Source organism: Hippichthys cyanospilos, chromosome 14, assembly GCF_059441005.1.
Source record: "Hippichthys cyanospilos isolate Australia breed blue-spotted pipefish chromosome 14, RoL_Hcya_1.0, whole genome shotgun sequence".
Taxonomy (NCBI): domain Eukaryota; kingdom Metazoa; phylum Chordata; class Actinopteri; order Syngnathiformes; family Syngnathidae; genus Hippichthys; species Hippichthys cyanospilos.
The window spans coordinates 12,124,276-12,339,552 of record NC_142382.1 but is presented as its reverse complement, the minus strand read 5'-3'; the positions used below and the strand labels follow the sequence as shown (position 1 = coordinate 12,339,552).

Here is a 215,277-nt window from a genome sequence, read left to right as displayed (position 1 = left end):
ACGCAAGTCATGATTGCTGGCCACTGTGTGAAGATTTATTTTTATCCTGCAAGAGGCTGAAAGCACAACTCTTAGCATTTTTTCACTAAGTTCTTGCTGTTTACTTGTTATTAATTTACTGATCATCCCTATGTTCATTATAAACTCCACACCAACTCCCCTTTGTGAAAAAATTGATATATAAATAAATTGATGAATTGAGGGAGAAACTACGAACAATGCTACAAAATGAAAAAAAAAAGTACTAATTATTTTTTCCCATTCTATATATAATGAATCCTTGCTGGCAACTACCTTGATGACATGTAACCTCCAGTATTGAAAATTACAGTACATTACTTAAAAAAAAAAAAAAAAGCTTTTTATAACTGGAAAAGAAGTGTCATGATAACCAATACTAATAAATAGAGCTCAAATGTTGGGTATTCTCAAATTGAGTTTGGCAAAGAGTTTTGGCATGGATGCGTAACATAAGCGTCTTTGTTGCCATCATTAGCTGTGGGTGCTTTGCAGTGATGTGGTAGGCTAAACTTGAGATGCTTCTGTGGTAAGCATCTTTTTACAAAGTATGTATGTCGCTTGACCTTCATCAAAAGTGTCATTGGGCGTTTTTTATGTAAATAAAAAAAATAACTAATGACTAACTAATTAACTGGATGAAACCCACATTTTATTGACATTCACCACACATGAAGAATTATTTTGAGAATTGAAAAAGTAAAATCGTTCCCCCAAAAACTGAATATTACATCACTGACACAAGTTATTTAAATTTGATTGTAGGTTGGCCTTTAGAAATATTTTCCTATGTTTAATAGATTTGTGTAATTTCTGAAATCACAGAATTGAAGCAATAAATGAACTTTTATACTGTATTCTAATTTATTGAGGCGCAACTCTACTCATATGTCGAGTCATAATTCATAATTCATTCTTTCATTGTTTTTGAACGAGTAAAGGAAAAAAAAATTAAAGCGCATTTCAAAAATGGGACTTCTGTAATTATGCTGTGTGGATGACGATATTGAAATGAAACCGTACTCTAGAAGGCTACAAATGTATTGAATGTATATTTCAAACTACAAACTATTGCGCAAAGTTGCTTTCATGCTTTGGTGAAATAATGTAAAAAAAAAAAAAACACAAGAGTGAATTTTTATTTGGATCACAGGAAAAAAAAATACCCCGATTAATACAGTTTTTAATAGAGTTTTTGTAAAAAGGAAAAAATTCATTATTTTGTGTAATGCTTTGCTCTGGAAAACGCTGCACTATACCAAAGTAAAAGACTTTGAATTGGCCAAAACATAAAAAAGTCACGCTCTAGTGTTAGATAATCTTACCTGACATGACTGTGAAGTAGCAATTATTTATTCCTCTTGAATGCTCTGTAAGGAGCCACGAGAGGTGGGGAAGTCATGCTCTTGTGTCCATCTTGCCATGAAGAGGAGGCCATCTTGGATGAATACTAAGCGGCGCCCACACCTCCCACACATTCTCCGCCTGCTCAAACTCTCCTAGTCACAAGCTGTGTGTGCATCTGCATGTGTGAGATTCTTCATACAGTGCCATTTAAGCAGTTCTCGCAAAAAAAAAAAACTTTTACATCTGACTTGCTAACTGTGCAAAGTTTCTCCTGCAAGTTACCTTTTTTGTGAGTTCCAGGTTATGATGTAGGAATTAGACATGCAACTAGTCTCATCTCTCTGCAGTCTGCCTTAATTTAACTGAGCCAGTTTAGCAAAATGTGCACAGCGTGTGTTAGCTTTGGTGGAAATAAACTTTTTAGCTTTACTACAGTTATCTGCCGAGTTGATTCTTGAAAGACATCATTCATTTCCCCACCGGCGCATTTTGTTTTGCATTTTCTCTATGACACAGCAGATGACAGGTGGGTGTGAGATGGCTCATCAGGCGGCAACACCCACGATGGCACTATGCATTTATGTTATGCACTTAATGCAGATGAGTCAACCTCCACTTCTTTCCAGAGTAAAGCCTTATATTTAAACATAATACTTTTCCAAAAGCTTCATCTGCTCTGCTCTGAGTGAAGCTCTCAAATCTCGCAGTGTGTGTGCATTTGGAGGTTGGAAGCAGTGAGTGTCAGAATGTGTGTGGGAGAGAATGGGTAAGCGTGGGTTTCAGGGCTGCTTGTTTATTTAAAAAGATTTGAACTTCCTCCTGGAAGCCAGGAGAGGTTTTGTCCTCAGGTACAGTTGGACTGCTACCTTTTATATCCTGCTGTGTGAGTTACTATCCTCCATGAGTTAGATGTTTCAAAAGTGTAAAGAAAATTATTATTATTATTTTCATTATCACAGGACAAGCGTTCACATTTTCACAATATTGTTGAGTGGAAATGAATTCAAGCTGCCTGCTACAACGATTTTAACTACTGAAAACAAATATTTGTTTTGTATTTGTTCTTTCTGACCTGGCTCAAGCTTCCACTCAACTTGCTTCTCTTGTGGATGTGGCTGTGCAGCAGACCTTTCCACCAGGTGCAACAATGCGTCAGACATCGCTGCTCACTGTGGCAGTAAACAAAATGCATTTGTTATTCATTTGTGCAATTTATTGAGCTGTCAGAGGTGAGCGGGCCTGCGAGGCCACAAATAGGCCCCACCAGCTGGGAGACGGAGAGGAAGCTCTGCAACACTTCCATTTCCGACACATCATTGCGGGAGGGGAATTTCCATCAGACTAGATAGATTGCAAAGGGGTACACAGGTGGTACGTGGGGAGCAATGCCATGTGCCCCCTCCCCCCCAAAAGAGAATAAGATTTAGGATTGATATCCTCAACCAGGAAGCCAGGAGCATTGTATTGACATGAGACATGCTTTATTGTACTTTTTTTCACTGATCTGTCAGACTTACAAATGTCAAAAGGGGGCATTAAACCATTAGTTTTCAGATAGTTTCAATGATGCTGGTGATATGACTAAATAATTATTTTGTTGTCACGGAGGGTAAAACATTTTTCAAATCACTAGGCATTTTTGCAATTTGGTACACAAGCTACTGAAATCCTATACAAAACAATTTAGCAGAAAAGAGCTTTAAATAATCATAATCGTAATCATAATCATGTGATTGACTGGCAACCAGTTCAGGATGTACCCCACCTACTGCCCAAAGACTGCTGGGATAAGCAACAGTGTGGCAGTGACCTTAGTGAGAATAAGCGGCTATAGAAATTGGATGGATAATAACAATTTTACATATATATATATACATAACTGGTATGCAGGTATGCTTGCGTGCCAGAAATCACTGATGCGAAATGTCGCATACTTCATTTCACTTACGTACCCTACCTAAATTTTATCCATGACAACAACTGAGCTTGAGCTGAACATTTTTTTCTCTGAAAAGTGGCTCTAATATGTGCCGTGGCTTGAAGCACACTTAAATGTGTAAGCTTCAGGTATTGCCTTTTATAAAGCTAAGCATGCGCATCTCATGTCTTCCTATTGTGAGGATATTTGTTTGTTTACTGATGCGGATTGAACTGGCTGTCTGGGCTGCGTTTCATTCTTATGATGGAAATTGTTTATGTTGTCACTTTACCGTTGATGGAGAGTTTACCTTTGACTTCATTTGACTGAACCACTCCACTTTTATTATGACATTGTTTTTTTTTTCTCTTTAACTTATTAAATATCCTATAAAATGAAGAAGTCACATTATAAGAAATTTACTATTCTGCTTTGGATCACCGATGATGAAGCGCAGGGGTGTCAAACTCATCTTTCAGGCCACAATGTCTTCCCTCAAGGAGCCAATTAATTTGTGAATCATTTCATTCTATTATATGCACATGTCAAGGATATCAATCTGTTCAATTATTGTTCAAGTTACTGTGAAAAGGGTAACACAAACCTGGAGCAGTTAATTCTCTCTTGTCCACAATGTCCTTCTGATTACTGATATTAAGACTCCCTGAACCCTCAGTTCTCAAAGGCAACAGGCAGCCTAGGGTTTAGCATGTGGTTGTTACAGAAGCTAATTAATGAGAACTGACGCTGTGGGCCCACTGAGGGTCCGCCTCATGGCCACTAACATATTTGAAGCTCCTCTCTCTGGCAGCAGCTGGTGTGTGTCATGTCAGGGACTTCCGTAGCATCTTATAACCCAACTCAGTTGACTCACTTCAACCTAGCAAAGCCTTCTCACTTTGCCTAAACGAGTGATGACACTCATTTAGACCCTAAAATTCTAGTATTTGTTCAATAAAATCTTATTAATTTATTTGACTCAGTCTTTTATCTTCATTGTATGTCTAAATGCCGGAAACAAAATTGTGGCATCAGTCAAATGAGTGATGCAATTTCGGAGCATCTGAATAAGGGAGATGCTAATTTGAAGGCAGTCAAAAGAAGGAATCATGTCATTTTGACAAATCTCCTTTCAACTCTAGATTTCCAAGCAGTCATTTAATTGCAATGGTATTATTGGTGATGGCAACTCCCAGAAGAGGTTTAGGTAGAATGGACAGATAACCCCCAATTTTTCAAACACTCAGGGCTACTTAAATGAAGACATGGATTTTATGCAGTTGCCGACTTTCTCCTCTCAATCTATTTATAACTATCTCCAATTCTTACATTTCAATAGGTTTCCCAGAAACACAGCAAAGTTGTTTTTTTTCTTGTTTTTTTCAACAATCCTCTGCTTCTTTGATGAAACAGCAACAGCTGCACAATTGAGAGGGAACAAAGTTGTCGTATTTAACAAGGTGATGAATTTCAGGAACGTTTGAGATTAGACATTATTCACGTTTATTGAACTTCAGCTATCAGTTCAATTATAGCAATATAAAAAGCAACGTGCTCCAAATTGGATTCAACAGTATTTTTCACCGGGCGGTAAACGTGATCGTCCTGACTACGTTACTCTTGAGGACAAGGGCATGTCGAGTCATTGGCAGGACATTTTTATTTCCAGTGAACCTGGTCCCTCATGTACTGCACTACTAATCTTGCATCTCTGTTCTAATTTAGTCCCAAAGGACTGTAGCCAAGCTTCAATCTACCAAGAGACTTTTTCTTTTCATTTCCATTATCAAACTTTTCTTACCTTGAAGAACATTGAGATGTTGATTTTGTAGCCCTGAGTGTGTGGTGTCCCCTGTGACTTATTAAGGCATTAAGGGATGCAGATAGCACCTGAACTTTAATTTCAAATCAAGCATTCAGAGTGCCTCCCGCTTGGCACGGATGAGCAATGAATGAGAGATCGGGTATTTACCGTGGCATCTCCGACTAAATGCATACGACTATCCAATTAGGAAGGCTCACGGCGCCGAAGCGACTGCGTTTCGCTCATTTGGGCTGTCCCATTTTTAGTTTTAGTGAATGGAATTGTGATTCCCAATGTCATGCCACCCCGGGAGAGATCATCTGGGGTGCGCGGGGATATTATTCAGTTTCATTGACTTAGTCAGAAATCTATTCATCCATTGTTCATCTCTTTATGCCAGTGACACGAGCAGAAAATTCAAATGCTCCTCCGGGCAGAAGCTGGAGCAAACTTGCGTATTCGTTTGTTGACCTTCATACAACAGAATATGACATATGTTACACATGTTATGGCTTCTTTTAGTGTTTCAGACTGAGTCAGTCATATAATGAGTAAAATAAATGTCATGTAAAATGGTCACCTTGGCTAAATATAGCTTGAGAATCAATTTTTAACTCATTCAACCCCAAAGACATATGTTTAAAATTTTAAGAGATCATACATTAAATTCCAAGTACAGTACTTATTCATATTTTTTCAAGTGTTTGGCTAAAGGGTCTGAAAATGGCTGGTACTAAATGGCTGACCTACTAAAGGAATCGATTAATTTAGGTCTAATTATTTTAGAATCTAAAGTAAATGTTTACGTTAGTACATAGTACCTAAAGTATGTACCAAAGTACTTAATTATTCAACTTTCCATAAAGTATGTTACTTTTGTACTTTAATATCTAAAGTAATTCATTACTTTAGTATTTAATTACCTAAAGTAATCGATTGGCTTTTTCTTGAGTACTTGATTACCTAAATTAATTGATTATTTTAGTAATTTATTTAGTATCAGCCGTTTTCTGAACCTTCTTTAGCCAAGCACCCTGTGAACGATCGTCTGGATTCCCAAAAATAAAATAAAAAATTAAAAAGGAAAAATATCACATTGGGATTTAAGTTAAATAATGAGTTGAACAGATTAAACTGTTGTGTTTGAATTAGAAACAAATGACAACGTGTTAAAATCTGACTAGATATTTCCCTTATCAATAGTGTTTATGAAAAGATTATTTTAAAATGTACTCTGTGTTTGAATTCAAGCTTGCCAATCCAATCTTCCACTTCAGGGACTTCATTTATCATTGCATCGGCGGCTGCCAGGAGATGACTGATCCAGGTGTGGGAGGAGGGCCCCCAGACGGCCATCTGTCATCGTGTTAGGAGGATGCCCAGACATTTTAAGGAGTTCAAACAGTCACATGGAGGCCACACGCCTTCTGCAACCGCATCTTTAGATGTCTTGAGGAAATCAAAACAATTTGGATCGGCCTGTGGTCCGAAATATGGTTCAGAATCCGTATCGAGTCATTCGTTTGGGTTTCACTGACTGTTACTATGGATTCAATCAAGTTTTCGTGTGTAACACCTCGTGCTTTGAGAAATGGATTGTCGCAAGAATGTGTTTTTGTGAAAATTAGGAAAACAAGATTTATTAGCTGGACCTCGCCGGACTGAAAGCTAACATACAATAAAGATGACCTTTCTACAAAAATTGTTTTTTTTTTTTCTCGCACGTTTTGAAGACTCTAAATGTCAGCAAAGTTTAAGCTGCTTTGCAAGCTGTTTGTCGCTTGAACCATATTGAAATATTGTTTCTGGGACATCGTCCTCTTCCAAAATAATGCACACAGCAGGTATAACCTTCAAAACCTTTGTCTTGAAATGCAGACCTTATGCATATTTATCAGCAAATTTGATGTCATTTGCAACCAATCCCATTGTGCTCCAAGCAGCTGATTCAGAAAAAAAAAAAAACGGCTTAAACAAATGGATAGTGAGCATTCTTTTGAAGAATATTTTGTGCAGATAACCCAAACGTTAATCGCTGTTAATAACATAGCACTCGAATGTTAATGCTACTGATTTGTGTGTGTGTGTGTGTGTGTGTGTGTGTATATAGATTATTTTTTTCATTGTGCGTAAAATACAGAGGTTTATCATGGATTTTAAATTCAAGAGAGGCTTTTTGATGTTCAGCGAACCAAGGAGACTCTCTTTGGACCTTGCTGCGCGTATAAAGGCGCCAAGTGGCTCGCGTGGCCTATCATCTGGTTTAACTGTGATACATTTCGACATCAAGAGGGTGAATGTTTCATCTCTTGCAGACCATTGACTGTCATCTATTGTGAATTAAGGATTCGTAAGTACCATAGTGGCGAAGTGTACATGCATTTTATTATTTTGAACGTTTTTTAAAATATTACATTTAATCCTAGCCTAAATAAGACCTAAGAGCTAATTTTATTATTGTTTCTGGATTTTTAAAAAAGGTAATTTCACATGCTACCCTAAGTAGAGGCCCCGTCATTGCTTAAAAGTGCTCACATATTTTTTTTTCCTTTATTGTATCTCCTGTTTAGCAAGTTGATTCATTTAGTTGGAAAGGTATTGGAAAAGACGCTCATAGCTCATTATTAACACACCATTAACAACAGCGATAGCATCATAGCTACATTAAATGGGTGTTATATTTATTTAGCTGTTGCATATTCATAATCACATGGGTATTAAACTAAAAAACTGACTGTGGGGAGGCAAGGACCTGGATGAGGACCAGATCACTTTGGCAGTTTTATTGTTTATTAATTAAATTCAAGCGCAATAAATCAATCTCATAGGGAAACGTCACTACAGAAATGTTGAAAGTGAAGAAATTATGTTTAAAAGGCATGTAGATTTGGTAAAAAAAAACAAAAAAAAAACAGTGCACATTAGTCTTCCATCTGGAAGTGCTCCTTGAACATTGACTCTCATTGTCCTTCTAAACTGTCATTGAGGTTTTGAAAAGTCAGGATTTTGTGGATGTCTAATTGGGTTCATTTGCATTGCAGAAAAGAAAAGAAATATTTCTAACCCTATATTAAAAACACAATCCACTTTTTTCTCCTTGAGCTATTATTCTTTTCAAACAGCACATATTTCTCTACAGGCAGAGAGTGCTGGGTCTGAATGGATGCTGCCACCGCATAATGGTCCTCAGACGTTTGTTTCCTTGGCAACATGGGGAGGGCATGTGTTTAGAGGGAGGTATAAAAACACAGGCAGCCCTACTCCGAGTCTTAGGCTTGAGTGAGCGCTCTCACTGTCCAAGGGGAGATTTGGAGAACTTGAGTATTCTCCTGGTTGGTGATCTTTCCTATTGGCTCGCTTGTAGGAACTTCAGCTCCATAAGCAGCGATCTCAGAATGATGCGACCCAAAGATTTACGCCAGGGCTCCGGTACGAGGACCTTCCTTGATGCAATGCACGGTGGCAAAGTTCATCTCGCGCGCTTCATTTTGGATGCCCTGGACGGACGGATCATCAACTCAAAGACCGAAAACAGCCGCACCCCGCTAATTTATGCCGTGTGCCTACAAGAAGCTGGGACGAGAGCCAAGTTCGCTCGGCTACTACTAGAGAAAGGGGCCGATGTCAACTGCCAGGATGAGGAGGGTCGCACGGCGCTGAGTCACGCTTGTGAGTTGGGCCATCTAGATGTCGTCAAGATCCTAGTTCAGTTCAATGCCGATCCAGACATCACTGATGTTTGGGGGAACAGTGCTTTGATGTACGCTGCCTTCTCCGGGCACAGCCAGGTGCTTGAGTTTCTGGTCCGGGCTTTCAAAAGACTTGGGCTGAGACTGGACAGAATGAACAACGCGGGACATACAGCCCTCGAGGTGGCCGACTTCTTTGGACACAACCACTGTGTGCAGGTTCTAAACTTTCAGTACAGGCGGGTTGTGGGCGCCGACGATGCGCTCGATCCAGGAAACGTCGGCGATGGAGAGCTGCCTAACAGACTCCCCAGGCATGTCTTGGAAAAGTTCTCCAAAGAAGGCAAGGAAGACCAACTCCCAGGGCTATCTCACAAGCCCATGAAAATCGGGGACAGCAATGGGCTTTGGAACCGCTTCACATGTCCCAGAAACCAAAGCCATGAACAGAACCACAACCACAAGAGGTCCTTGCCAGCTACAACAGGCCAAACTGATGGCGATCATAGTATTTTCTTCACATCCAAACAACTCCACAACTGCCACAGAGGGATGAGATCGCTCGCCTCGCCGCCAGAGGCAAACCCAAAAGAAGTCAATGAAGAACCCAAACCCCAAGAGAAAGCATCACACAGGTTCCCACCCTGCGGGAAGGCAAAGTCCTTCAACCTGGAACTTTTGAGCATCAGAAAGCAGTCCTACCAGGGAGATGTGCGCGACTTGAACATGTCGGCTCGCAAATTCAAGCGAGCTTCGCTGCAGGATGACCGATGTCTCCTGGACAAGCTGGAATGTCAGGGGAACTCCCGGGTCATGATTAATGATACCGAAAAAACAGTCTCAGCTCCGAAAGCTCCTTCAGTCATCAAGAGTCAGATGGCGAAAGCCCTTGAGGAGAAGTCAAAGACAGACGATTTGCAGAAGAAGGGAAGTTTTGCCCACAGCGGCAGACACAACAAGATGATGTTCAGCCGAGGGGAGCCGGAAGTGGGGAAGCTGCCCAGCCGCGGCCCGGGGTTCGCGGGCTTCGGAACGAGACTGCTCCGTCGATTCACCGCGCCTGAGTTCATGAGGATGGTCATCGACTGTTCCTCGGGCTCCTCGAATGGCAGGGGGCGCATGTCGCGCTCCGAGACTTTCCCTCTCTCCCACACGCATCAGCAGGTCAACAGTCAGCCGAGCGTGGATAGCATCAGCGGAGTCAAATGTGAGTTTGAGAGCTCCTCGTCTCAATCGGCCCTCGATTAGGAGGGCAGAAAGCAGTTCCAATCATGAAAACAACAAGTAGTGACATTTTTACAGCGTGTTTTGAAGTCTGCGTATCGAATTCTCACATTCTGGTGTCTTTTTTTCTTCTGTGTTTACAGTGTTTTTTAAGCTGAAAGTGTTGATTTACACAGAGTCATCGGTGACCTTGTTAGGTACCCTTGCACAATCTCAAGAGAGCTTGCCTTAGTTATTATGCTTATCAACCTTAATTGGTTACAGGGAAAGCAACACCCTTCCAGATAAAATAAAGCAGTGTGGATTTACAGGTGCAACGACAACTAATAAATTACCGAATTGATCCATGATTAATTTTGATAAATGATTCCTCGCTTAGATAACATTTTCCTTTAACATTGGAACGTCATTAGCTCTCCAAGAAAAGCAAACTGGTTATCTTTGTAGTGACTCAAAACAAAACATTTGCTTTGACTTTGGAAAGTTACCATCAGGATTATTGATACATATATTTTAAATAATTAGAATTTGCTGGTATACCTAATGTTCTGGTTGGTGATTGTATGTCAAAAGAGGTTTCAGAATTTTCATTTACGGTGAAGACTAGAATATGACGATTTCTATTGTAAAAATAAAAGTATTTGATATTGCTTCTGCATTTTTAAGAACTCTGAATTTTTTGCCGACTTGTATTCAGTGACTGTGCTGTATGATTCACGCTGAATAAACACCAGCCCTTTCAACCACCTCGTCATTCTGCGTGTGTCTGTGTGTGTGTGAGCGATGAATCACACATAATCCATATGCGTCATTTATTTGGTTTGTACAAAATGAAAATCAAGTGTAATTCTCTCATCAATGATCCACACACGTAGAAATACATGAGTCAAAGACTAGTTGTATGTGCAAAGTGTTTCTCAGCAGGTGGACGTCTCATAGCATCACATGCCAAGCGTGTGTGCTTCTACTAGAAAAATCAGAGATCGTGAGGAACAACTCAAAAGTTGCGTTTCACCACCCCCCCCCAAAAAAAAAAAACGTTTGTTACATTACAAGTGGGCTTGTTTGTTCGCTGAGATGCCCTCACCCGTACAGCCATGTGCTTGCAATCACACATGCACACCTATACACACACAAAGCTATACGCTCACATTTCTGTAAAGAAAGTAGAATTGCTTTAATATATTTTGCTGTGGTAAATAAACAGTCGTAAGGACCCATCAGTATTTTATATACATTATCTGCTTATATTTAGGTCCATAGTCAGTTAGCAATGGACACCTAACTTCATATCATACAAACAACCCACAAAACACCTGTTATAAATAAAGAATATACATGTAAAAGAGGAGATTTTCCAGTGAGCCCACAATAGCAATATGGCTTTCATCTAACCACTTGTTATGCTAATAACAGAGGATGATCTTTTCACGTCCTCATTTGGTACATATTCAAGCATTCACTTCAGGCCAGGTGTGCCTCCAATTGGCCATGCAAAGAGTCTCCTGGCATTGTTTGCTGAGACCGGGACCACTACAGTGTGACTGTGCAGAGGTAACGTCCAAACGGTTAAAAAAAAAACAACAACAACAACATCTTTTACAGCTTTACTTCGCCATATGTGATGTTCACTATAAAAATATAAAGAGTTTATCTTTAGCAGTAGCCTATGACATACAGTTACCTATAATATTGATTTGATATGCACCATCTTGCGTGTGGTGAATCCCTCAAAATGTCACAGGAAACCAGTGTTGTGACTGAGTTCAGAGATGAGTGATTGCATGCTGCCTTGCTCCTTACTCCTAAAGTGCTTCTTACATGCCCAAAAGACCATGCAAAGTCTGGCAACCCAACTCGCCTTCCTTGCCGCTGTTGCTCACGTGGCAACATGCCGTCTTGGTCTGCATCGATGCAGACCGTTGCTTTGGGTACGTGAGGAGTTGAAGCACTGTGCTCGGTCCTCACAAGAGACACGGTGGGACTTAAGTAGGGGGTGGGAACCCGGGAGCACCACTGGGTCATCAGCATCGGGACATGCGCTTACGGTATTGCTCCACCAGGGGGACCAGGCACTGAGGTGAGCCGCTCTGCAGCAGGAATGGGTGCTCCAGCAGGTCAGTGGCACTGGCACGTTCCACCGGGTCCCGAGTCAGCATACGGTCCAGAAAGTCCTTAAGGACTGGGGACACCTGGATCAGAGGGTCAGGGTTAGCAGGAGAGCATGTTTCTTTCTTTCTGGAATTGAATTGATAAAATGAATACAGTGCTGACTCTGAATATGTAGAGCAGTCACGATAAAAGAAAAAAAGTCAGACAACACATTTTTGTCTGTGAAATTTTTATAATTCAAAATAGGGACCTTGGCTCAACAAAGATTGATTTTCCAGACAATTCAATTTATTCCTGAAGGCTATCATGGGGAAACAATAAAGTGGAGGACATTTTCAACTTCAGGCTGTCAATGGATTTCTTTCTCTTTTTTTTTTTCTTTTTTTTTTGGGGGGGGGGCCTGGGGGTGATATATATATATATATGATATATATATATATATATATATATATATATATATATATATATATATATATATATATATATATATATATATATATATATATATATATATATATATATATATATATATATATATATATATATATATATTTATTTATTTATTTATTTATATATACAACCTCAACATTGTTACTTGTGCTTCTTTTCATTTTGTGGACGAAGAGTATCTGTTGCTACGTGAACTAATATGCTTGCATAGCAACAAACTAACAAAGATTTGTCGACAAAGATTGCTTTGTGTGTGGGGGACAGAGCTTTTAATTTATTGCTATTAACCTCTGAAACAGTTAGAAAAATTGTTGTTATATTTTGGATTTCAAGCATGGTAAAGTGTTTTTTTCATTAAGCTGTACTGAGCAATGGAGGAAGACATGCTCATAGAATTGAATATAACGGGGGCGGTCGTTCTAACATATGAAGTTGATTTAAGATGTTCACATGAACGATGATAATAATCAAAGTTTTATGGTATAAAGTGTTGCGGAGCTTGTTTATATGACGATCCAGGTCATGTACATACATGTAGTGGGAACTTATGGCTTATTTTTGCTGGCTCCTACATCTACTTGAAGCTAAATAAGACTGTGTCCAACTTCTTTGAACAAAACATAGCCAACTTTATTTTTGTGGAGATAGTGTTACTTGTCTCTTGTTGTTATCCTCTCCTATTTTTCACATGAGTGTGATCTGATATTGAAATGTTTTCTCTTCCAAGCAGCATCAACGCTCACATCATTTGACTTGAAATTGTGATAGAAAGAGGACTCGCTCAAACAGTTACCATGTAAGCAAACGCTGGCTATGTCTGATTGCAAAGGCCCATGGGGCATAGAAATAAAGGGAAATTCTCCAAAATAAAAACTCAAGATATTAAATAAAACTTATTTGATGGACATAGACTGTCGTGTTTGCATAAACATTCAATGCAGCAATTTCAAGCTAGCTCTAGATGCGGTAAAGATCTCGCATTGGAGGTATGCAGACATATGCTGCATGGATTCACTCTCAATTCTGGCACTCAAAATAAGTAACTGGAGCCAATCGCCAGTCTCTTAAGGTTCCTGGCGGGCGTAGCAGATGTTTGCTTCGCACAAAACAAGCTATGGAATTTCAAAAAAGAGCGCTGTAGACAATCTCAAAAGACAGTTAGCAATAACGCTACTTGGAGATTACTATCTCTACCTTGTATTGATGCGCCAGGTCATAGGCAATCTGGCAATCCTGGTGAGATGATCTATAACGCCCCCTTCCGCCCTTTTTTTGTCACCGTCAAACAAATAGAGCTTGCTGTACTCACATCTAAATTTATCGGACAAACCAAAACCATGCGTATGTCAATGGCCAAACTTTTGTATATAGTACACAACCAAGACACTTTTATTTCAGTGTATTATAATTTTTGTAATATTTATTGGGCATTGCTTTAAAGTTAAATCTATGAAAACTTTACTTGTTCAGGGTAAGTTGTTACTTGTTCAGGGTAAGTATACATCCATCCATCATCCATCCATTTTCCAGAAAGCAAACAAGACCAATACTGTGTTTTTTTTTTTAACTTTTCTTGAACAATATTTATTGCTATGTTGTTGTATGCTCCTAAGCATAACATATACAGTATTAGGCTGTATAGTTTATTATTTCAAATGTTGTTATTTTTATTGCATTGCATCACATTTAAAGCGCAACTACCAGCTCATACATTTTGAGAGACAGGTCGGATCTTTGATTTTAAATGAATTCACCTTGCTCCACTCTGCTTATTGAATCATTTGTTTAGATTTCAATAACTCCTCTTTCATTTTGACTTGAAATTAGGAGTTATTATTTTTAATTATTTCTTTGAATATACAGTAAATCTATTGAAGGACAAATTTCAGCCAATTTTAGAAGACCCCAAGAGTCCTCGTCACCCTGAGCATCAGTGCCAACTCCCACAAGTTGACAGGCAGGAAAGAAGAACCCGCACAAGTGAATGGTGATGATGTATGCAGCTGACCATTTATCGAGTCCCAAAATGATGACAGCATCTTTTTGTTTCCTCACCATACACTAAGCCAATTTAGTAATTGTTATGATAGGCCCATGAATATGTAGACATACTTAAGTATTAGGGAAGTAAACGTACATACCTGGCTGACATTTCGCACGGTTGGAGCTGGCTCATCTCTTAGTCTCTTCATAGCTGCCACAGGAGTTTCACTGAAATACGGTGGCTCTCCATCCACCATCTCCACCACCATGACCCCCATGGACCAGACATCCACCTGGCACAACACACATGCAGTGTGTGATGTGTTGGTTATGCAACAGACGGAGGTGTGCGTTCCTCACCTCAGTGCCATATGGTGACTTGGAAATAACTTCTGGAGCCATCCAATAAGGAGTCCCCACTAGAGACTTCCTCTTGGGGATGTCCTTACTGATCTGAGCACAGAAGCCAAAGTCGGAGAGTTTGACCTAAGGGGGAAAATAAGAACGATTAACTAAACAAGAATGGCATACGAGAGAACAATAAGATGACGTACTCTTCCGTCTAACGTGAGTAGAATTGAGTCACTCTTAATGTCTCTGTGAATGACTCCCTGCGAGTGGAGGTAGGCCAGGGCTTGCAGAACTGCTTCACACACTGTGGCAATTTGCTCTTCACTCAGCCTGCAACGTACGGAACAGGAGGATAAAGAGAGGGATGCAGAAGACAGTTTCATCATTTTGCATGCAGCACCAATTTTACTGGTCAAAAAGTAGAAAATTATCAATCCATATACATTGAGGAAAATAGCAGAGCAATGCCACGCTGAAAAAAATTACAGCACGTATTTGTTCAAACGTTTCGTGATTGTTCACGAGTCTATGATATTCATTATTAAGATATGGCATGAGAAAAACTGCTCAATCATTACTCCGTCACTTCTCATATTTGCACATCCGGCTTATTGTTTGTGTCCATTCAGACTTGCACGGTGCAAGGAGACTTGAATGACACTCTTTGTGCGTCCTTATGCTGCCCCAAGCAATGCACGACCGCTACTCGCGACTACACCGCCTCTTTGTGGTAGAAATGTGTATTTAACATACTCTATGAGGCCTTTTTTGTTGTTGTTGCTGATAGCAGCTTGAAATCCTACCTGGTTTCAGACACAATGTTGGTTAATGCTCCACCTTGCAAATACTCCATGATCACCCACAATTCCTCCTCCACAAGAGCAGATTTATACATCTCCACGACATTTCTGTGCTGATAATCTCTCATAATCACCACCTAAAGAAAAAAAAGGATAATCATTGAGAGCTAGACTTTCCTTCATTAGTTAGAAAAATGCAATTGCAGAGTGTGTCTAATTCAAACTTTAAAGTAATGGGACGTAAATAAGTTAGACCCCCCCCCAAGACTGTGCTAGAAAATGGAAAATGTGACTGTTACAATCAAATCTAATTATGCTGATAGAGGGCAGTAGGAAATCTACCATTAGCATCATCACATCAGGATACATTGTTTTACTTATTCTTTTATTATCTTTTCAGTGATTGGCTAATACAAAGCATGCAGATTATCACCTATCCAAAAAGATGCCTGATAGGTTGCTATTATTTTTTTTTGTTTTTTTGTTTTTGCCTTGCCGGCACAGATATTTTTTGCATAGTTTTCAAGTTCCCATTTTGGACAAGGGCACTGCAAAGAGTGGAAACTTTGGACTATTACATGGCTCATAAGCAAAGGTCCCTCAAAATGTATTAGAATATTACATGGCCGATGGGGCTCAATGTCATGTGTTTAATGAGGTGCTATGGCTACATTTATGCTGGAGTAGTTCAAAATCTAAAGGTTGTTTTTGATTGGCTGTAAAATATTTTAAGCCTATACAATAGGTTACAATGTGTTAGTGAGTGTGTATATCGGGCACTATCAGGCCCGTGGTACGTGTGATGGGACATTGTGACTTCCTGGGAATGTTTTGGAAGTGAGCAGAAGAACACATGATCACTCGCAAAGTTTTGTTGCATATTGCTACTTTCTAATTAATGTGTCATTTGAATACCATTACCAACACCATAGACCAGGCATGTCCAAACCCAGTCCTCGAGGGCCGCCTATCCGGCATATTTTGGAGGTTTTTGTCCTCCTACCACACCTGATTCAAATGATCAGCTCATCAGCAAGCTCAGCGGATGCCTGACAACAAACCTGATCATTTGAATCAGCTGCATTGAATGACTGAAACATCAAAAACATGCAGGATAGGTGGCCCTCGAGGACCGGGTTTGGACATGCCTGCCATAGACCTTCAGTCTCAGGTACTTATTCAGTTTTGCACCCCCAAATGGTAGGGTAAAGGAAGGTCTGAAAATAGCTGACATAAAATGAGTTCATCATTACTCTCCGCTTCAAAAAGTGACCCCTGCCGTATTTAGTACCTCGTTAAAGAGCAACTCCCTCCTCTGTTGCCTTCGCAGGTCCATCATCTTCACCGCCACCTGCCGACCACTGTGCTTCTCTGTGGCAATGCACACTACTCCAGTTGAACCCTCCCCAATCTTCACAAAATTCTCCAGGTAAGATCTTGGATCCCCTTTATCCACCACCATCTGCAGGGCGGCCTTGAACTGTTCATGGGTTACCTTTGGTGGGTCTGGGGGCGGCCGTGGTGACGGGTGAGGGGGCCTGAAGGCGGGTGAGCACGTACCGGGGGGACTAGTGGCAAGGGAGCCCGTCGGGGAGGGTCGAGGTTGGGATGGACTGTCCTGTCGTGGGTAAGGAGGATTGGGGCATCCAGAGTGCCTCAGAAAAGGCTCTGGTCCATTGGGCCTTAGTCCCATATTGGGGGATAGTCCTAAAGTGTAGCTTGCTGAGGATCGCACAGTCCGCTGGGGTCTGATTCCGCTCACTAGAGGACTGCTGGTGCCGGTGGGCAGGAAGCCAGAGTGGTACCTCACTGCTGAATCTGTCTGCATAGGATATGACAAAGTGAGTGATGTGCAAGGGTTAAACGAGAATCAGCTCTCCCTGCATCATTCTGCATTGACTTCACCCTATATGAACCATGTTGGGATGTTCTCAATCAATCCCCTTCAGAGATCTTGCCAAGCATATAATCTTTCAGTATTGAATTACCTTTCATACAGAAGTGCATTTCTACTGAACTGTTAACACAGCTAACGCAAAGCAAATTAACAGCATGAGCAAGAAAATGAACCCTTGATCATTTTTGAATTATGCACACACAGTGGAACCGCTAACATTGAACGTCCTTATAAATATATAGGGAAAAAAAAACTAGTCACCAAAAAATAAAAAATAATATAAAAATCGTATAACCTGCTATTATACATGCACTCAGACTATATCATGTTTGCAAGATTGCAGCAAGACTAAGAAAAGATTACGGTAACTCTAAAAGGTTTTTTGCCTTTATTTTACTTTTTCCGTGTTGTTGGGTTTTGTTTTGTTTTTTGGTGTGTGTGTGTGTGGCGTGTGCGTGTGTGTGTGTGTGTGTGTGTGTGTGTGTGTGTGTGTGTGTGTGTGATGTTGCTACAGAGGGATAGTAGCATTAGAGTGCCAAACATATGAAAATGTTTAACTATAATAATATGAGAAAGTGGTATCTTTATCCTGAAGGCGAAAGGTTATACCACTACAAGAGGGCCACAAGCAATAGGCCAATAAATTAGGGCTGTGTGCAGCGAAGGATTTTTATTGCCAGTAATAATTGATCTGTAGATGTACAGTATTTTGTCATCTTTATATTAAATTATTATTTTGATCAGTTGTAATCAGTTGAACTATTTGATTTATCATTGCCCGCTACAACCAATACAGTATGTCCGCCGCTTTTGACATTATCCCCACTCCCAAAACATTATAGGTGTGCCAAAAAATTGATTCATGGAAAGGTTCTCAAGATTTTCCTTTACAATCATTTAGAATTGAAATAGAATGTCCCCATTTTTATAACAAAGACAAATCTTGTTCTCTACAAAAGCACTGCCGGATGACTTCCGTCTAACTAGATCAAACGCGCACTGCTCAGGAAGAACCAAAATCTTGATGTCACACTCCAACCGCGTGGTGCGGAGGCCAACTTCAAAATAAACACACCAATGGACGGACACCGGATGCAAGCAGATGTTGGACATCGTAGTGTGTTGAGAGATTTTTGAGTTATGTGTCAAGTGCTGCAATATCAGGCTTACTTTCAGGTCATATGAGGAGAAAGGCCTCCCCGGACTGTTCTGAGGGTGCATGTACATCGGTATACTGGGCCGGAGCTCTGTGGAGACGACACCCTGGTCTTGGTGCTGCTGCAGAGTCATGGCCGGGCTGTAAAAACATGCTACTGGTATTTGATTCTGGGGAATTCCTCTGGGTAGCTGAAAGTCTCTCTTCCATATGACCCTTTCCTGAGGGCTGCCCACATCACTGCCCATGTAAGATCCATGACTCGGCATCGGAATGTTCTGGTTCTGGCCCGCTTGAGACGGCCCCTCCATCGGGCCGTCACCAACCTCATAGGCTTTCGGTAAAATCCCATTGGGCTGCAAAGTGATGCTTTTCTTCATGCCCAAGTAGGGAGTGTTGGACTCGCTGTGGATGTTTCTCGCTTTGTCCCTCCAGTGATCCTGAGCTGCGTCCCCCTCATCTTCGTCATCTTGAATCAGGCCTTCGTATTGGTAGGCGTCGCCTTCGTTCACCTCTCCCAGCCTTCCCAAAGACTGGGCCCTCTTCCTGGCAGAGGGGCTGCTCTTCCGCAAAGAATTGGAGCTCGTCACAGACAGACGGCTCATGTCGTTGATCATGGCTGTGATGTAGTCTCCATGGCCGATCATGCTCCCACGCACAATGGTCTGAATGAGGAGAGACATAAGAGTAGAGTATGGTTTAATACCGAAAAGAATAATGAGGGTTACATAATCACTGTTCAAAGCCAGGTTAAATTTAGACTCCGATATCTTTAAAGGACATTATTGTCAAGACTCAAACTAAATCCCCTGGTGGCTTCTGACAATACATTTAAAAAGATAGTGAGTGGCTAAAGACGATGGGCGGACGGACGGACGGATGGACGGATGGATGGATGGATGGATGGGTGAGAAAATGATGCACGGCAAATACACACTAAGTGAACATTGATGGTATTCGCTGAACGGAAGGCATGTTGAGGCAAAGTACTCAAGCTTGCCTTGTCAAGAAACGAGACAACCACAACATGTTTTGCCATTGCAATGCTAACACAGAGTGTGTGGTGTCCTATTAGTCACTTCCAGAGTAGAATCATGTTCAGTTCATGTCGGGCAAAAGTCTCTTTTGTGTCTTCACTTCACAGAGGAGTGAGATTGGATGGAAATTGCGACTTCAAGGAAGGTGAGATAATCACCTTGTCAGGAATACATTTTAGAAGAGAGGTGAGAATGCAATGAAACACAAGAAAAAAAACAACAAGGAAGCAATGATGATGGCAGCACATGAACAAGGCATGTGTTTTTTTATTTTTTTTCAGGTAATCTTATTTCACATGGTGGCACAGGATAACAGTGGTTGGCATGTCCACCTCACAGTTCTGGGACCTGAGTTCAAATCCAGCTCACTCCGGCCTTCCTTTTTGGAGTTTGAATGTTCTACCCTAGCAGAAATGGGAAATCCAGTTCCAGAAAGTAAAAGCCCTGACACATTTTGGCTTTAGCCACAGGTGCTTCGAATCACCTTGCAGTCAAACGAGCTCATCAACTTACTTGGACATACTAAATTGTCCTTAAGTGTGATTGGGATCGTAAATGGTTGTTTGTCTCTGTGTGCCCTGCAATTGGCTGGTACCCCGCCTACTGGCCAAAGTCAGCTAGGGTAGGGATCAGCAAGCCTGCGAATCTTGTGAGGATAAAAGTCTCTAGAAAATGGATGGATGGATGGATGGATGGATATTACCTCATATATTTCACAGCGCAACTTGCTATTTGTTAGTTTTGTGTTCAACTGGACAAGCACAGATTTTACACTTACCATAAGTACATTTCTCACAAAAGTGAGAAATGATCTTGAGTTCTATATGCACTTTTCAGTTTTTCTATTTAGAATTGGAAACATTTCCAAAAGACAAAGAACTCAAAGTCCCATAATCCCATATACCACAGGTGTCAAACTCAAGGCCAAATCCGGCCCACCTTATTGTTTTATGTGGCCCGTGAAAGTTAATTATAACTTAAAGTTTCTAACTAAAATATCAACTTTGCAAGTTGTCTTCAACTTCAGTTTTTGCTTTTTATAAAAACAAGCATTTTTTGTGACCAAGTGCCCTTTTGAACAGCTTTAAGATTTTAAAATTAGATAAATGCGTGACAATCACACTATATTTATTTGACTTCACGGCCATAACGGCCCTCCGACAGAAACTAGAAGTACAATTTGGCCCGTAATTAAACTGGGTTTGACACCCCTGCCATATACTAACCAAGGCATACCATTGTATTTTCACTTTTTTTGCATCATAAGGTTTACTAGCAATTAATGAGCCTTAATGTAGCATGGTAGTTATCATTATGCAAAGTACCAATTTAAAATGGTACTTTGTGCACAATGTTTGTCATCTGCTAAATGCTCGAGGAAGGAAAGATAGTGTTTATAGAAGATAGTGATAGTGACTTTACCCTTACTTTCATTTTGTATGACTGGTGTTTTACACCTGTTAGGTGACACATCATCTGTTATTAATTGCCCACCTGGAGCAATGAATTCTGTCGCCCATTACGGAGTTCAACATTTTACAGTCACTGTACACAGTAGGGGCATTAGCCCACAGACAAGGGAGCAAAAACATCAGTAGGGGAGCAGGACTTCCATTTTATCATCATTTACTGAGACAGCCGTAACTCTCAGTCACACTGAACGACACTTGCACAATATGGGTACTGAAAGGAGCAGCAGTGACAGGCAGTTTAAGACCAAATGTTTGCATTTGCAACTGATGTCGAATGAAAGGCGGTGGTTGAATGAGTCATAAATTCAAGGCAAGACAGAGCGAAGGGAGAGTGTTGTGTACCTTTTTGGGCCTCAGCTCCACTTCTGTAATCCTGGAAGGGTCCACCATAGGCCTGGGTCTGCGCAAGTTCTCTATCAAGCTTTGCCATTGTGTGGGCAGGCCAACAAAACAGCCGTGCTTGGCGTCGAATGAGGTGTGGACACGGTGCTCAAAGTTTTTGGGCGCAGATATCTCGGGCCTCTTCTTTTTCTTCTTGCGAAACATCCTCACGTCCGCAAGGGAGGCAGCCTGCCTGTGTCAAAAATATCCCTGTAGGGACACATTTTCCATCATAACTTGTGTAATCAGTGAGTGAATCACGAACATTAACTAAAAGATCTTAAAGGGAAAGTCAAGTAAAAATGAAAATGTTACATGCACCCCATTAGTCTAAATACCACATTCTGGTGAACATTGTTTGTGCAAAACCAATGAAGCGGCTCAGAATCACGACTCACCTGTTTTCTGAATTGGTCATCTGTCATGTATATATATATATATATATATATATATATATATATATATATATATATATATATATATATATATATATATATATATATATATATATATATACACTCTTTATTTGAAGATTTCACTACCTCATTTGCAAGCTATCTCAAATTTCAGAAAAAAAAAAAAACAGTTGAGGGACTCCTAAGTTAGGTTACCCTGTCTTAACTTAAGATATCACTGTATGGAAAATGTACGGAAACAGCTGCCAGGGACCCTGGCATGAAAATAAATAATTTTGTTGATTTCGGTCAAGGATGTTCAATACGTCAATCGCAGCCAACCGGTGAATCGCGATGGTAGTTTTGGTAAAATGCTTGCATTGTGCTGCAGGCAAAGCACACCCACACACACGCGCAATTAATTTGGCTAAAGTATACCATTTAAACACAACTCTATTATTATTAGAATTAAGAACACTTGTTTTCTTCATTCTTCACTAGTGCATTTATGACCTGTGTCATAAATACACATCATTCACATACGCCAGATGTGACTGAGTTTACAAGATGTTTACATTGTTCTCTCCATAGTTTCAATGATTCAAGCAATAAAAGTAAGTGACAATAGTCGGCTCTTGTTATTGTATTAATCAAATGCTAAAATTTTAGACATGATTTTGTGCTCATGTTGTTTTCACTTGGTGTCATTTTGGAGCCAAAAATGACCATGCTAATGTTGCTAAATGCAATTAGCATACATTTTACTTAACTTTAGGGCTGAGCATTATTGGTGGATCAATTATTTTCACTCATAGAAAAGAGGTTGGCTCCTGGAAAAGCAGTATTAAAAGTTAGGGCACCTCTGTTTTACATTGATACATGAAAACATATAATTGGCGAACAAGCAAATTCATGAATGCATAAAACTAACTTTTAATTGTCAGAACTAATAAACACACGAACATAACATTAACAAAACTGCCATTTTGGCATGTAAATGGAAGCGCTGCTTCATCAATCTCAATGAATTCTTCAGCTTTGCAATAATGTTGAAGCTGTTTCATTCCAAGAAGGACTCGAAGGAGAATGGATACATTTGTAAGCAGATGTGTAATGAAGGATGTGTGCTCAATTAAGGCTTATTCATCCTCTGTGCCCTTTCGCTGATGAGCGTGTCGCTGGGCTGGCATGCGCCCACAGGCTTTCAGTGCATTAGCACTGAAACGAAACACACACAAGACACACACACTCTCACACAAACATTCTATGGCAGGATATCCTTCATAAACCCATTATAACCCTTTAATATTCTGCCCTGATTAATGGCGCATGTGTCCGTGATTGCATTGAGGTTTACATTTAATCCTTGAACAACCTACCATGTGTTTGCTGAGCACGTAACCTTGCTTTTCTGTGTAGTCTCATTTATTACATCTAAGAATTATTTCAGTAAGGTTCACGGTTAACTATTTCATCTCACGGGAATGGAGAGTGCCATGTTAAAGGCCAACAAGGTGCCCAGACTCAGGGAACAATCTCTCATTGTGCACTTCGAGACGAGAGGGAGCGGAGGAAATGAGTTTTGTTGCCACTCGCTGCTCAGCGGGCAATCACGTTGGCCACCTCACCTCTCACCACCTCTGCCCAAGGACCAGCATGCCTTTAATCGGCATCACCCCTACCCGCTACGATGCGCATCTTCGCAAAGTAAAACATGGTCATATCAGCTCGGTTCTGGTGGTGAAAAACAGGGCGGATTATAGTAGGATGAGGGGGTTGTTGTGGGTTGGGACGTTCAGCGTGAAGGGAAGCGTCACCCTCCAAGGATAATTCAATCGCAAGGCCAATATGCTAAGTGATGCATAAGTGCATCGCTGTTTGCTCTCCCTGTGTACACAATGTGGTGCTAGGAAGGGCTTCAAATCTGCCTGACGGGGCCATTATGGTGCGAAGGCTGTCAAAAGGTTGGGGGTGTCCACACTGAAGCCAAGTCAGACCTTGATGGTAAATTGCAGCCGTGAGTCAAGACAACAAGGGCTCCTCTCAATCACCTAAACGCTATAAGAAGCACTGAGCTACATCAACAGACGTAGCTTTGAAGAAATTAGAAGAAACTACATCATGCTCAAATCATTAAATTAAGTTTTTCTCAACCAACAGTTATTCTCCAGTGCAAAGAACAATACTGAAATTGGCTGGGGAAAAAGTCGACCGAGTCGGGTAAGTGTCAGTGACCACAAAGAGACAACCCTCCCCCATCAGTCTACAATACAGGAATTTGTTTCATTCCTGAAAAAAGATTAGGTGTTTCTAAACTTTTGGTTGGTACTGTAACTATGAACGGTATTACAGTGGGAATTACTGATGAAAAATTTTTCATAATTCATTCATTCAATCATTCATTTTCTTAGCCACTTATCCTCACTTGAGTGGCGGGCGCGCAGTAGGTGGGGGACACCCTGAACTGGTTGCCAGCCAATCGCAGAGCTCCCATAGAGGAACAACCGTTCACACTCGCAGTCGCAACAAAGGGCAATTTGTAGTGGCCAAGATGCCTGCCCTGCATGTTTTTGGGAAAGTGGAAGGAAACTGAGTACCCGGAAAAAAAAGACACATGGGCACGGGGAGAACATAAAAACTCCACACAGGAAAGTCAGAGCCAGAATCAAACTTGGAACCTCTGAAATGTAAGTCAGGCGTGGTGACCACTTCTACTGTGCCACCCAGAAAACAAATCTTGACGGAAAATCACAATGTCCAAAAAGTATTTATTTTTAAGAGATGGAAAACATGTTTTGTTTTGTTTTTTCAAATCCAATTCCTTGATTAATCAACAAATCAGAATAATCCAGTTTGAAAATTTCCTTTAGTTTTCAGTTATACTTAGCAACAATTACACGCTTAATTGTTCATCGTGTTTTGGTCACATTCCAAATTGTAGCACTTTTATTAATACTTTTATAAAACAGAGCTTTTATTAAATCTGCTTTGCTGTTGCCAGAAAGACTTTTCACCACCACCTAAGTTAAAAAAAAAAAAAAAAAAGCAACAAAACACATGATTGTGATCTCCTTTACAGGTGTGCATAGATAGTCCCTATCTGCTTGGATAGCTGTTGAACATGCAGATGTTGACACTGCCTGAGCCAATATTTACAGATAATGCCCATGTATCCTTTTACAAGCAGATCGATCAATATTTACTCATGGGTGAAATGCAAACTGTTACAATTCCCCTATGTCAGCAATAGCCGGATGATAGCAACACAAATGGGACTACTTCACTTAAAGGTATGAAACACATCCTTGTGGTCATTATTCATTCTGGACTTCAGTCTTGCTCTATAGGGAATATAAACAAACTACTCTGATATTCCAAGCAAGTAGAAAGTCAAACCACACACGCATACATAGATTGTTGATTCATGCGCATTGAATGCACCTTATTTAAAAAGGCATTGCCAGTTATTGAATTACAAGCTTCAATCATATAAAACAGGCCTAACATTGACCCAATTGACCGCAGCAAGCTAACAGAGCCTCGATAACAACACTATTTATTTGGAGTAATGGATATGCACAGCGCAAAATAATGCTCCCCAGCCACGGAGCCACCCTAAACTGTTGAGACTTGACCTCATGCCTCAGTGGCTTATCTTGAATCTATCAAAGTGCTGAGGCAACATTCAGACAGCTTCTGCCTGGGAGGATGAAGTCATGCTGGAATTGTGCTTCATTGGTTATTTCCATCTGTGCAGCCGCAGAAGAATAACATGCGTGCTTAAAGGGGGTGTTTCGTAGTCTGACTGGAAGACAACAAACTGATAATGAAGAATGCAAAGTGTGAAATGTTCAACCTCATAATTGCACAAGAAATCAATGAAGTGGAAATGGAGTTCCAGTTCCAACCATATGCCTACCCTTTAGGTGGACGGTCTCCGCATCGGATATTGTATGTAACAGAAAAACGCAAGCGGGCAAGACATACTGTACTATAAAGGAAAGGGGCCTGTTTTCCATTCTATCATGTTCACATCACTCAAAGTAGTAGTCGGGTGTACGAGAGGGGATCGAGAGATAAGAGCGCTATTGGATTTGCGCGACGTTAGCGCTTGGAGCTGTGGTGAATGATTTTTCCCCCATCACTATTTGCCCTGATTTCTGCCTCTCTGGTTTTTGTTGACGTGCTTGTATAAATGTGGTGAGTGAGCATGCAGGTGAGGGTGCAGCAGGATTAGTACAGTGCGTGTGCAGTCCTTCACTGATCTAATTTAGGACCCTCTTCAGCAGCAGAGTTTATTTTCTATGTGATTCATGTCAACTAGGGAGGTGAGGGTTGGAACTGGTGATGTGCTAATCCTCTTCTCTTTTTTGTGCTTGTCAATGCACGTACAGTGGAAAGATAATCCAGCTATAATGAATAGTAGAATGTGGTTGCGGGATAGATAGCGTCACGGCTTTGTCTGTTTTTTTTTTTTGTTTGTTTGTTTGTTTTTGGTACTGCAGTACAGTGGCAAGAGCTTAAAGATTGCTCTCTATCAACATCATTATGATGACCGTTTTGCCCTTTGAGTATAATGAGACTCTCCTTCGCAAGGGTGGATGGGCGTGAGGACACCTTTAGTTGGTCATCACCAGCTTTCGTGTCATAAACGGCACACGCAAACCAACTTACGCCGATAGCATCTGAGAGCAACGCAAGCACTGGACGTGACTGGACCGTACAATGGCGCCGTTTATTATTGAATCGACGCCTCCTGTTTTATCTTTGAAGTCACCTCTGTAGGCATGGAGGGATTGTCAATAGAAGACGGCAAGTGATGTAATACGCTGCATTCAATGACACGGAATAACACATGCATATTTGATACAAGTGGCGCTGAGACATCATGCACAACAAAGTGCTTAAAATATGAGGAATCTTCGAGAATGGCACGCATGCAGCTGCTGCCTGAGAAGTCACCGCATAGTGCAAGTGCACTCAAGACCCTGCAGTGTCTTACTAAAGCAGGTCACTCAAAAGTTGAGACTCGCATGAAAGTCGGAAGATAAAAAGTGGTTTATGTGTATATTCTCCATGCTCATCCCAGGATTAATCGGTACCCTCGATAAAATTCCATTCAAAGAAGCAGGACGTGATATCAAGCACATTCAAGGGCATATGAAGTGACATTCAAAAACTACGTTCAACATATAGTTTATACAATCTGACGTACCAAAATAAGTTGCAAACGTACAAAAAGTATGCAAATGGTTGTGATAAATAGTTATGACAAGTGACATTGATGAAGTCCGTTATGGTCATCTTGACTATTTGATTGCCATTTCAAGATGAAGTGACCCACATTCTCTCTGAGCTCATTCATGCTGACATGTATTAGGGTGTTTTTTTCTCCAAATGTCACGTTAGTCACAGCAGTGCACCATGACTCAGAACTCATGGCGTATTGGACTAATAGACGAAAGATGAAAGCATAAGACATGCACGGTGGCCGGCGGGGGCAAACCTACTGCAACCCGCTGAATGCTACAAACACAGAAATGAGGCAAACAAAGTAGAAGCAAACTTATATCAACACAAGTACAAACATGCACGCACACCAATATTTTTTATATATATATATATATATATATATATATATATATATATATATATATATATATATATATATATATATATATATATATATATATATAATATGACATTCGAAACTTCCCTCTGGCCAATACTTTGTTCTCGTTAATTCCAAATGCGTTTGATGAGTTTGAGGTCAATTTTCTCAAGTTCTTCCACAACAAATGAATCGTATCACAATGTCACGGTATGTCCTTCGTGATGCAGTGATGCTGAAATCCCCAAACTGGTCTCATACTACTGCAAGCATTAGACATGTCCAAAATGTTTTGCAGAGATGAAGAATTGCAATTTGATTTTTCACATTAGAGAAGGCCTTGAAGGGGAAGTCAAGTACAGCATTGTCTCTACAGTATGTTACAGGCACAGAATTTTGATTTATATTGTGTATGTGAAATATGGTGCAAATGCTTGTAAAGGTCAAATGACCAAACATTGAAAACAACTGAACTCTGATTGGTTACCTAAACCCTCAAGCAATGTGATGTTCTTTCCAATCGACAGCAAGTGGAGAAAACAGTACAACCAATCACAGCTCTGCTTGCCAAAGTCACATGACTAACCTTAGAAAGTATGTAAGTCATGATAGGTCATTACCTGAGCCCTGAGCAACTGCAATGTAAATTTCAGACAGAAAGTGACAAAATGGCCACCCCCTGAGATGGGTAAAATTGGATGCCATTTGCTTTAAAATTCATATTTCACAAACACAATATTAATCTGAATCTCATGTATAGGCCAAAAGAAGGACATTGGATCTATTATTGTACAGAAATTTGTTGACCTGATGAGTACTGTAAGAAGAGAGCCTTGTCCTGTCCTAAAAGTGCACATCACTGTTGTCTCTGTATTAACATGAGGTAAAAAGAAGAAGGAACTGGACGTTCAGATGTAGTGACAGCTGGAGAAGAAGAGGAATAAGCAAAAGGAGGGAAGGAGGGAGCTGACAAAGGAAAAGAATTAAACATGTTGAAAGAGTGGAGCAGTCTTGACAAATCCGCCAAGTCATGATTTTGTGTCTCATTAAATTACACGAGATAGCCCTCAAAGTGCACAAGATGTAACCTCTTTTTTTCCGTCATCTTAAGCACTTTGTGTCCACTAGTAAACAATCTTTTACTGAGAAGGGAATTTGAGGACAATTGCATCAAGTGACTTCATGCATCATTCTGCCACTGGACATATAGCTCCGATTATGATTGATGATAAAATGGACAAAATGGACAAGTTTGTTCTACCGTGCAGCATGAGGCATGGACATTAATGTGCACTTAATCTGATCTATCCATTTTGATAAACAGTGATGATGTAAACGCAGCATTTTCAGCGTCCTTTGCCTGTTAAAAGAGGCAAGACAGACAAATACCAGAATAACTTACGCTTTGAGTGACATACAATGCTAGGAACAAATGTTACGTGGCCTGTTGCACAGGCCAAACATAAGAAGTGTTGTGGCCATCATTGGTCGAGAAGGTTTTAATCTAAACTGGTGGACCCATAAAGTGCAAAAGGTTACTTGTGTTAAAGGTTACATTGAAACCATAACTAGTTACTTCATTTTACTTGATAGATAGATGGATGGATGGATGGATGGATGGATGGATGGATGGATGGATGGATGGATGGATGGATGGATGGATAGATAGATAGATAGATAGATAGATAGATAGATAGATAGATAGATAGATAGATAGATAGATAGATAGATAGATAGATAGATAGATAGATAGATAGATAGATAGAGTTAGGAGTAGACATTTTTAAGTAAGGCGTTACATAGTTATGTGTTACCGACATGGTAGCCATTTTTAAGTAATGCACAATTCTAAGTTGCATAGAGAAGGAAATGTGGATTGCATTTAATAAAAGATCCTCTCTGCTCTCAGGAGCATAGTGAGCAGTTTGACGCAGCCCAATGTACCAAACGGTACCAGTACCAATCTGCTCTCTCGAGTCTAATTTGTTGATGCAGCAGGCCGCATATGCTTATAAACACTTTGATTTACGTATATTTCTCAGCCTGAGCCCATGAGAGACAACACAAGTTCAAGCTCTTTTACAGTATCAGTGCACAGCAACTCCACAGTACCCCAGCACAGGCTCCTTTTCAACCCAGTCAGGAGACTCATGGCACGCTGTCCTAATTTGGACTGCCTGTTTTAATCCATGAGTGCTTGATGTCTCATGGCTGCCGGTTACGTTAAGCTGCTAATGCGCACGTTTCCCTTCGAGGGCTGACGAATGATATTACAATAACGTGAGTGTTCATGAGAGCAAGCGTGGAAACACAGGGGCAGACAACAAAAACACCTACACGTATGTTCTGTCATCCCGCATGTGTGAGGCGTTGAATACTTCTTGTCGTTGCCCTCTGGCTGCATGTGTTGCTTCCGCTTTGTGTTTATATTGTGTCTTATTAAGAAAATGATGATGCAGCCGACATCGCCTCCAGTGAAACACACTTGTCTGTGCCTCAAAGATGTCTCTGTGTTTTTTGACATGAATGAGTATGGAATAATTGGTGGACAACAAGCATGTTTTCCTGGGTGCAAAGAGGTTGCAAGACTGGAAGTAGCAATTGGAGCCTGGGTGAAAAGTTGAAGCTCAAAAGTATGTTCTCGGAAGGACTTGACTCACATTTACTAACGGATATTTTTACCCAGTCTATTTTTTTGTGGAAAGCATGGTGGAAGAGTTTTTAGCACAGGGGTGCCCAAACACGGTCCCTTTTTAGGTTTCCTTCCCTGACACACGTGACTCAAATGACGGGGCAATAAACCCCGGTAACATGCAGGAAAGCGGCCCTTGAGAACCGAGTTTGGACACCCCTGGATGAGCACGCCTGCTTTAGAATTCTGAAGCTCTGGCTTCGATTCCTGGCTGTGGCCTTCCTATAAGAAATGTACTTGTTCTGCCTATGCTTGCGTGGGTTTTCACTGGTTGCTTCAGCACATTGAAAACTTAAATTTGTCCATAGGTGTATATGTGCCCCACGCTGGCTGATTGGCTAATCACCTTCCATCACAAAGGCAGCATTGGATAGACTCTCGCTCACCCATGGCCCAACAGGGAAGCTAAAGGAACATCACATGTCAAATAGGGTACATTAAGGCACTTAAAGGAGTAGGTGAGATTTTAACAGGCTTCCTGCAACAAATCTAATTTGCTATGACAAGAATTGTATATTTATCTTTTTTAATTAAGAGCAAATTAACTGGAACATGAATCATCTTATTACTAAACAATATTCTAATGGCACTTTAAAACATCAATGGATGCACATTGCCTTAGTAACACATGCAATTTTCCAGCAGATGACCCAGAAAAAAAAAACAATATTACGCAATCTATCTTCTTAAATTGCTTAATAAAATACTCCTGGAGCAACCACTACAAAGGTGGTTACAAACTTTAATAAATCAGACACACATGTCACAGCCCGCACAATCTTTTTTTGGCGAGTTTGTTTGTTTGTATCTTTGTTGTTTTTTTCATCCAAAACTGCTTTGCCTGCTTAAGGGATACTCAGCTAAAAAAATGCATGGATAACTGAAATGAATGGATAGACATTTCTTGTTTTGGACTTGGACTTTCACTTATATAGCGTTTTTCTACCTTAGGTACTCAAAGCGCTTTACACTAACTAGTCGTTTACCTACTGATGACGCAGCATCAGGAGCAACTGGGGGTTCAGTGTCTTGCTCAAGGACACTTAGACATGGTCTTGATGGTCGGGGGATCGAACCCACGGCCTTTCGGCTAGGAGACGACCACTCTACCATTAAGCCATGCCGCCCCATATCAAATTGACATGCAAACAAATTGAAGTTCTCACATCATCTCCCATGTTTTTAATGCACTGGCATGGCAGGTTTTGTCATCATTATATTCACTATTATATGGAAAATATTTCATCCGAGAAACCCTTTGCCTGACTATGACCTGTCATTTTACTATAAGGACAGTTTAGAGAAGGATTGTCCAATCCAAAGCATAATGCACATATATGAGTTTGATGTAGCACTGTGGAGACGCCTGACCTTAACACTGTCAAAATTTTGGATAGGCAAAGATTTGGAATCCTCTCATTTCCAGATTCCAACAGTGTGGAGGAATAAACTTTTATTTTTCTTACATTTTTATCTCCTAATGTTAATTGAATGTGTCGTCTCTGCAATACTCGTCGATTGCTCAGAAAAATCATCCATACATGGTCGCAACACAAAAGGACCATGTACGATATTTGCAAAGAGTGATCAGTATTAGAAAGCATGACCTCAAACACTCTGGAGGATGTGGAACCCTTTACCCAGGTTGACAATAGCGAAGGCAAAAAGCGTGGGATCGACGTGATATCTTCCATGAGGAAAGAGTGAAGAAGATGCACCCCATCAAAGAGGAGAACCATCTCGCTCTTTTCCCCCCATCAACATGTCCTGGCTACTCTGCTTTCTCACAGCTTCCTCCTCCCACCAATGGCATACAAAGGCATTCAGCAATGCCATTAAGCTTCTTTTCTTTTCCATTCATTTATTCTACTGTCATGAAACGGAACGCAGGGCTCTGGAGGAATACATCATTGTTAGGAGAAGATGAGGGAAAAAAAAGCTCTTACCTTTCTGTCCAGTGACAGGGGGAGCCACTCTCCTCCAGGAAGGGTTGAAAGCAAGAGTGAGCGCGTACACACGAGCATACACTGCTTGTGACACCACTCATGCACACACACACATGCACCCACACGAGGACATGAGAGGACTGGCTCTCAAGCCAGCGAGCACTGCAGGCTGCCGCTTGCCTGGGAAAGCCTGATGCGTTCCTCCCTCCAGGCACAAGCGCGCACTGCCATCTCAAAGACTCTTTGTCGGGGCTGATTCATCCCCGGCTGCGTGGCCGCTGAGTGCTGCCGCAGGTCCGGGCGCCGGGGCCGGCTCCCTGGGCCGAGGGGAGAGTGGAGAACGGACGATACAAGCCATGAAGAGGACGGGCAGCATCCACGGGGAGAGAATACCTCGGCCCCATCCGGGTCCTTCCATCCCCACCCCCTCTACCTCTGCTTCTACAGCTCTCTCTCTCTCTCTCTCTCTCTCTCTCGCTCCCTCTCTCTCTCTCTCTCTCTCACCACACCCACCCTCGCTCTCCCTTTTTATCACTTCCCTCCTTCTCTGCCTCCTCCCACTCCTTCATTGGGCTGTCTTTGTAAAAGAATTGATGGCAGGGTGCGCATGTGCCTACGCGCATGGAACGCATGAGTCTTTTTGTCTTACGTCTGGTATCCAGTGACTGTAAGGAGAGGAGACCTCCAGTACACCTGGGTTACCTTTCATCTATCTGCCTCACGCCCCCACCAGGCTGTCTACTTTACACGTAATCTGGGTGACATGAGAGCATGAGGGTGATGCCTTCACCTACTGTGCTGCTGTTCAGTCAAATGTATTATCCATGGAATGACAGGGTCAGGGACGGCAGATGGAAGGGTTGGGGGGGTGATACGCCACTATTCTGAAGGACAAGGGTCTGAAACCTATGACTCCAGAGCGGCATGTGATTCATGTGATTCTTTCATCCTTTTGCGGTGGATCTTGGTGATTTTGAAAAAAAAACAAACAACTGTATTTCTACTATTTTCAAGATGAAAAAGATACTAGTACACTTGGAACATCAAAACAAAGCATTTTTAGGTGTTAGCTGTCACTACCAGTCAGAAGTTTGAAAAACCCTTCAAACGTTTATTTTGTCCCTACACTCTAAAAACAGTTAGGTAGATAGATAGATTGATGGTGGTGTTGGGTCCAAAACAACTCAATTATGGGTCAAAAAAGGGAGGATACGTAATTAGGGTGAATTTAGCCCAGTTTTCTGGATTGTTTGTTTTGTCAAATTGACCCAATTATTGGGTTGGGTTTTTTTTTCATGCAAAATTAGGGTATTTTTAACCCAACCGTTTTTAGCTTTGCTGTTTGATTTGCTGTTATAAATTAAATTATAAAGTCTTCCAGGCTATGCAGCAACATGCAAGGAATCCATTCATTTTCTTAACCGCTTGTCCTCACCTGGGTCTCAGGCTTGTTGGTGCTTGTTTTTGGGCAGGGTACCTCTTGAACCGGTTACCAGCCAATCACTGGGCACACAGAGACAACTGACCATTCACACTCCCAAACACAACTAAGGGCAATTAGGAATGCCCAATACACCTACCACACATGTTTGTGGGAAGAAACCGGAGTATCTGGAGAAAATCCACATTGGCACGGGGAGAACATGCAAACTCCACACAGTGAACAAATTATGAAATCATTTGAGTACTTTGGTTAAAAAAAAAAGTGGCTTCCTTGTTTATGCCCATTGAAACTTGCTCTCTTGGCGAAGGCTTGCAGAGTATGGCCTCTCCGAGACACCGTAGTGTGCCATGTTATGCTTACTTTCGATCTCAAAAAGGTTTCTTGGCTCTCACTTTCTTTTCTGTGTGATAGTCAAAATGACTCCTTGAGCATTAGAGTTGCCAACCCCTGCTATATAAGGTATAATCCTCATCCTTGCAAATTTCTTTTGGTCACAAAAAAACACACTTAGGCAAAAACTATATGTCTATGTGTGAGCCCCTCCTCATTACTTGGGAGAAACATTCCCCTCTCTTTCCATCACAATTATTTCCTGAATAATTTATACAGCCGTGAGAACGAGGCGCAAAGCAGGAAAGTGTATTAGGGTCAAGTCACGCAGACGTCGCTAGCAGCGCAAGCAGGATTTGGGGCATACATGCAAAACATGCCGTTTGGATAATAGGAACGTTTGCAGAGGCCACTGAAGAGGCTTAAATTATGACGTTCCTCCTTACACATCAAATAAACTCAAGCCAAAAAGGTTTGACTGGAGCAATATGCATCACAATGAAAAAATTTGCCTCATGGGAAGGAGTGGTGATATGACCCCCAGCCTCTGTTTCACTTGTCAACATCAATGTCAAAAGTGCTTGCAAGGCTCTGTGTTCTTTTACAAACATGGTTTACGTAGTTGTTGTTTAGCAATGTAAAGTTTTGTAATAAGCCACTTTTAATGCTGCCCTTTCACACCTACAAAAGTAAAGTTGATTCTAAGTCAACATTCATAAAAATTTAAATCAATTAAAACATGTTTTTTACACTAATGCTGTTTGTCCATTTCAATTTAAAATCACTTAATTTGGTTCAATGCTTTTTAAAGAGCTGCAAAAAAAGTGTCCATCTTTAGTTTGTCTTGGGCTAATTAAACACATGACATCTATTCCATCCCAATGACATTTTAGTATTTTTTTCCCCTCCACACACACACACACACACACTCACACAATGGTTGTAGCCAGTAGGGATGCATTAAATAACATACTCATAAGATCACCACTGGCTTTATTTCAATAGATTTGTGAGCTTCAGGGTCAGTGGAATGTCTGTGTGTGTGCCTGTGTGTGTGTGCGCGTGTATGTGCGTGTGTGTGTAAGTGTGTGTACGTGCATGTGCCTGCATATGTTTGTGTTTGAACCAGCAAGTTATCATTATGAAAGCCTGGATGCATGCTACCTTTATATTTTACATTCCAATTCACTAAACTGTAAGAATTACGCAATCGGGAAGTTCACCATAAACAGAAATAAATATACTTTGTTCACAAGTATGGGTAAGAGAATAGACTGTATTATCAAGAACTGATAAACGAAATGTACCCCTAGCTGTTATGTTTGCGCGGAGGCCAGCGGTTGTCGTCATAAAAACCTTAATATTATTGCTGAGCCATAACTCAATCCAAATATAGTACAATATAGGAAATAATGAATCAACATTATGAGATAGAATGCAGGAATAAAGCTTTGAGGCAGTGAGGCGAACCGGTAAGATTAATAACAGGTCAGGATAAATGAATGGATTTTAAATTGTGAGGTACAACTTTGGTACATCTTCCAAGAAAATATTATTTTCTAATATGACTTATTTTCCTAGTATTCATTTATTTTCCTGGCAGAAAGCAACACCCAACCCTGAAGAAATTACAGTAATAATATGCTGCGGAGGTTCTCAAAAGCAAACCAACCATGAGTGGATTCTTTCTGTGCTTTTATGAAATATGTAAAAGTGATCTCCAAAAATGAAACAGGGAGGGGGGAAAATGGGTTAAAGGCACATGGGCTACACAACCTGAATACGCTTGTCTTTCAAAGTAAGAACTCAGGACAAAAAAGCTGCTTGCTTTGAGGGCCCGCCTGCACAAATGTGGCCTGCTTACACCGTTTCGCCACTCTGCAGTAAAAAGAAGTCGCTATGGATTTTTCTGTTATCTGAGTCGCTGCCTGCCTGCTTGCTTTCTTTCATGGGATGAGCTTTTAATAAATCCTGTCAAAAAGCGAGCCGTAGATTATAATGTGGTTATGCTGTGTTAGTACCGTGGCAGTGCATCATGTTTCCCATCATTTATCAGTGAATTTCAGCTGCTCTCAGCTCTCCGGGCCAAAAATTCAAAGTAGACAGTTTGGCAACTCACCAGTCGAGAGCTTCTTGGCTGGCAGAGACATATTTCCACTATGTAATAATTAAAATCACTTTTCTCCAGTGTTCCGTGAGCACCAGTGTGTGGGGAGAGACTGCTGCCTAGCATTGTAATGGGGGGATTTGACTTGCTGATGACCTGACCACCTATGCTCCAGCCTTTCATTAACATCTGTTCTGCAAAGCGTGTTTCCGTATAAAGGAGATTCCATCATCACTGTAAATGATTTTAGTCAGCAGGATGAAGGGCGATCTACAAACCATTAATTTCAAGCTAGAGGGGTGTAATAGTTTCCTTAAGGAATACAGAAGTTATCTAGCCAGTTGCAGCAGTACAATGGTAATATTGTCTACAATTAATTTAGTAAAAAAAAAAAAAATATATATATATATATATATATATATATATATATATATATATATATATATATATATATATATATATATATATATATATATATGTCCAATTAATATCTTTTAAAACATGTTTTGCCACTTGCAGTTGACTGCAAATGACATCATGTGCTCAAGGCTCAGGTAGCACCCAATCACGGCTCAGCTTGCAAATGTCACATGACCAGAAAACAGTCGAACCCTAGTCAAGTCTTGAGAATGTGACGTAATTTTCACTTGATAGCATGTGGGAAATGTGTTTTTAAACCACAATAACACAGTAGGAGGCTAAAATATTGCAAAACATGTCCACTTTCAATATGCTGTTCTGCCGTCCTTTCTAAATGCCCGCCAACGGAAGGATGAGATGTAAACCCTGCAGATGTCAAATTTAGCCAATGTAAGGCTCATTTACTGCCGTTAAAATTAGAATTACAGTGTTGTCAATTAGGAAGTATTGAGAACCCAATGTTTTATCATGTATGCCCCATCTTTGCATTATGGTAACTCAGAAACAGGGTGCATTCGAAATTTTTGTGTTGAGAAGCCAAAACCACCGGGGGCACTAGCGGGCAACTTATGCCATTTGCAAGCCTTTCAATGACTTAAATGAATGGTTCAGCATGACTCCCAGAATGCAAAGTTCTTGTAGTTGACAAAAGGTTTTCGATCCAAGAACTAAATGATGCAGGGGAGATTTTCTTTTCCTGCAGGGAAACATTTTATTTCATACAACACGTAACATAGCTGCATATTCCCATACACCATACACCTTGTATATGGATTTATGGATAGGGCTGAGGCCACTGAACATTTTTAAGTAAATATACTGTATACAGTATTTGTGTTTGACAATGTCATGGCTCTTTCAAATTCAACTAAGGTTGGGTAATAATAAGGCCAGGCTAGTGAAAAATCCCCAGACACCCAAGGGTTAAACGTATTAAATTATTAATTGTATGTGACGTTTGAATCCACATGAAAATATTAACCTTTTAAGACTGAAAATAGCTAAATAAGTTAAATAAATCTGCTAAAATGGACAACTAATGAATGAATTAACTTTTAAAAAAATAAGTTTAGAGGAATTAAGAATTGTTCTAAATGCCTTGCCTGTGTTCTGCTAAGAATAACAACGCCCTGGAAGTCTGTGTGAACTTCCCACATGTTTTTTTTTTTTTTTTTTTTCTGCTTTTGACTGCAAACTACTGAATCAGCAGCACCTTTGCTAATTGCAGCCCAGTAGTGCAGTCCATTCTGATTGTTTATTAATGAATAAGCAATCCCAATATACGACTGAATTAAACCTTCATTATTCTGGTCATCCCCATTGATGCATTATTGATACACAAAATGTTAGCCAATGAAGAGTTTTATTGAGGAAGGTTTGGGGCCCAACTTTTCAGAAAACGTAACTGTTGTGAAACAACACATAACACAGTCCGGTACAGTATATTATATTCCGTATAAAACAGAAAGTATTGAACTGTAGGAACAATTCGCTATTGAACATAGAAGTAGGGATAGAAGCAGTTGCTGTATATGAAGGTGGTATAGTTTAAGTCATGTTGAGATTTTTTTCTATGTTGGATAAATTGGAATCTAAGGGTAACAAACACAAGTGACACACAGTAAAATGTTTTGCCCTGATTTAAACCTATGGGGCCAGTTTTGATCAACACTGCCAAAGAGTGACTGTAATGAATGTAGTACAATCTATATTGCATATGTAGAGCAGATGATATACCCACAGGTTTTTCTAAGAATGTACTGACTGTAATTTGGTGGCCTCATTTTGAGACAACGGAGGAGCAGAATAATTCAAACAACAAAAATGTAACGTGTTAAAAAAATGTTAGGTGCATTCTAGTTACTTCAGGTAAAAATTGACAATTTAAAACAATGCAAAGTTCTGATGATGAGCATGTTTGGCTTGTTAATTCGGCTCAGGTTCAGTCGCTGGCTTGTCAGGGCAGCTGACCATCTGCGACTTCTTCTTCACGAAGTAAAGCTCGGCACGCAGTTCCTCTAAGCTAAATTCCACGGTGCCCCTAAAAAGAAGCTCTTTACAGTACATGCTCTTTTCCAGCTCTTTGCTCGATTTGCCTTCTTTCTGATGATGTTGGTGCTCCAGCAGCCTTTTCAGAGGAGTGTCATCTCTGCAGGGCTTGCGTGCTGACAAAATGTTGTTCACTGTCGGGATGATCTTGCATGGCGTCCTGAGAAAGAGGTCGTACGCCACAGAGGAAACAGGGAATGCTTACTTGCAACGGTCGAAAAGGAGGTGGGTGAGATCTCAATTTGTCATTTCACAATTACACTTTTAGAATTTATTGAGCAGAAATTAGTTCATGCAAAGGAGATCAACCAATCTATTATATATTTTCAATACAATAATACAAAAAATGGACTATCTATTCAGCATTGATGACTCACATTTTTGGGGTCTCAACAGTCTCGTCAACATATGGTTCAAAAGTAGGTCTCGGAGGAGGCACAGCCATCGGTGTGTTTCCAAATTTGGACTTCTGGGGCATCTAGGATGAACAACCATGGAGGCAAATGTAAGCAAAAACCATTAGTGTCTTTATAAAAACAGTAAAGTGAACCAAGATCTTACCTTAACATTGCACCATTTCTGCACCCCTTTCTCATTTTCCTTTGCCTTTGAAGGAGGAGGAGCCAACCAAGGCTCAAATTTCGGCTCTGAAGGACCGGCCGTTGCCTTGCTCTCATCAAAGATTACCAGTTTACTGTTGCTGCTCTTTTCACCAGTGGAAGTGGGACATAAACCCAGGCCTCTTGAGACACCTACAAACATATTAATAGTTTAAACTCTCCACAACACTTTCTTGCCCAAAAGCTCTATAGATGCGGCTTGAGTAGGTGCTTCCATTTTTTTGTGCTTACCTTTAATTGCAGCTCCAGTTCGGACGATAGGCACGGTGCCTTTCTTCCCTCGCGTTTTGAGCTCAGCAAGAGAAACTCTTTCAGGTTGTTTGAACTCCTCGTCACTGTCACCGTCATCGACTTTTTTCATCGCTTGGCGAGATGCGCGAGCCTGCAGCAATCTAATTACACAGAACATTAGGGTTATTTGCAGGAAATTGACGGTGAAAGATGAACGCGCCCCTGATGACAATATTAGGCTTTTGTGTGTTTCTGTGTGTGTGTGCAATTCATAAAGACACATCTATAATACTGTTCAGCTGAAATTCAGAAAGAGGCGGGACACATCTTGGACAGTTTAGGATCTTCACTTAACCTAACATGTATGTAGGGCTGTAACTAATGATTATTTTAAGAATTGCTGAATCCGGATTTTTTTTTTAATGTTTTCATTTTGATTTCTTTATTTTTTTTCTTCCCAAAATTGACAGTGCAGAAAATCCATGGACATTTTTTTTAATGATTGGGTTTCTGGTTTTGTCCATGTCAGAAAGTCCCTAAAAATGTTGAACATTGTTTTCTCAAGTAAAGGTCACAGCTGACTAATTTGAGCACAGTATATTTCTTGTTGAAAAGCTGAAATTCTTGGTACATGAACAATTTTAGGCCTCTAAACAATCAATTAATTATCAAAAACATTTAAAGATTAATTTGGTAATCGATTAGTTCTTGAGTAATCATTGCACCCCAATGCGCATCAATTATAGGCATCAATTATAAGCTGTAAATTTCTACTGATGCATCAAAAAAGATTTGTAATTTCAGTCTTTTTTATGTGACCTTGGTGCAACTCCAGGGTTGTGGGTTTCTTTTCTCTTTTATTGAAACTGTTTTGATGTTCTTGTCTTGTTAATAATCAATGAATTAGCTTTAAAAAAAAAAACTTTAATTTTCCTCCATTTTTGCATTTTTGTTTTTATGAATGTGTTTCTGGTTTGGTTCAAAATATATCGAAAATCCTGCAAAAAAATGTATCATTGTTTTCTAAAGTAAAAGTCATAAAAAAACTAAAGATATCTGAAACTATTTCTTGTCAAGAAGGTCAAATTTTGAGGTACAACCCCTATATGCATAATTTTAAAATGGGAGGAAGCCAGTGATAATGCATCATGTAAAGGCTGTACATTTCTACTGGTAAAACGGAAAAGGAAATCATTCAATCTTTTCAGCTTTACCTTTTCACCTTGGTGCAGCTCAACTTTTGGTGTGTGTATCCTTGTTTTATCATTTTAATATATCTTTTAATATTGACATCAATAGACAGATAGCAGGGTGGACACCTACTTGTGAAACTGCTTTAGCCTGTCAAGCGGCTGGGCAAACATACAAAGTCCTTCTTGGAAGACCAAGTCAGCTTTGAGGAAGTCCCCAAGGTTCTCAAGCTCCTCAGCCCAGGCTATATAGAAGGATGCCCGGGTGATCCCTATTCCCTGAGCTTTCATATACCTGTAAATGGACAAGCGCTCCAAGCAATGCCCTGCCTGCCAAACACAGCATCAATATTAGTTTTTAACATTACAGCACACAGTTTTAAGAGGCACCTTCAAAGTAAATATCAGGCGACGCACATATTTGATCCAGAGGTCGACGTAGCGAGGGTCGTCGTGATACTTTTTTTCATCTGCGTATCGTGTCGCTGCTTGCTCCAACAGTGTGCTCAGGTTGCTCTCTTTTCCTCCCTGAGGAAACATTTGCTCAGACCATCTGATGTACCTGTTCATCGCAAAAAAAAAAAAAATCAGCAACATTAAAACTGTGCTCACGTCACTTTTCTTTTTTTTTGTTATAAGGATTTACCGGTCCCAAACATCAAGTGGATCATCCCCATTGTACAGCCGCAATTCGGACTCAAAAGCCCTATGAAAAAATGCAGCGTACATTGACATCATTTTACAAATAGTATGATTTAAATACTGCATATATTCGTACATATATCGTTTTATTTAAAGCAATCATACTGTCTCTGTTGGAGGATGGCAGGGCTGAGGCCGTCTTTGCTCTGACTTAGTGCCTGGCGCAGAGATGACATGTTTCTCCCACCTCTTAGAGGCTGAATGTTTTCCTTACAGAGCTCCCATTCCACATCTTCCCCTTCTGCCATATTGGAACACAGCTGGAAACAGAAAGATAATCTTAGACAAGGCATGCATTTTTTGGGAAATCCAAGTCCTCCACCATCGTTCGATACCGATGCAAAAACTACCAAAAACACCCGGTGTTAGAGAAATGAGCAACAAAAGAAGGGTTTAACAATATGCAATGCACCAGGATACGTTGCAGTGGAAGCAATTTAATGCTAGTGTTGCATTTGCATAACGTCGAGGCCAACGTGTTAGCTAGGTAATAATCTTTTAATTCGGTAGATTCCCGTTTCTGTTTAAGATTGGTCGCATTTAACCCATTACCTACTACATCACATATGCTCCGTGGGACAATAGTTCGGTTACCACTTACAAATTGTCTTGTTGGTGGCAAATTTCAAGTTTCTCTGTCGCTAACAGTCGTGCAAACGAGGAGTGAGCTTCTTTACTGTTTTGAACGAGAACCGCTGTTGGTTGGGCAACACCTCATTGGATGACTCACGAACCGGATATGACGCATTTTTGCAGTTTCCGGAATTGTTCCTGTTTGGGTTGTTAAAGGAAGCTAGATCACCGATTATTTTGACTTTGAAGCCTTACATATCTACGTAGTGGAAGTATCCTTCACTCTGTATCTTAATTTCGCCAGCGCGGAGGAATGGATAACCGTTGTTATTGTTGTACCTCCAAGTTCGGTGTCTTTAAAAAAGAGGTAAGCTGTTTCTTTCTGTAGCGACTCAGCATCTCTAAATAAGAAAACACACACATTCATTCATCATATTGCTCATAAATACTGACATGCGTATTATGTGCCGTTATGGCGTAATGCACATAAAACAAACGGTCTTTTTCTTTAAGATATAAACAGCTGTATAAATTACTAACCTTTGGTATGATATAAACCAACCAATCAAGTAATCATCAAATTAAACAAACTCAACTTTGCCAATGTACCAGTTGCCGTTGGAAATTACAGGATTGATATCCGACTTTGAAAAAATCAAATATAAGAACAAAAATAATGAAATGTTGTGTCTCTTAAATAGCGTTTATGTATGAGTAATTGTGCAACAGAAGTGAAAATGTGTTAATCACTCGCTGTTAAGAAAATGAAGTTTAATAATACAGTACGACAAAAATAGATCAGGTGAAAAAATCTACTTTGAGAAACTGCAGAAATGTCTCTAGAGTGTCTGGATGTTGGTTTGAGTGTAATATTAAATCAAGAAAAAAATATTTTAGAGACCTTAATCTGCAGGGTCTCAGTAAAGAAATTATGCTCAAAAGTGCATAAGAGGTTAAATGGCCAAAAGACAATGTCGAATGTACGCATATGCTATATCACTTATAGATTTTCTGTGTACTTAAATCTATGTATCAGTATGTATACATGTTAAATCTTACCATATGTGATTAATACTTGTATAATACAAATATATAATATGTATAATACATCTACATTATACAAGTACTTTGAAAAGATTAACTGTACACATTAAAAAGAGTCATGTCCTTATTTTTTTTCTTTGTTATATGTATGCGTACTGTACATTGGATAAGTGTTCACTAGCCACTCTTATAAAATGATCTGTACATGTGTCAACGGGAGACTGGTTTTGATTTTAATTTTGAGATACTATACTACTTCTATATTATAACTTATGAATTATAACTACTACTATAAATAACTTACTAGTATTTTCAATCAATCAATCAAATTTTATTTATATAGCCCTAAATCACCGAAGTCTCAAAGGGCTTCACAGATGAAAAGAGGTCATGTGGAGACCTCTTTCGAGAAAAGAAGTCGTACAGAGACATCTTTTCAGTATAAGGTACACAACAGCATCCCTTGTCAAAGCTCCCAGAAAGGGAAGGAAAAACTCAAAAACCCCAATTTGGGGAAAATCAGAAACCTCCAGAAGGGACCACAGGTGGTAGGAGCCCCCTTCCAGGCCCACAGGTTGAAGTGGATGCTGCATGTACCAAACACAAAAACAATATAAATTATAGAAAACATGTTGTGCTATAACATATAAGTAATATTGTATACAGAACAAGGGATTGGAGTAAATATGTTTTTCTACTGAATCCTTTTTAAACATGTAAAATGTGCTAAACTAACACCTACAGATGATGTTTCCTCTTTTTTTCCTGCCTTTCAATTTATTTATTTTTTATTTCTGTTTTGTGTTGATATGTTCAATCAATCATTTATTTTGATCCTAGCTGGGTTGTAAAGGTTGTGGCCGGTCCTTCTGCTCCAGTTGTTTGACTTTTATTGCTGTGGTGCCACGTTATGGCACTACTCAGCAGAAGGTCTGCAAGCAATGCCATGATAATCTTACAAGGTAGATCTTGTGAAAATTCACATCACCTGCATGTAAACTATTCAAGGCATAATGTTTTCTGATTCTGCACTAATATATTACGTTTCCAGCGGAAAAACCTCAAACGATGCGGGAAGATGGTCTCCCCCTGAAAACTACAAAAAGTGAGTCCAAAATGTTGTTTGCAAACTTATATTTGTAGGAATTGTGTATTCATAAAAGAAAACCAAATGAATCCACAGACGGGTGGCTGCATTTGAAGCCAAACAGCAAGAACAGAAGACACAACCACATGAAGGCAGTATAGATTCTCAAGCGCGTCTCCCTAGGCAAGGCCTAAGTAAGGAAGATCAGGCAATCGCTGAAAGGCTTCAAAAGTTGAAAGAAGACACTGTACCAAGTACGTGTATTATCATTTCGTATTTACGCACAATAACACTTCACGTAACAGTTATTTCGCCTGCTGATGTTGCTTCTATGTCCTGCACAGCATCTATTCCTTCTGATAAAGAGCTTGAGACTCGTCTCTCTGCCCTTAAAGCTCCCAGCATGGCAGTGCCTTCTTTGCAGGAGATGGAAGACCGGTTAGCCGCTTTAAAGGGCCTAACTCCTCCTTCTCAAGCTCCCCCACCGGTGAGCGCTTGTTCAACTGAACATTTCTTGTTAAGAGTCACACATGTCTTACTGTGTCCCTTTTCATAGGTCCTCCAGCCTTCAGATAACAGGACTCAGACCCAGCAGGCAGATGATCTTCTTACTCAGATGACAGAGGAAGTTGGCATTGACAATCAGTTTGAAAATCCTGGATACAGTAAGAAAACACCTATGAAACAGTTACAACATTGGATCTGATATTGAGGTGGGGGCCACCATGGGTCAAGTTGTGGCCTGAGAGAACCTGTACTGGTTCAGTATGATCATAATACAATAAGTCGCCATGTTTATTTCAGAACTGCCATTGCCTCAAGGGAAACATACTTTTGGTTGGTATCTTATACAGTACAATTGGAAGTCTGGCTATGATTTTGCACTAACCTCACTAAACGCAGGGCTTATGAATTAAAAATCAGTTATACAAATCAGTATTAATCAAGTGCACGATTATTAAAATACTGCACTTAGATTTAAACAATGCACAGTTTTATTTTCCCTATTGTAAAGTCTCATTTTGAAGGGCCTGCATAATAGAAACAAAACAAATGATAAACACTTCATTCACCACTTGCTACATTAGTTTCAATAAGCCCAGTCATTGGCAGTATTCCAACAAGCGGGGCTCTAGTGATCAAGTCCGGACTCTACACAATTTATTTCCTGTTGTCTCTGACTCAGACCTCTTGGCATTTGACTCGGACTTTTCTTGGACATAGCCATTGGATTTGCAAAATACATTAATCGACTTGACCGAGTCCTTCTGTGTTTTTATTTCTAATAATCAATTCCCTGCTTCAAAAGAAATTGCGTTCATGCAGTCTTTTTCTTGAGGTGGTGTCAGCCAACAGTGGGGTTATAAAATTTGTTTTTAACAACCCTCGAGAACTGACGGGACCCACAACATAATAGAAGAAAGAAAAATCATGAAGCAACCTGCTGATATTTAAGAACACATTTTTAGACACATGCTGTACCACATCAAATTTTGTTTTTATTCTGTTTGGTTTTTTTTTTTCATTCTTTATCTACATATCTGGTAAAGCAAAGGGTTATATGCCATTGAAGAAAAATGTTGTGCAGAATAAATCTGAAAGTAGCATTTTTATTTTTACAAGATCTTGTTAGAATCTCACCTCGACTCAGACGCTGTTGGACTCAGATCTGGCTCGGACCTTTGTTATTTAAACTAGTTTTAGACCTGATAAAGGTGGAGAAGATTTAACAGTTACTTAGTGAGGCCACAGTTGATGTCCTCACAATATTGGTTTTAATAATCCAGCGATGAAACTTCACTTTGAATTGCCCTTTTGTTTCTCCTCGCCATTCTGAGGTCACGCTGCAGTCTAGCGCTAATCAGAGCTACAGCTTATCTAATAATTGTCTTATCAGGTGAAGATGGATGCATGAATGATCTTAACAAAGGAGAGGACAGTACAATAGAGGAGAATATGGATGAGAACCAAGACTCAAGGAGGCAGCTTGAGAATGAGGCGACACGTTTGCTCGAAGAGGCCCATAAGGAGCTGAGAAAGGATCATCAGTCCACGGAACAAATCCTCAATGTGGCCAAGAGGCTGGCACAGCTGAAAGGCCAGGACCCAGACAAAGGTTCCACACATTTCAGTAAATCACTGCAGTGCAAGAAAGACACACATAAACTTTATTATTTGACTGTTCGGAAATAAGATGTGCACAATTTTTACCTAAAAAGTATGGTATTCCTAGTTAACATAGAGGATTACAAGCAACCAGACAGTGATGAAGAGACGGAGGATGAAGCCATACAGAGAGTTTTAAAGCAGGTATGATGGGTGTGCACGTGGATGACAGTGCCACTCTCAAATAACACAAAGTTATTGCTTTTGGAACTACTTACGTTTTACATTCTTTAATTCATGTGTCTCTATTGTTGCAGCTCTCTGAAGAAGCCACACTAGATGAGGCCAGTGGCTACAACATACCATTAGAACACACTGGACCAAAAAATACAGAGAAGAAAAAGTCTTCCAATCTTGTAAAAAGAAAAAAAGCAAATTGTGTTTTCGTGAAGTAAAATTGTCATTTAAGTTGAAACAGCTTTTGCATAGAATAAAATGTCTCTATTGTCATTGTCTAGCTGTTATACAACGAAAGTACAAACGCTGTTCCAAGCATATTAAACAAATACGATCAGTAAAGAGAATTTTAGAAGAAAATGTAAATGGACATTTATTCTAACAATTTTAGCACAACAAAGCAATTAAGCTGTTTGATCGAAAACAATTTGCTGGGTTGTCTTTACATTTATGGTTAAGTTGGGGTACAGTTATAGCGGTCATATTTTTTGTTGAAAATGTGGAAGAACCACATTTTTTAAAAATGATCAAAGACTGTTTGCTGCCTTGAAACATTTGGGTTCACCCAGCTTTTTCTTTCACAATGATTAGGCTTGTACACTATTAAACAATAAGTAAAAAAAATAACCATTTCTGAGCTGCTAGTGATGTAATCACTTGTACATTATCTTTTTTTTTTTCGACAGACTAAAGTTCCAGCCACCAAGAACAGGAAGCCACCAGTACCTGTGAGACCAGCGTATCCTTCATCAGACAGTGATGACGACGATGATGATGAACTTCCATGGTGTTGTATCTGTAACCATGATGCCACTCTACGCTGTCACACCTGTGATGGAGACCTGTACTGTAATCGCTGCTTTAGGTAGCGTAACATGAATTAACTATGATTTACAACACTTTCACGGTGGCTCTCCTCTGCCACCAAATAGATGTGTGTGACTGCAGACTGTGACCCAGATAATTTAGAGGCTAGCTGTTGCCATATTCCCAAGCAGCATGCACATAAAGTATTTAGTGTTGTATGAATTATCAATCCATACCATGTTACATCCGCAGGGAAGGACACGATAAATATGACAGGAAGGAGCATCACACCACCGCTTATACTGCACCAAAAAAGAAAAGGAAGTCCTGATGACGCTGCTGCTGATGATGGTGGCCTTATCAACACTGTGGAATGGTTACAGTACTTCTCTATAGTTACTTCAGAACATGCATTTTTAATCCAGTTATGGATATACGTGATAAACTAATATTAATAAATGAATGATTAATTCCATAAATTAAGTTTACATTGAAATAGTATTACATGGTAAATAATATGGTATAAGCCAATGTGCTTCATAATTCATCAAAGTAGAAATAAATTGAGCAGCACCACCTCAAGAATTGTTTTTCACGTGTTCAACTTTCTAAAAGCAACAACGACCGTACTTTGCAGTTGGATGATTTTAAGATGTTGACAGCACACGAAAAACTAATCTCGAGCTCTTTTGGGATGATTCACAACCTCGACTGTCAACACTAGAGTGACAAAGCTCCATATAAAAGGATTAGTGAGGCTTTTTGTTTTCTATTGGCAGGCATTTTAGCTTCGCTCATAATTGTTTGGATGTGTGTTGAATGTCACAGCATTGCCTCGCTTCTCCTTGCACGTTATTTGATTACAGTGGCTGCTGCAAGGTGCCGTCTGAGATGCCGAGATCTATTTTTGTCGTCGTTTTTCAGTATAATTACTTTGCAGAACTGTGTCAATCAGAAAGGCAGAGAGCTCACAAGTGAAGAGGCTGATGGCCTCTACAGTGGAAATGGGGGCGATCCAAGTAAATTACTGTAATGGACCCTGATGGAGCCAAAGACCCTCATGTGTGACACAGAGACCAGCAGAGTGTAGTCTCATCAAGACACATCACTGTCTAGCCAACTGAGGAGGAACCATCATCACACTCCTCTGGGGGCTCCATTAAGCGTTGTATGGACGTCATTAATGTGTTTGCTTTTCAGGTTGTCGTACACAGACAGGAAATGGGAATGGATAATGGATGCATACTTAATGGACCTTCCTGCTGATGATTTTTGCTGTGTTTACTCCTAAACCTGACATGTCAACATCCCCTTTGACGTGCCTTGCTGAAAAATGTCAGAAAATTCTTTCTGGAAATGGTCTTATTGTCCTGTAAAAGTCCAAGTCATTTTATTGGGAGTGGAAATAATACCCAAAGTTAACTGACAACTCTTGTTCAATAAAATGTCACTTATCATTGAAAATGTCTCATTTTATTGTCATACAGCACTCATACATGAATGAAAATATATGTACATACACAAGCAAACAAAAATTTACAGTCTCACACATGAGAAAAATACATTACAGCTGATACCGCATGTGCATTATTATGTTTGGGGAGGTATGTCAAAACAGTCCACAAACTCAAAGGAAATCATTGAGTTCCACACTGACTGATGCTGACCTGTAAAGAGGTTGGGAGGAACCCGCTTGAGGATGTGAACCGCACATACAGGCATCCAAACGGTAAACACATGGGGACTTGGTGCAAATGAGAATCCATTGTCTCAATTCTTTATTAGACCTGCAACTACTTCTTCAAGGGGCCAGACATTTTGCGGAGTCCCTTTATCCTGTAGAGCAGCCCGTTGACAAAATCCTATGGAATATGCACAGACAAGGTCATCACTGAACAGCTTACAACTCCATTGACTTTTTTTTTTTCCCAAATGACCAACATGCACATGAACACATGTTCTGCAGCGGACCAACTGTCGGTCAATTTCAGGGCATCTTTACACCGACATTTACGCACATTTAAGCCTATGGACAATAAAATGCAGTGGTTGTCTAGCATTTTTCAATAAAGTACCCCCTGAGAAATACGTTTTAAAGACAAAGTGTTAAACTGGAATCTACCGAGTGCTGTTGCATGTGTGTCTGAGTTGGTCTATTGGTTATGGTCCATCTACCAGAAAATTGTCATTGATGATAATGCACAACCATGAAAATAGTAACACACTGTTTTGGAAAGGAGTTACTTTAACAAAGTTTACCATTAAGTAAGTTTGTACTTCATGTTCTAATTAATTTGCTCTTGATTAAGAAAAATGCATAACAAGGTGTAAATTAGGCCTGAACACTTGTGGAAACTCAATAATTGTAATTTTTTAAGCTCAAAATTGTGAATGCTATTTGACTTGCGTTTTTTTCCCCCCAAACTCCTCTTAAAATAATTTCCTCAACATTTAATCTGTATTAAAACATCCATCCATTTTCTATAGTCGCTTATCCTCACAAGGATCACTGGCTTGCTGGTGCCTATTCCAGCCATCTTTGGGCAGTGGGCGGGGGACACCCTGGACTGGTTGCCAGCCAATCGCAGAGCACACAGAGACATACTGTACAACCATTCACACTCATTATTACACCTAAGGGCAATTTGGAGTGTCCAATACACCTACCATGCATATTTTTGCAATGTGGGAGGAAACTGGAGTGCCTGCAGAGAAACCACGCAAGCATGTGAAGAACATGCAAACTCCCCACAGGAAGAAGCGAGCTGGAATTGAACCCAGGATTGATGAACTGTGAGGCAGACGTGCTAACCAATCTTCTACCGTGCCGCCCCTATATTAAAACATATCGGATCTGTTATGTATTATAGGACACGAAGGTATTCAATAATTAATATGAAAGACATCTACTACAAATAGTTTTTTTAAGACACGTGAATCAAAGTTAACTCTACAATGGCGGCACACACCCGAAAGCCATTAGACACTTCCACAGACACGCACTTTCATGTAAGCAGCCAAAACATCAATATATACACAACACATATGGTGAGGGTTGTTTTTTTTTCACATATGGAAAGTTTTGTAAATTTAGTGACTTAGCTCAATGTCTTGTGAGATGGAAACCTCAATGAAAGCTAGCATCGTAGCGTTAGCATAGCTTTTGGTGACTAATTTTGGCCTCATAAACCACAGCTTTTGTTTTTTCAAAATGTGATTATATTGCAAATGAAATTTCTCATTCAACCCAAATTAAAAGGCATTACATTTGCTTATACTGTACTGTACCTGCAGAAATTCCTAAAACCTCATTATACCCCCTGAAGAGCTTTCATCTATCCTTAGGTGTAACCGTATTCCCATTTGAGAACGCTTGAGTCCTCCATTATCCTAACATGCCTGTTTTCAGAATCTAGGGGAAAGAACGGTTTTCAATGCAAGAACTGCAAAACCATGCAAAATCCACACAACAAGGCCCGAACACATTTAAACACAAGTCCTGGACTGTGATCCAGACAACACCCTGCATGCAATATCAAGTAGGTCAAATTTAACTTCTCACCTCTATTGGTTTCCTGCATTCCTGCAAGAGCTCCTGAAAGCAAGCACAGAAAACACATTATCCATTTCTACACTATGGAGTATTGGCATACAACGTTTCATCAAATAATCATTGGTGAGCCAGATGGTGTTTGGTGTGGAGGAACTTGAGAACCCTCAGCCAACGCTACCAAAACCACCTTGCATAAACTGGAAAATAGATCGAAGACCCAGGGCATCTCTTGGATCCCGACATTTTTGTCAATAATATTGCAATATAGAAAACCTGCAGCATGTCCAGTGTTAGTTCAGCCCATATCACAAAACAGACATTCACATATTTAGGTCAAGTGGAAATGTTACCAAGTTCCTAAATAGTGGGTGCATGTCAGGAATGCTGGTACAAGCTGCAAAGTTTAATCATTGTTGAATGTACTGTCATGTGCTAGCAAGCTTACCAGGAAATGCAAAAAAAAAAAAAACCAACAACTAAATTTGCATTTATGGTTGTGCAGGTGGTTATAATTTGTGTCCTCTCAACTGAAACCTGTGTCTACATAAAATCACCTGTACTCGCGTTCTTTGCCCCTCATCTGACAGCTCCAGGAGCTCATCAATGTCAATCTCCAACTCTGGGATGTCTTCTTCCTGCAAAAGCCAAAATATAACGCTGAATAAAGCAAAGTTGTTTCTGCAGCCCAATTGCCTATCCATCTATCACCCACTAACGAATGACACAAAAGCTCACAGTGTCCATCCCATCCTGAATCACCGAGCGATGATTCTCCGCACCACTGAGCAGTCAGTGGGATGGAAAATATTGTAAAATAGAGCGTCAGTGTTTCCGCTGTGCCTGTTAACTCAAGACACGAATGTAGTGACTACTGTGACTTTTTAAAACTGCCAATTGAGGCTGTAAAAGATATATCGCAAATGTGTCATCTTCAGAATGACTTTAGGTCACTGTAGAGTGTCCTGCTTGGGAACCTTACCATCGGTATGTCCAGACTCAGCAGGTGTATGCTCACATTTGACAAGGTAGTTTGCTTTTCCAGGGGAATATTTTCCGGTTGGGAAGGTTTCACTGCCGGCAGAGATAGGGCCTCGGACGGTTCTCCGGATGATAAGAGAACTAATCAATGAGAAGTGCTGAGTGGGGGAGTGGATGGACCCTCTTGCCAAGTCCCCCGTGCCCACTCTTAATTGATACATGTTGCCAGGATGGACCCCGTGCTATTTCTGCTTAGCTCTGCAGGACTTTTTTTTTTTTTTTTTTTTTTGGGGGGGGGGGGGGGGGGGGGGGGGGGTAATGATGCTCATTTCCGTTTAGAGTTGAGTTTGTGTTTTGAAAGACGGACTACCTGATTGCCTACTGTATGTATTGCATATGAAGTGTGTTGGCCTGCAGTAATCTATCGTCCCATCTAACCTCCAATGCTGGAGAGCCCTTCGAAGATTATTCCTCAAAGTACAGTGGATGTATACTCAGCTTCTGTGTGCAAGGAGAATAAAATAGTTTACTTTTCTGTAAGTTTTTGTGACCTTCCTACAGTACTTCGAATTCAGCATTTTATACTGCACAAAGCAGATGATTTATTTTCAGCGTAAAAGAAATTGCACTTTAATGAGGCCTTTAGGCAGCATCTCAGTAGCACTTTTTTGCAGTTGAAAGCAATAAAATAAACGTTGGAGCTATTATTGAAATTTATGAATATCAAAGTCTCGGCTTCGGAAATAAACACTGGTACAGAAAACAGAACAATTGAGTTCTGTCTTGTCTGGTCTTTTGTCCCGTTTCCTGCTCAAAAAAAGCTCTGTCATCTAAGTGGACTGATTTTTATTTATTTATTTTTTTAATGAAGACGAAATGTTGTGTTAGATGTATATAAAGGCATATTTTAACTATTTGTAAATCATTTACAAAATATCTTCAATTGGACATACTACAAATGCAGGATATTTAATTTCCTAACTGATTCATTTTATTTTAGGAAAATGTTCTCTCATTTGGAATTTGATACCCACAACACAATCAAAAGCAAGCTGGGAATGTTGTCAACTCCCCCTACAAACCTTTAACAATTACTCCGTTTCCAAATACTGTACTTAAGTGTTATTGAAAGGAAAAATGCTCTACAATGGAAGTAAATGCGTCCCTGTGTCTCAGCTTTTTGGAACATGCTGCAAACAGTGCCTCAAATTCAAAATGAGTGAATCTTGTCAATTGAAAATCTTGTAATTTGAAAATGATTTGCAAATTGTAGTACTGTACTCTGTTTTTAATTTACCCTTAACACTAAACCCCAATGTCATTGGAATTGGGGTTTGTAATATAAATCATTAACTATTATTCAGTATTTTTTAACGTTGTCTTAAAAAAAAAAGTTCACCTCACACAGACTGCGCACTAGAAATTCCTAAATATTACAACTGTGCATTTATAGTTACTATTGCTAATCACAGTCTTTAGTGGACAATCTGAATGGACTCTGTCTAACGCAGTGTTTCTCAAATAGTGGGGCGGGCTCCCTGGGAGGGGCGCGAGGTTATGCCAAAGGTGGCGTGGATGACCCTCTTTCCTAGAGGGGGCTTTGCAAAATACTGTATAATTGAGAAGCACCGGTATAACGGAGCACAAGACAAAGCACAGCCAAGACACGGCTTTGTTTTTACTTGCATTAACAATAAGGAAAACATGCCCAGGAAATAGAAATATCTGTGAAAATGCCAACACACATTCAACTTATCAAACCGGTTTTGTGTTTCCCGATAGACAGCAAAGCCATTTCCAGTATCAGTCTTCGAACATAATTAATGCAAGCAACCAACATGAATGCATTAATATAATTAAACAGTATACTGGGTAACATAATTAAACTGCAATTCAGTTTACAAGGAAAAATAAAATAACACAACAAAATAAAAGCTGACAGGACTGTTGACAGGAAGGGCATTTTATCTGTCAATATTTTTACATCATTTAAGTAGCCCATAATACTATTGATTTACTCTCTTTATGAATGAGCAAGCGAGCAAAGATTGCAGCCTGCATAAACAAGATTAAAAAAGGCTGTCGCTTCCACAAACGTCCTTCGATGGAACCTCTGCTGGACATTTCCATTTCTCCTGATCACACCTTCTATCAGGTTTACTATTTCTCCAAAGGTGTGAAGTTTGCAACGAAGCTGGCCAAGGCAGCGCTTGCATAAATTAGAAATGCGGTTAAATAATTTAGACAGCAATGCAAAGGACTGTTGGTAAAAAGCTTCCAAGCGGAAGACATCAACCAAGAGTATGTTTCCCTTGAGGCAATGCAAAATGTATGATAATCTCTAACCATAATCCTGTGCACATAGACAGGCTTTGCATAACTTTATAAATAGTAAATATTTTAACATGATGACTCACTATAATAAATATGGCCATGTGTGAAGCCTCTCCATCATCTACTGCATATACTAATGTATCCCATATGGATGATCATTTGCCAAACTTAATGACTTTTTTTTTTTTTTAAAGAATGGCCTTCATTTTCAGCAGAATTCTATTCTATGGAAAGGAATCAAATATAAAGTGTCCAATAATTTAAAGATTTAATTTAAATTTAAAGATATCCAATAGCTTGACGAAACCAGTGTTCGTATTGCTGACTCATCGTTTAAGCTTACAGTGGGAATGTGCACTGGTTATCATGCTACTACAGAGCAGAACAAACAGATAATGAGACTAAATCCAGGGGCGCAGCTTCACCTCTGGCCACTCTTTTGGCCACCCCCACCTCAAGGCTTTCATAAATTATGATTATGACGAGATGATTAGACTCCTTGATACCTGCCAGTAATTTATATTGACTGCATATGTATGTTAAGAGCATATTTACATTTGAATTTATATGAAATAAAATAAGTTATTTCATTTTGGACAAACACAACAATACTGAATGCGAGCTTGTTGACAGGGTGGACATTTTCAGCTTATGTTCGTGTTTTATGAGCACACCCTCTCGTAGCGACACGATTCATTCAGCTAACTTTAAATTATGGATTTCTGAAGGTTTATAACACAAACTGGTATTTCACAATATTTATTATTTCTGAAGACTGGATATGTTAACCTTGGCTACATCCAAATACATGCAAACTATGACGATAACTATGAATAATAACTGTAAATATTTATCCTGTACTTCTTCATTGGACTGAGAAAAAAAAAATGCAGGTTGTGATGTCACTGAAAACATCGGAGGTTTCTGAAAAGCTTAGTTACCCCAAAATGACAGCAAATTTATGGACACCTAAAAAATGTTCAAAATGATTATGTAAGTAAAACTATATGAGAATAATAATTTACTACTTATAAACCAACATTGTGTTTAGCAGACGGGTGTTCAGGGCAGTTTAAGAGACTTGTTGCACTGGTATGTGTCTAATTGTTTGGCAATTTATAATAGGATCTCAGTTTTGTTATTCTGTTTCAATTGGTTTCAATTGATTCTGACGACGCTTCATCTAGTGATAAAGGCCCAGTAGTATGGTACTTTAAGAGGCAAAGTCAAATTCTTCCCATGCTTTCAAAAACAGAAAGTTGGCGTTTATTCCTTTTACCATAGACGATAAATAAATAAATTGCTATCTACAATCTTTGTTGTCCCTGCTTGAATTATAGCTCTGAGGAGGAACATGCAGTAATTGTTTTATTACCAGTAAAGTGAACGAAAGCATGCTCATGGTCTCATAGTATATCATGTGCTATTTCCTGCCTTGGTGTTGTTATCATTAATCTGCATCGTCATCCCATGTTAGCCAACTGACATCCCTCGGAGATCTCTCATGTGGGAGATGAGACATCTGTTGCCATGGTTTCCCCTTGAGAAGATCCAATGCAAATCGATGTGCAGCCAGTGATGTAATTGGATTGTGTCCCATGTTACACTTGATGTGTCTTATATCTATGCACATCACTATAAATGCACAGGGCAGCTTTGTATTTATTACTCAGCCTTTCACGATCATGACAGGACACCACGTGACGTCACTTTGAACTACTCTGAATGCAATATTGGATATCTATGATGCATTCTCACTTGCATAATTTCTCCATAACTCTCAGCGTAAAATTAATTTGGATATAGGATCATGGCCTTCCTTGTTATTAGTGCGTATCTGCGTATGTACAAGTGTCCACGAGTCTATCCCTTACCTCACAGTCAAAGAGCACTTGCAGCTGTTCGTCAATCCACTCCTCAATGTCCAGCCTCTTCTGCAGGTCCTTGCGGTTGTACTTGACAGTCAGCTTGCCAAGCTTGCGGTGCCCTGGTTCATCGACTTTGCCCGTGGACTGGAACATCACTCTGGACTGGGTGTTTGCTTCTGACGCCATGGTTGCCACGGCCTCAGGAGAACCGTGGAAACGCACCAAGCTCCCTCTGTCACGCACGCACACACATACACAGACAATCAGGCAGTGCGGACTCTGGACCACGCTATTGTGCTGTATGTTTTTCCTGGTAGTATTCAGTGCCTGCCTTCTCTGTAACACTGAATCTGAGTCACTCTGCTTGTTTCTCTCTCTTTCTCTGTGAAGCTCCCTTTCTCGCCTCCTCTTGCAACACCCACTGCCTGCACTATGGGGACGATGTAATGAGATACGCCTCTGTGTGTGTGCCACTTATATGATAGGGTGTGTGTTTGTGTGCGTGTGGCCGGTAGTGGAAGAGCATAGGTCATTCGCAGTCATAAAAACCTGTACAGAGGAGTATCTGTAAATCAGCAAAAGGCAGTGAACAGTGTCTGAAAAAATGCCATTGAAGAAATAACTTAAAATACAAATTTAGTAAAAAAAAAAAACAAAAAAAAACATAAAAACTCTATTGCCGACACAAATATTAAAAAAAAAATAATAGCTGGCGTAGGATTTATGATAATAATGTCAAATATGCACAGGCTAGTTTATTACTACACTTTCATTTAATGAAAGAAAACACACAAAGGTGACAGAAGTTACTTGAAAGTGGCAAAAGTAATCATTACTAACGAACTACTGTATGAATCACTGCCTTTTTGGTCATGCAAAAAAATCATCACACAAAAGTATGAAACTTTGGCCTGGATCAAGTGACAGTAGAGAAGAGCAATTGCCCTGCATATTTGCAGTCAAAACACACACACACCCCCTCCCACCCCCCAACGACACCAGCCCTGGCTATTCGCCTTAACACTCACCTAGCTTTGTTTTTTGTGTTCTTCATGATATGTCCTGAGATGCCGCCAGATGTCGCCAAAATCTTCTCTATATTGGAAATTACGACAGCAAAAGATAAGAAAATAATTTGCTATCTAATACGGAATGAGTTTCAAATAATATCTGACCACTTACTGTATATTTACTAATATGTATGTCAAAAAAGGTAAAAGGGATAGACAACACCTGCCCATTTCTTTTCTTTAAAAAAAATACATTATTGACATTATCATTGACAATTAATCGGAGGTTAAGTACTCATAGTCACCATCCATTTCCCAATGTTTCTATTAGAATGTGATTAATAAAGTTATACCGGTTGGGACTTTTAATCGTCAAATGACCACACTACACTACACTCGACGATGCAGCTGAATTATTGAAGGCTGAATTATTGAAGGCCTTCAGCAGCTCACTTTTCCTGCTACACAAATTCATTCATTCAATATTACGCTACTTAGTTCTGCACGACAAATATGCCGCTCACCTCAACCATGAACAAAAAGAGCTGAAAGCAGCCGATGTGAACGAGCTCAACTTAGTCAGGACAGCGCAATAACGGGTTGTGACCACAAATGTTATATTGGAAATTCGTTACAATGTATATTGGAATGCATTAACATTGATGTTTGATTACGTCACAGTCGTTGCGACAACTTCCGGTTTCTCCCTCATGGTTTCGTGTGATGATGAAAATCATGACTCACTGCATGAGTCTGCCCCCCCCCCCCCCCAAAAAAAAAAAAAAAGATAAATAACCGCCAGATCAGTCGTGATGTGATGATGTGAGGTAATATGTTACGCATATTTTGACAGTTTAATCAAGAGGTGTAACCCAATTGTCTTAGTCGCTTTCAACGTAGATGAGCCTGTATTGCCACCTTTTGGATTAAAGAGTACAATGCACTCAGGATTGTTACGAACTGCTTACATATTCTATATTGCAGTCCGAATCTGTCTCCCGTTGAGAATACATGGCAAATTATGAAGCGCAAAATCCAGCAACAGAGACCCCGGACTTTTGAACAACTGAAATTGTACACCAAGCAGGAATGGCAAAGCATTCCACCTACAAAGCTTCAACAATTGCCGTCCTCAATTCTCAAATCCTTATTGAGTGTTGTCAGAAGAAAAGGTGATAATGACAGTGGTGAACATGCCCCTGCCCCAACTTCATTGGAATGTACTGCAAGAATCAAATTCTGGATGGATGGATGGATGGATGGATGGATGGATGGATGGATGGATGGATGGATGGATGGATGGATGGATGGATGGATGGATGGATGGATGGATGGATGGACAGGCAGATGGATGGGATAATCCAACCTATTTTGAAATTTCAGCAGTAAAAAGTGATTTTGTCTTTAGCTGATTTGATTACTAAATTGCTTTTCATGTTGACGGAATACTTTTAAAAACACGTTTTGCTATTTGCTATCCAATGAAAAGGACATCACATGAGCTAAAGGATCATTTGTGGTACAATGAATGCCACATGACCAACAGTTGTACAGTACTGTGGCTGGCTGTGATTGGTCATTAGCGCGTCGCACTGAGAATGGTTTTAATATTTTGGTTAGCTCTTAGCTTTATGCAAAACAGAGAAACGGCAAGGTGATGCTGCCTATGGATCTTTATTTATATAGCTCGTTTCATTCACAAGACACGTCAATGTGCTTCTCAAACAAACCGTTAGACATTCAGTGGCAAACCAGAGAAAACAAAGTAGCTTAAAAATTACTCAATGAACGCGCCTTGACAACATATAAAGACATTAACAGAAAACTTTAAAACATTGAACAGATTAAAAAATACATAGTAAAGTTTTCATATTCATCGTATAAATTATAGATGATTATAAATTATAGATGATTATAATTTATATAATTAAAGGTGATTTTAAAATATATTTTAATGTCTCAGTGATTAAACACCTCAACATTACTCAACAAGAGTGTGCATGTGCGTGTTCTCCAAATAGCGAAGGATGCAGGGAGAATAAGAAGACGCTTATTTTGCTACAGCCACAGTAACGTTTTGTTCAAGAACAACAAAAATGTATACATGCGCGTGTTTCTGTATTGAACGCAAGGCTTTTGTTGTTGGAGACGCAAGGTGGTTAAAGAGCGAGGCAGAGAGACAGGGAAGGGCGTGGCATGTTCACGAGTGGAATTTCACTTCCTGTCTCTCTCAACCAGGTGAGTGACGATTGAGTCACTTCGTCAGTGTCGTCACACGCCAAAATTCTTTGGAGTAGACAAACTTTCGTCTTTTAGTCCCGGGCGGCAAGGCTGGGACTCTTCGTGGCGATTCTTCAGTTTCTGTTTTTTTGTTTGTTTTTTTAAGTGCGTGTGTAAGCTTGTGAGAGAGAAAAAAGGTAACGCGACCCCTGTGTTCACGACTCGCGGCCTGAAGCTCACAGGAAGACGTTTTAGTTAATTATTCGCCCCGGTTTCGTTTCAGTCGGAGCTTGGAATCCACATTTGACTCGTTCGAGCACTTTTTCCCCCTGGTATTTTTTGTCATTATGGATCGGTGGCCGCTCCTGCTGCTACTAGTCTTTTTGGGGTGCGCCTCCACTCAAGAGACAGGCGATGCGTGTTTGTCCAAATTTAAGAAAGGCCGCGTGGATTTTGTGCTAGACGTCGACGAGTCCGTGAACGAGGGGGCCACTTTCATCTCGTCTCCCAAACTAGACCGCCCCAGGGACTGCGTGGCGGCCTGCTGCAAGGACCCAAATTGCAATGTGGTCTTCATGCAAGGGGGTGCTGATGAAAACGCCATCAAATCCTGCTTTCTTTTTAATTGCCTCTACAAGAAGAAGTATGCGTGTCGTTTTGTTAGAAAGAAAGGCTATTACAGCTACATCCTGGACGATGTCTATGAGAGCTACCTGGAGCTGGATCTTCCACCAAGTAAGACTATCCTCCAGCCGCACAAACACACCAACACTAGAGGTCACAATAAAGGCTTGACTAGATCATCTGCCATACAAGACAAGTGCCCGGTGGGCCAGTGTCTTTTTGGGCCGATTTGGTAGTTTAATTATTTTCGTCTGTTGTACTTAAGAGGGATCGGCCTCTTCATTTATTAAGTAGACAACAAATTGAACGACTTAGCATCAGTGGCAAGGTATAAGTCAAAATGCCAGAACTGATTTTTTGTTGTTGTTTGTTGCCACTCTAGCCCTTGTCGTATTTCTTTTGTATGTACTTGTACTACTTCCCTTTCAAAACAATTTTAGATTAAATTTCAGATGTAACATTAGAAATTCTATAGCATATTAGTTTGGCTTTGGCTTTTTTTTTAACCACACTTAAAACATGTAATTATGAGTAGCTATTTTAAAATATGTATGTTTTTAAAGGGTACTATTGAAGAATCCTTTTTTTTTTTTAATTGTTGCTAACTTTTACAAAAGTCGGCAGTGACTTAGCAACTCAGGTCCCAGGGTGACATTGGCCAACCATTGCTGTAAACATTTTCTGCCTTTACTGTTGTCTGCAAAAGTTGCCAGAAACGACACAAGATGGATTCGTAATTCTTTGACAGTTATTCTCATGTTCCCGCTTTTAATTGCTTAAGTACAATTCAAGTTTATCGTACTCATTCTACGCACATGTCTTGAATTGTTTTAGGCATTTGTTTATATACTGTACAATGCTTAATTTAATGTGCAATACATTTTTATAAGTATCTTTTTAGGTGCCTATTTACCTAGTTAATCAAATTGTCTTTTGTCTTTTTTTTTTTTTTTTTTTAAACTAAGGCATACTATGCTGCTTTCTTTTGGTGTTAATCATAATGGTCGTAGTACTTGCAGAACTTGAGTTTGTCCTTAAATAATGTTAATTTGTCCCTAAAATTTAAGACTGAGATTTTTTTTTAAATCACATTTTGTTGAGTGTGACGATTTGCTTTTTTTTTTTTTTTTTTGGTGATTGTGATTATTGTATATGTTAAAATTTAATGTTTTTGGTTCCATGTTCTTGGTTCCATGTAAACCTCTGCTCAAGACATCCCATTTACTAGTTTTACAGTATAATGAAAAAGAATGAAACGTGAATATTTACTTTGCAAGTCAATATACATTGTGTGACTCAATGTCTGACCCTAATTTTTTTTATGGCAGATGCTTACTCTCTGCTTTTTGTAAAAAAAAAAAAAAAAAAGTTAGTCTAGAGGACTTGGTAATAAATAAATAAAGCTTAAAAACTAAAAAGAAGTACTAATTAAGGAATTTGATACATCCATCCATTTTCTAGAGCTGCTTATCTTCAAAAGGGTCGCAGGCTTGTTGGTGCCTATCTCAGCTGATGGGCAGTAGGCTGGGACACCCTGTAATGCAGGGGTGCGCAACTCCAGCCCTCGAGGGCCGGTGTCCTGCATGCTTTCCAGTTTTCTCTCCCTAACACACCTGATTTAAACCATTAGCTCATCAACAAGCTCTGCTGGAGCTTGAGAATAATCCTAATCATTTGATTCAGGTGTGTTTGAGAGAGAAAACATGCAGGACACCGGCCCCCGAGGCCTGGAGTTGCCCACCCCTGCTGTAATGGTTGCCAACCAATTGCAGGGATGAACAATCATTCACACACCCAATCACACCTAAGGACAATAGTGTTTTTTTTTTGGACACCGGCCATGGATGTTTTTTGGGGGGAGTGTCGGAGGCAGCCGTAGTGCCTGGAGAGAACCCTCACCGGCTTGGGGAAAAAATGCAAACTGCACACAGGAAGGCTGGAGCCAGCTGGAATTGAACTGGGGTCCCTTAATTTAAGGCGGACATTCTCACCACTGCTTCACCGGGTTACCCGAAGTTGATGCAATCGGTTGTACTTATAACATTCTTTTCAAGTGTTTCTCCTTTAAACTGAATTTCACAATCTAGGCCAATGTTCCATTTTCTTGTAAAATCACTTTTTTTTTTTTTCGAAGGAGGGGTAAATAATGCTTCATGAACTAGAAAAGCATCAGAGTGTAGATGAACTCAATGTATTCAAATTAATATAACTCTAATTATAATGATACCATAGTAACGATTGCAGATATCATATATTTTTTAAAAACCTTAACAGGATCCAAATGATGGCCTAGAAGTGAACAATTCACTTCTCTTAATTCAATCTATTTTTAGTTGGATACAATGAAGTTGGTACTGCTTTTTTTGCACACAACACATCTTGTCTGGAAATGTTTTTAAATTACCTCTGTTTGCAAAATTTTCATCAATTAATATTGAAGAAATGGGCACTTAACTGTAGAGTCACTTACTTTTTTCATGTGATGCCCCCCCAAATGGGTGCAAACAGTCTGTTTGCACTCACAATAGAGGCCACATAACAAGGGTAGAAACCTCCACTTGAACATGTTGACGCATGCCCAACTCTTACAGCCCCTGGTGCAATGTTCGGTTTCTCATCTACCACAGCTTCATTTCACCTGTGAATGGCTTGCAGTATGAGCTTGGAAAATGACTGGATTTGAATCTATACCGTACATCTGATGGTTGTGTAATAAAAATGTGCCCATGATGTCTTGCTTCAGGGGAAACTGACCGTCCACCGGTGGCAAATGGGGGTCCGGACCGTGTGGTGCAGCCTCAGGAGAGCGTGACGCTGAATGGCTTGGAGAGCAAAGATGATGAAGGGATTGCGTCCTATATTTGGCAAATGCTCAGTGATTATCCCTATGCTATTATAGAGGTGAGTCCATAGCTTTGTTTGGTTCTCATAAAGTGATGAATCCTGATTGGTAACCAGTCTTTGTTTTCACATAGAAAACTAACTATGAAGACCAGATTATCGTGTCTAATCTGACATCGGGAATGTACAAATTCCAACTGACCGTCACAGACACCAGTGGTCAGTCGGATTCGACCAAAGTCACTGTTCTGGTTCTCACACCTGAACAGTCAGAACGTAAGTGTCTCATCTTAATCTACTTTCCCATGACATGACATACCGACCAGTTAATAACACCATAAGGGATTTTTTACAGTTTGCTATTTCGCACCAGAAAACATCTGAGCAGTCTGTTAAACTTCATATTGATTGTTATACTCTTAAAATTACATTAACTACAACTGCAATGAATTGACTCCATGCAGACAATGTAGTTATTAGGGGTATCAAAATAAGAGTAATTGCTATCAGTTAAAAACAGTCACAGTTAAACTGTTATATATTTTAATCGCCAATATATACTGTACTTTTTTATGCATCAGGCTTCTTGTGCTTGAGTTGTTTGTGATTGCAAAAAGGCCATGTCAATAAGACCCTGAAGTAGACGCCGATTGGCTCTCATTGTGTTTGACGTAACCTGATAGGCTCCTGTTGTGGGTTGGATGGCAAGCAGAAGTGCAAAGGCGTAAAAAGGAGATTGCTTACCAAAGAAGTAGCTCAGGTTAAGCCTGCCGCATAAATGCAAAGCACCCAGCTTTGACTGTAGCCACAGCTAAGCATAGCAACAAAGATGCTGATGTAGCAAGCCATAGCAAAGCTCTCTGTCAGACTAAACTCAAGAAGGTGCCGTGTTTGAGCAAGTTTGCAACAGACAACATAAGCAATGTTTTATTTGAATGTTATTTTCAAATTATTTGGCCATTGACAAAACACCAGCATTCCTCCTGATGGTTAATACTAAGTTGCATGTAACACTTGCGACTTTTTCTCAAATGCAGCTAAAGGTAAATAGTTACAATTGCATCCGTTAAAGTTTGTTAAAGAAAATAAATGACAAAATACATTTTTTTGTGTTGTATACTAATCTTTTTATCTGCCAAAATAATGCAATATACCTCAATTAAAAAATAAAACAAAAAACCTAAGGGTTTTTCTCGGGTAAGGTTAAAAAGAAATTGATTACGAATTGCTGATTTATACATATAGTAATTAATCCCTCAATTTTTAAATCTCTTGGCCGCACAAGATGTAATGCATACGAGCAACAAGATACTGTAATTGCTTTTGCTGACAGGGTAGACAATAACATGGCTGAACTTTTTTCTGTTATTGGCATTTTATGGCCTACTGTTTTTAGCAACATGATTCACTTTACTGTTGTACTTTTTATATCAATTGAAATTGCAATATGACAGATTGGACCTGTTAAATGTTCAAAGATTCAGCTCCACGCATCGTATGATAAATGTCAAACAAATGTAAATATTTACTGTGTACCCAACCACAGTCTTAGCCTGTTTTCTAAAAAACAAATGAATTGCCAAATGTCAAACCGTCAGATATTTTCTTAGAGGCGTTTACATCATGACAGGGTGAAGAACCTAACCACTTTTTCCTATGACGTCCATTCCGTTTTTCACATGGTTTTTGAGACCTTCAGAGTTGTTTATTTCATGTTGAGACCTGATGCTCATGTGGTTTCCTCGGGGGACTTTTACATACAGTACCTACACGATTTCCTTGATGTTCACAATTCTGTTTGGTTAGCTCAGCATCTCACTGTTTACAAGCCAACCTGAATACCTCTCAAGAGATGACCTCCGGTTGTCCTGCCATTGTGGAACATTTGCCTTTTAATGTTATGAAACCTGCCAAGACTTGTTGACTTAATTCCTACAGGCCGAGTGATGGAACTGTACAAAGATAAGAGAACGAGAACATGTAATGTGACCGCCTTAATCTTCGCTTCCTTTATATTGAATCAATTGTCAAGGTCATTTCCTCAGAATACCACACATGACCCGCTGACGTTAATCTTCATGTTTATGTTTTGAGAGCCTTGGAAAAGGGAAGTGAGGAGCGTTCTCGGTATACTCCCACTCCTTCCACCCCCGACTCAACAAAACCTGTCTGTCTGGTTTCAGCTGTTTCGTAAATGAGAACACTCCAATCGTCCTCTGTCAAAGGAAAGTCATTAGAAGGCTTTTAGATTCATCTGGTCAATTTAATATAATTTGTCTACGCAGTTTACAGTAAGTGGGTAATGTGGAATTACGTCACAGGTTGAGCAGTTCATTTAAATTATCCATTAACACCTTGTTTTCTATTTTGAATGTGTTGTAGAGGTGAGGGAAAAAAGCCAGGTTTCAGTCAATTGAAAATGCACTGAAATATCTGAGTTTTTTAGTGAAAATCTTAAACTCGCTTTTAATAAACTACATTTCAGAATTTTCAAAATTATTGTTGGTCTTAGATCATTAAAAATGTGCAAGTATAGCATTTAAGATGATTTAATACTGTTCAACTTTAGTCATTCGTTTGTTTACTCTCTGATAATAATAGAAATGTTTTATTTTAAAAAAATTTTAACTACAAGAAAAATCAGCAAAAAATAATGTAAAAGTCTTTCGACTGAAACTGGAGGAATTGAATATGCCCAGACGTTACATGTGCACTATACAGCCTGAACACAGTCTCTTTTGTCATATCTGTTAATGGTAAACCATACAAACATTTGAAGTTGTACTCTGCTTAAACTTTGATTCTGTGTGGTAATGGCGGAGAGGGAGATTTACTACTTGGAAGGCGAGTATCTACCTATAAAGACATCATATGCCTCACACAATGCTCTTCATTTTTCTTTTCATATTATTTGCCATATTGTATTGAGCAACCACAACACTTGCACCATCTTCCTGTCCCATTAACAGTTCTATGATCTTTTTGAGTTAGTAATTTAAATGTGTGCTCACTGCTTACCATCCAAGGCTCATGTGATAAGACACTTGGCTGTAGCTACGTCTCTGAATTTTTAAAAGAAATACATATATTTCTAAGTCAAGTCTACCTAAAAGTCCTCCACCATGTTTTTTTTTGTTTTTTTAGGTTGGGTTAAATCTCAAAATGTTCTACCTGCAATTTAGATTATTTTAGATTATGTTCAGCTAAAACATAAAGGCAATAGCATGGAAACAATTGGAAAAAGTGAATGTTTATTTTAATTTCATTATTGTCAGCAGTATACTTTTAGTTAACTCATTCCTAAAATTTTAGCAGGAATATTGTCTTTTGGTGGAGGCAGAAATACACAATTTGAGATGTTTCCCTCTTAACAATATGATTCTTTTAAATTCTCCTTGAACTACAAGCTTGAATTTGTGAACAACAAAAGATTGCAAAGGAAAGGGCTTCTAAATACATTATTGTATTAGCAAAACATTTCACACTATAAGCTAGTGATTCCCAAGCAGTGTACTGGAGGACGTTAGTGCGTTATCAGAGCTCTATGTAAAGATGTGCTGCAATTTGACTAACTGGGTCAGAAAATTACTTGTTTATAATAAGTAATTTATCTTAGTCAAGTTATCTATGCCAGAATATTACTGTATATTGACAAACAGAGCAAATAATGTTTTATTAGATGTCGGAATGTGAATAATCGGCATGTGTATTGTGTGTTTGGTGGCTCAATAAAGATAAATAAAATGTTTTTAATTTATTTTTTTTTCTAACCAGTGAGACATTTGGGCCAAACTTTTCAACATATTATGATTTGAAGAGGCCTGTGAGTTTTTCGTATTTATTGTTGACTTGAATCACATTTGACATTTGGCATTTTTTGTTGTAGATTTGTGTGTTATGTCATCATTGAGGAGTGCGTTCAGAGTCAAGACAAAAGTAAATGGCACCTGTGTGGTGTTCACAAATGGTATATAGACAAGGAGGCTCATTGTAACGTAAGATGAGCATAGTTCTTTGTGTATAAACTGTGACATCCTGACCAACCTCTTCTTACGTACCCCACACTTTTAAACAAGCGTCCTCTTTTTACATGTTTCTACCCACAATGTCATCCTGTAGTCTGTACTCTTTGAAGCGCACACACAACATATTGTTGGCCGTTGAGATGAGCATCAAAAACACAAAAACACCAGATCAGGTTGCATAGACTTTTGTTGTTGTCTGGTGTATGTTGAATCTAAGGGGGAACTTATGTGAGTCACAACTTGTGAAGAAGTATATTGAATGAATTATTGTCAATTAGCCATCGACCGATGTTTTTCTTTTTCATGGCCGATACAGATCTTCGATAGCCAGGGTGGCAGATAATCGAGAATTAAAGCTACTGTGGGCAAAGCTCCATAACAGATTGTCAGAGTGCATGACCGGAGGCATGATGACCAAGTTTATCGGTTGTAAGATTAATAAAAATTTGCAAGTATGGTGAATATTGGCCTTGATAATCAGCCAGGCCGATAATCTGTTTATCCCTATCATGTCAACTAATAAAAGAGGAAATTTACTTTTCATGCTGCCGAGTTTGGATATTAATAATGGAGACATTTGAATATGAAGAACATCTTTTTTTTATCTTTTCACATATTTGTTTACTTATTCACTGCCAGCTGAGTAAAAATGGATATTTGATGTCTATTGTGGTCAAATGGCAGGTGGTGAGTTAAAATAATAATAATTTACCCTTACTTTATGCAGACCACTGCATGGCTCCAAAGAAGATTGGCCCATGCCGCGGTGCCTTCCCTCGATGGCACTACAACGCTGCTTCGCAGAAGTGCGAGGAGTTTGTGTTCGGTGGCTGCCGAGAAAATCTGAATAACTATCTCACTAAGGACGAATGCACAAATGCATGCTATGGCACAGGTATGTTTCATTTTCTTGCTATAATGTGTTCAGTGTGTCGCTATTGTAGGGATCAACTGACATTTCAAAGAGACACTTTTATTGTGCATATACAGTCCAAGTCTATGTAACAGTCTTGGCCGCACCTTGCTTTTGAATTGCAAAAGATATTTTTGCATGTACTAAAAGTATATGAAAACTGGAAACAACAATTTGGGGTTCAACCACCTTAAATCTTGCTCGTGGTACTTCTTCAGTCAAAAAGCAGAAGGTTGACTTTGACTAATATTTTCCAGTCAACCAGTTGCTCATGAATTCGATTCTGTTCAGCCCACCGCACACTGAGCGACACAACCTGACAACCGTGGGGAAAAAATTGGCGACTATCACCTAGCAATTAAGTGCCGCACATCTTCACGTATAAATGGACCCACAAAAAGTGTTTGACAAAACAGGAGTGCAATACAGAAATCACAAAGAATGTGGATTTTGTAAATATAAAGAAATAAATGATAACTCTGGTTATGTATTATTGCAAAACACATTCTAAATTACAGAAATACAGCTTGGCGATGCTGCCTGCGTATTGTGTGCAGCTAGAAGCCACACCGCACGACAATTTTCTTGGGTTTACTTTAATCATTTGTAATGAGTACAATATTATTTTTGTGTGTGCAATATTACACTACAGCGTTACAGCATAAATTAATTACAGTAGCTACATTACTTTTGTAATGCATTACTCCCAACACTGATTAAACTTATTTTGAATTCTCTTGGACCTCCAAAACTAAATGTATAAACAAAAAAAAAAAATTGTGCATTGCAAAAGAGGAGCTACAGAATATTAGATTAGTAATGAGGCTGTCACTCTTATTTTTTTCCTTTTTAAAAAAAATAAATTATGCTTTTAGATAATCCATTGATTAATAGAATAGTCTGATCGTTTAATTTTTCATTAAGTTGTATTACAAGGGAAATGCCAAATTGTTTAGACAGGAGGACACTGTTTAAAAAACAACAACAAAAAAGTAATAAAAGCCGAATATGAGATACAACAGGGTTTTTTTTAAATATAATGAATTAAAATGTGTCACATTTTAAAATATTTTAAACTCAAGAGAAATTGAATGTATACAAATCACTTTTGAACATTTTTTTAGAAATGAAAATGCATTGAATATTCTATCATTTAATTGAAAAAAGTGGATTAAAAAAATCCTCAATTATTTATTACTTGGGTGTTGGTGGTATGTGGTATTGTTTAGTGATTTAAAAAGTAAGCTTTGAAGCAATACCAGCAATCATATTTGTCAATGGAAATTGGTCGGTCAAGCTTTTTTTTTTTTTCCCCTTCAGAAAAAAGTCGCACTGGTAGAGGTTTCCCAGTTCCAGATGAGCGAGGTATGACCAAGTTTCAACGACTGGCAGGATTATTTTTACTCTGCTAAGAATTTCATATTCTAGACCGTATTATGTAGTCATGCAAATAGAGGTTTTTCTACTTGTTCCATGGCAGAAAAATGTGGCGTTCCATGCACCGCCGGGCAGTTCACCTGCGCAAACGGCTGCTGTTTGGAACCAGGTCTGGAGTGTGACTCAAAAGCTCAATGCAGCGATGGCTCGGATGAGCAAAAATGCAAGGACTGTAAGTATCGCTTTTTGTTTGAAGTCTTTTTTTAAGTTCTCTTAGTTGAAGTATAAGCTTACCACAATCATGTCTTGCTATCATCCAGTGGACGACACATTTCGTATTTTGCTGCAGATTCCAGTGGATGAGCAAAAAGGTGATTCTTTCTTGAGACAATATTGTCCCAATAGAATATGTCATCACATATGATGGTTTAATCTTAATTACTTGTTGTTCTCAGTGCGCTGCACGGAGCCTCCACAGACAGGCAGTTGCAGGAACACTATCAGTAAGTGGTACTACAACCCTCTCCAGCAAGACTGCAGTCGCTTCAACTATGGTGGTTGCCAGGGAAACGAAAACCGATTTGACTCAAAGGACGCCTGTGTGAAGGTCTGCAGAGGGGTAACAGGTGGGTGGCACTCATCACAGTTTGTTATCCAAAATAATCAATTGAAATAATGACACCTACACTCAATGAGAAATGGTTTTATCCATGTTTTACTTTTTATTTACTACTTTTTTCAAGATTTTTTTAATTTTTATTTTGGGCTGGTTGTTCAATTGTTGTTGGTAGGTTAACAGATTTTCTTGAAATGGTATCTTTAGTTACCTTTTTTTTATCACACAATACTTTGTCTTACTTTTTAAATCTCACACTTGACAAATGCCCTGCGTTTAAAAAATAAATAAAATAAGTAATAATAAACCAATACCAGACATTTAAGAAAAGACAAAAACATTGCATATAAAGTTTGAAACCTCATTAAAATGTAGCGTACCTGGAAAAAGTCAGAATGAAAGAAAATTTAAATTGAAAAATTACAAACTTGGCATTAATGTCCGTTGATCGTCCTTTATTTTTCTATAGTACTTAGATTGTTACTAAAGTGCACTTTTGTTTGGACGAGTAACATATTTTCTTTTGCCTCAGATTATTTTTCCCAGATTGAGGTCAACGGCACAATTAAAAAGCACGGAAAGCACACCAAAATTTTGTTAACTTAGTGGTAACAGGGGCAATTGTCTTGTTCATTTTGTGCTCTGAGCTTTTAAAATGCATACAGAGGGGATCTACCTTGTATCATGAGGGGCATACTGAAAGAACGGTCTAACAAAATCATTTACCAATAGTCATCTTTTTTTTTTTTTAATAAATTTTACATTAATATATTGTTTAATAGTGAGGGAATTTAATTTTAATGAGTGAGTAGGAACTGAAGTACTTTATTTTTACTATTGGACCAAATAGACCCAGAACTATTGTCTACTATCTTAACTTTAAAATGCAGCTCAAGCAGGTTACGTTGAATTATTTAAACAACATGCATTCACCAAGCTGTTACTTCATAATTCAGTCTTTAAGTCAATGTGTCCACCAACTTCAAAAGCAATATGTGTTATTATTGAAGAATCTATTTTTCCAAACAAAATTAACTTGTTTTTACTGCTCATGTTGATTTATTGTTTTTTTTTTCCTTTTGCCAGAGAAAGATGTGTTTGCAAGGAAACAGGAGTTTGAGCGCAGAGTATCTGAAAGTCAGACAGGTATGTAACTTTTAAGGGTGGGAATCTGACTTTATTGCATTTTGATTCCAATGTTTGGGTCTTCTATTCGATTCAGAATCTGTTTCTCTTATTCAAAATGATTTTCGAATTAAAATTATTTTACTGATCTCTGCTTCAATCTATAAATGTGCAAATTATCATGCTTGTTTTGATATTTGCAGCTTTTAACGTTTGATGCCTCGATGGATTTATTATTATTTTTTTTTCTGTCTGGGTTTAGAATGCCTGACTGCATTTGATTGCACCATCTTGTTAGCGGCCACTGCTAGTTTTGGAGAGTTATACTGTCGTGCAATGTTTTTGACCAGCAGTCTTTTGGCATCGGGAATGAACGATTGAATATAATTTTCAAAATAAAGTGTACCACAAGTATTGCATGGACATCCATGAATAATTTTGTTTAGTTTGAAGTTGGCCTTTGCAGCACACATTTTGTGTGTTTCATTCTTTAACTACTGCTCTTTTTTTTTTTTTTTTGTCCAGGTATCATAGCAATAGCGGCCGTCCTGGCTATTGCTATCGCCATTCTATTGGGCATCCTCTTGTATTGCTTCATGAAGGGAAAGAAGAAGACCTCGCAGCACCACCGTGTGCCAGTCAACAACGCCCCACTCACCTCCATAGAAGACAGGGAGCATCTTGTCTACAACACCACCACCAAGCCCATCTGACCCCATCGTCTGTGTGATAAATGACAGCAGACGCTTGAGCTGCACCATTTACAGAATGAACTCTGATTGACGAGAGACCACGATGTCTTTACACTCGATGAATGGAGGTGTTTTAAAGACAATATGTAAAGGAGGCAGTGTACGTGTGATGTTTTAATATTTGAGTTTCAAAAAGTCCACTTTATCTCTCTTTTATTGTCCTAGTTTGTATTCAGATTGATGTGAAACTTTAGTTATTTCATTTGTTCGATAACTTCTCTATACTTAATTTAGCCCAGGTTCATAACTGTCTGTTACGTCAAAGTAAAGGTCTTTCTTCAAAAGTAAGTCTTGATTTTAAGTACGTAATGCTCATATAACCTACTGACATATTCCATCTGTCCTACGATGCTAATAAGAGGAATACCCCATTATCAATAATAGCTTTTAGGAGTGTTTCATTTTCAAACATGTTTTTAGAACAGGCATAACGCATGCAAATGCCTAAATAAAACAGCCTTGCTTATCACTTGACACAAGTCATTGTAGTGATGGTTAAGACAAATAAAATAATTACCTCCATATTTAGCAATGTTTCATCTTGTTCGAAAGTTGTTGTGCTTGAAGAGTTTGACTTCCCGGTTGTATACCAAGTTTCTCGCATTACGGAGTACTGGATCCATGCCAAAAATAAGTATTCATACTTTCAGGTTTGTGGGTTTGATCACAATAGGACCGGATGTCACTATTAAATATTTTTAGACTTGATTATTATTCCATCAATTAATCAGACACAATTCATTTAACATTAAAGTGTATTACAAATCATTTTTTTGCAATTAACTAATACTTGTTAAATTTGTATTTATTGATTAAAAACTTGTTCACCAAGCTAAACTGGTTGTTACTGTGTGACTGAGTTTTCCAAAGTAAAATGTCTTTGCAAATTTTGCTTGAACATAAAACACAGTATAATCAGTCTGGATGGGAAATTAGATAAATTATTGATAAAAGTTTGACATCTAAGGATTTGTGACCATTTTAAATTAAGCTGTCTCTAAATGGTTACTTTTTTTGTTTAAGTTGTTGATTGTGACATTTAGTTGTCAATGAATCACTTCATTTTTACTCCTTAATTGATAGGGTGTAGGCAAAATGTTCAGGATTGTTTGGAATGTTCTCTAAGATAAGGTAATTAGGAACACGTTTTAAAGTCAAGCGATTCCCGTTCTGCCGAACATGTATTTAACAACAAAAACAATGTGTTGTGGGGAAAATAAGTTCTTGCTGCCACCTTGTGCCGAAATACCAAAAGCCATTTACAGTAATTGCTACGAAAAAAATACAGTACATCGATAGCTTGGGGAAGGGCAGTTGTCTTTTTTTTCTTCAAATTATGTCAGTATATTTGTACCAATAATAAAATATTTTTTATTAGTGAAATATTTTATTGCTACTTTAGTAAAGAATGTGTGCATTTTTGTCTCATGTATGATAAAAAAAATATACAGTAAAATGTTGGTAAAGTCGAGTTGGAACGTGAATACTCATCTTTACTCAATTGAACCAGTAGATGGCAGTATTACGTTGAATTATAACCTCGCTGTAGCGGGAGTTGTTTTATACTGAACTCAACATTTTTTCTAATCTCTCGCCCGCTCTCTCTCTCTCTCGCTCCCTCTCCCTCCCTCTCTCTCCCTCTCTCTCATTATTTGAAATGATGGACCCGCAATAGAATGAAAGCACTTTCCTATTGTCTGAAGTCTCTCGACGAAAAGCAGGGAGGGAGAGGTCTAAACCCCATTCTCTTTAATCAGCCTAACATAAATTATCATCCAGCGCAATTGATTCACTGAAGCTATCTTTTGTGGGCCGAACTTTCAAATGGCCTGACCCTCATAAATGGGATTGTAAGAGTTCCCATTTGTTTTGTCTATTCACAACCCCACTAAAGACGTTGCCTCACAACCTTGCAAAATAGAAATGTGGGAAATACCTAAGACATAAATTCATACGAACTAATGCATTTCAACGGTTTTATACATTATGAGAGTATTAAAAATGTCAGTTTGAGCAGATATTTGTTATTTGTAATTCGTAGTTTTGCACCACATGCCAGATGTTAGAAAGAAACTACAACCGAGATGTCAAAAGCAGTCGCCTCTGTTACATTCATGGCCTCGTACATTTCATCAATTCTAGCGTGTGTGACATTTTGCCAGTTCGCTTGTGCTCAAAAGCTAAAAAATAAAAAAAGTATTCATCCAAACCTAAGTATTCGTAACGATAAGGGATTTTAGTGATGAAAAACTGTTAAATGTGCTAAAACAGTTTTTTTTTTGTCACACATAGCTTTACATGGTGGTTTATGTTTTTCCGATAGAACGTGAACGCAGCAGCTCTTACTTCGCCTGTGTTGTAGAAGATGAGACAGCACGCAGTTGGAATCTGCACGAGCGAGAGGCATACCTGAAGCTGAAGATGTATGTGGGACTTTTAACATGTGGAAATTAAGGAATTAGCGGCGTGCCTGTTGCATTCCGGCCAAGAAACTACCGAGTCAAACTTTCATTCCTGGCAAAAGTTCGTCGGAAGAGAAGAGATTGGCCGATTCGGTACGTAAGCAACATGGAACGCACGGAGCAGACTTTCGCTAACTTTTTGATGTCAGCAATCGGACAATTACATCAAATCTAAACATGATCTGAGGGCGCAGTTAATGTTGTTGATATTATGGGATGATTGTTATTTGTAGTCAGAAACATTAACCTTCTTACAGCGTGTCTGTCACGTTTTCGAATTGACGGCCATAAACGTTTTTTTTTCCCCATCATTTCCTAGAGGACTCTTTGAACTGATGATTTGATCAACTTAAAAGAAGCTACTTTAAAATTATATTCGGCTGAACCTACGCGTTTATGCTGTTTACTGTATTCTGGTATGAGCCATCTTTGGCTTAGTTAAGCAAAACATTGCAGCACATTCCTGACCCTCTTCCTCGCAACGTCAAACTTTTGACATACATGGCGTAAATATTTCTTTTTGAAGCATTGTAAGGAATTGCTGAATTTCACAATAATTCCAACGTTTGGCAGAACCGTTTGGGGGCGTGAGTTTCACTGAGATAAGCGATGTTTGTGTTTGAACTGGACACTTTCCGTTAAGTGAACTTTGCACAGTTGCATCACTCTTTCATGTCTTTTTTTGCGAGTGGCTTTTTATTCTATTTAACGTTTAAGGCCAATCTTGGGATAATAGCAAAACGTCTTGGTGCCACTGAATTATTTGCCATTTCCTCATTCTCTCTTACCCCCCATGGTGCCCGCATTTAGCCCAGCCAAAGGCAATTGTTCTCCTCTAATGAGTGGCCCAGTGTGATTCCTTGAGTTTCTTCTTTTAAAATGCAAGCTAGGCTAGGTCAATTGACCAGCTGCTGAAGAATAAAGGAGCAAAATCCATCAGCTACTAGTGAAAAGTTCCGTCTTCTCCCTCTTTGACCCCACTTGACCTTGCAGATTAATTTCTCTCAAGATCATTTCAGGCACTAATGTTGCCCCACTAAAATTAGCAATCCCCCATTCAGGTGGTCTAGACAGGAAACTGCTCAAGTTTTTCTTACACCTTAGATCTGGCGCATAACTACTTCTTGTAGAACGACGGTATGCTTCACCTGTTCCTAAATTGCCAGGCATTAAAATTTTGCCATCATACATCAGAATTCTCTTCACATTTGTAGCCTTTTAAGTGCTGAGTTGGTGCTTGAAACTGCCCAAAGTTACAACTTTTGCCGGTTACAGGTAAGTTACACACCAAAGAGAGAAAAGGGAAAATTTGAACCTAACATTTGACAGCATTGTTTGTTTGAAAGTCGGAGAGTGTGTGCTGTAAGTGATTTAGCATTCCAGGCGCCATATGGAGGTCGAGTCTGTGTTTTTATATTGTTACGGGCCTGCCAAAAAAACCCTTGAAGGCACAAGGCAGCTGGATGTCCCATGCATGTTCAAATGTGTTGCTGAAGACTATCCAGCAGCCCTGTCCTTTTACTTCAAACAACATGGGATTTGGTGTATGCTGACATGACAGTAAGTCAGTAAAAGTGGGAAGGCTTGTGGTCTGCAACGATACGACAATACCAGTCAAAAGTTTAGAAACACCCACTTCATTGGGGTTTTTTCATCATTACAAAAAAAACACCTAAGTCATCAATATTTTTTGAAGAAATGTTGATCAGTTAATCAAAACATGTTTTATTCTTTGGATTCTTCAAAGTAGGGTTTTTTTTTGCCTGGATAACAGCTTTGCCTTTGCTGGTATGTTCTCAATCCTCTTTATGATGCGAATGATGCTTTATGACCTGCAATGACTTTCAGTTCACAGCTATAAATTTTCAAAGGTTAATTGCATGAATGTCTTGACCTTTTTCAGACGATTTGAATTTGAAGGTGTTTTTAAACTTTTGGCTGACGTTTTACATGCAAGCACACCCGTTGCTTATCCTCCCTGATAAATTTGTTGACTCGTGTTAAAACTTAAAAAAGGCCAAAAGATTAAAAATTGAGTGAGTAAAATATGTAATCAAATGATCTAATACATCTCATTTTAATCTCACCTAAAATTTCAGAGAAAACTCTCAACCAGAATGTATTTTAGATACATTGTGTTAGTGACGTATCAAAATGTTGATAAACAACAAAAATGTCTTAAGTCACTTTTTTTAACAGATGCATTTCTAACTATTTACCTTCTGCTGTGTTTGGCACCAGAATTGCTGGCATCAACTTTAAGATTCAACAGTAGGAGAAAAGGTGCTGTTGTTTTTTTTTTAATCACTTGTCAAATAATTAGATATTAACATTAAAAAAAACATAAGCCTTTCTGTCTGTCGCAGCATTTGTGTATTAGGCTAAACTTGAATTGCTACTGTTGGAAGCAAGCTCTTTATAAAGAATGCAAATCACGCTACCTTTATTAAAAGTTATAAAAGATAAATTTACATACACTGTCGCAGCTAATCAAGTGTCTTCTTCAGGGTATGATTGACCCTTAGTTTTCCAACTACTAACAACTGAAGAACAAGAAGCCTGTTGCATAAAAACGGTCAGTACATAGAAAGCAAAAAAGTTAGAGAATAAATGTTAGATGAATTTGATTTTAAAAAATCTGTTTTAACTGAATCTAATTAGTTGATTGCATGTAATATGTTAATCTGACACCCCTAAGAATGCACTTTTCATTAAGGTTGGCCATAGAAGCAATTTGTGCAGACTGTCCTAGTACGGACACAGAATGCAAATTACAGGCATTTTTGCAGCTTTGTATGAGGATTCTTTGCAAGGGGATAGTTTTAAAAAGATAAAAAATGCACACAAAGCGCTCCTTTTTACTGCACGAATGCTTATCCTTAGTTTTGTATTATTAGCCCAATGATGTTGGAATAATGTTTGTTCTTTTCAGCCCGAGTAAGGAATAATCATGCTCTCATTAAGGGCTATTTTGATCAGGGTGTTTGTAAACCCTTTGGGTAGTTGTTGGTCATGGTGCTTTGTGGGTGTTAATCACTAACCCCAGCATATGCTCAAAATGCAGCGGATTCAAATAAGTGGCTCATTTGTTGTGTCTGTGTGGTCAGTGCTTTTGTAGAAAGTGCGGATTTGATTGAGATGAAGAGAGAGTGTCAGGGTGTATTGTTTCCCCCCGTGAATAGAAAGCCGTTAGTCTCTTGAGGTCTCTGTGTAAAAGGGATAAACTGCAGGAGTAATGTGGGAAAGACGCTGCTGCTTGTCAGGGCGGCATTCATTGCTGAGGAAGACAGGGTAAGAGAAGGGTCTTGCAAGATAAACATAGTGCTTAAATAATGCAAAGTTAATTTACGTAGTAGTCTTCTGCTTGCCCAGTCAGGTTGCATTTATATTTGTTTTCCACATAAACAGGCCCGAATTGATGGTGTCCATGTTCGTCTGTCCCCAGCATGTCTGACTGAAGCTATCCCAGGGGGCTTATGTCATGCTCAAAAAGTCTCCCAAGCCATTTTGGGGCAGACGGCGAATGCAAGATGACACGCTTAGCTCATCCCTAAAGAGAGCAAGAGCTCTGTCAAGTATTTTTAGACTTTTCTCCCGTCAGTTTGTTCTGCATGACCATACATCAATTTGGGCGGTTAATTGTTGATTAAAACAATCATGAAGTGCCTACTTGAACATGATTTGGCTCTGAGTTGGCAGCAGTTTTAACATCCACTTGGGAATTTGTCACAGGGGCAGAAGAACAGCAATCATGAAGCTCATATTTATCACATTTATGCTTCATTCGTTTAGCATTATGTATTTTATTATTTGAAACTGTGACTATAAAGTAGTGTCACAGGTCAATTCTTTGCACACTCTTTTTGCAATGCTCACCTAGACATTGCTGCCAAGAATTAATATTTGCTTCTTCTTAATATTTGCTTTTGAATGACAGGTCCGCATAATGATCTCGTCGATAAATTCCATGACATATATTCTAGATAACAAGGTTATGGCATGAATTTATGTGTGTTAAAGAATGACACCAAGTTTACTGCTTACAACAGCCGTGAATGCTCAGAGTACATGAAGGTAAATTAAAATAATCATCAAACATCGGTCATTGGATCCAATCGGACATTCGATTAATCAATCAGGCCCCTGTATAGAACTGTGGTTCTCAAATGTGGGTACATGAATGGGCTTCCGGGAATACATGAGATTTCAACAGCTTCTGCAGTGTCAGATGAGGTTTGATGAGGTTTAACTCATTAACACATTGTTCTCTTTTCAAATTAAAAGCAAATTAATTGGACCCTAACACATCGGTTGGAATAGGAGAAACTCATTGCTAAATTGAGTTTTAAGGACTTTGCAAACATCGTATGCTGTTATTTTGTTATATTTTTATAGGAATTCACATTGTCATTAGGTATGCAATTTTCTGGCATACAAGCCAGAATACTTTCATATGAATGCACATTGTCATAAGGTATGCAATTTTCTGGCAGACGAGCCAGAAATAAAACAGATGATGTTACAAGATCTATTTTCTGAAGTGAAAATACGCCCAGAGATACCACTATAAATTTAGTTCCAAAGTTTAATAAACCCAAACTGTTGTGAAATATTTTTGTTTATCCAGCTTTGAGCTAGCTGAAGGGTACTTGCCTGAAAAGGTATTTCACATCATTAAAAAAAAAAAAACTCCTGCTAATCAATAAATAAATGAGATCATTTCAATTATTTTGTTTTCACTCAACAAGTGAAACTTTAGCCAGTTTAATAATATGAATTTGCATTCACATGCTTTTCCTGGGTTAAAGCCTCTCAGTTCTACTCTCTAACCCCCGCCCCTTCCTTATAACGCCAACTGAAGACATGGAAAGGGGAGTGCAGAAGTATCATTTTGCTTCAGCTTTTTCGGTACACATGTAAATAACGTCTGCCTTTTTTAGATCTTGGGTCTTGGTTGACAGTGCATGACTGCATGTTTATGTGTGCATGTTTGTCACGCTTTCGAGAAAGGCACCCGAGCTATGGATTAGTTTGAAGCGCGGCAATTAAAGGAACAAGTAAGAAGTGATCCATTGCTGCGCTTTTTTTTTTTTAATAACCGGTGGAATGACTTGACTTGCATCTGTCTCCTATTAAGGAAGAAAATTGCTGACTGCCTTGCTGCGTTTTGCATCCATCAGCTGTGGGAACCAAATGCTCTCCATTTGGGAAAAATGGCAGCTTGCTTAAGCACAGGTGGTCAGCATGAATATGGGACTGTGTGACATTTTTTCTTCTAATTACACATTTGGCTAAGCCCCTCCCTATAGGAAATTTAAGATGTTGGGATTGCGATATGTCAGCAAACATAGCTGTATTCTAACACGTAAGTGGGGTACATATATACCATATTTCTCCGAGTACAAGTCGACCTCGCTTATAAGTTGATCCCCCCTTTTTACTTCAATTTGGGTGAATTTTTCAAAAACGCGATTATTCGTCTACCACTGACTTTAGGAGTTACATAGATCATGGCTGTCCAATCATAACACATGGTGTGTGTTATTAAAATGACAAATTTACAGTACCTTTAGACACATTTCTTTATCAGATATCAAATAACACACTCTTGTGGTTACGGGGGGGAATACTGGAAGATATTGGAAACAGGTGTATACAGTACAATAATTTTAAGCCTTGTAAATAAAATTTTTAATGAACTGGTATTCTCTTTCAAAATGACATTAATCCAGGAATGGAGAAAAGTAAATAAATGAACTAAAAATACGCAGACTATAATATCAAAGGTCTACTCAAACCATGTTTGCGCCAGAATTTTTTTTTGCAGCTGCATGTGGCGTTGCAAAGGCGGCTACAAACATAAACTTCTTTCTAGTGACCATTGAAAGATTAGCATAGTTTTAGTCTGGACATATGCAAGTGTGGTCAGACCAGAGGTTATTGTCGGTGGGATTATTAGGTTTTTATTGCTTGGCTCAGACAAGTCCAAAGCCTAAACCCAAAACATGAATTCCACTTGAGCAAATTACACACAGGTCACACGATACTTCAAACACAAATGTGTTGTGTGAGTAAAATGAAAAAACAGTTTACATCAATCCAGGTGGCAGCTTTCTAGCAAAGGAACAATTTTCTGGAGCACCGAGTGATATTCCTCTTTGCATTCCTTCACATCTTAATTGGCACTCCTCCTGGCAATGGGCTCACTTTAGACTCGGCTGACTAGGCTGTCAGATCGGCACAGTGGCCAGCAGAAACAAATGGAACAATGCAATCCTAATCCCTGAATAATTTCTGCTCCTCTGATCTTGCTGGCCCAAGTATGCAACGTTTTGAAGGCCGCAGGCTCACCAGGAATCACAAATGAACACGTTCTCATGCACAGTGATCCATGTTAATTTACTGCAAGAGACCGGAGAGTCACTCGCTGTGGATTTGTTGTGATGGGACACACCTCATGCTAGCATGAGGGATTGGAAAAATGTATGAGACCAGTGAGTGGGACTTTGCTTTCAATGGAGTCCTGAAAAAAAGCAAAAGAAATAATATACATATAATAATAATGTACATGAAATAAGCACAATTTTTTGTCCATTAGATAGGCGCTCTAGTTTTGCATGTATAATGTTGCATTATGTGTTTGAGGCATCGAGCTTTTCAGAGATGTGATTTTTAGTAGACCAAGTGAAATTTCTGATTTTCTTTTGTTCATTGACCTTTCCAAATATTCTTATTCTTAATAGACCAAGTTTGTTTTTTTCACATTCATACATGCATATACGCGCGCACACACACACACATCTTCAATTCAATGGATGGCCACTTGCTGTCAACCCAAAAGGGCATCATAGTAAACGACATCACACGAAACAGGAAACGACCAATCACAGCTCACTTGTTATCTGAGTTTGATCATGTTATGTTCACAAGCTGATCTGTGATTGGTCATTTCCTGAGCAACAGTGATTATAATTTTTTTTCTGACAGCCAAAAGGTCGCTCCCTCAGATTAAAACAGGTGGATTTTGCTGCTTATTTCATATTTCACATATGCAATATTGATTAGAATAGGCTTTAGAACGTTTAGGGCCGCAGAGAACATATTGCAAAAAATGTTTTTGACTTCATTTCTCCTTTAAGTGAATTCAATGAGATGTGTGGGTTTAGGAAGAAGTGAGCACCAAGCAATAACCTCAGGTGCTTCGTTGCAAAACGGAAAATGGTTACAGTCATATTAACTTAGTTTATTTTGGAATAGATACATTTAGTAAGAAAAAACAGTTGAGACGATGATGGTGTGCTTTCTTTTATCTTCTTATTGCATTGTTGGAGTATTAGATTGGGATTTTCTATTGACTGATACTCATCAAGTGACTTGTGCAAAAAATATGAACAGAACATCCCTAATTAAAGGCAACATGAGCAATTTTGTTGTTTCTGAAGTGGCTCCTTTTAAAAAGGGTTGGTGACATGTTTCTTTTTGTGTTTTGTTTTTTTTTTGTTTTTCTACACACACCAAATACTGACACATCATAACTAACAATTAATGAAGTTTTTTTTTTTTAAATCAACACAGTATATTGATAATGTTGGTTCATTTGTATTTTGTCCCATTGCTAACAATATCAAATGGTTCCACTTCGGTCATTGCTCCCGGGATTCCATTCTGCTAACTCTCTTGTGCTGCCCGTTCTCTCCTGATGAGCATGAGCTCATATCACAGTCTCCACCCTGCATACCTCTACCCAGGCTGCGCTATACATTACAAAGTGGTTGGCACGAGCAAGCCCAGAGCAGTGAGGAGGAGAATGACAGGAATTTCCTTTTTTACTTACAGTAAGGTCCAATAACCCGTTGGCCTTTTTTCACTACAGGCTGATTCAGACAGAACAATCTTGCTTATCTTAAACCTAAACTTGCCATAGAATATGATCACCATTTTTCTGATTTACAGCTGCGAGTCTAGACATGATGTCACGTATTTGATTTTTTTGACCCTTTGTTTTCTTTTTCAGCTCCAAAGGCCTCAGTGCCATGCCAGAGGGGTCCCATTCTGTTCTCCACCAGTGCCCAATGGGGGAAGGTAAGCCCGACGCAGCCTCACGTTCCACCAGCCATGTCCTCGTAATCTGTTCATACACTTTGTACAGTATAGTCAAAGCTTTTTCAGTCTAGTTCCTCCTGCGCTTAGGGAAGCGAACCAAAATGGAGAAATGCTGCAAGTGGAACAATTAGACAAAAGTCATGGCTTGGCTCGCCATTGAGCGTTCCTCCTACAGTCCTGTTTGGCTCAGAGTGTCTTTGTGCGTCCGTGGAGCTTTGCCAACCTCCACCATACAGCTGCAACCTCTCACACATCAAACCAGTACGTGTCAATGTCACAGACCGCTAAGATAGTTTGTCGAGCCAACGCTGGTGAGATTTCATTCCCGCGGATAATAGAAGGCTGGAGGGGGAACTCAAATAACATATTATTTTAGTCTTCATTATCTTTAGTCGCAGAGCTGCGGCTTTGACACTGGGCCTCTTTGTTTCTCTTTGCCTGTTCTGTCCCGCACGCCCCACGCCTGCTCTCCACTCAACATTCGACGCTGGGTTTCCTCTTTGGCTGAAAATTCGAATGTGTCAATGGTTCCCTTTTTTCTTTGGTTCAGCTTTGGACCGAAGAGACGTTTGGCTGGAAGAAATGTGTGTCATTCATATTAGTACTAGTTTTTCCTCCAGAGTCCACAAACACCATGCACTGAACCTACTGTAATGTACATGCGACCTGGCGTTTTACAGATTGTTCAAATTATATTTGACCCAGTTGAGGCAAAGGTTAGGGTGACTTAACTTCCTTGTTATTAATTAGGAATGCATCAAAATGATTTTTCTTGGCTGAAACAGAAAATTGAAAATGAGAAGCAAATGGACAAAAAACTAAAGAAAAACGAAAGCTTTCTTAGCACATCGCTTCGGTAACGGACTATAAAGTCACATGCAGTGGGCTGTACAGATCTGCAAATGAATGATGAAAATGAAATAAAACTGCATACTATGGCTCTAAATATTATTTTTCTTCCATGTTTTAATACAATTCCTGTTAAAAGGGGTCTAATTTTAATGTGCTCCATTGTGTTTGTGTTAAATGTTATATTAATTAGATGTAACAAGGCAGGTTAATCTTTAATGCATTAATACTACCTCTAGAATGCAAGATTGTAGCCTAGTTATTTTTTGATTTGGTATTGTAAACTAGAGTGACTTTATTGTAATTTCGTCAAATATCAAAGTAATTTCACTTCCATTAATCATCTCAATTTGTTAGCTTTTCTAGATTGATAGGAAGCCCACATTGTTCAGAGATTTGCTGTTATTGACGAGTCATGCATTTAAGTTTGAAATTTCCAGTTGCATTTGAATGCATCACATACAGTTATGTAGTTAGAGGCTAGCGCTAATGCGGGAGACTATTGCCATATCATACAACAACAGCTGAATTGACTTATTGCAGTTTCTTAGCATCTTTTGTGAGTAATTGATTTTTGCGGGGTTTTTTTTTGTTTGTTTGGGTTTTTTTTTACGTTAGTGAATTGAATTTGGTAGCTGTGTGATGTGACGGCAGTAAAAACTAAGTTGGGAGGACTCAAGCTAGCCACTGCCACCATAACCATGCAGGTTAACTTCAAGATAAAAGCCTGCTACAGCTAGTGCATTGTCGTCCATATATTACTTGGTGTGTTTATTTTGAAATCGGCCTTTTCACACACCATTGACGTGTGATGTGTGGACCTTTTGGAGGGAATTGTTTTGGCCTGCTTGTAGTCCCAGGAAAGAAATGGAAACTGAACCATGCTCCACTTGAATTTCAGACAGATGCTTGCTGGCAGCAGTTTTTACATCATGCGTTTTTGGACGTCGTGTTTCTGCCGTGATTGTCTTTTGACTGAAAATATTTTTTTTTTGTTGCCTTCTTTGGCCAAATGTTTTGAGTGGCCCCTGTAATTGATGAGCGGCAACATGTTCAGTAAAAAACATGAAACTAATAATTCCCGTAATCAGTGAAGTTTTCAGATTGACACATGGCTAAACCAGAATTGGAATGTGGTCAAGATAAACGTTGTGGTGTTCATCCAAACACAGTTGCTCTCGCGGTCTAAGGTTAATGAACAGAGTGGCCTTGCATTGAAGTCATTTTTGTCCCACTACCCGCATGCTTCTAAAATCTTTTTGAGTTTTTACCATAAAATAAGCCTAAAGGTGTGGGGTACTTTCATTCTTCAAGTGTCGGATGTTCACTCCTATCTATTTTAAGCATTTCTTGCCTCAATGGATTATTTTTGCACAGCAGCTGGATGACAGGACCATAAAAGCCCTCTGACTTTCCACCTCAGTGCAACTTTGCGCACCATAGAGTAATATCCGACCTATCATGTAATAAAGTGTTAAAAGGTTGATGTACATCTTAGCTGTCAGTTTGACGGGTAACGCTCAGACAGATATCAGCGGACCTGATAAGGACTCCCGCTGATCTACTTACCCCCTGGCAGGAATGTAGCTGTGTGTGCAGAATGTACAGCTTTGAAGGGCTTCTGGGGGACGGGCGGATCATCTCCATTCTTTGCAGCTTTTCCAGCCCAGTGGGTATAGGGTTGGGAACTTAGATAGATGATGGCAGCAACCTTTTTTTTTTTTTTTTTTATAAAGCTCCTGGATAGGAACTCTTTAACTGCGTAATTGCTTTTAGTGTTAACACACATATAGCCTCAGGTAAAATGCTTAGTCATGATCTTTCACTGCACTCAATTTTGAAGTTACTGAATTTGTATTTATTACATAACATAACTGATCTATTGTATTATTGTACTGGTTCTTGCATTGTCCACTAGTCTGCTTCAACTTCACTTTATTGCTTCAGGCTTGCATACTCTCCTCAAAAGTTTTTATTTCATTGTAAATTGTTGTACTGAGTTTTACAATAGCATTCCTACTGTAGAGGTATTCCACTGGATGACTCACATTAGTCACAAGCTCCCTAGTTTCTCAAGGAACTCAGTTTCCTTCAGACATTTCAAAGTAAGATGATGTTGTAAGCCCACAATTTTCAAATGGGGATATGTGAAGTTCACAGGGTTTCTGCAGGTATCATCAAACCAAATTTAATGAATGTTTTTTAATGACAGGAACAGTACATTCTTGTTTTCAATCTAAGACCAAATCAATTGGAAAATGACATCAACCGTCACTAAATTGTTTTGCAGTGCAAAACATTGCATGCCTTTATTATTTTTAAGTTTCATACAGAGTTTTCCAGCAGACGAAGCACTAATATTGTGGTGTGCTGGTTCGACATTCATATCTGATATCAGTCCAAAACCAGCCAACAAAACATGATTGGATTATACTGATCTACATCCAAAACCGTCCATATTAGCACTTACAGTCCACTTCAGACTCTTAGTCTATTCTAACATTTCAAATTCAAAAATAAAAAGTGTGCATCATTCCTGCAGATACCGCATCAGTATCGGTATCAGACAGTACTCTAGGTTGTAATATTGGAAGTGAACAAGATGCATCGGGGCACCCCTAAAAAAAGATGATCTAGCTTCTCAAGTTACTGAATCAATATAGTACAGCTAGAAATACCTCCTTAAATTTAGTTTTGAATTTTAATAAATCAGACACAAAATAAGTACTTTGCATATGTTAGGAAGTGCCTTGGCTGTTTTTTTTTGTTGTTTTTTTTTAAACAAGGGATATGTCTGAAACACTTGTGAGAACCACTGTTGTCTGCAATCGAATGTATCCCTTTCAATGAGGTTATTGTAGTTCAACATTTACTAAAACCAACAAAAAGAAGCCACTTGTTTTTCAAAAGATGGTTTTGTAGAGCTGCTTTTGTCTGGCATGATTCATTTCCTTACTTGATTGCATCCTTCAAGCTTACAGCCAAAACCACACTTAAAAAAAAATCTAAATCATCTGATTTATTGTAATCATCCATTTACAACCATTTGCCAGTAATCATCCAACTTTTAATTACGGTCAAACAAATTTACAAATGGCTTGAATGTGTTCCAAATATTTGACTTTCTGCTCATTTTTCCAAATATATCTTGAGGAAGCAAGGACAGAAGAATTTACCACTACCTGGCATTATTGTTCTGCTTTATCCAAGGTCAGCATTGTACTGATAAAAGATATGGGTCACTGATGTTAAATTCCTCATTGGTGTGCCGTGAGGTGTAATCAGTTTTACGGATGCCTAAACTGCTGAATAAACTGCATCACGCCTTTTACAACCCTGCACGTGATTAACGGCTTAGTGTGAAGTAAATGAATCTCTTCCTCTATGCTTAGCACAGCTGTCCTGCTAACAACCCATGCGGACATTGGAGAGGCGCTAACAGGACGGCATTGTGGTTGTAGATCATCAAACTAGCGCTAACGTTTACAGTGGACCTGTGCCTCCATCAAGCCCAGATGTGCAAGGAAATGTGAGTGTTAAATAGATTGAGGGATGGCTGTATGCGAATGCCTGAAGCATTCTTGTCACTGGGGGGTGAGATTTGATGAAGGGGTTTCCGAAGTGGATCATCACATGCCTATACACTGAGGTCACTTGGCACGGCTGGATCTTTTCAGAGCTGGGGCCGAGCTCACGGGAGGTTTACGGGATTAAATTTGAGCTTTTTCTGTCAATTTGTGCTTGTAAGACTGACAAATCTGCTTTTACAAAAAAATGATTGCCCTTTTTCAAAAGTCCTTATTTTTATCTTATGAGTCAATTCATGTACGAAAATGGACTGACGTTATGGAATTCTCCATTTCGCCAATCTGTCTGTCACATAAAGAGTGAAGTTTTAAGGCAGCAGCCTACAGGACACAGAAGTGGATAAGTAGAAAGTCTTGTTTTTTTTTTTAAAATACAACATAAAACTAGACTCGTAAAATCTTCCCTGACACCTTAAGAACGTGTCATTCTGACAACTTCTCACTTGAGTCTGAGTTTAAACCCAGACACGGGACACAGAAGCGGAAAAGTCAAAAGTCTTTTTTTTTTTTTTTTTTTTTAATAGAACATAAAACTAGAGTCCGGAAACTAGACTGAAAAAAATCTAGGAAGACAGCTTGAGAACTTGACATACTGACAGATTTTCTCTTGAGCCATTTTCAACCCTGAAGCAGAGAGGACCCAGAAATGGAAAAGTAGACAGTCTTTAAAAAAAAAAAAAAAAAACAACACCAACATAAAACTAGACAAAGCAAGAAACTAGGAAGACAGCTTGACTTGCCATCTTGAGTGTTTGACGGTTTGATAACTTCTCACTTAAGCAATTCAAACTTAAATACTCAAAGACAACATGTCACGCCTAATCATCTCATGTGCTAAAATAAAGGACCAAAGAGATTGAGAACATCAAGGAAACAAGCAGTCCACCAGCAGTCGCAGCACTATCCACTTTTACCAAAAGGCATTCTTAAAGTTCACTCACTCACTGCCGGACCAGTTAAAATGGGTTTTGACCTATATCTCTGTCAACGGCAGTGAATAAAATCCCTGTAAAAAAGGATTCTTGTCAATGGCAGTGAATGAGTTAACAAGAATGTCTGGATATCTTAACTAAACCCTGTAAATAATGTGAGGCTATATTGAGTGCAGATCATTTTACTTGTAAAACACAGAAATTCCCCAAAAGTTTCCCAGCCCAACATTTTGACCTTGAGTGTCAGTTTGGAATGCAGGTTCAATTTGCGTGCATGTTCGTGCATCCATGTGTGTGTTCTCTGCAGTCCACTGCCATTTATTTCCAACCATCAGGCTAATTATTAACATTCAAATCTACTTGTGGGGCAAATGCTAGTCGAATAACAAGAAAACGTTAAATCTTGTATATTTAGACCCTAAACCATGAGAAGCGACGTAAATTCCTCTCCATTACGGTGTAGCAAACTAATCTGGGCCTTGTGTAATTCTTGGCATTTTGGCTCATGCTGTTTGATAATGATCTGTGAAGACCTCAGGGTCTTATCCAACAACGTTCCCTGAGCTTTCAGCATTTGCTCTCATGTGGTGTAGCCATTCACAATTCCAAGGGAATCAGGACCATAACATTAAACCTCTTGTGGGGGCATTTAGAAGGAAACCCAGAGGGGAGGAAAGGCTCCATTGTACTGTGGAAACATAAAAAAATTGTATCCTGTAAGGATGCCTGAGTCAAGTGCTGCGTCTGTGCATTACAAAGGCAAGTTAGCAAACTAGTAGCCTGTTGACTCATTGCTGTATCATTGAAGAATGGCACAGATACCATCAAGCGTATTTCTAAGGCGGATCAACCATGACCAAACAGATAGTTGAACGAGCAAATCCGTGAAGAGTGGATGTTATGTCAGAAAAGAGAGGCATAGAAGCTAAGTAGTAAATAGTAGAGATGGAGGTGGAGTAAATTCTAGTTGAAGAGGGGCAGTGTATGTCTTTCCAGGCTAGCAGATTAGGAGTTGTCATTGAATAATGTGACAGAAGTTTCCTTGTTCCTTGGTGAACTCAGAAATTTAGGATACCGACCTTAAGGGCCAAGAACGTATCAAGGAAGTAGACGATAGAAGAACAATTTGAGCAGACCGCGGGTAGGCAACTCCGGTCCTAGAGAGCCGCTATCCTGCATGTATTAGATGTCTCCCGTCTATATCATGCCTGATTCAAATGATCGAGATCGTTATCAGGCTTCTGTAGAGCTTGTGACGACGGGAGGAGAGAGGACCCAAGCGCACGCACAACTGGTAAGGGCAAATGCAGAAAGTTTATTAAACAGAATGTGCAGGTGGTTTGTGGAAGCCGACGAGAGCGTGGCGAAGAAGTCTAGGGGGTCTCGGAGTCAGGAGAGCGGGGCTTGGCTGGGAGCCGGGCTGAGGAAGCGGGACAGGAGGAGGGCTCGGGCAGACAGATTAAGACGGCAGGCTAGCGGGTGGTCAGAGGCAGACAGGGTCGAAATACCAATACTTCGGTCAATTCGGCGGGCAGTCGGGTGGTCAGGAACAAACAGGGTCAGGCAACGGGCAGGCTGGCAGGAGGAGTCGCTGGAAAGCTCGGCGTGATGCATAGAGACAATCTGGCAGGTTGTGGATGGAAGTGAGCGGGCTTTATACTAGGCGGGTGAGTGGCAGCAGGTGTTAGTGTTTGGGGTGATTAGCAGGAGGGCTGAGCAGGTGAGGCTGGGAGTGAGGTGGCTGAACTGGTGAACTGTGACAGAGCTTGCTGATGAGCTGATTATTTCAGTCAGGTTTAATGTAGGAGAGAGACATTAAAAACATGCAGGTATGCGGCTCTCTAGGAACGGGGTTGCCTATCTCTATTTCAGAAAAACTAATACTCAAGTACGGTACAGATATTTGAAAATCCTACTTAAGGGGACTGTGTGTAAGATTAGACCGTTTTTCATTAAAAAGGAATAAATTAAATGATTGTAAATTTCAAAAACTTGCAAATGAATGTGTTAATGACCAACATATAATCATAGGTCTAGTTATCATTAAATTATATCACATGACAGGTGGCACTTCTCCGGAGGCGGTCATGTTTGTTATAGCTAAGGACAATGGTAAATGCAGCTCCCCCTGCTGGCCGTAATGAAAAACGGTCTAAATCTTACAAGTGATCCCTTTAAGCACTAAAGCAAAATTGTCTTGCTTCCTTCCACCCACTACTCTGCTAAATCCCTTTGAAAATATACACAGCACGTAGAAAATATGACGAGAAATACAAGGTGCAGCAAGATGTGATTCACTTTTATTCATCTATTGGAACATGATTCAGTATTAAGCAAACGGGAGTGGTTATTTGATATGTTACTGTCGGCGCAAGCCACAGGTGTTTGGAAATATGCTCAGCACGTACACAAATGACGTTCGTCTTTAGTGTTCTGGAGTAGAGGCCAATTTGTTACGAAAATATCAAACAAGAGCAGTAGAAAGAGTTAGTAATGCTGCGTTTTTTTTGTTTTTGTTTTTTTATGACTGAAAGTCATAAATGCTGTCTGTTCTCACTCATCAGTCATGAGATGAGATACCTGGTGATACATTGCCCCTTTTGCTTTGTTTTTCATCACTGCCATCTGTGGCGTCATGGAAAAAAAGGGTCATCATAACGGCAAATATTTTGAATATGTATTTAGCATTGTTTACTGTCAGTGCTTCCAATTTACCCTTAGAAGCCTGCGGTATTTTTTTTGACTGACACCACCTCCCGTGTAGTTCTTTCCCCATTGTATTACGGGAAACAGATTACAATCTTCATAGTTGTAGTGTTATGAGAGGTACAGTAGAATCCAGGTTAATAAGCAAGTAATTCATATCGTACTCCGCAATCGTTTGCGTGCATGCATAATATGTTGAAAAAGTGAGTCATATCCTCACAAGATTTTGCAACCTATGCAAAGCATCATTGTTGCATGCTGTGCCTTATCTTTTGCTAAGGGAGTTTTGAAATCCATACCCACAGCTATTTGCTATGATATATCCCAGATTCTTTCATCATGGTCGGAACAGTCATGACTCTTGTGCGGAGGTTTTTACAGTAAGGTAAAGATCCCAAACCAGATTTTCTATATAAAGGTATGTATAGCCTCAAAGAGATGTGAATCATTTCTGTCATTCCAGTGACTCTGCCCTTTAGAAAAGTTAATTGCTAGGTGCTTTGGAGCGTTTGGTTCGGCTTAGTCGTCGCTCCATCGCCGGAATTGCCTCTGTGACATCAGAGCCTGTAAAGCATGCGCTTGATTACATGCCCGATAGGAGAAACTAGCCTCGACTTTATGCTAGAAACTGCAGACAGATTAGTCATTAAACTCATTAGTGAGTAAATGTACCGTCTGCTTTCGGCTCGGGACAAGACGGAAAGATCCTTTTGTGTGGGACTACCTCATTTTTAATCATCATTCACAACAAGCCAAAACAACAATGTTGTTGCTCAACACATTTGAGAACTACGCTCCAGAGGATTTGTGTTAAAGGGAAGTGAGCCAAAAAGGGGAAAGTCATACTTGTTAGCTTCCCTGTACCTTTGACTAAAACTTTCAGCTACAAACACAATTGAATGGTAAATCATATTTAATCCAATTTATAAGAATAATTTGTGAAATGATTTTCTGTAAAGCACTGAAGAACACTGCTGTTAGGGACTGTAAGGGATGTACAGTAGTCCAAATACCTTTGCTGTCTTTGTTGTTTTTTTTGAAGCGTTAACCACTGTATTGATGCAATGATTAAAAAAAAAAAAAAATAATTAAAAAATAGGTTCTATCTACTCCTTGCGTAAATTACGGTCTGGAATTTTTTAAAGGTCGCACATCATATATTCAACAATGCAAACTCTTATTGTTTAGTGTTATATGATCTATCAATATATAATAAACATTTGAAAATAGTATGCACATGCGAGAACTGAAAGTGAATTGCAGGTTAAAAGCCGTGTGAACATAGTGTTTTAACAAATAACAGCTCTGCTGTAAATAGAAGGGTGTAAAGCAATGTGCATTTTTTTTTCAGTGTTTAGTGTGTAATTGACAAAACATCATTGGCATGCGGGCCTTATAATGACACATTCTTTATGTGTAAATGGATGGTGAGAAAATATTACACCTATTACGGTGTGTTTAGATGTCATTCTTACAAAGAATTAGCGCTGCAACTAAAAATTATTCAGCCATCCATTATCGTAACTCATCATTCTCACAAGGCTCGTGGGCGTGCTGGAACCTATCCCAGCTGTCTATGGGCAGTGGGTGGAGTGCAACCTGAACTGGTTGCCAGCCAATCACAAGGCACACAAAGACAAACAATCTTTCATACTCACAAACATACCTAAGAGCAATTTACAGCAGAGGTCCAAGTCGTGTTGGTCAACCGCATGGCATCGCACGACATGGGGAAAAGAAAACTTAGCGGGGGAAAAAAAAACGTCAGTTATGAGTTGTTGCTTGAGTTTGTCGTTTTTTTTTTGTTTTGTTTTTTTAGCGCCCTGAATTGGCAATTGAACGTGAATTCAAAGCAACGCGTGTTGTTTACATCGGGAGCTGCTCACTCTCTGGCAGCAAAAGACTTTCAAGTACAGTAGACCATTGTCGTACTTCTGGGAGGAACTTCAAAATAAAGGTTTACAATAGCCATTCGTGTCATACAGTACCTTTTTGTTTACAGTTTATTTTGAAGAATTGGCTGGTCTTCTCATAATGTTTGGCTTCATTACAATGATGCAGTAGATTGACAGAAAGCGCGTTCTCCAATGTCTTTCATTGCACAACCATCTTAACAAAAGAAAATTAGTTCTCATCCCATTTCTATTTCTTTTCTCCTGCCTCCTTGAAAGGAGAAGTGATATTGACTATAAACACAATCCTAAGCAAACCCAGCCGATAGACCGCAGGTTTATCTGATTTAGAGTGTCCAATATACTTACCAACTAAAAATTATTATAATAATGAATCAGTTGATTTTTTTCTCAATTACTTTATTAATCAGATAAAACAAAAATATTTTGTTCTTTGAAAATCAGGGCATAATTTAAAAGTACAAGCAAAACACATTAATAAACGATTCCGTTGCTGGTTTTGTCTGCAACGTCAGAAAGAAGGCAAAACATGTTGAACGGCCCCACGTAATAGCAAATGTTAACAAATCGTTTTTCCCCCCAACACAACAATTCCGCTTTCATAAAGGACATAAGCTAGCTAATAATTTGCCGTTTAGAGGCTGAAATTCATAGAATTTGGGCAATTTCAAATTAAACCCGGTCTCAAAACTATGAATCACTTATCAATAATAATCAATCAATTATCATTTAATTGTTATTCTCCAAAGAGAATGTTTGTCCAATGATCAAAAGACTAAAACAATATCCAAGGTTGTGTCTTGTTCTAAACACATGAAAGCTCTAATGTAGTAAATGGAAGTCCACAAACCAAATGTGGCATTGCGGCTCTGTTTAAACTTTCCTAACATACAGTTTAGCTGTACCAATGACAGGAGTGACACCATAATAGGTCTGGCCTTGTCAGTGTGTCGACACATCCCGCTGAGGTTAACAACAACTGTTTGCAGATGTTCAAGAGACTCACACTCACTCACACATTCGTAAAGAGGTCAATAATCTTTTTTCCTCAAGTGTTATGTTAGCTTCTACTTCTTTTTACGCCATTTCTGCCTTTCCCCCTATTTGGCACAATCTGTAGTATGCTACAGTTCATCAAGAGATTTTACGAAGGAATATTTGGGTGGGAGGTGAGAAGGAAATAGGAAGTGAGTTTGGTAGGCCAGACATGGCACAACTCAAAAGAGGAGCTTGGAATGAGCAGATGGCTCATTCAAACTGCGATGTAATAGCTTACCGCTGCCCTCCCTTTATTTTTTATTTTTTTTTGCACCATCGACCCTGTAGTTTGTCACGGAGCATAAATAGCGGTCATCTCCCACTAGCCCGTTCCTCTGTTACTCCCACCGCATTGCTTTGGATGCCTTGTGTGGCTAGTGGAGCGGGTAGACTGAGGAAGAGGGCGTACAAGCCTCTCTTTTCAGCTCGGGCCTGAGTCATGGAAAGTTGGAAGGAGGGTGCCAGATGTGTGTGTGCGTGTCGATAAACTGGAAGGTCATCATTCAGATGTCAAACGTCTTTGACAGCTTTTCTCTGCTCTCATAAAATTTCTGGCTCGCTTGCTTTAGCCCGAACAGAACAATACAAGGTTGTGTTTTCATTTGAGTCAAAATAGATATTCTGGCTAAGAGTGAATCCCTCCACCTCTTTCACAGCTCGTCTTGGGTTTAATGGTTAGGTTTTCAAGAGTGGGCTGACTTTCCATGATGCAGAGTAAATGATGAACATTTACGTTAACTTGTCAACACTGATGTAGTTGAGTGGCTTTCAAGCTGACGGGAGCCACATCTGTGAACTATCAGCACCAAATTATCTTCGCCATCGCCACTTGGCAGTAGACTTTACCTGAAACATTTCACTTCACAATTGTAGCTTTATTCACCCCATTTTATTGGTCTGAAGTCAAAATAGGCTGACAGAGACGCACTTCTGTTACGTAGCGTAAATGAGTTTGAACTCGTTGAACTCTACAAATACAGTACCCAGGGAAATCACTTTACAACGGCAACTGAGTACCATGCCGTCCCACATTTCAATGACTTGATATATTTTGGAGCCTCTGTGAGGAAAAATTCTTTCCTGGCCCTGGAAGATGTGAAATTGAATATGTACAGCATTTATTTTAGAATTTAAATTCAGACTAAAGGGGTATGTAAACAAACCTCCCAGTCCCTTCCCTCTATTTTAATCACTTTTTTTTTTTCTATTTTTCTCTAGAGTTGGCCAAGATTGGGTTGAACATTCAGGAGAATGAAAAATGACAGTGTGTTCCTAAAAATTGCAGTGTGTTGCTCTTGCGCCATGTCAGTAATGATTTGATTACATTCTGCCATTTCGGCCTAATTTTAGAACTTCTAAGCAGAGGAGTGTCTGCTATCTAAAATCTGAGCCGAAACTTTGTGACCCGGATAACCAAAATGTGTCTATAATTCGATTTAGATTTTTTTTTATCCCAGTAGAAAATAATGTTACACCTCGCAAGTACCACTATTTTAAGAAATGATTACTCTGTTTATTATTTTATTGATTGATGAAATGTTTTTTTTTTTTTTTTAAAAAGGCACAGTTTAAAAAAAAAGGCATTAATTGCCATCCCACTGAGGCAAATGTTTGCGAGTGTTAACAAACTTATCATTCTCATCAATTTCTTAAAAAGTTTTTAAGGCATTCTTTAAACTGTTTTTATGTTTTTTCATACTGCATACTTTCATACGGAATAGTTTTTGTGATTTTGAACACAACACAAACTGTTTAAATATGTCTATGCTTGATTTTATGTGTTATGTGTTATTTCCTTTTGTTAGTGATGTTTTAGGTTCCTTAAAGCATTTTGTTGGAACTATACAGCTGGAGCTGTTGTGAAAGCGGTGTATAACTAACGATGTATTGCATGTACAGTATTGCACTGCATAAACTTGCAAATGTTGACCCCTCAGTGCAAAGTGGCTTTATTTTTCCCCCCCAAATAGACATTGCAGAAAATGCACAAATGATTTGTGTCAGACATGTTTTGACACAAAAAAATGTTGATTATGGTTTTCCGAAATATTTGTATATGTTTCATTTGAATTTAACACAACTACAGTATTATCAGTCTGTTCATGAAGGACAACATACATCTCTAAGTCTCTAAATAATCTATTATCAAGAGCAAATATTGATTGTTTTGTAAATATAAATATATACAAATTTCAGTTTGTTTCTTCTCAAACACTCAATGCAGACAAATTGGAACAAAGATGGCTGGATGATGCTATGGGAGTATGATACATGTCTCTCATGAGTGCAATGCCTTGTGGTTACTTTGTCTCCTTTTTTGTTGCTGAAAAAATGTCACCTGAAACTTTTGTTTTAGAGAACGTGAGAGATCATTTTTCATGAAAATCTTGGTGAAGGTCACGTGATAAACCAGGTCTATTTCAAGGTCAATAGATCAAAAGGTCAAGTTACTAAAGTATGCGCCAAACCTCTAAACCATCCATCATGTGGAATCCTTGTTGAACTCTATTGCCAATGGTGCCTCGTTCAATGGTGCCTCGTGTGTGAAAACCTACTCAGTAGTTTTTTCAAACAACAAAAAATTGTCAAGTTTGTAAAGACTGAAGAGATATACCAAGATGTAATAAGACGTCATGTATGACGGGGATTTGACATCTTTGGGTTTGTGTAACTTAGCAAAGTTCCTTAGATGATGTGTACATCTTTCGGGACATTCATCAAGGTTGTAATTAGTTTCTTTGTTTTTTGGCAAAGATAAGGTTTCTCATATATTAATGTATTTTGTCACATTTTCCATTTGACTCTTGACATAACTGCTTTTGTGCTTTTTTCTGATCTTTATAGAATATCCTCGGTTACCCTCCCCCCTCTCCACTGGAGAACATGAACAAACAAACACAGATTTGGAAGCAGACTATTACAAAAGACTATGCGCAGAGCCACTGGATGGAGAAGGCGAACGCCCAGTAAGTCTAGTGTCCACCTTATCTTCTGGATCCTCCCGTGACAGTCACAGCCTTTTCGGGAGCACCGTCACCCTTCCTTCCTCTTGCACACCACCCATACCAAGTGAGGAGGACATCGACTTGGATCTGAGCCCAGCTGAACTCCCCGTCGAGCAGACAAGGGACTCGAGTCCTGCCGTCGGAGGGACCAGCAGACTATGGAAGTCGCAAGTAATTGGCAACCAGTGGAACAACAACAACGTGTCCTCCAACGAGCAGACTGCGCAGATTCTTCACATCCACGCTTCACCTGTTGTCACTGAAACAATGGCGCCCAACCCAAAACTTACGCACATGGACCGGGTTGTCATGGAGATCCTCGAAACGGAGCGCATGTACGTCAAAGATCTGCGCAGCATTGTAGAGGTGAGTCAGTGCAGTTTGTACTGCGTAACTAGTCCTCCTTAGCACTGGAAAATAGTTTTGCCCGGACCGAGTCCTGATACAAAATCTCAACAATATTTGGAAGAGGAGTATAAAAAAAAAAAAAAAAAAAACTTTAAAATTCAAACCAGTAAAATATTTTTAAAAAATGTGTTAAACACAGCTCTGTCCTTTTCCACCATTCGAAATGCTCATTTTGCATATGTTACAATTTGTTTGCTTTCATCACTAGAGTATTTCCATATCAGACACATCATTATTGTATGATGCATGTTAGTATCTCACAACTACTAGAATATTTTTCCAACATCTACATTTACTTCTGTTCTTTTCAGCTGTGTTGTGATGTTGCATAGTGTACAGTATATGTTTTACTTTTGTTAATGTCTATGTCGCTCTGGATAATGTTCTTGCTTTGTAGTACAGTACTCAGAAAACAAGAAGTAAGTATAAAACCCGATACCCCCCCCCCCCCCCCCCCCCCCATCCGATCGGCTGAAAATGATGTGATTGGACTGAGTTCGGAATGTAGACATCCCTAATTTTTACTGCTGAAAATGGCGAAATGAATTCCTTGTCATGTAATTCCTATCCTTGTAATGGTTAGAGGATTTGTAGCCCATACTGATCATGGCTGTGAGACAGTTTATGGCCTGGTCAAGGTGTTGTACAGAAACCAGTGTGCTTATTTACATTGGGGTGAGCGTGCTGCTATTTGCTGTTTCAACTTGGACACAATGCCGGCCTTTCATGGCCCAAGCTTTGCTTGTGAAACAAGGACATCACAGAGATACACTGAAAAATGTTTTTACACTCATCTCTCACCACTTTTTTTGTAGTCTGGAAACAACTAGCTGAAACTTCTTTGGGCCTCAATCATGCATGTAGCATAGAAACAGGAGCACTTAGCTGTCAGACCGTCTCCTGTTCCTAATGGTAATGTGTTTAACATGAGGCATTTTGACTGGCTGTGAACCAACAAGCACCCTTCCTCACCTTGTCTCTTACCGCACTGCCGCCTGAGTTTAACTCCTGACAAACACACTTCAAATCAAGACCTCCTAGTATTTCAGATGACATGCCTGGTCTGGCCACAGCTGTAGTCATGCAAGGCCCTTCCAGCCAACGAAAAACAGCAGTCCCAAGATACAAAATAGCCGCGGGGTTTTCCACAAGCTACAATGTGAGAACATATTCTTGTACAGATGTATCCGCTGCCTCTGCCCTTTTAGAAATACATTGATACTGAGAGTTCTTTTCTCAAGCCGTTGCTCAAATGAAGCAAATAAGTGAGAAACCAAGTCTATGACTTCATCAAAGCATCCTCTTGATCTGACACATAACCCAGTGACAGCTGTTGAAACTGTGTCCGTTCGCTCTTTTAGATATTGTTTTATCGCTCGCTCGCATGCCTCTCATTCTCAACTGTCCATTCAGAGGGAGTGGAGAGAACAGCTGTTTGACCCAGATGGTCTCACACAGCCAAATACATCAGCCAACACCTGGCTTTAGCTCAAAGTCGTCATAGTCAACATTGTATGACGAGCAAGAATGTGAGGATCCTTTCAGAAGTGTCGCTGGCAGGCCAAAAGTTGCAATAAAAAGTGGTTTCTATCACAGCTTGTAGATGTGCAAGGACTGAACCTCCCTACCTCCCACACTTTGCTAAAGGTCACGTGTGTGTGTGTGTGCGCTGCTCTCATTGTGCAAGAATCTGCAACCATAATGCTGTGCAGATCTTTCAGATGTCAGATATGGACTACATGTACTGTATATCTTTTTTTTTTTTTTTTTTTGCTGCAGAACAATTTTCTGGTATACTTTTATGTGTTAGTCTCCACATGGGTATGTTTGTCTTTTGTCCACATTCCACGATACGGCACGCGAGTGTGTAACAGCAAGATAGTTTTCCTGATGTTGGCATTTTTGGGCAGTCAACAGATACAGTATAAGTTCTGGATAGATGTTTTTTGCTCTGGCATTCTTTCCAGCCTATAAATATGTTGTGCCAATCCTTTTAAAGAATCAAATCTCAGTCAAGTTAATTTTCCATGTTGTCTAAAAGTAAAATCAATCAAAGTGTAATAACATGTAGATGAAGCAATTTGGAAAATTGCATGTGAAAGCTGAATGTGGAATGCTTTGAAATCATGGACTATAATAGAAGGGTTTTGAATGATTCGTCATGTGATAACAGTGATATGGGCTTTTCAAGTAGGCTCAATTAAAAGTTGTACATTCTTGCCCTCTCTAGTTGTATAAACCAGCAAGTGTCAGGTTTAGATTGTACACTTGTCAAATGTTTTCAACATAATCTGCGTCCACCACTGTTTTTCAGGACTATTTGGCTCACATTATCGATACCAGCAACCTTCCCATACGTCCAGAGCAAGTGTGTGCTTTATTTGGAAATATTGAGGATATTTATGAATTCAACAGGTACGTTCTCTCCACTGCAACCATACTGACTAGTGTTGTTCCTGTTCATGTAATTTTGCTCTGAACGCAAAATTAGAAACAATGAACAAGAAAAACTGAGATGAATTGATGAATTCCCCGCATAATTTCCCCTTTCTTTCCGCGCGTATACTTACATGTATTTGAAGCGTAACTTAAGCGTGCGACTAATACTCTGATTATATCCATTTTGCCTTTAATTAAATGCTGATATTTCACCCAATGACTCCAAGTGAGCACAAAAGACAGTAAACACAATTTACCTCAGCAGGTGGCCATTGCTTGACCCTTCTGCTTGCCAAAACACACATTAACATTCCTCTCATAGTGAGGAGCTGCTCTTATAATTCTTCAGAAGCCTGAAACATGTAAAAAATGTAATAACACATTTAAATGGGTTTTGTATGCCTGTCTGTATCTATCGCTCTATCTGTCTGTCTGTCTGTCAAGTTATAGATAAGTGTGTGTTTATATACTGTATCTACACGCACACAATCCTAGTTTGAGACGAAGCTCCAGAGCAAAAAGGCTTCTATTTTATAGTATGCACTGCCCACTAGTGGCAATAAACGACAGAAATTTTGTTACGGACTCCCACGTGCACTTAAGTGTGGCATCTCTTTCAGTGCGTTATTACAGTCGTTGGATATGTGTGACAATGACCCTGTCGCCATCGCCCAATGCTTTGTGGATAAGGTGAGTTATCATAATCTCCTCACAATGTTTTTCAGGAAACTGACAGAAATGTGTGTGATGTGATTGTTGCTCTTTGCTTCCCCAGAGTGAATATTTTGAAATCTACACTCAATATTGCACCAACTATCCAAAGTAGGAGCTGCAAATATATTTTTTTAAGATACCAGAGTTGTAATGTTGAGTTCTGACAAACCTCTTCTCACAATCCTCTAGTTCAGTGGCAGCTCTGACTGACTGCATGAGGGGTAAAACCCTGGCAAAGTTCTTCAAGGATCGTCAAGCTGCTCTCAAGCGTTCTCTCCCTCTGGGTTCTTTCCTCCTCAAGCCAGTGCAGAGGATCTTAAAATATCATCTGCTGCTTCAGGTGAAGATAGCCTTCAGTTTTTGTCTTGATTCTCCTTCTCAGAAAACCTTCATTCTCTTTTTCTTAATTTCTTTTTATCTTAATGAAAGGAAATTGCAAAGCACTTCGACCCAGATGAGAAGGGCTACGAGGTGGTCCAGGAGGCCATAGACACTATGACGGGTGTGGCCTGGTACATCAACGACATGAAGAGGAAACACGAACATGCTGTCAGAGTGCAGGTTTGCTACGATCATGGTGCATAAACATGAGAATGTGGGAAGAATATTAACACGCTAGTTCACAAATTGGAATCCTTCAGTTGATTTCATATGCGTGTATAGGAGATCCAGTCCCTTTTGATCAACTGGAAGGGTCCTGACCTGACCACTTATGGCGAGCTGGTGCTGGAGGGAACCTTTCATGTTCTCCGGGCAAAGAACAGTCGTACACTCTTCCTGTTTCAAAAGATGCTGCTCATTACCAAAAGAAGAGGGGAGCACTATGTCTACAAGACTCACATATCTGTATGTTTTTTTAAAACCATTCATTCAATTTTAAAATGCCTTTATAAAGAACTACAATCGAATATGAAGGTGTAGCTAGTTTGAAGATCTTTTGGAAACTAAGTATAGAAGACTGGTGTATTTACTGTATTCTATGATGTAATTTCAAAGTTTCAATTTAAAGAAGAATTAAAAACAATTGATAATGATTTTCTTATCATATACATAGTCTTAGTAATTCTCATGAGAGCAGGCTCACCTCACATGAAAGGTAGGGTCTGATGCTTTTCCCTCATAAATGTTTGTGAACGTCACATTTGAACCTGACTCCTTCCATCGGGCTTAACAATTCACAACCACCCTCCCTACTTCTATTTTGTTTAGCTACATGTATGTATAATGTTTCAAGCAAAGTTTGACCCTCATTCTAGATTCCTGAGTCACCCTTGTCGGTGTCATTTAGAAACCTAGCGTGGTGCTAAATTAGCAGGCTAACATGATGTGTTTGCCTTTTCACCTGTCCCGACAGCAGTCAGGCCTACTCCCAAGGGCTCAGAAGCAGGTACAAGCCAAGCCCATATCCAACCTACTTAACTATCCGCTACATGTTTAGTAGATGACTAGCTCCTCTTTTTCGCACCATAAGCCAATGTTGGTGAGCAAATGAATCAGTCCCTCTGGTCATAAGAGACTTGTGTTGTGCTAATGTACAGTAGTTATCTGTGGAAAAAAAATCTGTATCCTTTGCTGTTTTAAGCATGCATGCGAGAAAAACAGATTTATTACCTGCTTAATTTCATGCAAAGACATTTATTTCAGAGGGAAAATTATTAGACCTTACATTTGTGGTTAATGGGACCTTTTTTCAAACTATAATCATATAGCATTCCTATTACTGTCTGTGATTCTCAGTGTTCCACCTTGATGCTGCTTGACAGTGCAAAGGATCCTCTGCTTTTCAGTGTTATCCACTTCAAGCATCCCAAGCAGCCCCATACAGTGCAGGTAAATGTCAACCATTATCGGCAAATAGAGTGTGTTCAGCTTCATTTAAGTTTGTAATGTGTACAGTGTGGTGCACGAGCAATTTTCACCATTACAACACCTGAAAAGGTGCACATAATCCAACAAAACAAAGGTCAGAGCTACATCCAATTGAAACAAAAATCTGTGGCGATTATTTTAATAATTTGTTAATGTTGGAATTATTTTGAAATAGATTAATCACATAAAAGGTACGTGTTTAAATTTCCAGTCTTTTAATTGAAAACAGGACATTTGACATTGACAATGCAGAAAATCAAAACAATTGTTTCCTAAACTATAAGAAAATGTTTTATTTCGATTAAATACAGAGATAGTCAAAAAACGCTCTATTCGCTTTCTTTAGCCACTGTATTATTAAAAACAATCAGATAAACATTCGTTTAGGATGCTGCTGTGTTGCCGCATTGTCTTTAGTGTTGTCATGCAAGCGTGCGTCATCCGTTTCTTAAATAACGCGGACAAGGGCTCGTTGTTATAGGCCAAATCTGTAGAAGAGAAGCGCGTCTGGGCCCATCACATCAAGAGGCTCATTCTGGAGAACCACAACGCCATTGTTCCGCCAAAGGTACACAACAACGTCCATTCACTCCATAACTTCATCCCCTCCCCAAGCATTTAATGACAAAACGTTGTAATTTTGCTCATGTTTTAGGCAAAAGATGCCGTTGTGGACAATTCTAATTGTGAGTATGATTATACATTTATGATTGGTCAAGAAGTTGCTTTGTTGAGGCAGAGGTGGGTAGTTCGTCCGGCCTGATTGACAAAAATTGATGAAAAGTAAAAGAAAAACGATGGACTAAGCTTGACGTAACAGTAGATTTTGTCCGTCATTTTCATCCGTCGTCATACTCGACATGACCTGTCACCGCCTGATATAATTGTCACCCTGTTGAATCTTCTAAATTTCTGAGGAATTATTAAACTGACATATAATTTGGAGCATTGAATGTAAATCTCACTCTAAATAGGATATAGCACAATGCACATGCTCTAGGAATTAATGTTGGGGTACTGGAGAATAAGTTTGCAGGAATTTTAAGTATGAGACAAAGTGGTGTCATTATTGCATTGTACAGAGCAACAATTTCTCATTTAGATAGTAAAGGAGGGAGTCAATTTTTGTGCTGCGTTTGAGAGTCATGGTTTCATAAACTGAACTGCATACTGGATACAATCTTGCTAAACACATTCATTCTACAGTCCTAACGTAAAGAGCAATGTTTAGAATTAGGTTTTAAGAGATTTTTTTTTATTATTATTTCGTTTTTTAAATATATTTTAGGTAAATGAATCACTTTCACATATTTGAGCAAAGTATTCTGGGATGTCATTCCATGAGCAAAGCTGACATTCAAGTAACCAATGAGCACATCGCATTATCTAGTGAATTAAGCTCAGCAGGAACTTGCTTTTTTTTCTTGTTTTGTATGTGATCGATGATATGTGCTTACATGAGAATTTTGTTTTACCGGTCCAATTTAGTAGTTGGCCTTCCAAAGAATGACTGGAGAGTCAATGGTGCCTTAATCACAATTGTGTGTGCCCCCTAGTGGATGTGCCTGCGTATTGCAGTCTAGAGGGATCACATTCAATATAAGGTTTACATGCTGTTGCTGAGGTTTGATGGTAATGGAGGTCTTTTTTGTTTTGTTTTGTTTGTTTTTTGAGAGGGGGGGGGGCAAATGTGCTGTTAATATTTAGTTGACAGTGCGATGTACCGACGATTACAGTTTGGGTAAGCTTCCAAAAAATATGGACTGAAGACAATGGAAGGGGGTCCACGGTACAGAAGGACTGTAAATGGCAGATCATTAAAATCATGTAAAATGCCCACCTCTGTGTATTAGGTTAATTCACACAATCATGTTATCTTGTTAGTAAATTGTAAATGTAAATTGAAACAAGTATAGTAACCAACCTGTTCCTACTTAGGTGTCGGGAAGTACCGCTGTAGTCCAGAGAGAGTTAAGAGGACAGATTCCAACCAATCGGATGACTTCCATCTTGCAGGATGGAATGGAAGGAGAAGATCAGGTGAAAGACAGCGAACCCCCTTTTTTATCTCTCAAGCAGCACACAACACCATCTGCATATACTCTCATAAATAACCAAAATGTTTTCTTTTTTTTAGAACCCGCTAAACAAATCATAAAAAGCACAAAAGGTCAGTTTACTATTTACATCACTTTTGTCTCAGGCATTAAAAGTAGTTTTGTAATGTAAATGCACATCTTATTTACTGATACAGAAAGCTCTCAAACGGAGTAGAAGCTTAGTGTTCTTATAAGAGCTTTTCAAATTACCGTTGCGCAACTGCTTTGTTCGCACTCAAAGATGGCTGCTAACCAGATCAAAAGACACGCTCGCACTCCCACTCCACCGGCCTCACCCATAATGAAGTTAATTATATGTCGTTGGTGCAAGGCTCTGTCCTCTGCTTGCGCTTTGCAAAAGGAAAATTCAGCCTTGCCTTGGGATCTGCTCACTTTCATGGTAATTGTCCATAGCGAAAGAGAAAACCTGTTTTCGTTTCCCAGAATTATATTCTATTGCTCCCAGTTTACACCAGTGTAATAAAGATGCGATTTTTATGTGTGACCTCCCATCGAGTTGCTCATCACATCCGGGATAATTGCATCATTGTCAGTTTTGAGGGAAGGACGTTTCTAATTGACAGTTATCGAATCACAAGGCCTCCCATCCGACTAACCATTGGTTGACTTCTCCCTACTTGGTCCCGAGTGTAATTGCGCAAGATACATGTGACACAAGCCTACTTATTGGCGCGTGAAATATTCAACCTGAGAAATTCTGGATATTATCATTGATTAATAGCTGCTTCTCTTTTTTCTCTCCATTCTCCTTGCAGGTGTTTTGAAGGTAAGCGATGGAAATCTATCCCCCTACATATTCTCAATCGATCCATTGTAGCGTTTTGGGCTGGGAATATGGTCATTGATTTTTCCTTTTTAGTTGTTGGGGTTTTTTTTTTTTGGCAATCTGGACAATTTTAAGCAATTGTAATCAAAGTAATACACAAGTACTTTAGACGTGTAACGATGAATCGGAACTAAATATCAAATGAATCGGTTTTGAGGATCGATTTAATGTGCGCTTACTTTTTCTGTGAAAAGTTGTCCAAATTCTCAAGAGTTTTGGCTCTGCAGTAAATCGTAAAAAGTAACATTAAATATTATTAGATGCCTAAACATTCATGAATGCAAATGTATAGTTAAATGTATTACTAACCATAACCCTATGTATATTTAGAAAACGTGTTTCCACAACCAAAACATACTGTATGTCAACAGAAGCTAAAGTCAAAATCCCAAAACATCACAAAGCGATTCTGTGACCTCTCAAACAGCATGCCGAAAGTGAGAGTTCCCTGCTGGGGGACCGGCGCCCGACGCGGGCCTCCGGTCCAGGCGAGCCCCCGGATGAGAGGCCCGCCGCGGAGAATACGGCGCATCAGCTAAGTTCCACCCCGACAAAAGTGAGCTCCCCGCCTTGCGAGGAGCGCCTCAAGCTGCCGGTGACAGAGCAGGAAAAACAGCATGACGAGGAGGAAGAGAGTTACAAGGAGGATTTACTGATGGCGGAGGACCAGGTAGCCGACTTTGCCAGCTCGGTGTTGGCAGCCATCTCCTGCTGGCACTATCGAGCCCGGGCTTTGCTTTCTTCTCACTTCACAACGGTGAGGGTTTCCGGCCACCCACGGCTTGCCCGTTTCCCGCTCGCTTCCGCTTGCTCACCGCTCCTCTCGACCCCTCTTTCGCGCCCACGGCGGCCCTCGGCCCACTCCGTCTGTATGAGCGCATCCCACTAACAGCTGCGTGAGCGCCGTGTGCACAATGAGTGAGTCAGCTTGTATTCATGTTCTCGTGGGCTGAAGCGCTCCCATGCCGCTCGCTGTGAACCGCGGAGGTGCGACGTGCGGCGCATGTTCTTTGTTTGCATGCGTTTATCTTATGGTTTTCCTCTCCCGTCTGGTGTCGGTGTCAGCGTGCAGCGCTTCACGATTGGTGGGAAACCAAACTCCCGTCTTCATTTGCATCCTAACCGTCGACTGAATGCGCTCTGCTTGATGGCATAGGTTAAGGCATTCATGTTAATAAATAGCACAATTTGAACTATTTCACTTCTGAATTTTCAGGATCTCCAATGTTGTGGCACAATGGGGTCTCAATATGTGTTTTTTTTTTTTTCCTTTGGATGACTTGAATTCTAATATTTGTCAAGGGCTACTCGGCTCAATTTGGGTTGCTGTTGACAAAGATGAGAAGATCAGGTCCAGAAAGTAAGAAAAGAAGAAAAACAAAAGCTGCCACGGGTGCTTCTACTCAACCTGCAGTGAAATGAACTGGTTAACCTACCAGTTGATGTTGAAGCGCCTGTGGCTAATGCTAAACTGTGGCAGGGATTTCACTGTCTGGACCTGGATTTCCCATCTGTGGCTTTTGCTGTCCTGCTAAGCCCAGCCTCCGTTTTTAAAAGATTGGAAGTGAAACATCTGGGAATGTCTTTCAGGATGACGAAGTCAGCAGTTCCGCTCAGCTGACCGACACGCCGAGAAAGGAGACTCGAGAAACTTCCAGCTATGAAGAGCAACAGATAGATGTTGCCGAGGCAGGACAGGTGCTTTTCGCATTCTTCTTACACTGGCTTGGAGAATACGTAGTAGCTCATTCACCGCTACTTTAAAGAGGCTAGTGGTTCTCAAGTTTTATTCAATGATGCCCACTCCACCCCTCCCCAAAGTATTTCTTTTTCAGCCAAGCACCTCCTAAATGATGCAAAGCATTAATAAAGGCTTAAAAACTGTTCTGTGCTCTAAGCTTTGGAACTACATTTGTAGTGGTATCTCCAGGCGTATTTTGTTTAGCGACACCTGCTCTAAAATTGCATCACTAATGATAATGCCTATCAAGCTTAAAGAGGAGAGCAAAAGAGTCACTATAACATAATTCAGAAATGCATTGAGAAGAACTCATACGAGAAGAAAAAAATGTACTGTTCTTGTCATGACATTGAATAAGATTTCCTAATACCGGCAGAAACCCTCTTAAACCTCAGAAACCCCTTAAGATTTGAGCTGCATGTTGCTCTGCATCCTTCTGCTCTGTCTCGCTGTGACTTTGGAAAAAAGTACCGCTTCCAAGTTTTATTTACAGTATTTTTTTTCCCGAATATGGAGATTATTTTGAATATGGAGATGATGGTACTCTTGCTGCTCAACTATAATATAAAACATTTTTTTATGTTAGTACCAGTCAATGAATAATGAATTGTAAATGATTACAGAAGTCATCCAGACTGTGCCAGAACCTGCAGGGAATCATTTTAAAATGTTATTCAAAGCAAAATATGTTTTAGATTGAAGATTCTTCAAAGTACGAAACTTTTTTTTTTTTTTTTTACCAGCGTTACCAGCTTTATCTTAATATTTTGAATGAGAAGGTGTTTTCAAAATTTTGGCTGTTACAGTATAGATTTGAATTAGTTGATATTTTGCCAATATTATTTTTTTTATTAAATCAAATATGACTTACTGTAATTCAACTGGAGAACTGTCAGCATGATCCACATGATTAAATAGTGTAAAAAGAGGGCATTTTGGGGTTTATGGTTTTAGATGGCTGCTGGTGGGTAATTTAAGTTTAGCTTTGTTTTAATAAAAAACAGTATTACTTAAGTTTGGTCATTTGATTTTTGCAAGATGAGGCATGATTTGTTGTTTTGTTCCTTTTTTTTTTTTTTTTTTTTTTTTACAAAGTTTTCAGTACAATCTAATAAATACGAGAACATAATAGGTAATACAGATATGAACAATAATCAAGATGCAGTACAACATAAAGGATCATTTATCCATCCATTTTCAATAGCCGTTTATCCTCACAAGGCTCACGGGTCGTCCAAAGGAAAAGAATCTCCATGATTGGTCATTTCCTGAGCTTTTTCAGTACAGGTGATGTCATTATAAGTTGACAGCAATTAGAAAGCTTTTGAAGGGGCGAAACAAAATATGTAGTTATCAATTTAATTAAAGGCAAAATTACGAACAGGGTTCAATTTTTCCTGCTGAAAATACCTAAATAAACTTAGTATATGATAAACGGTCGTCAACCCCTGGCCTTGTGCATCACACCACATTTGACCGAGGCCCATTTAAATCATGTGGAGCTGTAATAGTGCATGCTCTCCTGAAGTCAGCAGCGAGATTAGATTAGGTTCCAACTGCAGCTCTTAACTGGGGCACAGCTCTTCTGAGCAGAGTGCACATTAGGCTTATTTTCCCAGGCTTATCTCCAAATTGGACGCCATGCACTCCAGAAGAGCAGGTAACACCTGGGAACAAATTCATCTGCACTTTGAATATTTATATGTGTATGTACTGTGGAAACTACAAATGCATCTAGAATAGCTCATTCTAATCAAAGTCATTTAAACATTTGGATGTAAAAGTGAAAGCATCATTGAGCTGCAGATGCTTTCAATTCAAATGCTCCATTAAGATAATGGCGAATGCAGAGTGCATTCAGTCTTCCTCCGGCTTCCCGTGTCTAATTGCGTTCCTTTTTGCAAACACATTTGGCATATTTCAGGAGCTGCGTCCTTCCAAGCGCGTCCCTCAAGCAGAGAACATCCATAAGCAGGCCGAGTCGCCGCTCTGCCCCTCGCCGGCGCGAGAGGCCGTGTCTCCAGAGTCCGCGGAAACTTCTCGAGACACCGGGGACGAAGAGGATGGAGGAAGCGACTCGTCGGGTTTTCAAGCGGAGGAAACGAGCGCGCCCATGAGTAGCGAGCTTTCCGAGGAGGAAGAGGAAGCGGTGGCCGGAAGTGAGAGCATCCTACCGTGTTCCGTGCTTGACCGAGCCAGCGTGATCGCCGATTGCTTCGTGGCCGGCCTGTCCAGGCGGAGCAGCTTGGTCTCTGAGGAGCTGGGTTCACCTGTGACCCCTACTGAAGTCTTCCTAAGCCCCTCCACCAGCACAAGCTTTGAAGAAAAGTCTCCAGTGTCACCCCCTGAGCCACACGGGACACCAAAGACGGAACCGCCTGCGTGTGAAGCGGCCCCCGCTGAGGGCGAACGTCGGTCCACACTCTCCAAACGAGATCTCCTCCTGATCCACAAGATCAGGAGATACTACGAGCACGCCGAGCACCAAGATGCCAACTTCAGCATCAAGCGCAGGGAGAGTCTCTCCTACATTCCAGCCGGTCTGGTCAGGCACCTGAGCCGACAGCTTAACAGTATTCCGGACCAGCGCGCGACCCCAGTCTACAGGAAAGTCCTCTCCCGTTGCAGGCCTACTTCTTGGTCCGTCTTTGACCTTCCAGGCTTAGAAAAGAGCCCGGGTGCAGACATTCACCAAAAGGCGCAATTGCAAAGATCACAGGAAGTAAAAGCAAGAAGTCCGAGCGTCACAGATTCATCTACCGCAGATGAAGACTTCCGACCTTCATCAGAGATGATCAAAGTCTGGCAAGATATGGAGTTGGAAGAGGAAGACCAGCAAACTAGAGAGGACTCCTCAGAAGGAAAATTCACAAAGCAGACACCCTCCATTCGAGAAGAGAGTGAAACAAGTCCCTCGTCTGACGCCTCAAATGTTCTACTGGAAGAGACAGTCTCCGCTCAAGACTGCAAGCAGCTTAGAAGCTGCTTAAATCAAGGGAGGCATCTGGTCCAGCTCCCCAAAATCATTAGCTTCCGCACCAGTGTTGACGAGGACCAGATCCTACAGGACATGGGCAGGATGAGGAATAAGGTGTTCCAACTGGCACGTCAATACAGCCAGCGCATCAAAAATAACCGACCCGTGGTCTGGCCAAGGAACCGTGAAGCCGCCGCTCAGCAAGGATTCAAGAACATGCCTGCTGTCCAAGAGGAGAAGGTCAAGAAAAAAGGTAAACTGTCTCTTTGTGGAGATTAGAACCCCACATAGTCACGTTTCAGCATTTCCCACTTCATGCATGTGCTCCGCTGTTTTTCTTTGGTTCAGGTAAACCTAACCTGAGACTGCCTTTGAACACGTGCGACCAGAAGGTCATCCATGAGGCCAATACCCAAAGTCCGCTCCAGTCTCCCAGTTCTGCAGCCAGCTCCCGCAGCACGGCGACCGAGCCGCAAAGCCCACAGTTGGAGAACTTCCACTGGCCTGACGTGCAAGAGCTGCGCTCCAAATACAACCCCGGTAGATCTGACACAGATCCCTCAAGCGGCTCGCCGGAATGCTCCCCGGTCAGATGCGCGTGCTGCTCTCACACAGACCATCATACAGACTTGACGCCGTGTACGGGGGCAAAACCCGAGGGCTGGGATCAAGACTGGCCTCGGACGCGGTCCAAGCCGCTGTGCAGGTGGAGCTCGCTGGACCACGTGCTGGGTTCCTTGCCGCTCCATGAAGTGCAGAATTTGCAGGAACCCGTGCGGACCCGCTCTCCTAGCAGTCCAGCGTCGACCTCCGACCTCGCGGAAGGAGACGAGCAACCGGAGGACGGCTTCCGCTGTCCCGCCAAGACGTCGGAAAGTAATCTGGTCAAGAGTTTACGGGAGAGGTTCCAGAGTTTAAGTACCAGTTCGTGAACAGGTTGTCTCTTTCTATTTATTTTTACGAACAGGGCATGAACACAACCTGTCTGTACGTTGCAGTCCGCAGTAGACTCAACCAGCGATGATTTGTGAAGGCATTGGTTCATGCGGTGTGGGGAAACAATGTCTTAAATAAATGTTGCAATATTTGTACATGTTGGGACTTTTCATTAGATGTAAATGTCTTAATAGTCCCCTTACTAGTATCATTACTGTTATGATGATGGACTTCTGTTCGGTGCTCACTCACTTGTTGGTGATTAAAACTATCACTATTAAAGCATAACAACAAGCGAATGCGGGACAAAAAATTACCTCAACTAAGATGACCGCACACCAAAGAGTTTCCTTTGTTGACTAGAAATGTAAAAATCGGCAGTCATTTGAGTAAACACAGCTGTTTTCATGCATCACTGGAGCTTTATTATTTTCTTCAGACGTTTATTTTTACTGCGCAATATTTATGAAGTTGTATGTTGGGGCAAACCTTGGCATGTAAATAGCTACTGTATAAACTCCATTGGAAAGTTTTCTGTTCCAGAAGGATTACTTGAAGTTTGCCATATTTGCAATAAAAACTACATGTCATGTGGTCCACTGGTCATTGATGCCATGGACGAATGCACATACTGTGTTCGCATAACGTATTTAGTTCACGTCTGTCTTAAGCAAATTAAGAAGAGAATAAATCGGTCTCAAATACACTGACTGCTGCATACCTGAGAGTCAATATGGTGAAAACAACACTGCACACTGTACTATGTGTTTCTGTTGACATATGCTCAATATAAGCAGAAATTATGAAAACAATTTTGATTTTATTATGTTTTTTCTTCAGAAAAAACTGCAGTAAGTAATCTCACATCCATTTTTTTTTCCTTAAAAAAGGACAAAGTACAGTTAGGCCTTTTTTATATCACTGTTGTAAAGGGTTTTTATTTGTTTTGGTTTTTTTGAACCGACTACGATAAACAGCAAGGCTTGTTTTTTTCCTTCCCTCAACAAACAATCATGTACACTGTACATGATTGTTTGTTGAGGGAAGGAAAAAAACAAGCCTTGCTGTTTATCGTAGACTACGATAAACAGCAAGGCTTGTTTTTTTTATATATATATATATAAATTTAAGTTTTTGAAATATATACTTTGAAAAAACATGCACAGGAAGAACGCAAACTCCGATTTGTAAGAACTCAGAACTGTAATGCAGACATGATAAGCACTGAGACATCAAATACAGAATTTTGACCTTTGAATAAAGCGCATCTTTGGCGCTCTCAACCGATATTCCAAATCATGCAGAATGCTGACTTTGAATTGTTACATTTTTTTATTGTATGCTGCTGACCTCTGAGCTGACTTATTGCGTCCAAGCCAACATCCCCCATCAGTGACCCTATGAAGCACCACTTATCGCTCAAAATCCCGCAGCAATAACATATCACTTCATATCACATCTTAACATTACATAGCAATGCACAACTCTGGCGCCACAGCTATTTACTATTGAAATGGCAACGGTAATGCATTGATTAGTGTTTGCGTGTTAGTGGGCCTCTAATAGGGGATAAAGCCTCTGTCCGTTTTATTCGAATAAGCGAATGAAGCGCAAGAAAAATATTCATTTGCTAATACTGTACCAGAGAGGTATTAACTGAAAGTTTATTATTGAGGTTGCACGTGTGAGTTAACCAGAAATGTCAAACAGCCTTAAAAAGAAACAGTTTAGTTTGCCAACTTTATTGTTGAAGCTAGCAATCGTATTGGGACACTATGGTGTCCCTAATGAAGTGGCCACTGAGCGCACCGTACACATGAAAAGACACGGCGGATGTTCAGGCCTCAGCTGTTGGATGTAGAGCATAGGGGTTGTAGGTCACTTGGCTCGGAGCCCAATTAATGCCATGCGTCCCCAACGTGACCTTAGCGTGTTAGCCTGGGAACGGATGAGCAGCTTGTGGCTATTGTATACGCTTGCCATGACTGCTATTAAAACTGGGGACTTTTGTCCCCCACACACACACACACACACACACACACACACACACACACACACACACACACCAGGAAAGAGAAAACTTTTCGCACTGACTGTTTAACTATAAGTATACCTAAACCTGTATCCTTTTTAACATTAACAATAGAAAAAAACAATATAAATCAAATTTCAACAACTTTAAATGATTATTTTACAGTGTTCATACTGTACGGGTTACAGCTTAGTCTAAAACAGAAAAAAATAACATAGTGCATCAAAGCGCCTGATGAAAATTCTTATTTTATTTCAATTGCACGTCACCTGATAAAAACAAAGCCTTTTGCCTGGGATCATCCCCCTCCCTCCCCCCTCCACCCCAGTTGAGAAGCACTGGATTAGACATACGGTATGCTTGAACATATGTAGCGCCAATTAAAATTCCATGTGAGCATTCACAGAGGCACATTGTGTGACGATGATGAGCATGTTAGTTTCCAAAAGAGGAGACAAACACACAAAAAAGAATAAATACGCTTTTTTTTTCTTTTTTCTGCATGTTTACAAGGTTTTGGAGGATGACGACTGGATAAAAATAAAAGAGCAGCTCCTTTCTGTTATTGTCTGTACTGAATAGAATTTATGTGTGTAGGAAGAATGCTGAACTCATTATTATAGCTCTGATAAATGCTTGAAAAAATATTAATTTACCAATCTGCAGAGAAATCAATGTACTCAAATTAGGCAAGCGTAACAAGCTTGTTGATCATGTGACTACCGAGCCCCAGTACAATTGCCCTGTGGATGGTAATCGACAGAGTTGGGGTACTGTGTGGCTAATGTAATGAGCAGCGGTCAACACCCCAAAATGTTGAAAGAGCAATTAATCAAAAAAAAAAAAAAAAATGACTGGAACTCAAAAAAATGGAAAGCCTTATATAAGCCTCATGATGAAAGCTGTTATTTACTCTCCACTTTTCAAATGACTAAGTAGGCTACAATAATGCACATTCATGGTTGAATGTTTATTTTCCTTGCGGTGCTATTATCGGCTATTACAATGTTAATGTATGATGTTGTGTTGCATTTATGAAATTTTACAACTACAATAAGGAAATCTCATTTGTGTTTTCATTTTCATTTTGAGGATTGGAAAAAAAACAACAAAATCAAGACACAATAATCTCCCCATGTGTAAGATGTTTTTTGTTATATAACAACTTGTCATTACAAAGTAAACATGCAGGCAATCCTTCTGCATTGGCAATGAAATGAAAGGATTAGGTCCAAGAACTGTTGAATCCACTGTTCTATATGTTTCTCTAAAAAAAGCGTGTGTGGCTATGACTCAAATCTTCATTGACTGAAATGCTGAAATTGAATACAGTCTTTGTTCTTCTCTTACAGCATTAGAAAGCATATTAGTGTTTGAAAAATGAATCCCCCTATCTTTTTCTTATTTTCATAATTTTTGGAAAAAACTCCAGGGAGCCACTAGGGCGGCGCTAAAGTGAACAGATCTGTACTGCAATCCCAAAAGATGACGTTTTATGTTTAATATTTTTCTGTGGACAAACAATAAATATAAAGTTAATGATTTATTTTTGTGAACAGATCTCTACTGTAATCCCGAAAGATGACACTTTATGTTTAACGTTTTTCTGTGGTCAAATATTTATTTATAATTATTTCTTTTGGAGAAGAGGTCTAACACTTTATGTTGATTATTCTTTGTGGACAAATATTTATTCAAAATTAATGATTTATTTTTGTGACCATTTCTTTACTCTGAATTCCAAAAGATAACACTTTATGTAGAATCTTTTTCTATGCACAAATATTTATTCAGAATTATTTATTTTTCAGAACAGTTACATTGATTATTTTTTTTGTGGACAGATATTTGTCAATAATTAAGATAATGATTTTTTTTTGTAAACAGAACTCTGCTGTAATCCCGAAAGATGACACATTATGTTTAATATTTTTCTGTGGACAAATATTTATTTACAATTTAGTTATTTCTGCTTGATAACAGATCTCTTCTATAATCTAAAAGAGGACACTTTATGTCGATCTTTTTTTGTGGACAAATCCAAATGAAGTTTGAATGGTTTTAAAGTTTAGAAAATCAAACAATGATGGCATGTTTTAAGTCTTTTTTTTAAACCTAAAAATGCTTTGCTTTAAGGGGTACTTGCATGAAAACATATTTCACAGGGAGTACATCATTGAAAATTGGTTGAAAAGCACTGTACTGTATTGTAACATAATTTCTCATTTTGCTGAATGAGGTCATCAAACTATAACTACTATAGGTACTGTATAACAATAGTAAATAATAACAGTTAGAACCTACACAATGGCCATGAAAAATGCTTTGAGATATAGAAAGTAATTTATTCTACTATTTATTCATTTTCACTCTTGTTTAAGTTAAAAGAGGTAAAAATGAATATGGACTCTCTCCCCAAAAATGAACTGTGGCCATCTTCTGTATTTTTGCCTGAAAATGAAGACAGATCAACAACTGAGCTGTTATTTCTAGGATTCTTGCTCTTTTTTTTTTTTTTTGGCAGACCACTATAGAGGTTTCCAAGAATTTCAGATTACGCATAAATGTACTGCTTCAGCTCATATTGGAAGGACAACTTTGCTCCCAAAACATCAATTGTTATTGAATTGGGTAAATCAGAAGGAAGTTTGCAGTGCCTTCATTTGTAATCTGTGGCTGTATTTGTCTGGGGGGGAAAAGGACTCTGGAGAATTGTTACAAATCAGATTAGCAGTCCAGAAAAAAAGAGAAATGAAGACGAATTTGGCTGGCAGTGATCGACACAATCTGATCAATTTGTCCCTAGTAAAATATTCCCTCCTCAAATATTATCACTCTCAGTTCTATTTTTGTACAGTATTAGTGTCATTTTGTTCGACTACTCAGCAAAAAAAAAAAAAAAAAACACAGCACAGCACACAGCATGGAGTGAATGTTGTCACTTGCCATGGGTGCGTTTTTGTTACAGATTAGCAACTAAAAACTTTTAATACCTTAAACAAATGGAATATCAACAATTAAATATTTGTCCACAAAGAATAATCAACATAAAGTGTTAGACTTCTCCTCCACAAGAAATAATTATAAATAAATATTTATCCACAGAAAAATACTAAACATAAAACGTCATCTTTTGGGATTACAGTAGAGATCTGTTCACAAAACTAAATCATTAACTCATTTATTAACATTTGTCCACAGAAAAATATTAAACACAATTGTCTATTGTGATTCAAACGAGCAACATAAAGCATCCATGCAACACAGCGTTGGGGGGTTGACCATGACAGGCCGCTCCCCTCAAAGCTTCAAAGCTTGATGCCGTCGTCTTGGTAACAGACTGTTCGAGACCCACCCAGAATGCAAGGACGTGTTTTTCCTGTTCCGAGATGTCAAGGATCTGGAGGGGCTGCGGACCAGCCGCGAACTCAGAGCGCACGGGCTACGGTAAGTCACGTGGTCAGTCAACACTCAACTCACATTTCGCACACTATGGTTCAATGAGATTTATTCAACTTTAGAACTCTATTTGTAGTGGTATCTCCACGCGTGGGAAAGGATTGTGTAACCATCTGTTTTAACTCTGACTCGTGGCGCAGCCAAAAATTTTTTTTTAACAAAATGAAGACATAAGGTGTTTTGCAAAGGAGTCACAAAATCCCAATTTAACAGTAATTTTTTTCTTGTTCCAATCAATTTGCTCTTACTTTGAAAAGTAAACTGTACTGTTCCTTTTACAGCATTAAGCGAGAATCGCTGTTACCTGCAGAAACCCTGTTAAAATTTATGTACTCCCATAAAATGTGAAAAAAAAAGACTTTCAAATCCTTGAAATATGTTCAACTGATTATACTGCAACGACAACATATAAGAAAAACAATAAATGTTTGGAAACAGAAAACAGTCATTGTTAAAAGTAAGTAAATAAATACTGAATTTGACTGAGATTTCATTTTTGGAATGGAAACTGAGCTGGAAGATCTGCCTGTTTTTGTCCATCTCAAGTAGTTGCCATTTTGACGCTTGCTGGCGACTAAAGATGACATTGCACTTGCTCACTGCTCTGATAACAACCAATTACTGTTCAGCTTGCCAATGTCACGACACGAATGAATTTAGCTGCTTAATTCAAATGCCACAAGGACAATATTAATCAGAATGCTGTATTATGGCTATTGGGAGTTCATTGAACATATTACTGAAAAGAAAATTTTGGGGTTGACTTCCCTTTAAAACTCATTTTCACTGTACAATTGCTATTAATAATTATCAGTAATCAGTTGTGGTCAAGATGAAGCATACAAAAACTCACGTTAAACAGTACGTTGAGCACAATAACGATGATGTAGGCTAGCCGCTAACATTAGCCCCCCGACCCAAAACCATGTATTTATAAAATGTCTAACCTAGCCAACAGAACTTGAATTTGAATATTAACATTGAAATTGTGAAATGCACTAATTGTTTTTGTCAATAGTATAAATAATGCATCACTATGCTGTGAAACTAAGTAAAAGTAAAGGAATTAAAATACAAAAAAAAAAGTAGCCTTTAGCCATTAAAGAATTATAATACAATACAGATTAAATGATTTACTGGTTTTATGCTTAAACCAACCTTCCACTGGATATGTAATGAGCTACATTTAGAATGGCAAATTTATATTTCCAATTATGGTGGTGAGCGTAATATAAAAGTAATGCAATAGTAGTTTAATGCATTTCAGTTTAAATACAATAATATTGTAATGTAATTAATTACTCTGAAACAGTAATAAATATTGCATTACAGTTTTGAAGTAACTTGCCCAACTTTGCATATTTTCTGCTTCATAATACGCCCCATATTTTCAAGGTGAAAATGGTCTGGACTGCTGGCAGACTAGTCTCCTTCTCTCAGTCTTTCACTGTACGACGAAGCGGAGTTGTAACTCGTGCAGCACGTGGCTTGGCGTTCATTGTCTTCGTGAAATGAACAGGGACATCTCCGAAAAAGACAATGGGTCTCATTCACTAATAAGCGCATTCATTTTACCGGGACCGTTTCAATCAAAATGGACTAAGTAGTTCTAAGTAGTTTTTCGTGCTACCGTCAAAGACATAAAATTCAGGCCAACTGGTCGCAACTTATTCGTTTTGCGTATTCTCAGGATGTGGCTTTTCACGAAATGAGATGAAAGATGAAGTCATGTTGCAAACGGCGCAGTGCAAGTTGTCAAGTAATTATAACTTTCCACTTGAGTGCCGTTGCCGTCGTCTTTGCCAGTGCGTTTGAGGCAGTCAATTATTGGCGGTGGAGATAAAGGTGTGTAAGCTTAATGGTGCACACACACATTTTTGACGTGAACTCAATGATGCACAAAGTCGTGTCACTGAGCAGCTAAAGCGTGAAATGTCAGCAGTCTTCCGCCGCAGAGTTGCCGTGTCATTCTCGCATCCAAGATTATGGAGATGATGCTTTTCTGCTCTGTTTCAGAGTCATGTCTTTTATTGAGAAAAGCGTGGCCAGGTTGGACCAACCGGACCAACTGGAGTCTCTGGCCGTGGAGCTGGGAAAAAGCCATTACCACTACAATGCCCCTCCCAAATACTACAACGTAAGGCCTCCTGTTGTTAACACTTTGTTACACTGGCCAGTAGTAACAATTGTGAAGGCCTAGCCCTAAAGGTCAGTTTCAATTATATGTCACTTCATTTTGAAAGTATGTCGGAGCAGAATTCATCACTGCCGTGCAGCCCATCTTGAAGGACAGATGGACCGCTGAGCTGGAGGAGGCATGGAAGGTGAGAGGCGCGCATCCCATGCCACACGCTACGCCACTTGGACTGAAATCGATGTACGTGCAACACGCGCTTGTCACAACGTGCCCGCTCAGTGCTGAAAAACGATTGGCTCGTTTGAACTTCAAATATTCAAACGTCGGTTTTAAAAACACTGCTTTGGAACCATCTTGTCGCCTTCTTGGGTGTTTGACAGGTTCCACAGGTAAAGCAATGAAGCCATAATTGTAAATATTTGAATTTAGACTTCTATTTAAAACAATTGAATGAAAGGCAGCTGACTTTTCGTGCCTTCTTAACATCGCTTCGACTAGTTTCTTGGGGACTTTTGTATTTAAGACTCACCACTGTACACGCCAAAAGGACAATCGCCAAAGGCATACTAAACTTAAATCATTTTATGTAATTGTTTTGCCACTTGCTGCAAAACTGGCATTACATTTACTTGGCCTCAACAACCAATCGCAGCTCAGCTTGCTAATGCCAAACGACCCGAGCCAGAAAACAGGTGAGCCGTGATTCACTTTCAGTCAACGGCAACTAGAATTTTTTTTAAAGCATAGACTGCACATGAAAAAAGTAAACCATTTCTCATTAGGCAAAATATGAAATTACTGCTAAATGTGTAATACCCCCTTAAGGTAGATTTAATATATGCTGCTCCCTTGTGGTTGAAAGTATGGTTGCCCATGTATGATGGATTCCAGAAAATGTTCCAGTACGTGACCAACCTGATGAAGAAAGGCTACGAGGCCGAGGACGGACAGAAGCAGGGAGCAGTCTCTCCGAAGGAAAGAGGAGACAAACGGAACGCGGGACCCTGAGAGGCTCACTCAGCCTTGTACATGTTTACCCTTGGACACCAGAATGGACCAAAACAATGCAGTGAACTTTTTTTTTTTTTTTTTAATTAGTCAACTTAAATTCTGCTGCAGGCTCGACACGGCACGCGGGCCCGGATGCTGGGGGTTCTCAGTCCAGAAATAAAACGCACCTTTTCAGTACATCTGAAGCTTGTGCATAATTCTGTGCAGTTAGATCCATCCTAAATATCTGCTTTGCATTTGTCATGTTAGAAAAATTGTAATACGGGGCCATCTTTGGGTTTCCATCAAAGGAGGGAGGCTATAATCACCGTACTTATTAGAAAGTAAACAAACTGCTTGAATTACATCTAATATGATTTTAGTAAAACATAAACATGCCACTTCTGACAAGCTTCCTCCAAAGAAAATGCTTTCATGACCTTAATTTGAACATAAATATGGAGCACAAAAAAAAAAAGCCCCCCATCCCCCCCAAAAAAATCCAACTGCGTTTGGCTCCAAAGTTCGCCTTGTGCAGTACAAGAAATCCTCCCAGATGGCACGGAACAGTCATCGACGACATGATCATGGCAAAATATCAAAGTGGTCACTGGGTGGATGACAAGGATGGGAACCCGCTCCCATCTTGTCAGATTGGAACAGGATAAGTTCATGAACCTTTCCAGTCTGTCACTCACTGGGTGGCTTTGGGCTTCTTGCTTTTGCTCTTCTTGTCTTTCTTTTTCAGTCCGTCGATGTGCGCCCGCAGAAGGTTGGAGTATGCCTGCAAACAGTTGGTCCGTCCCATCACTACGCAGCACAGGTCAGGGCTGACAATTCAAGCGCATCTAAAAAGCTACATACCATCTGAAACTTGATTACTTCTTTGGTACTGACCTGCAAGACAAATATTTGGATTTGTTGATAAGAAGCACATAATTAGCCAGGAGGGGGGAGAAGAGCAGCAAGGTATTAAAATTCAACAACATGCTCACCACTGTGCTAATTTTTTTCTTGCCGTCAGAAGCTCGAAGGAGACATTTATTGTCAGCGGGCTCAAATGACTCCGAGTGGCCTTTCCTGGGCACTGGCTTGGTCCGCCCGTCATCTGGGGGACAAAACACATATCTTTAAAGATGCAGCTCCTAAGAAAAACCTTTCCTCGAATCGATGCCAACAAAGAGGTTTGCAGGGGAGTGAGACGAAAGCCCCGTTGTTCAGATTCGCTAACTTTTTTTCAACAGACATAATTCCCAAGTGTTATTTTTTAAAGCCTCGTGGTTAGCTGACAAGAATTTGCACTTGCTTTGGTTGTAACATGCCCAGGTCACCCCCAAATCTTGAAAATCCTAAACCTTATCACCTTGAACAGAAAGGTATTATGTAGCAGGGTTTAAAAAAACAAAAAAACGGCAACAATAAATACCTCATTTCATTCCTTTTTTCACATGATACATGAAACCATGAGATATGAAGTGACACGACATTTGAACTGGTTACAGTAAAATGACAATAGCCAGCAAGCTGTAGGTCTACTTACACTTTTTTAAAGTGATGACAACACTACCGGACGATCGGCACTTCTGGAACAAACGTGTGAGCTCTGTGAGAAACTACAAGATTAAAAAAAGAAAAAAAAAGTCAGCCTTTTACAATAAAGCACAAACTACCACTTTACTCAATCGCTCACCCGGGCAAACATAACTCAGTTGAGATGTCAACGTTGTCACCAAGTCTCAGAGTAAAAATTATTTGAAAAGAACACTGTTATGATGGTGTATAACAATTTATTTTCATTAAGATGACCTAAATGTCCACCTTCGATCACGTGACAAAACGTGTGCCACTGACTACAGCAAGCACTAGAACTCTAGCTAGGTGCAGAAGTAACACTGCTGTCAGTGTCAACTGAGAAAAATGCAATTTAGATGAAGGGGACAGTGACATAAGTGACACCTTTTACGATGTCAGCGTATAGCACCCATGAAATGGTTCAATTATCATTTTACTAACTGTATGAAATTTTGATTAAAGTTCAAATAAATTATAGTGATTGTTTTGGGATCATCCACTTCTTAAAATGGGTTGTTTGAACTTCGATGAAATTACGTTGATCGGGAAATTGAGGACGTTTTTCAAATTCACACGTTGTAGTTGGTGCTTAACTTTAATAGGAAAAAAAATGCACGTGCAACGAGGGCCCCAAATGTCTGGAAACAGTTATGGAGCAGTAAAACTGCGCAGAATTCAAACAGTGTGGCTCAACATTGATTCTTACACTATTATAAAGAGTAAGCAGGACTAAAGAGAGGCTTCCCGCATCCTTAAGAGTTTGAATTAAAGAACTTGTTCAAAACAAGCATTTCACATTTTACGACCAAAGCCTATTTTCAGCATGTTTCAAAGCATTTATTTATTTATTCAGGCACTTCATAGAAAGCGTTTACGATTTAAAAATAATTTGAACGATATACCTGCATTTTACTCATAGAACCACTAGCATAAATCGGGGATAATCTAAAATCCTGAGGCTTTTCGAATGAGACTTTAGTTAGCGTTGGATTGAGAGCTGCGTGCGTATAATTATTGGGAATATCACAAACATCACAAAGGAATTAACGTCGCTTCTTACCGCGTCGTTTTCGAGCAGCACCATATTTGCAACTTGAACGAAGCGTTCTCGTTAGCACGGTGGCCAAAAGCTACCAGCTATATGCACACGTACTACTAGTGCGACTCACTTCCTCCGCTCTTGCTTCCACTTCCGCCAAGTTTGCACTCATTAACAACAGCGCTACCGTGCGGCGCGGAGTGCAACCGCACGGCCAGTGAATATTGAATACAGATATTTGTGCCAATCAATCGTGTTAACGTAGTATCAAAGCTATTTCAGGAGCAAAAAGTTAACATTTTGTGTGTCGTTTGATTATTAGTTTCTTGAATTTGTACTTAAGGGTGATTTAACTTGTTTTCAGTTGTAAAAACAAAACAAAAACAAAAACAAGTTGATACAGTAAATTAATAAATTGTTTCACCAAATTCCTGGGTTTGGTTATACGATATTCACAAGTTGATTTGAGCCTTGATCAACTACGACGTCATTTTTAGTCGACAGCATGCGGAAACATTAGAGGAAATCAGCTCTATATGAAAACATAGTCATCAAATTAACAATATGTAAAATATGAGTGTTTTAATCCTGTAAATGGCTTTTGGTATCCATTTATCTGTCAAACATTTTGGAAAGTAGAAAGTCACTTAACATGCCACTAACTACAAAATAATCTGAACACATTTGCGAATCGGGTCCTTGCTGATCAGTGTTTAATTGTTGATTAGACGGGGGTCCATTTATTCAGTTACTTCAACTTTGAGAACTACTCAAATTAACGAGTACCATTATTGTACTGTGTACTCATAGACACCCCCCCCCAACACAAAACAAAAGAAAAACACAAAACTCCCATCTGCAAAGTCTACTGAAACCATTTATAAAGACAAATATTTTTATACAAAATGACAACACAAAAAAAAGTCAAAGCAGATACAGGATAGATAGTAAAGAAAAGTGAAAACGAATGGACCAAATCTGTCTACAAGGATTTCATTCTTATTTTTAATGTTCAGATCCAGTTCAACACATACTACCGAGTGTGTTTGTTTATCCATTATTATGGCGACAGCGAGCAGTCTGCGTGGTGTCCTCGGTCAGTGAGGTTCACGGCAAACTCAGAGTACCAGTCCCTGTTGAACACCGCCTGCAGCTGGGCCTGCACTGCCTCTTTCTTCCATATAGAGTGAGGGGCATGCTGGGAAATCACCAGACCCACTCCTGCTGTGGTCAGGAAATAGTCCCCGTCCCAGTTGGACGTGCCTGCGTAGTAATTGATCACATTCCTGTAAAATGATCCTCAAAGGCAAAGATCAGTTACTCACCGATGTAGGCCACTTTGTCAGTCACCATGTACTTGTTGTGGTTGACTCGACTAAAGGGAATGCTAGTGTGGTTGCTGACAGGCAGAATGTAGAACTTCTAAACAGCACAAAGAAAGTGTGAAATTATTGGGTTGGTAGAAATCTTTTTTTAAATTTTAAGTTAAACACACATGCCTTAAGCAGGATGGAGGTTTTAACCGCTTACTATATGAAGGCTGATGTGATCCTTGAAGCTGTTCAAGGCGGCGAGGGACTGAAGAAAGGGAAGCACTCCTGAAAAGGAGTTGGGGCGGCAGCTGAGAAGCATTCGGATCTTTACTCTCCTCTCGAATGCTGCTGCTCTGATGGCGTTGTCAATAATAGGCCAGTACCTGTGGAAAAAATGCCGTGTGGAAATATACCAGTGCAGTTCATAGCTCTATGTGCAGGTGAATGTCTAAAAATGATCCATTTTTTCCACCGCGGAAAAATCCGAGGTTCCGAGGGTCACTTTGTAGTTCCAATTTTACAAGGTTTGGAGGTAGTCACAGATTCGAAGACCAACCCTTACAGACTTTGTATCTGCACCTCTACTTTCAGAACCAAAACAGAAGCAATTGGTCATAGCTATGCTTAATGATCTCTTTTGCAGTTACTTGAATGATTCATGTGACACGTTCACAATTTTGGCCTTAACACAGCAGAAAATGGAGCAAACATAATGGGAAAATGCACCTTCATGAAACACTTTTAATACTTTTTTGATTCCTCCAAATGGTGTTTTGCAAATGTATACTTGAATACGTAGATGATGCAGTGAAAAATTAAAAAAATAAATTAATAAAGGGTATGTAGTTAAAAAAACAAAACAAAACGTTTGTTCGCTGTGGCTAAATATTACAAAAAGAAATACATTTAAAATCAACTCTAAATCTCATGAAAGATATTAGACAAAAAATTACAAGATTTAAGCTCTAATTTTAGTTAGTTTTATGAATGTAAAATGTTTTTTGAGTTGTCTTTTTTAAAGCACCTTAACTTTGATTTTTTTCATCTACAATAATGTTCTTTCAATTTTAGTCTGTTGTTTTATTAGTATTCATTAACTACAATAACCTTGATGTGAGTATCTGCATATACAAATTTAACTTTTTGTATATATATATATATATATATATATATATATATATATATATATATATATATATATATATATATATATATATATATATATATATATATAGTTGACCTAGTTCACCTCTTTAGATTTTGAAAGTGTATGCTGGGAGAATAATCCATGACAGCTATGTCAATGAAGTATCGAGCTTCGGAGATGATGGAAACAATGGCCTCCAGGTCCTGAGTCCGCGATTTAGGGCAGAATGACGGCGGGGAACTCTTCATGCACATAACAGAAGTCAGCATTACATTTTTACTTGAAGCAACATTTAGGTCTTTACTGTGAGAGAAACTGACCGCAATGTAGAGTCTGCTGGTGATGTTATTTTCTTTCACCAATAGAGGATGCTGTTTATTTATGTCAGTGTCAAAGGTGGATGGCCAGGGTTGTGGAATGGAGCTGTTGGACCCTCCCATCACCCAGTAAGACAGGAAGATCTTATAGAGGTCTCTTGCAAGACTGGAGCAGTTGTAGATAACCATGCCCAGTTCCTTTACCTACGCAGTCACATGTGTTTACATTTTAAAATGGTGTTCTGTTAGGCACTAGTCCAAACATTATATTCTGCCTAATATTGCATTTGTTGCAGATGAATTAAGCAGGAAAAGCCATCCCAGGGAGCGTTCATTTTGCCCCGTTTTGCTGACGGACCAACAAATGACGGAAATGCGAAGAAAAAATTATATATATATGTATATATATATATATATATATATATATATATATGAATAAAAGTGTCAGAATTTCCATTTTCATCCGTTGTCGTAATCGTCGGGATAGACATGACGCGAAGGATGTCCATCATATGTCCGTCAGCCGACAAACTGTAATAAGCCTGCAGTCAATGTGATAATTTACAGTACCACCGAGCAGTGGAGAAATATGTTCACTTGAGTCAATAAACTTGGTTGGTTCAATTCACTACTTGTCATTCACAGCTGTAACACATCTGACTTTACCAGAGATGTATTAGTAGTTGCTCCCTGTCTTAGTCTCGATTTCAGGTTTCTGCATTCTGGAATGTGTTTCAAGTAACCAATGAATGCAGACCAATTTGCATTATTTCTCTGATTGGTTCTTGAACAGGGTATGCAAGCTAGAGGTTCTTTTAATTCACGAATTAAAGACGTTTTTTTTTAGTAAATTCAACCTAAGCAATACTTGGTTTCACTTGTAGTGTATGTGACAGATGAAATTTAGACAAATTTAGACAAATGTTAATTAAAGCGCCTTCTATAGTTGTAGTGAAGGTCGTCATGAGGACCGACGTCCACCATTTAAGAGTCATGAAAAGCATGATAATGCCATCCAGGGAACATGATTGTTAATTGCAATCTCGACCCATATTAAACATGATGGTGTATTATAGCCTTAAACCCCTTAGCTTTTGTGTTACACTTATATTACTGTGTTGTATTTCAATTGCAGTGTAACAGCAGAATCACAGACATGGTGTTAACTTTAAGTGTAAATACTAAAACGGAAAAAAGAATTAGTGTGTGCAGGCAGAAGTAGACCAGCGCCTGATGAATGACGGACCAGAAAAAGTCAAATGTCGCCCTCTAGAGAGTGGGGAAAAGATGGGCAAAAATACACCAATGGACCTATGATTCCAACTTCATCTGGCTTGAAAAATGAAGGCCCTACGATGGCAGAAAGGAGGCGGGGCTCTGACGAACGTCAGCAAAAAAATATATGTTGCCCACCTCTGAATTTTCATATCCCACAATTCAACGCAGTATTGATTGAAATTATCGTGTGTAGACTTGTGAGAGTGCATATATCATGTGTAAAGAAAATGTTTGACTTGACTTTCCCTTGAAGGAAGAATGTTTACCTGTGTCAAAGCCCTCCAGTCCATGTTAGCGCTACCTATAAACACATGCTGTCTGTCAACGATCCAAAACTTGCTATGCAGCACACCGTTTGTCAGGCGTCCAAAATTCACCTTGCGTACATGAACGCCTGCAGATGTTGAATGGAAGGACGTTGATTAAAAGAGAAACAATAAAAAACAAGTTATATACTCAATAAGTCACCCTTTTCTTCTAGAATCTTTAAATCAGTAGAATTTGTGTTGAGGGAAGGAAGGCTGGTCAGCACTCGGACTGAGACTCTCCTGGAGGGAAGCATTTGAAGTTGCTCGAAAATTTCTCGTCCCTATACAGTAGTGTTGCAGAAGCCAAGCGTCAGTATGAGATCTACAGAGACAGTTTACACCATGAGATAGTATACTTACAGATCTGTCTGAGGAAGAGTTGATATTGATATCATCCCCGGTTAAAGTCCAGTAAAAAGAGACCACTTCCAGCTTATCCTTTGTTATGGAAAGAAGATGCTTCCAAGCTTTCTCCAAAGGCATCCCAAATGTTGCGCTGGCGTTGTATCGTACATATTGAGGAATACTCTCCACAAGAACCATTCTGGAAGGGATAACGTTGAACACACGCACACACCCGTTTAAAATGTTCAGGTTGCATCCACTTAAGAAAATACAGTACACATTTTCAGGAATTGTGCTTTTATTAAATGTTAAAAATTTCTTGCTAAACAGCGACATTCTCAGGATTTACGCGTAACTGCAAATTTGATATACCATACTGGACTGGACTGCATCGCTCGTGCCTTGATAGTTATTTATCACATTTGCGGTATTATATTTGTCATATATATTACTACTTGTCTAACGCTACGGAAAAAAAGTTTACAAACAAAGCGCTATTCTTCCAGAAGGAAGGTTTGAAGTCAGTGTATTCCTACATCCGACTAGAAAAAGTGCACGCGAACGTCCCTTTGATCTTGGAGGTCCAAGTTGCAAAGTCGAAAAAAGTTCACACAAAACATTATTAGCCGTTTTTTGTTATTTAGGTTGTCCTCGAACGATTTGTGGTAGGAACCCGAACAATCCGAGCGGGTTAAATCCCATTTCCCACCATTTTGCGAATGCAGCATTTGGGTCTGCAACACGAGTTTGGACTAAGTGCTTAAATAAACCCATAATGGCTGTTGATGTGACTGACAGGTTGCTTTGTACTTTTCATTCTCTTCTTGCAATTTGGCAAATTTCAATTTTATTTCTATGACTGGCGTGTTTCTTCTTAGAATTTTCCAATCCCTCTTCACAATAAAGCTGTTGCAGTGATAACTGAATAAAGCAACTTTTAGCAAGCTTATTACCTGCACTGGTCCATAAACACATGCTTTTGGGAGGCATGGGGTCTTTCTAGCACAGCAATAGCAAGTAGGACCCCCAGGATGGTCAGACTGGTCAAAACCACAACTGAAATCCTGCAGCGGCTTGTCGCCTTATGTCATGAACACAAGTTGCTCAATAACACAAAATTAAGTGCAGTACAGAATTGAGAACATCATACCTTTTTGTTTGAAATGAAACATTCCTGAAGTTTACGGTATATGGCCGTTTTCATCCTTCCATACACAAGTGACCTAAGAGACCAGAAAGAAGAGTGCCAATTACTAAGTTAAAAGAAAAACAGAGACAAAGAAATACGACTGCACAGAATATTAAAGATGCATTCTGCTTAAGAGGTACAGGTACATACTACTCACGAGGTGTTCCACGTCAAAGAACTAACATGAAAAGTGCTTCCTCCGCTTCAGCCTACTCTACAGTTGAGTTCCCCTTTTGTGCTTAGTTTCATTTCAACTTTCAGACTGTGCTTGCTCGGAATAGAAACAAGTAAATTACAAGTTAGCCACCTTTGATAGTTCAGTTTATTTGACAAAAAGACCCTCATAAATGTCTTACACAAAGACCAAACATAAAACAACAAGACAATATAATTTGGATTCTTTATGAAAGAAACAACAAAGGAACGGATGGACAAACTGTTTACATTTCCTCATTGGATGTTTTTAGGGACATTGTTGGGATTAAAGAAAACGATCCCATCAAAGCAGATTAGCAGCAGCGCGTCACACATTCGCTTGTAAACACCTTGCACTTGGCTGCAAGAAGCATCCGAACACAGTTAGTGGCACAAGAACTTTACAATCATGCACCACATCCTCCAGGAAGAGAAAGAACATCACCCTTCTGATGCACCATGATACCTACCGTCAACCTGCTGCCACACAGGTGAAAAGCAAGAACCGAAAGATAAATATTGTGCTTCTTTAGTGCAAATACCCCATAACAGTCGGAGGTAATTGGTAGCTATCAGATCACAAACTATAATTACCGACTTACAATTTGTACGTCATGACAATAAAAGGAGGGGATTAGTGACAATGGATGTGGTGATGCATAGCGGAGGTTGTCACAGAAGAAAGCTGAACAAAATCTTGGCTGGCCACTCCCTGTTGCTCAGAAACAACAGCACATTGGGTGCATTACATCTGAGGTTTTACAGCTTCTTATTTGGTTTATTTTGCCTTTATTCAGTTGGAAAAAATAACTGATCTGATTGTATCTGCCATTAACTCCCCGACAACATGACAACGCAGAGACAATACATGAGTGTCTTACAAAATATAAATAGTTGACATTTTTGCATGATTCCGGTCAAAGTACGTAGACATGAAAAACATAAATAAAAGCGAAATACGAGCAAGCGCTAGCTGCACATGCTTAAAACTTATCTTATTTTAAACAATGAACAACACAACTGTCAAATTTCCTGAGTTGATTTCTCCCAGGATGATTTTTGTTTGTTTGAATGCTACCAACGCATGATTAAGCTAAGAAAAAAAAAGTTAAATAACTTGGTCAAATTTCTGGCAAATAACACCCACAATCTAGTAGTGTTGAGGACATTTGATGATGAAACCATTTCAGAACATTCTCTTGAAAGACTGTGCTATTTGTGTCTTTGTAGTGTTTATATGTATAGTGTTGAAAGTTCAGTAGTCTGTGTATCACTTCCACTTTCCGCCCTGTTGAATTTCACTTCCTGCCTTCCAAGCGTGACACCTGTGTTTGCGAAGCTGGTGTCAAACCAAGCGTCCCTCTCGGAGATCTTCAGGCGTCACGGCGGCTCTCCGCACGCTCTCCCCGGGCCTCCGACCGCCTCCTCGCTTGGAGACGGAATGCACCGTCCTCCAGTCCCGTGTGGCCGCAGGTCTGGAAGCGCAACCCCCTAGTGAGGAGGGGACTTCAGGCTCAGCAGACCGAGCGTCCGCCTGCCAACTGGGCTCCATGACAGTATTTATGACTGCAAAGAAATATACAGGTTAATTAAGGACAATTCTTCATGTTTTTGTATATGCACTGACTTGACTTACCTTCAAGTTGCCTTTGAACTCTCCTTAGTTCTTTCAAAATCGATGTAATATCCTGAAACAAAAGCACACAGACGGCCTTAGTTTGTAAAGGGCACCTAAAAAAAATGAACCCATACCTTGTTGGACGCTTTGACAAGAGGCCCATCACTATCCGTACTGGCTTCAGCCTCTATTTGTTCCCAAACATCCATCCGGTCTTGAAACAGCACCCTGGACACAGTAAAGCAAAAAGATGTCCCTATATGCATTTAAAACAAACATATTCATGACAATGAGATGTGGGGTACACTCTGGACTGTTTTTGAGTCAGCTGCAAATCACATACTGCATATCCCAGGTCACCACTATAACGAAAACAGGTTCTCAAGTAGCCAATTATTGCTGATTAGTTTAACCTTTATGTACTCTTAGCTATTTACAGCAGTTGTATACAAGTAACACTGGTGTCCTTATTTACTACACATAAATTCATACCTTAACCTTCTTAAACATATAAAATTTGTTGACGAGACCATTCTGTGGACCCGTCATTCATAACAAAGCAAATCTTGATGATTAGTTGAGCATTGCAAGGAAGGTTTACAAAGAATTGCAATGCTTGACACTACAACAACCTAAGGTAATACTGTAGTTTATTTTAAAAACACAACATGCATTGTGCAATTAAAATGAAGCATAAATGTGTTAAATATGCTACTAGTTACACGAACTTACATGACAAGAATTAAAGCCCTTACAACCTCATTAATTGCGCAACCCAATGTGTGCTGATTTGCTAGGGTCATATTCTGATCAGTTCTTCAAACAGTGTTAGATAATTGCATGCGTGGGATGTGGTCTCATGATTTACTTAATCTTGTCAGAAAGCTGCTCCGTATTCTCTCTGATGGCCATGATGACCTGCGACACGGGGTTCAGCGAGGGGTCCTCCATGGTCACCTGCGCAAACAGGAAGATAGCGGGAGTTGATCTGAGATGGCTCATGTCAGAGGTTTTAGTGAGGCGTGGCGATGTGTCAGACCTCGTCTCTGTAGTGCGGTTGCCGTGCGGGGTTCAGATCCTGGTCACCTGAACTTGGCGGGACTCTCTGATAGTTCAAGCCCATCTCTGGAATATGCTGAACAAGCTATAGAAAAAATGAGCGTGGGTGAGACTGATGAAGTAAGCTTGTGCCACAGCATCGGATTCAAAAGACCGCAAAGAGACCGATTCCGTGAAAGCTGTTACCTTTTCATGAGCCGTCACTGCAGAAACGGGTAGGCTCGTTGAATTCTGCTGTTCACCTTCTCCTGCGACGTCATGAATCTCTCGCGCCAAGATGGCGAGATCTTTGGCCAGGTCTTGACTCAAGCTACCAGAGTGGGGACATAAACAATGTTAACGCGAGCCAATCTCTACTGATTTGACAACGTGAGTGCGGCAAAATCTACGCCAAATGTTTAGAAATGATTTTTCCTACCGTGCAATCTCAGCACTGTGAGTGGACCAGGTGTTCAAGTCCTCCCCATTCTGGTTCTCCTCTTCAGAATCCTTGCCGCGGGGCTTGGGGCGCAGCGCAACCACCGGTTGGGCTCGAGCCGGACGGTGCGGACTGTGGGAGGCTGAGGAAGGTTGGGAGCGTTTGTATTTAGGAGTGCTTTGATTGGAGTCGTACTCCTCATCTGACGTGGAGGCATAGCCACAACCTTTCTGTCGTCTCCGGGAGCCTTTAGCAGCATGTATTGGTTTGCGTTAAACAGGATTAGTAGGGAAGGAGTGACAGACACACAGAATCCATAATAATAAAACGGCAAGAAATTTTTGATACATAGGGCTCATGGACAGGGGGGGAGCAACTGTAAGTGTAGACGCAGCAATTTTTCATAGCAAAAAAATCCAGTATTTGTTATTTGTAGTGACAATCAAGATTGTGACCCACATCTTAGATGTGGCTAAGAAGTAATTGGCAGTCAGGGTTACATAAAATAAAATGTGCACAAAGAAGAACTCAGCTTTTCATTTAGATTTATTCCTGTTTTTTTTTTTTTTTTTTTTTTTTTTTTAATCAAGGCAGGCCTCATCAACTCTGACTTACAAGGTTTTACGTGTGTGAATACTTATGCGTCCATACTGAACACAAACAAAAAAAGTTCTGGCTCCATCCCTGTCTATGAATGAGGGAAAAGTTGGTGTGGAAGTCAAATAGTAATTTCTTATAAATGTCAGATCATATTATTCAGTCATAAATAAAGAGAGTCATCAAAAAAAGAAATGGTCAAATGTTGAACTTCCACAGCACAGCGGTTGAATGCCAAGAGCAAAATGAGCTTGAATGCACCTTTAACCTCACAATAACCCAGCAGTACACACTGTAAATAATAAGGGGAGCACATTGTGCAGATGAGTGTATGTGTTATTACTGTTAGTAAAAGTATTAGATACCTTCCCACATAAAGCTTAGGTTAAAAAAAACAACAACAACAAAAAAAAACAGAAAGCTGCCACTATAGGGACATCAATAATGAAATCTACATTAAGTCATGTGCCATTTCTGGTTTCTTAACCAGTAGCGGCATATTTGAAAAGAAATGAAATGTTGTATGTTAGAGCAAAAATCATTCAATCATACTAACACTGATTGTAGCATATTCACTTCAGGCGTCACATTCTGCATCTGTGTTCACTATAATAACATTTTGTAGTTTTACTGAAGTATAAAAATCAAATACTTTCTATAATCCAATGTCACTTGTCTCTCAATTATGTGTACATATATTCAACAAGTGGTTCAGTAGTTTTTAGGAACAATTCATATTGAGTGTCAATATCCACATTCTGATAATTGGATTGATCTAATGAGAATTTAAAAATTGTTCAACTCACTTGCTGTGCTGCTGGCATATTTAGCACTGCTGGAGCGTCCACGAGTGATGGGTGTCTTTGTGAGGGAGGGCTTCAGAGGCCTTTCGCCGGGTTTTTGCCCGACGGCAGATGTCTTGTAAACGGAACTGCTTCCAGAATCTGTATTACGGTTCGGGAATGCCGTGCTCTTCCCAGCCCACTGCGCGGCGGCGGAGTTCTCCGTGTCACTGGTAGTGTGGAAGGAGCTCGTCCGTCGACGAGGCATGGCCAGCATATCCCACTTGGAGAGTTTTTTTGTTTCCTTAGCAGGGGCATTCGCCGCTTCATGGGAGAGCCTGTCAGTCTCCGTGGTCTCGTTGTCGGAAGCCTCACCGAGGCGGGCTCGCCGGAGCATGGATGCTCGGGTAGGTCGAGGCGCTGAAAAGCTATTGACACGGCTCAAAGTTTGAGACACCCTTGAACTCTTAGTATCATCTCGTTGAAGGGGCACAGTATATTTTTTCCGTACTTGTGTGCAGTTTGACTCCTGATCAGAGTAACGAACATTGGAACTCTGAGGGTCATCACTCAGGTCAGCAGAGCCACATTTTCCAATACTACGCCTTAGTCCAACCGCTCTTCTGAGGGGCTCGCTCTTTTCTAGTGGTTGATTATTCACAACAGAAGACTGGTGGTTCGAGAAAGGGCTTGATATACTGCTTGACGAAGTCTCCCTTTTGAGACCAATCAGCGGAGGCTTTGTAGTCAGAAGGTTGGACCTGGTCCTACTGCTCTGCTGGCTGAGCGTACTGGAGGAATCCACGTCAGACTCCCCAGAGAGGGAGTCCGGTACGGGGGAAGGGTTGGTTTCTGATTGGCCTGCTTGGATCTTGGCCTCCAGAAGAGCCAGGACATCCTCGGTCTGTTTGAGGTAAGAATGAGTGTCCTGGCTGCAGGTTCGCTGGAATAAGTCAGGCTCAGGGACTCTCTGACAAGAGATGTTGGGAAGTCTGGCACTGCTCGGCTGCTCCATGGTGAAGCTCTCTTGTCTGACAAAGGAGGATATTGAGCCTTCCTTGGACTCTGAGCTCTGTGTTTCTTGGACCAGAATAGGAGTTGACATGCTGGGCCTGACATTGCCTGACTCATGGCTCCCTCTTCGCTTGGTCAAAGTCGCTGTTGAGAAGATTTTGGGAGAACGTTTTTTCCCAGTCTTTTCAGTAGGGTTGTCAAGAGGTTCTGAGACTCCGCATGCTGTTTCAGGGGAGTCTTCATCAGAATCAATGTAGAATGTTTTTGATTTGCCAGACTCTCTGACCTCCTCATTTTTTCTCTTCCCTGTGTCTGACTGCAGGCTCCTCCGTTGCTCTACGACAGAGCCGTCATCAGACTTGCTGGCATCACTCAGACTATCGGGTTCCAAGTCATCCTGCACTGACAATCGATGAATGCCATCATGAGAGGTGGTGGACACCAATGTGCTGTGCTCCACATCAAATGTTGAATGTGGATCATGTTGAATATGAATGCTGGGAGCTGGAATGTCACTTTCCTCCCCCACGATGCGTTGGGTTCTTGGGCTTTCAGAGTCGCCACTGTCATGATTTTGGGTCATTTTGGCCAGGATTGAGGTCCGTGCTAAAGTCAAAGCGTTATTAAGACACATTTACATGTTAAACACACATTGTGGAGCAGAAAACATCATTCATATTCACTAGGGTAGCTCATATTTCAAATGCACTTGTTTCATCAGGTGTCTTACCGCCTCCTGACAGCTCCATCTGGGACAACCTTTCAAAGTGACCAGACAAAGGACCAGACTCGACGTCAACCAAGCTCGCCCAGCAAGACATCCATTTTGGAGCACCCTGCATCACTGCGTCTGCTATCTGAACCTGCGCATGGGAAAAACATAACTTACTGTGGGTGTTTCGTAAAGCACCAATGTTTTCTTCCCCCTTAAACAGCAAACATGATGGAATCAGAACTACATATATATATATATATATATATATATATATATATATACATATATATATAGGGTAGATTGTGTGTGTGTGTGTATATATATATATATATATATATATATATATATATATATATATATATATATACAGTCGGCCCCCGGCTTACGAGCACCCTGATTTACGAACAATTCGCCTTACGAGCGTGGATCAGGGAGATTTTTGTCCTCCGCATACGAACAAACCTCTCGCCTTACGAGCACTTCGACATGCCGACATGCCGGCCATTGAGTATGTATAAATGTTCTCGTTTAATCGCGTCAATAAAATCAACAGTAGCAACATTATCAATCATCAGTAGATACTTGTGGCAGTAACGTGAACGCTATTGGTCTTAGAACGTCACACTGACTGTCTCACTCACGGTGTCTAAATATATTACCATTTAAGTGTAGTGTTTGTACAGCTAAAGGGAAAAACAGCTGACATGAAATTAAATGTGCCGATTGCAGGACAAAGAATTGTCATTGGTTTAAATGTGTGTTTTTTTTTTTTAATTAATTGTCAATACATTCTAACCGTTTAAAAAAAAAAAGTGCGAATAATTATCAGTCAGTCACGGAGATGCGAATATGCTATTGGTCGATTAAGGTCACCCGGTCTCACTCACGGAGATGCTATTGGCCGGCGTCACACGTCAATCACAGAAATGCCGATATGCTATTGGCCGAACGCCTTTATCTAGCTTGATGGGACAGGATGGAAGGAAGGAGAGAAAATTAGTGAAAAACGGAATGTTGTGAAGACTTTGCAAACTTTATCTGTTAGACATAGCTTCTAAAATTACTAGCAGCGGTAAAGAAATAAATAAGAGGATGATGTTTTAGTATCTGCGTGATTTGCACCCTGACTGAAAGAGTTACTGTAACACTGTAAAACCAATAGCATATCTATCGCCGTATTAACTTTGAGCGTTGGACTCTGCACCCCTCTGCTTACACCCAGCTCAAGTCTCGTCGTTTCAAAGGTAAAAGCTATTTATCCATTGTAATTATTATATAATGCAAGTGTACAGCAGATTATGTCACTCAATTTTAATATATGTATACAGTGTGTCGTTTTTACCTAAGGCTTCGGCGCGCGTTGCACGCATTCACGAATTAACATGGGTTTGGATTGCCCGCTATACGAGCAATTCGAGATACGAGCGTAGCCGCTGAACGGATTAAGTTCGTAACCCGGGGGCCCATTGTATATATATATATATATATATATATATATATATATATATATATATATATATTTATACACACACATACAGATACACACTGAATAACAAATATATATGCACACGCACAAACACGCACTTTAGTGAAGATAATGCTCAGCTTTGATTGACATTTTCAGAAGATTTTTTTTTTTTTGCATTCATCTTTGTGGTTGTAATGTGTAATTGTGTAAAAATAGTTTAATTATTTATTATTTTTTGGGTGATGTTCCACAACACTTTGCAACTTTAACTACAGTAATAAATATTGTTAAATTAGTACCCCTTCAGTAGTCAATCCAAACTGAGAATTATTGTATAGTACAATCATATTCTGAATCCATCTCTTCTTTTGGACATCAGGCGGTGCAGAATACCCAATGCATTGTCCGGGGATTGGTTTTTGATTCGTTCTTACATCTTGCTAGATTAAATCAAACCAGTGATATCCCAAAGTGTGTGAGTAGAAAGAAATATAGGGAATCAAAAGATAGATTCACCAAAGGAGTGAGGCCCAATTTTCTGACCTGATTTTAAGAGTTGGTGTTTCAATTACAATAATGAAAGATTGATTTGTTTTTTCCAAATCCCAGCAGGAAGGTTTACCTTTTCCCCACTTGCTCCCTGTTGTGGAGCAGACCTCACCTCCCCACTGCTACTCTGCCTATGCTGCTCCCTGTGCTCAACAATAACAGGCCTAATTGTTGTTGATGTATCTGCTTCACTGTGGTTGGTTCGCTCTGGATGCTCAACAACACCAAACACCTGGAACAAAGTATTACAAGTGGGCAATTGGGGATGCTAAAATCCATTCATTTCCTGGAAGGGACCTTACCCCGAGAGTCATGAGACTTTAACTTGGAGAGCAAACATGGTCTTATAGGTTTTACTTTGCAAAGGAAATTCACAGCTGTGGTGCCTACAATTTTATAAAGAACTTGCCTTGTCAATCTTATTTCGGGCCTCTTCAAGCTCCTTATTTGGGACATCTGCTTCAATGGTGTAGGTTCCAGCATCACTCAAAGTGTCCTCCTCTGCATTTCTTGGGCCGCCGTGAGCCACTTTGACCTCGCCACTCTGACACTTAGGCATTTTTGGCACCTTGAGGGGAACGGGCTGGTGGATAGGAGAGGATGTCTTGGGAGGATGGGAAGGATCCACTCCAGCAGGGTTAGAGAGTATCGGATCAGTCTGTAAGACTCCCGATGTTTCAGGTTCAGCATTTGTTTGTGAGATGAATACTTTTTTCCCCTCACTGGAAGGAGACGTCTGCTTTTTCTGTTTAAGCCATTCAGTGGTAAATTCCTTTGCCAGTTTGGATCTTCGGCCCACACTGCTGAAAGGCCTAACAGAAATTGTGGATGATGACCGTGATGAAAAGCTGGTGCTAAGTCGTTCCTCTGTTTTTTCCCGTCGCAGAGAGCCAGCTCTCTGGGAACTAGTGGTAGCAGGCGCCTTGAGGGGAATAGTGTATCGTTGGGATGGGGGAGTGCTACAGCCTGCAGGCTGGACTTGCTTCTCATCAGCTGGACGTGAACTCTTCTTGGCCTTTTCAAGCTGAAGCCGTAGATTTGAAGGCTCCAACGGGGTGGTCTGGGAACGTTTCTTCCTGGAGGTATCAACGGAATTATCATAAAACTCTATGACAAAAGCTCTGTGAGGATCTGGTTTGCCAATACTGGATTGAGATTCTGGAGGAGAGTAGGAAGAGTGTTGCTCTGAGTCAGTTAAGCGCTGGGCTCTCTGTGACTGAGGTGAAATCTGGGAGCCAGTTGGAGCGTGTGACTTCAAAAACGTATGATCATTGACAATGGGATCAGAGCCAATGTCAGCGCCATTTTCATAGTAATTTGCTGAAGATGAAAGAACATAAAGGTCATGTTTCTAGAGAATACCTGTATAGCTGTTAATTGTATTACTGTGGAACCTGCGGACTTTGATACTCACTCACCTTTGCTAGTCTTAAGAAATGAAGTGTTGTCACTTAAGATGTTTTCAACCTGTGATCTTCTCATCATGTCCGCAGTACTTTGAACCAGCCAGTCAGCAACCTTACTTTCAGCTGACATCACTTCGGTAGGTGTGGTCACAGCTTCAACAGGAGGAGGCTTACGCTGCTGACGGAATGAAAATTTTGTGACATGGTCTTTGATCTTCATTTTGCCTGGGGTGCATTCATCAAATTCTATAGTGAACGAGGCATGGCTTTGGACCACTGGAGGCGTGGGGGTTGATGGAACTTGGTCAGAGGCATTTTCAGTGTCCTTTGTAGGAACCTCCTGAACTTGCAACTCTGATTTCTTGGAAGGCCGCTGCTGGAACTCTTTTGTGGGGATCTCGAAGTAGCTGGGCTCCCGGCGATAGGAAAAGATGGATTTGCCCTGACTGTCAGACAAAGAACCACCAAGCTCATATCTGGAAACATCTTTTCCATATTCTGGTGGCAAGAATATGACACAGCAAATAGAATAATTAATTATGGCTCAGCATACAGTAGACCAAACAGCATTTCAGGACATAAGCAACATGCAGGACACAAAAACACCAGGGAAAACACCCGGGAAACAAACTGTAAAAGCATATACAACTCTTGTCTTTAGCCCTTACTGAGCAAGTCCAAAAGGACATGTGAAATTTTGAAAATCAGGTTGTCAATATAATAGAATACATAACAACGAAAAAAAAGAAATGATGCTTTTAGCTCAGTTTTTCAATGTAATATAATTAATGAATGATTTTAACCTCAGTTACTACGGCACAACACGAGGCTAACAATCAAGCTCCCTACGCCCTCCAAAAGCTTAGAGGGTCATAATCCATCATGAGGCAGACAGGCACTGCCCATTGGCCTGCCATGGTAAGAACTGCCTCACATTCCATAACTGGTGCCTTGGGCTTCACATTATCCTATTTTTCAGTGACCCACAAAGGGCACTGGGTAGTGATGCCACAGAAAAGCATGTCATTTCTAATTAGGTGCGAATTCACAAATGTCAAATTATTCAGTATATAAAACAACAATGAGACACATTTGTTAACTATATTCTTAGACCTGAAGTCTGTAGGTCAGTAGATTTTCCGCTTCGGCTCTGGATTTTGGTGACTGGATCGTCATCCTCTCCCCACCAGGATGGTTGTCCATAAAGTGGAGTCGGCTTGGATATTGGTGTGTCTGCAGTAGCTAAATCATAAAAACAAAGTACTGTATTATCTTTGCCGACAAACTTATGCAGTGGGAAAAACGGAAACACAGGATTTTTTTTTTCATTATAAGAAATATGTGATGACAAATAAAAAGTCAGACATGTGACACAGACGCAATGCATGCCGTAGAAAGATAATCCTTCTGATATAAGGGGATGAAGCTTATCATAATCTTCTAGGGAGAAGAAGAATAGAGTATTGTATATTGAATAACTACGACAGTTCTAAATGGAGGAATCTTGCATCTAAAAGAGTTATGCCCTGATAAATAAATGCTTTCCCAGCATCAGAAACTAATTTCTTGTCGTGCCTGGTTAAACCAACTAACAAGTATTTGTCATGACTACATGTTCTAAACATCGCAAGCATTTAACAAGTGGACATGGAGGGCTCTATATTAATAGACACCGCATGTGCATTCGGAGGTTAAGCGACACGACAACATTCAATTACTCTGTCACTGGTAGGAACACTCTTCTTTTCTCTACTTGATTGTAAAGTTTCCCCTTTTACTTTTCAAACCACAGTAAGTCATGCTTTCCAAAGTACAGTACTATAGTGTAGCAAAATACTATTCCTTTAACACTCAAATGAGTCACACCCTGTAAATGTTGTGTCCCGCCGACGAGACAAACTCTACATCCTGAGCAGCTGGATGGGAAAAAAACCCAAGGGAACACAGAAAAGATATTCATAGCACTCTTTCAAGTTTGAGCAGAGTCAGGCCAGATTTGTTGAAATGACAAACTCACATGAAACCAAACAAAAAAAAAAAGCCAAATATGTTAAGTGCCTGAGCTTTTATTTCTTCAAAATTGGCAGACTTTGAGTCAGTGAGCAGTTGGTGGTTTGTGAGAAGAATTTTGTTGTCGAGGATGTTCATGAATATCCTATTTTAAGCACAGTCTGATTCTTCCCTTTACTCTCATAGGGGTTATTATAGAGCAGGAAAATCTGAACAGCTGGAAGAGCTTTTGTCAAGACAAACACACTTCCTTTTCTAACAATTCTTGAACTATTGCCTGAGTTGTAAAATAGGATTTGTTGAGATTCATGCAGCTCACAGAAGCTTAAACACCCTGAGAACAACTCCCGCAACAGCTCCACGGAGCCATGTGAAGGGCTGGCTTCATCAGCCTATCCACCGCTTTAAGAACTTTCATGGGCGTGCATCCAAAAGGCCTCCTTGTCAGCTGACAGGCATGGTTGATAATGATAAGAACCTTTTCTTAACCTTTTCACCCCATTTGCAACTTCACTTACAGTTAAGTCAACTTGTGTAACCAAGTCTTAAGGCTATTTCTTTACTGACGATACTGACATCTTTTCAGAAAAGGCTTCATACGAAATCATCAGCCCCTATCTGTCTGCATAGGAATACATTTTAGACTCACTTTGTAAAAACATGTACAGAACACAGCAATTCAATTCATGTTAACATGTTTTTAAATTTCGCTAAAACTGAAGACAGAGATTATGTAAGGTCTTATTTATACCTGTAAGTGAAAGGGCTTTGCGTTCACCCTTCTGAGGTAGCTTGACATTGGCAACGGCCTCTTTACTCTTCTCTGTGTTCTCAACCTGCTGCTTGTCCTTCACCCGGGCCTCCAGGGTTTTGAGACCGATCTGCAACTGGCTGGTGTACTTCTCATGCTGCGCAAAGTGTGAGGAAGGAAACAGTACGTCATCCACAAGATACAACTTGTACAGCAACGTCTTGCTAAGGGTACAAGTCCCTCCAACACACAACCATGAAGACGAGTTTATGCTTGAAGTTGTGCTTGTTCTCATCAAATCCATGGTTGCACTCGTGAAAAAAAAACAATGAGAAATACTTAACCAGAGGTTGTGTGAAAACCTACTTACCTTAAGAGCCTCTTCTGGCACCTTGTGTTGACTCTTTTCTAGGATATATACATGAGCATGTGGGCACAAGTTAAAGCAGCAACAACACTGAGGAGGTACCTCTTTTTCCCTTGTGCACAATGAAGGATAAAAGAAAATGAACCTATTTCTGAAAAGCAATGCCACATGTGTTGTTTTCAGTTGAGGGGGCAAACATTCCTCAATGTCAACAGTATTCCAAGTGCTTGCCGCCATGTTATCTAAACTGAATTCCACCTCCCACAAGCTCTCAGCTGTGAGGGTGGGGTCAGAGGGTACAGGAGATTTTCAGTCCACATTTGACAATAATCTAAAACGCCTGACTGGAAAACCACAAGGGATTAACATGCCTATGGAGCCAGGGGCCAAGAGAGGGAAAATGATGAATATTGGTGATGCAAGCAGTGGCCTATTGGTGCCTCATTCCAGCTAGTGCAGTTGTCCAGGAAGCTCATCATGAAACACACATTTCATCTAAATCAAACAGGTGATTTACATAACAAAGAGGTGAGGTTTTTTTTAAGGATATCATAACCGAAGCGAATGACATCTGAAAGCTTGAGGGTGATGTACGTCTGGTCAGGAATTCTGAGGTCATTCACAAAGGTCTGCAAAGGAAAACCCACAAAAACAAACATGATCAAAGCAGCTATGATAGCACTTCTTGTTCACTGACACGTGAGCTCAGATACCAGAAGGCGCTTTGCAATTGGCTCGTTTCCCATTGAAAGCTAATCCAGTGGTACATTGAAAGGCTGATGAGTTTGTCACGGCCCAAAAACACTCTCTGGGAAAACAGTGAGCAACATCTCTGACCACTGAACTCGGAGTAAATTGGTAGTAATAAAGAAGCACAGAAAAAACAGGGAGAACATTGAGAAAGGAAAGGCTCTTGATTACAGTTGTTGTCCCAACCATTGCTTTACTTTTGTGATTAAGGATTGGCGACTCACTCACCCCGTTTAGGCTGCCCAGATCTTTCACCATGTGCTCATCTGTGTTTGGGTCGTAGTTGATCACAGCGTGCTGTTTGTCTACACTTCGAGACTGCAAAGGATAGACAAAGACAGTTCCATTCCAAGCAAGATGAGCACTGTCTCACGTAAGTCAATGAAAATGGGATGGAATAAAGTTTGTTCTTTTTGAGCGTGGGTAACTCATTAACTACCATTGACAATTATAGACGTTGAAAATCCATTTCAACTGGGCTGGCAGCGAATGATTTAAAGTTCAGTGAATGTTTCTGCTTCTTAGTTGTTGTTCCAGCCTTTTGCTGATAAGCAGATCTATAACTCAATAAATGTGCTTTTGTCTCAACGTACTCATCTATCATTGTACTGTATATGCAAACGGAGCGAGGAATTGGGACTGATGTATTTTCCTTCCTCCACTCATTAACTACTGAGGGCCTCTGCATGACAAAAATCACTACCATGCAAAATTGTTTACACCCTTCAATGGGCCTTTTATCTGGATGAAAAATTCTTTTCTGATGTGTGTTGTCTGTGTTGTCCTATAAAAACTTTCAACTTTCTGGTGAATGGCTTGCTTGCCTAAGGCAGTGGGTTTAATGAAACAGTTTACCTACTTGATTAGGTTAAGCACTGTCACATTCCTCACTCTAAGATCTCTGACTGACAAATACTTTTGCCTGCTTTAGTGGAGCGATCAGTCAACTGCAGCACTAGGAAACTAGGCCATTAAACTGGAAACCAATGACAAAGAGGGAGATATGCATTCTAATCGCAAGGCCGACTCCAAGATTTGGATACTCATCATCCAGCAGTTGCCTCTGTAATTCCAAACATGCAAGTTGGAAGACACTGTGTTATTTGATACCATTTTGACGCCAAACAGGATTTGCTAAGTGTCACAGAATATGGAGCACTACGGAAAATATTTTAAGAATTTAACTGTAAAAAAGATTGCAGGCTTTTGTGCAGGGTAAGTTAACACTTCAAAATAAACAAGTGCAATATTTTAGATTGGGAAAAAAAAAATTTTGAGCTTGGTCAAACATTTCAGAGTAACACATAGGTAGTTGCTTACTGCCATCTTTACCCAGTCACAGTTGCAATGCATGATGGGAGCTCATGCCCAGTATGTTTGACACAATAATGCAACTGGCTGCCCTGTCACACATCAGAAGGGCCGTTCTAATCATCTTTAAAAAGATTATACAGGGAGTCGGACAGGGTTCATGTAACAGTGTGCTGCTGTTTGCTGTGTTAACCTCGGCCTTTCATGTGGCGGCATCACCTAGGTGAGCCCTCGCTTCAAAAACACACGTCACATACCTGCAGCATTAGCTCGCAGTCATCCCGGCCAACAAAGATCATCTCCCGTGGCAACCGATGGCGTGTGCCTGAGCTGCTGACCAGAAACCATGATGTCACGCTCATTCTGGTGCTGCGTGTCAAGATCTTTTTAGCATCCTGGAATATAAATGCATCCCAAGTGTGTGTGCAGCAGGAATTTATACAATTACATTGGAATTAATTTGTTTGAAATCTTTTGTAACTACAAATAATGTTATCTGACTTATTCATGCTCGCAATGCATAGCGACAAGCGAAAACATGAAATTTTCTTCAGGTATAGTGCTTTGCCACGTTTTTTCAATTATGTACCTTCTGTGAGATATTTCTCTCAGCTGGGTAATCCCTAACCAGCGCAAAGAATTTGGAGAAGGGGGAAAAAAAAAAAAATTAAAACAGAGTGTCAATCGTGTCTGATTAAATAAGATTAACTACATTTGCAGTGGTATCTTCTATGCATATTTTATTCAGAAGATACATATATCATGTAACAATGTGTTTTGTTTTTTGCTTCTCTGGTGGAAAATAATGTCACTAAAGGTATTGCAAATTTGTGTAAATAATAATAAGTAATGGCATACAAAGTTTTGTAAAAGACTCTATAACACATTTTAGCAATGCTTCATGGTCCATTTAATTGGCTCCTGTTATGAAAAGGCAAATACTACCTGTAGTCCTATCATGGCATTGTAAAAAGCATTAAACTAAATTTTCTGTTACCTGTAAGAGCCTGTTAAAATCTCCCAGGGATACACGTATCCCCATTGAGAACCACTGTTCTACTAGTTGTCAAATGTTACAATTGACCAATTGACTAATAATGACATTTGGCTCCATTTGAAGAGCCAGGGGGAGGGTGTCTAACTCATTTTAGTCCTGGAACACTTAAGGCTTCTTCTTTTTTTTGTACTTTTGTACTAACACACTAAATTGATGGCTCACTACTTTGGAAATCAGAAATCCAGGACAATAGTTTGATGAATTATGAATTGCTATTGTTGAAGTTACTGTAAAGGGGGGTATTTTTCTGCAAAAGCTCAACAGTATTCATTAGATGTGACAATTTGAAATTTTGGGACGTATTTTTGCAAGGATCATGAATGTTGACCCATGATTTGCTTTTGCGATCCAGGTTTGCTTTGTTTTGTATTCATCTTAACAGGACCAGATTTCACACTAGTTGAGAAACAGGTATCCTAATTATTTCAGTATGTACTACTGTAACATTATTTTAAAGACGTGAAGGGAAATATCACCTAGTTGTGTGTTTCCCAACAACTGTTGATCGTGTTTGTCAGGATCTTTTCCATTTTCACTTAATTGCTTCTAAAATGAGTTATTACAGATACAAGCAATATTTATTTATTCATCTATTTCTGGGACGCCCAGAACAATTGATTACGCTTCCACAATGAAAGCCGGTAGAAAAATTAACCGGGTTTCCGCTTTTCATGATATTGTTTGATTTGATGAGAATTTCTAGAATGCAATTATATGGCTGGGATCTTTAAACGTTGGGAAACATGAGTTCATCCCAGCTAGGTTCGACCTGTTTATCCAAACTATTCCAGTCTGGCAGTCACTACTAATGCCCCATGCACTTAGCATATTTAAGTTTAGCTGTCTTCCGGAGTGGGGAATACACTATGTAAGGGAGTGACAGGTGTGCATGATGTAAACTAGAACACATCACTAATACCGATCATAAAACTGAAGTTGCATGTATTCTACGCTGTCTGTTTAGCTATGTTAAAAACCAGTCGAGTTTTTTTTTTTCAAATGTAGGGCATTCGTTGAACTTCGGCTCAAAAGTGAACTTCCAACGCTCGCAGGTTTTTGCTTCCTGTAACCGTGTTCCCTCGCAGCTGGAACTCTTTTCAAAATTTAAACTGCACTTTTTAGAAACAGACGTTGAACTAAATATTATTTGAAGCTAATTTAGAGTTGGTGGACTTGTTTTTGTTTTCGACCGAAACCAGCTCTTTTCCCCTTTTCTTACGACATTCCCCGGGTATTAACGTACCTGTAAAGCCTTCTCTGTTTTACTCCTGAGCGAAGCCAGCGTTTCGGGACTTGGAGAAAGTGAAATTCGACGACCAACATGTACAAGGACGGCACCAGGTGACGGTGACCAGGTAAATTTCGCTCACACCCTCTTTTTTTTCCCTCAGGGGAATGACAACGGGCGAAACTCTCTTTCGCCTCCCGATTCGATGACGTCACTTGACAAGAAGCGTCAAACCCAGCTCCAAGAACGAGGTTTCACTCTGTTTGAAAAAGAACTTGTTCGTAAAACAAAAACAGCAGTTTAATTTTAGGACGGTGTGAATTCGGCTTTGACGCTGACGTGTTATGTATACGTCCCAAACAATGTTATCGCGTGGACGAGAAAAGAGAAGCAAAGTTTACAATAAACACGAATAAATACGTTTAAAATAAAGTTTTCTATCATATTTTAGCTGTTAGGAAAAGCAATCCAAGACAGATTTTGATACATAAAGACAAAAGAAAAGAAAGAAAAAACACTCCAAAGAGTTGCCCTATCAGACATAAGTTTGTTTCAAAATGTGTGAGCATTGAAGTATCATAGACGATCTTTGTCCGTGATTTGGTCCAGGTCGGAGGAAGCTCAGAGATAATTTGGTGATCCTTTTCATTCGTCGTTTGTTTCATCTCTTTTTTTTTTTATTATTTATTCTATTAGATTTGGATTGTTTAAAATCGATTGATGCAATTTCCAGTCATTTTATGACGGTATTTACAATACCTAGTTCTTTACATTGACAAAAATGGCCACTAGATGACGTCTGAAGCTCAGTTTTCAAGTTGGGCAAGCTTTAACTGCGGTGTTCCCTCGTATATTGCAGGGTTTAATTTTCTAAAATAAATAAATAAATGGAAAAAAAACTCGCAAAATTCGAACATTTTCACATTTTTCTTTGCTTGTTTTCAGAAAGTATATTAATAAAGCAGCGATACCAAACAAAATAATTTAAAATATCAAACTTCAATAATCCTAAAACAAATTTACATTTTTATAACACATGTAGGAGGGTCTTTAGCTTATATACTGTATGCAGTTATTTATGCAGTTGAGAATCTATTCATGTTGTATATTTCGTAACTGAAGTAAAAAATGAGTCAAGATGTCAAACCTGGTCATGATTTGCTTCTGAGTCCTGTGTCGACATTCATCTTGGTTTAACTTTATGTTTGTTCGTTTGTTTTGTTTTGTTTTTTTGTTCTTTGTCCTCATTGAAGCCACCATACACTCTGGATAGATCACTGCTCAATCACGGAGTTAAGTGTCCACTCTTTATCTGCCTAATTTATCATTTTATTTTAATCCAATCAATCAAGTCATCTGTGTATGCATGAAGAGGTGTGTAGTTCTTCACGTCCACAACATTAGTATCATGCAGTCTTGGAGACACAACCAGGTGTGTGGGGGTCATGCAGCTGGAGGCAGACGAGGCCTGGTTGTCAGGTGAGGTGGGCCACGCTGGACCAAAGCTTGTCGTGTTGGCGCCGTGCATCCTATCTTGCCAAAGACAGACCAAGAGTCCTGGCTGTCAACATCTGCTCCAGAGACCGAACCATCTGGCCGTGGCACTGAGGGAACGCTAGGTTCCCCGTGTCTGAGCAGCTGCGAAACCCCAGACAAGAGCCTGAGTGCGGCCTGTAGAAATGGAGAACACGGCCAAGACACAGCCAGAACCATTGTAGCCACATTTGTCTCAATAAGTCAGCCATGTTTTTTTTTTTGTAGGACTTGTTCAAAGTGGGCTCAACAGCACAACACAACACACCCAAACAAACCTGAATTTTGCTTGCCGACTTCAAGGTACCAGTAGGCTATTCCCAATCAGCCACATCATTTGGGATACGCAACTTTCTATAGTATACAAGTCAGCTAATGCTTGCATGCTAAAGAGCTACAATCGAAAATGTGTTGATCAACGCGTATGTGGTGGAATTTTTAAAAGGTTTTTAACAGTAACGTGGCTTGATGGATGTAAGCACTGATGGAAGGTAACAAAGTACATATACTTCGTTACTGTACTTAAGTAAACTTTGCCTGTACTTTGTACTTTTAGAAGTATTTAATTTACTGGCAATGTGTTGCTTTTACTCCACACATTTGAAACACATATATTGTACTTTCTAAACAGTACATTTAAAAAAAAAAGGTCTCGTTACTTGATATACACACTTTTTAGAATCTTTACATTAATGATGTAAACAATGACCAATCAGCCGCATAAATGACCAATCAATCAGCCGGGCTCCCCCTAGTATTTCAAAATGCGCATGTAAGTCACACGACAGTAGAACAGATATTCATATACAAAGACATAGAGATTTACAATATTGTTTTTCTTTTTAGTTTGTTCGGGAAAATTCACAAAGCCATTTTTTTTTCATTTCACTCCAAGTTTTTAAAGTGTTCAAAATTGATATTCATTGTGTAGATGTAACAACTATCTGGAATGTCTGATTATTTGTATATACACTGTAGCGCTCCCACTTTTCATATTGAAAAAAAAGTGAAACGTCTTCATGCTATACATATTATTTAAGACAAATATTAATGATGTACACATATTTACTTAAATCTTAACACGTAGCCCTTTCCTTTAAGGTCTCACGCAGTCATATTAGCAGCGGCCCAGACGTTAACTTAAAGTCTAATTTGTACATGATCACGCGGAAGACCGGGTTTCGATTACCTGACGGGGGAGATCGGAAGGATTTTTCTTTGTAAAAATTGGATACGAGAACTCAATTTGTTTTAGTCACTATTCTTTCAGTACCCTTCGACGTGCCTGTCAAAAATAGATTACATTTGTAATTGTAATCCATTCCTCGTTAGTATAGTAGATCAGTATCTCCGCCTGTCACGTAGGAGACCGGGCTTCAATTCCCCGACAGGGAGATCTGAAGGTTTTTCTGTAAAAAGTGGATTTGACAACTCAATCTGTTTGTCACAATTTTTTCAGTACCCTTTTACGTCCCTGTCAAAAAACCATTACATCTGTGGAGTTCCTCATTATTTTAGTGGACCAGTATCTTTGCCTGTCACGCGGAAGACCAGGGTTCGATTCCCCGACGGGGAGATCTGAAAGTTTTTCTGTAAAATTTGGATATGTCAACTCGATCTGTTTTAGTCACAATTCTTTCAGTACCCTTCGACATGCCTGTCAAAAAAACATTACATCTGTGGGGTTCCTCTTTAACCTACACAATGCATTCATCGTTAGTATAGTGGACCAGTATCTCCACCTATCATGCGGAAGACTGGGTTTCGATTCTCTGATGGGGGAGATCAGTAGGTTTTTTTTTTTTTTTCAGTATCGCGGAAGACCAGGGTTCGGTTCCCCGACGGGGACATCTGAAGGGTTTTCTGTAAAAAGTGGATATGACAACTCAATCTGTTTTAGTCACAAATCTTTCAGTACCCTTTCACGTGCCTGTCAAAAATAGATTACATCTGTAGAGCTCCTGATAAACCTGCATCATCAACTCCTCGTTAGTATAGTGGACCAGTATCTCCGCCTGTCACGCGGAAGACCGGGGTTCGATTCCCCGACGGGGAGATCTGAAGGTTTTTCTGTAAAAAGTGGATGTGACAACTCAATCTGTAAAAATTCTTTCAATACCTTTTGACGTGCCTGTCAAAAAACCATTACACCTGTGGAGTTCCTCATTAACCTACACAACTCATTCCTAGTTAGTATAGTGGACCAGTATCTCTGCCTGTCACGCGGAAGACCGGTGTTCTATTCCCCGACGGGGAGATCTGAAAGTAATTTTTTTTTTTGTAAAATTTGGATATGACAACGCGATCTGTTTTAGTCACTATTCTTTCAGTACCCTTTGACGTGCCTGTCAAAATAGATTACATCTGTAGAGCTCCTGATAAACCTGTACAATCCATTCCTCGTTAGTATAGTGGACCAGTATCTCCGCCTGTCACGCGGAAGACCGGGGTTCGATTCCCCGACGGGGAAATCGCAAGGTTTTTTTTTTTGTAAAAATTGGATATGACAACTCGATCTGTTTTAGTCACAAATCTTTCAGTACCCTTCAACGTGCCTGTCAAAAATAGATTACATCTGTAGAGCTCCTGATACGCCTGCTTAATCCATTCCTCGTTAGTATAGTGGACCAGTATCTCCGCCTGTCACGCGGAAGACCGGGGTTCGATTCCCCGACGAGGAGATCTGAAGGTTTTTCTGTAAAAAGTGGATGTGACAACTCGATCTGTTTGTCACAATTCTTTCAGTACCCTTTGATGCCTGTCAAAAAACCATTACATCTGTGGAGTTCCTCGTTATTATAGTGGACCAGTATCTCTGCCTGTCACGCGGAAGACCAGGGTTCGATTCCCCGGCGGGGAGATTAGAAGTTTTTTTTGTAAAATTTGAATATGACAACTCGATCTGTTTTAGTCACAATTCTTTCAGTACCCTTTGATGCCTGTCAAAAAACCATTACATCTGTGGAGTTCCTCGTTATTATAGTGGACCAGTATCTCCGCCTCTCACGCGGAAGACCGGGGTTCGATTCCCCGACGGGCAGATCAGAAGGGTTTTTTTTTTGTAAAAATTGGATATGAGAACTCAATTTGTTTTCGTCATTATTCTTTCAGTACCCTTTGACATGCCTGTCAAAAATACATTACATCCCTAGAGCTCCTGAAAACCTGCATAATCCATTCCTCGTTAATATATTGGACCAGTATCTCCACTTATCACGCGGAAGACCGGGGTTCGATTCCCCAACGGGGAGATCAGAAGGGTTTTCTGTAAAAATTGGATATGAGAACTCAAGTTTTTTTTTAGTCACTATTCTTTCAGTACCCTTTAACGTGCCTGTCAAAAAACCATTACATCCATAGAGCCCCAGATAAACCTACATAACACATTCCTCGTTAGTATAGTGGACCAGTATCTCCGCCTGTCACGCGGAAGACCGGGGTTCAATTCCCCGACGGGGAGATCAAGGTTTTTCTGTAAAAAAATTGGATATGTTAACTCGATCTGTTTTAGTCACAATTCTTTCAGTACCATTCGACATGCCTGTCAAAAAAACATTACATCCACGGCGCTCCTGATAAACCTACACAATGCATTATTCGTTAGTTTAGGATACCAGTATCTCTGCCTGTCACACAGAAGACTGGGGTTCGATTCCCCGACGGGGAGATCGGAAGTGTTTTCTGTCAAAGTTGGGTATCAAAACTTGATACGTTTTAGTCACTAGTCTTTCAGTGCCGTCTACCGTCCATATGAAAATGAAAAATTGTATATGTAATATTATTGTACTTGATGAAGCATCCAAAAAAAACTTCCACATTGGATTAAGACCTTTAATTCCATCGGTTTGAAGAAACAATTAAAAACAGTGTACAAAGTTTATATTATTTGTTTACTAAAGCTGGTGTCCTCAGTCTTGCGGATATGGTAGGGCAGGTACAAAAGTTGCAATAAAAAACAAAAAATATAAAACAAAATTTCCCTATTTTTCAGAAGGTGACAGCAAAAGGGGGTGTGTGCATAGGAATAGGCAACAATCATAGTTAACAAAAAGATGTTTTTTGAAGTGAAAACATAAAAACCGTTACATTCAATAAGGCATAATGCACTTTTGAAAATTGATTATCTGTCATCGTAACCACATTGAAAACCTCGAATCACACTTTGAATACATGTGTTGGATCTCAAAGATTGCAGTTTAGCTTCAGCCACATTTTTAATTCTTCCACAACATTTGAATATTACATAACCTAATTTAGTCTTTTCCAACCACAAAAACAAAATCCAGATACAATCATCGTGGGGCAGCAAGGTGCATTTCATTGGCACATTAAAAGTTGATAATATTTAAATGCTGGTCTCATAAATAAGAAGTAGGGGACGGGACACAAATTCCCATAAGATGAAAATGAAAGACTTACTCTTGCGTGTGTTTTTCCCCTGAAGCCCACTTTGTGTTATTACAGAAATGTATCGTGTTAGTGACCTCACTGAGGCTGCAGAGGAAGCACTGGATGCCAAACACCCAATACTCTACTAGAACAAAAACTCTACAGGAAAGAAGAGGTTTTGATGGGTCAGCGAGGGCCCGACTGATCCGGACCAGAGAGGAACCCGGAGGTGTTCGCTGGGCAGCATTGGGATTTGAGAAAAGGAAGGCAACAAGAACAAGACATTTGTATTTTATCTTACCAGGAAACACCTCTGTGTGGAAACACTTGGGACAAAGAAGCGGACTTTAACTCACTTAGTGCCAAAAGACGAATTTGCATCTTTTATAATCCAAACGCTCAGTGCCAAAGACGTGCTTTTGTGTCATGCATGTTTTTTTTTTGTTTTTTTTTCTTCACACAAGAAGGTGTAGGTGTATCTGATGTTGCCAGACTGACATTTACAAAATGGGAAGAATTGCAATCAAGTACAGCTGCCAACATGCCAACAGCGCACCTACAAAAATTAAAGCATTTTTTACACTTGAAGAGAAAATGTACATGTATTGATTGTGCAGTTTTGTTCCACTCTAAGCTAATTTACTTAGATTTTTCACATTTTGGAAAACTTTCAGGAAACATTTTACTACTAATAACTGAATAATTCAAAAGATAATCTTTTTCCCCCCTGATGAAGGAAGAGTGTGTTCTTTTATTTTGTAATTCAGTCCATAGCTAATCACAAAAGACATTTCGTGGGTTTTGAAAAGTCTGGCAAAATTCTGTAAGGTTGGCAGGTTGGCACTCTAATGGTTGTCTTTGGAAAAATGCTGGCAATGAATGAGTTAACAGTCCACAAAAATTTACATATCTTTGCATTTCATCAGACCTTTACTCACGTACTTCATCAAATTCAATGCAAAGAAATAACCCCTTTATTTTATACGTTGCATTAAGTTATGCAGCCCCTCAAAAATATTGTCGGTTTGGTTTTAATTTGCAGAGGAGCAAGGCGGACACCAGATTCCAAACAGAACTTTGGTCAACTGTATTTGTAATGTTTACCTGAAATGGTTGATTTCATTAATTCATTAATAATAATAATAAGAAAAGTTCTTTTAGAAACATAAATCAATGGCCCATTTTGTTTTTTTCTTTAACAACAGAGGTGCTGGTGTGTGTATATTTGCTTGCTTAACAGCAAAGAAAGACTAGTGTTAACTGTCAACTGAGGGTGGGGAAAAAAGGGGTGGGCAGACCTTTGTGTTGTCTTGAAGTCACTTCTTCCTTAAGAACGCAACTTGGGAGATAATGCGGTGAGTGTACGAACAATCGGCGGGCCCCAGTCTTTTTGGAGGATGCAGTTGGTTTATAGGGAAGGGATTAAGGGGGATGATTGAGGAATGTGCATGTGTCGGTCAGGCCACCCCACTGGCGGAGTAGGAGAACTGGGGAAAGTGGGGTCTCCGCTCACTGTCAAAAGACTCCATGCTGTCATCTGCACACACACACACACACACACACACACACACACACACACACACACACACACACACACACACACACACACACACAAAAAAGACACAAACCTTAAATTTGGGTGACAAACAATGTTATCTGACCGAACCAGGAATGTAACAATATACAACTGTTAAGAAGGACAAAAGGACTCTCATTCCCATCAATGCATTAAGAATGCAGCATCACTACAATTACTTGTCCAAGTGGAATAAATAAGTACATATGCAAAAATGTAGATTTGAGATTGCCTAATCAGATCTAGTCGACTGAATATGAGGTACTAATGTTTACCACAATGTTCCATTATACTTGTGGTGCCATGACTTGAATTTGTAGGAGCGTGTAATACAGTATGAAAAAATGTTCAGGTAATGTCTTGAATTAGTTGCGTTGGACGTATCTCTATCCTTTCTGAGACGCAAAATACTGTACTAAATTTTCACACATTGCAAGTCGTCTCTTTACTGTCTTCGCTTTCAACAGTAAATTATTTCCATATGACAGACATTATCATTGTTACATGTTAATAGCTTCCCGTGACACTTACCACGTTTCATTCCCCACTGGCTGTTTACCCCTGCTTCTGGCTATGTTGTGATATTACATGTCATAAATCATGTTTCCTCTTTTGACAATGTCTGTATACCTCTTATTTGGAAATCCTCTATATGTACACGTCAGAACATATTGTTATCATAGTTAATAAAATGCGGTAAGAAATAAGTACAGAGAATATTGACATGAAAGGCACTTTTAGGGGAAAAAATTGATTTAAAAAAAAAATCTTAAGTGCAGGTCTGAGTATTTGTCACCGTGTTGCATAATGACATATTGTTATGCTGTTGAGCAAGCTAGTTCAATGCTCTTGGTAATGTATATTTGAAATACTAACGGTGGTAACCCAAAGAAACTCTGCAGGCTCTCCAGCAGAGGGCAGGCTGATCTCAAGGGAGAGGTTTTACACAGGCGCAAGAGATTATTAATGCAAGATTTTGAGTGGAGAGATGGAAGAAAGTCATGTCTCAATTCCGGAACAATAGGAAATTGCATTTACAAAAAAAAAAAATCCACAGAGAATTAAGGGGGGGGTCAAACAAAATGATGAATTACCTAGTTCACAGAAGAATATTTGTCATTACCTTGTCCAGGCGGCGTAATGGTGATGGTTTGTGCAGTGAACTCCTCATCAAAATATCGCGTGTCCGTCTCTGAGGTAACTTGGGGCTTGAATGGCGGGACCAACTGTTTCAAACAAACGGTCAAGAGTAGAAACATTGCGGTTTGGATGCTAACTTGAAAGAAAAAAAAGACATGTTCCAGGTATGCTCCATGAATCCAGGTACTCATTTATATATTTTCAAATGTTTACTGAAAGGAAGTTCTAAAAGTGGCTGATACGCAATGATTAAAGTACAAAAGTAATCAATTTAGGTAATTAAGTGCAATAAGTTGATATCTTTAGGGAAGTTAAATTCTAAAATGATATGCTTTATTTGTTTGTATAAGCATGAAATTAATTGAATATATTAGGTACTGAAATGCTAAAGTACTTGATAACTGAGGTACTTAAATAATCGATTACTCAAACACTATTACCAAATGTATTTTTTGGAATCTCCTTTAGCCAAAGCCTTGAATTTTTTTTAGCCAAAGACTTGAATGAGAATATCCTGATTCTTAAAAAAAAAAAAAACAAACAAACCTGAAAATACATCTTTGGGGTTAAATGTTATAAGTGGCTATGAAACTTACTTTTTTCTCGTAAACGTCTTGCCATTCAATCCCAGCAAAGAACTTGTGCTGCATGATTTCCTTGGCATCATCGGGACCACCACCTAGCCTGGATGCATAACAGTAATCATCACACAGTGGATTAAAAAAAAAAAAAAGGTCTACACACACCTGTTCAAAATGTCATGTTTCTGTAATGGTTAAAAGAAAAACAAAACTAGTTTCGCACCCTCTTAACTGGGATGCGGCCAATGTTCACAATTAGCCAATCACTTTTATCCTAATTGAAGTTAAAGACTCCATGCACATCAGCTTTTAAACATGTTGTCCTTTCTTGTGGTTTAATCAATAAACATGTTGTGATTCAAGTTTACCATGCTGTGGAATGCCTCACCTCTGCATAGGGTCCTTCTTGAGGAGTCCAGAGAGCAGGGAACGTGCCTCTGGGCCCAGTGTCCGTGGGAAGCGGATGTCTTCCATGAGGATGAGCTCAAACAGCTTCTCGTGGTCCTGGTTGTAGAATGGCAGCCTGCCACACATCATCTCGTACATCACCACGCCAAGGCCCCACCAGTCTACAGCACGGCCATAGTCGTTGTCCTCAAGAACCTTGGAGATTGACAGTGAAGTTGTACATGAGCAGACAGGTCCTATACAACAATCAGCCTTTAGCAACGATAATGCTAAGAGATTTGCTCACATATTCACCTTTTTTTTTTGCAAAACCCCCCCACCTACATTCACCACAGTGACAATAAGATCGTTAGTAAAATTATGTAAGTATACCTACAATTCTATCATTTTCACATTAATCATAAAATGTTGACAGAAATTTAAAAACGTTATCACTCCAGCACAGACTTAAGATTTTGACAATGAGAGTTTTGACAATGAGAGCGCCACTGCACCACCTGGTTCCGTAGATGTGCAATTACACTTCAAACGGCAAGCACAAAGCCTGTTCCCAAGGGGCATCGAGGCCCCCCCCAGGGGGGCCTGCCCCACACTATTTGGAAAGGACTGACTTACAGTACCATAAGATTTAAAATTGCAATGGAATAGAATTGCGGCACACCCTGTTGAGAAGCATCGCTATGTGCCACCCCTCTGAAGACGCCTAATAAGATAAACAAAATATTTGCCTTTTACTGGCTTGCCAAATGATGTGGCCGATGAGTGCAAAAATCCAAGAGCAACTGTTAATCCTTAATGCGCTACCAAAATCACCTGCTCTCCCCACTGACCTGTGGTTTGGAAGCAGTGCTTGGGCTAACCCTGACTCCCATCTCATATTAGGAGGGAGGATAGTGTTTCCCCTGGAGCTCTGCATATTTAATCACCCTAGGGCCCTTCCGCACATACACATCAACATGCTGCTGAGGTGTGCGGTGTGCTAAAATAAACAAATATGAGGCAACAAACATAGATCGTGCACACAAACTATTAAATGTGACTAGTAACAAAAAAAAAAGGGGGGGTGACTATTTTCTCTCATAGGAAACAATTAATGAGGTGGACTCTACTGGCGGTGTGCTCACTGAAGAGTGCAACCTGTTGCATGAATAATGTGCTGCTGAGCACAGTTGTTCGAAGGCCCCTGGGGACTTGTACTGGATTCTACCTCTCCAGACGGATGTTGAAGGTGAAACGAAGACAAAGAGAACAGTCTGTCCTCTTAAAGCACGATGGTGGGTAATTCACACCCGAGAATAGCAACTTCAGTTAAAGGATGTGGGTGGCTTAATAGAATTAGATATGGACACACACAACAGTGCGCCGGCCAGGAGTGTCCTGGAAAACAGATGATCGCATGTGTCCCTAAAAGGAACAAGACTGCCGCGTGCGTGCACACATGTGTCCGCGAGCAGCGTCGAGGACAAGCGGGCGAGCAGGGGGGAGTAACGTGAAGCCCGAGCGGGGTTTGGATTACTAGGCCGTCTCTATTTCCAGCTTTGCTGTCGTGTGATTCATACCGTGCGACAGCTGGGCCCGCAGCTGCCCCATATATGTAGAAGAGTGCCACAGCTGTGAAGCTGCCAGGAGCGCAGGAGCCAAACTCATCCCTCATATACGTAACCAGGACTGCATGCTTTTGGGCCCCTGACTCAGACTAACACCACCAAGGAGCAGTGGAAACCAAGGACAGAAAAGAGCGTTGATGCAAGACCACAAATATTTTCATCTCACTTTTAACGCTATGTCCATACAAGTACTACATTATTTAACAGAGGTGGGGTAGTCAAGTCTGACTTAAGTTCACAATTTAAGGACTTGGGACTTGCTAGGCTAAAAATTAAATGCACACACCTGGCAACTGACCCTCATACAAATATAAAATTGCTGCAACAGAAAAAATCCTGACGTTCTTAGTGGATAAAAACCTTTTGAGGTGTCACACACACTATTTGTACTCTAAGGGGAATAAGTTGACTCACTATTGTAGCTAATATTTTCTTTCAGTCTTTGATCTTGTCCCAAACGTAGTTTGGGGCTGTAAGTAATACCACCTACTCCTGTGATCAAAAGAAGAAAATAAAAAAAATCAACTACGCAAGGAAATTCGAAAAAGATTATTACCGGCTGATTATCAGCTCCGATATTTGATATTTTGACAAATATCACCATCGACCTTTAGAAAATCTCTGACAGTAATAAATTAATTTAAAACTGTTAACTTTAGAGAAGTATTTATAATTTTTTAGGTTAGCTGTATCAGAGAATGTGACCAAGGAACACTTAACACTTTTTGGTTTTGTTTGGAATTTGTTTGAAGACAAAGACAAGTGAAATATTGACATTTTGGGGAACTTTTTTTTTTTAAAACAGTAAATAAACTACTAGTAAATAACTACAAGCTAGTTGCTTGTTATCATTAACCTTTTTAGGACATGTTGATGACCATAGGAGCTCCCTGAAATTTTTGTGAGAATTTTTCAACAAAGATGTATCCAATTTATTAAAAAAAAAAGTTAAACTAACACATGCTTAGACATTATAAAGCAAAGAAAGTTCGAGCTAGTTCTACTATGGATGTCACACTATAGACATATCTAATAAAACTGACCAAGTGAATTTGTCCCTCAAGTTTTTTGGTCAGAAGCACCTTCCCTTCATCCTATCAGCATGGAATATTCCCATGGATTTCAGCATTCCTGTGCAGCTCACACAACAAGGTCATTGTTTACCGCAGAACAACCTGTAACACTGCCCGGGCCGCACTCCACAGAGACCCTCGCCAGTGGCCCCGTTGCCATGGAAACAGCCCCTGATGTCTCCGTGCTCTCGGCTGGAGCTGTCATACGCTGGGCTTCTCAGCGGAGGTGATGAGCTCGGCAGGAACAGCTGATTATTTTTTTTTTCCTTTTTTCATAAACCTTCGACAAGTTGGTGTAAAGGAACTAAATATTCGCAAACTAGGGTGGCGCAAGCATTTTACAACCACTTTGGTTTAAGGTGGTTAGTTTTCGCAACAAGGAGTGAGCAAAATGACTGGTTCCTCTCGGGTCAAGCTGCGGCTCCCCTGATGCCGCACAACAGCTGTAGCCATTGCTGTCTTTTTCCAGGGGTAGGAGCTCACATTTCCTTGGGGGGCCAATAACACCTTCCGTCTTTACAAACCCCCCCAGCAAGAAAATTCCAAATGGGAGCTAAAAACAACGATAAGGCAACTGCGTCAACATGCACATGCTTCTCCTGGAGATACATTTTTACACCACCGGTCAAATGCTTATGTTCTTCCGCTCACATAAACGCTACCCACAGTCACAATGCACTATTGAGTTACACAGGCCTCACTGTGTGACTTGTCATACCTGCACGCAATAGGGAGTAGCCACACCTCTCCCAAAACAGCAAATAACGACAGAAGGCTGCTCTGCCCAGTGAGCATACCACACTCATTAAAGGACAGACTTTAGATGGAGATTAGAAAGGCATTTCAGAACAGCTGCCCTTTCTTCCAAGGGCTTCTTAACAACTGATGTCCAGCGACACACGCTGCAAATTTGTTATGGATCTACTCTGGTCGCACATGACCGGGTGGCAAAGCTTTGGCTTCTTCAAAAATGTACAGTTATATAGGACCCATTACAGACAGGCTGATTCTTTAGAACTCAGAACTCAACCTGAATAAGAATTAAATGCTCTACATAGAATTTGTGTTTAAAAACAAACAAAAAACATTATTGCAATAGGGAAACAATTAGGTTACCTCAGGAGCAAGGTACTCCGGTGTTCCACAGAAAGTCTTCATGGTGGCACCATCTTTGATCCCCTCCTTACAGAGGCCAAAATCTGTTATCTTGATGTGTCCATCTTTATCCAGCATCAGATTTTCCAACTGTAGGGAATATGACAAAAAGTCATACGCTTCTGTTGATATCTACTGCATCAATGTTAAATAAACATTCACATAATCTTCTTTGCTACTTTCAGGATTTACAATGAGATGAAAAAAAAAAACAACGTCTGATTTCACAAACACAAATGTAAAACTTTGGCACTGACTCATTTCACAACTATTTTGACCATTCTGGTTTTGCATTCAGCATTATGAGTTCAACTGCATTCTTGATGGATACAAGTGTATGGTCAAATGTCAAACTAATGAACATTCTTCAGCTGCTGAAGTGAGACAACATGGCCTTTCAGTATCCCCCACGTGCTAGCGCCTTCTCTTTTTCTTCATTTAAGTCAGGCCGCTGTAGCTCACACGTGTCCAGCCGTGCCGGGCGAGTCAGCACATCTTCCAATCCTGCTACACTGGCATTTTCAATAGCAGCTTAGCAGACTGAGATACCGCCTCATAAACCCAAGGGAAACAGTCAGGCAATTGGGGGTGAGAGTGCTATGCTGACCAGGCTGGTCTATCAGCTGGGAGTGGAATAGCTACAGATGCTTGCTGCAAAACACTTAGAGCTCTACAAACACATCTCCAATATCAATCTGTAATCAGTTCCTTCCTAAAATAGACCCATAAAAAAAGACTGGAGAGACAAGGATGGGAGAGGATAAGAACAGTACGCTCTATCATCACCATCTACCTTTAGATCTCGGTAGACGACGTTCCTTTCGGCATGCAGGTAGTCAAGTGCAGACACAATCTCTGCACCATAGAACCGAGCACGCTCCTCTGAGAATACCCGATCCCGTGAAAGGTGGAAGAAAAGCTGAGGGAAAAAAAAAAAGAAAAAGAAAATGGGACCAAAGAGAAAGGGTGTGTGTTATTCCAGGGTAAAATGATAACTGACCAAATTATTCATACTTATAATGGCCAAAATTAGCATTAAAAAGTTTACCTCACCACCGTTGGCATATTCCATGACAAAGCAAAGGCGATCATGTGTTTGGAAAGAGTATTTCAGTCCCTGTAGAGGGAAGACAAGTAACAATTCAAACAGTGTTGTTACATTTCTATGTTTGTTACAAATTTCACCAAGGCTGTGTTTTTTGTGCGGCCCACAGCCATTATTTTTGAAAGTTCCTTTTAGTACACCTGGCCTTGGTCTTATAAAATTCATTCACTCGTAATAAAAAGGCCAAGCTAAGCTGGAGGCTTTGGAGGCTTCAAAACATTTCTTTTTCCTGATTGGATGTGGCTAGATTATATATAATTGTTGATCACGAGTCTTAATAAAGTATAAGAAGTTTAGTTTAGTCATATATAGGAAGTTTAGTTTACTTATATATAGGGGTTCCTTACTGTCAAGAAGGGGTGCTTTGAATTCTGGAGGACTCTGTTTTCTGTGAGTGTGTGCGCCACTTCATCCTGGAAAAAGAATCCACAAAGAGCATTTGTGCAACTCCCACAAGGGTTTGGTATCAAGTCATCGCTCCAATGTCCCCCCCAAAGTCTTTTCTCTGCTATGGCTCACTGTTTTGCAATCTTGCAGGTAACTACTCACTTTTGCTACGATCACCTCCTTTTTGAGGATCTTCATGGCGTAGTAGCGTCCCGTGGCCTTCTCTTTTACCAGGATAACTTTGCCAAAAGTGCCTTTTCCCAGGAGTTTGAGGTATTCAAAGTCATGCATAGTCTGGAGGGCCAGAGAGCAGAGTGGCATCTGATTACAAACAAACTCATACTCAAACTAGACAGGACATACAATCCCACTTGCAACAAAGTGGCATTCAAGGCACTATTTCAGCCACTGTGCAGTTCCCACTCTAATGGTTCAAGCCTATATGCGGTTGTGTCTCAGTTAACCTTTGACCCCTGTGCTAAAGAGAATGTTAGAAATGGTTGCGTGAGAGACATCCAATCCGGTGGCCTTGGACCTTTGGCACACATGAGGGGGCTGGATACCCTGCTGGTCATGCTATCTGGTGCTAAGCCACTCAGGACTGATGTTGGGAGAGTCAAAAAAGTTGACAAGTGATGAAGAAAGGTTAGAGGAAGATGTGCAAGGGGAGAGCAAGGTGGAATAAAGCGTAATGAGTATTTGAAGATGTACAAATCACAGAATGCAACTCATCTCGTGTGATAGATACATTTATTAGCATTTACTATTCCCAGAAACCATCAATTATGCAGAAATTTTGCCAGAATGGCAGAGGCTGTCTTGACTGCACCTAGTTAGTAGATCACCTTCCAAATTTGTTTCCATGAGCAATCAAATTTGCGCGTTTTTGTTCACAAAAACATTTAGAAAAGCTCTTAACCACCATTGGCGGCCATAGACTCCATTTTAACTGTGCTCGCAGTGAATTAGTTATTGTATGAAGCCTGGATGTTAATAGGGAGTTGCATATCTCAGCTTAAAAGTACAAATGAGTCATACCACTTTTTGTCTGGGTTTGGTCAGGTAGACCTCCATATCCATGGGGTCTGGAGAGGAGTCCATCATCTCCTCCTCTTGCTTCTGCAGCCCCTCTGCCACTGCTTGGATGGCTTTTGTCCATTCCTCCCTAAAGGCAGTAGAAAGAACGTATACATTTTTTTTTTTTTTAACCAAACCAGCAGGCGTATCAAGTTTGTACTTTTGTCAACAGGACGGCAATTTCAAGTGCAAGTTCTGCCAGGTGGACTAAGTTTGGGTGCAGGCCTAACTATGATCAAATTAACATAGTGTACTTCAGTGCTTCTAAGTAGAAACAAAAACAAATGGACATGAATATACACAATTTGTCTTTTGCTTCTGTGTGAGCTGAGAATGGCATGCTTCTAACTTGCCTCTCCTCAGGAGTCTCAACGTGGAAGGTGCGCTCGATGACAGTTGTCCACTGCAGGCAGCGGATGATAAATGTATTGGGCTTAGGCCGTTCTGTCTTCATCAGCTGGCATTCTGGCCAGAAAACGGGGCGAGTTAGAAAGGGGAGACAAAGAGAGAAAGGCCAATGCTGGGGAGCAAAGAGAATAGAAAGACCCACGGTTCTAGCCATTTATCTTTATGGCCACCAAAAACTGTTCCGTTTTCTAATTTGGAAAGTAAAAGTACTCAGCAAGAGGAAATCACCTATTGTACTTTAACTTAACGCAATCAATCAATAAAATAGCATACAGTGTAGAATGCAACCAAGAAAAATACAATACAGACAATACAGTGAAGGTCGAATACAATCCCTTGTGGAATGCTGGTCAACCTCAGATTTGTTGGCTTTTCGAAGGAACATTCTTCTACTGACTTATTGTTGCTTAGGTCAGATATTATACTGAGAAGTTGGGAATTTGACATGTACGACTTTCATCAGTAGGGAAACATTTCCAGTCCTTTGATTATCATACGTTACATATGTAAAAGATTAATTAAAAAACTGCTTCAAATATTCATTATATTTTGAAATTAAGAAGCAATTTCGGATTCCGGTGTATTAAGAAAAGCAAATGTCATATGGTTTTAATACAAATGCATATGTGGCTTAAACCTAACACTTGGTCACAAGTTGAATACATTTGCTAAGATTCAAGAGTTTTGTTGTCATATACATGGTAACACTACACAACACATTTTTTATTCAGTTCACTTCCCCAAGCAGACTTACATTCTACACAATAATAAAGTAGGCAATAAAAATCAGTAATAAGGCAATAATAAAACATTTTTATTTGTCACTCAGTATGTGAATGACTGGTTTCACAATGTCTAACTCTACATTTAAATGTGCACAAATGTGTAGGGGGGATTCACCAAGCTTTACCTGTACTGCTTTACACGTGACAATACACCTTGCTATCAACATCAGAAATGTAAACTCATATTATATTTAAAATCCAAGTATAGTAGTGATTAATTGAAAACCAGAAAAGTCGATGTTAATAAGACCTGCTGGCATCTCGCGCCGTGTGAATGTTTTACTTGTATGTTTGTTATATTATTGGGCTGGTGTGTTTCTAATGCCCATTTTAGTTTAATAGTACTTGTTAGCAATTTAGTGTTTTTATAAACATAATTTTAGCTTAATGGACTTTAAGTCACTGCATGGGTATTATGTATTATTCTTTTATGGTAATGTTTAACATCTGTCAGGGGAATGCAGAAAAAGAATAAGCTGTTGGCTAATTCTGGCATTTTTACAGAAATGTTTATTAATACGTACTGTCCCTGATTCATAGATATAAAGAAAGAAAAATAAAAGAAGAAACGAGAGTAGAAGGAACTAGAGTAACACGCTCCACCCCTCTCCATCCCTCTGAACATGGACACGCTGTTCTCTCTCTTGGCGGTTTGCCAAAAAGCCTTTGGTGCATTATCACCACCTTTTGGTCACTGACATTAATGCACCAAAAAGACTGCCAAAGCAGAGTCACCACAAACAGGGACCTGGGATTTTGGGTGCCAGTCTGAACATTCTGCCAGTTTGAACATTGATCAATAACAAGTCACCCCAAGTCGTAGCACTTGCTAAATTATGAAAATAAGTTTAACTTATAGTTAGAAGAATACGGTAATAATTTTGTTCGCCGTGTTAGTGGTGCGATTTTCTAATGTTTCAATAAACTAATAAGTAGTCCATTCAGGGAACACACATTTCCTTCTGATTTTTCAGCATTAACATCTGTTGCCAAATGAAAAATGTAAGCATATGTGTTGGAAGGCGACACAAAATGCCCTCAATCTGATGGATGGAGGACAGCAGAGTGGACCACCACTGAGACCCAACATGACTCTATGAGGGGTGGAATACAATCCAGCTGCCGCACCCTCGTCGGCAGCGACGCGCCACGTGTCCTCTGTGCCGTGGTCTCAGAAAACCAAAGCGACCGCTGATGGCGGCAGCGCCTCAGAGCAGATTAATAGAAGTCAGGCAGCTAATAGCCACAATAACTCAAAAGTGTCTGAGAGGAAACATTTCAACTAACAGTGGGCTGTCTAATTGCAAAATTCAGTCATTGGAAGAGTGAACTGAACACAACAACTTTTTGAAGATGGATTGTCCTGGGTAGCTTTCAGCATTTGTGCATATGTGCACAGCACTTAAGAAGATGATTACAAAGAACACAGGAAACGTATAAATGTCAGGAGCCAATAATGCAAAGAAAAAAAAAATCTCAACAACACTAAGTGCAAATGATTTAATTAATTACCAAATTACCCCTTCCATTCAGCTGTCCATCCATTTTCTCAGTCATTTATCCTCACTAGGGTGGCAGGCGTGCTGAAGCCTTTGTCAGTCGTCTTTGGGCAGTAGGCAGGGTACACCATGAGCTTGTTACCCGCCAATCGCAGATCCCACAAAGATGAACAACCATTCACACTCACAATCACACCGAAGGACCTAGAGTGTTCAGTGCGCCTACTAGGCTTGTTTTTCGAATGTGGGAGGAAACCTGAGTCTCCAGAGAAAACCCACGTGGGCAAGGGGAGAACATGCAAACTCAACACAGAAAAGCTAAAACCAGAATTGAACCCATGACCACATTGGTAAATATCTTTGGTATTTTTTTATATTATTTATTTATTTATAATCCGAGTAAGTCCTCGGCAGTCGTCTTACCATGGCGAATCATCATGTGCGTCAGAAACAAAACTCTGTCAACAATTATCTGCCATTGTGTTTGTAACTGATAATGTTTGCATCAAAAGTAGAAGTAGTATTGGTGCTCTGCATCAGTTCAACAGTGATTACTCACGGTCCGCACATCAGACGTTAATAGACCATAACTGGTATTATATTTTTAATCTGATTATAGCATATACTTTAAAAAGGAAAAAAAATCTACTGAAATAAGAAAACATTTTAGTGGTTGAATGGAATGTTTTATTAATTGCTGACTTCTAAAAGTATCGCAGGCAGCTGCCTCAATTCGGGGCCAACAGAATGTGAAGTCACTTTGTCTTTAAATGTCTTTAAAATGATAAACATTGAGAGCAAACTGAAATTGTGAATATTCTTACGAAAGCATTTTCTAACATGTATATTGTTTTTCTATGTAATTTATCCATCCATCCATTTTCCAGAGCCACTTATCCTCATAAGTGTCGCAGACTTGCTGGTGTCTATCCCAGCTGACTTCGGGCAGTAGGCGGAGGACACTCTGAACTGCTTGGCAGCCAATTGCAGGGCACACTGAGATGAACAACCATTCACGCACCCAATCACACCTAAGGACAATTTAGTATGGCCAATACACCTGCCATGCATGTTTTCGTGTGTGGAAGGAAACCGTAGTACCCGGAGAGCACCCATGGGCTCAATAGATGCAAGTATGTACAAACTCAACACAGGAAGGCCGGAGGGAGGTAGATTTGAACTCAGACACCTGAACGGTGATGGGGACTTGCTATGCACTGCGTCGTCAAGTCGCCCATGTAATTTATGATGAATGACAAACAAGTCACTGCAATACTGCAATTCAAAACATTAGGATATTTAAAGGCATTTCCTAATAAAATTGCTCTAATATATCTGTGAACCTACTATAACTGTTACAACAACGCAAGTATGGAGAAAAGGAACTCCTAGAGGGGAGGGGGGGGGGGGGGGGGTATACTCACGTGCTACCGAGAAGTTATTTAAGGGGGTTTCCAGCTGGTCAACATCTTGCGGTCGCTCTTTGTAGCCAATGAATGTACCATCACTCTTCAGGAGAAAATACCTTGGTCTCCAAGTCTTGATGTATTCTCCTGACAGAGAAAATAGGCAACAAAATAACAGATAAGAAATATGACAAAATAATACAGAAGCAACTGGGCAAGCACAAGACATCGTAAAATATTTGAGAACATGTTCTCTATTTTGTTTGAATTTGCCATTCTGCAATGCCTTTCCTGCAGTGTGGTCATTACTATGCTGTTCTAGTGTTTGAAATTACCATCTTATCACCACCTTTCTTTTACTGGAGGTCAGCTGTGGGACAAATTGTTTTTAGCACATGTCAGGACCCTTTCCTCTGTCCGTCTAACTCCCTCACAGAAGAGTCTTGTGATGTCTGTTTTTGTTCATAGATCAAAGCAATTAAAAGTACCAGTTTGGTACCATCTTGTGGCATCCTGGTGCCAGAAAACTTCGTTGTGGTGAAATGTGGAGCTTAATATGAGCTAAAAGAGTGCTTTGCCAATATCTTGTGTCATTTTGGTATCAATGAATTATAATAGGAGTTTCCCTTTGGGTTTGTCAATTACTTGCAGATTATTGTTATTCACAGCAGTGCACAGAATCTATTTGATCTCTTCAATCATTCATTTATTGTATTTGTTTATTTTTAATCAGGGAGAGTGCATATCAATCAACAGTTCTGTAAATTTGCTTGTTTTAGCTGTATGCTAGTTTCCAACTTCATAAAACAGGACCCCTTGCATTGACTTTTTGTTTGCCAAATTGTATGCGACCACATAAAACAAAGTCAAGGAAAATAAATAAAATAGGGAAGGTGGACATTCAATCAGCACTGATGGAAGGTCTGTCAGTCTGTCATTGAAACACACAAAGGACTGACTAAGAAAGGTGAAGTTGGGATGAAGTACCAACATAATAGTCAGTCCATCACTGACAGATGCCCGGTTTGCTGATGGGAACATGTACCTTTGTCTCGTGTGTGTTTGCTGGCTGGGGTTGCTTGGAGCACAATGCATAGGCTAAATACATGTGAGAGTGAGTGATTCGGTTTTCACATTAAACCCTGCAGACACTGCTGCTAGTATTACTTTCAATTGGTTGCTATGACAACACAAACTACGGTCTTTGTATGAGTGTGATTGATGTATGTGTACTTGTTTGCATATAAACCATTACTGTTAAGGTTTCTGTTAGATCTTGGTAAAATTATTTCAAGAATATTTGAACAACAATTACTTTTGGTTCGGGGTACAACTACATTCTGTTTGGGATATGGTAAGCTAGAAGGTCGCACAGGGGAGAGACCCTGAGTGTTAAATTATCTGATCTACTTTTATTACCTCAGGTTTCTCTACTACTGGGTGACAAGGTGAACACAGTATATTTGATTTTTTTGACGTTCAAGTCAAACAGATGATTGTAAATAGTATGGAATATCTTGATTATTCACTGGAGTAAATACTGCTTGTACTGTGAATGCATCTGACATAGTAAGTGGTAGATAAAAGATCCGTCCGTGGTAAAATAAATATTGACCAACTGTAGCTTTAGCATTAGCAAACTGTAGTTTAACAAAGACGGGAGGTCAATTTAAAAACTATGACGAGTTGGCTGACGGTCCTAAAATAACCATGATGAAATAACGGTGATGAACAGTAATTTAGTAAGGATGGAACAACAGTTAAAATGACGGTGATGGACTGACCATTAGTTTGGTTTGGCTTGAAATAATGATGGACTAGTGATAACAGACGGGTAGTTCTGGCTGCTGATGAATAATGGACTGGCAAAATTTACTGACACACCACCTCTGAATATAACTCAATAGTGAGGACTGTACCACATAGACTGCATTAATTACAAAGTATGTAGACTTGGGCTCACAAAGGTGAAATACGTATTTTTCCCACTTTTACAAGTGAAAACCAACAATCAAAAATCGTACAATTACAAAAGGATCGCAAGCAGTGGAATAGTGGACAATTTGGATGCATCTGAATTAGTCCACTGTCTGAGAGGTTCTATAAACAGCAGCAATACATTTGCCAAAAGCTCGGTTCGATTTGAAGACAACATCCGTAACTTCAAGTCATGCGTGTCCATCTCCAACAAAACTCAATTTATTCTGGTGATGCTTCAGGAAATGCTGCACCAGATGTTGTGCAGATGGGGGAAAACTACCCTACGTATCATAGCATGGCAGCAGCACACGAAGAAGTGGAACTTGAATATTTATAAAGGAAAAAAAGAGTAATTCATTTTTAATTATGGAGACACATATTAGCCCCATGCAGAGTTGTAGCAAGCTGTCCTTAATTGCCCCATTTCCCGAACACAGGAGTGGTGTGTGTGTGGGTTTGAGTGAGCGCGAGAGACATAGGGTGTCTGTCAATATAAGCTTCTGTTGCCCTCTCAGGCACACGTGAAACTGATAAGGGATGTGTTCAACACAATTTCTTGTGATCTCTCTCTTTTCTGTATACAATTTCAACTGATGAAATGCCACTTTATAAGATTTGTACTTTTAACCATGAATTAACGGACTTCCTATTACTGCATCACATAATGACAAGAGCAAGAAACCCTAGTGGGAAAAAGTCAGAAATAGATTTCCGGGATAGGACGCAAGGGATTGAAAGGAAAAGGACACTTAAGTAAAGTATGGACATTCTGGCAGACTTGACCGGATAAGAGGTGAAGCACTCTCTAAATGAGCTGTCAAGACTTATTGAGAAGGTGTTGGCCTGAAGACAAAACATCTGCCCTGCAGTCCAAAGTACTTTTGTCTTCTATCTGCAGCAGATGTCTCATATTCAGTCCTCATCACACAAAACATAATATTTCATCTGGTGTTCTGCAAGGTTTGCAATGTTGCACCCATTTAAATCATATCCTCTGTCATCAGTCAAATCTGAGTTTTTGTTTATTTATTATTTTTTTTTTTACAATAAGGATTAATAGAGCACAAGGGTTGTCAGTGACTACATCACGGTGCCGGCAGATAGCTGAAATCTATAATGGGTAAGGATGCATTCAGTCATCAAAGTATCAGCTGTCCACCACATACGCAAGTTGTTTTTCTTTGGTCAGGTCCCATCATTTGGGGTGCAGCTGGTCTCACTCTGTGGTCAATATTTGGCTGACCTATATCCCCAAGTTACAATTCATGCCAGCCCACATTGAGCACATGATGTGCACAACGCTGAGATATCGTAATATGACACCATCATTACAAACAACATGAAGACACAAATACCATCTTCAGCAAGTGCTTATTTTCATGCTTCAATTTCAAGAAATTGATGTTTGCATGTAATCAAAAGTCACATTTTATTCGACAACCATAAGTCAATTTCATGGCTTGAAAGAACCAAAAACTACTCAAAATTAAAATAATACACAAAAAATGAAAATTAACCCCCGTACGTTTATATGTTAGCACCATATCTATTTTAATCTTAACTACATATCTAACTTTGTAAAATTTTAAGATGGTAACATTTGCCAAGTGTTTTGTGTTGGTATTACAAATTGTGGTTTGAATGCCTGTACCATTTTATTAAAGTGCTGGTTTTCCACCTTGAAGGTCCTTACATACCATATGAATGATGTCAGATACACTGTTATCTACTGTGCAAAGACAGTTCCCAACCGCCTCGTAGTGGCCTAAACAGATTTCAAGGTCGAAGGCACTCACTTTAGGTTGCTGCAGTTGGCTTTTGTTGCCATATTGATGTTGCTTGGTTGAATGCCGCTTTTGCCCATACAACATACTGTACATCTCATGCAAAGTGCGACCTACTGTCCAGAAGGTGAATCGATTGAAAGGATTAGTTGAATCGACATTGAATTGTGGCGGGGTGGTTGCTGAATCAATATTGCGACATTAGTAACTTTTTGTGTGAAATAAAAAAGGACGCAAGGGCATCCGGGCTTTTTTGACAGGTGTACAGCAACTGCTTTCTTTGTGACTGATCACATGACAAGAGTGGAAGCAGTCTCATCCGGTTGTCTGAGTTTGTCTGCAGCAATGCTGCTGCGCAACCCCCCCCACACACACACACACACACACTTCACCCAGTCTGTCTAAACAACAAAGATGACCCTTGAGAACTTCCTATTTACACTACTTCCCCTTCCACTTTTACTCTGCTTTCCACACACATTGCATCTATCATCCCATGGCATAACAAAAAGCGAGAACGATGCTTAAGCGTTTTAATTGTTGACTCAGACACAGGATAGTACTTATTGGCAGAGGTGCAATTTGTATATATTGTGTGGCCTAGTGAAAACACACTTGTCCACCGTCACAATTTAACGAGATCAATTACATTTTCAGTGCCTGGCTTTCAGAGGGTAATGATACATGTCAGTACTTCCACTCGAGAGTGCAGAACATAGTACGAACTACTGACAAATGACAATGGTTCCCTTAACAACGTGAGAGCTTTCTGCTTTTAGCTCATCATCCCAGCCTTCCAATAAACCACCTCTTTTTCATGTTGTGTCTTCCAATACAGGAAACTGGCCAATAGAAAGAGAGACTACAACCTCTCTGTGACAAGCCTTTGTGAGAAACTGCTGTGACAGTGAAGCTATGACTAAGACAGCCCAAACATTGCCAGTAAAGCATTACTCAATGAAACTGGTTGTTTGACAGAAGAAGACAGATTTGACGCCAGAAGAAAGATGATTGAATCCAAGGGGGCGAGAAAGCTTCATAGTGTGCGAAGAACTGAGCGGAGTAGTGAGACAGATCACTACATATGTTCCTCACATATGTAGAACTGCAAGTAGAGTGTGTGTTAGCTGTGTGTACTCAGTGCGTGTTTATGGAAGGAGATGTCAGGGGCTGATAAAGTGTCTTTACATGACAAGCAGCTGCTGAGGTCGGAGATGCGCGCTGGGCAAAGTGGAAAATAATGAACAGAGACCACTGCCAAACAAACAGAATTCATCTTTATTTGCCAACTGCTGTACGGCATTGTGTTTACAGCCACAACCTGCCACTGACACACCCTCCATACCCTAGACCTGCTCATGGCAAGGGAGACAGGAAAAGAACAGGTTTGGTCACAGATGCATGAGGGCAAGTTGTCATATTTGTTTGTATCATATATCCCTGCATGTGAAAAATCAGAGGCCCAATACACCCATGGAATGTGATTTCAACAGAGTTGAAATAAGGACAGGGGTAACAACTTACATTAAATAAGGACAGAGGTTAAATACTTAAAGCAAAACATCTCTGAAACATGATTCACTACACTATCAAATTTAATACGAGGAAACTATTGTACACCAGATACTAGTCCTGCTGTTCCAGATCAATCCTGGTCTCAAAAACATCTCTAGAACAGGTTTTGAGGTTCTCAGTTTTGTCTCAAAATCTAATGTATTTTTACTTGTCTCAGAACGAGCGGACTCAACCCATATTAGGACCCTTAAAAAATATACACGTATATAAAAATAATCTGATATGTGGTGAGATACAAACTACAACCAGATATTTGGGCACTAACACAGTGAGATGTACCAGAGAGTGTCAGACAAAATCCGGCTCTCAGTGCCCACACCCAGAGGTCGGACTTCCTGAGGGGGCTGCTGTTGGTCTTTGTCCATGCCTGGCCATTCATGGCTTGGGGATGAGAGGAAGGGAGCCAGCGCTAACTACATGAACAGAGTATGTGTGTTTGTGTGAGTGGTGAGAATCGGATGAGGTATGGGTGGGGAGAGGGTGGGGGGGGGGGGGGGGGGGGGGGGATTAGGGAATTTAAACTCCATAGCACTGGGGAGGGGGTTGGTGCCTTTTGTTGTCCCCCTCCCCTGCCCCCACAAGCACCCCGCCAGCCCCTCAGCCCTTTTCTGCCGTGTTCTGCCTGTCGGCTGCAGCTGCAGCCTGCCACCAAGTGCCCTGCATCTCAATGAGCCACAGGCAGCCAGCCTGCTTCCAGAGAAGAGGTCTTCCTGATGCAAGGGGTTACAAATGAGCCTAAGAAATAAGCAACACTAGAATGCAATTGGCACCGAGTTGTAACTTTGGCCTCTCGCATTGCAAGGACACCCTTTGCTCGCCCATTTTCTCACCGTGCCCATATACGTCATTATTAGGCCCACATTTTATCCTGAACATGCCACTTTTTTTTTCTTTTTTTTACTCCTTTCTACAGAAAACCACTTTGTTGATTCTTCCTGCTCATACGCAGCTGGATGTGGTACTTCAATGCCAGGGCTTTGGCAGCAGTATCAACAGGTTGCAGGGGAGGCCCACCCCTGCCTCTATGTAGCCTTCTCTATCCCCTCCTTTTACCCATCTTTCTCTCCATCACTGTGGTTGATGCTGCTGCCCCAACAGGATAAAAAAGAAAGGAAGCAGGGTGGGGGCACGAGGGAAGCGGCCCCTCTTTCTCACGCTCATAAGAAAGCCCTCACTTCTTCTCTGTGGTGAGTGACACCTGCTGATTACCATAGAGACTGTGGGTAGTTCCCCCTGCCACACTAGGGTTGAGAGTTGCCCGCTTTCTCTGGCTAAACAAACAGCCTATGGATATGGTTTAACAAACCTAGTAACTGCAAGCCAAACAAGACAAACATTTTTAAGCTATAAACTTTTAATGACAGAATGTAACACAAACAAGAAGTTTAACAAAAAAAAAACTATATTAATATTTAAATCTGACCAGTAGATTTAGCATTTCCTGAGCAGGTTAATGAATGCTAGTGCTGCAACTAACAAGTATTTTAATTTATTTGTCAATTATTTAATGAAATGGACCAAACTGTTTGAATTTCCATTCTTTTGTTCTAATAAACGGATTTCATTTCTGACTGATAGTGCAGAAAACATAAATTGTTATTCAGATGCATTGGTTCTCAACATGTCGGAAAATAAATATACTCACTGTTCTCCAAAGAAATGTTTTATTTTGATTCAACACAAGATAATCAGACTGCTTTCATGGGAGATACAAGAGATTGAAGAATATTTTCTACTGATATGAAATTCTGAGGATTTGCCGTTTTAACTTTAAAAAGGTTATCTAAATGATAGACAGAATATTCACAGATAATCTGATTCATTTCAACTCGAGTGAGTACATTTAGTAAACTGAATATACTTATGCGGATGATACATATGGTACAGTCAACAATTTTTCTGAAAAACAGCTGAGCCTCACCAGTATTCCCCACATATTTCAATATCTGGTGTCAGTGATGTGATTGATGTTGAGAGACAAGAGCACTCCCACAAGTCCACAGCCACTCCGACCATGAGACTTGAGTTTGCATGGGACTGTTATCCTATCAACAGAATACTGGGGTTCTGGAAACGGAAAAAGACTTGCAGGACTTCAGCAGAGGAAACACTGACAAACTGACATGACAAGTAGGAACAGGAAAACATGTAAGTGAAAACGTAAAAAGAAAGAACACCAGTGGTTGATGCCAGGGGACTAATAGTAAAGGAATCAGGTATCTGCTGAATCCGATGGTAAAGGTGAGCAGGCGGACTCTATACAGCAAAGTAAGCACAGTAGGCTTGCCGAAAGAAGAGGTAAGCAGCGGAGATGCCACCTCCCTCAGCTTCCAGGTCCCCCCGATACACACCAACCAGCAGACAGCTGCAGCCCAGTAATTTACTTCTCTACACCACATTTAGCACTAAGACTGCTTCCCATTAAAGAGAGCAGGGGGTCCATGCCGGCAGCCAGGAAGTTTTGGCTTCCCGGTGTGACACCCTTCTGCTGCTGGACTCTGCTACAGAGGAGATCTCCAGACAGCTCCTAAAGTATCATATTTAGTCTCTAAAAATAGAGACCATGTGCTAACTGTTTTTTTTTCTTCTTTTAAATCTGGAGTTGGCAGTGTCTTCTTCATATGTAATTGCCAGAATGATCAGACAATTACCTAAACATGGCAACACTCAATCAATGTAAAAGATATGGCACATATTTTGCTTTATTTTACACTTATTATGGCAGCAAGTGATGCACCAACACTGTGGATAGGTTGGATGTGCCTTACATATGAAGGAGATACATTAATTAGCTATTTTCAGGAATAAAAAGTTCCTATTGTGTGTCTCATTGATTACTAAAATATTTTTCATGTACAATTAAAGAAATACTTTTAAAAACACATTTGCCTCTTGCTCATCACTGAAAATTACATCACATGAACTCAGTGCTCGGGTAATAACCAATGACGGCTCAGCTCAGGTGATCAAATGAATTAAAGTAAAAATATTAACTTTTTAGTGCAGAAGATGGGTAAATAAAGTCAGCATTCTTTTAAGATCATTCATGAGGTTGAGGTTAAGGACAAAAATGAGCATCAAGCAGCCTGTCAGTCATTTGAGATCCACATGAAAATTACCCTTACTGTTATGTCACAAAACTTTGTTCAGAACTGCTAAAAATGCCTCAAAAGAGCAGGAAGTATCAAATTTACTTGCAGTTAATTATTTCAAATCTGTGAACATTTAATTTTTTTTCCAATACTTCAATAGCTGCAAGTGGCAGCAGAATTTTGGAATATTAATCGAACATCGCACTCCTCACCTCCAACCCTTGGGCCCACTTTGCTTCATGCCTTCTATACCACCAAAAAGGTCTCACTTGGAAAGGCAGGCCGGTCAGACGTGTTCACATGAGTCAAATGACAGGCAACGTAGCCAATGAGCAGATGAGCTCTCAATCAGAGCCTTGAGTGGTAAAACTATAGCATCTCACATGCAACATTAATGGAATTTGTGAGGCTGACTGGGTCACTGAAAAATGTTCTGGGAGCATCACAGAGTCACTGTTTAATTTCTGTCTCTTATTGCCTGCCCCTCTAGCTTTCTCTCACAACATCTAATGCTGTGTTCCCTTCCTTTAGTTGGAGCCAGCTGAGCATGCTACCCAGTTCCAATAGTTGCCGTGGCCTTCGTTAGCCTAACGAGGGGCCTCGCTCTTTATACATATCAAGAAGCAAATGAGTCAAGCACACAAGGGCCAGGGAAAGGCAGAGGACAGGCGAACGCTGTTTCGTTGGACTCCACTCAGTTCTTGGCCACAGTACTTGCCTGGAAACTAGGGACCCCACAATCTGCTCTTTGATGTTGGATGATGCTCTGGCTTTGACAAGAGCATTAGATAAACACACTTGCTAAAATGAATAACACACCCCTCCATCCTGTACCAACTAGAGGCCACAAACACATTTAAAGAGTACTGTTGACAATAGGACGTCTAAACAAATAAGGTTTGCACTATCTATAGAGTACATTATATATTAAACAAAATACTAATGTTGCTTAGATTCATGGCAGCATTCTACAACTGCCCTTCCAAAACAGAGTACACAATCCAGAGAATTTACAACCTAACCCCTGGATTCCACTTACTGCGTTGCATCTCAGCTCTGCTCAGCACGATGGAGCCGTGTTAATGAATGAGAGCAGTTCCACATCTTGCGTATCTGCCGTGCTGCACGGGGTCGTGGCTGCGCTGTCTGCCAACCTTACGCAGGACTTGAAAAATCTGGTCCGCCGCCTTGCACCGTGGTCAATTGTACAGTACAGAAAGCACCAAACAGGAAAAAGTACGTGATCTAAATCTGGATTTACACAGAAAAAGCACCCCACACAGATAGGATTGCCGTCTCCTTTGCTGATTAATTGGATGAACCCAAAAGAAGCCTTTCACTCTTTTTTACTTCCTCATACAAGGAAGAATCCCCTGTTGCGTAATACAAAATGTTTTTTTTTTTTTCTGCATTTGCAATGAAATGAAATTCACTACGGTGAAAACAAGCCTGCGGGAAAAGTCTATCTTGGTTTATACTTGATGTGCCGGCATATGCTTTGCAGCATTGTATACGCTGAGTGGCTTTTCCTGCAGTCAGATAATATTCTACCATACTACATGTGGCAGTAAATTGACTCTACAGCATAGAAACAACACTACTCTATAACAGAGGTAGAGAATCCTAGTCGATTCAAACGATCTAAACAGACTCATTTCCAGATGTGTTGCTCGCCAGGAGTTGTTTACAGGATTTAGATCACGATATTCCTTTTCAGATGAATCATTACAGTGTTTTTACAAGGCGAACTTCCATAAGCATGACCCAACTCACTTCGCCATGTTGTCCGTTCGTAAAAAAAATTCTGGAAGATATGCGTTGCGGAAAATCTGTTCTGCGTGGTAGTCCTGCGCAAATGCACTATGACCTTCCAGGGACGGAGTGGAGAAGCATGCAGTGGACAGGGGAGTGCGGCGTCATTGCGGTGGCGCACCGCAGCCAAGTGGAGATGCAACACATGACGTGGAATGCCCTGCTGGATTACAAAGAAAGTAGAAAAGCTATGCCACTGGGCAAGCCCTGTCCAGAAAAATAAAATACAATGACATGGCTGAGAATTTAGATCTGTAATTACTAATGAATTAGTTTCAAATGACAAATGCGGCAAATGAGGTGGCTTGGACTTCTGATCAAAAGGCCCCCAGGACGCCTCCTGGTAAGGTGATCCAAGCATTTCGCATCAGGAGGAGCCACTGGGGATGATTCAGAACACAATGGAGTGACTTATGTCTCGTGGTTGGTCCGGTATAACTCAAGAGTTTCGACTGGAAGAGCTGGACGCATTTGCCAGTGAAAGGAAAGGTTTGATTTGGGAGCAACATTTGCAATGTCAGCAATCAACTGATGTTGATTGTTGAAAACCTGACAAGTCTGAGGTGGCAGCAGACATTTTGGAATAAATGATCTACTCCATTCCTAGACAGATCTTGGAAAAAAAAAGTAGTTTGAATTCAGTCAGCATTTGACAGACATTTGAATGTGGTAAAAGCAAGCTGTTAGAACACCCATGTGGAGCTGTGAAGCAATTGGGTGGCACTAACACAGTTAAACCCCGCTCAAGGTGCAACATGGGAGGCAAGATGCTGAGGTGATGGACACCAAGACATGGCTACTGGAGGTTCACCTTCTGTGCGGTGGCTCTGGGGCAAAGAGCACATGACAGTGACGCGACATGAAATGCCTTGCTGTCAAGAAGTCAGGCGGACGCCGTCCGATCAAAACGTAAAAGGTTCTGGATGACATTTCATAGGGCACAGCTGCTTGACTGTGACAGCGTGCCAACTCACTGTTCCTGAAAGGTTGTTTGTTTAATGTCACAAGTAGAGGGCTGCCACAGCTTGAACCTGAGCATGTCTGAGTGTATGAGCACATTTTCAGCAACGCAGCATGACTGTTTACTTACTGGTAACTATTTCACAGCTTTTTTTTAGTTACACTTTTACTATTAAGTTTTCATCATATTATATCATCTGTGCTCTTGAAACTATGAATGTGTGGAAAAATTAGCCAAGTTGAGAGAGGGCAGAGAAAACAGAGGACAAACAAGCAGTTTACAATCAGGCAATTTCTTTCACTAAAAAGATGTTTCTGTTCTCTTTTTAAACAGTTTGATGTCATGCTTTTCTTAATTACAGCAACCATCAAAATTAGCAAAGGTTCTGCTAATGAAAGAATAATATTTCTGACGAACAGAGTTGATCCATTCTTAACCATTAGAAAACTGTGTGATATGTGCTGAGTTTCAGGTTTTTAAAAGAAAGACAACAGATGAGATGGGCTGATCACTGGTGGGGTCGAGACAGCATACAGGAAAGAGGTGGCAGACCTTGTGGCCTGGTGTCGCAGCAACAATCTCCACGTCAACACAGACAAGACCAAAGAGCTGATCATCGACCCAAGGCGGCAGATGGAGTCGCACAAACCACCACTACTCATCAAAAGGACAACGGTGGAGAAGGTGAAAACCTTTAAACTCGTCTGCGCCCACATCAGCGCGGATCTCACCCGACACATCATCAATAGTCCCAACAGAGACTGTACTTTTTGAGGAGACTGAAGACATTTGGCATCTCAGCAAAGATTCTCAACAACTTCTACAGATGCATAATTCAAAGTGTCCTCGCCATCTCTTTCACAGTCTGGTACGGCAACTGTACAGAACAAGACAGGAAGGCTCTCCAGCGTGTGATCAAGATGTCACAGCGCATCTGTAGCGCAGCCTTCCTCTCACTGCAGGACATTTACCACACCAGGGTTCTGTGGAGGATACCCAACCTCATCAGAGACAATACTCACCCACAACACAACCTGTGTAAACTGCTGCCATCAGGCAGACGCTATGGGAGCCTGACGGCCAAGACTACGAGACTGGCTAACAGCCTCCACCGACAGGCCATCAGGATTCTGAATGAATTCCTCACGCACTAATCGGCTCCGTTACCAGTCACTGTACCACATGCACATATACACCTTACAACTCCTTCGATTTAGATTGCTGATTACATAATATTTTCCAGTATCATCCTTATATGTTCGTCCTTATATGATCAGCATATAGTATATTTTTAAATTAGTGCCTCATTATCACTGCCCTTATTGCACTATTACTGTTTGCATTGCCTAGTTTGTCTACTTCATTATTTGCTCTAATGTGTGTAATGTAAGTTTGTTCGGGTAAGTGAACAGAAAAAGAATTTCATTGTGTAGTGTTACTATGCATTAGACAATATAACTCTTGAATCTTGAATGACATTTGGATCATCACAACAGTGTTAAACAAAGTTATTTTGGCAGAGTTTGGAAACAATGCTAGTGACCCACAACTGAAACCAGTCCTAAGTACACTAGATCAGTGGTCCCCAACCTTTTGATCACCGTTAAAAAATAACATTAAAAAATACTTAACGCAAAAGGCGAAATTTCGCTTCTCGTGACCGCGCGCGGCCATTTGCGTCGCTCCATTCGCTTCCATCGCGTCGCCCAACCTGCCTTCGCGCCCAGTCACGCGAACTCCATGAAACAAAATCATCTCCTAAACATTATTTCGGGTGCAGCCCACGCGGCCCGGTACCAGTTGTTCCACGGACCGGTACCGGTCTGCGGACCGGGGGTTGGGGACCACTGCACTAGATAACCGGGCCTGGGCCCATGAGGCCCTGCCAGGCATGGCTCAAGTAGACAGCGTAGGATTCTCTTCTCATGGGCTACTAGCCTACTAGAGATTCAGTCTCAAGTGAAGGTATTCACATACCAGTATATCCTGGAGTCTCAATCCTGCGTGAGTGAATTGGTAAAACAGGTGTATTAATGCACTATCAGTAGTAGCCTCTTTGAGGTCTGCTGTGTTGAAGTATTGACTGAGTCTATGAGCCTGAGCTGTGGGTCATGACCGAAAGAACATGGCGAGAAGCAGATCCACATTAATAGGATCCAGACGGCGTACCTGAATTGTTATGTTCCTTGGGTGTGTCAAAACATTAAAATGAATTTTGCTGTTGTATGCAATGACAATAAAATTTGATTTTCATTTTCATTAGGTGGCTCAGGTATCTCAATCTCAACAGAACCCATGAGGAAAAAAAAAAAATCTCAGCTGGTGTTGGAACATCGAGGTTGCCCTCAGAGTGCTGGATGAAATGGCAAGGTGAGGAAGTGATCTGTTCCCAGAGTGAAACAAAAACTTAAACAAAATAAAATTCATAATTCAATTGGTTCAATTACTGGTTTGGTCTGTAATCTTTTAAAAAAATGTTGGTCTGTGTTTGCCACAGTAAAAGTATATGGTTGAAAATGTCTTGCATGGTTAATGGAGTGGATTTATCAGAAGTGGGCATTAAGATTTTTTTTGCAGGTCCGACAGTCAGCGCTCTGACCCCCTTCAATCATTGTTGGTCCGACATGTTTTCAAGCCAGATCATAAAAATGAGTTTTCCCTATCACAGGTCCCAATCAGGTTGAAGTCATGATAGATGTCATCCTCCTTCCTAGTAAATAGAATCCTATAATTATTAGTTAATTTGACATTCATCATTTCACCACTAAATTCTTCAGACTAATCAAATAAATGACATTTTATAGTGAATGTATCTATCTATATCTATCTAATCTATCTTATACAGTAACTGTACTGTTCTCCCTTCCCATTTCCATCCCCTTGGCCGAAGTCGGGGAACAGATGGCCAGAGTTGCCCTTGGAGTAACGGCCCTCGGACGTCGACCTAGAGTGGAGGCTGTAGCTGACCAAACAAGATAACAAGGAAACTGAGTTCCCACTCAGAATTCCGATTCATTACAACTTGTAACAGCTTCCCAACGATCTCCACCTCACACCAAGAATGCACGGAAGGGGCAATACAGTCAGTACAGAATACAGTGCTCTTGTAAGTAATTGGAATTACAAGTATAAACTCTGCTTCCCTGTTATAATATTTGGTCAGTTACCTGCTCTACTATAGGTTGATGTTGGAAGAGTGCAATTACAGTCAACTCATCTGTTTGGCATGCAGGAAACCTTAACAGTGAGCCTCTCCGCAGTATAGCTTTTTGTAATGGGAAAAAAATAAAAAAACAAGAAGAACTTAGGGCACAAAAGATGAAGCGCGAGGTAGTGAGGGAACCCTGTAGTTAGCAATCAACCCAACAGCATCTCTGGTATGGTGTCCCAGAAAATGTTCTTATGACCTTCTCCCATCGCCTTGTCCCCCAGCCAGAACCACGGTTTACCCCCTTCCAGGAAATGCCTGGTTCTTTGGTCTAGGTCCTTAGGAGTCGTCAACGGTCTCACACAGTTTGCTTATCACATTTATTATAGCCTCTGGTGGTGGACTCTGAGGGACAGCTGTGGGTTGAGGGCTGAGATAGTGTGCACACATAAAGCACTCAAAGTCAGCAGGTATGTGAGGAATGCCTCATCATCCAAACAACAGGACTCACACCCGCCACACCACACAACTTTGGCATAGTTCATTAAAACCCACTGGAAAATGGATGGCTATCTAAATATTCAGACATTTTTTCAACTTAAAATTATTTTAAAGTATACTGCATCATATTTGATCATTAGTTACCTAAGTTGGGATGAAAATTCCAATTTCCAAAATATTTAATGTACAGTAGTGCATCTCAGATTACATAAAACATTATTGCAACATTCGAAAAATGTTACAATTAGGAGAGACCGTTTTGATTTCAAACAGCATTTTGTAAGTGATTCATATGTTATGCTACATTTCCAGTTTGGTTACAAATGCAGTGTGCTAAGACTGGAAATACGCTGCGTTTGAGTGTCTTGTCTCAAAATTTTGTTTAGAAAAAAAGTAGTTTCTGGGAATCAGCTCTAAGCTTCCCCTATTTAGATTGTGGTGTGCAGCATGACTGCTACATTGTTTTTATATACAAAGATTTGCATGCTTAGGACAGTTTCTGTTGAATGTGGGAATGATGACTGTGCAATATTCTACAACAGCTATGTAAGTGCTATCATTTGAAGGTTATCATTCTAAAATATTTCATAAGCAAAAGATCTGTTATCTTAAGTACTTATTTAGAAAAAATAGAAGGAATAGAAAAGCCTGAGTGTAATTTTGTGAAAGTTAAAGAAACATATTACTACCAACATAAGAGAGGGAATCCTCAAATCACCAAAGTTGTCACTTTTCAAGAGACCCCCAAAACGGCAACTTTATTCAACCAATAGTATTGCATAATGACAGGACGCAAGACATTTTCAACACTACACAATGGAAAATAATTAAGAAAATGAATGGATAAAAAAGTAAAGTCACTGAAATACTACTTACTACTTACTAAATAGCTTTTGGCCTGATGCCAGAGATACGCTGCTAAAGAAGCATAAAACTTTGTCAGCATATCATGTGAGACTATCTCGCTGGACTTCAGAGAATAACAATATCATTTTCACATGTGTTTTTTTTGTTTCTTGAGGGGGTAATCTGTCTTTTTTTTTCTAGCAACAATGATTCTGAAAGAAGGGCCACTGGCAACAACGATAGCAGAAGAACGTACATTAGGATGAATTTCTGAAAAAGAAAATTCCTAACGAACATTAAAAACCGCGAAGCACCAGTTTTACTACTTAGAAAGGTTATCAACCTTTTACAGTCAAGAAAGATCAAATATGTGATTTGTGAAGAACGACACTGCAACTCAATCTGTCATATACAGTGTCTTGCTCTTTTTGTTTGTCTTCAAAGTTAAAGTTGTCTGTGACAGAGGACCTTTTGTACAACAGTTAATGAACACTTGATGTCTACATGTGTTATACCGTACATTAGCATAAAATCTACATTTCAGAGAAAATGTATTTGTACCTCTTTTGTGCAGCCATCCCTCCTTGACGATCACCACATTGGTCATGTTGGTGGACAGGGTAAAGAATCCAGGATTTCCACAGGAAGAGTCACTTCGTTTTCCCAAGTTCTCTTCAATCACACCAGTGCACGAGGTCCGTGGTTATCTATTAGTTGAAAAAGGTAAAAATTAGCTCTATATTGAGGTGACACATTTTTTCCACTTGTTTGAATATTAACCTTCAGGTCAACTCAGAAAAGAAGCAATGAAACCCAGTAGCTGGTGTTTAGTGATTTAGGCGGTAAAAGGCATAGCTTCCGTGTTTCTAATCCTAATCCATCCATCCTTTCATTTTCTACAGCTGCTTATCTTCAAAAGGGTCGCAGGCTTGCTGGTGGCTATCCCAGCTGGCTTCAGGGAGTTGGTAGGGGACACGCTGAACTGGTTGCCAGCCAATTGCAGGGCACACAGAGACGAACAACCATTCATGCACCCAATCACACATAAGAGCAATTTAGTATGCCCAATACACCTACCACGCAAGTTTTTGTGGAAGGAAACCGGAGCGCCCAGAGAAACATGCAAACTGCACACAGGAAGGCCAGAGAAAAGTGGTTTCGAACTTGGGTCCCTGAACTGTGAGGCGGATGTGCTAACCACTGCACCAACAAGGTGTCTAAACCTAACTATGCATTAGAAAAAGCACAATCCTTCTTGACAGGATTTTTCCTCGTGAACATTTGACCGTGTGAGGTGATTATTTAAAGAGTTTGGATAGTTGTAGCTTAGTTTGTTGCCTAAAACAGTCTAAGAATGTAAACAACTTTTACCTGCCATGCATGTGAGAGTTGTTTTCTCATGTCTGACCCTTGGTGCAAGAAGACAGAAATGTGAACTTGTGCAGACAAACTGCTTGCCTGATGTGTGCATAACACCTAAAATAACTGAAGCATATGACGCACTTACACTGATAAGTGCAGTACAAACTTCCATATGTGATCAGGTAATAGAATAGTTGATGTTTTATTTTATGATAAACAGAAAGGCATGGATGCTACTTTAGCAGGCCAATAACACTGGGTAAGAGCAATTTTTTTGAAATATACAGTGGACCCCCGGGTTACTGTGTCCCCAGCTTACGTTTTTTACGTTATGCCACTTTACATTTTTCCCGCTTTAGAACATCAACAATAACAAAATTCAAACTCGGCGGGTCAGTGTTCGTGGGTGTGATTCTGCGAGTCCCACCGTGCTCATACGTCACTACACACATCATCTCATACTGTATGTCACTAAAATGCTGGTCTGCTATTGGTCGCCGTCACGGGGTCACTACGATGGTCTGGGTCACGGCGTCTCAAGATGCTGGTCTGCTATTGGTCAGCGTCAGGTTATCGCAAAGATGCCGACATGCTTAAAGACTTGATCTCATGAGAGTGATTACAATATATATAAAAAAAGTTCTATTTATTTATTTATTTTTTTTACATCTGTTCAGTGCAGTGAAAACGAATCCTCAAGTATATAGAATATCTCAGTTAAAACACGCATGAGGCATTTTTTTCTTGCCCTTAATATCTACTTAGTGTATAAGTCAGGAAAAAATATGTCAAGTCAATCGCAGTAACAATTGTTAATGCTCTGCAAAACAGCAAAAAAAAACGAACTGCAGCAGAAAGGCCAACTTCATATAAACCTTAGTTTACCATATAATATATTGACATAAATACCTTGAAACACTTTTATTTTTAAGTTGTTCCTGCCAGCGTGCCACAAATTAACAAATCGACTAGCTTCTCTTCTGAAACTGTTGCTCCCTATTTCTGATACAAACAATACAAAGTTGTTCGGAAATCACCTGTGATCACCAGTTCAGGGCACTAACAATCAACATAATTATAATGAACATTGACATATGGCACCTATTCCTGCGTTTACTGGTGACTCAGGCTCCATTTCACCTGTGTCTAACATAAATTAGGCTTATTAAACACTCGAGTGCTTCATTTAGGCTGGCTATATGGACGTAATGACCTTGTACACTTTGAAGCAGACAGCCTGACAGTTGCCGTTCTTACTGTTTACATTTAAACAAACCATGCTGACTCACATGGGCTGTATAAGCTGTCAATCTCTTCTAAATTTATGGGGCGTGATTTGTCTAAAATCTACTGTTTAACAGTTAGTTAGTTATCAAAAATGAACAAATTTGGCCATTCATAATAGGAAACGTGTCATTTGATTAAAATTTTCTGCAGGATATCTAAATAGGAAAAATACTTGACAGCTGCAGCCCTACTTTAGTGGTAGGCAGAGAATATGATTTAATCCCATGGAGAGATACAACAATAAACCTGCTACTAAATAATTTCCACAGAACTACTGTCCGAGTCAAGGCATACTAACACAAGTTTATCATGGTTATCTTTAGACTGTTTAAGTGTACCAAATGAGTTGTGCAGTTATTGCACACTGGTATAAAACACAGTTTAAAAGAAGCAATGATTTCAGCAGTTCTCAATTTCCAGTAATTGAAAATTAAAAAATTAAAAATTCAAAACTGGGAAGCCATCATGACAAACTACTTGACCTTTCTCTTCATTTACCTCTCGTAAATACAGCTTTGAACACAGGACAGGAGGAGAAGGGATCAATTTCCCTACTTGTTCACACAAATGTCACACACTGCACCAGGCGATCTCTGCCCTTCCACTGAAATCAATTTGTCTGCTGCCGCTCCATCGGAGTAAATCCATCAAAAGAGCTCTGTGAGAGTGGCCTCAGCCAGCCTACTGCTTAGGACAATAACAGGAAGTGAATGTGACTATTGACAGATGACGAGTCATATCAGTTCACCACGAGGCTCAAATAAATATCTCACCAAGTGGAGGTGATAAACACACCTTTTACTGTTGTTCTGCTCACTTATATCAATGAGCCAAGAGACTGCATTTTTGGTTATGGCAGTAAGGTTGTAGGGCTTGTGACCCAGAAGTGGTGGAAATTCGTGGGAGTAGCAAGAACGGAAGAAAAAAATGGAATGAGCACTTAAAATGCTTTCATGCCAGCCATCACAATTGCTTTTGAAGACCAATTTCAAAACAAGAGCCTAATTAGTCATTGATATACATTTTTAGTATTTTTTTTTCCCTAAGTGTTGCGACCACTTTCTCTAGCCGTAGCCTTCAATCAATCAATCGATCAAATTTTATTTGTATAGCCCTAAATCACCGAAGTCTCAAAGGGCTTCACAGATGAAAAGAGGTCATGTGGAGACCTCTTTCGAAAAAAGAAGTCGTACAGAGACATCTTTGGCTTCTTCGTAGCCTTCATCGTAGCCTTCTGTTTGGCACGAGTGCAAAGCAAAAAAGAAGGACTGGAGAAGCTACGGAAGCTCATGGTGGCAAACCTGCCACGGCAAATGGGAGGGAGGGGGGGGGGGGGGGGGGGGGGGTGCCCGCAGCAAGAAATCGGAATTGAGAAAATCAAATATCGCCCAGGTCAAGCTTTAAATTCACGTTAGCTCCGCTGTATAGAAATGAACGACATGTATTGTTCATGCTGAATAAGGACTGCGGATTGATGAGGCATTTTTTATTCTACAACTAACATCTTACCTTTCGTGTTGTGAAGTACCCTGTACTGTTTAAATCTACGATCAAGTTTCTTGACATTGCAAAATCACAGTTGCGCACATAAATTTACATACACAAAGGTTATGCTAGCTTTTCTCTTTGTTATTGTTTCGTGGCTGGTCGGCTTTAGAATGGCATCATGAAGGTGGGGCGGAAACCGCACGGATAGAGGTGTGGTTTCAGTCAACAAAATGTTTCACTTGCTGGTTTAAAATGTTGCTACCAAATAAACTCATACTTCATAAGAAATTGTGCAAATTATTGGAAATGTGCCAAAGGTAGGATTTCATCATTTATAAGCATATATTTAACTGTGGAAAGTTTACATGATACAGGTTCTTAACATCGGTAAATACAGTAGCTCCTTATGGTTTTCTACAGTCAGTCAAGTTCTCTAAAAGTTAAAAAAATATAAATGTTGAGATTTCATTTCTTTGTTTAAAAAAAATCCTAACAAACAAAAGGTGCATTGTGTTCCAAATTTAGAAGAATCTACTTTTAAGTTATTTATTTAGTATATTTTAAACTTTAACAAAGCTAATATTATGTCCTTGTTTATTTTGGTTGCTAAATTATTTTTCACGAACAATGAATAGCTTTAAAAACACATTTTGTGATTTGCTGTTGACTGAAAATGGCATCACATGTACTCAGGATTCATGTAATGACCAATCGCAGCTCAGCTTGCTAATGTCACGACTAAACTCAGAAAAAAGGTCAGTCACTCCAAAAAAAAGAGAAATTCCTCCAGACCCCGTCATCCGATTTTCAAAATTCTCCGTGTGTTGTATTCTGGATGAGGTACCTGTAGCCATTTTACATCTTTACATTTTTAGTGATTGTCATTTCCAGGAAATCTTGTCACGTTGCTTTCTTAATGTAAAAAAGCTAACATTGGGTGCTAACTAAACTCCAAGCTATCACAAACATTAAGGTATTTCGTAGCAGACGCCATGCCACAAGCACGAACACATTATATACACGTTGAAATACTTCAGACAAACAAACCGGGGTGCGTACGCCGCAGCCGAAAAAGCAACACATGCACAAGAGCTGCTCTGGAGCCACAACAGACTGCTGCTCTTTTAATGGGAGCGACCTGTTGCTACTGCGGCCTGTGTGGAAAAAGCTGGGCTGCTGCCAGGGCTGCAGCCAGCAGCCACTGAATGAACCCAGTACCCTGACAGCGGGTCACATGGTCCTCAGGCCTCTGCGCCGCCACCGCCTGCCTGCCTTACTGTCACTGCGGCTTTTAATCATTCATCTTCTTGGCTCCGGCTCTGGGGGCCAGCTCATTCAATGCAAATCAGTGTCATGAAGTGAAGATCCCACAGACACAGAAACACACACACATACTGCGTCTGTGACTCGAACTAGCGAGGACAGTCACAAGTGTTTATGGCAGGAGGAAGAAATTCAGGCCAACCCCACCACACTACTTCCTTCATCACAGATCAATGGTTGTAAGCTTGTTTATGCTCTATTTTCTGCTGCTGCTGGGGCAGGCAACAGTCAGCGGCTGGTTTACAGTTACAAATCGTATATGCTTTTACTCAAGTATTTACAACATTGGAAATGAGACCATCCATCATGAACACTTGGCAATGGGAAATAGATCCTACAGTGACTGCTGTAATGTTTGGTCAAATAGAGAGTGCTAAGTTCCTCAATGAAGTTTCATGAAAAAAACATGACTGTGAAAAAGATGACAATTATTCACAAGTAAAGTTTAACCTATGAAGTCAAATGGCTCTGAAGTCTTGAGGGTTAAGGATATGGTGACAAAAGTCATATGCACATCCCAGTCCTGGCTGCTTAGTACAATATGGCTCGAAAGAACATAATGTACGCTGATAAAGAATGTTGACACATTATGTGAAGAGACTCCCCTCCAACAACAATGTCCGTCTTTTGGTGTCACCAAATCATAGCAATCCTTTGAGCATCTTTGCAAGCAAGTCTTTGAAGATGGTAGACATAAACAAACAAACAAAAAAAAAACAGACTGTTGAGAAAATCATACTATTGAGAGTGGCATTTGCCAAGGTCAAGCTGAGAATTCGTAAACTTTCCTAAGGCACTAGCAAAAGTTATATTGATTTGCAGTAGATTTTAATTGAGTTGAGGGCTGCTATTTTTGAGTGAAATGTATGATTTGTTGGACACTAGCTATGGTTCATTTTGTGATGATATATGTATATCAACGTTACAAAAATAAAACCATTTTTTTCCAGTTACGAAGGGCTCCGTCAATGCACGTATGAAATGTTCAGGGTTCAGAAGACTAAGAACCACTCTTTTACTAATAGATTCATGACCAATATCTTCAGGTACAGTACACTGAAGCCATTAAAGTTAGAGGTGAGTCCCTCATTTATTGTTTTTGAAAGAGATGCAAAATTTATCGAGCCATTTTTCCACAGTATAAAGTTAATATTTTCTCAATTCATTTGATCAAATTAATTTTCATGTACACTTATTACCTTTAAACAAAGTGAGCAATCTGACGGTTAAAGCGACGAGTTACTGACAGAATGCCTTCCTCTGGCAAATGCTTCTGCATTTTCAGCATGTGCTTCATGACAAGGAGCCTTGAAAAAAAACTATATGGACTGAGCACCAACTGAAGCCGGGTTATGTCCCGTTGATCAAGGTCAGCACAGACGGTCCTTCTCAGCCTGTGTATTTTAAGTTTGCAAAGATCAGAAAACAGATGAGCCGTCATTACCCGAGTGGTGACAACATGTGATGTCATTTTCAGTGGACATAAAGTGGCAAACGGTGTTTTTAAAGGTATTAGTTGTACATGGAAAAATAAAGCTGTCATAACATCACTTATAGATAAAATATTAACTTTATACTGCTGAAAATGGCTAAATACTTTCAGAATCTCTTTTGAAGTTATACTATTAATGTTAAAATATTACACAATGTGCTTGGATGATTAACAAACACATTATGACTCCACGGGTTTGACCTCGCAAGGAGTAAATAAATTGTCATGACAGCCTATGAAAGAATCCTTTGTAAAAAGGAAAAAAATCTTGAGGTGTACCAAGAAGATTAGAAGGGTGCTTCAACCTGACTATTGAACACAAACCTTAAACTATTATGGACTTGAATGTGGGTCACCTGCAGTGTCCTGAAGAGCTTCTCTAACGACATTTAAAGTTTTGACTATGAATATTTATTCCTAACCTGACTGTAAATGTGATCATGATCAATTGAATAACTGTTACCAGTGTATTTGGGCTGCAATGTTCTGAGTGGGCTGTCACAAACTGAAGAAGGGTACGCACATGTGACGCAAACAGTGGGCAGCCATTGTGAGAAGCATATCCTTCTCAGTGATAAGGTCTTAACTCCTGTGGCGCAATTGGGCACAATACATCTGACTGTGTGCAGGGACAAAATTTCGAACAGCATTCCACAGATTCTGCATGCGCCTGATGGCAAATTTGCGTCAGAGCACAGGGATTAGGTGGGAGGCGGCTGCTATCTTTGAAATAGAACAGGCAGAGCCAAACAGTCACTGCCTACATCATCACACCAACGTGTTGTGTCTTCCGCTGGTCATACGGCAAGGCCCCATGCGCACACACAGTGGACAGATGTTGTCTCATGACCGACAAAAACATTTTTGACATAAAAGTGTAAAAGGGTACAACATGCCAAGAGACATTATACTCCAACAAGGCAACGGAGAAACCAAATGTTTGTCATTGAAACCTTACACCATTAATGACGTCACATGTTGTGCATTACTGCAATGGACAGTATTTGGACCTAAAGTTGTCTTTATGACAGTAGTAGAAACACAATGTGCATATGTAAGAGGTAAAGTACGAATTCAAGTAGCTTTTCCTTGGCCACATGAAATAACTTTTCACTTTTTTTCACTAACCCTTGAGCAGTGGTACATCCTGTATTCTCACTCATTCTGGATGACTTACGTGTTCAAAATTTAAAAAAAAAAAAGAAGAAAAACGTAAAAAGCATCTCATACATTAATCGGTAGAATGTTATAAAAGTCATATTGTATGACGTGCTGCAATGAATCAGCATTGCTTACAACACAGTTAAATAGTTATAGCGAAGGGTTGAAAAACACCCCAAAGTCAAACACTTTTTAAACCTTTGAACGCAACATAACATTCAAGCATTTTCAATGTCAATACTCCCAATCTGCAGTTTAAGATAATAAGAAAATAACATGACTACGGCCTGTTTGGGAGACCCCAAACAACAACTTAAGTAGCAACACATTTCTGTGGTAATTTACAAGAAAATAGGAGCGGATTGTTAAAACGGGTGTTAGAGCAGCGCAACAAGCTAAGAAAGCTAATATGCGTGGCCCGTACAGTATAAAGGCGTAAACATTGTGCATAACAATGAATGGGTCGCTCTCGCGATCTCATTAGGTTTCCCTCATGGGTCATAAAAGTACTATAAAAACAACGTTGTTATCGTAGAAGAGAAGGCACAGCTTAAAGTTACAAAACAGGCCTGAGGGCTGCGTTTCAAAAAGTGGTCATTGTCAGAAAGCAAACATCTAAAGAGACGTTCACGGTTGCTTGTGAAAAACACCGTGCACCATTACGGTACGGGTCGTTTTCTAAACTTTCGTGTCTCCGTGACTTCATAGTAACTTTTACAGCCAGCGGGAGTCGGGGAAGTAGAACATTTCGGGCTTGCATTAAGCGACAGAAAGGATTTGGGGCCTAGCTGGGCAGCTCGAGTGAGAATAACCGCATCCCATGTAAGTACAATGGGGACGTACCCTGACTAGCTGTCGACCTCTTGTAGTTAACCATGCGAACGAAACACGGCCATTTACCTGGACAGGAATTCAACAACGTGTCCGTCTCATTCTAGTGAGCTGATTCGGCGGTATTTTAAGTCGATACGTCCTTCAACAATCTGGACAAAACTGCTCTCATTTACTCCGTTTCTCTTGCCTTTCTTCCACTACACCTCCCAAACGCGCTGTCTGCAATGCCTCTGTGGCAATCTGCTCTGCCGGGTCCTAGAGCCGACTACTATCTGCAAATTGTGCCATCGGGACGGTGGGGGGAGGGGAGTTGTTTCTTTTGGGGTGGCTTCCGGTGTGCCTTTGTGTAGTCTTGATGAATTTTGGCGTGTGTGTGAGACTGAGTGATTGAAATTTTAAATCCAAACTTCCGTACTATACTTTCACCATGCGATCCTGTCTTCACAAGCTTTTAACCATCATTCAAAATCTCATTTTGGTAGTAAACCTATCAATTATCGGGTTATAGTTCATCATCAGGTTTCATTGAATTTTAGAGAACAAAAGTATTTGGTTATGATTTTTATTTTCATATTTCTTATAATGCTGGGTTGTCTGTGTCTCACACTTCTCGTCTTGATGTTACAATCCAAAAATGGGATCCAGGAAAATAATCCAGACAGCTGGAACCACTGGTTTGCGGCATTTGAAATGAATTTAAATGACCATCAGACCATCAAACAGTTGATCTTTATTGATCAGTATGTAGGTCAATCTAAAAAATTATAACATACGCATATGCAAAATACCATGCTGTTTGTCTGCAAAATAATGGAAAGCATGACTGAATGGAGGTAAAATAATGTAGTGTTTGAAATCATCCAACTTTCCAGTGGGTCAGTCGCACCAATTTCACGGCCTATTTAAGCCCAACCTTAACATTTCCAGTCTAAAATGTAAAGATTAAAACCCAAAGTCCTCACCCGAGCGCAGTGTTCACTTGTTGATCTATGACTGTTTTAGTTCCTGGCCGCTGTGGAGTAAGTGTTTGCCAAAAAAGAAGGGGGAAAAAAACCTACACTTTTATTTCGGAGTCACTGCAACGTAGAAATGGTTGCTGGCATTTCCTAACAAAGCCACGAGCCGTGAAGTGAGGCTCGGAATCAAATATAACCAACCTCTCTTGCTCTGGCAGCAGTGTGTCCCACTAAACTCAACTGCATATTTACTCTACAACTATGCAAGCTCTTTCCCCTCATTCACCTTTTATATTTTCACACTTCACTAATTGTCCAAGTAAAAGTTTAGTGTTATTAGTGTTATTTAGTGTTATCTTGCAACACATTATAATGTGCACACTCAAGTAAAGTCAAGCACAGAAGAGCTTGCCAGAGACAGCAGGAGTAGAACAGGGGACAGGTACAGGCAGGCCAGTGCAGTTGGTTCAAGGTAGTAAAATATACTCTCTTGCTTGTTTTCAGCACTCGGATGACGCAGATGCTCTTGACAAGAACAATTTGATTTGTTCGAAAGTGCAAATTCAGTTTGAAAGTTACTTTTCCTCTCCCGGTGGACATTTGAGATTTAGACCAGCTGCACTGCGTACACAGGAACCTCTGAAATATAACACGGTTAAGCGAGGTACACTCATGCTTATTTTTAATGTCTTGAGTGATGTTTTAAATGTGAGCGACCCCACACATAACAAAAGAAAAAAATCAGCATTTTGGTTCTTTCTGCTTTTGTAGCATGAGTTTTTTGAAGACTCAGACACATTACAAAATCTTCACAGACTATTTATTGTGTTAATCTCCTCCCCCAAACTAGATGTGCATCATACTATCAACATTGAATTGACAACAAATCAATTACCAATTTTTCCAAGAAATATTTTTGATAAGCAGTTTATAGGACGAAAATTGTATACATTCTAAGAATTTCATCTTCTTTGTAGGAAATATTCTTTGATTTCTTAACTTTTCTGGATAAAAACTGATTAGCATTTTGTTGAATCAAAATAAAACACATGAACATCTAATCTTACTGTAGAAACAGTGATGAACATTTTTGCTGATTTTCTGACATTACAGACCAAAAAAATAATTGACAGACTAAATGATTATTAGAATAGCGTTAACTGCAGCCCTACTATATATATATATATATATATATATATATATATATATATATATATATATATATATATATATATATATATATATATATATATAAACCCATCTTTGGCTTTATTAATGAGACTTCAAAGGGATGTTCATGCATGACGTGAAGCGAAAAGCCAGCATCTCAAATCTCATCTCAGGGTACCTCACCAGACATCTGTTTAGTGCGAAGCAACGGATTTGGAAGTTACATGAAGTGGAATTTGTTTGAGTAGCTGAGAATTCTGGTGTTCTTCCAAAGATGATTGCAATGAAACACTAGTTAGCCAGGTGTTTGGTAGCCATGTGGAAGAAAGAGCAAACTTAAGGGTGAAGAGTCATTCAAGTCCAGATGACTTGATGTTTGCGGCCTGCATTAGATGTAGTTTGACAAACTAGACACATCACAATAACAGAGTCGGGCTGTGTTCAAGATCATTATAACAACAACGACAATAAAAACAATAATAATAATAATGGATTCTGGGGATGCAGAAATACTGCTAACAATTATAGGGCCAATACCTGGCCTTATTTCAAGTTATTGGTTATTCCGATGGCAGCCAAAACTAGAATAGGCCCCTTTCTTGGAGTTGTTTTGAGATCACAAGGTAGAAATTACAAATCAGAAGATTTGAAAATTGAAATCATTTTCATGAAATTTGAAGGAAAATGCAAAATTGGAATATATGTATTTCTTCAACCTGATGTCATTGTTTTTCTCATCAATTCTGTGGATCAAAAGTATTTGTGATATCAGCACTTGGTATCGGTGACTAATCAAGAGTTGAGAACTTGTATTTGTATCGGTCTGAAAAAAAAGTGGCGCTTAACATACCTAAAGCATTCAATAAATCGATTTCCACAATGCTTCAGGAGAGTCACTCCATACTGTTGCCCTATTTTCAATTAAAAAAAGATGACATTCACCACAAATATCTGCACAAACATCGGTCACATTCATCAAAATCATGTTTACCTCATACGAACAAATATTTAAAGGTACTTTGTCCTATTTTTTGATTGGTAGCTGGTAGCCCTAGACAGTAATCGATACCCAAAAATGTGTTCTCAATTTCAAAACCAGGCGTGACGAGGTGACCCAGGAACAGATCATTTCTAACATACAGTGTCTCTGTTTGACCTTTGGAGGTTCGTTTCTACAGTACTTTATTTGGTAAACAGAATTATTGAACAGGATACTTGATCCAGCTGCTGGTGTATACACAATGGTTTCTGCCCTCAGCTTCTTCTGTTGTCACTTGTGTTAGTCTTGCCAAGCTGCTCCCGTCATTCAAGCAAGGAAGACTGAGGTTATCCTGTATCTTTCTCTGCTATTCAGTGGTGCACTTTGCCTCCTTCCCATCCTCCTCCTCTTCGCCTGTCTCTGCTCCACAGGTTCCAAGCGAGTAACAGGATATGCGTTTTATAGAGTTGCACTGTGTAGTTGGTGAGCTCAAGAAATAGCTACCTGGATGATCCCCTTGTACAGCTACGGCACACAGAAGGTGACTGTAGTAGCATATTTTATTCAGCAACTCCAGGCAATGGATCTATTACGTCATTTACAGATTCTCTCACTCATTTTGACTGTTTGTCAGATCAGAAATTTACATCAAAGTGCATTTCTAAAAGCGTGATGTGAAAATTTAGCATGTAGTTTGGAAAATTAAATTCTGGAATGAGACATGTACCAAAACAACTGGGGAAAACTGGAATGAGCTACAGAATGGATTTGGATGATGGATGGATGGATGGCAGATGCACATCTGTCTAGTGGGGCATAGAAAGTGTTCTAAAAACATTTTTGACTTAACTCTTCTTCATATTGATCAAAATTTAACGACAAAAACATAAAAACCTTAATTTTCCTTTTATCAGACAATATACAGTAATGCATATTCCCAGCAGGATTATGACTCACAAGTATACAGAAGACTTACCGATATATTCTTTCTTTTTTTTTTCTTTTTGACATTGCAACAGTTCACTTCAAGTTTGCAGCGGTGATCAGCTGCAATGAACCATACAGAGAGTTGTTTCTGAAATTATGATCATTTTGTCTTTAGGGGTATTGAGTATTACAAACTGCTCTCATCTTATGCAACTCCTGTGAAATATTTTTTCCAACCAAGAACCCCGTAAATTCTTTTTTGGGATGAAAAAAAGAAATCTTCACATCCGTGCTGCTTATTCAACTTGGAAACAATATCTGTAGTTGCATATTTTATTCAGTAACTCCAGGCAATGGATCATGTGACATCATATGTACCATTTCAGGCTCGTCTGCCAGAAATTGCATGACAAATAACAGTGCACATTCGAATTAATCTTAACCAAAGAAAGGCAAATAACATTTTTCAAGAAGTTGCTATAATGCAATATTGCAATCAATGTTTTCATGTTCCAATTCATTTGCTTTTGATTTGAAAATGTGCTGTTCCCATCATTTGGCATTTAAAAAAAATAGCATCAAATTAGATTTGCTGATACCTCAAGAAATGCTGTTAAAATCTCACATACCACATTCAAGTACATTCATGGACCCTCAAGGGTACAGATACCCTCATTTGAAATCCACCAGCGTACTTATGTTTTGCCTTTAGTCTTATTCTATTGTTGCTAAATGACCCTAGAGAAATCAATAACTCTTGTTGTGTGATTGGGATCGACTGATGTTTTCCACCTTACAGCCCGTTTGTAATAGCTTGTGCATTAGATGTACTTCAATTCAATCTGAATTCTCTTAGGGGTTTTTAAATTAGGATGCATTACAAGCCCCCTCAGCTCCACAGCGCAACTCAAGCCTGGCCTTATAAGAGCAGACTGTGAACTGGTGAGGTCAGTGATGTGCTTCCACTGTGGCTGGATGGCTGCTGGTTGCTTGGCCAGTCAGGCACCAGTGGAATGCGGGGTCTTTTGTTTGTCTGCGAGAGGAGTGGGTCAGGGGGAGAATGCCATTGATGGTTGCAGAGAGGAAGAATGAACCTCCAGGAAGTGTTTTCTCTCTCTGCTTACTCCCCCACTCTCATTCTCTTTCCATCCTTCCCTATCTTTCACTGTGTGTGAGAACCTTTCCCCGTGCTGAGGCCACCGTCCCGGGGCACAACCACTGCTTTGTTTTGCCCCTGTGAACACACACCCCTCCTTTACTGTGCGGCCAAGTTTGCCAGGGCCATGAAAACACACGTTGACTGCTCCTATTCTTATCTGCATCACAGCTTTTGCATTGACGGTACATTGAATGTTCCTTTTTTCATACATCATTTGTCTTCCGTAGCAGTTCTCAAATGAGGGTACGAGTGGCCCTGAGAATACATGGAGAAACATTAGGGGGTTCATATGAGTTTTAAAGGGGTTTCTGCAGGTATCTGTAAATCTAATGTATTTTTTAATGACAGGAACAACACTTTGTCTTTTCGAATTAAGGGCAAACTAATTAGAACATGTCGCAACTTATTGAACAGCTGTGTTACAGCGACTCCGTTGCAGGTCGAATGCCTTTATTTTGTCAAGTTTAATACAAAATAAATGAGTAGAGCACTCTGCTTTAAGTATTTTTTTCATTGAAAAATGCTTTGCAATGGTGAGGATGAACAAGGCTGAAAAAAATATTTCACATTGAGAAAAATTGAGAAAATTCATTGAGAAAAAGTTGAGAGCCACTGGTCTACCACGCCACGCCTCAGAGTTGTGTTGCGTCTCCTTAGCCACCAGTGAGGCTATCCAATTTGACCAGTGGCAGCCGGACTAAAAATGGAATAAAGTAAGTTGGCAAGAATCTAGCCAGTGGCCCCTTACGACCAGTGGCTGTCGTGTCCCGTCACACTACTCATTTCCCCCCCCCTGTGTCAGAGCACTGGGAAGAGCTGCAAATGGTCCTTTCAAAACACACGACAGCTGGAACACAGGGCAAAGGTGACAGAGGCAGTTGGGACAACTCAGAGCGGGGCACGAAGAGGAGGAGAAGAAAGAGGGCGGGCGCACGAGATAAGCAGCTGCAACCTCAACTGTTTCTCCCCTGTGCTGCCATCTTTTGCTTTTACCATCACCCGACAGACTCTGGAAAATATTTTAATTACTCAAGAGGTTAAGCAGATTTGAGACTTTTCTCCCTCCGCATAAATCATCACTTGTGTCTTAAGACTGTTTGGGCTATCACAGCCAGGAAAAACAAAGCCAGTGGGTGGTTTGATGCCAGGGAATTCCTCAACTGGAAGCAGGATTAGAGAGAACGGCCCTTTAAAGTTCCCAAAAGCACTGACAGTCCAAATTACAATGCATGATTTATCATTCTTTTCAAGCAACAGATTCTTTGCGACCATAAACTCTGTCTTTCATCCACCGATGATCTCAAAACCACAAGCAAATATTTATAGCAGGGGGTTGGTTAACATTTTAATGGAAATTTAAAATTTGCATAAAACTCAACAAAGAAATGGAAGCATTTTCAAGCGCTTCAAAAACGGAGTTTTAGTGTTTAATCAAAACTAAAATTAAAGCATAATATTGCATTTAGAAAATAAAAAATAAAAATAGATATTCCCTGAGACAGGAGTTGGGCGGCTCACAGTTCAGGGACCAGAGATCAAATCCACCTTTCTGTGTGGAGTTTGCATGCTCTCTCCGAGCCCATGTGGGTTCTCTCCAGGCACTCCTGCTTCCTACCACACTCCAAAAACACGCATGGCAGGTGTATCGGACACACTAAATTGTCCTTGTGAGAGAATGGGTGCGTGAATGGTTGTTCGTCTCTGTGTGCCCTGCAATTGGCTGGCAACCGGTTCAGGGTGTCCCACGCCCACTGCTTGAAGTCAGCTGGGATAGGCACCAGCAAGCCTGGGACCCTTGTGAGAATAAGCGTCTCTAGAAAATGGATGGATATTCGCTGAGCTATAAGAACATGTGATGATGGCCTATCCAAATTTCATGCTGATTGAAATGTTTTGGCTTGAATTCACATCAAACTTTCAAAGTCAGCGCCCATCAAGCTAATTTGACATGTTTTTTAAAAATGTGCCACACATGAGATAAAAATAAAAATGTGCGTAATGAGAAACATTAGGTACATCTACGATACAGAGCTAATACATGAGTTGTTTTTGGCTGTCACAAACATAAAAGCCTATTTGAAACTTTTGAAAAAAATTGATTTTTTTTTTTTTCCTGAAGGATACTAGTGCTAGCCCGCAAATATTGGGTAATCACTGCTACTGATAGCAAGTAACCAACACCACTAACACTTCCTTCCATCCATCCATTTTCCCGAGCCGCTTGTCCTCACTTTAGATACATAATATCTCTATGACACCAAAAACACTGTATGTCATTTAAAAGAAAGACCCTATGTTTATTTCTGACAAAGGCTGGACACTCCGCAAAAGTGAATTGAAGGCCTAAATTAAACATTTTCAATAAGTCTGAATTTAGGACTAATTTGTCACCAAAGTGCAAAATAACAGACAATTCCATGTGTTTTAGTACTTGGTTAAAATAAATCAAGCAACAAAAAATACAGGTTCGATTCTTATTTTTGGGGGCAATTTCAAGTATTTTATAATTGAGTTGACCAGTATCTCCTTTTATTAATCAGTTATAAAGCATTACCTTTCTGCACTGTTTTCTGCCCAGAATGCAGGATACATAAACAATGTACAATTGCAGTCAAAAGTTTGGAAATAGCTTCAAATCCCAATGAGCGCAATATGCACCTCATAAGCTGATAGAATATTACCACGACATGTGAAGACATTATCTAGGCAAAGCATGCCTTCTTTAAAGAATCTCATTAAATAGCCTATTTTATTCTCCAACAAAATATTGAGCAAGCTACCTCCCTGCCCATTTTTAAAACTCGTCTTAAGACTCATTTTCATGCTTTGGATTTTGACATTGCATAAAACTCAGCATGGCCAACGTTTTGTGGTGTTTACAGTTTTCCTATTTTATAATGATTTTTTTTTTGTCTGTCTACTTGTAAGACAAGTTTTTGGTCCTGGACTTTTTATGCAACTAATTTTGTTCTATTCTATTCTATTCTATTCTATTCTATTCTATTCTATTCTATTCTATTCTATTCTATTCTAGTCTATAACATTTTTGATTACCAAATAATTCCATCAACAATTCTTCATAATGTATGTGACTTAAAATTTTAAAGAATAGAATAGAATAGAAAACTTTCTGAATAATGAAAAAAAAAACATTGGATTGTTGGGTTTTCAAACGTTTGAATTTGGATCATTTATATCAAAATACGGAGGGAAGGATTAAAAAAAAAATCGTTTTTCATTGTTTTCATTGTTTTCAGGCATGTGGCCTAGACATGTTTGGGCAAAACCCACAAAATAATCGGATTTGATTTAAAGTGTAAAGGCAGCTATGTTACAGTGGCGTAAACACTTTGATCTTAGTTTATTACAGATTCTTTAAATGTTGCATGCAATTGAATAGATTTGCATACATTTTTTGAGGACTGTTTCCTAATTTGTATTTAGGAACAAGTTTGATCAAACTTTTAAAAGTATGAGAAACATATGTAAAACAAACCTTGTTTGTGACGGATATTAGGCCCTCCCGATACTTTTGGATTTTAAGACATCACCCTTTATTTTGGAGGTTTTTTTTCGCCAGGAAAGTATTTCTCGAGATGATACTTGGTGTAATAATCACTGATTAGGACCACACTTCCTTGTCTTGTCTGTTCCGCTGTGGGGCTCCCTCCCTCCATTTCCGCGAGCGGTGGGAGGGTGCACGGAGCAGACAGGTGTTTCCAGCAGCAATGGATGTTGCCCGGCGTCCTCTGCTACTTGCTGCCGCTGTGTGAGTTCTCGCAGTAGTACACAAGTTTCTGGCGGTGGACCGGGTGCTGTCGCGAGATTTGGCGGACCGCACTATCAACCTGCTGGTTGACACACACACTCGCACAGTAACAGCAGCCAGCCAGCCAGCCAGCCAGCAGCCGAGCGAGACCAGCGAGCGCAGCTCGAGTCGCCGCGCCGGGCACTGTACTGAGAGCTCGAAGAACCGACGAGGGGCGATCCAACATCTGGCCTCACATCATGATTACACATCGTCGAAGTGTCTAAGTGTGGGAATAGAAGAGGACACTCGCACCACGCAAGAGGCGGAAATAAATGTAAGTACGCCGCTTTTTGTGTGCGCTTGAGCGCAGCGAGGAAGCGAAAGTTAAACGAATAAAGTCGCAGCTCGGCTGTTGACTCCGCTCATTTTTGGAGATTATTTTTAAAGCGTTCTCAAAATCTTTCCTACACTTTTGGACAGCACTGCGCTGCCTCACTTGTACTTTTCCTAAGAAACAAACCTTGTGTTGCGTTCAAGTGCACGTCGGACGCATCAAACTTTTAATAACCCATTAACTAAGCAGCGCTTCTTGTGCTTGTTACTACTTAGTTCCATTCGCATCCTTACGCTGTAACTTACGTCTTTTCCTCTCGGCGGATAACCAAAGTGGGCAGCAGCTGAGGGGCAATCTTATTACACTTTCGGGTGTGTTTTCGTGATTAAAAAAAAAATGGTACAAGTGGTGCGCTTTTGGACAGCCCAGAGGTAACATATGGCATAAAGGGAGCACAGCTGGAGGTAGCGTTTCCATTGCGGTGATGTCAGAGCAGCTGACTCCACAGCTTGCAGTGTAATTAGCAAACAGAGCACCAGTTTACTCACTCCTTTTTTTCCTCCTCCTCTTTTACACTCCTTGCGCGGTGGACGACTGCGATCATTTCCACTCCCGCTTGCTTGTTCTGTAAACACGAGTTTGCGTTTGTGTGCGTCTTTGGAAACGTACAAATCTACCTGGAAGCAACTGAAAGTGGAACACTCTGGATCTTTTAGAAGAATGGGTGAGCCCATTTTATTGAAGCTTATAACGCCGGTACAAAGTTCATAAGTCGTAAGATTCATGTGAGTGTCTCTTATATATATTGATATTATGTATTATGAAGAAATGCAAAATGAATTCAGGGAGATTTTGCCATGATTCTCAAGATAAAATTACTAATACCTATACATGCTCTAGTTATGGTTTAGCTTTCTTTAATTTTGAGATTTTAACTAGATATTTGTGCAGAACTGAAAAGGGAATTCATTCCGATAGTTAAGCAATTTGACTGGGATTCACGAATAATCTACTCAGTTGAGTTTGTATTTGGTAAAACATTTGTTTCCTATATTGACATTTCCAGATTTGGACATATGATTGTCTTTCTAGTTATGGACAACTCAAATAGGATAGTCACTAAAAACCAAAGTGTTTGTTTGGGGATATTGAATTTAAAACTTAGAGCAGTGATCAAACAAGAAGCGTTGCCTTGATATTAAGGTTTAATTGGTCTGCACAGGAATACTTTTACATTTATATGTATATATATTTGAATATGTCGGGTGACTAAATAGAGAATAGAGGCCTGTTGTGTTATGACTAATGGGTTGGAACAGCTGTAATAGACTTAAGTACAATTTTTATTACTGAGTCAATTTCTTTCCAAAGACTTGTGAAAATGTCCCGTAATTGGCTTTGGTGCAAAAACCGATGCAGAGCACCTACGCCATGCCGCCTATACATGTATTAAAACAAGCAGAAGTGCGTATGTGCTGGCACATTTGAAGTTTTTCAATCCAATAGCGCTCTCCTCTCTCTTCTAGGTAGCCCCAATTTGTTTACACACCATCCTGTTTTTCCTGTTTTCCATCAGGTTATGAGGGAAGAATGGAGTTCCCAGACCATAGCCGCCAGTTGCTGCAGTGTTTGAGTCAGCAGCGTCACCAAGGTTTCCTGTGTGACTGCACCGTTCTGGTCGGGGAGGCTCGCTTCAAGGCGCACAGAGCCGTGCTGGCTTCCTGCAGCATGTACTTCCATCTTTTCTACAGGGACCAGCTAGACAAAAGGGACGTTGTGAATCTCAACAGCGACATTGTGACAGCGCCGGCCTTCAGTCTGCTGCTTGAATTTATGTATGAGGGCAAGCTGGAATTCAGCACTCTTCCAGTGGAGGACGTGCTGGCCGCGGCCAGCTACCTCCACATGTACGACATCGTCAAAGTGTGTAAAGGCAAGCTGAAGGATAAGGAGCTCTCCTCGCTCGACGAGAAGATGGGCGAGGCTTTCGGGCTCGGCTGTCTGGACCGGGACAATTCCTCGGACGGCGAGCCGCACGGTGACAAGCGGCTGGCGAGGCGACAGTCCCGGGGGCTCCCGGGGGGCCCCTCCCCGACGGAACAGTTTGACACGGACAACAGCCAAGCGGGGCTTGCTGTCAGCGACTGTGAAAGGTCTGCGCAGAACAGGCAGAAGGCGAACGGTCACTCCGGCAGGTCCCCGGACCTTGTAGGTGTCAATTATGTGTCAGCGGAGGGCGAGCCGTGCGTCCAAACAGCTGGAAAAACAAAAGCTGATGTCAGGAGTTCCACCGTATCGCTGTCCCAGAGGTCCCGGGCTTCGGATGACATGGACTGCGCTCTGGATTTGTCTTTCAAGCCTCTGTCTAGCAGAGATCCCTTACAGGCCTCCTACATCTCGGGACAGCTGGCCCTCGACAGCCAGCAGCAGGGCACTGAGCCACTTGTTAAAGATGAACACGACTTGCTGTCAGAGCAGGAGGACAGTGAGCCCATGAGCCCTGAGAGCCAGCGCTTTGGGAATAGCGCCAGGAGCTCGGTGGTGACAGGGTTCGCTGCCCTCTTCCCAGGCAACAACGGCTCCACCGCCGCCCTCCTCTCCCAGGAGGAAGACCTGATGGACGAGGAGGGGGAGGCCTGCGGAGGGAGGGAGGGCGACCACGGCGGGGAGGAGCGCAGGAGGGCCCGGCTGCTGGGGGACAGCGAGGAGGAGGAGGAGGACGACTTGGCTTCTTCGGACATCTCCACCTCCAGCGGGGTGCTCTTGCCCGCGGGGCAACAGGCGTGCGTGTGCCCCCTCTGCAGCAAAATCTTCCCCAGCCCGCCGCTCCTGCAGCTGCACCTCAGCTCGCACTTCCGCGAGAAGGACGGCGCCCGCTCCAAGCTGTCCCCCGACGGCTCGGTGCCCACCTGCGCGCAGTGCAACAAGACCTTCTCCTGCATGTACACCCTGAAGCGGCACGAGCGCACGCACTCGGGCGAGAAGCCGTACACCTGCGGCCAGTGCGGCAAGAGCTTCCAGTACTCGCACAACTTGAGCCGCCACGCTGTGGTCCACACGCGGGAGAAGCCGCACGCGTGTAAATGGTGCGAGCGCCGCTTCACCCAATCCGGGGACCTCTATCGCCACATCAGGAAGTTTCACTGTGGCCTTGTTAAAACGCTAGCCATCGGATGAAGCGCCCCGCCTGTGCCGACGTCACACATTAGTATTCGCACACTGGCAGTATGGATTCCACCCCACGTCTCTTGATGTAGCAACTTTAAAGAAAATTTAGCCAACGTCATCAGTGTGGACATTGAACAAAGTCGATGTTGCACTTGTTTTTTTGTGTCTTGTTTGTCTCGGCGTGTTGACTTTGAGGAGCTGAAAGGCATCCTGTGCAAAAATAGAGGATGCTGCACTCTACAAACACTTGGCTCAAAAAGAGGCTGACAACTTTCTGGCTTAGTCGTTTAACCCAAAAAGTAGGGTCAAATGTAAAACCCACAAAACGACCCAGCTACTCATTTTTGTCAAATCAAAATGGATAACCCACAAATTAAGCCGATTTTGGGTTGGTTTGCCTTGTGAGGGAGGTACGGGGGATTATTTAATTTATTTATGTCCCTATAAAAGTCCACCTACTATAAAACTTACCGGGTTATTCATCCATCCCACAGGGTCAAAATGAATAACCCGCAAAAGCCAATTTTGGGTTGTTTTATTAGCTATTGATTTTGACCCCACTTTGTGGTATCAATGAGAAATTTGTCGAAACTGGAGGAGGGTTGTTTTGCTGTCAAATCGATGAAATAATTGTTAGAATAATCGATTTTAAAAGTACGACAGTGACAGCCCAACGTTGTAGCAAAAACAAATTTGGGTCATTTTGCACAAAACTCAACAATCCTATTGTTGTTTTGTTTAATATGTATGACGCAAGTTTCGGGGGTTAAATATATAACCCAAAAAGTTGAGTTGGTCCCTATATGACCCAATTTGGGTTATTTTTGATCCAACTGCTTTCAGAGTGTAACATTTCTTGCTACAATCTACATTATTTGTGCACATGGGAGATCAGAGCCGTCCGTTTTCCTACTTTTAATATTAATATTATTTATTTGGGTCTTTGTAACAAGTTGAATATTTCAAGGCAGCAAAACTAATGAATTTAGACTACTGGAATATTTTTTTCCTGGCCGTTTTTGTTTAAAGGTCAACTTTAAATGAGACACTTTTGTACTTTGCCTTAGAATCATCTGTCCTTTATTTTTCATCATGAATGTGAATTAATTGAAGAAATGGCCTAATTGCTACTTTAAACTGCATATTCAAAGGAGGAACACGACGCTAGAGTTCATGCTCGGAACACTTGTGCCTCTTTCCACTCGCCTTCAGTGTACTTCTTGAAGAGTGATCTATCGCCATGCCTTTTGTCAAATCCACTCACGCATACCAGAGGATAACAAAAGTAACAGGCAGCGCTGGAATGCTAATTGATCCACGAGTGCCCTCATAAGTGCGTCAGCCAACTATGTAAATGAAGCTCTTATGAAGTTATTGATTGTAGAAGACAAACAGTAGATGACTGTGATATTTCCTGGTATGGCAGCAGTATAAACAAACCAGTACTTATGAGACAGGTGGATAATCACAAGCTACTGACTTTCTTTTTAAATTAACATTTTCATGCTCAACGTAGTTTCTTACTGTATGTGTTACTACTGATGTTAATGCCTTTAGCTATTTAAAAACAAAAAGAAGGTTTGTGGGTATGAAGGAGTTCCACTCATTGCAAAATAGTTTCTTTGTTTTTTTTTGTCTAATCTGTCCTGAGAAGACTTGATCTGAATTATTTATTAGTTTGGTTCAGGGTTTACTGTAGGTGTATATCGATTAGCTCGCAAGTTGGTCTATTAACTGGTTTGGGGCTATCTCTTTTCTCTTTGTGCAAATCAAGTTACTGTAATTGTGCTTTTTTTAATAGACAAATGTCAGTCACACGGAACATAGACAAGCACTTGTTTTTAGCGTGCACATACAGTAGTTGCAACACTATTTCCTAGGCTGCTATCACAATTTCTATGTTTAATGTAAATATATATTCTATTTATGTGTGTTTCAGAACCACGGGGTGGAGGGAGTCAGGTGTCTTATTAAGGCTGCCGTGTCTTCCCAGGGGAGGGTGTGTGTGTGTGTGTGTGTGGGGGGGGGGGGGGGGGTTTGAAAGTCAAGCAGACTGCAAATCAGAATCGGAGGATTTTCATTCAGCTCCGCTGTTTTGCCACAGGAAATAGTTTTCCTACAAGAGCAGCCATAGCGAGTCGGTATTGGCTACCTATAGAAATGGGACAATACTAGCATTGTCTACAACCCCCCCGTACCTTCCACACACACAAGTCCCAGGTAGTTCTCAAGGGATCATTGTGTATCTCCCTTCAAGCTGCGTGAGGGGGGGAGGCAAGTGCACGTTTCTCTTGACGCTTGGTTGTATTGAATGGAGGCATTGGAATGTGAGAAATGTATTTAGGCGAAAGGAAACCAAGGAGACTGTAAACAGGTGTATTGTTTGGAGGCATCAAAGTCCTGCCCCCCGACCCAACCCTCCCTCCACACAGCATGCAGTTAGATAAATGCTTCATTGTTCTACACAGAGGATGGATCGTTGCGATTTGATTGCACACCTACGAAGAGATTATCAGAGTTATCATTGGATCCTATCCTGCCAATAAACATGGAAAACATGCAGGTTTTCACCTTCATTCTTTGAAGGACTTAACGGGATGTTTTGGGCCACTAATTTTGTTCAAGTATCATTGCTAAAAATCCATCTTAAAGTTCCTCGGTTTCACCATTTTAGTGGGTAGTGAGTACTCCTATTTCATGTGCAGTGGAACCTCGATTTATGAATAAATTGTTTCCGTCACTCGGTTGGTAAATAGAACGTTTGTTAATCGATGTAATGTCTCAAATTGAAATGAAAGGAAAAAGTGATGAATCCGTTCTAGCTCGAAAATTAAGAAATGTGTACCCAGTACCTTTTTTAAAACTGTGTGCTTAAGAATAAATATAATGCAAAATAGAAATAGGTGAAAACACACTCTTTTAAAGAAACAAAAAACCCTTAAAAATTTTACTACCTACTGTTGATTAATGTTAATTAAATTTTGTAATAAAAAATGTTGAGAAGTGTTTTTCATATTAACTTTTATTAAGTCTGTTTCTTTTCTAGGTCATTGGTTGATTTTGGCAAACCGATCCAGGGAAACTTGTCTTTTTTCTGTCGAAAAAAAATAAAATAAAATAAAAATAAGCTATAATACCATTCTTTTGATAATTTTTGCAGTTTTTGATTGCATGGCTCATCCTATCGTCAATAGCTATTTTAATCATATTACTTCAACATTACTTGTTTGATGGCTGATTTTGGAACTTGGTTCGGGTTGCTATGTCAATCATTTATAATTTGTGATTGGATGATCAATGATGCGCATTTGCGACGACATACACGTTTTGCCTATTCCAGTGTTGGGTTTTACAGGAATGGTTTATGCAGTGTGAGAAGAACAACATACTGTCTGTCTATGCACCAAAAATAGTTCATAAAAATAGAAGTAATATTTCTAAGCAAATTTTGCTCTGACACAAACCGTTTGTAAAAAGGGACTTAACTCTTAACTCGAATTTCCACTGTACATGCTTTTTGTGTTGTGTTCATGTATACAGGCAAGAAAATGCTGCAAGTTTCTTGATTCTTGAATGTACATGTGTATAAAGGCAGGACAGAAAAATTAACAATGTAAAAAAATTGCATTTCTTCTTCGAGGTTCCTCAAAGCTCCAGGATGTTCACCGAGCGTGCCTTGTTGACACACAAATAGGTGTTGCATCTGGAGGAGCCTCCGTTTGTACTTTGTCCACTTGAACGTGTTCACGCAGCGGCAACTCATATAAACAAAACAACTACTGATTTCTTTCATAACACATTGTGTAAAAGTTATGTCCTTTTTTTCTACTTTGGGTGAGGTTCCGGGGATGTCATTTCATTGTGTGAATAAATTTCTGGAGGTGTTAAACTGAGGACAAGCAGTTATGCGAGTGTGTGTGTGTGTGTGTGTGTATGCGTTTTGGGTTACGCCAATTTCTCGGGTCACGTCACTGATGAATGTGTATTGCAGAGATTTTCATTGTTGTCTTTTCATGGAAACAAAAGACTGTGTTTGCCTAACTCCTGTTGTATGATTTTCAAGTCGGAAAATGACCATTACTCAACACCGAATTGTTGTCCTCTCCTCTCTTGCGAGTTCCAACTGTGAAATGGTTTTAAGATCACAAGAAATATTTATTATTGCATTTGTTTCTCTTGCAGCCTCTGACTTTTAATTTGGTTACATCAGCGAAATGTCGAAGACACATTTTTAATTGAAACTGTAGAAGTGCCATTACAATTTAATATAATTGTTTTGTTTTTAATAAGAACAGCATATTTTATCGCAATTGCTTCAGTGTTAGTGATGTAGAGATTAGAGGACAATCTTTGATTAGATACTGAAGCAATTTACTGTGCATTTTACTTGTTTGCGCCTTTTTCGTGTGTTTGTGGAGGTGTGTGTGGGTGTGTGTGCTGTGGAAATGTGACAATCTGGATTTAGGTCTTTATAAGACTATGCATAGAATTAAATGGAACAACTTTATATCTGTGTGTTTTTTATTGATTTCCCTCAGTGTTTTTGTACTTTTTTGTCAGGTGTTAAAAACTTCTAAACATAAAGATTCACCATCTACATAGTGCTGATGAGCGTCACTTTCAACAGTATACAAGTATTAGCTATTGCATTGCATTCTGGAAAATGAAGTAGCAACGATGCATGTGTTATATTAGTTGACTAGTGTACACAATGTGTACCATGCTTTTTAAACAGTTATGTTAATTACAGGTCTATAATATGTTTGATTTACATTAGGGTTTACTGTTACGCAGATTTTGAGTACATTTAGATCTATCACTTTATTTTTTATTTTAAAATGGCATTATTAGAACTGGAGCATCCGCATAAAAACATGCAAAACAAGCTTGTCCCCTAAAATACATGCGCAGATGCAAGTTTTAAGCCTAATTGATAAAAAAAGATAATTAACCATAAATTACATTTATACGCAGTCATGTGTATGACCGCATATAATTTTTAAGTATTTTTTTTTTTACTTTTTTGTTAGGCTTATCATTGTAGGTTCAGAAATATTGACTGCATATATTTTAATTTCGTAAAATTTTTATTTGTTTTTTACAGAAGGTTTTGCTCCCTTAAGATACAGTACTGTAAGTGTTTTGATGTAAAATGAACATGGAATGGTACAATAATATGTTCCATATTATTTTATTTTATAATAGTTATTATTTTGTATAAAAAAATGCAATGATGTGATGCTGCAATTTTCCCATAAGGGGATAACGTATTTCTTCAATAATTTCCATAAGTGAAAATATATTTTGTCTATAATTACTCTGATAACTAAATGATTATCATTTACCATTAATACCTTGAGAAACATATTTTGCTACTTTCTGTCGACTGAAAATAATATCACATACTTAGGGCTCAGCTCAGATCCTATCGATCAGCTCAGCTTGTGTCACGTGACCGATCGCAGGAAAAAGGTGAGCCGTTATCTGAGCCCTGAACATGTGACATAATTTTCAGTCGAAAAAAAAGTTGCAAAAGGTCTTTTTAAAAGTGTTAATTGTTTATAAGAAATAGTTAAGTTATCAAATTAATATAGACAAAATATGATTTTTTACTGCTGAAAGAAGGAGAAATGAACTATCCCTTTAAGATGATCACAGTCCGATGCTGGCCAACGTCTATATATTCTGAAAATAAAATACACGTTTAGAAGTTAAGAAAATACACTACAATTACTGATGACTGGGTAAAAACACAGCAAAAGCATTAATGTTCTAGTAATGTATATTGTTGATCTCAGAGGTATGGTACACGCGTGTCAAATCAATGACATTACGGCTGTCTAATAACCAAGTCCTTAAAGATTATTGAGACCATTTTAATATGTTAATTCGGCTATTTCCTTGTACTGTCAACATCAAACCTGGGTTAAAAACTCCCTAAACCTTTCTTGCTGCTGGAAAAAACAAAACAAAAACAAAACAAAACACAGTAATTGGATAGCTAGATAATGGTTGTCTTTGCAAATGTATAACTATTGTTCTTTCACATTACGTACTGGTATTGTTAAAATATAAAAACCAAGAAAACAATTCTCATTTGAGACACATCAGCAGAGACACAAAGTGTGCGTGTGTATGTACCCCTAGTATATACTGCATATTGTGCTAATACCGTCGGTTAATGAACTAAGCTCAAGGACAAGACTGATGAAGACGAGTTCTCATTGTCAAATCCTCTAGGCAAGCACATTCAATTGTTAATTAAACTTCCCAGACACTTGTGCGTTTGGAAATCAACTTGTTACAATTCAGAGGTTTTTTTCCAATCGTCTCTCTCGTGCCCCATGAAAGAAATCCAGCTGCTCTGCTGTGCGATCCCAGCGGGAATGGCCTCCGATTCCCACCACCCTCCCCCCTTCCAATCCCGGAGTGCCCATTCTGGGAACGGCATATAGACAAGAGGGCAGCATCCAACCGCCCCTGCCCCCATCTCCCCCACCTCCACAGCCCCAAAACTGCGGCCCCAGACCCTCGGCCTCATCCCTGCGCTCTATTGTGTGCGTGGGTAGTCGCTCAGCCATGCTATTGTCTGGCCCCGCTCCCCAGCACGTACTTTGTGCACAAACAGACGACACAGCGGCGCTGGCCAGCCAGCTCGAGCATAAAGAAAACAATGTGCTCCCAAGATCATTCATAAACAGCCAGCCAGTAAATAAGAGCCCGATGCAATGCTAGGGCCACGCTCAACCTGCACAATTAAGAGCAGCCAGCAACAGCAGCTCACATCTGCCTGATGGGATCCAGTTAAAGTGGCTATGTGGTGTAGGCGCATTTCTTCTGGCGCAAAACCCTTCACATGGAAAGCAAGAGGCCATGTGATAGAGCTTAGCTGCAGGGTGACGAGCCGGGATATGTGCAGTCTAACGCCACAGTGTAATAAAACATTCCAGACCAAAGCCCGGCTCATTTGGCTATGCGTGTGTGTGTGTGTGTGTTCCTGGTACAAATGTGTGTGTGACTGAGTGTGGGTAGAGGTACTTGGGAGAAGTTAAGAGCAAAGTACTAAGTGTCCACTGTCTCAACAAGGCCAGCGGTGGGAGCCCTTGACCTCCAAGGGGACGAGGCTGCCAGAGACAGCTGGTGTGGTCTGTGTTTATTTATTTATTTGGGAACAAAAGACAGGTGGTCACACTTGAAAAGGGCATACAAACACGTTCACGTATGTGCTTATGTGTGGATCTCGCACACACACACACCCACACACACAGTAGGCCGTCTGACTCCACATTAACACGTATGCATCATGCGCCTCTTTAAAAAAAAAAAAAAAGTCATTTTTGACTTTCAGATAATTCAAGTCACATTGGTCTAAAGAAAAGAAGTGCCTGATGAATAACACATGAATAGTAAGAGATGCAATTGCTGAAATGAAATGCAAAAGAAAGAAATACTGTACCGGTTCCCAAAAAGGGATACAGTGCCTCCGAGGGTATGTGAGGACGTGACTTTTAACAAAAATTTTTTTGCAACAACTCTAATCAAATATTCTGTAATGCCGCTGCATGAATAATGCACTTTTCTTTTCGAATCAAGAGTAAATTAAGTGTAACATGAAGCAACCTATTGCTAAATTGTGTTGTACAACTCTTGCCAAATGTTTTATTCCTTGGGTTTTATACAAATGCGCCCTGTCATTTGTGACAATTTTTCGACAAACGAGCCAGAAAACACACGGGTGATGTTACATGATCTATCTTGTGTACCTTCCAAATAAAATAAAACATAAAGCGACCATTAGAAATGTAGCTTCATACTTTAATAAATACCTTTCTATTGACAATACTGCCTTTTTTGAAAGTATGGAATAGAATAGGGAATAAAATTAGAAACTGTGCTATAGAAGAAAAAAAACTTGTGTACAAAGTAACAGATAACAAATGGTTAGAGCTGGGAAAAGAACAGCCGTTGACGACAAAAACATTTCGAGAGCTTTAAAGAAAGATGATAAAACAACTGTTTGTGACATCAGCAAGAACCTCCACCTGGCAAGAGTGAGGGTCAGAGAAGCTAATGTACAGTATAACATGTTCTGTGAAATGATCTCTAATCTTCATTAATGTAGCATATGACTACAGTGAAAATGAACTCAGAAATCTAATGATGCAATCAAACAACATGCGGCAAGATACTGCTCGAAACAAACAGGGCTATCTGGGGGAAAAGGTTTTAGATGGGAAAAGTCATTCTCCAGCGATAAACCCTATTGAGCATGCATTTTACCTATGTTAAAGAGGATCCACACAGTACCAGACATTTTCTGGACTTTGGATTTGGCTAAATACTGTCTGGTCCATTTATCTTAAGACTTTGATTTAGTCCAGACATAGTTGTTGAAAACTGGATTGTGGTACGGCCAATCAATTATTGTCCAAATTTAGTCAGCAAATAGTTGTTGAAAATAGACTTGTGTCCAATGGATACAAATTTAGTCCAAAATTAGTGTTGTGTTTTAGCCCAACCAATGTGGTCTAAATTCAGTATGAAAATACTCAATTGAAAATTGGTTATCGCTACGCCCTATTAAATGTGTTTTTAAAAAATTAGCTAAAAAAAATAGTCATTGGCATTTGTGTAGCTTTTAGCTCAACCAAAACAGTCCAAACTTTATCTAAAAATAGTTCAAAACTAAGTTGTGCTTTGCTCCAGGTCCAAAATAGGTCCAAAATTATTTCAACATTTGTTGACCTTTCTTATTTTGGGAAGAGCCAGCGTTTCCCATTTCTACCATCACAAATTGCTGGCATGATACCATATTAATCTGAATAATTTTTTGTTCAACAAAAAGGGATGTTCTTGAGTGTGTTTTAATAGTTTCCTCACCTGCCAGCTGTTTCGTTACATCTGGTTGGTCTAGTGGATGAGACCACTGACTTTCAGAGGATGGGAGTTCTGGGTGAACAGTAATATCCCCTTCAAGAAGGTCTCCTGCAGTTGTTCGGGGAACCAGGACACTTTTGTGAGAATTGGGCTTCTTAACAAGAATGTGAGACATTTATGGTCAAAGACATCCTTTCAAGAACTCGAAAAAGACAGCTTTTCAACCAAATTTGGAGAATCTCTTTATAAAGACGTCTTTATAATGACTTGAAAATTACATCACTTCAACCACATTCTTAGTATTTTTTTTTTAGACAAACACAAGTGACGTCTTTTCAATGTATTTTCAACTATTTTTTTTCTGCATAAACTCTAGGAAATAAAAGCTGAATTGTTACACTCGTTTGCATCATAATCATCTTTTGATGCCTCACCGTTTCAACAATATTGTAGGGCTGTATACTATCAAACAAAAAAAATGCGCTTTCCACCTTTACAAGCACTTTAATATGTTCTCACTTCTCCTTTTTAGGAGCCCAGTTGCTCAACAGCGCCAAGACAGTGTGCCCTTGGTCCGCTGTACAGCTGTCACTTACACACGCTCGTTGACTCATATTTATAGCAGAAGCATCATCGGACTTGACGCTGGCCTCTGACCACAGCTGGTCCCCCCCAAAAAGAATAGCTGAAAGACCAAGCCACGTGCTCCTGCTGGCTGCCTGCAGTCAGTCTGCAACCCCCAACGCTTTCTTTGAGCAGACATCCAACCACACACATAGTGGGATATATACACACTGATAATTTGACAGCTGCGTTGTCTTGTAAACTCATCACGTCGCAATGGAGTTAAGAGGGGACAAGACAATCAGCATGCAACGGTAAATGTCTCGATGGCCATAACATATCCCACCAGGAAGTGCATACTTTGTTCTGAAGTCAAATTGCTGCCAGCATAAAACTTTTATCAGTGGAGTCAACGTATGAAATAGTGCTGGATGATATGGCTTAATCCCCCCCCAACAATCCTTATAATTTTGTTTCATTAGAATCGTTCAAAATGCGTGTATCCTATTTATAACAACACATGCAAAACATTACTGAAACAAAAGCCTTTTTCTACAGGCACTAAAAATACTACAATTGGCCTCTTTGCAAAATAATTGTCCGCCCCTGGTTTGAGTGTATCTCAGTGTAGATAAATGACTGCTTTTGTGAAGCACAAACAGGTGTTATGTCTTTCAGGATAGGGACATGGGAGAATTTGCCCATCCGTTTGCTATAGCCGCTTATCCTCACTAGGGTCGCAGGCTTGCTGGTGCCTATCCCAGCTGACTTCGGGCAGGCCAGCCAATTGCAAGGCACACAAAGACGAACAACCACGCTCAATCACACATAAGGACAATTCAGTTTTTGGAGTGTGGGAGGAAGCCGGTGTGCCCGGAGAGAACCCACACGGGGAGTACGTGCAAACTCCGTACAGGGAGCCAGCTGTATTTAAACTCGGGTCCCTTAACTGTGAGGCAGACGTGCCAACCACTGCACTGCTGAGCCGCCCACGTAGGAGAATAAAACAAAAAAAAATAAAACTAGAATAAAACTAAAAGAGTATGCAAGAAAAAAGGTGAACGCAAGAAAAAAAAGGGGCATGCAGGAAAAAAGGAGCATGCGGGATAAAAAGCGCAAACAAGAAAAAAGGCACACAAGAAAAAAGGAGCACGCAGGAAAAGGGGAGTGCAAAGAGAGGTGTGGACTCACTGGCATTGTTATTCTTGTACATGCCAAAATTAATGTACTCAAGTGGCGTTGTGGGTTTAGGCATCAATGCTTGTACTAAAATTTCCAATTGGTGGCATGTACTTTTCTCTTTTTTAATTTTTCTTCCCTATGTTTACAATTTCCCGCAGACAATCAGTAGTTGAGATGCAGCTGCTTCGATTCACAGAGTCTTTTTGATTGATTGTGCTGTTTTCTAGCATGCTCTTTTTTTCTTGGGTACACCCTTTATTGTGTGCTTCTCTCTTGTAAGGTGCTTTTGGTTTTTGTTTGCAATTACCTTGTTTTTTTTAATTTTTTGATTGTGTGATTTGCACTTCGGGCCACTGTATTAGACCACCAAAAACAGCAGATTTAGCTCTGCTTGTGACACATCACAGTGGCAAAAGCATGCAATGAAATGAAAGCTTTCAAGTATTTTGTTTTTCTTAGCCATTAATGGCCACCATATCTATTTAGCACACTAACTTTAGGATGTTTTAAATTTTAGACATTTGCCTGAAAGTGAACCTCTTTCCATGAAACCTTCGCTTATACTTGGTGTGCATATGTTATGCTTAAAAAGAGCACTCAAAGAGCACTTTGGGCTGGGGTGAGTTGTGCACTTTTATGTTGGGCTTATTTGGCAAAATGCACATTTTTCTTCAACCACCCCTTATAAGATATTTTATAGTCAGTTTTTCAGAGGTTGGAATGTTGTGGGTTTTTTTTTTTATCATATTGTGGTCTATTGTGGACTCTTGAATTCAATAAACTAACAGTAAACTTGTTGAAGAAAAACCACTAAAATAGAGGTAAGCAATACAATAAATAATAAACTTATTATTTATCGTGTCCCCAATAACCAGGAAATGGAAGGATTTTTTTTCCAATGAGAATTTCTTCTTCTTAAAGAGGTAAACCAAAGTTGTTTTCTTTTATTTCATTCCTAAAAATGTGATTATCTACAGATTATGGTATCTGCTCTGGCCCTAATAAATAAAATGAATACTCACCCTTGAATGTTGGCCTAGTCATAGCAAACATATTGAAAAGAATTGCTGAGGATGAGCCGAGCAGAGGATTTTAATATTCTTAAGGACTCAACACGTGTTAACCTACGGTAGAAGTAAGCTATGTACTTGATGACACAGTGGTGAATGTGCACGGAGAGCATTAAAGCCTGTCCCTAGGAAGACTCTGATCACATTAAGCCGAAAGACTGTTAGCGGGTATATTATAATGTGGAGCTAGGACAGGATGGACAAATACATCACAAGTACTTGTTTAGTCATCTTATTTTTTCTCTTATGCATATTTTCCACTAAAAATTACAATCTTCATTTTTTAAATTGTTTTAAATCGTAAAAGAAGTGAAAAGAGCGACTCAACAACTAAATAGTGAAGGCATATTCCTGTCAGGATGGATACGTTTGGAATAGCCTCACCAAAACCTGCTTTGGGATTAACCCTAACTAACCCTTGGGATTTATTCTGAGAAAAAAAAGGTAGAATAATGAAAGTTGTTTATGAATGATTATGACTCTAATAAGCGACTGCGTTCAGATTAGCAAAGTAACCGATGCGTTTCTGATTTCCTTCAAGCCTTATCAAAAATTGTACAGACAACTTGTCGCCTTGCTTTTCCAGCCGGAACTCAAGAGGACCAACCGCAGAGCTCCCCCAAAAAGGCCCAAGCCTACAAGAGACCCACTGAGCAAGGGATGTGACTCAACAGATCATACGCACATTTGCAATAAGCTCCAGGAAGTGCACTCATCCGAGCTAATATCCATTACACAGGGTCATGTGACCGCTTTCTATAAAGGAGCGCCGAGGACTCCTGCAAGCGAGAACAATTACTCGGTGTACAATGAGTGACCCCGAGAGCAGCCATCTTCAGTGAGGGGCCAGAGTCAAAGAGAAAGTGATGGCTGCACCACAAGGTCATGTCCAGCAGGGATACTGTATTGCTTTGGTCTGTGCACAAGCAGTTTTGTCTAACCCCGGGTTCGCTTTGTTTCATTAAAACACACACACGCACACACACATTTAATAGCGCATACAATTCCAGGGTAGAGGAGGCTGAGTGGGTTGGGATGCCACTGTCAATATAAGGAAAGACAACTAATAATGTATCCATTTTTTAAACAAGGCCAGAACGTCTGCTTCGACTGAGTTATGGTAGTGCTGCCACCTGGTGGCCCAAACTTAAATTGTACATCTCATCGCCAACAGACTGTAAGTAGGTGTTTATTAAGGCATAAAAGATCATCCGACAAAAATGCTTAAAAAAATGCTGAAAGGTAACAAAATGTTATTTTATTGAGAAAATGAAGTATTTTATCTACCTTGGTACCGGACGCAGACATTATGTTCAAAGTGCAAAACTGGCTTTCGGCCCGCTCCTTCATCTGAGTTTTGGTACTGTGCTTCTACCTGCTGGCCAATGCCTGAATTGTACATTTGAGCTCTTCCAGTAGCCTGTCGGTATTTTTTTTTTTGGCACAAAACACATGCAAAAAGTAATACTGTAGTGTTATTTATTCTATTGAATGAAATATTTTATCCCCAAGTATTTCTTTTGTTCACAAAGCCTAAGAGGAATTTTGACTCACTCTGCTTTACAGAATGTCTAAATCTTTCCTCAAATACTTCAAGCTTCTTGGATGCCATTTAAGAACTCAAGCTTTCTGCTCCTTCCACAGCTTTTCCATTGGGTTGAGGTCTGGGGACTGACCAGGCAACTCAAGTAGTCATTTTGTGCATCTTTCATTTTGCAATACTGACACCTATAGATGTCAACTTCTTTACGCCATTTGACTTTTGTGGTCAATTGGGTTCAGGCTTATAGAATAAAATACATGAATTCATGCAACACACATTACTCATAATATCTGAGATGAGAATTGCTGAT

General features: G+C 40.0%; 13 protein-coding genes and 4 non-coding genes across 26 annotated transcripts; 10 read left to right on the top strand and 7 right to left on the bottom strand.

Moving 5' to 3' along the window:
- The first annotated feature begins 8,367 nt into the window (after positions 1-8,367).
- ankrd63 (ankyrin repeat domain 63) lies at positions 8,368-10,746 on the top strand. Its single transcript, XM_088433372.1, has one exon. The coding sequence runs from the start codon at positions 8,483-8,485 to the stop codon at positions 10,022-10,024; it is 1,542 nt and encodes a 513-aa protein (XP_088289498.1). The 5' UTR covers positions 8,368-8,482; the 3' UTR covers positions 10,025-10,746.
- Positions 10,747-10,798: 52 nt separating this feature from the next.
- pak6 (p21 (RAC1) activated kinase 6) lies at positions 10,799-32,726 on the bottom strand. Its single transcript, XM_088433995.1, has 9 exons — positions 32,284-32,726; positions 21,601-21,849; positions 18,764-19,414; positions 16,988-17,518; positions 15,700-15,833; positions 15,100-15,226; positions 14,906-15,031; positions 14,704-14,838; positions 10,799-12,192 (listed from the first exon to the last, which is right to left on the bottom strand). The coding sequence occupies exons 2-9, from the start codon at positions 21,802-21,804 to the stop codon at positions 12,025-12,027; spliced, it is 2,076 nt and encodes a 691-aa protein (XP_088290121.1). The 5' UTR covers positions 21,805-21,849; positions 32,284-32,726; the 3' UTR covers positions 10,799-12,024.
- A 5,234-nt stretch (positions 32,727-37,960) lies between these two features.
- On the bottom strand, positions 37,961-42,070 carry bub1bb (BUB1 mitotic checkpoint serine/threonine kinase Bb). The gene is made up of 9 exons (XM_088433421.1): positions 41,978-42,070; positions 41,482-41,636; positions 41,321-41,380; positions 41,092-41,236; positions 40,808-41,004; positions 39,485-39,645; positions 39,195-39,385; positions 39,011-39,111; positions 37,961-38,793 (listed from the first exon to the last, which is right to left on the bottom strand). Exons 2-9 carry the CDS (start codon positions 41,622-41,624, stop codon positions 38,511-38,513), a joined length of 1,281 nt encoding a protein of 426 aa, XP_088289547.1. The 5' UTR covers positions 41,625-41,636; positions 41,978-42,070; the 3' UTR covers positions 37,961-38,510.
- A 73-nt stretch (positions 42,071-42,143) lies between these two features.
- zfyve19 (zinc finger, FYVE domain containing 19) lies at positions 42,144-48,694 on the top strand. Of its 2 annotated transcripts, none has more exons than XM_088433348.1 (11): positions 42,144-42,316; positions 43,834-43,955; positions 44,045-44,098; positions 44,177-44,334; positions 44,476-44,567; positions 44,637-44,745; positions 45,978-46,196; positions 46,314-46,390; positions 46,504-46,602; positions 47,110-47,288; positions 47,483-48,694. In XM_088433348.1, the coding sequence occupies exons 1-11, from the start codon at positions 42,263-42,265 to the stop codon at positions 47,559-47,561; spliced, it is 1,242 nt and encodes a 413-aa protein (XP_088289474.1). In that variant the 5' UTR covers positions 42,144-42,262; the 3' UTR covers positions 47,562-48,694. The 2 variants fall into 2 exon arrangements, with proteins under 2 accessions (XP_088289474.1, XP_088289473.1); XM_088433347.1 differs by having other exon boundaries at positions 44,425-44,567.
- On the bottom strand, positions 48,682-56,395 carry ppp1r14d (protein phosphatase 1 regulatory inhibitor subunit 14D). 2 transcript variants are annotated; one of them, XM_088433349.1, is made up of 5 exons: positions 55,970-56,395; positions 51,338-51,418; positions 50,793-50,825; positions 49,898-50,063; positions 48,682-49,092 (listed from the first exon to the last, which is right to left on the bottom strand). In XM_088433349.1, exons 1-5 carry the CDS (start codon positions 56,147-56,149, stop codon positions 49,001-49,003), a joined length of 552 nt encoding a protein of 183 aa, XP_088289475.1. In that variant the 5' UTR covers positions 56,150-56,395; the 3' UTR covers positions 48,682-49,000. The 2 variants fall into 2 exon arrangements, with proteins under 2 accessions (XP_088289475.1, XP_088289476.1); XM_088433350.1 differs by lacking the exon at positions 49,898-50,063.
- Positions 56,396-59,206: 2,811 nt separating this feature from the next.
- spint1a (serine peptidase inhibitor, Kunitz type 1 a) lies at positions 59,207-72,303 on the top strand. The gene is made up of 10 exons (XM_088433785.1): positions 59,207-59,928; positions 62,561-62,718; positions 62,793-62,934; positions 67,411-67,578; positions 68,917-68,961; positions 69,077-69,205; positions 69,294-69,344; positions 69,429-69,599; positions 70,676-70,735; positions 71,240-72,303. The coding sequence occupies exons 1-10, from the start codon at positions 59,541-59,543 to the stop codon at positions 71,425-71,427; spliced, it is 1,500 nt and encodes a 499-aa protein (XP_088289911.1). The 5' UTR covers positions 59,207-59,540; the 3' UTR covers positions 71,428-72,303.
- An 8,711-nt stretch (positions 72,304-81,014) lies between these two features.
- On the top strand, positions 81,015-110,685 carry LOC148413017 (pleckstrin homology domain-containing family G member 3). The gene is made up of 19 exons (XM_088433648.1): positions 81,015-81,763; positions 81,943-82,010; positions 95,901-96,427; positions 98,784-98,884; positions 99,529-99,598; positions 99,684-99,730; positions 99,812-99,962; positions 100,052-100,183; positions 100,286-100,468; positions 101,360-101,452; positions 101,973-102,059; positions 102,147-102,177; positions 103,430-103,531; positions 103,629-103,661; positions 104,367-104,377; positions 104,865-105,194; positions 106,028-106,135; positions 108,103-109,408; positions 109,504-110,685. The coding sequence occupies exons 1-19, from the start codon at positions 81,474-81,476 to the stop codon at positions 110,085-110,087; spliced, it is 4,254 nt and encodes a 1,417-aa protein (XP_088289774.1). The 5' UTR covers positions 81,015-81,473; the 3' UTR covers positions 110,088-110,685.
- Positions 110,686-114,759: 4,074 nt separating this feature from the next.
- xgb (x globin) lies at positions 114,760-118,907 on the top strand. Its single transcript, XM_088433113.1, has 4 exons — positions 114,760-115,570; positions 117,599-117,719; positions 117,826-117,906; positions 118,611-118,907. The coding sequence occupies exons 2-4, from the start codon at positions 117,603-117,605 to the stop codon at positions 118,725-118,727; spliced, it is 315 nt and encodes a 104-aa protein (XP_088289239.1). The 5' UTR covers positions 114,760-115,570; positions 117,599-117,602; the 3' UTR covers positions 118,728-118,907.
- srp14 (signal recognition particle 14) lies at positions 118,792-121,463 on the bottom strand. The gene is made up of 5 exons (XM_088433112.1): positions 121,342-121,463; positions 120,250-120,322; positions 119,705-119,817; positions 119,574-119,606; positions 118,792-119,493 (listed from the first exon to the last, which is right to left on the bottom strand). The coding sequence occupies exons 1-5, from the start codon at positions 121,363-121,365 to the stop codon at positions 119,404-119,406; spliced, it is 333 nt and encodes a 110-aa protein (XP_088289238.1). The 5' UTR covers positions 121,366-121,463; the 3' UTR covers positions 118,792-119,403.
- A 714-nt stretch (positions 121,464-122,177) lies between these two features.
- pld4 (phospholipase D family member 4) lies at positions 122,178-127,516 on the bottom strand. Of its 3 annotated transcripts, none has more exons than XM_088432946.1 (11): positions 127,375-127,516; positions 127,179-127,251; positions 126,982-127,109; positions 126,044-126,227; positions 125,844-125,964; positions 125,642-125,769; positions 124,101-124,301; positions 123,883-124,022; positions 122,851-123,016; positions 122,646-122,742; positions 122,178-122,583 (listed from the first exon to the last, which is right to left on the bottom strand). In XM_088432946.1, exons 2-11 carry the CDS (start codon positions 127,230-127,232, stop codon positions 122,381-122,383), a joined length of 1,422 nt encoding a protein of 473 aa, XP_088289072.1. In that variant the 5' UTR covers positions 127,233-127,251; positions 127,375-127,516; the 3' UTR covers positions 122,178-122,380. The 3 variants fall into 3 exon arrangements, with proteins under 3 accessions (XP_088289072.1, XP_088289071.1, XP_088289074.1); XM_088432945.1 differs by having other exon boundaries at positions 127,368-127,448; XM_088432948.1 differs by lacking the exons at positions 126,982-127,109; positions 127,375-127,516.
- Positions 127,517-127,521: 5 nt separating this feature from the next.
- Positions 127,522-144,688, bottom strand: cep170ba (centrosomal protein 170Ba). Of its 5 annotated transcripts, XM_088432944.1 has the most exons (19): positions 144,528-144,685; positions 142,485-142,622; positions 141,145-141,234; positions 140,717-140,795; positions 140,170-140,228; positions 139,800-139,956; positions 138,152-138,280; positions 137,051-137,536; positions 136,042-136,952; positions 135,706-135,864; positions 133,631-133,763; positions 131,911-133,506; positions 130,508-130,754; positions 130,276-130,399; positions 130,070-130,174; positions 129,899-129,987; positions 129,165-129,258; positions 129,049-129,100; positions 127,522-128,978 (listed from the first exon to the last, which is right to left on the bottom strand). In XM_088432944.1, the coding sequence occupies exons 2-19, from the start codon at positions 142,587-142,589 to the stop codon at positions 128,758-128,760; spliced, it is 4,836 nt and encodes a 1,611-aa protein (XP_088289070.1). In that variant the 5' UTR covers positions 142,590-142,622; positions 144,528-144,685; the 3' UTR covers positions 127,522-128,757. The 5 variants fall into 5 exon arrangements, with proteins under 5 accessions (XP_088289070.1, XP_088289068.1, XP_088289066.1 ...); XM_088432942.1 differs by having other exon boundaries at positions 130,508-130,649; positions 139,800-140,228; positions 144,528-144,688; XM_088432940.1 differs by having other exon boundaries at positions 139,800-140,228; positions 144,528-144,686.
- A 3,340-nt stretch (positions 144,689-148,028) lies between these two features.
- On the top strand, positions 148,029-148,101 carry trnad-guc (transfer RNA aspartic acid (anticodon GUC)). The gene has a single exon. It is a non-coding gene; the product is annotated as a tRNA-Asp (tRNA).
- Positions 148,102-148,442: 341 nt separating this feature from the next.
- trnad-guc (transfer RNA aspartic acid (anticodon GUC)) lies at positions 148,443-148,515 on the top strand. Its single transcript has one exon. It is a non-coding gene; the product is annotated as a tRNA-Asp (tRNA).
- Positions 148,516-148,653: 138 nt separating this feature from the next.
- trnad-guc (transfer RNA aspartic acid (anticodon GUC)) lies at positions 148,654-148,726 on the top strand. Its single transcript has one exon. It is a non-coding gene; the product is annotated as a tRNA-Asp (tRNA).
- A 706-nt stretch (positions 148,727-149,432) lies between these two features.
- Positions 149,433-149,505, top strand: trnad-guc (transfer RNA aspartic acid (anticodon GUC)). Its single transcript has one exon. It is a non-coding gene; the product is annotated as a tRNA-Asp (tRNA).
- A 357-nt stretch (positions 149,506-149,862) lies between these two features.
- Positions 149,863-189,515, bottom strand: akt1 (AKT serine/threonine kinase 1). Its single transcript, XM_088432884.1, has 14 exons — positions 189,354-189,515; positions 180,902-181,047; positions 164,660-164,788; positions 160,893-161,008; positions 160,505-160,627; positions 159,629-159,760; positions 159,427-159,492; positions 159,023-159,091; positions 158,768-158,893; positions 157,936-158,064; positions 154,120-154,334; positions 153,747-153,834; positions 153,134-153,236; positions 149,863-151,971 (listed from the first exon to the last, which is right to left on the bottom strand). Exons 2-14 carry the CDS (start codon positions 180,945-180,947, stop codon positions 151,892-151,894), a joined length of 1,422 nt encoding a protein of 473 aa, XP_088289010.1. The 5' UTR covers positions 180,948-181,047; positions 189,354-189,515; the 3' UTR covers positions 149,863-151,891.
- An 8,862-nt stretch (positions 189,516-198,377) lies between these two features.
- Positions 198,378-203,755, top strand: zbtb42 (zinc finger and BTB domain containing 42). 2 transcript variants are annotated; one of them, XM_088434082.1, is made up of 2 exons: positions 198,378-198,563; positions 200,140-203,755. In XM_088434082.1, exon 2 carries the CDS (start codon positions 200,154-200,156, stop codon positions 201,738-201,740), a length of 1,587 nt encoding a protein of 528 aa, XP_088290208.1. In that variant the 5' UTR covers positions 198,378-198,563; positions 200,140-200,153; the 3' UTR covers positions 201,741-203,755. The 2 variants fall into 2 exon arrangements, with proteins under 2 accessions (XP_088290208.1, XP_088290207.1); XM_088434081.1 differs by lacking the exon at positions 198,378-198,563 and adding an exon at positions 199,194-199,287.
- Positions 203,756-215,277: the final 11,522 nt, after the last annotated feature.

Excerpts from the sequence above, each read along its gene's own strand:
- akt1 (XM_088432884.1), bottom strand. The coding sequence starts at position 180,947 with ATGACCAATGTGGTGATCGTCAAGGAGGGATGGCTGCACAAAAGAG. Across the intron at positions 159,493-159,628 it reads AGGAGGTGATCGTAGCAAAA|GATGAAGTGGCGCACACACT; the intron begins GTGAGTAGTTAC and ends TTCTTTTTCCAG. Across the intron at positions 153,237-153,746 it reads AAGACGTTTACGAGAAAAAA|TTGGTCCCGCCATTCAAGCC; the intron begins GTAAGTTTCATA and ends TGTTTGAAACAG.
- ankrd63 (XM_088433372.1), top strand. The coding sequence starts at position 8,483 with ATGATGCGACCCAAAGATTTACGCCAGGGCTCCGGTACGAGGACCTTC.
- spint1a (XM_088433785.1), top strand. The coding sequence starts at position 59,541 with ATGGATCGGTGGCCGCTCCTGCTGCTACTAGTCTTTTTGGGGTGCGCC. Across the intron at positions 59,929-62,560 it reads GGAGCTGGATCTTCCACCAA|GGGAAACTGACCGTCCACCG; the intron begins GTAAGACTATCC and ends GTCTTGCTTCAG. Across the intron at positions 67,579-68,916 it reads AAATGCATGCTATGGCACAG|AAAAAAGTCGCACTGGTAGA; the intron begins GTATGTTTCATT and ends TTTCCCCTTCAG.
- ppp1r14d (XM_088433349.1), bottom strand. The coding sequence starts at position 56,149 with ATGGCGTCAGAAGCAAACACCCAGTCCAGAGTGATGTTCCAGTCCACG. Across the intron at positions 50,826-51,337 it reads GGCAAAGAACGCGAGTACAG|GAGCTCTTGCAGGAATGCAG; the intron begins GTGATTTTATGT and ends GCTTGCTTTCAG. Across the intron at positions 49,093-49,897 it reads ACATTGCAAAAATATGCATG|GATTTTGTCAACGGGCTGCT; the intron begins GTAGGTGTATTG and ends CATATTCCATAG.
- xgb (XM_088433113.1), top strand. The coding sequence starts at position 117,603 with ATGTCTTTTATTGAGAAAAGCGTGGCCAGGTTGGACCAACCGGACCAA. Across the intron at positions 117,720-117,825 it reads CCCCTCCCAAATACTACAAC|TATGTCGGAGCAGAATTCAT; the intron begins GTAAGGCCTCCT and ends TCATTTTGAAAG. Across the intron at positions 117,907-118,610 it reads AGCTGGAGGAGGCATGGAAG|AAAATGTTCCAGTACGTGAC; the intron begins GTGAGAGGCGCG and ends GATGGATTCCAG.
- LOC148413017 (XM_088433648.1), top strand. The coding sequence starts at position 81,474 with ATGAAGTTTTTTTTTTTTAAATCAACACAGTATATTGATAATGTTGGT. Across the intron at positions 96,428-98,783 it reads ATCTGCGCAGCATTGTAGAG|GACTATTTGGCTCACATTAT; the intron begins GTGAGTCAGTGC and ends ACTGTTTTTCAG. Across the intron at positions 106,136-108,102 it reads ATGTTGCCGAGGCAGGACAG|GAGCTGCGTCCTTCCAAGCG; the intron begins GTGCTTTTCGCA and ends GGCATATTTCAG.
- pld4 (XM_088432946.1), bottom strand. The coding sequence starts at position 127,232 with ATGAAAACGGCCATATACCGTAAACTTCAGGAATGTTTCATTTCAAAC. Across the intron at positions 127,110-127,178 it reads GTTTCATTTCAAACAAAAAG|GCGACAAGCCGCTGCAGGAT; the intron begins GTATGATGTTCT and ends TCATGACATAAG. Across the intron at positions 126,228-126,981 it reads GTGTTTATGGACCAGTGCAG|AATGGTTCTTGTGGAGAGTA; the intron begins GTAATAAGCTTG and ends TATCCCTTCCAG.
- pak6 (XM_088433995.1), bottom strand. The coding sequence starts at position 21,804 with ATGTTTCGCAAGAAGAAAAAGAAGAGGCCCGAGATATCTGCGCCCAAA. Across the intron at positions 19,415-21,600 it reads TGGAGCTGAGGCCCAAAAAG|ACCATTGTGCGTGGGAGCAT; the intron begins GTACACAACACT and ends CTCCTCATTCAG. Across the intron at positions 15,834-16,987 it reads GGGAGTTGCTCTTTAACGAG|GTGGTGATTATGAGAGATTA; the intron begins GTACTAAATACG and ends TTTTTTCTTTAG.
- cep170ba (XM_088432940.1), bottom strand. The coding sequence starts at position 142,589 with ATGAGCGTGACATCATGGTTTCTGGTCAGCAGCTCAGGCACACGCCAT. Across the intron at positions 141,235-142,484 it reads ACTGCGAGCTAATGCTGCAG|TCTCGAAGTGTAGACAAACA; the intron begins GTATGTGACGTG and ends TATCCTTTGCAG. Across the intron at positions 129,988-130,069 it reads AACCGCACTACAGAGACGAG|GTGACCATGGAGGACCCCTC; the intron begins GTCTGACACATC and ends CTGTTTGCGCAG.
- srp14 (XM_088433112.1), bottom strand. The coding sequence starts at position 121,365 with ATGGTGCTGCTCGAAAACGACGCG. Across the intron at positions 119,818-120,249 it reads TGTCATCACTTTAAAAAAGT|ATGACGGGCGGACCAAGCCA; the intron begins GTAAGTAGACCT and ends TTTGTCCCCCAG. Across the intron at positions 119,607-119,704 it reads AGAAAAAAATTAGCACAGTG|GTCAGTACCAAAGAAGTAAT; the intron begins GTGAGCATGTTG and ends TTTGTCTTGCAG.
- zfyve19 (XM_088433347.1), top strand. The coding sequence starts at position 42,263 with ATGGATAACCGTTGTTATTGTTGTACCTCCAAGTTCGGTGTCTTTAAA. Across the intron at positions 44,335-44,424 it reads GAAAGAAGACACTGTACCAA|CATCTATTCCTTCTGATAAA; the intron begins GTACGTGTATTA and ends TGTCCTGCACAG. Across the intron at positions 44,568-44,636 it reads CTTCTCAAGCTCCCCCACCG|GTCCTCCAGCCTTCAGATAA; the intron begins GTGAGCGCTTGT and ends CCCTTTTCATAG.
- bub1bb (XM_088433421.1), bottom strand. The coding sequence starts at position 41,624 with ATGGCAGAAGGGGAAGATGTGGAATGGGAGCTCTGTAAGGAAAACATT. Across the intron at positions 41,237-41,320 it reads CCACTTGATGTTTGGGACCG|GTACATCAGATGGTCTGAGC; the intron begins GTAAATCCTTAT and ends TGCGATGAACAG. Across the intron at positions 39,646-40,807 it reads AGGCTAAAGCAGTTTCACAA|ATTGCTGCAGGCTCGCGCAT; the intron begins GTAGGTGTCCAC and ends CTGTGTAATTAG.